The sequence below is a fragment of the Melitaea cinxia genome, chromosome 9, assembly GCF_905220565.1.
Source record: "Melitaea cinxia chromosome 9, ilMelCinx1.1, whole genome shotgun sequence".
In the NCBI taxonomy this organism is placed as follows: Eukaryota; Metazoa; Arthropoda; class Insecta; order Lepidoptera; family Nymphalidae; genus Melitaea; species Melitaea cinxia.
Genome location: NC_059402.1, coordinates 11,471,253 through 11,759,610, shown reverse-complemented (window position 1 = coordinate 11,759,610; position 288,358 = coordinate 11,471,253). Strand labels below are relative to the sequence as shown.

The following is a 288,358-nucleotide window of genomic DNA, read 5'->3' as shown; positions in this document are numbered from 1 at the left end:
TTCACTTGAAATTATTTTCCCCATAGTAGCTGCTGGACTGACTAGGTCTTACAACATTTTCATTTTCACTTCCTGAGGAAGGCGCTTCCGTATCAGAACCCACATCCTGATTAGCTTTCAACAAATCAAGTGTCACTGGATCTTTACAATTAGTTGATCACTATTAACTTCACTACCACTACAACATTCTTCTACTGGTCTCCTACCAATCACTGATTCGGAATTAGAATCTTCGTGTAAGAATTCTTCTATTATTTTATTACTGAAAGGCCGCGATATCTTGAATTAATAACTGTCGAAAATAATAAAAATATAAAAATTACTATGTAAAAAACTTACGTAACTGGTATCGTGGGGGCCGCGCGGAGCCCAATACGTACATACCTGGGTCCCAGTAAGCGATACAGCGCTGAACTCCGGTACCCGCAGCGAATAGTGACGTAATGAGAATACTTTAAATGGCGGATGCTCACGATTCTTAGTTTATTAGAAAGCCAAGAAAACGTAATACGTGAAGGCCGCGTGGCCTCCACGATACCAGTTAAGGGTTAATTTAGAAGCATGAAATTAAATTTTTAGACTTCTAAAATACTAACGATTTGCTGGTAGATTCGAAACATCCGTCCAGTGGAAGAGCGTGGTGGATTAAGCTCTAATTCCTTCCACTACATGTAGAGAAGTTTATTTCTAGCAGTGAGATATTATATCAAATCGTAACAATTACGTATTTCAGCATTTGTGAACAATCTACCTTAAAGGGATGAAATAAGTATTGAGTTTAAATGGGAAGTTCACCATTTTTGGAGATGAAGACATCAAATTTTAATTCTGAACTACTGATTAATGTTTTAGCTTTTCTGGAAATTCAACTTTAAATAGGTAAAATAGGATTCTACGCGAGGTAAGGTGCCGGTTATCTGCTAGTTAGATAAAAATTCTTATATTATGTACATGAATATTATGTAAGTTATATGCCAGTGATTTGAACTTGAATACAATAATACCGTCTAAAATAATTTTTATCTCGTCCGACGTCAATTTTAGTTAAATCTAATTTGTTTTGGCCACAGAACTGGACAAAGACCATTCTTAAATATAAAAGGAAAAGAAAACTTGCGATCAAAATTATATTGAAGTTTACTTTGGTTAAGTGCTCTGTAAGTCTACTAGATTGTTCCATCCATTATCAAGTATAGACACTGTTTGGGCAATATCCGCACACGTCACTCCTTTGAAAGGGTTCAATACACTGTTCACGCGACAAATATAAAGAAAGTTTTAACAAAGACGATTCTTCATTCATTATGACGCTACCTCATTAATATAAGAATTAATTACACATAAAATGAAGCTTCATTTGTGTTTTTTACGCTTCAGACTTTGACACGGTCTTCTATCATTTATCATATTTTATGGTATATTCATAAATAAAAGATGTAAATACATTGTATTACACTACTTAAAGTGTTGTTATTATTTTCGAAGTGCATCATAGAATAAACTATACTAGGAAAAAGAAATTTTCAATTTTTTTATAGGCTAAGTATTTATCGGATCATCCTCGTAAGGCATTGTATATCTTTATGTTCGCATAATATGTTTATACCTGTCAATCCAAACATGAATACTTTCTACGTGATTTAGTGCATAAACAAACGCTCCTGTATTGTAATTAATCCTTGATTTCATAAAAATGGAGCGAAAATATTTGTATGAAATTTTAATGTATAATGGGATACTTTGCCCACGAGGAGAGATATAGACTTTGCGAAGCCTACATTTTCACATATTTTTGATAAATATTTTCATAATTATAAAAATTATGAATATAAACTTGTTGCTAGACTTAAAATAAGCAGCTTATGGAATACCGTTGCAAGTATAAGATCTTTTAGCCACTTATAAAACTCGACGACGAATATTGTATTTCGTTAAATTCAGCAAAAAAAAAAAAAATAACAAAAATTTCTGTTCGAATAACATAAGAAAACTTTAATGAGTTATAAAATAAGACATTTTTCTCATTTGAACAAGAAAATCAAGAGTAATTTGAAATGTGGTCTCGACGTATAATAAACTAACTTCAAACAAGCTCGATAATAATTACTAATAGGTACTTAAAGAAATTATCCTTAGAAAAAAAAACAGTAAAACTTTATAGATTGTTGACATACATTTTTAATCTCATGAAAAAAATTGGGATTTGCATACCATACATTATTAAATATTACTATCCCTAAAAATAAATTTATAAATTGTTAAATATTATTTTCTTCGCGTATTCCTTAAGTAATTATTATCTCTAAAACTTCTCAGAATTGTGTTATTGCATTAAGTTCAGTTAAAGTATTATTTACAATTACTTTAAATGAACTCGAACTCGACGAGAAATAAAATAAACTGTTTCGTGTTTCACACTAAGCTATATAAACGATGACGTTAAAAAGGCTTCTATCTCGCTGTTACTTTAAAGAGGTCGCGTTAGGCAAGATAAATGATTTATTTTTTAATACAAAGCGCTAGTGTGACATGTTTCATAATAACGAAGTTATGTTTATTTCATTTTTAATTTTGAAAAGTATTGTCGAACTAATTTTTTACATGGGCCTCCCCGAGTTCGTGCCAAACATTTCGATTTTCCACAATCCTCATCCGATCTACACCGGTAATCTTTCGCAAGTAATTACAAAATTTGACTTCTTCCTAGTAGTATTAATTTTATGAAGTCAATGGATGGAACATAAATCTTAAACCAAAATGTTAATACACCTTTCTGGTGTTGTTTTTATTTACCTTAATTTATTTTCGAACTGAATCAAAGATTCAAATGAAAAGTACTCGGAAAAGGAATAAAACGCCACTATTAAAATTTTGTGTTTTTTTTAATAGCAACGAAATTAATAATTTTTACGTATTAGCAATGTGGTTAGAGCTACCGCTTTTGTGTTAGAGTTCTCGACTTCTATTTCCACTAGTGACATATTTATGTACCTACTCGCATAAGATATTACATACCTACATATTTGTCAATTTCTGGTTTCAATTTGTTGTGTCTTGTGTATTTGGTTTTAGACATTATTCATATTAGTTGATGCAGTTAGACGTAAGATGTAACTATTTTATTTATAGCATTAAAAAATCTACCGCTAAAAGTTAAGTACATACGAAACAATAGCATTAAATAACTATAACGTAATGAAATACCTTTCTAATCTCACAGAAACATTACTTTAGAAAACAACAAAATCAAATATCCGTAACAAATAAAAGACTTGCATAAAGAATTAAAGAAAGTCACGAACAATAAAGTAAGTAAAATGATAACAACCTCACAGCACGTGATCTAAAGAGAGAATGCCCCCTCTCGGTGTCTAGACAAATGTTATTTATAGAGCTTTTCAGCTAATACCCAGAAATAGAATGTACTGAAGTCTTTCCTTATACCTTTTATTAGGGATATAGCTGTGGCCACGAGTAAATTATTATTATTATTTTTTTATATCACCAGTTCGGCAAACAAGCGTACGGCTCACCTGATGGTAAGAGATTACCGTAGCTTATAGACACCTGCAACACCAGAAGCATCGCAAGCGCGTTGCCGACCCAATCCCCAATCCCCCAGGAGCTCTGGTAGGGTTGCCAACTGTTGAAAGGACCAACCCGGGAGACTTTGGGGAAAGAAAAACTCAATTAATTTTTAAATTTATATTTATTTTGCTTTCTAGCAGCATCTAATATTTTACGGTTTTTCATTACAAAATCGTAAAAGTTTTTACATGTAAAATCGAAGTTTGTGAGTACTTGTAATTCTGCGCGACGGTGAGACGAACAGGTTTATACATGCAGCGGCCATGGTGTTGTGTGTGTGTGTGATTGCAAAGCACGCAAAGAGAGCGAGTAGTGACGTGCGAGCGAAGGATGTGTATAATTTTTTAGAAAAACCGGAAAAATTATTGTTCCCCGGGAGGTCGGGAGATTAACTATTATTTCCGGAGTCTCCCGGGCGATCCGGGAGGGTTGGGAACCCTAAGCTCTGGTCACCTTACTCACCAACAGGAACACAATACTGCTTGAAAACAGTATTATTTAGCTATGATCTTTTGTAAGGACGAGTACCGATAAGAATCGATAAATATTGCACATCGGAGAGTCTGAGAGATATGAAAACCTTAAGAGATAGAGGGACTCTCAATAGATGAATACACAAACATACATACATACTCGTACCGAAGTATATTATAAGCGAATAGATATTTTGTACTTTTTAACTTCTAAGTATAATTTAAAACACATGAGTTCACGTCATTTTCGGCACGAACTTGTGGAGGCCTATGTCCAGCAGTGGACTGCAATAGGCTGAAGTGCGAAGTATAATTTGTGATTTAATTTTAAGAAAAGTGACGAAAATTAACAATTTACCATGAATTGAAACGTTATCAAAGAAAAATTTGAAAAATGAGTTCGTTTTCAAATAACGTAAAAATAAAAATGTCTCACTGTAAGTGATATGTACGAGTCTATACTTCATGCTAATATGATATAGCATATAGCATGAAGTCACCACCGGAAGATAGAGCCATGCTATATATGTGCATATCAAAGATTAAGCCTGTTAGTTATATATTTCAGATATCATTGAAATTCGACATGTGATCATTGCTTAACGTAAGCATAAACATAATAGGTTTTGGCTAGAAGTATAAATAAACATAAAAAAAATAATAAAAAATAATAATTAAAAAAAAAACAAAAAACCCGCCTGCGTGAAGAACAACTAATATAAAATCAACTGAAAAAGCTGTAACAAGATAAAAATTCAATATGCACACAAAGTCAGCGAAATAAATAGAAACAATATCAAACATTTTGTGCTGTACATTTAAAATATATTAATACGGTAGTCCTCCGAAACTTTATGCAACGTCGTATATAACATGCAGTCGGAGACATGCACAAAAAGAGAATGATTTGACTTATCCTTCAATTTCATGCCTCCGACTGCATGTTATCTACGACGTTGCATAAAGTTTCGAAGGACTAGCGTATTAATATATTTTAAATGTACAACACAAAATGTTTGATATTGTTTCTATTTATTTCGCTGACTTTGTGTGCATATTGAATTTTTATCTTGTTCCAGCTTTTTCAGTTGATTTTCTATTAGTTGTTCTTCACGCAGGCGGGTTTTTTGTTTTTTTTTTTAAATTATTATTTTATTTATGTCTTTTTAGTCAGACAAATTACGTAATCGGTACAATTCATTAAAACAGTTTACATCATGTGGTTGATTAAGTAATTTTTTAGGGTCAAGAGAACTGATAGCAAGCCCGGAGAAAGATCTCACTCTGCTCAAAGCAACATAAGCCTGACCTTTAGCAAATAGGTGACTGCTTAAGTCAACAACTATTAGTTTTAATATAATGAAATTATTATTAAAATTATTTGTTTGTATTTGGTATTATGTATTTGTTATTGATTTTATTAATGTAATTGTAAATTGGTGTGACATTTATTAATTTTTATTTGTAATTTTAATTGTACGTTTTTTTTAACCATTGTATTTTATTAGAAAGGCTACACCCCGAAGTTGATCGTCGCCTAGGAGGCGAGTTTGGCATGGCATAGGCGTGGGAAAGAGCAAAGTCCACATTTTTTAAACTTTAATATTGTATTTCTTTATTAGTATTACAGTAATAATAATCATGATATACCTTTTTAAAATCCTTGTATTGTGCCCTTCAATTTGATACCCATATTGTAGTATTCGAGAAAAAAATTTTTTTTTCATTAACTACAATGGCTTCGCGCAGCCGCCATGTTTGATTTTTTTTTAATGTCACCTATCTAAGAACACTTGGGCAGCTAAGACGAACCTAACGATACCTCAATTATGTAAATCCGTTCAGTGGTTCTGGAAATATGAGGTAGTAAAGAATATTATATACAAATATACATACATACAAGATACGCGCGAAAAACATAACCCTTCCTTGGCAGTCGGGTAATAAATTAAGTTATCAACATTTACTAATAATATGGAAAGAAGAGTATATGACCTCTAAACAACATAATATAACAATTCGTACAATTTGTTTTTGTGTTTCCCACACATGAGGGAATTCTAAACAATTTTCCCTTAGAACCTAATATAAAATCAAAAAATTCGATCAAACGGGTACATCGTTCCATAGCTTAATTGGCTAAACCACGGTCAGTCGGAGATGAAGGTTCGATCCCCGCTGGAACGGTCGATTTTTGATATGATATTAAAAATTGTTTACATATAACCAATTCGTACTGTTCGAGTTTTCTTATTGTAAAAACTATAAATTTTATTTTACTTTATTTAGTGGAACTACTTACTTTATAAATATGTTTTGTTAATAACATGAACTAAATTAATAACCGCTCTGGTGTAGTGGTTGAAGGCGTGGTAGATTAAGGCTCCAATCCTTCTCCTACATGAAGAAAGAGGCCTATGCCCGACAGTGGGATATGATAGGCGTAAATTAATAAAAATTAAATTAATAAAAATAAATTACTAGGGAGAGCAGAAAAAAATTCCATGCGAGTGAAATCAAAAGAAACTTTAGTCAATAAAAGCAATATTACTAAATCGTATACGCTTCGTTGGCGCCTGTATTTTACGCGTCAAATAATAAGTTTTCATTTCAATTCGCGTGAACCTGTTACTCATGGGATCTCTAAAGATGTGAGAACAAATGGGACATTACAAATATACATTTTTATACAAATATTGCTACACTAGCTATATCTACGATTTTGCAAACCTTGTCTCGAATCTATATCATTGTTACAAAATATTTAAAATATTTGTATTTAGTAGGTATATATTTCAAGTAACAGTACGTAAAACCATAAACCGTACCGTGTAGTACGTTAGAACCTTAACATGAGAACTAAACTAAATTCATCTGTTTTTAGCGAATGAGATATTTAACGGTTGAAGTAATGATAAAATATTTATTAAAGAATAATAATAATATAAAAAACAAGATGCACGTAATAAAATATAAAATATAATTAATAAATTGTAAAACATAAATTATAAAGAAGAATTCAATATACAAAATTTTTGACATCTATCAAAAAATATTCTTATAAACAAAGTAAAAACAACAACGGACAATTGCGACGCTGACATGCCATAAATTAAAGAAAAAGAAGAAGAAAATTAAAACAAGAAATGAGGTTTCATTATTACTTCCATATAAAAAGTCTATATATGTGGATACTCCACATGTTGATTATTCAAAAAAGAAACAAAGTGAAACAGAATTAAATTTGAACGTAGAGAAGTTATAACTCAGTCGTAGTTTTTGTTTCCCAATATGCAGTGTTACTATCACTGCGTAGTGGTCGCCTAGTAGTCGAAATTCGACCATAATTGAACAACAGACCTTAACAATGAAATATATATGCGTGTTGAGTCAAATACATGGTAGATGGTAGTGTGTGTAATGTTTTTTTTTATTGATTTACATAATATATTTGTATGCATAATTTAATATATATATATATATATATATATATATATATATATATATATATATATATATATATATATATATATAGTAGCATTCTGCACGCCTTCTCTACATAAGCTATGTGTACGAAATTTCATACTCCTCCGTCCACGTAATATTCGTAAAATTGGGTACAAAGTTTATGCTTCACTAATATAATATGAATGGTACGATTTTGCTTGAAAAATATTTATAATAATAAAAACCACAGACAGTAAAATCACAAATCATTTTTAACAAATGATTCAAAGCAAACATTTACTAAAGCATATAAAATACCTATAAATCATTCCCAAGTGTCGGTAAGATCAAATAAAACTGATATTGATAATAAAATCCCCAATCGGTACCTTCATTCATAGAGTTGTTTATAGTGGATATTGTTTGCACATGGTGCGGTACTAAAAGATATTGCTACTATGATTTGATTAAATTCGTCTCCTGTTTTACGACGAAGACAGCGGAGTATATATGAAATTCATACCTGAAATCTGTGTTATTTTAGGATGATATTTTTATTTCAAAATTCGTTTAGATTTGAATGTGTTCTATTTGTCGTACTACAAGCTCCCCGAACAGACTTCGTTCTGTCAAAAGTTAATTTTTTTTAAGTATTAAAAAAATCTTCCGTGGGCCTTAAGGAACATACAAAAAAAAAAATTAGCCGAATTGGTCGAGCCATTCTGGAGTTATATGCTTAGCAACGTTCATTTTTATTAATATATCGCGATTATCGCGTGTCGTGATTATAACTAATGACTTAGGTTACTAAGAATCTGTTTTAAGTTTTATGTGTAAAATTAATTTTAAGTAATTTAAACAATTAAGTGTAATTAGTGTTTACATTTCCGTTGCAATGACGACGCGTTATCGCGACGGTCACAGCACTGGTTTGTGGCTGTTGCGCTGGCGGTTGCGGGTTCGATCCCCGCACATGACAAACACTTGTATTGGCCATAGAGATGTTTGCCGTGGCGTATACTAAGCGTACTAGCTACTAATCGTATTATACAAATGTACATTTTTTTATATATCACTAGGTCGGCAAACAAGCGTACGGCTCACTTGATGGTAAGAGATTACCGTATCTTATAGACGCCTGCAACACCAGAAGCATCGCAAGCGCGTTGCCGACCCAATCCCCAATCCCCCCAGGAGCTCTGGTCACCTTACTTACCTACAGGAACACAATACTGCTTGAAAACAATATTATTTAGCTGTGATCTTCGGTAAGGTCGAGTACCGATAAGAATCGATAAATATTGCACATCGGAGAGTCTGAGAGATATGAAAACCTTAAGAGATAGAGGGACTCTCAATAGATGAATACACAAACATACATACATACTCGTACCGAAGTATATTATAAGCGAATAGATATTTTGTACTTTTTAACTTCTAAGTATAATTTAAAACACATGAGTTCACGTCATTTTCGGCACGAACTTGTGGAGGCCTATGTCCAGCAGTGGACTGCAATAGGCTGAAGTGCGAAGTATAATTTGTGATTTAATTTTAAGAAAAGTGACGAAAATTAACAATTTACCATGAATTGAAACGTTATCAAAGAAAAATTTGAAAAATGAGTTCGTTTTCAAATAACGTAAAAATAAAAATGTCTCACTGTAAGTGATATGTACGAGTCTATACTTCATGCTAATATGATATAGCATATAGCATGAAGTCACCACCGGAAGATAGAGCCATGCTATATATGTGCATATCAAAGATTAAGCCTGTTAGTTATATATTTGAGATATCATTGAAATTCGACATGTGATCATTGCTTAACGTAAGCATTCTGTCCCCAGTCTGCTACATATTTTGAGCAAGAAATTCCTGTTGTGCCGTACCTCAGTTAAGTGAACATAATTTTACTTAAAATATAAGACACTAGTAAAAGGTAGACTACGGTTTTTTTCATACCTCGCACTTATAAAGTTGTGTCATTTTTAAGTTACTCATTTAAATTTAACATGTTGAAGTATAAATGAGTTACGACTAATATTTTAAAAGCTTTAGCTCTATTTAAAAAGTTTTTAAACTTGTTGACTAGACTACTTATAGTGTTAATAAAAAAAAAAACATAATTTTTCCACGCAGTTGATAATATTATCATCATAAATCATTTTTACCAAAAGCAAAAAAAATAAAATCAATAATTTATATAAACTTTGTTTAATATTTTCATTACAGTCTCAAAAATCGATGATCATTCCATAAAATAAACACAAAATCATTAGTCATACAAAATTGAAATATCCAATTTATCTTTTCCGTTGTGTTAACAGAAGTGTCTCGACAAATGGTTTTTCTGACTCGTTAAAAGACTAAAAGCTGTCCAATCACAATCTCAATTTGAAATTCATGAGCAAATTCAGATCGAAAATGATTTCCTGAACTGTATTTACCTAACTGAATCTGGAGAAAATATCTATTACTTTGCATTTTGAACTTGAACGAAAGCATGTTTGTGAAATTTATTAGAGTGGCATGACAAGAAGAAATATTGCTTTAGCATTAACCTGATTCTGAAGGCAAAGCCATTATGCATTTGAGAAATGAGCGTCGATTTGAATGCAATTTGTAAGGGCTTTATGAATAAAGTTTGGTAAACGTACTTTTAATAAATAAGTCTGTTTCATTTACATCAAATGTATTTGATTGTAAGTAATGGACAAAATGCATTATTATTTTAAAACATTGGAAGATTTGTGTGGTTTTAGACAAAGTTTTAAGCTTCGAACTAAAATTATTGTAATATTTATTTTTAATTTACTTTTATTATTTATTACCTGATAGCGATCGTTACTTATGGTAAGGAATATATCCGCCGACCCGCATTGGAGCAGCATGGTGGTTTAAGCTCTGATTTTTCTTCTACATGAAAAAAAGGCCTATGCTCAGCAGTGGGATATTACAGGCTGAAGCGTTAGCATTATTATTTAATAAAATTAAGTAATATTTGAGAAACGTTAACCTTACAAAACAAAGCTTTTAAAATCGTATTACGCGTATAAATTGTCATATCGTCCGTTTAATAAATTAAATGAATGAAGCGTTTCACAAAAATTCTTTTGAGAAGTCAACAAAAGCCAGAAGACAATAAACATTCAACAAACAATTTCATTTTAATATAATTATGTAGGAAGAGAAATTACACAGGGATTGTGAACTAGGTTTGTTTTATAGCATCAAGAGAAAAGTTGTGAAAGACCGCACAATTTTGCACCTGTTATTTTTCTTTCTAATTAAATTTCTAACATTATTGTCGGTTATTCCCTTGGGACAGCCTTTGTGACGGTTTCTTTCGCAAATAACGTTAAAGCCCTTAATGTTGATATAAATCTGGCATAATAAATTAATGCAAACAATTCCTGAGTAAACAAAAATTAAATTTGATACAAGATTTTTGTTATCCTCTGACTACTAATATTACTGACTCATTTTACTTAGTGTTATATTTCATTTTATACAACTACAAAGACACTAAACATCATCGATAGTATAAAGAAAAAACATTGCGGTTAAACATTACGGCTCAGAAATATAAAAAAGTTTAAATACAAAAGTAAATAAAATGCGTATTACTTATTTGCAACGTGTAGAAATTTACACACTTTTTTTTATACAAATACAATATATAATATAATAAGTTATAGTTAGATTCATCTTTATAACGCAGGTGTTCTTCATAGTTGACGTTAAAAAAAACTAACATGGCGACTGTGAGACGCTATAGCTTAAAGTAAGAAAAAAACTGTTAAATAGATATTAGATTAAAGAGCATAATATCATGATGCTTTCGAAATGGATGAATGAATGATGAAATGAATAAAAAAATACTAAAGTATTTTTTTTTTTTGCAGTTTTTACTTCAAGTTATTTGAACCGACTTCCGAAAAGGAGGTTCTCAATTCGGCTGTATTTTTTTAAGTATGTTACCTCAAAATTTTTTACTGACTGAACCGAATTAGATAACACCTCATTACGATATGGACAATTCAATTAATTTTAGTTGGTAGGTTGTCTGACTTATCTGACTGGATGACGCAAAATCAGGAATAAACTAATTAGTTCCATATTCCACAACAAGATCGAGTATAAATAATTTGTAATATTTGGTGATATTTAACAATATTTGCAAGCATTTACATTTATTATTGCCTACTGTATTAAAATAAATTGATTTTATTAATTGGTTCCAGGCTGTATCTTAAGCATGTGCTTACTCCAAATGAACACGAGAAATAATAAATAACAAAGGTTAATACCCTAATATCAATATTACAGAAACAATAAACGATCATCATTGTTTCCACTACACTGACATTACTAGACGTTTAACTTCTAAGCTACACGTACAGGAATTAACCCTGTAATGGAACACATCATAGATTTATATTGCCAATAGAGCGACTCTATTACATACAAGCATTGCAAATGGACAAACAGAATACTACAGAAGTCGCACACTTTTCTTAAACCTTTAAATTAATAATTATGTTTGCTCACAAACAAAAAAAAAAATAACACTTACCTCAATTTATATCGACAAGTAGGTTATAACAAAGTAACTCAAAAAAAAAAAAAACAATTAAAAACGTATTTTTAGAATTAGCTAAAAAGTACTCATCAGATCTTGATAAAATTTAAATGAGATCACACGACAAGCACACAGGTTTTCGATTGTAAACAGGAGTCATAAAAAATCGATAAACCCAGTAAAAAAATTATGACACAGCACCCATAAAAAGTAGAATCGAATTGAGAACCTTCTACCTTTTTTGAAATCAGTTAATAAGACTTATGCTATGACAAACGTGATAGTAAATGTTACAAACGCAACTAAAGGCACAACTTGTTGACTTAATTCTATAAAAGTACCTTTATCTTGATACCATCGTGTGTTTGTAGATTCACTGTCATACATTACCAACCTTCTGGGAATAACGCGGTCAACATAGCGGGTCGGAATGTTTATTTAATCGCATTGAAGAATTACTATAATGGGTTTTTGCGCAGAGTAGCGTTCTACAAAGAAGGGAACACGTAACGTGATAATTGTTTTTGTTAATTCCATTTCCCCGCTACTTTATCTGCTTTGATTTTTTATTCGATCTGACAGTTCAATTAACTCTCTTTAACCTTTCATCCAATAACTCTTTCCTGTATTGCATTAAGCTGTAAACTTCAGAGACTATTGGTTTTAAATAATGAAATACATAACCACCAATGCATAAATATCAAAAAGGAATTTATTTATTCTTCAATTAGGATTTTCCCGATAGAGCATGTGTTGTAACTCTTTTTTCGATCCGGGGGTTATGTGTTCAATTGCCGCTTCATATCTGGGTGTAATAAATGAATTATTCATATGTATATTTATATTTATCGAAAAAAGATGTGGCTATATCAGTGTTCTGTTAACTTTAAACCCAACATTAAGTTTCTTACCTTAGCAACAGGCAACCGTGTGTATATGTTAAAGATTATTTATTCCTTCTTCTTTGTTCGGATTGGTTTTTTTGATATGATTTATATGAAAATCGAAGTAGAGAAGTATGAACTTGTTGATAATTATTGACATAAGAAACATTATCTATGTTATATTTAATCTGTATTTAATGTAAGTTTCAACCTCATATCCTTCATTTCGTTTACACTAAATATAGTTACCGACTGCCTCACTTATAGACAACTTTTAGTTATTTATAGTATTAGAATAAAAACTATTATTACAACTACCAGATCAAGAACACGGAAGAACCGGACTTTCGTAGCCATTGATTTTACCTGTGTTGGGAGTATGCGCTGAGGAACTTTCAGCTTTTGAATGACGAAGATCTGGCCCTCGCGGGCTCTTGGCTATACGAAGACTTGACAACTAAACTTGGATGAAAAATATTTTTAGCAAAACGGCTAAAAACTTCTAAGCCTGCATAACTGGAAAAGTTGCAAGGATAGCATTTACATAATGCTTGCAGTTTCATATAATGCTTAAAATGTTTAAGAATATTTTTAAATTGTTTTTGCTTTAAATATCATATTGCTTACATTAAAAAACTGTATTTTTGGCTAATTTTTTTTGTTTATCTTATTATGTACATACTCGTAGGAAACCAATACAATGTACAATATTACTAAATTAACGGACGATGATAATATAAAAATTAACAATATGATAAATTGTCGTTATACATGGCAATTACAGGCTGACTCGCTATATCAATTTCGAAGTTATGTACTAAATAAAAGAAAAAAATATGTCATAGATAAAAGGAAAAGAAAAGAGAAAATGAATAATATTTTGTTTAAAATTAGCAATAATTATCAATTAAAGAAAAATATGTATTATATTATCTTATTATTATGATCTATCTATGAAAAAATTCTAGAATATAATATGAATGTACTAACTCTATGAATTAAGTGCCTATATCGTCTTTATCGCACTTACACACTCAAGACAGGTTCACCTTTCTAGTACATATACCCATCGCAGTTCATACTCTCGTAGTGTAACATGCTATAATTGCCCTTTAACATGAATATAATCTCATAAAGTTGGTAATTCCGCTTATTTTAAATTTAGCAATATGTGGAATTCCTTACTTAATTATTCAATGTTCCTCAACCTGATTGTAATACTCGTATGTCCTTAATAGTAGTATGTTCAATTTATTTATTTACGTAATTGTCGTTAGTATTTGTTGTGCATTTTTCTTTGCCTGCGCACTTTTATCGAAATTAACCTCCTAAATTAATCTAAATATTTTGATTTCTTTCAAATTGTTTTTGTAATTTTGTTTGCTTATTATATTATTGTTATTTTATTGTATTTTTAATAATTGTGTTACCAATTAATATGGTAATATACAAAATAAAGACGATACTTTTTTGAACATTTTTAAAATGAAATTATTAATTAATATTACTTAATCGTTTCGGTACTAAAGAATATAGCCACCCCCTCTCTTCCTGTGGGTGTCGTAAGAGGCGACTAAGGGATAGCACAGTTCCACTACCACCTTGAAACATATAAAGCCGACCGATGGCGGGATAACCATCCAACTGCTGGCTTTGAAATACACAGGCCGAAGACGGGCAGCAGCGTCTTCGGTGCGACAAAGCCAGCCCTGCGGTCACCAACCCGCCTGCCTAGCGTGGTGACTATGGGCAAAACACATGAGTTCACGTTATTTTTGGCGTAAACTTGTGGAGGCCTATGTCCAGCAGTGGACTTTATAGGCTGTAATGATGACTTAATCGTTTCATGTTTTATCCAGAGGTATTTTTATAATATTCAAAGAATGGAATATTTAAAAATAATTTTATTTTTTTAATAATAAATTAAAAATGGTGGCAGCGTGCTTTCTTTTAAGTACAAAATTCAATTTCACTTTGCTATAAAGGACAAAAGAAAGTGCAAAAATTAAATTTTACTGCACTGGACGTTAAGTCCAATTTTCGCAATAATGGTCCGCTTAAGTGTTTTTAAATTACGAACAAATAGAATTTATAATTTATATATTATTTTCAAGAACTTTTAATTGTTTATTTAAATTCAGTATAAAATAATATAATCTTAGTACTTAGATACAGGTATATAACGTCTTCAATCATTTTTTAAGAAAATCTTATTTTTTATTTTTAGTAAAATAAAAGGAGTGGTTGATTCTACATAAACGTATATAAACATTTATAGTAAATCAATGACGATGGATAAATAATATATTATTACCTGACGTTAAAAAAATCTTTGATGTCTTTTTTTTTTAAATGAATTATTTTAATATTTACATGATTATTTTAACCAAAAATAATAAGATAAAAATATTAAAAACAAATTCTATATATACCGACGATGCGTTTGCGCAACGGTCACAGCACTGGTTTAAGGCTGTTGCTCTGGCGGTTACGGATTCGATCCCCACACATGACAAACATTTGTGTTGGCCACACAGATATCTGCCGTGGTCTGGGTGCTTGTACCTGATAGCGATCGTTACTTATAGTAGGAAATATATCTGCCAACCCGTATTGCATCTGCGAGGTGGATTAAGCTCTGATCCTTTTCCTACATTGGGAAAGAGGCCTATGCCCAGCCGTGGGATATAACAGGCTGAAGCGATTGATTTAGCGCGTAACAAAAATAATGATGCTATTTATGATAATTATTATGGAAAGGCACTTCTGCGGCTGTACAGGTATAATTTCTTTGATACGGGATAATCTGCCGTAGTAAACGTCGTGATATAAACCTTTCAAATGTTTTTTTTTTGCACGGTAATAAAATATAACTGGATAGTCATCAAAATACGCAAGGATTAAGAAAAAGGTGTCGCCAATATCATTGGATATGCTGATAATAACTGAGTTGCATTATCTTTAACTGAGATAGGGCAGGAAATACCCTACTCAAAATCTGGAGCAGCCCGACTGGGGAATTACCTCGAGCTTACAGATGATCACAGATAAATAATACATGCTGAAGCGTAAGCGTCTATATACATATTTAAGTGTAATATATAAGTGTAACTTTGTAAACGAAAATTCAATTTAGTTCGGAGGCAACTTGGCTAACAATGTTTAACGAATCGAAAGATAGGATGAATTTGCAACCGATATTTATATAAGATAGGCCGTTTGTTTTTTTTATTCACACATGAATATATATATATATATATTTTCAAAGTCCAGTTCCACTCCATCCCGTCCAAGATGATAACCTACCTCTAAAATCATTATGTGACATTTTTAGTCTAAAATCTTCTTTAACGGGTTTCTAATATAAAATTATATATATATATATATATATATATAATATTAAAATTATAGTTTAAAATAAGCAAACGACTGATACGCATTTTTAAAGATCCAATAATTTAATTGGACTGTTAAGCCACAGTCTGCTGTGGTAGCCTTGTTAGCGGAATTGTTCCCTATCTGAACGTAAATTATGATAAATACTGGTTTTAATTAAAATTGGTACAAATATTTTTGTTTTAGTATCGCGTAAATAACTAGAATGCACTTGACTGTCTATGAATTGAAATAGGAGACAGAAAGTTCAATTTATTTATATACTAGCTATGCCCGCGACTTCATCCGCATGTAATTTAAAAAAAAAGTTATTGTTTAGTTCGCAGTTATAAAATAAAAGTAGCCTAAGTTACTACTACTATTACTAGGCTTCTACTAGTGAAAGTCCTCAAAATCGGTCCAGCTTTTTCTGAGATTAGCCGGAACAAATAGGCAGACAGACAGACAAAAATGATAAAAAATGTTATTTTGGTATACATCCATATGCATTTAGTAAAAAAGCGGTTATTTTAATATTACAAACAGGTACTCCAATTTTGTTTATTTGTATAAATCTAATATATAAAATTCTCATGTCACGGTGTTTGTAGTTAAACTCCTCCGAAACGGCTTAACCGATTCTCATGAAATTTTGTGTGCATATTGGGTAGATCTGAGAATCGAGCAACATCTATTTTTCATCCCCCTAAGCTATAACAGGAGGGGGGGTTGATGAAGTTAATAACATATATGGCAAAACAACGTTTGCGTGGTCAGCTAGTAGGTATATAGATAAGAGATGTATGTGACCACTCGATAGCACGAGCGTAACTGCATATTTACTTATGGCTCTGAACGAATGAATCTTAAAGCCAATAAACTAATACATATCATTCATTGTTTATCAAACTAAACCTCTGTATGTTAAGCTTGTGTATATTAATGTAGGTTATAAAATAATAATTAAAAAAAAAAAAAAAAACCCGCCTGCGTGAAGAACAACTAATAGAAAATCAACTGAAAAAGCTGGAACAAGATAAAAATTCAATATGCACACAAAGTCAGCGAAATAAATAGAAACAGTATCAAACATTTTTTGCTGTACATTTAAAATATATTAATACGGTAGTCCTTCGAAACTTTATGCAACGTCGTACATAACATGCAGTCGGAGACATGCACAAAGAGAGAATGATTTGACTTATCCTTCAATTTCATGCCTCCGACTGCATATTATCTATGACGTTGCATAAAGTTTCGAAGGACTACCTTATTAATATATTTTAAATGTACAGCAAAAAATGTTTGATACTGTTTCTATTTATTTCGCTGACTTTGTGTGAATATTGAATTTTTATCTTGTTCCAGCTTTTTCAGTTGATTTTCTATTAGTTGTTCTTCACGCAGGCGGTTTTTTTTTTTTTTTAATTATTATTTTATTTATGTCTTTTTAGTCAGACAAATTACGTAATCGGTTCAATTAATTAAAACAGTTTACATCATGTGGTTGATTAAGTAAATTTTTAGGGTCAAGAGAACTGATAGCAAGCCCGGAGAAAGATCTCACTCTGCTCAAAGCAACGTAAGCCTGACCTTTAGCAAATAGGTGACTGCTTAAATCAACAACTATTAGTTTTAATATAATGAAATTATTATTAAAATTATTTGTTTGTATTTGGTATTATGTATTTGTTATTAATTTTATTAATGTAATTGTAAATTGGTGTGACATTTATTAATTTTTATTTGTAATTTTAATTGTATGTTTTTTTTAACCATTGTATTTTATTTGAAAGGCTACACCCCGAAGTTGATCGTCGCCTAGGAGGCGAGTTTGACATGGCATAGGCGTGCGAAAGGGCAAAGTCCACATTTTTTAAACTTTAATATTGTATTTCTGTCTTAGTATTACGGTAATAATAATCATGATATACCTTTTTAAAATCCTTGTATTGTGCCCTTCAATTTGATACCCATATTGTAGTATTCGAGAAAAAAATTTTTTTTTTCATTAAATACAATGGCTTCGCACAGCCGCCATGTTTGATTTTTTTTAATATCACCTATCTAAGAACACTTGGGCAGCAAAGACGAACCTAACGATACCTCAGTTATGTAAATCCGTTTAGTGGTTCTGGAAATATGAGGTAGTAAAGAATATTACATACATACATACATACAAGATACGCGCGAAAAACATAACCCTTCCTTGGCAGTCGGGTAATAAAATACAGATTACGAATGAATTCAGGTCTATTAAAGAACATTTACAAACCGTAAGAACAAGTAAATCTAATATATGAATTATAAGCTATTTCAAAAGTTAGAGAAACACATGCACCGGATATTTTTTTTATTAATAAGGTACATTTCCTTGACTGTCGTCGTTCTAAACAGAAATTTAATTACAAACTGCAAGGCGTAACCTAACTGCGTAATTTCGATCAGACTAAAACCACAAGTAATTAATTTTCTGTACTAAATATTGCTGTATTTAACAAACAAATTTCAACATTCAAATTTTAGATTGATGAATGATGTTCAAGGAAAATAATATTATAATATCTGAATCTTTAAATAAGAAGAGACAAGCATTAAATGTAACAAAAGACAACTGAATTTTTAGGTGTACATCGATTCTTTATCATAATTAGGGGAAACGAGGAACTGTGTAACAATTATAAAATGTTACAGAAATATAAAGTAAATGCTAAATACTAAAACAATCTGATGGTTTTAATGAAACGGCCTGATAGCAGGATAAGAAATACGCGTTCTCTGGAACAATAGGGACTAAGAACAAATAAGTACAAAAATAATAAAGTCGTACTTGAAATCACTACGACATTTATTTTATTAAAATGTTTTTCATTAAAACCATTAATTCGTGTGCCTTTTAGTTTTATACTTTTAATATTTTAAGAGACAAAAAATTAAAACTTAGAAAAACTAATAATAATAAGTTGATTACAAGGGTAAGTCAAATCAGCCTTTTTAAATGATTGACAATCCTAATATTGAGAACAACCACAGTTTCCTTATTGTAACTCTCGAGTAAAAATTAGATTTATCGTAATCTTATTACCTTTTTTCCGTCGAGTTATCTCAGCCTACCTCTAACATTTCTTTCCTGACGTTTAAATAACGTGGATTGAGTCTTGCTTGCCAGTTTTTTTTTTGTTTTTTTTTTTTTTTCATTTGGTCTGTACCGTTGATTTTATTACAAATCATCGTAAAGAAATAATTCTAAATATTGTCTGTAAAAGGGACTTTTCATTTTAATGTCTCGAACGTTTTCTTCTAATTTCTATGATATTTTTTTAATATTCGTGTAAGCAATGTAGTGATTATATTTTTGAAATATTAATTTAAAAAAAATTTCTTGAAATAGTGATTATATCATATAAGCTGAACTCTTCCGATAACTTATCAATGACATTTGTTAAGAAAAAGAAATAAAACCTAACAGTTATCGACTTTGGGGAATACTTAAGATCTGATGTTTATTTATTCACCTTATCGCTACAAAAAAAAAAATTATTCTTTTTCGAATACTTCGAGACGATCCCTTGAAAAAGAACCCTCGTTAACGAATTAACGAAGCCGCGTTGGCGCAATGCTAACAGCACAGGTTTGTGCCTGTTGCGGATTTTGCCCAGCAGTAGGATGGATGTAACAGACTGAAGCGTGAATGAATTAACGCTTTACCAACACAACGAATCAAGGTATGATCCATCAAGGAACAATTTAGATGTTCAATACTTTGTCTAGGATGGTCCTACTTAACTCGTTATACACTTAAAATTGATGACGTCTATCTTTATCTAACTTCATTTTCTGTGCTTAGATGTAAAATTATATATTTATGTAAAATTATATATTGTTGGTCGTGACACTGAATACAATGTCGCTACAATAAAAAAAAATTTCTACATACCTATATTTCATACTAGGTAACATAATAGACTTCATCTCTGAAGAGACGATTTATCACTCAAGCCTACTTTCAACCGAGTCAAGGTTCTCCATTGTGAACGAAGTAAAGAGTTTAAAGTGTTGAAGCCGATGTAAAATTAAAAATAAATATTTCTTACACGGAATTTTCTCGCTCATTTCTTTAAGTATAAAAATGGGTTAATCGTGAACAAAAAATGAACACTTATTTCCAGTTTCTATCAGACATAATTGTTTTATTAAACATTGTTGTGAAGCATTCAAAAGTCAGAATTCGGTAAAATATCTTTACGTATAAAAATAATATACTTACCAGGGACAAAAATGTCCTAATCAAACTTAGTAAGGGATTAGGATTATATCTATTTATAAGCATTTACAAAACACACATTTTTTCTACTATTTTTTTACTAATCTACTCTACTTTTTATTCTAATATTTTGGTTTAAGATATTTGTTGTAACAAATATACTAGCATCATAATTATTAAACTAATTATGGTTTAAGCTTGGAGTAGGTACACGATGAGCAGTCGGACCCGGTTGTTATCATATAAGCCCGATAGCGATCGTTACTCATAGTAGAGAATAAATCCGTCAATCCAGAGCAGCGTGCTGGATTTAGCTCTTACCCTTCTCCTATATGGAGAAAGGAGGTCTACGCTCAGTAATGGGATATCTAGGTTTTATTATATATAATTATATTTTTTATAAATACATTTAAGTATTTATTAAACTTAGTAAATATAACTAAATATACTTTTATCATTTTATGAACTTCATAAAAATAAACTTAATAAGATCTTACTTAAAGAAGGCGATAAAATAAAACAATACAAAGTTATTACTCAAATAAACATTATTTAAAACAAAGATAGAGTTATTTGAATTGGTTAGTCAATAAAATACTTTGAAATAAATTTTATAATAGCGTAACTAACTGTTTATTGCTGTTTCTTGAACAAGACTTTTAAAGTTTGGTCGTTTATTATAAACTAGTGTTCCGCCTGGTTTCGTGCTGTTACAAAATAAGCCACGTACGACCTTAATGTATTTTTTAACTTATTGGAACAAATTTAATTTTATTACAATGTATTTACGCTAATAGAAATGTAGAAAACAGCGTTGAGAACACATTTAGCTACGACAGACAAAACTATGTGTTAGCTCTAAGAAATAGACGTGTGTCATCGTGGAATTTTGAAGAAGTACAATTTTTTTTAAATATATATTTTAAGAATTTTAAAGAATTTGTAGCGAGTTGCTAAAACTTAATTTTAGATTTTAAGGCATTGAACTGTCACTTTTATTTTGTCACTAATTGTGATGTATGATTTATAATGTGCGACGACGCGTTGGAGCAACGGTCACAACACTGGTTTGTGGCTGTAGTACTAGCGGTTGGGAGTTCGATCTCCGCACATGACAAACATTTGTATTGACCATATAGTTTCTTACCGTAGTCTGGATGTTTGTGCAGTCACTATAGGTCTCCCCACCGTGTCTTGGAGAGCACTTTGAGCCGTCGGTCCCGGTTATTATCATGTACACCTGATAGCGATCGTTACTCTTAGTAGTGAATATATCCGCCAACCCGTATTGTAGAGTAGTGTGGTGGATTAATCTCTGATCCTTCTCCTACATGGGGAAATAGGCCTATGCCCAGCTGTGGGATATTACACACAGTAATACATGGCACAAATTCCAGAGAGAGCGAAGGACACATAGACGATCGACCGATCGATATGGTAAACAATAGTGTCAACTTCGCACAACAGTACGAGCTGAAGCTCTACGAGTGACAATTGACATCTCAACACTGAGCATCGTGCTCAGTGTTGAGTTGTCAATTGCTGCACCTGACTGAAATGAAAAAAACAAGTTGTTTATTTATATTAAATTGTGCATAAATCACTCGAAAAAATTAGAGCGATGATCTATTCACATAAATTGTGGATCCTTATTTGAGGACCCACAAATATTAAAGATATTCAAATATTATTTAAGAATGAATTTAAATATTCTCATAGTAATTCTTTTTTCTCTTAAATACAATAAAAGGCAACGTTTTGCTTCTAGATTCTATGGTTGTTTAATTTTTGTTAGCTAAATACTAAATTATAGTAACTACTCCTCTTCTTTTTGTATAACAAAAATTGTGATAATTTTTTATCCTTAGGCGGTCAATACTAATTCTGTTTTCTTCAAGGAAAAAAAAAGTAATAAGAATAATCATTGAAACATTTACTAATTATAATACCGGTAAGGCGCGATAGAGTTGTGCTGAAATACTCATTACCTGACTTCAAAAAGGGAGAGGTTTTCGACTGTATTTTTTATGTATTCCTCATAACTTTTTACAATGTGGACTAATTTCAATAATACTCTTTCAAATTAAAAGCTGATGCTTGTCACGTGGTTCCATTTGAATTTTGTCGAGATCTTCTGAGTGATTTTTGAGTTATCTCTAATGATGCGTATTTACTTGACTAATTTTCTCCGACCTCCGTTATATTATACCCTGTAACAAGCAAACATAATTACTGCAGAGAATTTGAAGGAATAAAAAAGTTATCTGAACTATACTGCTCGTAGAATAATACTAATTTTGCAAGGTGGCATATTTGAGACCATTATTCATACATTCAAAGAAAAACGTATTGCTGTGCCCGCGACTGTTTCCATGGTTTTCATTACTTATATTTAGCCAATAAAATAAAGCACGTACCTGGTTTAAAATAAGTCGCGTTTGAATTTATTATGCTGATGTTTATAATATCTGTAATTTTTAATCTGAAATCTTTACCTTGTAACAAAAATATTATAAAAATAATAATATGTATATAAAATAATTTATTAATTTAATCAGATAACGCATTACGGATATAGAAAAAGTTCACATTTCGTTTTTCATTTATTACTCAATATCGTGGGTTATGGTATAATTCAAATAATGTCCATTTTAATGAAAATTCATTCGGAGTTTGAAGTTTTTCATAATATAAACGGACATACAGACAGTATAAAAAAAAACTACAATTTTTTTATTTTTAAATTCCAAAATATCTTTAAGGTCCAGAATAGGATCTGTTATTATTATTTTTCCAATTGCCTGTAACATCCCATTGCTGGGCATAGACCTCCTTCCTCATGTAGAAGAAGGCTCAGAGATGAATCCACTACGTAACTCTACTGCGGATTGGCGGATATGTTCTCTACTATGAGTAACGATCGCTATCAGGTGTACATGATAATAACCGGGACCGACTCCTTAAGGTGCTCTCTACTAGGCCGGAAAGAAATATTTGTAAAAATACCCCGAATGGGAATTGAACCCGCAATCGCCGATGCTTTACACCAGAGCGATGTCTATTATTACTTTTGTTACAAATATATTTTAAGCCTCTGTAATTAGTACTAGTACTAAAACCATTTTGTCACGCCATTATGACGTAAACAAGTGGAGTATAAAATGTAATCAATTATTTCTAAACGTAACTTACGTAAGAATATTTTATTTTATTTCTCTATTTGCCTTCATATTGTGTGCTGAAAAGCTTGTTAAGCTTTTAATTTAATTTTATGATTCCTAATTGTTATCCATTTGACTCTCCTACATATTTTAAAAATACACACAAGAAGCATCACTCAAAAACACTTTATTTTTGCCACGCATCCCTGCTACTAGTATAAACGCTCCTTTATTATTGACCCTTATGTCGTCAGAATATTTATTAAGGCATCTTCTATATGAATAATTATATACCTATATTGCTTTAGCGCGTAACAAAAATATATTTTTGCGGCTGTACGGGTATAATTTCTTTTATACGGGATAATCTGCCGTAGTAAACCTCGTGGTATATACCTTTCAAATGATTTTTTTTTTGTAGGGTAATAAAACATAATAATTGGACAGTCATCAAACTACGCAAGGATTAGAAAACAAGTATCGCCAATATCATTGGGTATGCTGATCATAACTGAGATGTATTATCTTTAAATGAGATGGGACACAGCAGGGCTCTACTAAAAATCTAGAACAGCCCGACATTACCGAACCACCAACCGAATTACCTCGAGCTCACAGATGATCACAGCTAAATAATACTACTTTCAAGCACAGTTATGTTTCTGTGGTGAGTAAAGTGACCAGAGCTCCTGGAGGGGATAGGGGTAGGGTCGGTAACGAGCTTAAGATGCTTCTGGTGTTACAGGCTAGACAAGCTAAGTGATCGCTTATCAGGTGAGCCGAGCCGTAAGCCTTGTTTGCCAACCTAGTTGTATAAAAAAAAATTACCTCTTAAATATTTGCAGAACAAACTATACTTATAATGAAAGCGACTACATTTCGTTAAAAATCGTCACCCTGGAGTCTCAAACATAAGAAAAGGGTTTGATTTGTCTTTTACCTTGACACTAAAACCTGCTTCCTGTCTCTGGAAAACTGGTATTGCACAAGTATAAGATAAAACATTATTACGTCCTGACACCTTCTTATTTCATTATATTTCTTATCATTCTATCCTCTATCGCTTTTTCACACATTATACTCTTTACCCGGTCAATGTTACTAAGTTTTAATACTGCTATCTCCGATGTAATATAAGCGTTTACAAAGAACAGACTGAGCGTTTTAAGGCCGGTATGAAAAGAGTAGAGTCAGCAATAGCTAAATAAGATAGCTTTTCATCACAAGGAAATCCTTTGCTTATCTACTTTCGTTAACTTTGTAAAGGTTTTATACTTTTCCGTAAACGTAACAACAAAGAACGCAACCAATTATGTTAACAAATGTGCATATGTTATTTGTTGTTTACTAAACAAAAATCACAATAAACTTGTCTCTTAATGTGATGATTTTCTTAATTTAATTCAAATAATTAGTAATATAATAATAATAGTTTATCAAAATTAGTATAATTTTATAATCAAACTTTTGGTGATTTATATTTACAAGTTGATTTATACAAGATGTTGAGTTAATTATTTACGAATATAAAGGTACTTGTTTTTATCATTTAATGACTAAAAAAAGGAACAAAATATAATAAAGATATGATATCATTGTGCGGGATGCTCACATTTTCACAATGGTAGGGTCATTCCAATTTATTCCATTAAAATTGAGACTGAATGCGTCGAGGAAGGAATAAATGGCCGTGAATTTCGGAGCTTACATTATTCTATTGTGGTGGATTCTAATGGTTGGCTTGGCTGTTGGTCAGAGAATATCTCGCAATTTCGAAAACTCTTACGTAAATTTAATGAAAAGAGATCGTAGAGTTAATGATATATGCTTAAAAGTATTATTTACCAACATTTTTGTACAAATAAATATTTATTTTTACGTTACGAATATTATATTTAAATTAATATTAATAGATACGTAAAATATGTCATGTTAGCTTACAGCTGCAAAGATTCTTTTAATCATTCATCTTGATTAAATTTTTTGTATTTATATGTAAATAGAATTGTTGAAGAAGTTTCGCGAATAAATGACTGTATATTAAAGTTTAAAATTCGAATGATAATAAATTTGGATTTAATTTTCACTTCTTTCATTTTTATTTCGAATTTCGTTTTCAAGTTGACATGAACGTCACGTCCTCAGTAAAAGCAGATGGAATACGTTTATATTTTACGGCCTTGATTTATTCTTGAGTAAATATTAAGGGTTATTTTATTTGGTGATAACTGATGTGAAACAAAAATCTCTAGTTGTTCGCCTTATTCAAAGTTTAAATCGTAAGAATAGCAAGAACTATTGAAGATAGAGCATTTTAATTGCTAAATAGTAAGTCAACGAATTTATAAATAAGTGGATTTTTTTTTCATGCATTTATGCTGTTGTCTTAAATAATGATATACAGCTGGGTAGCTTCAACTTGATATAAAGAGCAATATTAAATAGTATAGTACCACGCCGTACGTAAAATTTCATTTCTTTTTAACAATGTCAAATTTAAAAAGAAAATTTATAATAGATGCCACAGGCATATTAAGACCGAGGATTTCATGAATTGCTCGCTATGTTGGAAAGATTACAACCTAACGTGTTCTTGTCTAGCGTCTTAACAATTTTATGAAATAAACAATACAATCAATTTGAATTGGACTTGCCCAGAGTCTCACTAAACGACCAATGGATAACACGAACACTCCAGTTCATACATAAAATACACTACTAAACCACTATAAAAGAACTTTGGACCTTATGCTAGCATAATTGGATTTATTCTCGTATCTGTCTGTGAGACAACGGCTTTGAATAGAATAGATAAACATCATCAACCTCTGGAAACTTCGATTAAAACCGATAAACTTCGCCTTATGAAGGAGTTAATAGTACCTAAGACTTCTATTTTGGGAAACAGATTATGATACTCGTGATTATATTAATAAGTTAAACCAAAATAATTGTTACCAGTTCCATGATTAATGTTGTAATGATTTTGTATAACAATTTTATTATAATATTTAAGACGAAATATTAAAAAAACATACACCTAACGGTAAACCAAAAAATCATGTACATAATTAATTTGGCTTAGTTCACGCTTAGTCAAAATTCATAAGGGGAAGGAAAATATGCTAAACAGCTATATATATATATATATATATATAGCTGCTCTGCGGTCACCAACCCGCCTGCCCAGCGTGGTGACTATAGACACTGGCTTTGTCGCACCGAAGACGCTGCTGCCCGTCTTCAGCCTGTGTATTTTAAAGCCAGCAGTTAGATGGTTATCCCGCCACCGGTCGGCTTTTTAATTTCCAAGGTGGTAGCGGAACTGTGTTATCCTTTAGTCGCCTCTTACGACACCCACGGGAAGAGAGGGGGTGGCTATATTCTTTAGTACCGTAGCCACACAGAACGTGATATATATATATATATATATATATATATCATAACTCGCACACGCTTAGTGTGATAGCCATCAGTGGTTCAACACCGTGCTCTACAAAGCACTTCCCTCCATTCTGATGAAATTCTGACTCAAGGACATTTGTCACTAGGAGACATCTTAGGGACAAATATCCACTAAGAAATTATCTTAATTATTAACCTACATAAATATATATCTATATATAGTTATATATATCTCTCACGGTCAGTTTTGGACTCACCATCGAGTTAGAAAAAATAAGCTTTAGTTCGCAATTTAAAGCATGCAGTGTTGAAAATAATACGCCTCAACGCTTTGAAAATTAAAATGTAAATAAAAAAGGCATGGGCACTTAAGAGCCCATAGATGAATAGCCATAGAAAACTTATATAAAAAAAATATCCACTAAGAAGTAGTTTCTTCTTTCGCGGCAGGCTCTTTGGTACACGGCTCTTCCGGTTACGCATTAAAGCCCTCTAACCAGTCTATTAGTCATATATAGTATAACTTTAGTCTACATTTAAATTTTGATTCAACAATTACATTAAATTTTGTTAGACATCGAAATACCTCCTTAATACTATCGTGAATATGTAGAGCTTGTTAGTTAATGAAAAATAAAATTTAATCAAAAATGAGCCCACCAACATCGGCTTCTGAGAACTATCCATCATTTCTTTTGAATTCATTAGTAATACACTACTCCAATACCAATCAATGCTTATAAATGCATGGAACTTGAATTTTCGATTTTGTTTACTTGAACCAAAAGCTATTTCAGGAAAATCATTCGTGACCTAATGACGTGTAATTACAACGAAATTTCCCATAAACTTCGGAATAGTAATAGAAATAATTTAGTCCACACAATCACGATGTTTATAATTTAAATAAACGTTTTTAAAAGGCTTTAGTCATCGCTTTAGAAATCACAAGATAGGTTTGGCAAAAACTGATTTTTGTACGTCTAAGTATAAAAATAATACGAATTTCTAAATTGAACTAGAAAACGACGAAAAAAATGCTTTCAATCAGAATATATTACACAGTAGCTTTTGTAAATATAAAGTCGTTAATATTTCAATATATTGAGATAGTAAATTTGCACCTTAATTTACTAGCACGTGATTAAAGATAATGATAATTTTTATATTAATTTATAAACACTACAGAGAGCTATTTCATTCAGACATAAGATTATCAATACGATTTCATAGTATTGAAAACGTGTAAATTATATGTAGCTAGTGTAATTATTATAAACAGTAAAATTTGATGTAAGCCCTATAAATTTGAGCATTTATTTACCCAATTTAGTAGGTAAATAACTAAAAGGTACTAACTTGGATCACGAACATTTTATTTTATTTCGAAAAAAGAAACTCTCTTGACACAATAACTAGAAATCATATGTTTTTGATATACATGAAAAACAAAGTGCTTAGTTAAATACACTTATGGATTAACCACGGAAAATTACTCGGCATTCAAACAACATTGTCTAACAATAGAAAGCCTTTGTTTGTTGTCTATTATGTGTCTACGTTCAATCAGATTAGGAGTTCGAGTTTCAGGGCTTTATTAGATTCAGATTATTTGCTTTGTTTTTACTTATATTTGTATATTTTTATTGTTTGTATCTTAAATACGGTACGAGATTAACAAAACAAACGAATTTTGTCTTACTACTGACATATGGTACAGCAGGAATTTCCTGCTCAGAATATGGAGCAGTCCGACTGGGGTAGTGCTTCGACCTTACAGAAGAACGCAGCTAAATAAAACTCTTTTCGTGCAGTATTGTGTTTCTGTTGATGAGCGAGGTGACCAGAGCTCCTGGGGGGTATTGGGGATTGGTTCGGGAACGCGCTTGCGATGCTTCTGGTGTTGCAGACGTCTATAAGCTAAGGAAATCGCTTACCATCAGATGAGCCGTAAGCTTATTTACCGACCTAGTAATATATAAAAAAAATAACAACAAAGTAAAACATCATAATTTATAAATTTAAAAAAAAAATAAGAGTTAAACACGACTATTAATAATCGTAAAGCTCAAATCGCTATTTCTCTCTTTTTTTTAATATTATTGTGGAGAAAAATCAAAATATTTAATTTCTATACTTATTAGAATTTATGTCAATCGCTAGAATTATATCTTATATTCATTTAAAACTTATAGGAAAACATTACTAAAAAATATAATGATATCTTTGATGATTTTTGCAAATTATGCTATTTAGTTTAGCGCTTCCTTTGTAAATAAAATTTAAGAAAGCCCTGTCATTAATGTAATGAAGATTAATTAGATAGACTTAGATAGACTTAGACAGCAACCCTATTTGTAAACGCATTGAGTAAAATGGTATCTTTGAATTATTCAAATGATTCCATCACTATCACATGATTTAAATAACGCCATCTTAAATATATATGCGGACGGCATCTTTGTACAAAATGACCTGCAATTGATATCTGAGCTTTCAAAACTGAACTTAAATGTTTTAGTAAATGTAAAAAAAACAACGCATAATTTATGGTTAGGTAAATTAAATTATTTAATAATGATTACATTTTTATATATCGATAACATTTTTTATAATATGAAAACAAAAAACATAAATGAAAAACTTAATTTCAATTCTTTTTAATTTTGAATAATAATTTTAAACTAGTACTAGGATACTAATAATAATAATTTGAAATTTAAATTTAAAAAAATTCTTAATTTTTTAAATAATGTGAAAATTACGATAAAATACGCAACACAAAATATTGCGTTTTTAGCAATGGCACGACGAATAATAGCAAGAATTTGCGTTACCAATTAAAAATCATATTCGCAATTTACTTGGGTAAATTGTAGCTACCTACTATGAATATTAATATATTTCCTTGTCGGCCTTGAATATTGAATCCATACTTTCTAGTTCGTAATATTTTTTGATGTTAAATTGTTAATAATTTTTGAAGTAAAACTTCTTTACGTCCACATGACTTCGGGAGTAAGCTGGTTCATGTTTGACGAGAACGTTACGAAAAGTGTTATCCTGCGAGGCGAACGGAAGTTGATAGGGAATTAGATGGCACTAAAAATTTTTACTTCAGTCGTGTGGTCTAAAGCACTCTCGTTTTTTTTTTTATATTGGGATATCCTCGGTATTATTATTAATAATATCTTCAAATTAAATTTTATTTTATTTTATTATATTTAATTAAATTTCATATAAAAAAAAAACAAACATACAAATGTTATCTTCGAAATTAACGCAAAATTTATTTTGTTATAATACATAATATAAATATATTTATGTATTATTATTTCATTGCAAAATTATTATATTTTTATGGAAGTAATAAGCTCAAATAATCAAAAGTTAAAGCACGCCAAGAGTGCTTTTCCAATACATAATAAAAATTAATGAGTTTCGAGAATTTTCTTGCGTTTTCCCGAATGACTACATAATATATAATTCAATCGTATTTAATTTGAAATATGGTTGTTTAATATTATTTTAGGAGGGAAAATTTCCTGAATTAATATTTGTCTTAACCCGAGATTTTTATAAAGCTATTGGTTTCGATCAAAATTCGTTTAATTTATTATACTGTTAATTATATCCGTAATTAAATCTCATATTTGAATATACAAATTTCCAGATATTTTTTTTAATATTATAATTTTTCTACATTTTTAAAATAAATCATAAAAAAAGCATTTTTTTTTTAAATCTACTTATCAATTTCATAGTACAAAAAATAAATATGAATAGCGAAAGACTGGCCTTTATGCTATCTGATGAAATAGCGAAATGTTCATATTGTTCTGAATGACGCTATTTTTAACATAATATCAAAGCTGTACCGTACTATTCTAATGAATGGATAGCAGAAAATAGAAACAACTTCTTTATTGTTCAAAGAAACACGTGACAACGCAATGACAACTATTCAATAAACATCTCTTAACTGGAAACAGCAGACTCTGTAGTTTGTTACGAGTAATAATAACTTTTTTTTCTGCTTTATCTATACTCGTGACATTATAGTATTAGATTATAGCTCCAAGCGGTTAAGCTAATCTCTCTATTTATAATGTCAAAACCAAAACATTAGGAACAATTACATAAAAATATTGCTTAGTACTTTTTTACGCGTATTTTCGGTTCCATCCAGCTATAACATATTCCAGCTTATTTTCAAAACTGCTTGATTATAGTAGAAATTCTTCATGAGATAGCTGATAAGCATAAGATGCAAATCTTTAAATTAAAAATATGTTGTGAAGAAAAACCATTAAGTTCGATTTAACTTGAAGACATTAAAATATTCTATTTAAATAAATAAATAAATGATTTTGTTTCTAATTGTATCTATTTAGCTCGCATTGTAATTTTTTTACGTTATTTTTTTTTTTTATTCAAGTACAATTGATGACAAGGGGAGTGAATTTCATAACCTATATACGTAGGTACAATGCCAATAACTATAATATCAATGTTTGAAAGTCTAATCCAGGCATGTCGTCGTCGAGACTGACTCTTGCATTTTCTTAAACTTTTTACGCTTAAAATTTGTTTAGGGTTTGAGGGAGATCTACGATAAAATAGTTTAAAAATAAACAATAACAAAGGATAACATTTTATTATTTAACATTAACATTTTATAACATTTTATTATAACAAAGGATAACATTTTTATTTATGTTCAAACTACGAATCCACTAAGCTACACACTAAAAGTTTTAACACGACTTGAAACAAAACGTGGTCTACGTAAATAATGTATGTCTTAATTCTTCATGAATCATAAACTGTGTTACGATTTTGTACGCATATATGTACAAAATTGTACCTATATATTTCTTATTATATATATGATAGGATGCGTCCTGCCTGTGTTAACATACGTAGTCGAGTCGTGGACACTGACGAAGGGACTGGTCCACTAGTTTAGGGTCGCACAACGTACTATGGAACGGGCTATGCTTGGGGTTTCTCTTAAAGATAGGATTAGAAATGAGCCTATCCGCGAGAGAACGAAAGTAACCGACATAGCCCATAGAATTAGCAAGTTGAAGTGGCAGTGGGCTGGTCATCTGTATCGCAGGACCGATGGCCGTTGGAGTAGACGGGTCCTAGAGTGGAGACCGCGTCTTGGCAAACGCAGTCTGGGACGTCCTCCGGCCCGTTGGACCGACGATCTACGTAAGATTGCCGGTGTAGGCTGGATGAGGATTGCAGCAGACCGGGATGTCTGGCGCGAACTTGGGGAGGCCCATGTCCAGCAGTGGACTGCGATAGGCTGAAGTGAAGTGATATGATAGGTAATAAAAGAAAAAAAAGATTATCAAACAAAAAAAAATATACACGACACGATCAGTCGGAGATGCAAGTTCGATTCCCGCTGGAACGGTCGGTTTTTGATATGATATTAAAAAAGGTTGAAAAAAAAAATATAACTTAAATTTACATTGACAAGTAATGAAAATATCATCAATTAAGGTAGTCAAAAAAATAGTCAATGACAGCTACTTGTCAGATCTCGTTCCTTTGAATGAGATCACATGACAAGTACTAGCTTTCGAGAACCTCTTTCTTTTTGAAGTCGATTAAAACAAGAGAACTTATTTTATTTTGAAACTAAACAAAGCAATTTTTAATATTTTACATTGCTTACAATGCGCTGTAGTTAATACTCGTAGCCGCGTAGCAGCTACCCGAAGCTGCGAGATGTAATTTTATACCATTTATGAGATTATATACTAGAACTAAGTGGGCTAGGTTTAACTAGGGTATCTTCTTTTGTAGAGTAAAATATATTTTTTTATATACACTATTGTTTATGGTAAATATTTAATTTTGAAAGTAATACTTATGCAAAAAAAAAGAAAACTTTTGAGTTTGTACTTTTTTACACACAACCGACCTCTTTTTATAAAGAGCTAAATAAACTATTCAAAATAAAAACATAGCTTTCAGAAAAATGATTTTTCTATTTGAAATAACAAATTATATAAAATATAAATTGCATGCTATGAAAGCTGAATGTTGGTTGTCTTATCTTTTGTAACAATATCCTTAAAATTAAAATGTTATTATTATTATTACGATATTCTAACATGGCATTAATTAAACCTTACACGTGTATCGACATCATTATCACAATTATATTGAACGCAGCTGATTTCCATATTCTATTTTTAACAGACTAAAACGATAAATGATGATTAATTAATAATTGCCATTATTAATTCATACGTTTATACATACAGTACATAAGTTTTTGTGTAACCACAATATTTCTAATTTCTCACAGTAAATTTTGAAATTTAGGAAATTTTTAAAATATAAATGGAAATCCTTGAAGTAATAAATGGTAATTTTTAGTAAATTAACACTACATTTAGAGTTTTCTTAATACAGTTAACCGGTGTAGTTTTTTTAACTTTTTAATATAGCTTTATAAAGGCGTTAGAATGAGTATTTGTCTAATAATATTTTAGGCAACAATACTATTTTCTTGTTCTTAACTCAACATTTGTGACCTAATTACCTAATCCATAGAATCCTCTCTAAATCAATTAGTACGATAGTGGTTACTAACTGAATTTAAATACTAAGAGAATCTTAATTGAAATTCAAAGGGAAATAATGAAAAAGTTTCGCAAACCATTTTCATTATCCAACACTTTAACTTTGACTGAAGTTCATTGATTAATTGTTTCAGAACAAACTAAGGGTTTGCCGCGACTAAACTCACGTTTCGTTTTAATACTTGGTGTATTGATTTTGTTGGTTTCGGGTACCAATACTAAAATTAATTTAACAAACATCTAAAATCAAATCGATAAATCCTAAGAATAATGTTTTCAAACCAAGTCTTAAATTTAATATTAGTATTTAAGGCAACAACCTGAATACTCAAATTTCTAAACAAATATACATGTATAAAATTAAATATTAAAATTAAAATTGAAAGTTGTAAAAATTAAATTATTTTTAGACCATAAAAACTGAAACAAATATCTTGTAGAGACTTGTATTACAGTTTATACTGACGTGTACAATATTAGGTAGTCGAGTAAGGGGGGATCCGTTTATTTTTTTTTATTTATTTTTTTTATGTCACTAGGTTGGCAAACAAGTGTACAGATCACCTGATGGCAAGCGATTACCGTAGCTTATAGACACCTGCAACACCAGAAGCATCGCAAGCGCGTTGCCGACCCAATCCCCAATCCCCCCAGGAGCTCTGGTCACCTTACTCACCAACAGGAACACAATACTGCTTGAAAACAGTATTATTTAGCTGTGATCTTCTGTAAGTTCGAGGTACTACCCCAGTCGGGCTGCTCCATATTTTGAGCAGGAAATTCCTGCTGTGCCCTACCTCAGTGACCTTTTAATACTATGTGAGTCGATTATGCCTACGTTTTTAATTTTATTTTTTATTTTAAGTTAACTTCAATTATACTTTATGGTTTTTATTATTTTTTTTTTTTATATTTTTATTGCGATTTTTAGTTTATTATCATAATAGTAATATAGAACATCGCAAAGCCTATGGTCATTGGGATCGGGATGTCAACATATATATCATATATTTTATAGATTCCCTATATTTCAGCACTATTATTTTCACGTCGTTTACTGCCAAACTAATATACCGTCCAAGATGAAGGCACAGAAAACCTTTATTTTTTCTAGGAAAACATTTTCTGACACAAGTATCGAAATCATTGGGGATTCGTAAGATTTTCGTTACTGTTTTCTACGGCTTCGATAGTAATCCATAGTATAAGTATAATCTTGAATTATAGTAAATGGAAGTGGGATCAAATTTGGGATATAAAAGCAATAATCGTATGAAAACACGATCAATTTCCCATTTTTATTTATTACTAGCTGCCCGGACAGACTTCGTTCTGTCAATAGTAAATTTTTTTTTGTATTAACACCTTCCGTGGGCCTTAAGGAACATACAAAAAAATAAATTAGCCGAGCCATTCTCGAGTTATGCGCTTAACAACATTCATTTTTATTTATGGAAAAGTAAGGTACTTGGTTATTTAAAAAGTAACGAAATAACCAAACGAAAAGAAGAAAGTAAACTGAAAGGTTTCTTACACCACCTACTAAGTATGAAAATAATTAATTAAAACTAACAATAGCATAATAATAGGAACCAATAGCAAGATTTAATGCCGAACAGCAATACCCGTAGTAAGCCGATGACAGTCGATATACGCAATGCGTTCAGTTGCTACCAAAGTCTGTTACTATGGCGGATCGCGCGCTACATCGCCCGGTTTATATAGCTTGAGCAGGCGGTCGAGCGATGCGGGGCAGAGGGGATGGACTCGCCGTAGGCATCTCAATGCTCGCCAAGCATTAAAAATGTTTCGCTACTAATTACTTCTAACAACGATATCTCAAAAACTATTCATCTGATTGATTTAGTGTAAAGAGCAATTTTAATCTGCATTAAATGACTAAGCTAACTAACATATTCATTTGGATAAGGATTAATACCGAACTAAAGAAAATAGCTTTGAAAATAACGTAATGTTTTTAATTAAAAATGTTAACATAAAAGTGGTTATTGTAAGTCAACCGTAAGAGATAGAGATATGCTATCGCGGACTTTTTTGTAGCATTTTTATAGATTTTGAATTCTCTAGTACATTACTTAACTGTATCTTTGCTAGTTTACGCGGCGTTCGCGTGGAAAGTTCCCATTTGGCGAGATTTTTTGCGACCTCTTCAACATTTGTCGCCGTATTTCAGCTAATTTACATAAAAGCATAATAAATTATATACCTAAACCTTCCTCAAGAATTACTCTTTCTATTGTTGAAAACCGTATAAAAATCCGTTCAGTAGTTTTCGAGTTTATCGCGTTCAGACAGACAGGAGGACAGACAGGAGGACAGAAAGACGCGGCCGGGGGACTTATTTTTATAATAAGTATAGATTAACATTGCGACTCTTTGCAAGTAGCTTATTTTACAACTTCTTATTTCTATTCCACGGTTTAAAATTTTTTCGATATAAGATATGAACTCTAATATCTATTAATATCTCATATGAAACAAACAATATCGCGTTAAATTTTCAAATGTAAAGTGGTTATATTAAAGGCTTATTATGTTCTTCAAAGGCGATGAGAGTTAATATAGTTTTAGTACCAGAACCAAACTTAGCTATAAAATATAATTTTAAAATTCACATGGTAGGAACAATAAACATTAAAGTCATGGATATAACTATTAGTGTCAGTTAGTAGACAATCAAACAAGTTTTAATAAATATGAATGACGTATTTTTTTGTCGCTAGTATTTTTGTTTTTTTTTTTTTTTCAGAAGAAAACCATAATTAAATTCAAAGGCATGTTTTTATCCACTCCCAGTAGACCACCGTGACGGTTTAATCACGAACCCTTTTTTCATATAAAGTCTTTAGTAAAAAATGTCTCGCACATTTATATTTAGTCACAAAAATAAAAACCGTCAGTGTTTTTTTAAAAAGAAATGGGACACTCGATCAACGAACACTGACGTCTCTCACTTACAAATATTAAACGGTATAAAAATTATTTTTAATTATCATCGCTTATTAAGTAAATTTACCTAATTAACGATGACATATTAAAGTTATCATAAGTAAGTAGTAAGGAAAAAAATTGCACGATAAGAATTTAGGCAATATACTCTCAATTGGTCGGTCTTTCGTTATGGTTTTTAAAAGCAATAAAAAGGTAAGTTTCTTTTTCTTTTGCCTATTTATTTTCACATCTTTAAGAGCAAGAAGTTAGTGAAAAACAAAACTTATATAAAGCACTTCTAATCAAACTTAATGGCGAAGTTCTCTTATAATTAGTTCAGTGGTAAGACAGCTCTTTGATATACTCAACGAATTGAATGCCAAACATGTTGGAACACTAACATGAATATTCTATATCCCCTAGGATGACGAAAACCAGATAGTCAGAAGTTCAATAATGTTTGAGATCAACTCTCAAATTACTGTGACAAAGCGTTATTCAATTTATTATTTATTTTTTACATTTCATTTCGGCTGTCCCTACGTACAGTTTCGAAACAAAAATTATCTATTTTTTTATTGCATGAAAAAACTACTTTTTATGCATATTTTCAAAGAAACAAGAGAAGAAAATGCTATAAAATACACATAAAACCACATTTTTCACGAGCTTATACTTAATATCGATACTTAACAAATCATTCAGCGTAAAAAACGTAAAGTGCCTTTTTTCAATTTCGATATTATACGTAGGGACAGTCGATTTGGTTTGAAAAATCTTTTATAGAAAATTACGTTGTCATTCCATATATCCATATACTAAAAACAATAATACCTTGAATAAAGTTTTAAATAAACATTCCAAAATAGTATTGTCCCGCAGTTTTGGCTGAACTACTCGTTTTTCAAAAATTCGTTCGTTATTGATAATACATTAAAAATTTAAATAATATTTTAAAATTCGAAAAACAATCAAATAAGCATCAAAACAAAAACAGTAATGTCTTCACAGTTCAAAGACAAATCTAACCGGAATAGAGGCAGTAAAATCTAAAGTGAAAAGCACTAAGCCGGGTGAAGTTAATTGCCGTCACTAAAACGAGAACGATCGTAACTCCTTGCTTTACCAAGGAACCTCATTTTTATTAAAAATTACGACTTTCTACGATATTGTTACATGAACTATTTAAAGAAATCTTTAAATTTTTCGAATAGATAAACTATTTAAAAAAAAAAACAAATATTATATAGGAATCTGTAGGGTCATTGTGTTGTTAAATATATAAAAAATACCAACATTTGCTAAAATCTACTTACTAACCACAGTCAAAGTCATATGGTAGTTATGAATCAAGAAGCACGAAATCTGTTTAAAAACTGGTAATACTTTTAAATATTATATTACTTTATCCAGACCTTACATAAAAATTTAATTTAAAAAGATAAAATAAAAAAAAATTACAAAATTAAAATAAAAAAAGATTAACAGTGACAGTTAAATATTTGAGCAACAATCTAGTTAGAATTAGCAAGTTGATGTGACAGTGTGTTGATCACCTGTATAGTAGGACCGATAACCGCTGGAGCAGACAAACGCATCTTGGAGTGAAATTGCAAGCTTGTAGTACAAAAAATGAAGGACTTTCATACAAGCTCTTGCTCTTGGGCCTCTTTAATCCAGTCCCATTGAAAATTCCGCTCTTCACGGACGTCTACTAACGAAAATTACCTGCCAAATTTCACCTTTATGAATCCAGCAGTTTTTGAGATTTCCTCACGAGAACGATAGAATAGATAACAGGCATTTACCTGTTATAATTATTAATTTATTAGAGTATATTAAGGTGTGGATTATATTACATTATTTATTATTATTAAACATAGTACATAAACATCTACATTAAGATGAGATACTCCATTAACAAACATTTTCTTAATTAGAGACACGTAAATATACATCAAAGAAGATTATTTGTGATTAAGACTTAATCTCCATTAGACACATCCGAAGTCATTGGGTTTTAACAAAAGATTGTCAAAATTATTTTCCTCTCAAGGTCATATATCTATATCGTCGTATATATATATTTCAACTATTATAATATTAAAAACAAAATTGAATTAATTTTTTTTTATTTTAGTTATTTTAGCTTTTTTTGATGAAATTGTAATTTTCTCATTAAATAATATTAAGTGAATTTGATACATACTACACTGTGATAGCCGGTACACACCCCGGTGTTAAACAAGGTCTCATATGATTGTATGAGACGAGATGAAACGTAATCCTACGCTCATTTATTAACTCCTGATCCAATGCAGTGTGAAAAATATTTAACGACTTTCTCTTTTCTTCTAATTGACAATAAATTGACATTAAAAAATTTGTCAAAAGTGTTTTTATTTTTTATTTACTCAGATCAGAATTGATTGTACAAAGTTATCGCTTAAAAAGAAATCGTTATTTTTTTCCAAAAATACATTACTACAAATAAAAAATGTAGTACACAAAATATTATTTAAAGGTAGGTAACTGTGGTATAAATAATTTTTGCAACGGTAGCTAAAATGCCCGCCAAATGATTTCCTGACGCAAAAATGTCCCTGTTAAATTACTATTACAATTATGAGGTCGTAAAATTAATCGACAATTCGTCATTAATGGAGGCAATGACCTGTAATGATTGAAGTTATTATTATTCAATCAATTCAAATTGTTAATTTTGCATTATTGCAAATATTTGATATGAAATGAAGTTATAGTAAAAGATATGGTGGCTAAAGATATGGTAAGTCACGTTTATCTTTTGCGACTACAAATCGTATTATTAATATCTAATTTATGTACGCAAGACTGCTTCTAAAACAGATCAACTTATAAGTAAGGGCTTACAACCTTTAGTTACAAGTTAAGTCTTGTGAGTAAATGACGAAGATGAACATTATAATTTTAAAGATATATTTTGAAGGCTTTGATGGTGCAGTAAGCTGCTTGGTTATTCAGGCTATTTCTCTTTACACTACCTAAACTACCTACGGCAAAATATTTGTTAGATTTAGTGTATTACATATTAAATAAGTCTGATTAGTTAACATATAAGGGTTTTATAGATTTGAAATGACTCGCTTTTATAGATTAATATTTATAAAGGTGTTATGTGTACATTACACAATAATTTTAAGTAAACAAAATTGTTTTGAATATTCGATATCTAGTTTTAACTTGTATACATTTAATATACATTATGTGAAGTTTACAGATTGTTACTGAAAGTGTATTTAGTTTGAAGAGTAAACATTTAAACATTGACCGATTAAGGCAACCTAAAGCCATAAGCAGGGATCAATTGACTGAGTAAATATTGGTTCTTCTGTCCCACAGAAGACGGAAGCGAAACGGAAAAAAATATTATATAATATATAAAAACAAAAACTGAACGAATACATAATAAATCGACAGATATTTTACACACATAGTGCTCGTAAGAAGTTAAATCTTTCTTTTAATATAATAATATTAACCATTTCTTTATAAATAAATAAAAAAAACTTTTAAATATGAATATGATTTGATGAATTTTATTCGTATTTTATAAATTAACGTTTTAATAGCGAGTGATATTTTAAGAAACATAATTTATGATTATTTGAGATGCTACACTTACTAATTAACATTAAGCTGGGACTTGTCAAACTATCTGTAATGCTATATTATAATTATTATTTATTTTCTTTTTATTTCATTATTTATAGTGATATATTTTACTTTGTTTACTTTTGATATTTTTTCAATAATTACCTGCTTGTCGGAGAATTTTTCAGATTTCAGTAAAATACCGTGCCTGTTATGGCTTAGAGCAATAAGTATAATTTAAATATTGTTTTCTTAGAATAAAATAAGCAAGTCCAGTAAGTAGACGTGTTACGTGTATTTATATATTTCTATTTTTGCGTATCGTTTCAAATGAGGTGGTGATTAAAATTTAATATGATGTGACGCGCTTATTAGCGCTATGCTATTATGTTATCTATTAATAAGCAGATTGAAGAATAAAAAACACGTGGATTGTAATCAATAGCAACGTGAAGTCCACATGATTAACTTTTTAATTAGAAAAGAAAGGCATAGTGACTAGCAGGTTTTGAAAGAAAATCTGAATCTCGACAAATTTAACAATTATCGCCGTTCAATTATAAACAATTTTAACCCTCATCGGTAAAACAGAGGTGTTGAAAATTTGTCTGTCTGTGGCATCGCAGCTCTCGAAAAAACTAACCGCTTTCGAGGCTTTTTTACGTGAAAGCGAGTTTCCTTGCGGTGATTCTTAGCTATGTATGGTAAAAATCAATCCAGCAATTTGAAGAATATCAGCTTTTTTACAAAATTATATAACGCATGGGTATGATGGATTTACTTTTAATTCTAGTATGATTATTTAAGTAATCAATTCACATGTGCCAGTATAATTTTCTATAGCATAAGTAGATCAATTAGTTTATAATTATAGTTTTTAGCTGTGTGACTACGGCTGTAAAGAATATAGCCACCCTCTCTCTTCCCTTGGGTGTCGTAAGAGGCGAATAAGGGATAACACAGTTCCACTACCACCATTGAACTTAAAAAGCCGACCGATGGCGGGATAACCATACAAACGGCGGCCTTTGAAATACACAGGTCGAAGACGGGCAGCGGTGTCTTCGGTGCGACAAAGCCAGCCCAGCGGTCATTTCCCAGTGTTGGTGGCTGTGGGTAACACACATGTGTTCACGCTATTTTTGGCGCGAACTTGTGGAGGCCTATGTCCAGCAGTAGACTGCGATAGCCTAGAGTGGTGTGTGATGAAGTAGATCAATTATCTAGACCATAATCTGATAAAACATAGGTATATAATAAATGAATTTAAAACATACTTAAAGTTTTTACCGGTTACTAGTAATGCGTCAAAATTAGTAAAGTTTTATACGTTAGAGTTGCGTAGACCTTCGTGACTCAATAAAATTATGCCGTTTAGGTTCCAATTTGTTTTATTGGACAGGATTATATTGTTATTTGGGCGTAGAACTATGGCGAGTTGTAATCTATGAAATTAATACTTTAAATAAAATTGGTAAAATATGCAGTTACTTAAAACATGGAAAAGTGCTGTTTTTACTTTCCTGTTCTTATTTGAGAATGTTTTTTTTTGATACATCGATTCTGATATATAAACAAAACATCAGTATATTATGCCTCAATTTCTTTCCTATAAATTAAAATATTTCCATTTTTAACAGTTTTTTTTTAATAATTTTTAAGAATTAAAATAATGCAATACGAAAACTCTTACACACATCTCTTTTATACACGTTGTGTATCACAATATCGGTATTTTTCGATGAAATATTGTAATAAATTCTGTTGTTTAATGTTAATTGTCAAATACACTGATATCACGATCTCATCGCTCATCGTATTCAAAAGATTTTTTTTTATATTAGGATGCTTGATTGTCGATGAGCCAGCTGTCGGGACGTCGACTGATACTGTAACATCAGGATCTAAATAGGTATTGCGTGAAAAAAAATTTATTAAACACTTATATAAAATATTTATTGTGTTATTTATTTCTTCAGACTTCAAGGAGTAATATTTTTTAAATAATAATACTAGGTCAGAAAGCGAGCACTTAATAATTTGTACCATTTATGACATAAGCTATAAAGTAAAAGTTATCAAACATTTGTTTGTTCATTATATTTACCTACTTATAATAAGCTCCTACATTATACGTACATTGAGCTTTTCTTGTTTAATTACGTTTCATGTTACCTAAGTATCTAATAAAAAATATTGCTCAAAAATATTTTTGATATATCTATTAAATATCTACGCTAAATAAGTGTAGTATCAATGGTATTAATATTTTTTAATATCGTAGTATGACGTACCGAGACTCATCGACAAAACACTAATAATAACGGAAATTGTCTAAGAATAAAATATTTAATAACTAAACATTAAAAAAGCATTCGAAGACTTTTTAAATTTATATACGTGTAAAAATACGTAGAAAAAACTTAGTCTTTGATTGAGGATAGCAAACATTTTAATTACAGTAATTATTTAGACGATGCGATGGCGCAACGGTCTAGTAGATGATTGCCGTGGTCTGGGTATTTGTGCAGTCCTTCTGGGTCTCCTCACCGTGCCTCGGAGATCACGTTAAGTCGTCGGTCCCGGTTGTTATCATGTACACCTGATAGCGATCGTCACTCATAGTAGGGAATAAATCCGCCAACCCGCATTGGATTGTTGACATGTGATAGATAGATTAAGCTCTGGTCGTTCTCCTACACGGGGAAAGAGGCCTATGACTAGTAGTGGAATATTACAGGCTGAAGCACAGTAATTATTAATGTAAGAAAAATAAAACTTTTATGTATGTTATTTAGATCAGGAAAATAAATAATAGTAAAAGCCTTTTATTTTTCATAGATTTTATTTCATTGTGATAGTAAATAGACGTTTTAGAGATATAAATAATTATTTTACAATTACATTAGAATATATGTAATTTACAAACGAATAATGAGCATTACAATATAATGATTCGTAGATATGTACAATATTTTAGATAAAACTACATTTTCAAATACGCATTTTATATAATGTAAAAGCTACGCTAATACTTTAAGTACACAATTGTATAATAAAATTTTCATTCATTAATACTAAAACATAAACTAATAATTTTAAGTCATTATTTAATATTTTCAACATAAAACACTATTTTCAAATTATATAAAATGAAAACAGCTTTAAATTAACAATATATTTTTTTGATAATTTCTAAATATTTCAGTTATGACAGAAACGGCGAAATGAAACTAGCAATTAATATTGGCACAAGACGAATATGAGTTACTCGATAGGCTAATTACAGACGACATAATAATGTTTTTAATGTTTCACTAAGAGATATACCGTTGGAGATATTAAAAATTCATGCTATAAGGTTATCTAATTAATTTACTATACGCTAAAATACGAATAAAATCTTCACATGACACCTAAATCTACGATTAATCCTTTTTTAACTTACAATTATAGTAAACCAAAAGTCATCACTCTAAATTTTACACGTTTAAAATGTTCGCTCTGCGAAAAATACTCTTACTAACGAAATGAAAAAATCGTTTTACTCACACTAATTACTATCTGTGACATATTATTCTTTCAAAACATTTTTTGCTGATAAGTAAATTTTAACATTAAATGTGTTACAAACCAAACGTAACATTATTACGACAATGTGTATTACGAATATAATTTTAATGACAAGAACTTTATTACACAACACTAACTAAATACACAGGGATTTTAAATTGTATGACTAAAATATAAACATTGTTTAAAAACTAATAAAACAATTAAATAATAATAAGAAAATACACCTTAATCGTAATACCAACTACATACAGTCGATTCAAATTGTATTCCACGAGCAAATACATTAAAATGTTTAAATATTAAATTTACAAAATGGAAAGATCTATTGAATTGGTATAATATACGGTTATATTAAAAATGTAATGTTGTAAATGTATAATTTGGACTTTTTGAATGATAAGTATCTAAATCCGAGAATGTTTAACTATAAATAGTGGAGGGAATAACATAGTCTTAGTTTCAAAACTGGTATCGGGCAAAATGACCCTCGATTACTAATCCACTATCCATATCATCTGGTCCCATAACACCAGTTATGAATCGTATAAGAATACATAAATTGTTTTATTTTTCAAGTACTTACTTAGTGCCATTTCTTGAATAACCTTTTTATCTAAAATATTAGAATTAATTTACTTATGACAAATAGAATAATTACAATTAAGATATATTTTATAATTGTATGAATAAGATAGTAGATTCGTAAATTAATCGTTCTTATCATTTACTTTACTCGACATATTTAGGTAAATCAGCTTACTGAAAAAACTATTACAATCTGATGTTACCTTACAAAAATCATCACTTGCTTACCTATCTAAAACACCATGTGTGCAGAAAATACAATTCATTGGACCAAAGTTCAACCTTCGAATCTACACTAATTTTTACTACATAGATATATTTAGTCTTGAAGACAAATGCAGTTAAGTCTACGGATAATTGAAAACTATTTTACGATACTTATGAAATTCTATAAAAAATGACTAGCACTAAAATACTATAAAATCCACAAGTCACTGAATAGAGTTAATTACATTTAAATTATTTACTTACACGAAAATTGCTTATGAAAATACTATTACAGACATTATTTAGTCAAAGATAGTATTATTTTAAGTGGCACAGTTAAAATGTTGATAGATAGTAAATTTATTGTGCTGATCTTATAAGCTAAAGTGGTAATAATAATAAAGATACGCCTTAATTCAAGTAATTAGACACTCAATAGAGACATGATTGCTATTGACTATGTTAAAACTAATTGAATGTTTGACACATCTCCCATGGTCCCTTCTCAAGACACTATTTGAAGAGTGACACGCAATAGCCATGAGTCATCAAAATTCGTTGTAGATCAAAGATTCCATCACAAACACTTTCAACGCACACATTAAGACAAATTAGCAAAACACAATCAAGAGATGATACGATTTTATAGTTCATAAAGTTCAGTTCGAAAATGATATCAAAGTCCGTCCTTTTTTTCAAGGACTTTGTGCGGGACTCGGCCAAGGCGGCCTCATCTTTTCCAGCACATATTTGAGCTGGAAACTGGTATGGAAATGCTACAGATACTCATCTATTTGATCATAGTCCTCGTCGGGAGGAGAAGGGCCAGATACGGAAAGAATCGGTAGACCGAAGTGCTTAACCGTCTCCACGCTTCCACTGTCGTCTGATTTGGCCTCTTCATTGATGGTTTCCTCTCGAGGTGCCTTAGCTTTACAAAGCCTTTCTGAGGAATCGCTCATTGTTGTAAGTGGTATATTATCCGCCGACCTACAAAAATTAAAAGCAAAATTATAATTCGGTCGTCAAATATCATGTAGTTTGTTTTTGCGTTACTGAAACTTTTAATTTAATTAATAAAATTATTAATACAAATATTTATGATGCATGATTCATGTTTAAATTATATTAAACGATTATTACCATTTTCTTAAAAAAAAAAATAATGGTTATAAACTTTATTTTAATACTTAATAATAGTATTATAATGGGATTTAAATATTAAATTAAAGTTATTTGGCAATCGTAACAGGTAGAAATATAAATATATTGATATAGGTATTTAAATGAATATATAGATATTTTGTTTTATTTTTATAGTAAGCAATTTTATTTTATTTTTATAGATCTAGAGTGTAAGAATAAAAATGTTTACGTGAAAAACATCAGCATTGCAATTTTATAATACCCTAAAATATCTATACAAAAATAAACACTGTTTCGCTATTATTACAACATACCCATCACGAAGATTCTTTACATTCTCTGCTACGAAAGTCACAAAGTAATCTAAAATCTTGCAACTCATAAAAGAAGACATCATCGAAAATAAAATCTGGAATCCATATCTAAGCTATATCCAACAATAGCGTTTACTTACCTTGCTTTACGACACAATTTCGATTGAGATCCGTGTCGCCTCAGGAATTCCCCTGGATCAAAGCCGGCGAAGCTTGTTGGTTCGGCTGATACAAAGATGGCAGAGTTGACGCGCGGGCGATTGCACCGCGCTAACAGACGCTCCTCACACTCGAGGCTCTGTGTGTGTGTGTGCGACCAGCGCATGTGCTGAAACCGAAGGAAAATTTAATAAACATGCACTAATGGATTTTTATTTTCCTGTAAACATTAGCAAACGTGCTTATTTTTATTGAATGGAAAAAATTCTTTCACGCGCCTTCGAAAGGCATAAATATTTTTTTCAATACTATCGTTAGAAACATATTAATAATTTAGAGCATTCACTCGAACTCAGAAAATCAAAAACAAATAACATTAGCGTCAAACAAATTTAATTCCATTAAACGTTAATAAATATCGACGGCTTGACATTTATGACTTTAGGAACGAAAATCTGAGGAAACGTTAAAATTATAGCACTTTTGTTTTAATGAAAATATTTTAAGATATTATTACAGTATTCGTAACGAAGTTTGAAATAAAATTATCTTTTAAACTGTTTTGAGGTTTCTAAAACAAATTACTTTCTGTTTTCCTTATAAGTAACTTTAAGGAATAACTTTGCTATAGTTATAAAAAAAATTAAACGATTAAATTTCGCATATACAAGTTTAAAAAGTATATTAAAAATTTGTCATCAACTTTGTTCCAGTAAATTAGATCATTTACTTTATTTACATGCCATCAACTAATAGATATATAATCTGCATTATGAAAGGCAGTTATATTACTTTTCTAATGCTTTAATCAATAATAGTATTTTTTTTAAAATCATATTAGTAAAATAATTGAAGGTTTTTGTGTACCCATCAAATATAATATATTTTTTCATGCAATTTTGTTTCTATTCGTATTCTCTGTGTTTATCGAATTCTGTCTAACGTTCTTAACTTTCAATAACTTTGTTATTATAAAATATTACATCGGAATGACTACATTATATATTTTTTTAATGATGACAGTAAAACTCGTAGCTTATCGACCACCAAAATTTTATGCTTGCGTACCAAGCCTTTACCACCCTAGTAAAATAATGTTAATTATTCACAAAGTTAATAGAGTCCATATTCCCGAAAAATACACGATACCTACTCAAAGCATGACAGAGTTGTCATTGAAAACACGCGATCTGTGAGTTAGTGTGTAGGAAGAAAAACTTCATCGCTAAATGTTATGTAATAAAATGTGTATGAAATAAGATTTTTTTTTCCATATAAAAAATCATTCTCAAAAATGATATTGTATTTTTTATTTTTATTTTTAGGTCACATTTAGAAGTTCGGTGATAATAAATTTAATATTACATTTCTATTGGTATTTTGTTTAAAATTACATATTCCAGTATATTTGAAATGATAAATATAATCTTCTTTTTTTTAATTTGAAGTTAATACCAAATAGATACACTCTGCTGTGTAGTTTTAAAGCTATATTATATTAAAAGTATTTGGTAATTTTTGATTTTTGTCTTCATAAATTACTTTAAGTTACATAGATTAAATATTAAATTAAGTCTAAAACAGTCAGTAAAGCTATCGAAATTATTAATTTTTTTGCTTCGTTATATAAAAAAATCATTTAAAAGTTTTAATTCCAAAAAAATATGTATATATACGATAAAATAGTTTTGGCATTATCTAAGTTATTTGCAAAGTGTGAGCGTGTTTGTGTTTCGCTTGTATTATTGTTCCTATTTTAACTTAAAGAGCCAGCATTATACTTTAGAAACTTTTAACTCGAGGGGATACAGACATTACGACGAAATTTAAAACTCATTTAAAGATTTTCTAAAGTTCCAGAAATGCAATAATTGGAGTTTGATTTTAGTCGTAGAAGACGATCAATATAATTAAGGAACATCTTAATCGAAGGTATTATGAGATTAAATGAAATCCAGATAATATAAAACATATTGTTATATACGTTGTCAAACTTTGTTTAAAAAACTTTGTGTAAAAATTACTTATAACTTATTTTCCTCATAATGTAATCTTCATCTAAATAAAATATTTATTATTATTATTATTATTATATTTATACGTAATTGCACGAATAAAACTTTTAATTTTTTTATATTTACATTATAAATGCAAGTGGTGTTTTATTAGGCCGTGTTTCGTGGAATATAACAAAGCGGCAAGAATTAAAAAAAAAACATAGCATGATGACAAAAAAAAAATAAAAAAATAAATAAAGTGCCGTGTGCTTAAGTCGCGACAATATGATACGCTGGAAATGCAACGCCGTTCGTAACTTCAAAGTGCACGCCAGTCACGTTCGTGTTGAAGTGATTTTAATATTTTTTTACGTCTGTTTTGATGGATTACAAACATTTTTACTATAAACATCATTCTTTACACACATTGTATACACCGAAGTGAATTTATACAGTGAATTAAATAATAAAACCCAATAACAAGAAACAGTCAAGACCATAAAAGGTTACACGTTATAGATACATGTGTATATAATCTTTCACCATAACTGCATCGTGTTCAAATATATAACTAAAATAAATTACGACGATAACTTCTAAGTTATAACGAAGCTAATTTTTACCATTTTGGATACAGCGAAGAATATAAATTCTTGAAAGATTCTTCTACCAAAGTTTGAGTATAGATTTCTCAATTAAACATGATATACATCAAGCGGCGACACGATAACAATCAAAAGTTCAAGTTTTGTTACCACTAAATAATAGAACCACAAAAACATTGTGAAAGACACTACGTACATAAAACAAAACGAATTTTGCATATCCAAGTCCCTAAGTCAAAAAAGTGTACAAAATTCAAAAAGCTGCGCATTTAAATTCAAAAAAAGTAATTAAAGTCAGCTTGAACAGCACGCCTGTGGTGTTGATAGCAAAACCATGAGTAATCATAAAAAATCCAATAGTGATGAGAACTGCCTGTGCAAAACCATACAATTTTTGAGCGTGCGTGTTGGAATAGCAAATACGTGTAACGTGACGCGGCTTGTAAATCGGAACACACTAGTAAGCGTGCTACAGCTTACTTGGTGGTCGCAACCGGCACACCGGCATTGGCAGTGAGGGCAAGCCCGCGTCCTAGCGCGGGCAGGACTCCGCTAGCTGCCCTGGTTTACGTCGTCTGGCGCTGCATGCAGCAATGCAAACTGACAGCCACAGTCGCGGGCGCTCCGCCGAGGATATTGAAAGCAACGGTCCAGAAGACAGCATACGTCCTGCGCACCATATCGTTTAAGCACCGGAATATCTATTACAATTTCCAATAAGCGCCTTTGTAATTTATGTTAGCCTTCGAGCCCGATTACGATTATTGAAATGACTTGATTCTTAGCTTATTTTGATAAAATGATAGTATTATTATTATATAAATGATAGTATTATACATCGATGACACATACATACATTTTATATAGTAAGTGAAATTAAAAGCTTCTATTAAATTAAAATCTACCAAGCATTAGTGTATGTCTACAATATATTTCAATGAGTGTATAATTCATTATATACAATTCACAACGGTCAAGATTTATGTAATAACTATTATATAATAATAAATATCAGAATACTGTACAATATTGTTTTAGTTTTTGAATGAACATAAAAAAAATCATTAAGTAATATAACTTTACGCTAAGTTTTTTCATAAAACAGGACGCTTAGGTACTATCTCGAAATAAAATTACAAATTTTAAACGACTAACGTTGTAACGGATCGTTTAACTCTACGAAAGTTTACTGAAACGTAGTCACGCGACTGTTAAGAATTGACCAAAATTACAACCGTTTCAAATGAGCCAAAACATATTTTGAATTGTTGGAATTTTTGTAACTTTGAGGAAGATAATTTATTTTATATGTATTTCATAAAGGTCGTTTTATTCAAAGTTATTTTGATTGTAAGTTGATTGCACGGAAATTAATGGAACGGTAATGGACTATTGTTTTTATACCAATTAAAACGGAACACTTTATGGAATGAAAATAATATTTGTTTGTTTTTTTTTTATGATTGAAATACCTTCATACCATGCTACGTAGGAAATGGAAAAATGTTAAAATAAATTATAGGCAATTATATAGCAAAATATTATTTTATTTCATGATTCGAAAAATTGTTTCATAATAATATTTACTTACCAAAACCAAACTAACACAATTGGACACGATATAATATTTACATTCGCTCGAAAACCAAATTATGTCGCGGTGATAATGAAACAGTATGATAATCCGAATTTTCTCTCGTCTATTATCATACATTCTGCATAAAAAATTTGAGTACTCATATTAGTATCATAGTTGCTAAAAATAAATTTCATAATCAGGATTTTTTGTAACTTTTCAAATATGTCGGTATGTACTATGTATAATATGTATATATACTATGAAGAAAATATTATACATTTTCGTTAAGCTTAAATAGCTTATAATAATTATAAAAGTATCGTGCAGTCGTTTCCTGTATGTCAAATACAGCATTAATAAGATATCAATTAGGAGTTAGATTAATATTGCCAATTAACCGATTGCTCTCCAAAACTAGGATCGTTACGACAGCGATAAATTCAGAATTGTGGCTATGGCTAAGCAATTCTATGCTACGTAATAGTCCGGTAAAATATATTTAAATTAATGATTTAAGATTAAAAAAAAAAAAAAAAAACAAGTGAAAAGTTTATAATTATTTCGTGATTTAGAAATAGCATGAAAGACTACAGAAACTGTAAAAAATATGAATCTACAGTTACATCCATATATATGATGTATTTCGGAGTAAAATGAAATAATTCAAATTTATGTAACGATTAATATGATTTCAATTGTGTAAAAAAATATACTCTATGTTTGTTAAGTACAACTTAAAAAGGCACAAAAGATATATTCGAAATTCATAAGACTATGTTTTAAATCAATATCATACAAAACGTGATACTCGTCAGAAAATTCCATAATTTAGTAATATGCTAATCGATAGCTATCCCGTTAGTTATTAGATTAAATCTAAATCGAATATCGGAATAAACCTACCTTCAGCGACTTTATAGAATATTAACATATTAATAAAATTATACGGAGCATAATAAAATTTTATATTTAACGAGTAGGGTATATATATATACACAACCTGAGTGATTTATCTTTTTTGTTTATTAAAATTCAATTTAATTATATATAATATGCTATTATACTTATTTTCATTCGAAAATATTTAGAATATGGGCAATTTTTTTTTTGATAATTTTAATTTTGTTTTTTGCAATTATATGTTGATTTTTTAAACGACTTCAACAAAGGAGTCGGTTACTCAATCGACCGTATATATATATATATATATATATATATATATATATATATATATATATATATTTTTTTTTTTTTTTTTAATGTATGTTCGGGGAAAACTTCGTTATTTATGAACCTATTTTGATAATTCTTTTTTTTTTCTAGAAAGGAGATATCCCAGGTGTGGTACCATGATAAGGAAACCAGGATCTGATGATGGAATCCTAGAGATATCGAGGGAAACCCTCGAAAATCGTAGTGACGACTAATGCTTTTATTATTTTTTTACGTCTTCTTACTTTGTGTTACTTGTCGATGCAATTGAAGTCATTTTTTTTCGTTTGCGAGCAAACACAATTATAATTATTACTATAATAATCAGTAACAGTGACATAGACCTAAACATAAATTGTCTTTCTAACGATTATATCCTCCACTGTCAACACTCAACTAAAAAATGAGTCTTAAAAAATAGTTGGTTCTCGCTAAGATATGAGTGTTCAATATACTAACAAGTATTGATTATAAGCTACTGGGTCATCTTAGTTTAGATTCATAACTAGATTCCAAAGCTAAATTTATTTTTGAATATTGACCTGAACGGTCTCTTTAAAATAATTGTGTTTGCTCGCAAACGAAAAAAACCGACTTCAATTACATCGACAAGTAATACAACGTAAGTAGATGCAAAATAGTCAAGTAAATCGGCGTTATCGAAGCTTACTCAAAAAGTAGTTCTCAGATATCCATCAAATTTAAACGAAACTACATGACAAGCATTAACTTTTGATTAAAATAAAAATTGTCAAAATCGGAAAACCCAGTTAAAAGTTATTCGGTATAATACAACGTTTTTTTGTTGTTGTTGTTTCTTTTAATGATGTACAATAAAATGTATTATTATTATTACAACGTAGGTCGACGAAAAAAATATTCAACTAATTACACATCGTTAGAACTCGAAGAGTACTTGTCAGATCTCAATAAAAATTAAATGAGACCACATAACACGCATCAGCTTTCGATAAAAAATAAATTCATTAAAATCGGTACACCCATTAAAATTTTCTGAGGGAAACTACATTAAAAAAAAAAACAATCGAATTGAGAACCTGCTCCTTTTTTGAAAGTCGGTTAATAAGTAGAATTCGTGAAACAAAAATACACGTACAAAGACCATTTGTTATAATAATATTTAAGAAGGAAATATGAAAGCAAAACAGTTTAATTTTAAAGTGGATTATCATTATAATACCACGATTGAAGAACAAAAATAAAACTCTTAAGACTTATTCCTTCTCGTAAAACAAAGCTGAAGAGATGTACTTATTTTGCTTGAAAGCGCTAATCTAAAATTCTTTTAAGGAAGTTTTTTTTGATAAATAAGATTGTACATTGAAATAGCACGTCAATATTTGCAACTGTAAAATACCAACGTAATAAATAAGAAATATATAGAAATTAAATGCATTAAAACCGAGCGGTTTTTCTAGTTAAAACTAGTAATAGTGGACTTAGACATGTTCAAGTTAAGGTTATTGATTTCGTTTATAAACAGTTTTAATTATTGCCATATGTTGAAATAATATTTCTTTGTTTCTTAGACGCCGCGTTGACGCAACGGTTACAGCCATGGATTGTACCTGTTGCGCTGGCGGTTGCGGGCTCGATCGCCGCACATGACAAACATTTGTATTGGCCATACAGGTGTTTGCCGTGGTCTGGGTGTTTGTGCAGTCCTTGTGGGTCTCCCCACCGTGCCTCGGAGAGCACGTTAAGCCGTCGGTCCCGGTTTTTATCATGTACACCAGATAGCGATCGTTACTCATAGTAAGGAATACATCCGCCAACCCGCATTGGGGCAGCATGGTGGATTAAGCTCTGACCCTTCTCCTACATTGAGAAAGAGGCCTATGCCCAGTAGTGGGATATTACAGGCTGAAGCGAAAAGTTAAGGTTATTGATTTCGTTTATAAACAGTTTTAAATAGTGCCATATGTTGAAATAATATTTCTTTGTTTTAATATAAATAATATACTATAAGTAATAGAAATTCTTGAAATTCGAAAAGTGTTTTACACTTTTCTGCTTAAATCAAAATCAAGCTAGTAACGTAAATGTTAACCAACTAAATCTATTGTCAAACTGAACGTCATATCTGTTTAAAAATTCTATTACAGTTTCTGAACTCTGCTCAATTATCGTCAAGTTTCCTCGGATTAAGTCTTAAAACTTGCATTATGCGCAGAGAGGATAGTTTTTATTATTAAAGCGTGCACCTTAAAGTGACCCCTTAGTAATAAATTTAACAGTTAACTCTTTTGCATTTTAATTAAACCAACTACGAAGTTAGAATAGAAATCTGTGATTTTTTTAGCTTTTATTCCTTAATACGAATAAATTACTACGGTTATTGCTTTATCAATACATATAATAAAAATGTCACGGGTCGCTGTCTGTACATTTAAGATATATGAGAAAAAATATTATTGGAACCTTTATCAACGCAAATAGCATCCAAAACAATGATTGTCAGAATTTTTGTCTGTATGTCTGTGCGTTTGTGCACGCTAATCTCAGAAACGGCTTATCCGATTTAAGTGTGGATTTTACTTATATATTATGGCAAGCTTAGCTTAACATTAAGTGTTTGTTTCATGTCAATCGGTTCATAAATAAATAAGTTAAGCCAATTTAAAGAATCACGTTTAACATGTATAATCACTATTCCACGCAGACGAAGTAGCGAATACAGCTAGTCATAAAATAAAAATCTATAAACAAGCTATGCTCTATAAAAACGTTATCAAATATTTATAAGTTAGAACTTAAATTTGTAAGTATTTTATTTGATACTGTAAAAGTAAAAATCAAGCAACGAGCTTACTAGGTCGATGGATAAAAATATTTATTTCTAAAAAATACTATTGTATCATCTTCGGTAATCATCAAGATGATGAATATGTCTAAATTTGTTTCCAAACTTGGCTTACGATGATAATTCGTTGCCCATTAAATGAATTTAGGGTCTAAGGCGATTTGCGAGATTAACGTGATTTTTAGACTCTTAAGGTCACGGGACTGATTGATCAATGGCTTGGTAAAATTAGAAATTAAATATCAAAGTTATATAAAGAAGTTATTAACTTTGTATTTAATTATATTATTATTGTATTATTATTATTTAACTTTCCACGCGGACATGATTTATACCAAAACTATCTGTAAATATTTAGTTCTTAAGTTGTTAACTTTGTATTGTGTTGATTTTAAATTTAAAATTTGTGAATTTTATTAACAATGTAAATTTAAAATTCATGTGTTTTGTATCTGCTCTAATATAATATTATGCACACTCTTCACATTCTGATCACGCATATTAATGCGTGATCTGGGTGTTTGTGCAATCCTTGTGGGTCTCCCGTCTGTGCCTCGGAGAGCACGTTAATCTGTCGATCCCAGTTGTTATCATGTTCAACTGATAGCGATCGTTACTCATAGTAGGGAATATCCACCAACCCTCTTGGAGCAGCGTCGTGGATTAAGCTCCTTCTCTTACTTACATGGGGATAGAGGCCTATGCCCAGCAGTGGGATAGTACAGGCTGGAGCGTAATATTCTAGCCTATGCTCCCAAGTTAGTCTTATTAGAGATACATAAATATATAAAATAATTAATTAATTAATAGACGTTAGCAAAAAATGTAGTTGTAAATTCCTACTACTGATACTAGTCTGTCATACTTGGCACTAAGGTTATGTTATGTTTCATTTTAACAATTTTAAATTAGTAAATTCAATGAGTATAAATCTTCAAATAATTTCTTAGTTTTTAAGTATTATTAAGACCCACACTACAGTACCTAAACTTTTATTTGAAATGGTTATACCTAAATTTTATTATTTCTGAATATTTATTATTATTAAGAATTTCGTTATTTTTATACAAGTTTGTTAATCATAACAACACTTCTATCAATTGTCATTTTTTTAATTTTTTTCTATTTTTTCATTTTTTATTTAACAAACAGTCAATATTATTGCGGCGATGAACTGATTTATGGGTATGAAAAGAAATATGTTGATTGGAAACGTATCAATTTTTAAACTTTTAGAAAATATTGTTTACAAATTAAGAATTAATAAATAATTGTAATACTAGTTTTAAAGCAATTAAATGTGTATGTATTATTTTATGCGTTTCAGCTAGATAATTTTGATCAATCCTTAAAAAAGCACATTCAAATTTCAAATTCAAGAACGTTCTAAAATAACTTACAAATTGTTGTTAGAATATTCTAGAGGCATTGTTAATAGGAGCTACACGTCTTGTAAATTCTTTGAAACCGATGTCTACTAACTCTACAATACCTTGATTAATTTAATCGTTTCGCAAATATGTATTTGAAATCCTTACATTCTTACCATAGGTATTTGCTTATGATAGGATTCTAAATGTTAAAGGTTCTCAATTTCAAAGATTTCAAACAGAAACAGTTATCTTGTTCATTCGTTGCCCAGTATAGCATGAAATGTAAATAAGTACTCGAACAAATCGTATTTTGTATTGAATACGTGACATTCGACGAAAATTCTCATTGCGATATTTTTTCATTCTTTTTTCTCCGAAGACACGTTTATTATCCAAAAATATTTTAAAATATCTTTAACCTAAACGTAAAAGCAAGAATCTTAGTTTGCGAAGATAAAATACGTCAGCAATGTGTCTACGAGAGTTCTAGGTAAGTCTGCCTAGATTAGGACGGCTTCTTTGAAGATATAATATTATGGTGCATGTTTACTGTTGAATAAAATCCGTTTTCTGGAAAATTTTGGATACCTGATTTTATTTTATCTATCTCGAAATCAAGCCTTTAATTTTTACATTATCATTCAATAAAACAAAAGTATTTTTGACAAAAGGATTGAAAATATATTAATTTACCGGTACACCTTGTAAAAAGTTATATATAATTACTATAATATACATAAAAATACTTTTTTGAAGTTATTGAAAAACAAAAAAAAAACCTTGTCTTATAATATTTTGTTCGACCTATAATTGCTATATTTAAAAAGTTATCTGGGGGCACGGTAGTGCCCCCGCCAAGACGAACCAAAAAAAAAAAAGACGAACCAAAAAAAAAAAAAAAACGAAAAGCACTACCTATCTTTTCTCGAAGTGCTTCGTCGTTTTTTTGAACCCTCATAACTTGGGTTTGGATTATACTAGATAAACAAAATTCTGGGGATATGATGTCAATAGTGAACTTATTAAACATATAAAGTTTCAATTGCATAGCTTTTATACTTTAGATTTTATTGATATCTAAAAAACCCCGATTTCGTCACTCACTGATGATCATCAAAATTCTTAGAGTACTTCCTGAAGTCCTAGAAAGCTGAAATTTGGTATGTAAGCTAGTATTAGTACACAAACAACAAAAAAATTCTAAAACTTGGAACTTTTACCCCCCAACCCCTTAAAGTAGGGGATGGAAGTTTGTATGAGACTTCCGTAAATTTTGATGCTAGAGGTCTGAAAATTGATATAGGGACTCCTTGTTATGAATAATAGTAATAAAATACATAAAAAATAAAAATTGGTTATTAGTTTATGTCGAAAATTTACATTTTGTAATTTTGGTATTTAAGTTTTGGTGGAGATCACCGTTTGCATATCAGTTCAACATAAAATCAAAAACAGCGTGCTCAAACCGAATATGGTGAAGATTGGATGATATTTATGGTATAAAATGTGTCGGAGGTAAAATGCAACTATAATATTGTCATAAGCAACTTACAAAAAGAAGTGAAATCCCACCAAAAACATTTTCATGTAAAATGTTGCCAAGACGAGATCATATGGCTCGCACTGTCAAAAAGTTACCAGATCTCATGTAGAGCCAAGCTTCTAACTCTACACGCCCTAACTCTACAAGCCCTAACTTCACAAACTCTACACCTTAGTCAAAATATGTGGCTTGGCCGTTTCGTTACTACCGGCTGCCGATGTTGTAGATGACGACTTTCCTGTCTCATTTATATAAATACAATTTTCTCTTTTTATTTTTATTTGTATTATATGTATATCAATTATTCTTCTTCTTTTTATTTTTTCTTTAATAGAACTATTGTATGACAGAAAAGTAAAAAACAGTGAAAAAAAATTTCACCTTCACGTGACGGTAGCGAAACGGCCAAGCCACATATTTTGACTAAGGTTTAGAGTTTGTGAAGTTAGGGCTTGTAGAGTTAGGGCGTGTAGAGTTAGAAGCTTGGCTCTACATGAGATCTGGTAACTTTTTGACAGTGCGAGCCATATGATCTCGTCTTGGCAACATTTTACATGAAAATGTTTTTGGTGGGATATATAATTACTATAATGCACATAAAAATACTTTTTTGAAGTTACTTTAAAAAAAAAAACAAATAAAACCTTGTCTTATAATATTTTGTTAAACCTACAATTGCTATATTAAAGTTAAATAGACTACATCATAATGATCCATGATTTGTGATAACTGATTAATCCATATGCTATAAAGGATAGACAAGCGGATTATCAGTAACAATCTCTCCTAAAGAAGCTTTAAGTGAGGGTAAAAATTAAAAATCAAGTTTTGACAAAATAATTCAAATTATTGGTATGAGCAATGTATAACAAATGTAGCTATATCTATACATTATATTATTATATACTGTTTATTATAAAAATAGAAAGACTTTATTTTAATCGCAAGTCTTCTCTTCGTGAAGAGGGATAAAGATTAACTGAGAATATAATTTATCTTAATAGCCTCTGATCATAGACGTACAATTTGCCATTCATTGCAATACGAGCGTAGCATTAAAATTAAATCCACGATATCTTAGACGTTTCGCTCCTTAGTTGTTATAAATTTATTTCTCATCCTTAATCTTACTATTGATAAAAGTATAAAAATAAAGAAAATTTACACATAAGTCTGCAGTGTCTCTGAAATGTTTGCCGTGCACCATCTGTACAGTTTTTGGACGCTGATTAGATTTATATATAACATGGCTAACACATGGCATCGATAGTTGTTACGAGAGAATAAGTTTTTTAAAGCCACGATGGACGTGAATGTCGGATATTTGACAAGAGATTGGTCGTGAGACCAGTACACAGTAATCTAAATTATCTTTAATATAATCTATTTTTACAATTCATATTAATTATTAATAAATTTAATCAATTATTAATATTAATCAATTACTTTCTTTCAATATCTATTAAAATTTAACAACCGTTATGTATTTAATTTTAAATTGAAAATGTCTTTTTTTAAATTGTATTAAAAAAATTGTATTTAATAATATGAAATGTATGTTCTGGAATAAAGAGTTATTATTATTTTTAGTTTATTATTATTAAACAGATATTTGGCAGCGTGGTGACTATGGGCAAAACACATGAGTTCACGCTATTTTTGACGTAAACTTGTGGAGGCCTATATCCAGTAGTGAACTGTAAAGGCTGTAATGATGATGATGATGAAACAGATATTTAATTACAAGCACAATCCCAATAACGCATTTGTAATTTGCATTTACCCTAAAAAAGGTATCAAGTTGTAAGACTAATTGTGATCTTATATTTTGGGAGAAATTCAAAAAAGCGATAAAATGTAATTGAATTTTCACTACCTTCACTATAGATAGGATTTTAACTACGAAACCTGCTGTACCTCGCTAAATATTCCTTTATCCTGGTAGAATAATTTTAAGTCTAACGATTTTTTTTTTCTGCAGGAACAATGCTTTGTACCACTGTATGTCACTTTGAAGTCAGGATAATAAGTGCACAGGGGACGTTAGAATTTAGGTCCTACGGTTGGACGAATACTGACAATGTAACGTAATACGTACAAGTGTAGTTGGCATTTCAATTGCCGTGTGCAGCTTTATCGTTTCTCTGTACTCGTATTTTTGATTATTTCACAGAAATATTAGTACCATAAGTCTATTTTTAATTATATTCCTGAATTTTATTGCTATGTAAAAAAATATGTTACAGAATTTCTTCCTATACTTGGCTATTTCCTTTTCAATGTAAAATACAGATTATAAATTCTCATTTTTCAGTTTCCATCCAAAGGAAGACCTGAATGATTTTTTTGTGGCGTACAATAAAGAAAGCATTATAATTATTATTATTACAGACACTGTCGAGCACAAGATTTGTTTTTTTTTTAATTGTCAAATTAAAAATGTCTATGGACAGTATCAGTAAGAAGTAACCCTTTTTATTGGTGTTTTCATGATATACTCTTAGAGTAGTTAGATTTTTAGATTTTTCTTTTCTAGGTTATTGCCCTCATGATAATGTTTGGTAAGTGATAAGCTTCACGCATCTTAAATGGTGACGAAATGACCTTTTCACAGAAATGCTAAATTTAAATACAGTTACTATTTAATGAACTAATCTAACTAGGGACACACACATTTTAATTAAGTATTAAGAGGTTATTTTGTCTAGGTTAATAAAATAAAACTTACCCTAGGGGATGAGACAAATTGTATCTGTGCCAATCATCCGTGATAATAAGGTTTCAAGATTATTTGTTTTATATTCAATTAATTGTGAAATAAGTAAAAATAATATTTTCTTTTATGAAAATATATCGAAGTTTATATTAAGCTTTTATTGAGAAGCCTTTCAAAGACAACTATAAGATTAGACATATATTTGTAATTGGAGTAATCTAAGGCGAACGTAAGCAATTTGTTTTTTATAAAAAATCGAATGTCAAATGTTTATTTTTATAAACAAGCTGAATCTCAAATAAATTTTTGAATTCCCTTAAGTCTTTTCGCTACAAAATAAACTACGTTTTGTTACGATCTCACAAGAATCCTAAATACTGGTCTGCATAATATAAATGAAGAATTTTGTGCGCTAGAACAGTTTTTATTATAATTTTCGTACATTCTACTAGTTATGGTTATTTTTATTGTCTGAAAGTTTTATGAGGATAATTTTAATATGTTTGTATTTAATAATTAAATAATTCTTATAATTTATAAAATGCCTTATCTTTACTACAAATTTTAGGTAACACTTTAATTAAAAATATATTGTATAGCAAAACCAATGCAGATCAAAACAATTTTAAAATATATAATATATAAAATTTAAATTCTTCTTTTAAAATAATAGAAGAAAAAGTATATCACGATTAAAATGTTTATTTGAAAACTTTTTTTAATTACATTAAATAAGTATTAAGCACCTGGGTGACCGAGCTTAGCTCGGTATTTTTAGTAAATCGTGTTTTTTGGAAACCATATTTAAATACGAATTACATATTGATAAAATATTAATAATATTTTCCGATTTTATTATACCGACATAATAATGAACTGGTTATTTAAATAAAAAATCATGAGTACAATTAGAAAAAAAAGGGGAAAAAATAATCGATCTGGAGACATGGGGATTTGAACCGTGGTCTTCTCGGTCTATCTCTACTAGCCGATTTCTCAGCTGAGCTATTACAACTTTATTGACAATTGCGAACTTTACCTTCGTATTCTAACAATTTTGTTGCCATTTTTCATTGCCTAAAAACAGGGATAAAGCGACATTTTCTAAAAATGAATCTAACTATATCGATTTATCGCCCCCGAAATCCTCTGCACACTAAATTTTATGAAAATCGTTGAAGCTGTTTCCGAGATTCAAATTATTTATAATAGCTCGTTCGTATTAGATTATTGATAATTTGTTATTTTTCAGAATAAAATTATGAAACATAGTAATCAGATATAATAGAGAGAATCACTAACATGAAAGGAGGTGTCGTGTCCGACACGACATTAACATCAAAAAGTAATTGACCCAAAACGGGGGAATATCGACAGATTGCATGTTCAAAGCCATTCCAGCAATATCGTGTGTATTCCCTGTGATAAAATATATATTCTTATTTATTTGATCTATATATCTATGTATATATCAAGTACAATACGTAAAACTGGACAGAACGATCTCTTGGTGATAGGACCCACGCAATCTTGGTAGCGTCTGAAATTGCTTGTTTTGTATCTTCACATTATTTCTAGGATAAAGAAATGGAATATTTTTTATTTAATATATTTTATCTAATCGAAAATCCTCAATAATGTTTTTGTTCGGCGCGTATATTATCAAATAAATATAAAATAGAGCCGTTTCTATTACTTATATTAGAGAATAAAAAAAACCGATAGTTAAATAATACTCAATTTTTTAATTGTCTGTTGAATTTTGTTATTCTTATGTGTGTCATATTCATATAAGTCTCAAATGTTGGACGATTGATTGATGGTGGTATTTTAAAACTAGTTTTAGGATTTTTGTATTCAGAACTCTTGAAAATAGTTTGGAGTAGGTAAATATATTACAGAAAAGTCATAAGGATGCTTATAATACGCCATCGTCTTATTATGTTGTTGCAAGGGTTTAAGATTGATTACTTGGTAGTAAAAAAATGTCTATGATTTTTTAATGAGAAATACAGAAACAATTTTGAATTCTCAGACAATGATATACAACATCTATTAATTTTGTAAAATTATAACTGTTAAATGGTCGGAAAGTATCATATTATCAAATACAAATATAACATTCTGATCAAATATGTAAAAATAAACCAAACGTTCTTTGCCGTTGCAAAAGTACAAAACTATTGCAAAGACTCACAGAATCAGTTGTATTGACGAATCTGACAGCAATCATTGGAATAAATCCAAAGCACGTCGAATTGAATGGATGAACTTTGCTTATATGCGGAGATACCATTTGATGGTTACATCGTGAGAATAGATGTGTAACACTGATTCAAACAGACACATCTTCGTTTCTAGAAATAGCATTTCTATTTGATGTTCTGTTGTAAATAAAATGTTTTATTATTTTACGTATTATACGTTAGAAGAATATACATTTTAATGAGGGCTATTTATTAAGTGTTTGTTGATATAAATATATCAAAAAAACACTTAATAAATAATAATCAACATAATAAATAATAAAGGACCTAAAATAACATCTCGAAGAGAGGTTTATTTGTTCATTTATTTGAAAATATTTAGCCAACATTAATCATCCTTCTGAAGTTCATATAGGTTGAAAAGAAGCTGTGTATACAAACAGGATTCAAACTTCGAAAGAGGTCAAGTGTTTTATATTCTTGAGGATAAAATGTATACCTTATAAATAATAAATAATTTAGTAACCACCGCAGAAATACGAGGTATTACGACATTTTGTTGTAAATTTAAATTAAAAACTTCAGGTGTTTCAAAACGATGGTGGTCATATATTATTATAAATTGTTTATCGTAATTAACTATTTTTTTCCACTTTATTTATATATCAATAAAAACTGTATTAGTGCAATTTTAATACGATAATACTATTAAAAATACAGAAAAAACATCATTTTATCGGTATTTTTTTATAAATATTAAAAAAAAATTAACTACTGGTTGTAACAAAAATAATTGATATTAAATAAGACGAAATAATGTGTTCAAGCCACGCATTATATATATTTTATTTTAAAAAGTAACGTAATATGGACACACTTTCACTGCGATGAAAATATGTCCTTAATTTATCTTTATTAAGACCGTATTTTTTAGGTCAACTGCCGTTCACGCTTTATTAAACCGCTGCAGGATGGACGAAATTTTTTTTACTTGATTTAAAAATAAACAGTAGGCTAAGTTTTACACTTCTGTCATATCTATACAAATAAATAAAATTGCAATGTCGGTTTGTAATATTAAAATAACCGCTTTTTACAAAATTCATATGGATGTATACTCGGTACATATACCAAAATAACATGTTTCACAATTTTTGTCTGTCTGTCTGTCCGTTTGTCTTTCTGTTTGTTCTGGCTAATCTTTGTAATGGCTCGACCGATTTTGACGTGACTTTCACTGGCAGAGATAGCTGATATAGTAAGGAGTAATTTAGACTATTTTTATTTTGGAAATTTATTTATTTTATAAGTTTGCAAACTGAACAATAACTTTTTGTTAAATTCCACGCAGACGAAGTCGCCGACACAGCTAGTTTAAACATAAATAATTACTTCGAAAATTGTAAGGGTTGGCAATTTATCTGAGATCAAAAAGAATCCCATATTTTTTCTCCGATTCCTTTGTAAAGTATTTAAATTTCTTGTAAAGCCAACGTCTTTGTTCTATATGTAGAAATTTAGCTTAACGTTTCCCTTTGTAGGTACGACCTTATGAATCTACATCAATCCGGTTTTTGTTCAAGTAGGAGTACAATTTCTTACGCATAGTTAAAATAAGAGGCCGTATACTATTATTATTACTATTACGAGTATATATAGCTATGCCTAAGAATAAACTTACTATTAATAATCTATAATTTAACTGATTTGATTTTAAATTCCGCCAATCTGCTAGCCACGAGTGGAGCAGCGTGGTGAATTAAGTTCGAATCCTTCTTCTACATGGAGAAAGAGGCCTATGCCCAACATTGGGATGTTACAGGCTGAATGCTTATGCGTAATTTTAAATTTATTGCAATTTGCATATATTTTACTTACCAAAAATGTACTAAAATTGGTCTTATCTCTCTTCTGCTTCCTACGCCTAGATTACGTTAACTCTTCTCTTAAATCATTTTCTTTAATCAGGTGTGAGTTGTTGAAAAAAGTTTTATTGGATCCGAAATACACTTTATGCGTTTCGTATTAAGCCTTCACAAGTATGACCAAAAACTTTAAATGCATTCTATGCAAATGTAAACTTCATGTTATTCTCTTTCTCTATACTTCTAAAAAGAAATAAATAAACACCTCACACTCACCCTAAATTCGCCCCTAGTGCTAGTGGGGGCTAAATCCTAATTTACTCATATGTCACACATACAAAATATAACACTTAAAAAAACAAATATCTGTATGGTCAATACAAATGTATGCTATGGATGGAGATCGAAACTCCGACCGCCGTTGCAACAGCCATAAGCCAGTGCTGTGAACCGTTGTGCCAACTCGTCGTCGAAGTTATATACACTGAAGACTTTTTAACTGCCGTCAAAAAAAGTAGGAGATTTATAGTTCAACTTTTTTATCTGTGGACGCTTTATACCTATGTTGTAAGACTTTAATTCTATAAATGTTCGAAACTTAACTGTTTATAACAATAGTTGAATATATATAAGTAATAGTTAAATATAATAGTTGAATGAATAAGGAATCAACTGAGATCATTAATTTTATCAATATAATTTTTAGATAATAATGTGTCAATAGTTATGAAAAATTGCATCATTGTAACGACAATATTATAGCTCGTAAAAGTATTATTAAGAAGTGATCATAGTGAAAGGTATTCTGTTTCTGTACTATTTTTTTTTCTTACATCCTTTCCACTTCTGTATCCCAATATCCTTAACGTTTTCAGGACGAGATTGCCCTTTAGGGATAAGTTAGCCCATTGTACATATTATACTTTTCTCATACTTATGTATTACGGGTCTCGTCACGGTAATGACTGGTTTTATACCTTTATTATATTTTTGCTCGATGATTTGACGGATTTTGGTCTGTTGGGATTTTTACGATAAGAAAATATACCCTGTAACTATTTCGTAATACATATAAGTAAATAATATAAATGCCAACAACCTTAAATATATATATAATACAAATATACAATATATTTAATTTGATGCTGTAACTGTATGTATGTACCTATATTTCCAAGGAGAATGACTATATGTAAAAAGGAATAAGTCAATGAAAAGGTATAATTTATTTTTTGTCTTACTTTTAACTATTTTTTTCATCCTACAGGCTCTAGTGGAATGACCCAATGACAATATATTGACATTTTTTTCATTTATTTCAAACTATTTCCTATATCTTTTTAACTATTCAGTTAAATAAATTTATAGAATCTTTCTTCAAATTATTCATGAAACATACGAGTTCATACAAAAAGTTATCTGACATCTTTTAGCCGAACGACTAAAACGACTAAAAGACATTATTATTATTTAATCAAAATCTCTGTAAGAATTTACAACTATATCCAATTTTCCCTCATGGGCCTCCACAAATTTGCGCCCAAAATGGCGTGAACTCGAGTGTTTTGCCAATAGTCACCATGCTGGGCAGGCGGGCTAATGACCGCAGGGCTGACTTTGTCGTACCGAAGACGCTGCTACCCGTCTTCGGAGCGGTTCGGTATTTCAAAGCCAGCAGTTGGGTGGTTATCCCCCCACCAGTCGGCGTTTTAAGGTCCAAGTTCGAACTATGTTATCCCTTAGTCGCCTCTTACGACACCCAAATAAAAAATTTAACATAGAACACAATCATCATTACAGCCTATCACAATCCACTGCTGGACACAGGCCTCCATAAGTTTACGCCAAAAATAACGTGAACTCATGTGTTTTGCCCATAGTCACCACGCTGGGCAGGCGGGTTGGTGACCGCAGTGCTGGCTTTGTCGCACCGAAGACGCTGCTGCCCGTCTTCGGCCTGTGTATTTCAAAGCTAGCAGTTGGATGGTTATCCCGCCACCGGTCGGCTTTTTAAGTTCCAATGTGGTAGTGGAACTGTGTTATCCCTTAGTCGCCTCTTACGACACCCACGGGAAGAGAGGGGGTGGCTAAATTCTTTAGTACCGTAGACACAATAGAACATAAAAAATATAAAATATAACATAGAACATAAAAGGGTTTTTAGGACATTAAAATGTTTTAATATTCTAGTAAGTATTACAAATGGAGTATTTCTATGGTTCATCAAAAAGCAACTTTACACTCAAACGTGAAAACCTATTAACTACAATACTGTGGTCTAACGAATTATATTAGTGTAATAAATGGTTGGTGTGATTTTCTCCTACAGTAAATGTAAAGCGATTATTTATTTATATTTAATGTTCGTTTATTAAAATTCGAAATTCTATAAAAAAATTTCGCTAAACGTATTCTTAAGATAATTTCTCTGTCATTGAGATATCTTTGCGTATAGATCTGAACATTGTATAATTATTTTCGATCTAATCCACTGAAGATTTTTCAACCTAATCACAGGTATTGTTAATTAATTTTTATCTGACATTTACAGATTGACCTTAACTTTAAACAAGTGTATTTTTATTTTTATAAAGAGTGATTTGTACGTAGGATTCCTTTATTTTTAATATCTTATGACATACACACTAGGTCGTTTGTTCTTACGGTAAGCAAGTTAATGCTTGTGTTATAGGTAACGTCAGACTGATATAGCTATTTTTTTTTTGTTGATAAATATACATAGAAATAATACATAATCATATAGATATAAAAATACAAATAATACACCCAGACTCAGGTACCCGGTACCCGGTGAGCAGAAAGCAGGGTCACTACAAACTGCGCCAACGGGCTAGTCAACAAATCTACCATTTTATAAGCTCTATGAAATCTGATTTTAAGGGGATTCACTTATGTATAACTGTTCATTTAATAAAAGATAATTTAGAAATATCTGTAAAGAATGTTTCGGTTAACTATCTGAGATCATTGAATCAATTATTGGGTGTTTAATCGTATGTACAATGTCGCATGTGGTTCATTAAGCTGGTGGATAATTAAATATTATTGCTGTTTGTGCATTGATCAAATATAGATAAGTGATTGTATATATGTCATTAAAATAAATTAAGTTGAATAAGTAAATATCTACAAGGATGGTAAACAAATCGTCAAGAAGCAAACAAGAATTCATATAATTGGGTTTAAAATTACAATACGTATCTCTTGTGAAATATATATATATATGTTCACTATTTTACAATTACAAAATCTTACGATATACAAACGACGAAGCTCAGTAAGCTTAGAACTGTATCGAGAATGGAATAATGCATTTGACAAGCTTAAGTCGGTGGTCAAGGATGCTATCGACACCATGCCAATAAAGCTCAAACAGGCATGATAAAGTGTCTTCTCCATTCTACGTGACATTGGCAAATGCTATATTGCACAATTGAAAACCATTACGCCAAATTAATGAATGAATGACACGATAAAGTTCAATTGCGCAGGTGACCGACGACTCGGGTACTTTATATACACTCTTAGTCACACTGGTGGTTGAAAATATAGAAAATTTTCTTTTTAAGAAGTCCTGCTTCCGTGAATTTGTTTTGAATCCCAGTCCCAGTCCATATAATTGTATATATTGCTCCTTGAATACAAAAGGACCACAATGAAAACAAAATTATCGTATTTATAATATATATAATGTATTTATCACTAGAGCGGCATTTTAATAATGAATTTTTTTTGATGAACTAATTTTTTCAAAGGTGAGAAAAACGGTTGTTGTTTCTTTTCTACTCTATTTTTATTCTGCCTAAATTCTATAAACTGAATAAAAATAACGAAATAGCCACTACTTCCTTTTACAAAGATCTTGTAGATTCAATTGTAAACAAGAGTAAACCACACAAAAAGCTGCCTTGCTGTTAAGAAACTTAATAGCCTTGTTTAGAGTGGAATCTTTCAGTAGATTTACGATTCGATAAAAAAATACGACACCATTAAATGTGAGCTAATGGATTTTCACTCGTTAATGTTTATTACCCACATATCATTAAATACTATATTTCCCACCATATAGTCATGTAATAAAGAAGAGAGACGACCAATAACTCATCAATTGTAAATTTTTTTTGAAGAATTAAAGATATATTAACATACTGAGATAGTTCTGGATTTACTATACTCCTCCCATACTATCACTTCCCTGATAACTCAAATAATATATAGAACGAATGAACGCAATGACAAATAATAAATAATATTTATAATATAAATAAATCCATAAATATCACACTCAGAGACTTGAGACAGGAATCGAAACCATAACTCCTAGAGGAGAAATTAGTGTCACTGTAAACTGCGCCAAAAGCTAGCTAATTACTAATAACTACTAAAACATTTCTTTTTTGTGTATATAATACATTTCTGAAATATAAATACCATTTACGACAGGTGTTTCGATACGATGAATAATTAAAGACATAATAGGATTCTTTTTATGACTTCAAAATAGAAATCGTGTTAATAATAACGGCTTTTTTCTAGAACTTCTAGATATCCCTATGCGCTGCCTACGCGCTGTTGCTGTTCTTATGTATACAAACAAACATGTCAGCTTTGTCAGTTATTTCGCATTTTTTTCTTTTGAACAAGTATTAAAAATAGATGTGCGTGACATTTTGTTGGCTCTAGGATTTCGTTTATTTTTTTGTGAACCCCCATCAAAAAATGTCACGAGCCGCCTCCATTTATAATAAGTAATTTGTAACTGAAAATGAGAACAATATCAGAGTTACGACTTGTAATTATGTATCCTTTATTTTGATAAAACATCATTATAATCATTTATAAATTTAAATTTATTAGGACTATAAATGTCCGAAAAATGTTGACGTAATGATTAAACTAACTACTGAAATATTACTGAGTCTATGAACTCTTCGACCAGAAGGAAAATGATACAATATCGTCTTAACGACCACGTCAGCTCTTTAAGGCTATCTCAATTGTACAGGACGCTAGGAAGACTTATGAACTTCTATTTCAAAAAAAACTTACCACTTCCTCTAACATGCATAGGTTGAAGCTTGATATTTACAATTTGTATAGGTACTTGACTTGAGTGAAGTAACGATAGTTATATTTTATTTTTTCAGTGATACCATATCAGTGAGTTAGCACTAAGCAGTAAAGTAAATTGATATAATAAAATTATATACTCCATGTTCTTATAAAAAAATACTGAGAAACTACTTGAACCCGTAATAAGGCTATAATAGTAACGATGATTGAAATCAAATATTCAAATAAGTAAAAAATACAGTCACAATTAAGATAGTAGAATTTTTTGTTACCAGAAAATCGTGTTCAATCCTGTTGAACATTGCTTGTTCACTTATCCATTTCCACAATATTTACTTTTACCGATATCATAGCAATTTCTCGCTTACGATAAAAATGGTCCCGCATTCAACATCCGTTTACGTTACGTTTTTATTTACGCAATCATTCTGATAGGCACTTGTGGTTACGATCAAAGTGGTATCCGTTTTACGTTTGACGCTATCCTGTTTTAGTGCGAGATAAAATTATAGGTTATTTCGTGGACTACCCGTACAGATTTTTGTGTCTTTATAGAAGGGGTAATGATGACATACTATGTATTTTACATAGCTTGTAAGTATATAAATGTATTATGCTGTATATATGTGTATTTGAACTCGATAATTGATATCGTTCTAGGTAACACTATTCGTCACTTCTCTGTGTACACTTTGCTACCGCTTTCACTATGCCGTGTCCTATTACCCAAAGGTTGTCTGGAAGAGATCGCTCTTCTAGCGGTAAGACTGTAATTATTTACCTTTATATGGACAGTAAATTGTAACAAATAAGCTCTAATTCTCTCTACTCTATAGAAGAGAAGATAAGAATATCACATACAAATATTAAGAATATTTTGGATTAAAATGTAGTATTACATACATTTAAGAATTTTTAGTTTCTGTTTATTGCAATCCATCAATGTGAAGATAATTTATTTCAAGTGAGACCTTTAGGATTTCTTATCAAATGAATATTTTACTTGTTATTAATTTCCTTTGTTCGTTCATCTATCGGTCAGTAAATAAAAAAAAAAGTAGGCATTAATAATTCTTAGGAGGACATTTAAGTAAATAGTTCCGCGTTGTAACTATCTGCATAATGTAGGAACTGTTTGTTTTGATGTTACCGCTGACGTCATTAACGGTTAATAAACTTTAACATTTTGGTCTTCCATGCTTCCGTGACTAAAAGGTTACTGTCACATCTTTTTTTATTATATTTTCGAAATGTTACAAATACAATAAATTACTAATAACAAGCCTTCTTTTATACTTTCTTTGTATTTATAGCACAGATAACCTTTTTACATATAGGTATACTTTATGTTTATTTTTCATTGTGACGAAAATTAAAAATAAATAAGTTTAATGACTCCCTAATGATAAAAATGAGTTACCTAATTATTCGTTTTACTTATGTAAGTAGAGGAAATGTTAATTTATTTAAATATTAAAATTTAAATGAACAATAAAATTGAATTAAAAACATAATGTGGTTACCTACATTATAATAAGTTTACGGCGTATTTATAAAAAAAGGCACGGGGACCACGGGTTTATTTTTAACTGAAAAGGGATCCTTTCCTGGTCTACAAATATAACAATACGGTATAAACAATGATTTACTGAGATCACTCCCATCATAGTATATTATTTATATTTTATATAAAATACGTTACTGTGTCTGTACATAACAGACAACTTACTAATATTTTTTAATTATTTTATATTTATTTATTGTTTAAGAATTGTATATAAAAATAAATATTTGTTATTCAATTTTGTTTATATTTTGAAACCAGTCAAAATGTGAATTCCGTTGAGTCTCCATTACAATATTTTTTAGGACTTCGTTTTATATAATTTAAAACTTAGTCTTAAATGGTTAGAACACATTCTGAGAGCATTAGACTACGAGTGAGAGACAATTAGCAGTTAACTAATTCACAACAATGAGATAGCATAATAAGTGGTATTATAACTTGTTTCTGAATTTATAATTAACAAATTTGAACCTATCGCTACACCACAACCTTTTTATTAATAGAAAGATATCTTGATTTATAATAAAAGTCAATTTTGTATATTTAGCATTCTAAAATTTAGCGACAAAAGTGAAAAAGGTTTATTTATACCAATATGAATGAATAACTACTGAAGCGATTCTGAGAGAAATTATTTAAATTAAAATTTAAAGAAAAAATCATATACATGTTTAAAAACTGTAAACGAAAATACAGCAATATTAATTACTAGCGACCCGCCCCGGCTTCGCATGGGTGCAATGCTGATACTAAATATACTACAGAATGTCTTTATTTATAGTGTAAAGCTAACTTATAGCATGATTATAAACATAATAACAACAACATTCAAATATGCGTCGTTACGTACACATTGTTACAGAATACGTTGAAGAAATAAAGGTTCACTGCTCGTTCCCCGTAGGTGATAGCGTGATAATTTGTAGCCTATATGTTGATCCGACTTCTTAATAATATTTGTGCCAAATTTGAAATAAATCCATGCAGTACTTTTTGAGTTTATCCTGGACATACATACAGACAAACAGATAAACAGACAAACAGACAAACAGACAAAAATTCTAAAAACTATATTTTTGGCTTCTGTATCGATTGTAGATCACACCCCAAGTATTCTTATAAAAAAATATTCAATGTACAGTTTTGACTTTCCTACCATTTTATTATATGTATAGATATAAAATAATATAAATTATACAAATGAACTGGAAAGCTAATTAATTATTAAAAATTAAAGTGAAAATGTTTTAAATGTACTCAAAATATCAAACTACGCCCACAGTTTTTGTCAATAATTGATGTAAAAATAAACAACATTTAAAATAAATTAATTTAAAATAAATTGGTCATCATATAAATATTTTTAAAAGACCTCTCCATATTGTTATATTGTAATATATTTCAAAATAATATAGAGGTTATTGCTGGAGTGCATAAAGTGTTATCGGTAATAAAAATGATGGTATAGTCGTCTTCGTAATACAAGTAGTTTGTAGGAACATTTCTGCAACTCGTAAACTGACGTAGGTCCCTAAAACTTTTATTTACATTGTATTTCTTTATTAAAATTTTGCGGTATGTATTTTTAGCACACACCCCAATTTTGACCGCGGTATTTGTATCGCCAATTTGAATATTACATATTGTTTATACAAAACCGCAATACCAAAAACGAGAGCGCATACTAAATTAATCTGATACAGCAAAACAAACCAGTATTGAAATACATATTGGTACGTATTATCACAGCCAAAACGCCAAATATTAGAATAAAAAATATATAAAGGAGATCATATAAAACCAAATGCAGGATTTTCTCGACCTTTACTATACAGAAATGGTGCAATGCGGTTGAATAGGAATCACGCTAACCGTCTTTGTACTGCAATCTTAAACCTTAAACCTTTGCCCAACCTTGAAATGTCAAGTTCTAGCAGTCAGCATTATGCGAGCATTTGCGTTATATCCGGCATTTGATATATTTTCCGCTAATTGATCACACTACTGAAAATGTTTTAATTTTTTACATGCTAGCGAAACTACATCTAAACAAATATGTGCTTATTACATGAAAATTATCTTACATCCGAATGATTCCCAATATCCTAATGAGATTTGGCACAATGGAGAAAAATTTGGAAAAGAATAAATTAAGTTAAATCCACAAATAGACGGCACACTTATAACTAAATCAAATTTGTGTAATAACTAAAAATATTAGAGATTTAATTAAAAATATTCATATATACAGAAAAAGCATTTTATAGTGTGAATAGTTACCGAACACGCTGATGGTGCAGAATGAGCTCCACAAGTGCCTCCTGCTGTGGCAGCTGCTAAGGCACTGCTTCCAGGCACCTGAGAAATTTTTCAACATTATAGCTAGATACTTACAAGAAAAAAACCATTACTAAATAAATATATACATATACATACATACATACAATACATAATCACGCTAACTTTATGAATTTAGTATGTTATTAATGTTTACAAACGTGTATAGTATTAAGAATTACGTTTAGATTATGCAAGAGATAAGTTAAGAATTCAAATGTTTACAATAAAGTATTGATAGTATTACTGATGGATTTTCTGATAGTCAAAGTGATGTTAATAATTTAAAAATACCCAAGGCTACGGTTACTGAGATGATGAAATATGTTAAATTAAGAAAACTGTAATTTTTCATAGAAATTAACAATTAATTAATGGGTCTACGAAAAGGTCTAGGTCATGATATAATAATTCAGCGAAATGTTAACTTTTAGTAGGTATTGTTACAGGATTTATTAATTTCGTTACTTAGTACTACGTTACTTTGTTACTTGGTGTCTAGCAATTACAGTTAGATAAAGTAAAAACACACCATCTATGTATCCTATGGCGTAGAATTTGATGGACGCACTTCAACCTGTCGAAATTTTAGTGATAATGGAAGGCATAAAAATTTTACTGAAAATTATAAATATATGTATGTATAATATTATAAGTATTTAGAAAATGTAAATATGATAAAACTGGTGATAGCATTTTGGTGTCTTAATCTTATTTTTTTGTAACATTTTTTCATGTTTTTGCTTATTTACCTTCAGCTGTTCTTGCTTGTAATCTGGTTGGTACGGTAGCAACATTCGGATTTTCCCCCATCTATTGAAGAACAAGGCGATTGCTCCAATCCACACAATAAGTACTAATACTACGATTCCTATCTCCACACCACGTATCTGTTCATGAAAATATTAAAATTATACCTTATTGATAAATAATAATAATAATAATATAAATACATTTCTAATCAAAGGGGACTGTCCATTTTCGCCCCAGTGTGAACAGAATTCATACAAAAAAACAAATATACCAAAAATTTTCATATATTAAATCAATATTGTATGAATATAAACTGATAAAAAATTTATTTAATAAGTACTTTAATTTATTAATTATATACTAACTAGAAGTTTATTTTCGGTTGGTGATTTGATTACACCACGTTGCCAGTCTTAAACAAACAATAATTATTAACGAACAATCGATTTTAAAATATTTTTAAATCAATTATTTGTTAAAATCATTCAATCATTAAAAGTATTGTTAAATCGAATTAATAAGAATAAAAGTCTATAAAAGTGTATTTAGTAAAAATACATTTAAGTAAAAGTTAAGTAAAGGTGAAAAATAAACTATTTTAGAAATATTGTTATTGACTAAATAAAAAGCATGTAATTAATTATGTTAAATTCGATTATCGATTTATTTGTTTATTGAAAATATTATTTATTATGGCAACCCTAAACTACAGACTTTTGCGTCATACGTTCATTTGACTTCCATATTGCTTTCATAGTGATATAGCAACCTACTGAAAGGTTTTCCGTCAACCGAGAATTCATCACAACTGCGACGCTAAATTCACAGTAGGCACATAAGTAGAGAAATATATTTTGTATTTATTTTATATGTTAACAATATAGGTCAGGCAGAGAAGCCATAAAAAAAATATTATTGCAACTGCATGGTTGGTCGACGGACAGTAGGTTGTTGAGCCCATGTCATGACAATTATTTGGTTTTTGGGCTGGAAAAGGTTCCAAGATTTTATAAATCTACCTGCCTAGTTTTTAGATAACATTCTGTTAACGTACGAATCCGATTAGTAAAACAAAAATAACAAAAACAATGATTTTTTTATTTCAGAAACCTTCTTGTAATTATCCACAAAAAAACAAAAAATGAAACACCTGGACACAAAACTATATCATTTTTCTAATACCTACTTGTTAGTACTACTAACTTAATATATAATTATTATTCTCAGTGACTGTCCACTCGGGGCCGAAACCCCCATATAAAGTGGACAGTCTCCTTTGTACCTTTTTATTTTTAGAAAAAATAAATACACTTTTGAAAATATCTGCAACATTTAAAATTAAGATTTGAAAGTAGTTTATTAGTGTATTCACGTGAGCTGAAATCGAAGCCTTTATCAATATGGTTACACTTTTCTCATCGATTTTTTTACGTTTTGTCTATAATTAAATATCATACCAGATAAAAATAACATCAAATGTTATAATTTTCTGTTAAAATTCATATTTAAATAACTGAAGATATTTCGTAAGACACGATGACACGCAAACACTGCTCAAATGCTAAGGTAAGCAGAACTATTATCATTACCGTTGGAAATGTAGGTGAAGGGTCAGGCGGTGACACTGTCGAGCGGGGTGTTCCCAACCCCCCGTCCTGCTGAGGTGACGTCCGCGGGGGCTCTGGACAGACATGATACCGACATTACTTGATAATGCACTATTCAATAACCATTGTTATATTAATAGTGGCAGATAACGTTCTGATAAGAAATACGATGGTTGGCTCTTTGTAAGACAGTTGGTTTAGCTAAGCTGTTAAGTGACTACGACTTATCTTACATTAATATCACCTGACATCGCAGTCGGTTAGATTTTAGAACCAATTATGTAATTTGGTTTCTCATACATATAATACCATTAAAGTATTCTATTTAATTACTGATATTAACGATAAATCATTTTCTTTACAATTGCAATAAATGTGCCACTTAATTTAAATACTAATTTTATTATTCTTAAAAATTACGGGGCATTTATAATTTAAATAATATTAATAATTATATAGCTTTATGTGCAATTATGCAAGTAGGTTGAAGAATTTATATATTCATAAATAATAAGCTAAAAATTTATATAATTAATTAATAATATTTTCTAAATATATATTTCTTCTATTATTTATTTCTTAACTTCATCAGTTTTAGTTAAAAAAAAATAAATGAATAACCCAAGCGGCGCTCATTATTTATTGTAAAAGAAATTGACATGCCTATTAAAATTTTTATGCAAATGAAAAACTAGAACTGAGTCTTTGTTAAGGGAACAGTTTCGTGTTCATTACACCTGACAAAGCCAAGCTGCGAATACATCTGCATATGCGAAACAAATTTTGTGGTCAAACTTATTCATTGTCTTCTCTCTGTTATGAAAACGAGAATGCGGCTTTAAAACTGTTTTGTAAAGCGAGTAGGATTCCGTTGTGTAATTGTACATCTTATATAATCCAAAATAATAATCCACTTCAACATTTTTCCTATTATACTAAAAAAAATTACTAACAGTAACATAAGTATATATTGTAAGTAGAACAGTAGTGTACATGTATGGTAACTAGAAAATAAGTGTACATATATGATAACTAGCAAATAAGTCTAAATATAGACATAGATGAGAAAAATAATAATATTTTCAGAAATTACGAATGAATGAATGATGTGTATACTTTTTGGTCAAACAGTATTTTGTAAGGAAAAAAAAACCGTCAGCGATAAAAACTGATAGTATTTCACAACACCCAAATTTTTCATCATATACACTTATTAATAAATTATCATTTTTAACTATTAGGTTCTAAGTACGTAATAAAAAAAGACGTATACGCCTATCGCTTTGCCTTGGCTATAATGTAGTTATAAAAAAAGTGTGTGTGTGTGTGTGTGTACTTATGTACGCACGTAAGAAGTTATACTTCATTGGCTAGGAAACTTCACGTTGTTAACTTCTTCTTCGTTGACTAGCTAACTTCACAGGGTGTCGGTTTTTCGTGACAGTGTGTGCGAGCATCGTAAAAACTTACTCTGATCATTTTTCCCTAACGTGCCAAAAAAAGTATAACTTCGAAAATTGATATATAGAATGTTCAAATGGGTTCAAGTCTGTAGATGTAGGTTCATTATGTATTTCGTTCAAAGAATGCAGTTAGGAGTCGAAAACCTTATATATAAACAGTAATAGAAAAATCCGTCAGTGTCGAAGCATGTTCTAGCTTTTCTAGGCAGTCTGAGGACTGCTGGAATGAAATGCCAAAAAAAAATTTAATAAAAAATCGCACGCGTATAGGCAGTAAAATGCTTTTTTTTTTTTTTTTTAATAGGCACGGATAACAATGCCCCCCCCCCATAACTTGTGGGTATGAAAAATAGTGGCCGAGTCTAGACCTACCCGATATGTACACGAAATTTCACAAAAATCGGCCCAACCGTTTCGGAGGAGTATGGTAACTAATATTATGACACGAGAATTTTATATATAAGACTAGCTGACCCCACAAACGTTGTTTTGCCATATATATCATTAACACCTTTTATCCCTTCTTCCTTATAGCTTAGGGATATAAAAAATAGATGTTGGCCGATTCTCAGACTTACCCGATATGCAGATAAAATTTCATCAAAATCGGTCCAGCCGTTTCGGAGAAGTATTGTAACTAACATTGTGATACGAAAATTTTATATATAAGATATAATTATATAATAAATAACTACAATGACACTACATACAGATGTAGTTTGTATGTTAACATAATTAATGATGTATTTGAGACGAGGCTCTTGACCTCATTGCTTCATACATAGATGACAGAACTCAAGCTACTACAAGCGGGACAATTTCATCTGTTTTACAACAAGCGTTCCAGAGAGACCTCTTAATGTAAGAAATAAAATTATACCTTCATATTTTCATCGTACAAAATTGATAAATATTTTTTAAGACAAGGTATTTTCATTAATGTTTGAATCAATTTTGTCTTCATGATTTTACATTTTTTTATAAAACAGTAGATATAATTATGCTTTGATGAAATTTAACACATAAAACATTTTACGTATTAATTTAAAAAGTATTTTGAGGACAATAATACATTCATCACTTCAGTCTAATGCAGTCCACTGCTGGACATAGGCCATCGCGCATAGCATAGGCAAATGGCACGAACTCATGTGTTTTGTTCATAGTCACCACGCTGGGCAGGCGGGTTAGTGATCACAGGGCTGGCTTTGTCGCACCAAAGAAGCTGCTGCCCGTCTTCAGCCTGTGTATTTCAAAGCCAGCAGTTGGATGGTTATCCCGCCGGCTGTTTAACTGTGTTATCCCTTAGTCACCTCTTAAGACACCCACGGAATGCGAGGGGGTGGTTATAATTATACTTTACTACCGTAACAACACAGCAGAATAATAATAATTAATACCTTCATAATTTTTTTTCATTTAACACACTTTTTTATTTTATCAATTGTATTTTAGATTTTATTTTCATCAAGACAATTGTATTTTAGGTATTGTAACAGAATATTTAATATGTATAAACAAACAAAAAAAACAGTTCCTAAAATCTTTTAAATTACGTTTTTTTTTTAAATTGAAAATAGAAAATTTACTTATAAAACCTTTACAGTGAATTAGCTCTGAAAATATATTAAAATAAAAATGACATGTGCAATTAGTTAATAATGAAATCGGATTCCACTCAAGCTAAGAGAGCTCGTAAATGTCGAGGCCAATATTAGATGTCGGTCATAGCACTCGAGACACTTATATATACATAATGGTCGTATGATGCAGTTTAAGTTCCATCAGTATAGTGATATAAAAATACAGGAAATTTCATAAGGCAGACGGGTTACTAGTGAAAAAATTGTTATTATTTACTAGTTAAACTATCGAGGTACTAGTTACTATCATAATAACATAAGTATGTATTGTCGATCAATCTAATTTTTTGTTAAATTTAAAAATTGCAATAGAGCACTATGAAATTGAACTACACTGGACCGCAAATAAAACAGGGTTGGTTAGAAAATTTTCTTTATTTGTTTTGATTTGTTTTGTTTATGCCTATTTTTATATATATAAATAAATAAATAAATTTTTATGAAGTTGGTATCACACACATGGAATGGCCAGCTATCAGCCCCGACTTAAACTCTAATGACCATACATGGAACGAACTGGAACGACGTATACGTCAGTGAAATCCGCCGCCAATCACGCTACGTGAAATGAAAGAAGCTCTTATAGAGGAATGACTGAATATTCCACAGCATCACCTCAAAAACCTAGTAGAAAGTATGCTAAATCGCATAACATCGGTATTTCAAGCTTGCGGAGACAATACAAAGTATTATAAAGCGTGAAAACGGCACATCTGTAACTAATCTACTTTTACGAAAATACTGGAAAAACTACGCAATTTATTTATTTCACATTCATTAAAAATAAAATATTTGAATTCGTTTTGTAGGGTTCCGTACATCAAAAGGAAAAACGGAACCCTTATAGGATCACTTTACTGTCCATCTGTCTATCAAGATCCTTTTTTCTAGAAACGCGTGGAGGTATCAAGCTTAAATTCACATCAAATACTCAAGTCTACTGTCCCTTGGAGATGTGAAAAAATTTAACTTCTAAGCCAATACAATAAAAAGATAAAGCCGCTTAAGCTGTAAATTTTCGACACTCGCAAGAGAATCAAAACCTACAGGGTACTTCCCGCGAACTCAGAATCTTGAAATTTGGTACGAAACAACATTTTATAGCACAGAAAAAGAAAAATTGCGAAAAGCATACATTTTTATTTACATTATATAATAAAAATATTTTTGATAATTTTGTTTTTACGGAACCCTTGGAGTGCGCTTCCTATTCGCACTTGTTTTTTTCTTTCATTTTCTTTTAAGCACATTTAAATATTCTTGAAGATATTGAAGATTTTCCAACCGATTTTTTTAGCTGTCTAGCTAATACAGAAATACAATATTATAAATTAAAATCTCAGATTAAGTCGAAATTCATTCGTATTTCTCACGACAATTGTTTCGGAGTAGATTCATACAAAATTAATTAGATTTTTAATACGTGCTGGAGTGTAGGGAAGTGAAAAACGTATTCTACTATTCTACTTCCTTTTATATAGTAACGTTTCAAAAGAAAAATTCTGCAAAGATAACATTCTTGCACGAAGCGTTATTCTTTTCAGTGAAATCAATTTTCCGACTCAGATACGTTCAATATAATATCGAGACTTCTCACTTCCATAACACACAAATTGTATCTACCTTCAGAAAAATAAGGTAAATTTACAAAATCTATATAAATTTACAACAAATATGTGTCATAGAGATATTTTTAAACTTTAAATGTCCATCACTTCTAAAATATATTCACACTTTGTTATCTGTATATTCTGTCTTATCATTAATAAAAGTATTGCTTAAGATAAGTTTTATCTTACTAGTTACTTTGTATAGTACTATCCTTAGTATTTAATGATTAATTTATAAGGAAATAACATTACATTTAGCAAAATATAACTACATAAAAATTTGCCATGTGTGTATAAACTTTAAATATTTCAACTGAAAAGTTACGAATTTAAATGTTACCTAATATTCCTGAGTTCTGGAGAGCTTAACATAATATGTTTGAAATTTATCTTATGCTCAAGAGAAAGCATTCCGGAAAACTACTCTCACTAAAAACGTACACAAAAAACATGTAATGATATATCTCGAGATGAACTCCACGCCATATATTCTGCAGTGAAGTAACATAACTAAACAAAAAAAAAACATATTTTGCGCTCTCTTGGATCTCTTGCATTTTATAGGAGAAGGACTTTATTTTACTGTGGAACATTTTAAGACTGTTATGTCGTTAAACTAAACATGAAAAAAAAAACAGTTGAGCTAATTACGTTAGTATTAAAAATATAAAAACAGCATTGAGCAGAAATAATCCTTTTAGGAAGAATTAACGAATTATCATAATAATAATACTACATATTCAAATATTCTCACCGTGCCTCGGAGAGCACGTTAACCCGTCGGTCCTGGTTGTAATCGTATACACCTGATAGTAATCGTTACTCATAGTAGTGAATATATTCACCAATCCGCATTGGATCAGCGTGGGGATTAAGGTCTGATCCTTCTTCTACATGGGGAAAGGGGCCGTTGCCCAGCAGTGGGGTGTTAAGACAGAAAAAGAAGAGTGAACAGGCTGAAGCGTATTCAAACATTACTAATTTCAAAATAAAAGCACCTGTAGACATGTGAAACAAGGCATTACGTAAAATCTGGGCCATTACAATTATGCTCACATAAAAGCCATTTGGGAAATGGCAGTTCAGAATGAGACCAGTTTTGTTTTACATCTACTGCGCATCCGGAAGATCATACGCGGTAAATGAACTATCTGGAACCAAGCCAAGACGTAAAGATTTAGCACAGAAAGTAACGGTGACTCAAGTGTGCAGTTAAAATCGAAATTATGAAAGGTGTTATGTATTGTTATTTATACAAGTGGATCGCGGATGCGGAATATAATTCAGTTATTTTATACATGTCATGAAAATTAAAAAATAATTTAAAAAACAATTCACAAATAATTAATGAGAACCACTAGCAGAATGGCATGTTTCAAAATTTACAAAGAGCTTTTACACTTACTTGTTAAATACCTCTTATAATAACACTTAAGAGCGCTTAGATTTATAGAATAACACTAGGGGATAATCAATGTCGACGGTCAAAACCGATAATTTTCTCTCGTTTGTTAAAGGCTTTTACCAGAAAAAAAATGTATCATTTTATTGTAGAAAACCCAATAATAGCTTATACTCGCAAAAGAAAAATAATCCCTCTTCAATTTATATTAACAAGTAATACAACATAGACAGTCGAAAATAATCAATTAAATACGCATTGTTGGATACCTCAAAAGCCGCTTTTCACATTTTGATCATTTTTTTTTATACCACATGACAATCACCAACTTTCGATTAATAAAAAAAAAACATTTAAATCGGTAATCTGTAACTAGCTTCTATTCACACTATTTAGTAAATACATAAATAAAATCATCATCATCATCATCGGTTCAGCCTATCGCAGTCACTGCTGGACATAGGTCTCTACAAGTTCGCGCCAAAAATGGTGTGAACTCATGTGTTATGCCCATAGTCACCACGCTGGGCAGGCGGGTTGGTGACCGTAAATAAAATAATATAAATAATTTATTTATTTGGCCCGTGACATCGTCTAATTAGTTAAGATCTGAGTTAAGTTGTTTTAGTGATAACCAGCATGTGCTTTTAGACCGTCAGTGAATCATAATCATAACTATTACATTACCTACACTTGTCTAACTGTACCAAAAATTTGATTATAAATATAAATTAACTTAGTTTGATTTTTATTAAATATTAAAAAATTGGAAATTTAAACAATGAGAACCCGATCTCATTTATATTAACATCTTGTTAATAGAGTTGTTGATAGAAGCAGCTCTTAAAAAAATAGTATAAAAATTAAAATGAGAGGAGGAGGTAAGTGGCCCAGCACACTTTCGTCTACGAGACCCTAGCGTCGTTCCGTTCTTTATTTTAAACTTGCTCACTCCGCAAACGTTATTTTGCAATATATGTTATTAACCCCCCATTCCCCCCACCCTTTTAGTTTAGCTGTATGAAAAATAGATGTTGACCGATTCTCAGATCTACCCGATATGCACACAAAATTTCATAAAAATCAGTCCAGCCGTTTCGTAGGAGTATTGTAACTAGCATTGTGACACGACAATTTTGTAAGATTTTTTCATTCAATCACAATAAAATATAGCTGACCACTCCTGAATAGTGTAGCTTTCTGTTAGTGAAAGATTTTTCGTGATCGGATCAGTATTTGCGAAGATTACCCCCTACATACAAACAAAGTTAGAAACTTTACCTCTTCATAATATTAGTATAGATAAGAAAATAGGACAATTTTACACAGCCAAATATTACAAATAATTTTAAAGAAATATAAAGTCATTTATTTTAATAAAATAAAGTAAATAATTATTATTTAATTTTTTAATGAACTTTGTAATTATTTTACGGAATAATAAGAACATATCCTCTAATAAGCATTTTTTTGCTGTTAAGAAAGGAACCCATTATGAATCTGGAAGTACTGTCCGAGTAAAAACTCATGAGGTAACACAAAAATATACAGTCTAGTTGAGAACCTGTTACATTTTTGAAGTTGGTTAAAAAGATATATTATCATCTCCTTTTAGGAGCTGGAATAGTGAAGAGATTAGTCGACAACGGTCCTCCTGCTACGAAAAGGCTTTTTATGTAATCAGCAAAAAGGTTAGAGCTCAACCTGTCACGCTGCTATTCAACTACGGAATGAAAGGTATATGTGAATTTATTCTGAGACATTTTAACACTTAACAATTTAGTAGAGCTACTAGTGATACATTTTCAATTTAGACTAATGTGTCACAACCATTTCATCTTGTTATTTCTACAAATACATTTATATACACATTGAAAAGTATATTCATCTAAAAAAGTAACAAAAGGAAATGTGATTGACTTAGGTCAGTGAGTTACTCTACTATTCCTGGTTTGAAAGCGAGCCAAGTTGTTGAACACGACCAACATCTTAAGATCCGTTTATTTAACGAGTCAAGAGAGTTTGTGAGAATAGATTGATAGATTTATAGCAGAGAAATTTTTTGTTACTGTTTCATACAAATACTAATTAGAATCGTGTGATGAAACTAAAAATGTCGAAAACTTTTTGTTCACTATCAATCTCAAAGTATCTCAGTGTATGAACTCAAAAATAATGTCATTCTCTACTATTTTTTTTTAAATAACTTTTATGGTAAGTCGGCGTATGATGATAAAAAATTCAGAACGTAGAGTTTAAACACTTGTTATTCATTCAAAGTATTATTTTGGTAGCCTTGTAATTTTCAGTTTAATATATTGTTCGCTCAGTAAATTTTTCACTTGCTAAGTCTGAGAAATAAAACAAAAATCTCAGTTAATTGTTTTATATTACTATTTAAAACTTATGTAATTAACTCATTTTTAGGTTTCGTGTCACACTATAGTGTTATTTTATATTTTTTCTAAGAACTCTTTCGAGGAGCAAAGGTTAATTTTATTGCAAACAGTATTATTTATTATATCCTCATTAAATTCTCTTAGGTTAAAGCAAACCTTCGGTTTCAAATAAACACACAGGAAAAACAAGACATATGCAGAATTAATAAGGATATGGATATAAAAATATGACCGTCATAAAATAAAATATAAAAATAAAATTTTACAGCCGCTTTGATTCAATTGGTATTTTTCAACCTCTACTCGTTTTACATCCTCAAATATTTCACGTCAAATATAATTTCCAATGCAAAATAATTATTAAATTCGGTTTAGAAATTAGAGTTGATGTAACAGTTTAAAATAAAGTGATTAAATAAGATAAAAGTTACAAAAAGTTAAGGAATCAAAAATTAAAGAAAAATCGATAGCAAATATTCTATATAGTTTTAGTTAGCAATGACAACTCAATTAGTATTCGAAAAGCCATCAGTATCAATTCCTGACTTTTAATAGATATTTAACAATAATAAATCGATTAATAAGTAAACAAAGGCGTATCATTGGTGATTGAATATTGTCAAATTGAAGGGGAATTTAACCTAATAATTAAAATATGTAAATAAGTACTCTAAATGCAAACATTGTTAAGGTGTTCAAAGCTGTCACGTAAACGCTTAGTTAACTTTACAACAAAATTGGCGTCAAAAGTTTAACACGTGTTTAAAAGGTGCATTTTTATTGTGTAATAGTTACCTATATATTATAGTACTGTTATTATTTATTAGCTTAATTGAATTGCTTACAATTATTATTCACTGTCTTAGATAGTAACTAGCCAATTCGTTTATTTATTAATATACTGTTATGGCTACACTATGATACGAAATTAAGGTATGCTGCTGGTTTTCGGAGAATCCTAAATCTGAGAATATCGTATGGCACAAGTTGATTTCCAAAGCAACTTCGATCCAGATTCGAGCATTTTTTGTATTGACAAATAGACAAATGCATATTAAACTACAAATCTCGTCAAATATGAAGGATAATTTTTTTGCGTATCCATAATCAGGCATCGGCATTGACAGTGGTACTTTTTGGAATTGACAGTGGAACTTTTTGGAATTGTCAGGGGTGCCTATCAATCAATTGTGGCTGTAATTTGGTGTTGATAGAATAGTTTCAAGTCTAATGATATTTGCTTTTAGTAGTCGAAGTCAGTCAACTGATTTATTCATCGATTTTGGCGAAAAAATATATGGTACAAATCATATGAACATCTAGACTTGAAAATGAACTATTTTAAGTTTATGTACATTACATAAAAAGCAAATAAATATATTACTTTATAAAATTACATCTAATAGAATGCATAACTACAAATAAACATTGAATGCATCATTTTACTAATACTCTAGAGTGGTCTTTCTATGACCGTATCCATCAATTTTTTTTTTTTTTTTTTAATTATTTAACTTTAAAACGTTGATAAGAGTATAAAACATTTTAAATAACAACTACGGAATTGAAAGTAATTACATCCTATTTCCATTACACTTTATTAATCAAAAGCACGGTAATAATGTTTACGTCATTTTATATAGAGATATTAAAGAAGCTAAGCATTCGATTCAGCCTCTAATATCCCACAACCAGGCATAGGCCTCATTCCCCATGTAGAAAAAGGATGAGAGTTTAATCCACCACGCTGTTCCACTGCGGGTTGGCGCATATATTCCCTACAATGAGTAACGATCGCTATCAGGTGTACATGATTACAACCGGGACCGACAGCTTAACGTGCTCTCCGAGGCACAGCGGGGAAACCCAAAGGTATAGACTAAAAATAAATATTTGTATAAGCTCGGAGTGGATATTTATCCACTCCACTCCGAGCAGGAATCGAACCCACGACGCGACACACGCAACATTACACCAGAGCGGTTAGCATACATTTAAATATTATATTACTGTATATGTTAAATGACTCAAAACTTATATTATATGAAAAAAAAAATTATAGCAGAAAAGTTAAAATACCATAAAAAATGGAAGATTTATAATAGGATATCTGATTACCACACATTTGTCCTTTTACGAGAACGACAAAAATTAGTACAAGTACAGTGCTATGATGATTATATTCATATGACGGAGGTCAGGATACGCAACAACAGTAAACTCTTTTGGTCTTTTGTTAAGAGTAAAAGAACATCCTCTGGCCTTCCTGACAGTCTGTTTTGGTTAGACAAAACTGCTAGTGACGATGAGGAGGTATGTTCATTGTTTAATGACTATTTTAAATCAGTTTACAGCGATGGATCCATAAATGTAACATTTAAGAAGCAAATTCATAGCTGTGGTGGTTTGGATATCGGCCATATAGAATTGTCAGTATCTACTGTTAAAAATTATTTAAAATCACTGAATGTCAATAAGGGATATGGTCCCGATTATATACCACCTATATTTTTAAAGAATTGTTATAACTCATTAGCCTACCCTATTTTTCTCCTTTTTAATAAGTCATTAAGATCTGGCTCTGTGCCTATTGCTTGGAAGCGCTCGTTCGTGGTACCAGTATTCAAATCAGGCGATAAACATAACGTTCAGAACTATAGGCCGATATCTAAATTATGTACCATAGCTAAAATGTTCGAAAAAATTATCTACGATAACATCTATCCATTTGTACGGGGTATTCTGATTGATGAACAACATGGTTTCGTCGATAGAAGATCCGTTGAAACTAATGTGTGTGAGCTGATTCATCGTGTACTGAAAGCTATGGATGGTGGTGGCCAGGTGGACGTCGTGTATACCGACTTCTCGAAGGCTTTCGATAAAATATCCCATAACATACTTTTAAATAAACTGGAGCAAGTTGGTATACACGGTGACCTACTTAGGTGGTTATCGTCTTATCTTCGGGACAGAAGTCAGGCAGTGACAATAAGAGGCTTTTGTTCATCTTTTACTCCTGTTTCTTCTGGTGTACCACAGGGCTCTCACCTTGGTCCGTTGCTCTTTAATATCTTTATAAACGATGTTTGTAAAGTTTTCGAGCACTCTTCGATATTATTATTTGCAGATGACTTGAAGGTTTTTAGAAGGGTATCTGTGCTGCCAGATTGTTTGCTATTACAAGAAGACTTAAATAAATTATGCAAGTATTGTGAGGATAATCAGCTTTCTCTAAATGTTGAAAAATGCAGCGTCATCTCATTCACACGTAAAAAAACGCCGATTTCTTTTAACTACCATCTAAACGACAAAATTATTGACCGCGTTGCGGGGGTGAGAGACCTGGGTATTTACTTGGATAATAAGTTAACATTTGGGAGCCATATAGATCAAATTGTTGCTAAGTCTTATCGGATGCTTGGCTTTATACTTAGGGTTGGTAAGGATTTTAAAGACTACTATACTCTTATTATTCTTTACAATGGCCTGGTGCGCTCTTTGTTGGAATTTGGGTCTACTATCTGGAACCCTCAATATAAGATATATGTTGAGTCCGTTGAAAAAATACAAGCTAAATTCCTTAAGCATTTGAATTATAGGTTTTGTCGCTCTTATGACTTGCCTAGTTTCAATTCACTGGAGGTTCGCCGTACATTAAAAGATCAAATCTTTCTGTATAAACTAGTCAATAATGTTGTCGATAGTCCTTATTTACTAAGTTGTTTGAACTTTAATCTCCCAAAATTTTTTAAACGTAAAAATGATCTTTTTTATTTGCCCAATACTAGAACTAAATATGCCCAAAATGATTTTATTCGTCGTTCCTGCAATATATATAATAAAAAAATTTATAGCGCTGATATATTCTCATGTTCGTTATTAAGTTTTAGACGTAACATTAATCAATTAATGAATCAATGAATTTAATTATTTTATGTTTTATTTGCTTTTTATTATTTTTTTTGATTTTCATTTTATTTATTAACATTTTCAATTGTTAAGTTACTCAATTTTGTGTTTTAATTCTAATTTAATTTATTTTTATTTAAATTATAATTTGATCTTAATTTGATTTTAATTTTAATTTTATTTTGATTTTTGATTTTGTATTTGTATTTTATTTCTTGTTTTAGATATTTTATTTCTAGTTATAAATTTTTTTGAGCTCTGCTTACTGTGTTAGTTGTTAGTGGAAACTTAACTGGTATATGCACTATCTTGTTGATGTTCTTTTTTACTTTGTGTTATATTTTACTGTTTGTTTCCCAAATAAAAATAAATAAATAAATAAATAAAATAAATGAAAACCCTGATTTCTTATTACGTAATTAATTATAAAAAGGAAATGGCATACTACATTACACTTATACACTGATAAAAAGGGTGCGTGCTTTACAAATGTCAAAGCGTACCAACAACACGTAATAAAGCTTCGGTAAGCGTCATTTTATATTATTTTTAAATATATTTTGTATAGCGTGACAAAGAAATTTTGTTCTTGAAAAAACGTAATCGTACGATTAAAATACAACACACAATACGACTATAGGAAGGACACGACACTAAGGTTTAATTTTAGCGAAATCGGATAAGGCCTTATCGCCATCGACTCGTGATAGATTTTAGCGATGACAAAATAACATTGGCAAAGAATTAATTTCGAGGGCTTAAATGAAAGTACATGTAAGCACCCATCAAATTACACTGCGATAACTATTCTATTATTACCAAAAATGTAAAAAAACAAATCCGACGAACTATGCTTATTTCCGGTGATGATGTATGATTATGAAACGTGTTTGCTTACTAAAGTCGTTATAAAAAAGTTCAAGGTCGATGTAGAAAAGTATGCCTAATGGATCAAATCAATAAGTATTAAAAGCCAGCCCATCATTTAACCCTAGAGTTGTCGCATAGATTAATATGTAATCCACACATATAAAATCGATAATTTCCAAAAATCGGTTAGCATTAGCTTCGTGCACTTCCGTGTACTTTCAAATGAATATTTGAGCAACGTACTCCGTAGACACGAGCACAAGCTTTCACTTCATAGCAGATAAAAAAAACGCGTTTCCAACCATATATGTACCTACTTTTATCACAAGGCATTCCTACATCCATTCCATCCATTACAATGCTACTGGTGAGCTGTAATTATGCGTATAATTGAGATTCTTACCCAGTCGGGCTGCTAGAGTTTAAGCAAGATATCCTGCTGCGTCTAGTCACTATAATATCGTGATTATAACTTTATTAAATTATTTTTATAGCGTGGATATTACGTACATTATTTCACTAAAACTAATCAATAAGCGTAACCCATTCCATTAGATTTAATTCCCTCGGCATAGATAACAATGGCACATATAGAACATTATCATTCTAGGCTATTTCACTGGAAATGTAGCCGCATGACAGTAGCATTAGATAATTTTTTATAGTGATGTCGTTGGACATAAACATTGAATAATAGCTTTTACGCGCGGCTTCGCTCGCATTGAATTTTTTTATTAAAAAGTATCCTATGGTACTTCTAATACCTCCAAGAATGTGTGTACAAAGCTTCATGATGATCGGTTAAGTAGCGTGAAAGCGTAGCAAACAAACGTATATTCACATTTATAATAATTATTATATATATAATGACAGAAAAAAATAACAATAAATATAGAAAATCCCAAACAGCTGAAACTATAGTCAATTGGGTTGAATATTGACGTGACCGTCGATAATACAGTGCTCAGTACAGTACTCAGGGTTGGGACTTCATTATTGGACTGCTAGATGGCGTTGATCGGCTAGATTTTGAGACTTGTTGACAAACAATTTTTTTTTTTCGTAAAAAATAATAATAATTATTTTTTTTTTTTTATAAAAAGTATCTTATATTACTTCTAATACTTCCAAGAATATGTGTACAAAGTTTCATGATGATTTTAAGTATTTTTCGCGTGAAAGCGTAACAAACAAACTTACATTCACATTTTATAATATTAGTAGGGATTTATTCAGTAGCATCCTACTAATATTATAATTGTGATATTTTGCGCAAATTGATAGATAAATTAAGTTAGCCAAAAACTTCTTATACGATTTTAAAATTATGTTTTCACAGAAGTATTTGAAATTTCAAAATTTCTCTAGAGAATATTTCCGTCTTTACATTTCGTCGATAAAAACTTTCATAATTTAATAATGACAAGAACATTGATTTCATGAAGAGTCACACATTGTTACAGTAGGTAAATGTTACCTAAGACTTAATAATGCACACACACACACACATTTTGTGGACAAATCAATTAAGATTCCCTCATACTTCGGCTTAATTTTTATAATCTGTGCCTACAAAGACAACACGATAACTCTGATTATTATATGACGCAATGCAGACCTCTGACGCTCGACAACCTCATATGATGCTTATCACATGATACTGTCATTTTTTGAACTAGAATGTACCTACTGTACATGATATTTGATTTTTGAGAATTATTACTTATGACTTTTTTTATATATATACCAAACTAAGTCGGCAAACAAGCGTATGGCTCACCTTATGGTAAGCGAATACCGTAGCCTATAGACGCGTGCAACACCAGAAGCATCGCAAGCGCGTTGCCGACCCTACCCCCAATTCCTCTCAGGAGCTCTGATCACCTTACTCACCAACAGGAACACAACACTGCTTGAAAGCAGTATTATTTAGCTGTGATCTTCTGTAAAGTCGAAATACTATCCCAGTCGGGCTGCTCTATTTTTCGAGCCGTTTTTTTGGATTGTTCATTGAACACTGACCAAATTTTAATATATACTCTTTATTGCACTAAGTAATTTTAATAAACACATTATACTCATTGTCTGTCACCTTTGATAGTTGAATAATAGCATCCTGAAACAAAGAGCATTTGGCACAGACACAGCTGGACAGAAATTCCGTTATAGTTTTTTCCTAGCTCAGCAGTTATCCAAAATACAAAAGAAATAACGTCGATTATTCAAAATTTCAAAAATTGCGAGTGACATACAAATAGCAATTCAGCTAACCGTAAATTGCTTGTCAACGGACGCTAAAGTTTGTTAAAAAATTGCAGTCTGTTTTAAATATAAAACGCCTATCAGTTATTGCTTTGTACGTAACAAATAGATTTTTATTCAACGTAAAAAACCAGCGACTTTAAATTTAATTAAGAGGAAATGACGGATTCTTATAAACACAAATTTTTGTTAATCCAAAATACAGTAACACATATATGACATCGTCGTAGCATTTAACGAAACAAAACTCAGTTCAAGAACAAACTATTTTTTTTAGATTAAAATATCATGAGTCAATTTGCACGAGTGGTATCCGTTGGGACAAACGATGTACACGCACCTTGTATCACGCAACAGTCGCACTACATTTTACTTTGTTTACACGTGTTGTGACCTAAATTTATTAAAACTTTGTTTAGTACTAGTATTGTATGACGTTGGAGTGGGACCTATAAAATTGAGAGTTTAAATGGTTTTTTGATACGAAAACTGATTTTTTTTTAATGTTTAACACATGTAATGTACATGTAGCTTAAACAAAAAATATTATATTTACACATATATACAAACAAATACAAATTAATTGTTTAAAACTTGAAAATTGTTAATGAATTTGTAAAGTTTAACATTTAAGGAAGTCCAATTAAATTGTACGTTGGCGAGGTTTAGTCATAATTGAAGGGCCATATAAGTATTACGGCGCTCTTTGTATCCATTATAATATTAATGCAATATTCAAAATATTTATAGATTTTTTTATGTACCTAATAATAATTTACAACTTAATATTCCTCGTTTAAATATAATATTCATATTCGAAAGGAAACTTTATATTGCGTTCCGTGAACTATCGCGTCAGCAAAGTTACAGAAATGATTAATATCACGAAATGAACTGATGCGAAAATGTTTTGAATCTCGAGTTTGTTACAGAACAGAACACGAAGGCGACTAGTTTAATATTGCGTACATAAAGCAACAGTTCTGAATTTAAAAAATTGCTATAATATAATCAATATACCGTACCTGTATTGTAACAACTGAATTCACGAAATAAAAAGAAGGCTTAATTAACTTTTTGACTGATTTATCATTACAAAACTAAATCATAGAAACTAAAGACATGATATTTGACAAATTAGGACTATATAGGATATTTTTTTTATACCACTAGGTCGACAAACAAGCGTACGGCTCACCTGATGGTAAGAGATTACCGTAGCTTATAGACGCTTGCAACACCAGAAGCATCGCAAGCGCGTTGCCGACCCAATCCCCATTCCCCCTTAGGAGCTCTGGTCACCTTACTCACCAACAGGAACACAATACTGCTTAAAAACAGTATTATTTAGCTGTGATCTTCTGTAAGGTCGAGGTGCTACCCTAGTCGGGCTGCTCCATATTTTGAGCAGGAAATTCCTGCTGTGCCCTACCTCAGTTAAAAATATATATATATAACGACTTAAGGGCTATTTTACAGGAAATATTGATAACATTATAAAACAAAGGCATTGTACAAATATCTTTAGAATTGTAACCTTTTAAATATATTAAACATGAAAATTAATAATTCATACAATCTACTCGTATCTAAAGCCAATAAAATAATTTAAATTAGACAAAAAGACTTTCTATAACTAATGATTAAATATTTTATAACAATCGTAATATGAAGTTGCCCCGCTTTTTGATCCACGGGTTGCGGGCTCGATTCCGGCCTGGGTCTAGGTTTAATATTTGTATTTATTTATATATGTTTATATATGTATTATTTCTATGTATATTTATAAAAATATAGTTATAACAATCGGCTATTACCTGTAACTTAAATGTGATGTATACTGTAGATTAAATTTAAACGGCACCAAATGACGAGCACCACTATGTAAAAAATCATCGTAATCGGATCACATAGTAAAAAGTTCTGAGTTACCATACCTACATAAAAAATACACTCGAATTGAGAACATCCTCCTTTTTTGCAGTCGGTAAAATAAAAAAAGACATTGATATTTTTTGGTTTGCTAACGGTGTTGTAAATATCGTTACTAATTTATTACTGTGTGGCGTTTCACAGAACTCAATTACCATGAAAAGCAGAAGCTATTTAGTCATGCAAAAAGTTTATAAATTTGAATATATCATGTTATATAATTTTTATAAAACCAAGCAAATTTTCCTCAATCTCGCCACATTATGTAAAAATATATTAGCTATGCTCACATTTGAAAAAATTAATAGTGAAACATTTTTATTATTATTACAAATGTAAATAAACCCATTTTAAGCAGATCTAATAGTTCACGTTATACAAATTCTTCAAAATTGCATAAGCAAAGAAATCTTATTGTCTAATCGCAACTTAGGAATATTTATAATAAATATTTCCCTAAGTTTTATCCTAGGCTATTGCCCTTAAAATTCACCTTATCGAAATTAAAAGAACGGTTAACTTTAAGGCCATGTTCTGAAAACCCTTTCGACGTACGACAGCCTATCTCGAACAAGAGGCTCAAGAGCTTACGGCACACTAGCTGTACGTATAATAGTATCAACTACCCATTGTAAACTCTAAAACTAACTAAGCCTGCTAAGTCACTGCAATATCGTCAACCCAGAAGTGAATCTACACTAGTTGGGTTCGCTAATATCTGTTATTGAACTATAGTCTTGAAAATCTTGCAAATCTTGAAATGTTTATCAACAAAGTTAAATCTATTATATAAAATTCTCATGTCGCGGTGTTTGTAGTTAAACTCCTCCGAAACGGCTTGACCGATTATCATGAAAATTTGTGTGCATATTGGGTAGGTCTGAGAATCGAACAACATCTATTTTTCATTCCCCTATATGTTAAGGATAGTCCACCTCTAATTTTCTTTTTAATTTTTTGATAAAATATTTATTTTTTATTTTATTATGATTTCCGTTGAAAAATACATACAACCCTAAATTTTCACCCTTCTACTACCAACCTCTATTTTTAAATAACGATTAGCGGCAAGACAACGTTTGTCGAGTCAGCTAGTTTAATTATATTAATATAATAACTATTTGAAGGTAATTGATAAATGTCTCGAGGTTTTAGTTATTTACACGATACTGTTTGTCCGGCTTATATTCTGAACGGCTGAACCGATTATGATAGTACTTTCATAAAAAGATGTAGGAGATTATGGATCATTTGAAATCGCAGGTAATACCGTGTTACCGCGCGCAAATACCTAGCGCCTTGAAAGATATTAAATAGCCAAACCATTTCTCCCACTACTCCTCCATACCTAAAAAAATATTTTACTTTTTTGGCTCGGACGTCCCTAATACGTTAAAACTTCGTTCTCAAGTTGACAACAGAATTAAACATTCTATGTCGCATAGTCAATGTTACAGCGAATGTGGCTGTAAAACTGTGGAATGCCCTCCCGCGAGACATTCGCCAAGCGGAGTCGATAGATATTTTTAAAAGACGTGTTAAAACAACATTTATTTGTACGAGTAGGATATTTATATATTATTTTTAGTAAATAATTATTTGTTAATGTATTTTATATGTATTTCATTATTTTGTAGGCATATTACTATGTAAATATATGTATTTATGTATGTGTATGTATATATTTATATATGTGTACCGTAGCGTGCATTCCATATAGGCAGAAAGGCACTGCCTACCTTGTCATGTTACTCAAAAAGGATATATAAAACATGAACATTACATATTTTAAAAAAAGACATAAACCATAATTCAACTTAAAACCGCTTCAATTGAAAAACCCGCCGTCATATATGCGATATCAGCGCTTCGCGCGAATCGATGACGGGTCTTTTATAAAACTTCTGCCTACAATGGCTAACAAAATGTTAGCAATGACAGTAGGACATTATATAATCCTACAATTTTATAATTTCGCGCGTCATATGGAATACGAACAAAGTATTGTGTTTTTAACATTGGTCGGTTTAACAATGACAGTAGGCACAGCCTAAGAATAACCTGTCAAATCAAATTGTCTTGAATTCGATACCGTTTTTACCAATAATTATGATTTTTGACACGGTAGCAAAATCGCAACATTTCGCTTTGAATTTTTCCTTTTTTCGTAACAATTTCGTAACTAATTAATAGTGTTATCAATAATTTCCTACGTTTGACACAAACGAAATTATCAAAGCGCCGGCCTTATGAGGTCACTATGTCTATCCAGTAACTGATTTGTTTGATAGGTATCAGTCGGTTGCTGTACGTATATTTGTACGCCTGCAGTATTAGTATAAATGCACTTTACGTGTCCAATAATTTACTTGTCTGTTCTTGAAATTATCTAAAAGCCTCTATTCCCAACAAAATTAAAATAAATTAGGAAAAAATTGCGAGAAAGTAGGTGCAGTGTGGCTGTTTATATTTTTTTTGACTGCCTACCCTGTCTAAAAACTTTATGCACGCCACTGTATGTGTTTACGTATGGATATAATATGTATATGTGTGTATATGTGTATTATGTATTATATACTAAAATATTTATTAGTTATATGTTTTTTTTAATAATTATATAAGTCTGTCATATCGTAGTCTTTATCTATTTATTATTGATTTTTCCTCCTTAATTTGTGCACGCTATTTAGCGATAAGATCGCCTTTGTACATTTTATATTGTATCTTTCTTTATATGTGTCTGTATTTCGGTGTACATTAGGAATAAATAAATAAGTAAATAAAAATTCTATTAAATGCAACCATTTTTACGTGCAAAGCTGTACTAATGTTATAAAGCCAAAAAGTTTGCTGTTTTATTTGTTTAAACGTGCTAATCTCAAGAACTACTGTTTTGACTTGAAAAATTATTTTAGTATTGGTTAGAATTTAAGGGTAGTTTATTTAACGGATTAGGCTATAAACCATTTTCCCTCAAATTCATGCGGGTGGAACCGTGGGGCACAACTAGTTGTTTCTAAAAAGCCATTAACGTACCGCGTTACTTACACCTATGTGCGCGTTCGATCCCCGCACATGACAAACATTTGTATTGGCCATATAGGTGTTTGCCGTAGTCTGGGTATTTGTGCAGTCCTTGTGGGTCTCCCCACAGTGCCTCGGAGAGCACGTTAAGCCGTCGGTCCCGGTTGTTATCATGTACACCTGGTAGCGATCGTTACTCGTAGTAGGGAATATATCCGCCAACCCGCATTGGAGCAGCGTGGTGGATTAAGCTCTGATCCTTCTCCTACATGGGGAAAGAGGCCTATGCCCAGTAGTGGGATATTACAGGCTGAAGCGTTACTTACATTATTTACATATATTAGTTAACGTTAGTGAGTAAACTGCATTTACAACCAAAAAATATATAAAAAAATAAACAGAAATAATCAAATTTTATTAAATACATATAAATTTAATAAAATTATAAAGCGAAATCGTGGTTCATTTGACAAAAAAAAAAAAATTAAAATATTCCCAACCTAAATTCTATAATATTTTGTACAAAATGATATTTTTTATAAACTATTTAATTTTTAAAATTACCTAAAATTGTGTATTTTTAAATTGCAAGCTCCTGTCTGGTGGGGTAGTCTGGGAGAGATCTCTACACTACACTAGGAATAAGACCGTCACTTGCACGCTATGTAATTTAATTGTAACCTATCTACTTATATAATTGTTATATGTGTGTGCAATAAAGTTATTCATGATTATTATATGGGAAAATATAATGTATGCATATATCGCTGCTCAATGAGCATATATGAAACAATGTGAATGTGTGAGGTATTGTATGTATGTATATGTAAATAGCATGTCATTTAGAAGATGAACTCTTACATACTTGTCTTTCTTTACTGAGATAAATTAAAAAAGTTATAAAGGCTCACTGAAATTGTATTATGATAATTTATGCGTATGGAATCGTTTGAAAAGCTTTGTATGTACACACATAAGCTAACGCTAAAAGTAGACAGTTTGGTGCAAAACTTATGCATTGCTTTGAAACTTAGTCTAAAGCGTATTATTGATTTCTTTATTATTTAAAAGCTAAGTAAAATATTCTGGTTTTAAAATATGTATTATTTTCTTGTCCCAGGTCCATAAAGGCATTTCACTGAAATTCTCTGACAAGTCTTCACTAAGTAAATCCTCAAAAATAATATATTATAACATTTTTGTTGTAATTTTTTGTTGTAATTTGTTGTTGTTTACTTTATCATATTTTGTCAATATGTCAGAAGTGAAACTTAACCATCACACCGTTTCTCGATAGATGGATAATATACCTCAAAAATAAATAAATAAATTATTTGCCAGAAATTGGTATACATTGTATGAAATTCAACACTACAACTTTCATTTTACCTACAAATATTAATATGTTACGTTATCAGTGTGTGATTAATTTAAATAACAACTTTTCAATATAGTTATTAAAATAAAATTATTATTTTTATTTGTAAAATAAAAAATATATATTAAATTTGCAATAACATATACACTATATTCATGTTTTTTTTTTTGTTTATTTAGACCAACTTTTGCGTAGTTTATAATGCACATGCTAGTTTTCTTACTATTATAATTATGTATTTAAAATTGATTATAGTACTTTTAATCTTATATTTTTAAAATACGATTTACAAAAAGGAAAAGCGATAATATCATGGATTTGATTCCTCAATTATTATATAATTCTGTTTCGCGTGTATATTAATCATATGAATTACAAGACAAAAAACATACAGTTAAATTGAGAACCTCGACCTTTTTGAAGTCGGTTAAAAAGTAATATAACATAGCCACCGAACGTGACAAGCCATTGTTATTAGTACCGTAAAGGATTTTAAAAATCACGTGTTAATGTTCTACTCGCATGCTCTTCGGCGTTTTTGAGTTAGTCAAAACAAAAGCAAAAAGGTTTGGAGGGGTCGTTCACACGAGTCAATTTAAAATAATAGGGATGACAAACAGTTGCGTGGTTTAACGAAAATACTTGTCATTGTGGGTAAAGTTCTTTCCGTTTAATACAACAAGAGATTAACGCCGAGTTGCACGAAACAAATTTAAAATTTAAGTAGAGATTAAAATAATTTAATCACAAGAATTTCATACAATTTTATGGCGTATGATCCAGAGATTTAAACTTTAATAATAACTCAAAAAAAAATGATTAGTTATTATCCAGTGTAATGTGTGTGTGTAGTAATAGTGTAGTCGTATAATATTAAAAATTATATTAATTGGTTACGTTAAAATACGGTAATATACGTAATTATAATAAGTGTATTAAATATAATTATATTATTGTTTTACGAGAATTCGCTTAGCTCTATTACTTGATTGAAAAAGTTAATTAGGACTTAGCTTTTCCTACGTATTAGCCTTTTCGCTGTTTATGGAATAATTGGTAGTGCTGATCAATTTTGCTTCCATTCTTTTCTGGCGATCTTAATGCCAATTGAAAACAAATTTTAATTTAAAAAAAAATGTGAATACTAATGCTAAATAAATAAGTAAGTTTCAATCTCTCGCGTTTTTTCATCTTTGATTCCTTATAGGTCTACCTTGTCTGTTGTGTGTGTGTGTGTGTGTGTGTATGTGTGATGGTGTTTAAGGGATAATACAGTTCCACCTCTACCTTGGAACTTAAAAAGCCGATCGATGGCGGGATAACCATCCAACTGCGTGCTTTGAAATACACAGGCCGAAGACGGGCAGCAGCGTTTTTGGTGCGACAAAGCCCTGCCCAGCGTAGTGACTATTGTGAGAATTTATATAATTTATCTAATAGATCTGCATATTTAGGTTGTTAGGCCCCCACGCAACTCACTTAATTAAAACATTTTTATTTTCTTTGTTACATTATATTTAAAACAACACTTTAAAACTTAAGAACCGACATCTTGCATTTTATAAAACTTTTAGTACAGATTAGAATATTCAGTGTAACAGCATAGACTATAAAAACTAGTTACATAGATTAACCACTACATATTAATATATTCTAACAACTATGGGCAAAACACATGACTTCACGCCATTTTCGGCGTGAATTTGTGGAAGCCTATGTCCAGTACTGGACTGCGCAAGGCTGCTGTGATGATGATGATAATGTGATGAGGTCTACCTTAATTCTTTCAGCCAAAATTTTTTGTTCTAGTATTCTACATATTTAGAGATGAACACTTAACTTTAGGCGCATTGTCTAGTAGTTCACTACATCCTTTCAAAAAATAATTTTGTTTGCTCGCAAACGAAAAAAAAAAACCGACTATACATAGGATATAGACAAAAAAAGTCAAGTAAATATGTATTATAGAGATAAAAAGTGTTCGTCAAATCTCCGTTAAAGTTAAAAAGGACCATATGACAAACATCAACATTTGAATTAAAAAAAAAGTATTTTCAAAATCGGTAGGTACACCCAGTAAAAAATTATGATATAACCAATATAAAATTACATCGTCCAAGTTAACAAAAATGATCATAAAATAAAAACTACTAAGCCTAATTCAATCAAATTTTATTTCAACTAAATGGAACCTATTTCGCATCAAACAAACAAAAAAATATATATAAATCGTATCTAAAATTTTAGTGTAATCGGTGTACATACATAAAAAATTGCAACCGAATTGAAAACACCTCCTTTTTGAAGTCGGTTAGTAAATAAATAAACTTTTCAAAGAAAAGAAGTTTAACGGGAAAATTCCATATAAAATTATGTTTTAAAATGATTACAACTATTCGGTACATACCCAGTGTGCGGAAGACTATCGGCCTGCTTCTGAACTTGTGACCGCCCCAAAGAGCAGCGACGGTCACTTGATATTGCGTGTCTGCTTCTAGACCACTTAAGATGACTGCGTCGGAATTGCCAGCGACCTCAAGCACCACTCTGTAACTAACGTACGATGAGTCAATTTCGTTGTTTTCTATGAGCAAGCTAAAGAAAGAAGGGGAAAGAAGAGAAATTGAAAATAGTTTAAAAAGAGTTTAGAAATACATTAGTCAACTAATGATTAAAGAAAAAATAAATAGAACAGTATTATAGATTGAGAAAAGATAGTTGCGTTATATTAGATTGACATAATCGACAATTAAGAGTAATTGTAGTTATTAGGGCAAATTTTGTTTAGTAAAATAAATAAGAGATAGATAGTATAATGACTTGTTTTAATAGTATATTTTAATAGAAAAAATATGAGTAAAAAGTAATAAAAAAAACTATCATTAAAATTTTGCTCTAACAATAATATTTTTACTATAATGTAATTTAAGAAATAAAAAGGTTAGTATATAAGTAACATGTTTATTCAAAGTCAAGTTCATTCAATCATTATAACAGGGCAATATATGAATTTTTGTTTAGTTTTCTTTTATTAACACACTAACCGGTCGTCACTGGTCGTTGTCTTTTTCTTAGGCTACTGTTTAGAATGTTTTAAATTGCTTATTTAATGATTAACTAAACCTGGGTCGAATATCGATAATAATTGAATTCATTCTCATGAAAGTCAGAGGTATTACCAACTGCACCAACGAACCAGACACATAAGCAAGATAAATTATTAATAATATTATATTTCCTAAGAAAAATGAAACATAAATTAATAAGTGTCTATGAAAATAAAGTAATGTGAAAATAAATCAGGTCATAGAGTTCAAAGGTTCTCGATATAACAATCGATAGCTTTAAACTTCAGTATTTAATTATTGGCATTAAATATGTAAATCTGATACGCTTAACTGAAATGAGATAAGTTTTAATCTTCTCCATATAATATATGAGTATGAAATTATTAAGTCTTATACACATTATTGTAGATAAATTTACCATATCAAGACTATATCACATATAGTTTTTAAACATTTAATTTAACGGAGAAAAAAAATTAATATCGCTAACCAAAATGATGTCCTCCTACAAACTTATATATTTAGGTAACATTTTAAATTAGTAATAGTAATAAATCAATATTAATAATAAATTAATATGAATAATAAATTAATATTAATAATAAATTAATATTATTATTTCAAAATTATTCATAACATAACATAACAACATAACAATACACTTTATTGTACACCAAAACAGAAATAATACATATTATGAACTTAAACAGAGTATCATCAGGCACAAAGGGCGCAAATCTATAATAATATTCATATTATATTATATTGGTTAATTTCACTTTGAAGAAATTTACTGACTTAATAATTAAATATTTAAAAAAGCGGAGACACGCATTATTTTTAAAGTACGACGTTTTGTCAAATGCCATAAAAATTTCTATCACATGAAAAAAGTAATCATTACAAGAATATTAGATAATTATTATATTAAGTATCATTTAAAAGGCCAGTCATCTTGCCATTTAAAAAAAAAAAAAAACATTATATTCATTTGATAAAATAAATTACAACGTAAAAGTTCGCCCTCCAATCTTCAAAGCAAACGTGTTTGACGTGTGTCCAGGAAGTTAGTAAATTACCTGCCTTTGATTTCAGCGCTTTCATTCATTCGTTGAATTTATTGTTGTGTTTTACATCATATTTGACTCATGTATAGCCAAGTTTATTTTTGCCCATGCTAAATATGTTGATATTTTGACTTTGATAGACGTTTAATAATTACGTTAATTTTAATTTTAATTTCTGGAAAGTAAGAGAAAATATGTTTACCGGCAGCTATTAAGAGTGTCGTGATATTGTAAGAGTGACTTACCCTTAACTAGATAAAAATGTTTTCACATCTTAGAGGAACATAATGAACAGTATATTGAGTGTAATAGTATTTTACAATCTGCATAAATATACTGGGTTTACATGTGGATTCTTTTTAGAAGTAAAGCCTCGAGTGAATTATAATATAAGAAATATATGGTGGAATGAAAATTAATTCAAGTTTCAATAGAATAATAGTGACTTCACTGTAAGTCAATGGCCAAAAATATTTTAATTTCAGGTCGATGGTTATGACGGTACATGTAAGTTAGCGACACAACCAAACCAAAAAATCAAACTTAAACTTAAAATATAATATATTTGATTAAGCTTATGCTATAGTTGTTAAATCGTCATAAGTAAGTCATGTTACGTGTGGAGCTACACGAAGGTACCACTAACTCAGTTCTGTTGTTAAGAAATTTGGGAGGTTATATAATGTACAATAAAATCAAAACCCAAAAATTTACAATTTCATAAACAGCTACAGTAAACTTGAGTGGGTTTGCGGCTAAACACTACGTCCGTTTTAATTTTAGTGTAACCTGAACATGTAAAGAGATTCTGGTTATGAATAAAGACGTAGATTAATTGTTTTTCTCCAAACACATAATTCATTACAAGTGAATTGTAATATTTTGTTTTCGGATTAAAATATAGGAATGGAATTTAAAGAATTTGCACTTATCACATCTCGACAAATTTAGTTAGATACCACCTAAACATATAAAATGTAAAAATATAAAGAAATAATCATAAATGCTATAGGGATTAAATTTTGATAAAATAAAAAACAAAATTGCTATTCTCGTGCTGGTAAGAGGTAATAGTAGTATAGCTACTCGTATGTATAAAGTTAGGTTATCTTCATATTTATCTTAATGATAACTAAAATACGAGTATATAGTTTTCATTCCAGAAACGATGGTTTGCATAGAACCGTATCTTAATCAAATCTATTTTATTATTTTCAAATTTCGAAAACTTACAGATAAATTAGTTGTATAAAAAAAAAACAATGATTAAGTTATGGCCAATTACAAGTTTTCTCAGCTAGTATGCATGGATATGGAACAAAATTAAGTTAGTATAGAACGAAAACAATAATTATGCAAATAATTCTATACAAAAGCCAAGAAACACACCACTTTTGAAATAAATCGACTAGCTTTGATGTGCGAAAAATCGTTACACATCTCATATACAGTATGAAGTTAAATAATTATGAAACTTATTTTATTATATTCAGTAAATGTGTAGATAATTAATTTCTAAACTGGTATTTTTTGTTGATAACTAAAAGATTACAGTCAGAATTATCAGTAATCAAAAGTTAGTGCTTTTATTTAGTACTTAATACTCACGCTTTTTATTTTATAATTATATTAAGAACTAACAAAGAAATACATAAAAGATCATATTTTTTTAGTTTATGTTGAATATTATAATTGTCCTTTTGATACCAACTGATATAAATAAAATAAAATATTGTGTCAAATTAATATTATCAAAGTCAGGTAAACTAAATTAAATTTAAAAAGAATAGAATCAACGCTAAATTAAATATTTTGACAATATGATAAACACAAATTATAAGTCCTAAATCGAACAGTCTTATAACTTTTTCGATACCAACAAAATTTAAAGAAAACATTCGCACTTCGATAATTGAGTATGAAGGCTTTTAGTAAAGAGATTTTATGCTATTATTAAATAGTATCCCAAATTACTGAACCCTTAACGTTATGATAGTCATTTCGCTTGAAAGGTGATCTTGCTTCTCCAATTTTGTGATATCGACTAGAACATTGAATATTTATCAGTACGCTGTGCTCAGATTTAAATATTGAATGCCTAATTCGACCTAGATATGGAAAATTCCGATCCCTTTTCATACAAATACGCTCCATATACGCGTGATATTATTTTTATTTCATTACTTTACCTATCTTACTACTAATTCTAAATAGCTAGTGGCGACAATAACTTTTATGTCAAGCCTTTTTACTTATAACATTTTATTTCCATTGCGAACGCTATAGTCACAGGTCACCTGACTTAAGTAACTAAGGCTGTAGTAACCTTGTAGTGACAAATTGTATACTGCGTTTGAAATAAATCCGTTATTTTTTTATCCATCAACATCGACATCTATAATCAGGTGTTTACGACCTTGAACATGATGTATTTATAATCTGTAAAAATCTTTCAATGAATATAGTATTTAAAAAAAAACTTTTAGGCTTTTGTAGAAAATTTTCTATTACTAGTCGTAAAATAAATATCAAATTTTTAATCTAAAATTCCACAGAACATTCTAAGAAATTCCATTAAAATAGCGCTTTACGATGCAGAACTGCAGAATTTACTCAAATTCTAAGATGCGACAAATTTGGTTTGTAGCTCGAGGCGATTCATGCGAGCACCTGTGACTGAATTATATTTGTACCATTTACAAGTTGAGTTATTTAATACGTATTTGTATTTAAAATATCTAGTATATGTTCAATTTACAGTTACTTGAATTTGTACCTTTCACATAGATAGCTTGAATTTTGTTTACCTTGTTAGACATAGTTATAACACACAGTGTTAAAAAAATACATTGAAAAGTTTACCTAGATCACGATAAACTCTACAGGATAGCTTATAAGCATGAACGTTTATCAAAGACCTTGGCGCCATAAACTATCGCTGTGACGCCACCAATTCATAGTCTAACATGCTTAAATATTTTAAGCTTAACTGGCTTTATTTCAATTATTAGTACATTTTTCGACATTTTAAGATGTAATAGACAGTTACATAATTGCACATCAGTAAACTGACACCAAAATACTGACTGATACACAATACTACTGTTTACAATACAAAAATGCATTGCTCTTAGAAATTACATTAAAAAAAACTAACTATTAATCTTTAACCACCAATTGAGTTTTAAAATAATTAATTAATAATATAATATAATTTTGGGAATAAATTATATAGTCGATATTACAAATTCATAGTCAAAATTTTATACAAATGAAATAATGGTAACAATGATTTAAACAAATTACGGTTCATGTGATGTCAAAGTATACAATACATTTTATTCCAATATTCAAAACCCACAGAAGCTAAAAAATAAAGCTAATTTGAGCTAGAAAGATAGAAGAAGGATGAACAAACCAATAATCCCTGTAACTTGAAACCTGTATCATTATTCAGGTTTCAAGTTACAGGGACCTTAGTTCAAAAATGTTTCTTGGCACTCATTACATATATGATCCGGTACAGTGACGTATAAATTATTACTAATAAAAAAAACTACAATAAAATCGTAGAGTGAATATATGCACGGTGTAATCAAATATAGCGAGCGAACAATTTACCGATCACTCGAGGCAATATGTTTGTCCCGTAATTGAATTAAATATTTTCTGTTTTTATATTACCTGTTTCGTTTTTCCTTCGGTTCGTCGTACTCATTCTACATTTGCTTTTGTAATGTACACATTTAACGATTACATTAGACTTGCATATTGCTTTGTTATATGTTAAATTAAACCAGTTTAATCTGGTATAAAACAGAAAAATACATTTACAAAATATCACGTAGCTGTTATTTAGTTACAAATAGAGACAAAACTGGTTGAGACAGTGTCGCAATTTATTTAAACACGAAAGACTTAGTTTGTAGGAACGTAGAAGATGTAAATACAACTTTTCGACAATTCCCTGAAAACTTTCTTAATATTTGTTGAAAACTATTTAGTTTCAATAAAATTCGTTTAGATTTATTTTTCAATATAATTTAACAGAACTAACCTTTATACATGTTAAGATGTGCGAAGCTCGGTGAATTAGGTTCTATATTTAGGAAAGCATTTAATGTTTTTTTTTTTTTCAGATATAACTAAGTCGACAGACAAGCGTACGGCTCACCTGATGGTACGCAATTAAAGTAGCCTATGGACCTCTGCATCACCTGATGGTACGCAATTAAAGTAGCCTATGGACCTCTGCATCACCAGAAGCATCGCAAGCGCGTTGGCAACCCAAATCCCCCCCCCCCCCCCCAGGAGCTCTGGTCACCTTACTCACCAACAGGAACACAACACTGGTTGAAAGCAGTATTATTTAACTGTGATCTTCTGTAATATCGAGGTACTACCCGAGTCGGGCTGGAAATTTACTTCTGAGCCCTCCTCAGTTTATTGACAGAGTCACGTCTATATTTTACAAGCAGTTCTAAAGCTGTCGCCGATGTCTTTAACCGCGATAAGATGGTCAATAATGGTAAATAAAGGTTTAAGTAATGGAAACCTGCGCTTTTACTATCAATACATATTTTTCAGTTTTAAAACAAGTTGTAAAGTTTATTGCAATAATGTATACATGAAGTTCACATCGCTCTTAGCCTGTAGCATCGCACTGTTGTGCCTCTTTCTTCATGTAAAAGGATTAGAGCTTAATCCACCACGCTGCTCCACTGCGGGTTGGCGGATAAAAATAATTTAAATTTGCAAAATGACGATTCGAAGGTGCTTTTTAAGCCTATTTGAATTAAGCTATTTTTGATATTAATTTTGATTTTACGACACAAGTAATTTTAAGTATAAATTTTACGCTCAAAAAAATTCGTGTAAATTGAGTTCAGTCGAGTTAATTTATATGTAAAGATTTTACAAAGTCAATTTGCTTCAATTTCATTAAAAAGAAATTCCAAACCACAAAAGCGATATGTACACGTGCTTCTTTGATACGTAAGAATTATTTTTAAATAAAATATTAATACTGACCGTAAAACCTAAGAAAATAATATTAATAGGCTGGTTTAGTAAAACCATTATGGTGTTAATAAATGCGAATTAAGATTAATTAATTAAGCAGTGAATTATAATTCTCTGAATGCCTAATTTGTAAGGCGAAATAATTACTCACAAACATTTAATTATTTTCAAACATTATATTGAACTAATCTTTATTAAATGAAATAAAATAAATAGAATAGACAAAGTATGTTTTATAGATACAAAAATCTAAAGAAGTTGATATAAAATAATAAACAATTATGTTACAGGAGCAAGAACAGTTCAAGTTAAGATTTTTGTTCAGCCCCTACAGACTGCAGGCTTTTATTATTAGCCATAAAGATTCAAGTCCAAAATCAGTATAAATTTGTGAAACTAAATCGTCTAAAGTAATATACCAACACTAAAAAATTTCGCTGTTTTTACTTACAAATCAAAGTAACCTTTGTGACTTAACCAAACCCAAACCAAAGTGCCTTTTTAATAATTCGTTTTGCACTACTGATAAATAACTTAGCATATTTATAGGTTAAAATGGTAGTTATAACTATGCATACATTTCAAAATTTACAAATTGCACGAAAAAAAAGTACACATATAAAGGTAAAATAAATATAGGCAAACATCACAAACATCACAAGTCGTCTGTAGTCTGTAGGGGCTTTTATAGTTTAGTGACAAAATCATCTTACCTAGCGTCTGAGGGTTTGTATGTGACATCGTACTTTTCCACGAGGTCCGCCGTCGTTGACCAGGACACTCGTACCGTGGTTGGGTTAAGGAACGTAACAGTTATATTTTCAGGCACCCCCGGGCTCATCGAACCTGTAAAAAGGTAATGTTAGAGAACCAAAAACAATTGACGTTCTCCTTTTAACTTTCATATTGCAAAAATTATTGAAATATAATAATCCTACATATATTTTTTTCCTAATTACACCAATCAATCATACGTAATCCTTTAACGCTTCAAAGGTTTATGAATGAGTATTGAAATTACCTGCTCATTTAAAAATATTTTGATTGATACAAATATTTCGAAACATCGGTATAGTAAGAGTAATTTGTCGAAACCACATGAATGTGGCCTCTATTTCTAAACACTTTACCTTTAAATTTGACCTGATAAAAATCTTTTTATATACATTGTCGTCTGTTCGTAATGCAGCTTTATGCCTGTGTTGCTTATCAAGATTAGAGCATTTAGGAAATAAGTAACATTTGAATGATATAGATTTTTGAGTAACTGTACAAACGACACAAATATAAATAAGTCTTAAACTTTCGGGATCACTATGAACACTTTTGATTCGGTACGGGAATCAAACCCAAACCTTTATAACAAATAGTAGAATCACGGCTGATTGTGGCAACGGTTCATTTGTTATAACATAGTAATAATCTCATTCGCTTTTAATAAGACAAAATTTTCTATGGAAAATAGTATAATATTGAAACCAAACGTATCTATTATATTCGTATTTTTAGGTCTTCTATAAAGAAATATAATTTACGCCCGTTTTTAACAGTTTTTGAAGTCAGTTATTTTTATTTATATGTAATAAAATCGTAGTCGACTTGACACTAAAACGTTTTGAATATTATGTAAAATTAAAGCAACGTTTATTCAATCAAAAAGTAATTCAATAACTCTTTAAAATTTCGCAATAAAACTTAAATTTATTGAAAATCATGTAAAATCAAAAGCAAAATGAAACAAACTTTTCAACGTTCATTTACAGTTTATTCCGAATTAACTTTGATTGAATTTCAAATTAATAAAATTCACAACGTTTCTTTTGACATCATCAATAAATTTTACAAAAGTACTGTATTCAATTTTAATTGGTATTTAACCGTGTCTAAAATTAATCGTGAACATTTAAAACAAAACAGAGTGAATTTATGTTCAACAAAGCTATTTACTATTACATTTCCCTTCAATTACGCTATCATCTAGCTCTGCAGTTGTTTACAACGCGCAACGTAAAGCTGCATAGCGCCAGTGAGAAATGAGAATGAAGGCGTAAATGTAATGTGCTAGTTGAAATCTCAAAGGTGTTTCCATACAATAACAAGACAACTAATTAACGGTATGAACGGTAAGGATATGTATTGAAGTAATAACCACTGAATGAAATATGTAATTTATGTATCATAATGTTAAAATAAATCAACCATATAATTTCAGTTTACTCATCAAAGTAAACTAACTTTAGACTGCTCCATTGTAACATAATATATGTATATAAAAAAATGTTTTATATTTAATATATGTAGTATACTAGCTTTCACCCGTGTTGTTACCTGTAATACCTCCAAGAATGCGTGTACAAATTTTCACGATGATCGGTTAAGTAGTTTTTACGTGAAAGCGTAACAAACTTACATTCACATTTATAATATTAGTAGAGATTAAAAAATTGTGAACGCCAACCAACTCAAAAATTCCTGGCCAGGCTATAATTAATACGAAATTGAAAAAAAAACACTCTTCGTTAAACACTGCACCGATGAGTTTAAAGAATAAAGTATAATGAGCAATGTATTGACATTTATTTAGTAATCTACGCCAATGAGTGATAAAACTCTTACCTTTCTCAAATTAAAAAAATCTAAAATCGAAATCGGTTTTGTCAATTCAAATGAAACGAATATTATAATAGTAGATATTAGTTTCGATACCACTCTTCCTCCTTCTGTCGATTGACTAAACCGAAGGCCAACTCGACTAACTAAAAATAACACTGTGAATGATGTCTAAGAGATGAATCAATTTCCTCTGTTAAATTATTTTTTACACATTTACTATAATTGGAAATTATGCAATTTATTAAAAACTAGCTGACCCGGCGAACTTCGTATCGCCTAACACAAACTTTATCGTATGGTATTAAAGTTCAAATTGACTTTTAAGTATTATCACAAATCTTTTGTATGGGAGTATAGAAAAGTGTTGTTTTTAGACTTTTTCAGGAAATTTATTTTTTTTTTTTTTAGAATTTTTCTCCCCGTAAGAAACATCCTCGTACTTCAAGGAATATTTTTAAAAAAGAATTGGTGAAATCGGTCCAACCGTTCTCGAGTTTTGCGCTTAGCAACACATTCAGCGACTCATTTTTATATTATAGATAAACAGGTCTTGATACTCCATGAGAAATATCAAGAGAGCATCGACAGCCCTTTTTATATTTAATTTTACATACTTTAACACAAAAATATACGACCTAACCTAGTGCTCCACTATCATAGCGTCCTGAATTCTTGGAAAGGAAATAATGATATGTAAAAGTAATTTATTAAATTGGAAACAATAAAATCATAGAAAATATACGTATTTAACTTTTACAAAGCCTTGATTTTTTTCTAATACATTTACATAATTTACTACTTGGAACAGGCTGGGTTTCGAAATGTCTACAGCACCGTAGACCATATCCATACTGTTCGGCAGAAAATACAAAGACTGAAGAGTATAATCAGCCCCTGTGTGTGGCATTTGTGGACTACGAGAAAGCTCTGTCGAGACCTTGACTGTCCTGGATTCTCTGCAGAGAAGAACGAAAGTGAGCGATATAGCCTATTGAATTGGCAAGTTGAAGTTGCAGTGGGCTGATCACCTGTGTCGCAGGAGCGATAGCCGATAGAGCAGACGTGTCCTAAAGTGGAGACCGCGTCTTGGTAAGCGCAGTGTGAGACGACCTCCGGCCCGCTGGATCGACGATCTACGTAAAATTTCCGGTGTAGGCTGGATATGGATTGCGAGAAACTGGGATGTCTGGCGCGAACTTGGGGAGGCCTATGTCCAGCAGTGGACTGCAGTAGACTGAACTGACTGACTGACTACTTGGAAGTAAATAGTCGCTAACTACGTTGCTTAAAAAGGTTTTTTTTTACCTTGTTTTAATTCTAAGTTATAACTAATAACTAAGTACTTCCTTATGTCTACAATATACCTATATTCACAAACCCTTATTGATTCGTCCTAAAAGGCTTTTTCCGTTTATGGATTGATAATATTTACAATATAATATTTATTAATCCTGTGATTCAGTCGAGGTTATTCCAAAATGTTTATCTAATAATTTGAAACCAAGCTATAACGTTCCTTACATTAAGAATATGCGTGGGCACCAGAAGTCCCTTATCATTATAGTAGATAGAGGCAGGAGGTTGGAGGCAGTTGCTTAGGCTAGAAAATTGTTTATCTAACAAATATGCTACTTATATTTCAAAGTTTTTAATACGTTCCTACTCACGTCACAAATAGAAAGAAGGTGAATGTACTAATATTTAGTAAGTACCAACCAGCATCCACAAAGCGCAGAAGTAAGGATAGCGCAAGAGCGACGACGGCGGGCAGCGCGAGCGGCGCTCGCCGCATGTCGCGCCCACGCGGCCGCTCATGCCATGCCGCTTCTAGAACAATAAAAGCAAGAAATTTTATAGTAAATGTTTTAATTATTTGCTTCTAGTGCCATATTTTTAAACTACGATGAGGAAAACTTAGAAATCTCTACGTCTCGACCCGAAAAATCAGCGTAGCGATTTAAGGTGTAAAACTGTTTTATTACAAAAAAGAATGGTAATTAATTTACTGGTAAGGTTATCTACCATTTAATGTGCTTAAAGAAACAAATAATAAAATCATTTTTCTCTTTTTAATTATTCAATTAATAGATTAATTTATAGGAGATTATAATATTGGTTGTATAAATATCTCCCAAAGATGAATAGAGTTAATTTTTAACAATCGCGCCAATCAGTCATTGAAGTATCGTACGTAAGATAATTACGAAACAAAACACCACGACCAAGCGTAGCCTATTTGCTAAATGATACAATTATACCAGTATTATAAGCCACAATATAAATATATGTATCTGTTCGTTAGTTAAAAATTATTGAAAATCTTTTCTTTCTTACGACATACTAGTTAAGTTAACTACGGTAAATTATTTCAAATAACAAAGTAAAATAAATTGAATTAATTCATTAAATTTATTTGAACGTAATATTATGACAAAAATTTTATACGTTAATAAGTGGAACATAGTAAAACATTGAAATAGAAGAAATAGTACTTTGTACACAGCCGCCTGTGGTGGGTGAACTTGACAGCGTTTTACGAAAGAGAGTGTGACCTGTCACGCCAAAAGAAGAAAAGATAAACCATCAAATTCTATTTATATACTAAAGACAAACTTGCATGACTTTTAAGAGTAAAAAAATTATAACGATTTTTTCATTTTCATTTACACGAAGTAGCGAGAGTCCATTTAAATTGTCTATAAGGCTATTACTTTAAAGAGAGTTTCTAATGTAACTTTAGTAGTAATTAATCAAAGTCAGACTTTTGTCTACACCTTTAGCGAATTAAATAAATTTTGTTTTGTACTAAGCCGACGGTATAACAAAGACGGAGTTTATTGATGCATTAACTTTAACGGCTTAGGGAAAAATGAGAATTACTTTCAAACAAGAAAATAATTCCTTTATAATATTTCTGACCAATTACTCGGAAAGCGAGTGTTGTAACTTCATTATATGTTCTGGAAAAAATGAATCAATTTTTTTTTTATTAATATTTGAATTAACTTTCATTAAATAATCTTCAAAAAAAAATTGTATTTTAATATTTTTGTTATTAATCAACGTAACATTGACAGCAAATATGTACTAGTATAAGTTTTTTTTTTAAATTCAGAAAAAGGCGAATGAAAGCACTGAAGATATAATTAAAAAGAATTTCACACCGTCATTAGGTCTTTCAACTCGTCAAACGTAACTTCACCGAAAAGAATTCTGCTATCCACGTCACATGCTTGATCCCTATTCAATGACACGCTCTACGTAGAGCGATGAATAAATATCAAACAGACGATTTAATCGTGGCTGTGAATTTATGATGTTTTCAAGTTTGTAAATGACGCCTTGGGTCTCGTTTTATAAAATACATAATTGTGAAAAAAAATGTCTAAACGGACATGATTTGCATATACTTTCCCACTAAATACGCATAGATTATAAAACGTAGAATATAATAATAAACGTTTAGTAATGAAATTTTTGTCTATAGCCGCGATTTTAATGATTTTTTTTTTTTTTTTTTGCTAATATATGGCAGAAAAACATTCTTAATTTAAAGCATAAGTGATTTTATCTCACTGTACAAAGTACTCGGTATAAAATTCTATAATCATTTTAGATAGAGTGGAAAAGTGCTGAAGATTGAGTTTCGAAGTTTCTTTGGTAAGAAAACGGTTGATCAACAAGAACTGTTGAACACTGAACACTTTGCTTTTCAAAACTTGTTTTCAGTTAAGTCTTCCACTTTGATTGCTATTTTTATACTAAAACAAAGTTTGCAATTTCTATGATTACTGTTAGTATCAGTTTTTAATTAAGAGAAAAAAAAAATAAACAGGCCATACTGAAACCATACATTATTCGTATTCGCTGTGATTTTATTTCAAAACGATAATAATTTTGCCTTACCTATATAGACTAGATAGAATTAGCCCACTGATGGCGGAATAATCATCTAACTGCCGGATTTTAAATACACAGATCGAAGATTGGCAGCAGCGTTTTCAGTGCCATAAAGCCAGCCTTGCGGCTATCAATCGGCTTGCCTAGCGTGGTGACTATGAGCAAAACACGAGTTTGTGCGAATTTGGGGAAGCCTATGTCCAACAGTAGACTGCGATAGGCTGAAGTGATGATGACGATGATGAGATAGAATTAAAAATTTTTTGCATTTATATTATGCATTGCATTTATAAATAAATTCATAAATATTAATGCAATGCAATGGAACGGGCTATGTTTGGGGTTTCTTTTAAACATAGGATTAGAAATGAGACTATCTGCGAGAGAACGAAAGTAGCCGACATAGCCCACAGAATTAGCAAGTTGAAGTGGCAGTGGGCTGGTCATCTGTGTCGCAAGACCAATGACCGTTGGAGCAGACGGGTCCTGGAGTGGAGACCGCGTCTTGGCAAACGCGGTGTGGAACGTCCTCCGGCCCGTTGGACCGACAATCTACGTAAGATTGCCGGTGTAGGCTGGATGAGGATTGCGGAAAACCGGGATGTCTGGCGCGAACTTGGGGAGGCTTATGTCCAGCAGTGGACTGCAATAGGCTGAATTGACTGACTAATTGCATTTATGTCATGATTATGTAAAAAAGCGTGGAATTATTCAACAAAAACCTACATTAATATAACTTAGAAAATCCAAAACAAAATCCCCTCTTTACTATTTAAGTAAAGAGGGGATTTTGTTTTGAATTATGTAGTATTATAATAGTTCTTTTTTGTGTATGAAATTTCAAGTATTTTTAACGAAGTGTGTAACATCGAAAATATTACACACGAACATTTAAATTAACAAACATGAATAGTTCATCTACATTTTTGTAATATATATCATATATATTTCAAATATTTCATCGTATATATTTTATTTTTATTTTTCCTGATCAGTTACTCATACAATAAAACATGAATCATGTTGAATGCAGCTATAATTAATAATGGTGGTAAAGAAGATGGTAATGAAGCTAACAATGAAATAAATCAAAGAAGGTATACAGATTACAAAATAGGCAATAACAAAGCTTTGACTCGTAAGAAGGGAACTTCGTTAACTTGAGATAATGCAGATGAACTGTCGAAGATAAAAAACCATATTAGTAAAACTTGCCTACTATATTAAACAAGTAGGCGATCTTAAAATCTAGACAGATTTAAGAACTTCGTTCCAATTATGAAGAGATCTTATATTTCTACATCACCTCAGTTATATAAACTGCAAACATTAGTAGCAGAATCAATTTCTTATTATTATACAACAGTGTTAGACTTTCGGTTCTATAGTGCTTTTAGACTCCCTAAACAGTTATTATTATTAATACACTTATACTAAAGTAATTTTACCTTTTCATACACTCTAAGGGAAAACGTAAAAGTATGTAGAAAGTAACCCCTAATGTTGAAAGCATTAGCTCTCGTATAGGGATACATAAGAAACTTATACAAATACTAGCTACGCCTAGCGGATTTATCTTTTTAACCTTTAGTCTAATGGAATTGTAATAAAAATTATACATCTTTCTTTCTTATACTATTAAACGAGCAATTCTCGTATATATATATATATAGAATCTGGATCTCGGAAACGGCTCCAATGATTTTCTTGAAATTTAGTATATAGGGAGTTTCGGGGGCGATAAATCCATCTAGCTAGGATTCACTTTCAGAAAATGTCGTTTTATCCCTGTTTTTAGGGAGTGAAAAAAGTATCGTTAGAATGCGAAGGTAAATTTCGAATCTGTCATTTTAGTTGCAATAGCTCGGTGGGAAATCGGTCGGTCGGGATCAACCGAGAAGATCATGGTTCAAATCCCCATGTCCCTGATCAATTATTTTTTCTTTTTCTTTTTCTAATTGCACTCGTTATTTTTTATTTAAATAGGCTGTTCTTATTTTTGATTATTATGTCGCTAAAATTGAAAAATATTATTCATATTTTATCATTATTATTTTTTAATTATTTTTTATTTTTGATTTTTTATATTTATTTATATTTTTTATTTTTGTCGGTAAAAAAAAATATTATTCATATTTTATAAATAATGTAATTCGTATTTAAATATGATTTTCAGAAAAAAAACACGATTTGTTGGAGCGCCTGTCAGTTTTTGAGGAGCAATTACTCTCAATCTTGTAATTGTGTGTGACACGCGTTGGCGCAACGGTTACGCCATGGATTGTACCTGTTGCGCTGGCGGTTGCGGGTTCGATCCCCGCACGTGACAAACATTTTTATTGGCCATACAGGTGTTTGACGTCGTCTGGGTGTTTGTGCAGTCCTTGTGGGTCTCCCCACCGTGCCTCGGAGAGCACGTTAAGCCGCCGGCCCCGGTTGTTATCATGTACACCTGATAGCTTTTTTATTGTTACTCGCTTAGTAGGGAATATATCCGCCAACCCGCATTGAAGCAGCGTGGTAGATTAAGCTCTGATCCTTCTCCTACATGGGGAAAGAGTCCTATGCCCAGTAGTGGGATATTACAGGCTGAAGCGTTGTAATTGTGTATTTTGTATCAATTTTTAATTTATCGTTATTTTTTATTTTTATTTTGCGTTCATTAATTACTAATAATTGTGTTTGCAGGCAAACGAAAAAAAAACCGACTTCAATTATATCGACAAGTAATACAACGTAGGTATATGAAAAAATAGTCAAGAAATACGCATTATCAAAGGTTACTCCAAAAGTTGTAATCAGATCTCGATGAAATATGACCACATGATAAACATCGGCTTTCGATAAAGTTTAAAATCATCAAAATCAGTGCACCCAGTAGTATGTTAAGTATTATGTAGTTAATGTAAAGTTATGCGGATTTTCGAGAGTTTCCCTCGATTTCTCTAGGACCCCATCATCAGATCCTGGTTTTCTTATCATGCTACCACACCAGGGATATCTCTTTTCCACCAAAAAAAGAATTATCAAAATCTTTTCATAAACGACGAAGTTATCCTCGAACATACATTAAAATATATATATATATATATATATATATATATACTAGCGACCTGCTCCGGCTTCGCACGGATATAAAATATAATAATAGCCTATGTCATTCACTGAAAAATGATTAAAAACGATCCAGTAGTTTTGATTTATTCATTACTGCCCGTGGCCCGCACGCGTTAACTTTAGAGTAAAAGCCGGCCGGAACTGCCGCAAACGTTACGTATCGCAATTTCTCAATCTATAATATCTTCAAAAATATTCATTTAAATCATATGCTGTAAAGGGCCATATAGATCTATATTAAATCAACAATGTATTTTAGGTATTTAATTAGATAAGGATTAATGCTGTATTGGTTAAAATCGCTTTGAAAATTAGCCATTATTTGTCGTAAAAAGTATTTGACAAAAAAAATGTTATTGTGGGATATCCATAAGAGATAGATACATATACCATAGCGGAGCTTTCTGTAGAACTTTTCAATGTGGATAATACTTAGTACATTATTTTGATAAATCTCATAGGGTTCAGGCTGCGTTTGCAATGTAAGCGGAAAAAATGTAATTATTTACGACATCACATTAGAAACCTCAAAAATAACAGTATTTTTCCACTATTTAATGGATTTTATTATACATATAAACCTTCCTCTTGAATCCCTCTATCTATTAAAAAAAAAACACATCAAAATCTGTTGCGTGGTTTTAAAGATTTAAGCATACATAGGGACATAGGGACAGAGAAAGTGACTTTGTTTTATACTATGTAGTGTATGTAGTACTATATAGCACCTTCGGTGCAACAAAGTCAAAACAGCTCATTTCTTAATTTTACAGGAGAGGACTTTTTTTTCGCTTTTACGTCCTCATTTCTGGATTACTATTTATAGTAGGTTTGAAATCTTTATAAAATTAATAATTTACTTTCTTTGCTATAGTTTAAAAATCTTATATTAAATTATCAAAAAGTCCTAATAAAAGACATAACAAAAAAAGTGTCCTGAATTGTGACTTTGTTGCACCGAAGGTGGGATATATATATATATTGAGTTTCCTTCAGCCGAATTGAGTAACCTCCTCCTTTTTTGAAGTCGGTTAAAAAAGGACTTCATCCAAACCGGCAGCGAATCATTTTAACTCTCTCTTCTACTACTAATCCTTCACGATTTACTAAAAATACCGAGCTGGGCTCGGTCACCCAGGTACTATATTTTTATGTAATAAATACTAGTTTTAAGAGTGTACGCAAACGAATACGGTTCTTGTATAATAATGCAATGTAAATCTGCGTGCAGTTTGGATCGAGTATAAATATACACTTGCCGGTAAATAAACGGTACACAACTTGAATAGATGAACAAGAGATATCATGAACAACTCACCATGCTCAGCAGGAACGGAAGACGAAGTGGTTCTTGATAATATTGTTGCGACTTTTAGAATATATGCTGGCCGGCCACTAATCACGCCACACACAAACTTTACTCAAGAGGGAGTATATTTTAAACAGTCAAGTTTAATTTACGCTTTCAACGGCCGCAAGTGTCGTTAGATGGTAGACGTTGCAGTTGTTGGCCGCCGCGGGCGCTGCTTTCTTCGTGAGGTTCGATTGCGCATGCGCGCCAGTGATTCGGACGCTCTCGTTGGTCAAATACACAAGCGTGCACCATTTGAAACGACATTTTGACATTGCGTTGGTTGAATTACTAAGCGCGCGGAAAGTTAAAAATTATAGAACATTTAACGTTGAAAACGGAACAAAGAGTGACAGACTTTTCTTTATCAGTCCAGCGATCCTCATCAAAATTAAGGCAGGGGCTACAAAAAAAAGTAATATAAATAAAATATAATATTGTTTTTTCTAATTAAAAAAAATCTAAATATGTAGATTTAGTAAAAAATGGTTTCATAAAGTACTTTGTTATACTCTTTATTATGATTTATTATTGTGTTTTAATTATATGTTCTTATGACGTTTCTGTATATATAGTAAGAAATATACATTCATAAATGTAATTTACATCCATTTAATATTAGATATTTATGTAATTATAAATGTATAGTTTTAGATGTAATGTAAGCAAGTACATATAAATAAATAAATAAATATGTACACAATACACACACGGTCGTCTGTTCCTAAAGTAAGCCACTTAATGCTTGTGTTATAGGTAAGCCGACTGGTACAGCTACACGACATATTTCTTTGTTTTCGATAAACATACTTATAAACAATACATATATAAATAAATAAATATTTTTATTTGGAGCGGAAAGCAGGGTCACTACAAACTGCGCCAACGGGCTAGTCATGAAAGTTGTGATGTTAAATAACATGCAAAATCCGTAACACCGATACAGTTATTAACAATAACACATAATATACATGTAAATCGAACCATGTATTAAATCACTAAGCGGGTATTACGAAGCACTTCGAGTTTAAATCGGATTTGTAAAATCGATTTTATTTTTCACTGAATACATAATTTTTCGTTGTTATTGTAATTGTTTGTGTATTTTACCATGATTTTATTTGATTTTATTTATTACTATCGATAATTATACTTTATATATCACACCTTTTTAAGACATCTGCAATTTGTTTGATGGCAAATAATTGGAAATAACTCTTTAATAACTAAGTTTAAATAGTACTTATCACTTTTTTTTTTAAATTCAGAACACAGCTTTCCTACGAAGTATAATAAAATATATATATTTATATTTTATGTATATTTCTGACGCCATGTTGGCGCAACGGTCACAGCACTGGTTTGTGGCTGTTGCGTGGGCGGTTGCGGGTTCGATCCCTGCACGTGAAAAACATTTGTATTGGTCATACAGATGTTTGCCGTGGTCTGGGTGTTTGTGCTCTCCTTGTGGGTCTCCCCACCGTGCCTCGGAGAGCACGTTAAACCGTCTGTCCCGGTTGTTATCAGGTACACTTGATAGCGATCGCTACTCATAGTAGGAATATATCCACCAACCCGCATTGGAGCAGCGTGGTGGATTAAGCTCTTATCCTTCTTACATGGGGAAAGAGGCCTATGCCCAGTAGTGGGATATTACAGGCTGAAGCGTAAGCGTAAGTAATAGACTAATAGCCTAATATATATAACAGTGGGATATTACAGGCTGAAGCGTCGTATATTTCTGAAAACATTTATTAATTATTGTAAACTAGCTGACCCGGCGAACTTCGTATCGCCTAACAGTGACTTTTAAGTATTATCACAAATCTTTTGTATGGGAGTATAGAAAAGTGTTGTTTTTAGACTTTTTCAGGAAATTAAAAATTTTTTTTTTTAGAATTTTTCTCTCCGTAAGAACCATCCCCGTACTTCAAGGAATATTTAAAAAAAGAATTAGCGAAATCGGTCCAACCGTTCTCGAGTTTTGCGCTTAGCAACACATTCAGCGACTCATTTTTATATTATAGATACCACATAGTCTAATGCTAATGCTTCTTTTTAAATATATTCTGATATAAATTAAATAAAAATGCGGTGTTCAAAATTATTTCTTATATTGTAATATACTTAAAATGTACTACGTAATGTCAATAACATAGGAGCTTCAACTTTGGTTAAATTCATTTTAAAGGCAACCATGCAGTATCGACAGCTATTATGGACATTTTGTGCACAGAAGATACAAAAATATTTCATTATCTTGCAGAATGTGTTGATTTATAGTTTAGTGAAAGTTTCCACTGTCTAACTCAATCTAAAATGCGCTTTGTAAATGTCTCTGCTATGAAAGAGATTATTTGGTCTAATCTATGATTAATATTTTCCGATTTAAATTGAATATCTGCTTCGTTACTTGTCAGCTTTGTTAGTCTCACAAGTTTTTTCACATACATTCTTTGACAAACGATTATATTAACAAAAAATAAATAGATTTTTTATTTTCTGCTATTAGCTTATTCCATTACTTTCTTTAATTAAATTTTGTAACAGTCATCAGAACATCATCTCTGTAAGTCGAGAGCAGAGTATCTTTAGAGTTAATGACCTCGAACATTTAACACGTGGGAATAAACATTATTTTAAATTCAAACTACTTAGTATATATTTCAATACCAACGTTTATTTTGGATAAACTGTTTGGTTAACATAAACATTCATGACCCAGTAAATAATACTTGTAGTAACGAAACTGTAAAAAGCCTTTCAACTACCCTCTGAGCTCACGAGACCTATCAACTAACAAAGGGGTGTTAGATATGGACATACGATATCGCTGAAATTGTTTAACTCTCGCCTCCAAATAATAAAAATAAAAATACTACAGGGATCGAGGGCGTAACATAGATGGCGACATACATATCACATTTTCAGTTCAACAAAGACGTTGTTATTTTAGCAAAATGCAAACGTGTCGGATTCGGTAACAGCATGAACATAGCCAAGATATTGTCCTATCAATACGTCAATAACATCATTATTGAAATTGTTTCAAAGTCTAATCACCTGAGATATATTATTCTGTTCGAAATAGTTAGTTATATTCGTGAAACTACAAAATTACTTACAATACTTACTACAAAGTTAGGTTATTACTTCGTCATCTTATCCGTGAGACTGACTGGCGTGACTTAAAGAGTAAAGAACAGATGACTATTCAATCAATGAACCCTTATTTTTACTTATTTATGGAACTGCCACGTGGGTATTAAATATTGACCTGACTCATGAGTTTAAAATTTGTAAATCTAGACGAAGTTTAAGGCAATATAAACGAGAAGCAAATCTTTAGGAGGACGGAACTTACTGACGTCGTTTAAATCTTGGCAATGTATTCAGGCGTAATGTTACGGTTATCTTAGCCGCGGTTTTTTAAGTGGACTAAGTACACTCCCTAGAACGAAGGGACGATAACATTATGCAGGAATACTCACCTATTGACCCTCCTTTATACTATCCTCTTCAATCCTACTGCCCCGCACTATTAAAAAAATCGATTTGAGTTTCTCTGTTATTCTCACGAACGGCATCTCCGTTTGAAAGAAAGTCTGTTATTGAAGATCCCTTCACATTCTACATCCTTTTATTCTAAATCTTTTACTGTTGAAGCTTGTTGCCTTTGAAACTCATTACCACTATCTATTAAGAATGCTCAAACATTAGAGACATTTAAAAACTCACAAAAGAAATGTATTTATCGCCTTAATGTATGTCAAGCAATTTTTTTATATGAGTACTTTATACTATGATGTTTTGTCTTTAATTTAAAATTAAAAGTGCAAAAAAATTGCGAATGTATAAATAAATAAATAAACATTAAAAGGGTGGTATGAAATAATTTGATTAAGAAGGGTATGGAAAAGACCAAATTGTCCCAGTCAGTTTGATATAATTGGCATAATTTTTTCCTAAGGCTACATCCATTTAGAAAGCAAGTTAAATTTATAAATGAATATAGTATTCAGTAAAAATCTTTAAATGTGAAATGCTTTTTACAGTTTTTTATCAATAGTCTAAGGTATTTTTGATTATTTGATTGATTGATTTATTTATTTTGGATTTAATGAAATATTTACAGTAATTTAAAAATTCTACTAGATGGAAAAATTAGGATTTAATATCATGAAAACTTTTTATCTTAGTAAGTAAGATTTTATGAAGTAATTTTCATATTACACTAAGTTCTAAGCATTCTTTTGGAAAAAAATTGTCCGCCTACATTAACAATTCAATACCACAAAAACATTCTTATGGTTTTCGTAAAAAAAAGGGTCGTATAATTCATATGCCATACTATAAAGTCGACAAACCCACAGTTATAAATAAAATACTTTTTATCATATGAATAATACACTTTTACGCAATAAAACAAAATGAAAATAGACTAGAAATCTAATTTTAAAATATAAACGTCAATGTTTAATTTTTCCATTATTCGTGCAAAATAAAATATACATACTTATTAAATATAGAAAATAACAACCTTTGTGATAATCTGTTAGCTTATTATATACGCTAACTAGTAAATAATTTTCTTTCCTCGTTTCATAACAAATGAAAGAAAAAATAACTGCCTTTGTTATAACATTAGAATCTGTTCTTAAAAATCAGTTACTTTTCTTTTTAAATATTATTGTAAATTATATTTTCTCCTAAAAATATATACATTGGAAAAACCTTTTAACGCTAAATATACAAAGCATTTGAACTCAAAATTTATTAAGTAAAAAGAAACCAACGTTATCCTTTAAATGAAAAGTGTTCTTAAACTTCGCTTTCACAAAAGAACATATTTCGAATACTTTTCGATATCCTAATACGAAGATTGAAGTGATCGTAATTCGGCCCATAATCATTGGATCCAATTGGTTCCCTAACAACTGTTATAGGTGTAGCCCTAAGTAAAGGTCAATGGGAAAGTGAACGAGGGAATATAAAATTCAGAAAGGACATCGTTCTAACGTAATTTTCTAGCTTTTGAATTCTTGGCACCTTGAATTCAACGAAATGGGTAAGACTTTAACAATGAAACTATTACTGATAAAAATTTCGTTATAAATGAAGGCCGTGTAACGAGAAATATACAACTTTAAGTTCCTTTCAATACGTGTTTAGTGCAAAGAATAATGGTTAACTCTATATAAATTGTATTAGAAATATATCAAGCGAATTAGCGGTAGATAGTTTATGAAGTGCTTTAATCTTATATAAAAAAATCTCGTTTCACAATGTTAGTTAAAATACTCCTCTGAAAAGGCTGGACCGATTTTTATGAGATTTTGTGTGCATATAGGGTGGGTCTGAAATCAGCCGTCTATTTTTGATACCTCTAAGTTATAGGGGGGGGGGGGGATTAAGGGGGTTAATAACATACATAGCAAAATTGTTGCGTTTGCGAGGTCAGCTAGTTATTCTATAACTAACAGTTTCCACCGATGAGCGATGAGTTTTAAATACTTCGTATTGGCGCACACTCAGCGACACGCAACAGCGACAGTTGTTTAACTCTATTAACTTCATTAACTAGCAAGTTTCCAGTATAAACAGATATGTACATTTCTTTCTATTATATGTATAGAGTTAACATTTCAGCAATCAAACAACATCAAGCATGTAATAAATTTCTTTGAGTACATTATGGACACTTGTTTGTAAAAATCTATTTTACGCGTTATTCACAACAAGGATATCATACTACGAGTATAATAAAGTTTTTCTTGTGCTTGAGCTATTTAAATCCCAAGTCAAGAGCTTTTCTATTACTCAATTTGCATCTTAACAATTTCCATTATTCTGGATTTTACATACGAACTTTAATTCCTGCTCATGGTTACTTTTCTCTCAGAAGTATCCTCTTAAAGGCGGAAAAGCAATATTACCCTAATACCTGCATATAAAAGGGCAAAGTTTTGAATGTATAAGTGTTTATTATTTTGCACAAAACCACAGTCTACGTTAAATCTCGGTACGTCTATAGCTGTGTGTACTATTGTGTGGTTACGGTATTAAAGAATATAGCCACCCCCTCTTTTCCCGTGGGTGTCGTAAGAGGCGACTAAGGGATAACACAGTTCCACTACCACCTTGGAACTTGAAAAGCCGACCGATGTCGAGATATCCATCCAACTGCTGGCTTTGAAATACACAGGCCGAAGACGGGCAGCAGCGTCTTCGCTGCGACAAAGCCAGCCCTGCGGTCACCAACCCGTCTGCCCAGCGTGGTGACTATGGGCAAAACACATGAGTTTACGCCATTTTTGACACGAACTTGTGGAGGCCTGTGTCCAGCAGTGGACTGTAATAGGCTGAAATGATGATGACGTCTAATAGTCGAAAATTATACTCAAAATCCAACAGAATTAAAAGTTACACATATTCGATGGTGAGGTGCAGCTTATGTCGTCGAAATTGTGAGAAGGAATAAATCATCAGAAACTATTTAGGAGATAATTCGCTACAGGTTGAGTAGGGCTGGTTCAACAAAATTATTATCAATCAAGACATTTGACATAATGACATAATGATATATTGACATTGGACTAGCTAGGAGGGTTGCGGGTTCGATCCCTACCTGAGTCTGGGTGTAATATTTGTATTTATATATTTATACTAGTCGACTCGGCAAACGTTGTCTTGCCACTAAACGCTATTTAAAAATAAGGGTTGGTGGTAGAAGAGTGAAAATTTAGGGTTATATGTATTTTTCAACGCCAAATTATATTGAAATATAAAATAAATAATTTATCTAAAAATTAAAATAAAAATTTAGGGATGGACTACCCTTAATATTTAAGGGGATGAAAAATAGATGTTGTTCGATTCTCAGACCTACCCGATATGCACACAAAATTTCATGAGAATTGGTCAAGCTGTTTCGGAGGAGTTTAACTACGAACACCGCGACACGAGAATTTCATATATTAGAAATGTATTATTTCTATATATATTTATCAAAAATAGTTAAAACAGCTGACTGTTACCTGTAACACAAGCATTAAGTTGCTTACCATAGGAAAAGACGACCGTATGTGTATGTAAAAAAAATGTAGTGCCTATACCAGCACTCTTCCCTATTTTCACCTGCGTTCTGGTTTCTCTCCATTGCACCATTAATAGGTTTGCGGGATAACTTAATTAAAATAATCTAATTAATATATATGAAAACACACGCCGCAGTTGTAATGGCGTGTCATATCACGATACGTCGCCTTCCATTTTGTTCAAGTATTAAATTGTTTTTGTTCACAATCGAAGACAAAAGACCGACTTAAATTTTCGTCAACAAGTAACACGATGTAGGTAATACAGGTAGTTAAGAAAATGATGCTCATCAGGTCTCAATTCAATCTAAATGATACCACATTACAAGCACCAGACAAAGCACCAGATAAAAAAATAATCATCGAAATTGGTACATCCATCAAAATGTTCATATACACGAAATTATTGTCGAAAGAAAACATCCTCCTTGTATACATCAGTCTAAAACCAATTAAACTTCACAAAAAATTTGATATCCGTACCCACCACAATCTATACTAACCAATCATCTATCTATACTAAACAAAATTTACATCTACGGGCTCAAAATTCCCATATCTTTTGTTTATCATGCATGCATTATTATAGTACCACAGGCGATTTTTCATTACAACAATCGACAATCCTGTGACTGGCTAGTAAAACTAGGACGTGGTCCGACGCTGACGGTTTTTTTTTCCCTTACAAAATACTGTTTGATCGAAAAGTATACACATCATTCATTCATTCGTAATTTCTAAAAATATTATTATTTTGCTTATCTATGTCTACATTTACACTTATTTGCTAGTTATCATATATGTACACTTATTTCCTAGTTACCATATATGTCCACTTATGTTCTACTTACAATATACACTTAACCTATGTTACTGTTAGTAAGGGTTTTTTTTGTTCTAATATATTTATTTATATATAGTTATTACTAATTTAATAAATTATTATTAAGTTAATAAATTATAAAAAGATAAATATTAATAATAAATATATATGCATAAATATAAAATTTAACCTGTTACCGCTAAACCTCCCTTAAATTCCTGAAACTTAGATGTTAGACTACTACTAAAAACTCGATTTGAGTATCGTTTTTCAGTAAATTACCAAAAGCGCTTACTTACGAAACCGCTTATTTAATAACACCGATCAAAATCAACAATGGCCGCGATATTAAATTTTATTAAATTTTATTAAATTTTATCTGTTTTCGGACAAAATTATAAGTTCGTGCACAAATTTTAAGTTTAAAAGTACATTGAAGTTTTATTTCTTATACTAGCTGAAACCCACGGTTTCACTCACGTAAATTTGAAAAAAAATATTATAGTCTATAGACTTTTTTAGAAAATGAACTCCCCAACACAAAAATAATTTTTCAATTGGTTAATTTTTATTTTTATTTTTTTTTTTTTTAGTATAAAAACCTTCCGTGCTAGGATAACTCAGGCCCAATAAGGATGGACGTTAACAATGAAAATTTTAAATATACATAACTCCGAAACGACTGAACCAATTTTTATCAAATTACTTAAGCATTTGTAATTTGGTCCAACTTGGGAGATAGGGTAGTTTTTATCTTAATTGGACCCGATAGGTGGCGCTGCTATCAGTATGTAACTCCGAAACTACTAAACCAATTTTTATCAGATTTTGTAAGTATCTGTAATTTTGTCTAACTTGGAAGATATGTTAGTTTTATCTCAATTGTACCCGGTAGGTGGCGCTGCTATCGGTATGCTAAGCTATCAAATTTGGTAGCTGTTTTCCGGGCAGGACGTCTGTCGGGTCCGCTAGTATCAAATAAACGTAACTAAAAAATTATTTTTAATAAATAATATGTATAGATATTGTGAATAATTTAAAATGATTTAATAGTTTTTATAACTAGTGCCATTTTTTTTTTACTTTACTTTCAAGGCACACCCTCGAAAATCGTCTACTTACATTGTATTACTTGTCGATGTAATTAAAATCGGTTTTTTTCGTTTGCGAGCAAATACAATTATTAATAAAATTTTCCCTGAAAATCGAGAAGGATATAAATGTGGAGTGTTACGAATTTGAAACAATAACCAAGGAAAAGCGTCCATTTTACTTCAATAGTTTTAACTAAATTATTATACTAAATTGCGTTTTACCTAGCTGTTGTTATAATCTAACATATAACTAGAAATTTTTAATTTTGACGATGTCTTCATGGGTAAATAATATAAGGTATATAAACTCTAAATGTTTCAAATCGTAGACGAAACTACCATTAATATTATAATGCCTAATTCGCACTGCCTACCACTTACAGAGGCTTCAGACAGATGACTAAATAATTAGCTTTGCATATTCTTTTAAAAAAGCATTGTAGTATATTAAATAATAGAAAGTATTGTAAAGCAGTTATATAGAATAAATAAAATACTATATAAATTGCTTTGAATTTCATCTTCACTGGATACATTTAATACTTATTGATGCGAAAATGTATTAATTTTATTTGCGACTAGCAAGCTTCGTCCGCGTGGAATTTAACAAAAAAGTTATTGCTCAGTTTGCAGAGCTATAAAATAAATAAAATAGTAAAATAAAAGTAGCCTGAGTTACTCCTTATTTCATCAGCTATGTGCCAGTGAAAGTTCCGTTCAAATCGGTTCAGCCGTTTCATAGATTAGCCAGAACAAACAGACAGACAGACAGTCAAAAATTGTAAAAAAATATGTTGGTATATATACCATGCATACATCCATATATATAGATTTAGTAATAAGCGATTATTTCAATATTACAAACAGACAATCCAATTTTATTTATTTGTATAGATAACTATAATACTTACGATAATTTTTGCTGGTTAGAATAAGTACCTATTAAAAATATAAATTATCTTTCAATAATTAGCTTGCATAATTAGTTAATTTACATCTTGATAGATCTTCAAGGTTTTGTCATGTTTAAGAGCCAAAATTCTAGGTACCGCAGAATTATCTAAGTTTCACAGTTGGTAGCACACAAACAATCTGAGAGAATTTGCGATATCTTTGAATGAATTTAGAAAGTTTAAGGTACTCATGACTTTATAGAAAATTAAGTTCCTAACATTATTAAGTACGAATATATTATATTTTAACTTCAAGCACAAATCGATCAAATTTTTATGAAAGCTTAATTTTAAATCAATGAAATTTTCGAGTAAGCTTAATTTTTTTTAATGAAAATAGGTTTGGAAAAAACCAAAACGGTCGCAGTGGGTATTTTTATCACATTATTTTTTTTCGCTTGAATTTCGCAAAAATGTCTTAGTTAGCTAAATTTAGTTTTAACTACAATCTTATAACGCTAAAATAAATATCTTGTGAATCACGTTTATTGTTGTTTATCTCAAATTAATTTTGGTAACTATAATTAAAGAAATAAATGTCAATAAAATACACACACAGTCGTTTGTTCCTGAGGTAAGCAACTCCATGCTTGTGCCACATGTTACAGCCGGCTGATAAAGTTACATTTTTTTTCTCTTTAATATAATATTTATATAAATAAATACATATATCACTGGAATCGGAAGCTGGAATCGAACCCGCAACGCAAGGAGTAGAAAGCGAGGTCATTACAAACTGCTCCAAAGGGCTGGTCTAAGGTATTAATTCAATGAAATAATATATTTTGTAGATAGTAGTGGTTTTGTAGTTAGTAGAAAAGCTTCTATAAATATTCTACTTATATAAGTTGATTCTCAATTGTTTAATTAGGCAATAGACGTGTCTTATTCAGCGTCGAGCAGCTGCCGTCGCTCTCAGAGATTTCAATTCGTCTTCTGGAGACGGCCAGTTTATCTTAATTAAGAAAATTAGTTTGCGGTGGAAAGAAAACATTATTGCTTTCACTTTTTTATTGATGAGACAACTTTAATTTATTATTTGACACTAAAAAGTATGTATATATATTACTAGTTGTGCCCGCGACTTCGTCCGCGTGAAATTTAAAAAAAAAATATTGTTCAGCTCGCAGAGTTCCAAAATAAAAATATTTCTAAAATAAAAGTAGCTTAAGTTATTCTTAATTACATCAGCTATCTGCTAGTAAAAGTCCCGTCAAAATCAGTCCAGCCGTTTCAGAGATTAAACAGAACAAACAGACAGACAGACACAAAAATTGTAAAAAATGTCATTTTGATATTATATGTACCGTGTATCCATATGCATTTAGTAAAAAGCGATTATTTTAATACTACCAATAGACACTCCAATTTTATTTATTTGTATAGATAATGAATAGCCGAAATAGGTGTGCGTGTATAACTTCTGAACGACTGGACAAAATTGTTTTTTTTTGCGTTTGTTACGGCTAGCTATTAGCCTACTAGCTATTATATATTTTTTTATCTATTCAGTAAGATCTTATCTATATAATTAATAATTATAAGTTTATTCATAGTCAGTATAATCTGTAAAATACATTGAATTGTTTATATGTACATATATATTTTTTATTTTTTATTCTGTTTATCCAATAAGAAAATAAAAAAATAGTCATTTAAGTGCAAAATCAAAGCAAGTATAATGTTTATTCGTGATGGAATATTTAAAAGATTGCGCCTTAAATAGCGAACGATAAGAAATTTATACAACCTACCAACCTTCTTTTGTCAATGAATATTTCCATAACAGTTGCTGAAATAATATCGTAATTTCTACTCGAATCACTTCGTACTCGTATTTTCTAACCCTGAATATCTAATACCAAAATTATTTCAAAAACAAGTTTAGACTGTTTGTTTAATAAATAATACAGAATTTGCGACAGCACAACAACGTCCAATCTAGAGTTAGCACAGCAGGTTTTGCGTTATTCAATATTAATTCGCAATCACCCCAATCTATTTGTATACATTATTTTCTTAAACTATTAAATTGTTTTTTTTTTTATTATTTTAGTTATTGTTAGTTACGGATATTGTTTGTTATTAGAAACTTTAAAAAGTTGTGATTACAATTATTATACCGTAAATATTAATCATATCTTTAATCTTGAATACCCATTGGCGTAGTTTGTCGTGGCCCTACTTTCTGTTCCGCGGGTCCTAATAATCGACATGGGTGTCGGTATTTATGTTTTTTGGAACGTTGATTGCGAAAATGGCAGTTATTTCGAAGTCTAAGACGGCGGATATGACATAAAATTAATTAAATTGTTTCGCAATACAAACTCTGAACTCCCGTTTCACCACTATGGGGTGACGAATCATATCGAACCTTCGTAAGTGTACTCCAATAAAAAAAATAAGTAATTATAAGTTTTCAAACTTCAAATACATCATTATAACATTAATTTGAATTAGTGTTTTATTTGTGCTGGAGTATACTTGCTTCAATTTGTACCATATTTTTCCCGAAATTCGATAATTCGCATCGTCTTCATTTTCCATTGACAAATGGGTTGATTCGCATCTAGAATCGATTCTGCATATTTCTGTGAAAGTATATAAAGAAGTATTTTCAGCATTGATTGAAAAAATAAATAGTCTTAACCCTTAGATACTTCCTCGGATAAGTCTCCTGAGCGAGCGAAGCCGCGGGCAAAAGCTAGTATTGTCTAAAAATACAAAATATATCACAAGAAAACACTAACATATCTGTTCTGTACTTGAAAAAATGACTTAGAAAAGACTTCTAAAGCAATAAAAAATATAATCTTGTTTTTTTTTTATAAAATTATAAATAATAATAATTGTGGTATCATTTCACTCGTATCTTTTAAGTATTTAGGAATCAGCTATCGAAGCATGTACGCGAATATATGCGTACAAATAAACCTACATCAAAATAAACTACAAACAAAAACAATTTAATATTCTTCGATATACGTGCATAACTTTTTAACAACAAAAGTGCAATATGTAATGCGAATTCAATCGAACAGAAAAATATAATAAAATTTTAGGATAATAATAGTATAGATTTATCTGAAGTGCAAATTCCGTTTATAGCTGGAAACCAAACAGTTAATACGTCGGCTGTTCAAATGTTAGCATAGCCATATGTTTACATGAAGCTGTTATATAACCACTAAGATAGACCAATACACTGGCGGTCAAATCTATCGAACATTAAACAACGTTGGAGCGAAAACGCATTTTTTACAGAATTCAATTTCTTTCTTTAATAAACATGCTTGTATATCAGCAAAGCAGATATTTTCTATCAATCTTATACTATAGAATTAACAGGTTTTTAATTAACATGTATTGTAAATTTTTAAAATGATGATGAAAATTTTGCTCGTATCGGTACATAAAAATAAAGTTTTAAATTATAAAATGTGCGTTTTATGAATCATTCATAGTGTTTAATGGTTTTTATAAGTGTAATTGATGATTGAATTATATAAATCTATAATATAAAATAAATTACTTGTACAGATATTAATTTCTTGTGAATAATTGTCGGTTAGCTCAATGTAATTTAAAAAATACAAAGTTTTGTGTGTCTTTTGTATAAAATTTTGAGATAATTAATCTTTAGTAAAAATTGAAATTCAAAATAATTATATAGTGTGTGGTTACGGCACTAAATAATGTAGCCGTCTCCTCTCTTCCCACGGGTGTCGTAAGAGGCGACTAAGAGAACACAGTTTCACTACCACCTTGGAACTTGAAAAGCCGACCGATGTCGGGATATCCATCCAACTGCTAGCTTTGAAATACACAGGCCAAGACGGGCAGCAGCGTCTTCGGTGCGACAAAGCCAGTACTGCGGTCACCAACCCGCCTGCCCAGCGTGGTGACGACGGGCAACACAGCAGTGGAGTGCGATAGGCTGAAGTAATGATGATAATGATGTTATAGAATGCTGTCATTTAAGATGTTGATTGGACAGCCTGGTGCTCTCACTTAATTTGGACTAAAGGTTAATTATAACAAGAAGCTCAAGCTAGCTTCGTGATCATACATACTAATTGTACCTACTGATTCTGTAAACTTTGTATAAAAGTGAAGAAAATTGATCAAATGTATAATTTCCACTTTTTCTATTAATTAATCATTTATTTTTGTATTGAGGATACCAATACAAGTTTTATCATCGGTTTTCGCATTTATCGCATATACAGATTATTGTTTTTCACTTAACGGATCAAAGCCGTGCGTTTTTGTGTGATCACGGCTACCAAAGATATATTTTTATTCTTACAAATCGCGTCATGTTTACATTTTATTTATTATTATTTAAGACCTTGTTAAAATATGATTACGAATATGAATAATGTGATAACGACTTGACAAATTTGTTTTTAACAATAGAACCAAGCACCAGTCATTTTGTTGATGTAGAAGTGGGTACTGAATTGAATATTAAGAAAAAAATATATATTTATTCAAAATAACCCATTATTTTTATTTTAGTTTACTCTCAAACGACTAAAGGAAAAGGACAAATTTAAAACATTCAACTCAAGAATTCTTTATGTAGTAAGTTTTATAGCTACTGTTAGTTGCGTGTATTGATATGTACACACTAGGCGTTCGGAGTAAAAATAAAATTTCTTAAAAAATATATATATATATATTTAAGATCGTTACTAGTCATGGGATACTCATCCCAACTTACCTGTCCGGTAGTTGTGGTATGGTATACGGGTATGCGACCCCGGCTTCCCTAGCTATTACTGCCCTATCCCTTGCACTCCTGGGTGGTAATATCCTACATTTCCTATTTTCCCACTCTAACTTACCAATCTTCCTTGTTCACACCACCTATCCTTTCCCTTTCCCTATTCCTACCCTCCCCGCCAATCCAACGTCTGCCGCGCGGATGGATGCATGGCTAGGGGCAAGCCTAGTCGTAAGCGTGCCATATTGCCCTGGGACCGGGCGACCCAGAATAAGGCCAGCCTTACCCTGGCATGCGGGGCTCTGCCAGGGTGGACAAACTTTTCCCTAGCTACTCGTGGGAACGCAATGGATAACCGAAAAAATTTTATTCACAAAAATGGCGGCGGTGTGGTTCGCCACCCATCACGTCTCGTTTCTCGCGGGGGCGAAAAGCGGCCCATGGAGAGCCGCTTTGCTACGTTGAATGTAAGAGGAGGAATGGATGGTAAGGTAGATGAAGTATGTCAGATGATGGATGAAAGATTCATAGATATTTTGTGCGTGAATGAAACCAAGAGGAAAGGGTGTGACACCACGGTACATGGACCCTACACGGCATACTGGTCGGGAGTCCCCCAAACCAGCCGAGCCTGTCAGGGAGTTGGTGTGATCCTTTCCTCTCGAATGGTTGAATGTGTGATGGAGCATGAATGTGTAAGCCCAAGACTCCTCTGGATTAGGTTGAAAGTCGGACTCACTCGCTTGTTTATCCTTGGGGTCTATGCACCGACGGATCTGCGCGGAGGTGGGTCATTAAAAGACCAACAAGAGAGAGAGGAATTTTGGGATAGCATGAGAGAGGTCTTGAATAAATGCGGAGAAAATGAACGGATCGTAATGTTAGGGGACTTTAATGGGTGGGTTGGAGTAAAGCGTGATGGGTATGAAAGAGTTCTGGGTACGTTTGGGGACGAAAGAGTGAATGACAATGGGAGAAGTCTGCTTGAAGTATGCTTGGAATGGAATCTTTGCGTGGTCAACACAATGTTTGAACACAAAAAGATCCATTTGTATACAAGAGATGAGGGTGAGTCTAGAAGTATGATTGATTTTGTAATTGTGGATGAAAGACTGAGAAAGAAAGTGCTTGACACTCGGGCATACCGCGGTGTTGGTCTCGACACAGACCACTTCCTGGTCATAGCCCGAATACGTGGCCTCTTTAAACGATGGCGCCACCGAGGGGCCGAGCTTACGAGTGTTTTAGCCAGAATAAAAGTGGAAAATCTACAAGGAAAAGAAAAGAAAGATGAGTATGTAGAGAAACTGAAAGAAAGTTTTAAAGGCATAGAAGAGATAGGTGTGATTGAGAATTTGTGGGAGACTTTTAAGAAAGGGGTCGTGAATAGTGCTATTGAGGTGTGCGGGGTAGCTAAAAGAAGGAAAGGAAGAAAGAACTATAATGTGTGGATGGATAAAGATGTACAAAAGGCTGTGCAAGAAAAGAAGAAAGCGTGGTTGGATTGGTTAGCAACAAAAGCTAACCAAAAGGTTCAAAAGGCAACGGATGACGAGGTAAAGGAAGCAAGAACGAAGTATAAAAGATTGAAATCAGTAGCGAAAGAAGTTGTGTCTAGAAAGAAAGAAGAACGAAAGGATGATTTTGATAGGAGGCTCACTGAAGATTTCCAGTCAAACATTAAGTTTTTCTGGAAATCCATCAAAACAGCCAGAGGAAAAATTTCTCCCTCGGAGCTGAGCACAATCAGGAGTCAAGATGGGAGCGTTATAAATGGAGAAGAATGTGTGTTAAAGAGATGGAAAAAGTATTTTGAAAGTGTGTTTGAAAGAGAGGAAGTGCAGGTACAACATCCGGCACCTTCCATTGAGAGTAGTATAAATGTCGATGAAAGTGAGATAAGCATGGATGAAATAGTGAAAGCGCTGAAAAGTATGAGATTAGGTAAGGCTGCAGGGTATGACAGGATCACCGTCGAGATGCTGAGGGCTGGACAGGGTATAGTGGCTAGCCAGCTGTACTGCCTTTTCAATTTGTGCTGGCGAAATGGGCAAGTACCGGAAGACTGGTGCAAAGCCGTAATCGTGCCGCTGTATAAGGGAAAAGGGTCACGGCAGGACTGCATAAATTACCGCGGTATAAGCCTTCTCAGCGTCGTCGGTAAATTGTATGCGAAAGTGTTGATTGAAAGGTTGTGAATGAAACAGATGAAAAAGTATGGGATGCACAAGCGGGATTTAGAAAGGGAATGGGATGTACGGATCAGGTCTTTTCCTTGCGGTGCATAGCCGAAAAGTTTTTAGCAAAAAACAAAAAGGTCTATTGCGCGTTCGTGGATCTGGAAAAGGCCTATGATAGAGTGGTGAGGAATGAATTATGGTCAGCATTGTCCGTGTACGGTGTGGGCGGCGCACTCATGCGAGCACTACAATCTCTTTATAGGGATTCTAGTGCCTGTGTGAGGATGAACGGGGCATACACTGAATGGTTTAATATCGAAAAAGGTGTTAGGCAGGGATGTGTAGCGTCACCGTGGCTGTTTAACTTGTTCATGGACAATTGCTTGACAGAGTTAAAAGAGAATGAAAGTGGTTTGAGAATGGGTGAGTTACTCGTCAAATGTCTTCTCTATGCTGATGACCAAGTACTACTTGCGTCCTCGGCCGAGGAGTTGCAGGAGATGGTAACTGCTATGAGTGGAGCTTTTGTTAGAAAGGGAATGAAGATGAATGTAAAGAAGACGAAAGTGATGGTGTTTGAAAGAGATGAGGTAGTGACAGACTGTAATATCGTGATTGGAGATGAACAAATTGAACAGGTGAATGAGTTTGTGTATCTGGGTTCGAAGTTTACAAGAGATGGAAAGTGTGAGAGTGATATTGAAAGAAGAGTGAATGCAGGAAACATGGTGAACGGAGCTTTGAACTCCTTTATGAGCAGTCGGAAGGTGTCTAAAAAGGCTCGTTTGGCTGTGCATGAGGGGGTGTTGCTTCCGACACTCATGTACGGAAGTGAAAGTTGGGTATGGCAGAAGAGACATGAAAGCAGAATAAATGCAGTTGAGATGAGAGCGTTAAGAAGTATGATAGGAGTTAAACTGAGTGACAGGATGAGAAATAGTGAGATAAAGAAACGGTGTGGTCTGAAAGAAGATGTAGTGACAAAAATTGAGAAAGGTATGCTGAGATGGTTTGGTCATGTCGAGAGAATGAATGAAGAACGACTGACGAAAAAAGTGTATAAGGCGAGTGTGAGTGGAAGTGTTGGAAGGGGTAGACCTAGGCGGACATTTCAAGACCAAATCGGGGACGTCTAGAAAAAAGGCCAGGTCAAGAGTACCCTAAACCGACGAGCATGTATGAAGGGAATAATGAAAGTGGATGAAGCGAAACAAGTATGTAAGGATCGTAGCAAGTGGAAAGAAGTGGTCTCTGCCTACCCCTACGGGAAAGAGGCGTGATTATATGTATGTATGTATGTATGTAAGATCGTTACTTATAGTAGGGAATATATCCGCCAACCCGCATTGGAGCAGCGTGGTGGATTAAGCTCTGATCCTTCTACTACATGGGGAAAGAGAGGAAGGGAGAAGATATAACAGGCTGAAGCGATATATATATATATAAAATTGAATTCTCTTAAACTCCTGGGATGAGAATTTATTAAAGACATGATAATTTCTTAATTTAAAAAAGATAATTACATGAAGCATAATTTCTTAAAAGAGAACAAAATACAACACACAAATATAATTTAAAAAATACGATGCTGTTCTGTGAGTCATAAAATATTCACATAATTTTGAAATATTTAAAAACATGGCTGTAGATAATTAAAAAAAACTATTTTGATAGACGAGACAGACATACATTTAACTAAATTATACCTATATATAATTTTAATAAATGTCTGATGTCTTCTTGAACTTTTCGCATACTTGACATTTATTACAATAGAAGTCAGTAGCGTCTTCTAAATTTGAATAGTTTATGAAAAATATTTTTAAAATATCTTGCACAGATCTCCAATGCAAATGCTAGTCAAATGCAAATGCAAAATTAAAAGTTTGTAATTCCTTTGATAAAAAATCTATTTTTTTTCGCGCATCGTATTCTTTTCCTATACCTAATGCAATTTATATTCGAAAGCAAATTTTAAGTAGATATTTTAAATATTGTGAACAAAAAATATTGCTTCAAAGTGTCACTTTATATACACACGAATTTTTATGATAGGAATACACGACTTGTTAGAACAAGGAGTGTAGTGGAGTTCGTGTAAGTAGGTACTCATTTCTGCGGTCAAGTTCTCAAATGCTGCTTGCACTGGGTTTGATGTTCATTGTAACATAATGACATCTGAAAATGACTATGCTTATAGCGGCCAAATAGATCTTTATCCTGATTTGGGTGTTTTAGTTAATATTAAATTGAAAATTAACGAAAAATTTACGATTCAAAATATGACTCCAAAACTTTAAAAAATTATATAGTATAATAGAATGTAGTAGCGTTTAAACCACGTACGAAGGTTTATCATATTTCCCTGATGTTATTATATTATTTTTTTGTTCAAGCCACAGATAAAAGTTTTGTATCCATCGACGAAACTATGTTCGGGGCTCGAAAAATAAAATATATAAACTGACGTTAACAGGTGCAAACAACTGTGTGATAGCGAATATTAAAAAAAGGTAATTCTGTGCTAGTGAAATATTAAATACTAACATAAACAAAAACGAGGGTGTTATTTTGTGAAAAGATAGACATGGTCTTTTTAATACCTCTGAGGGTAACTTTACCCCTAAGCATAAATACTGTATTTTAGCTATCTACTGAGAATATATATATAGGTTTTTACTACTAGAAGATACATACAGTAAACTGTCTAAATTGTAAATTGTAAGAATGTTCATTATTATAATGTAATATTTCCATTATTCTTACACGAAAATTCTCAAAAAATATTTGTGCATATTTTTCTATAGTTAAAAACTCAAGAGCAATGAATGCATATCATTAAAATAAGTGGTAATTGTTGTGCCTTTATTTTGAGCCTCTATCACTTCTGTACCTGATGTAGTTATTAGGTACATGTAAAATAATGTAATGATTTCTTTTTGGTGCAAACTCATGGGTTTTTTGCCCGTAGTCGCCACTTTACTTTTTTTTTTCACCAATGATTTCTTTTTACGAATACAATAGCGTCACAAATATGAAAAGCGTTGTAAGAATGTTCACAATTTGTGAATGTAATCTAAAGACATTCCACAACACTGGCGAACAGTGATTAAATAAAAACGACGACAAAGCATTTAGTCTTTAGAAGCGTATTATTATATTATGTAAGCGTATAAGAAAATATTAACAATTTATTTATAGATGTATTTTATTTATTTACTTAAGTCATCTATGTAATTGTAATTGAAAGAGATAATAATAATTCAAAGTAGACTCATTTTAATCTGTAAATATAACTACATTTCCAAGTCTAATCAGACAATAAAAAGCAATCAGCCTTCTGAATCGTTGAAAAGATTATATCCAAGTTCAAAAAATAATCTATATTAAATTAAACTGAAATGTACTTTACTAAGCCGGCTTTTAAAGTTACTTTGAAATTTTTATTGTAAAATATTATTGTCCATATTGTAATGTTGTTCAATAGATCACTAAGTGAGGGTTAAGGGATCAAAAGTTAAACAGTAGCAAAACCGTAGAATAATTAAATTTATCTGGCAAGAAACTTCACCGACATTCATTTTTTTATGATAATTTTAAATGGTTTTATAACCATTAGTAATTTTATATGAATACTAGCTGACCCCGTAAACGTTGTTTTGCTATATATGTTATTAGCCCCTTAATCCCTCCCTATAATTTAGGGATATGAAAAATACATGTTAGCCGATTTTCAGACCCACTCAATATGCACACAAAATTTCATAAAAAATCGGTCCAGCCGTATCGGAGGAGTATTGTAACTAACATTGTGACACGAGAATTTTATATTAAGATATATATACCGAGTTCCTAAGGATTTCTTTGTACATAAATTTTCTACATTAAAACAGATACTAGAGACTTAGTAAATAATTCGCGACCTTCAGAGTCAGAGCTTATTTCAGACGGCACTAAATTTCCCTTTCTCGTTGAAAGAAAGAGAAGCTGACCTTTCATTACGCAGCTTTGGAGCGTTGTCTTGAAATAAAATACGGTGTGGCATTTGTTACTGTTCTTTTTGATTTCATTTTATTTAATAGAAATATATAATTTAACCTGATTATTTAGTGTACTTAACTTGCAACATATTTTATATTTTGTAAATAATCATAAACAAGTAATAATTAAAAAAAAAACTCTGTAAAACACCTCCCGTTCACGACCTCGTCAATTACAATTTACTTAAAAAACAATCCTTCAATTTAGATGTTCAAAAGTTAAAGGAACACAAAATTGCCACACGTCCAAGTAACAAACAAAAAATTAAATATACCTAAAATCAAATATATATACGGCAAAACGTACCAGCACCTATCTGATTCCTGTTTAAGTCAACGATCTCAATTTAGAATAAAGAAATAATATTGCTCCAACAAATATAAAAATAAAAAAATTATAAAGGCCTGTATAAATATTATTTCGTAAGCTGAACATCTCTGTATGTATATGTATATTTTTTTTTTTACTGAGCTGCCCGGCCTGTCGGATTTCTTTTAATACTACCTTCATAATTATGTTGTTTTATTTTGATTAAGAACTGTATTGTGATTCTTGTGTTGCGAATGATTGTTGAACGACATATTCCTGTGTAAACCTAATTGGTTTTTTAGTGAATGTGTAATTTGTATTTTTGTTACATGTTTGTATGGTAATAATAAATAAAAAATACAATAAATCAATTGCTAACATAACTTATTTTCTAAGATATTCACGAACAATAATCTAAATATCGGAAATCTCAAAATAGTAACGTACATCCCGTTTAAATAAAAGTGTTAAGTATATCTACACTTTCATTAAATTTAGATAAATAGCTGACATTTGTACATAAAATGTTAAACAAATATTTTAATTAATATTAGCCATTCTATACAATTTTAACAGCATTGATATTCTTGCACTTAGGATTTTTATTAGGATGATGTAACGCCACCATGGTGTTTTAAATCGCTACAGTGACAAATTTTATTACTATTTAATGATATAGCCTATCAACATACCCTTCAAGCTATCTGGTGCTCAATCAAGCTAGCAGTGCTGTGAGATAGCAGTGTGTAAATGTGAGACGACGCTTAGGCGCAGCGGTCATAGCACTGGCTGTTGAGCTGGTGGTCGCGGGTTCGATCCCCGCTCACGACAAACATTTTTATCGGCCATACATATATTTGTCGTGGTCTGAGCGTTTGTGCTTGTGTATTGTGTGTTGCTGGACCCCCGACACAGGAGATAATCCTACTGGAGGCCGTGGAGTGTGAAGCGCTTATTATTAATATCTAATTTAGTTACTTGCCAAACCCTCAAAAATCCTTTTTTAATACTGTACGATTCTCTAAATATATTTATAGCATAATTTGGAAATTAAGTTCATTGTAACCATATATACACACACACACACACACACACACTTCAGCCTATTGCAGTCCACTGCTGGACATAGGCCTCCCCAAGTTCGCGCCACACATACCGGTCTTCCGCAGTCCTCATCCAGCCTACACCGGCAATCTTACGTAGATCGTCGGTCCAACGGGCCGGAGGACGTCCCACACTGCGTTTGCCAAGACGCGGTCTCCACTCTAGGACCCGTCTACTCCAACGCCCATCGGTCCTGCGACACAAATGACCAGCCCACTGCCACTTCAACTTGCTTATTCTGTAGGCTACGTCAGTTACTTTCGTTCTCTCGCGGATAGTCTCATTTCTAATCCTATCTTTAAGAAACCCTAAGCATAGCCCGTTCCATTGCACGTTGAGCGACCCTAAACTTGTGGACCAGTCCCTTCGTCAGTGTCCACGTCTCGGCTGCGTATGTTAACACAGGCAGGACGCATTGTTCGAAGACTTTTGTTTTCAAGCATTGCGGAATCTTCGAAGTGAAGACTCGACGAAGCCTGCCAAACGCCGCCCAGCCCAACCGAATCCTCCTATCGGCCTCCCTCTCGAAGTTGTTGCGGCCCAGTTGGATAGTATGGCCTAGGTAAATATAATCCTGAACTACTTCGAGAAGGGTACCATCGACCGATACCGGTATCGGTATGACTTGGTTGTTAAACATGACTTTCGTCTTATCCAAGTTCATACAGAGACCGACACGTCGGGAGGACTCGTTTAGGCCGGCCAGCATTTGGCCTAACTCATCCAGCGTCTCCGCAAAGATGACAATATCGTCGGCGAAACGAAGGTGAGAGATGAATTCACCGTTGACGTTGATGCCTCGTTCCCCCAATCCAAGGTCTTAAAAACATCCTTTAGCGCAGTGGTAAACAGTTTCGGTGATATTACATCCCCCTGTCTTACCCCACGGCGGAGGGAAATAGGTCTTGTTCTTTGGTCATTGACATGAACGGTCATCGTAACCACATACAAAGAATTAAATATTCAAATTGTATCTTCCTCTTATATTAAGTTTAGATTATGAAACGAATGATACAATGCAGATCCCTTTACCTACATATTATTCTAGGAAATACAAATTTTATTCTTCAAAACGGGCATCATCTAATTAAACAAAGATTATTAATTCGTATTATTATTTGTACAATTATTCGTACAATTAGCGAAAGTAAACGAATGGATTGCTTATAATATCTTCTTATTAGCTTTCCACCTGTATTCACCGAGTCTGTAAACGTGCTATTACCGTTGTATTCAAATTCGGATTTACAAAATGACGGTGGTCATTTGCGAAACTAAGGAATGAATATTTTACGCCTGTAGACTACGGACCATTCTGCTACTTCGAGAGTTGTTCCTAATGTTTCGCATTTGGAATTTCCCGTCGTATGTGGGATTAGTCAAAATATTTGAAACCCGAATTTTCGATTACACGTCGAGCAAATGCTTAAGTTTCAACATAAGATCGAATTGAACTTGTCTTAATACGATTTTCGGACGTATTCTATTTAATTTGTTAGTGAAATAATGGATACTAAGTTATTTGTATGGAACAAGTCATTATAATTTGTGATTTTTAGTAACACAACTAAATCAGTGTTTTGTATTTCTTCTACGTTATAAAAACTCAAATTAATAAATTTGTAAATATGATTTTTGCAATAGCTTAATAACTTTAAATTTAAATAATAATAACTTTGGTTATAAAAGAAAGAAATAATTTTATAATTATTTTACAACGCCATCTAATGTACGAAATATAAATTTATTGGACGTGGAATTCCAAGAAAACAAAAACAACGGTAATAATACGTATAATGAGTAGCATTTGAACGTTGGTTATTAAGAAAGCAGTAATTATAAAAATGACAAAAATTTTGTCATTATATATTTCACGAGTAATTTACATTCATCGTACTCAGTTCCTTACGCAAACAAAAAATACTCTTAAAGAAAAAGAATTTTAATAAATTGCTCTTCTTTGTAAAAATATGAGATCATTTTATATTGCTTTCATGAATAATCATTTAATAATTTAGTATCTAAAACATTTACCTTATTGCCAAATACATGTTATCTATGAGTAAATGTTTATAATAATTAACTAGTATAAACTACAAACGAGCAACTTGACCACTTAAAGAAACATTCATTTAAATTCAGATTTTATATGATTAATAAAAAAAACTACGATTTTTTAAGTATATAAGTATATAAATACTCGTATTAAAATGAAAGCCAGCCTTACGTCACCAACCCACCTGATGATGACTATGGGCAAAATACATAAGTTCACGTCGTTTTTGGCGTGAACTTGGATAGGCCTATGACCAACAATGGGCTGCGATAGGCTGAAGGGAAAATTTAATAGTTACAAAATACTATTTACTAGTATATTGCGACACTATTTTTACAAATATTATAACTTCAAATCACAATGACATTTTTGATATAATAAGCAACGACCAAAATAACTTCATTTAATGAAATATCTGTTCTTGCAAGAATACCTATTGTGATTAACATCATAAAACATACCTCAATAAAGAAACTATACAACCTTACTCTTTAAATGATCAAAGTAATTATGCTCAAGTATTGAAGATCTATAACAAAGAGACACTCCACTAGGACCGATCTCATCACAAATCCAAAGTTGACTTGTCACAAAAGAATTCCTTAAGCTAAACCGACCTACGGCATTGTGATGATGATATCAATAAGCCCGAAGTTTACTAACAACTTCAAAACTGTTTGGAGGCGTTAAAGTTATGTATTAATTTAAGTTCCTAAGTCGCTAATGAATGTGACTAATAGATTTGTTACTAAAGGGAACCCAAAGCTAAGTGTCACGAAATACGTGCCTAGAATTAACACAATTTTACAATGAGTATAAACTATAGCCTAAACAATTTTCGAGCTGAGCATTTTATGACCAAAATATTCATAGAAGTTCTTGGTACATAGTTAAAGTGTTAATAAGTTTGTTTAGGACTAAACTTAACTTCACTTAATAAGCCGATGCTACGAGATATCCAAGATATCCAAACAATAGAAAAATCATATTAATTTGTAAGAAAATGTTTATCGTCTATCAACAGCCTTGTATAACCTTATCTCCGTCTCTCGTCCTGAGCCTCTTGTAAGCTCGTGACTATTTTAAGGAAGCCTGTCATCCTAATGGGAAATCGGAGCATTTACTTGTTGTACTTCCGTCGTGACCGTTTACCGGAAACCGCAGTTTTATAAATATATTTATAAGCACGTAAATGGTTTAAACAATAACGGTTAAGGCTTATGTTTATGATAAAAGAAGGTTACAAAAGATGTTTAATTTTGATATAATACTGTTTTCCTGAACCAAATAGCGGAAAAACGGATAAAATTATTTGCTACGACCACTTGTCCCATTAAACGAGGGTAATGAAGCTTGAAAACATGGTATAAAAGTCATTATTACGGTCAAATCTCTAAGGATCATTTAAATGTATCGTTTTAATTAGGTTTACCATTGAGAGACTTGTTTGACCCAACTTTTATGTTTATGGCTGATCAGTTAATCCTTGCGGAATACTCAAATTGTTTTTTTTGTTACAAAAATATCCAGTAAATAAAAAAATAAATAACGCATTTCACGCCATTATTGTAGTATTGTATTGTAAAATAGTTAGGAATATACTTTTTAGTATAGGAAAGGAGATGGGACCTAAAGAAGGGTAAGAAACGGAAGATTTATTCTTTCAAGGATTTATAAATTACAAACACTGAAAGTACATATTGTATTAGGGTATGTTATATATGCATAATTTTATTCTACAGAAGTATAATAAATGGGATGAATTTTTTCGTTTGTTTCATTACTAAAGGCGCTATACAAAGCAGGCTTATCGCTACAGGGTATCACAATACCGCTGTTTAGAAAAATTTTGAGATATGTCAGTACCAAGAGAGATATAATTATGTAAATAATACGCGCTAGTCGTCTGGTTTCTCACACATTTATTTTTCATATTACATATTTTTTTCTATGCTGTGTGGCTACGGCATTAAAGAATATAGCTACCCCATCTCTTCCCGTGGGTTTCTTAAGAGGCGACTAAGGGATAACACAGTTCCACTACCACCTTGGAACTTTTTTTTTGCTCAGAGAATGCCGATAGCGATTCAACGGGGAAATGCTGCCAGCATTCTTGGCACAATTCCACGCGGACATGATTTATACCAAAACTATCTGTCAATATTTAGTTCTTAAGTTGTAAATTTTAAATATGTATAATGTTTAATAAACTATTGTTATTTTCCTTGGAACTTATAAAGCCGATCGATGGCGGGATAACCATCCAACTGCTGGCTTTGAAATACACGGGCCGAAGACGGGCAGCGTCTTCGGTGCGACAAAACCAGCCGTGGTCACCAACCCGCCTGCCCAGCGCGGTGACTATGGGCAACACATATAAGTTCACGCCATTTTTGGCGCGAGCTTGTGGAGGCCTATGTCCAGCAGTGGACTGCAATAGGCTGTAGTTATGATGGTGATATTTTTAACATTTTCCGGCGTAAGGTCGCTTATTGTAACAGTTCTTTTATGCTATACGTAAACTATAATATATATTTATATTTTTTTTTCTAATGTTTTTTTTAACTTACTTAACGAACTTACTCCGTAATATTTTTGTGGCCTGTACTTATTATTACATAAATATTTTTTACGATTAAGCAATAACAATACCCCTTTAATTTTTAACATATTTTATTTCAAATATCTGAATTGTAATACGTAGTAATCAACAAACCTACACATTTGATAAGGATACGGGTGAAAGGAAAAATTGGAAAAGAGAAAAGTTAGCAGATGAAAAAATTTAGTAATGTGTGTAGTTCTAACAGGATTTCGGGTATGAAACTCTAAAAAGAAAAACATTATAAAATTCTATAAAGTATTTAGTTATATTCATATTATATTTATAGTATTTAGTAATATTCATATATTTAGTTATATTCCTAAAAAAAAGCCGTATAGAAAACATTTACAAAGTATATAAGTATATTTGTAGAGTGTAAAGCAATATAATTTATTCTATACCTACATAATTTCTAGAGATTATATGCTAAAGGTGAATAAGTCAGGTATGTCAAAGCTATTTATTCTAAAAGCTACATTTAATAATCTATATGTTTTGAAAAAAAATAGATAATTTAAATGCCAGGTAATCTTTAATAATAATAACTCACAAATTTTCTACCATTCTTTGATTTCTTCATCATTACAGCCTATACAGTCCACTGCTGGACATAGGCCTCCACAAGTTTACGCCAAAAATAACGTGAACTCATGTGTTTTGCCCATAGTCACCACATTCTTTGATTTCTTATTGTTGAACAATAGTTTGTTATTATTTATTTTACCATGTGACAATGTGTAAGCACTACGGTAACTAGCTGTTACAATTATTCAACAAATGAAAGGTACGCATTCATAATTATTCAATTAATATTCATAATCGTATATTGTACTGATATAATACTTCTCTGTTTGTAAGCTATAGATAAAATTTGAACAGTAATAAATAGCGTTAATAGTAATACGAGTACATGTAAGTAACCAAAACTTTACCCCAAATTAAAAATATTCTCCATGGAATCCACTGGAGTAGTCAGTAGTCATGCTTCTTTTTTTCAAAGAAAAAAGCGTCAGAAAACTTTATATTTATCCGCAGAAACTTAAGATTAAGCTACGGAATCCAGAAAAAAATACTATTCGGAGTTGATAGAATAATAATACGTTGGACAGTTTTACATTTCCCAAGAGGTCCACTGGGTGAACTAGTTTCAACTAGAGGGGAAAACAAAAACTATCTTTTAACATTGTTGCGTGCGAGTTAGTAATAAATAACGTAGTACCAATAACTTTTTATTGACGTTCGAAATATCCTCTTCCATTTTTTTGTTTTAATTTCCCTTAACTCACGTTTACCTCAACATAGTTACCGGAAAGCTTTTTTCTTTAATAATTTATTTTAGTCACGAATTATTGTTAATAATTACGTACTACTCGTTATTTCATGTTCATTAATGTTAAGTTATAATAATAATTTTGCTTCGATATTTAATCGTTTCGAACAGAAACTTTTCTTTTACGAACCTGTTTGTAGTTTAATTAACAGAGATCCTTGAACATGACATCAAAGCAAACAGGCAAGGGCTTCGTTAATAGGCTGTTAGTATGTTAAATACAGCATACTAACATACATAGAATTGAGAGGGCTTGACAACCAACATGCGTCGGCTTATTTAGATTAGAAATCCCGCACGAGTTCACCCGTAACTATTAAATAAAAATTAGTCTGGGTTAATTCACGTCTTCGATTTTCTCTATAACACATTTCCACTTCTAGTCTCAATAGTTTAATTACTTGAGTATAAAAAAAAAGTGAAATTAAATCATTAATTAATTCTAAGAAAATTTATCGGCTCCGCAATAGAATTATAAATACCTCTTATTTGTCGGATTATACGTTTGTTAATTTCTTCTGCATTTGAATCATCTACGTCTCGACGTACATTTAGAACTAATGAACAAATGAATATTTTTTCATAACGTAATAGAAGCTAGTTAGCGATACTATTTATATTTAAAAGAGAAAAAACTTTTGTATATATAATAGTATTATTAGTATTGTTTAAAAGAAAAAAATCGACGCGAGAGGTCAATAGATCCCCGTTCGGAACGAAGTTTCTATCGCTTTTTGGTACACGTTTGCTGTACAGTAACAATTATTATAATGTAGAATATTAAAGAAATTTTTCAAGTTAACAAAGTTATCTTATAACATTTTATTTCCATATAATGATTTGATGTATAGAGTAAAGGGTATGTATAAAAAGCACAAAGCTGTAAATGGAATAAATAAGTGAATATCAAATGATAATTTAAAACTGTAGCTATAACTTTTTATTTATAGTTATAATTTTATTTATTATTTTAGAAATATAAATTAATTATTAGATATTATAAAAATAAACAAATATTAAGATATATATTTAATCACAATCTTCAGTCACAGTAATAATTGTCTTGTTTCATACACGGCTGTAACGTACTATAAAGGAATGTCGAAAAAAATTAATCATGCTACGCTTTTTAAACGACTTCCAAAAAAGGAGGAGGTACTCAATTCGACTGTATTTTTTTATGTATGTGACTTCAGAACTTTTGACTGGGTGGACCGATTTCGAAAAAAATTTTTTAATCAAAAGGTGGCGAAAATCATTTGGTCCCATTTAAATTTATTTGAGATTTAACAATTACTTTTCGAGCTATATCTAATAATGCGTTTTTACTTGACGCTTTTTTCCTCGACCTACGTTGTATTATACTACATAACTTTTTACTGGATGTACCGATTTTGATAATTCTTTTTTGTTGGAAAGGAGATATCCTTAATTTGGTACCGTTATATTAAGGAAACCAGTATTTGATGATGGGATCCTAGAGAAATCGAGGGAAACTCTCGAAAATCCGCATAACTTTTTACTGGGTGTACCGATTTTGATTATTTTTCATTTAATCGAAAGCTGATGTTTATCATATGGTCACATTTAAATTTTATCGAGATCTGATTACATTTTTTGGAGTAATCTTTGATAATGCGTAAACTTGACTATTTTTTCGTCGATCTACGTTGTATTACTTATCTATGTAATTGAAGTCGTTTTTTTTTAGTTTGCGAGCAAATAGAATTATTTTGATCTCGCTCCCATCCCGCTCAGTGCGTGTACCGCGCGATAAGGAACTTCATTACAAAAATATAGCGAGTCTTTTGAAAAATTCTTGCGCGTCTATTGATTCTGATGCGTCGTCTATTGATAGTACTGATAACTATTTTAAATACGAGTACTGTGTTTGGCGGCTAGGTAAAAGAATACTCAGTGTTGCTAAGTTACTAAGTAATATTTTAACGGTAAAGTTCAATATATTTCAAGATTTATAAATTGATAAAAAATTGTCTCATTCACGTTTATTATTAAAAACAAGATGCATATCGATAACAATTATAGACATATAATATTACGACTAATGGATTTTAGTGAAAATGTCAACACAAAGAGGAATTTAGGTCAATTGTAAAACTAACTGTTGGCTTCTATTTCCGTTATAATCGATCGACATCGACCTATTGCACTAAATTCGATGTGACTTTTTTATGTTGGCCTAAAAATAATAAAGCACTGGTAGGAGGCGTATCGCATCAAATATGCATAAGTCATCCTCACGCGAAGTTAAAAACGTGACGTAGAATTTTCATATTTGCGTAAAATTGTTTCACGTGAATGTTAATTTCATTTAAATAGTTTCGTAAAACTGTCACTGCTTTTTCAATAATTTTTAATTAAGATTCAACTTTAAAAATATATTATTTTGTAATTACTTTGAACTATATCGATGAATATAAAACGTGTAATATAATTTACCAACAAAAGGAAGCAATTTCAAATTACAAATAAAAGACATGAACTACTGACCACCACTCTCCTTGCATAGAATAAGACTGTGCGCATATACACTTTCAGTAACCAGAATTATTAAATTTTGTGAGTGGGTGGTTCATTTGACTTAAATAGTGACGGAATTCGTGTATAATGTTTCATTCCTTATTTACCGCCTTAATGTGTAGTTTCAATGGTAGTACAACAAGGTCTTATTTATTTATACGTGAGCATGGCTAATTTACTACTCAACTATTCTTCCAATTCCAATTTAGTTAGTAGAACGTAACTTGGATTATATAGAGAGAAATACCTACATTCCTGAAACTTATTCCTTGAATAGTTTCAATTTCGCAAAAGTTGTTATAAAATTGATGAAACTCTTGTAGACTGAAGATTTTATGCGACCTTAAGAGGTGAGCTGGTTTAATATTAATAAAATTAGAAAATAGATAATCTAAACTATCACTTTAATTTTTCAATAGTAAAATAATATTTATACAAAAAACAACCTTAGAAAGGAGCATTTTTGTTATTGTATGATGAAATAAATGTAAAATTTTCAACCTAACTTATGAGATACTTCTGTTATATTTACGGTTATTAACCCTTAAATCATTAAAAAATAGTCATTCTGTGTACACTAAAATTGAAGACACACTAACTAAACGTATTATAAGTACGTGAGTTATAAAATATTCAAGCAGGACGTCGAGGCGTTGCGTGCTGTGGCGTACAGCTGTGTTCAAACTGTGGACTGTTTACCATTTAAGTAATTTAGTCGACTGGGGATATATTGTAATGAATGAATTATGCTCAAGTGTTGATGGCACACATACATTACATTATTAAAGTCTCGAATTCGATGGTAAACTAAAATTGTAGTCGGTAAGGTTATAGACACAATTTTATGTGCATTTTTTCACTTTGTAGGTACAAAAAAAATATTCGTGTAGTATGAACATAATCTTAAACAATAATTAATTTTTATATTTATTCTATTTATCGTGAATTATACCTAATTATAAACCCAGTTTTCTGAAGATAATTCAGCGGTTTTCAGGACATAATTCATCACACATTGGTTTATATGCAAGGATCACAGACTAAGCGCTATAACCACGAAAATAGCTGCCACAGTTACCCTGCTTTGTACTCCATGAATTTCTGGTACGATTTTTATGCCAAACTTCTTTTATGAAATTTTATAATTTCATTAAAATTCTATCCATATCTGACAATATGAAAATCGTTTCAGACGTTTCCCAGATTCAGATTATTTATATAACTAGCTGACCCCGCAAACGTTGTTTTGCCACATATCTCATTAACCCCGTAATCCCCCCCCCCCCTACAACTTAAGGGTATAAAAAATAGATGTTGGCCGATTCTTAGACCTACCCGATATGCATACAAAATTTCATATAAATCGGTTAGCCGTTTCGGAGGAGTATGATAACTAACATCATAACACGAGAATTTTATGTACAAGATATTTATATGTTTTACATACCACTACCAGAAATAGTATCAGTCGAGTGTTATCCAAAACACAGGTTTGAATTTGCCTACCTTAGAAACAGACGATCGCATGTATTCGAAACATTAAAAAAAATATAAACCTTCCTAAATTAAGTCACGTATTCCATTTATAAATGAAGCACCATTCCAAATACTTTTCATATTGTTTCAGGTGTTGACGTCATATGCACTAATGTATTGATATTTAACGTTGGTAACGTTACTATTAATTTGTAAACACGCTCAGTTTGTGTACTGAAAATGTCAGTCCTTTTGATTACCGAGTAAACGTATTTAGCAACAATATACATTTAGTCGTCGTTACAAAATATTAACGTAATTATACCTAAATAAGTTTACTATATTCAATGTATTAATTAAAATATTTGTTTTCGTGAAGTTAACATTAAGGTTTTTAATATATATAGTTTCCTTTCAGTTAGTTTTTATTTCAAAATTAATATTATATTTATTTTCAGTAGAATCTAAAGAATTATTAACATGGGTGTATTTTGCCATCATATTTAATAGTTTACAACCTCGAATTTTTCTATTAACAGACGTTTTAGCACATTAATAAATTGTGTCCGTATTATCTGATCTCCGCGTTAAGACTGGGAGCTTAGATTAAAATATTATTATAATCTTTTTTGTATTATAATACATTATTGATTTGTGATCTTACATAAATTATTGACTTAGTATTTTATTATCTCTTCCACTATATTGCTTCGTCCTATCACAGTTGCTCATTATTATAGGTGAATGAAAAACATGTCCACCAAAATAAGTCCGCTATAGCACTCCTCTGTGCAAAATCAAAAATAAATTTAAAATTAATCTTAGTAATAGAACTTTAAAATTAACCTACTGCTTTTGATTTTAAGCTTTCAATATAAACTTTATTTAATAAATAAACAAACTTTATTTCAAGTAACAAATGACCCATAAAACAATTTTTCGTACAACGGATAAAAACAAATACAACTAAAATTTTTAAGTCATACAACAATTTACAATTACAATAATAATCATAATAATAATAAATAAATAAATAATGGAATAAATAAAGAATTAACGCAATTTACATTTCTTTGTTGTTGTTGTGGGAATTCGTAAATACATATAAAAATTTCCTAGAAAAAATATTTACTTAGTAAAATTTGGATTTTATTTTTATGTCTAATCATTATGCGTATTAGAAGCCCGATAAAATAATGTATACACATTATTTCTATAACCATCACCTAGATTCATATAAAAGATATTGTCATTTGTCACATATAAAAACTTTTGTCCTAGTTAATTTGAAAAGAAATAAAGAACAAATAAAATATATATCAAGCTTATAGAATAATGACTAGTCAGTTTTAAAACAGGCTTTTATGGGTATTGTTTTAAATAAAGTCATGGAGAAAAGTTTTGGACTGCTTTTAACCTAGTTTTAAAAGGTTACTATTTAAACAGTCATAATATAATGTATACACTATTCAATAAATTCGAATAATATGATATATCTATAGTTTGCAAACAAACGGGCATTGAAATTTTCCGGTTCCGGTTTTCGGTTGGTTATAACTACTATTTATAGATATTTAGTTAAATATTTTTCAAAACACAGTTTAGAAATCGACCTCCACTATTCTTATAATCACTCATATTTAGGTACATACATTTCTGAAACAGCAACGATTTTTATAATATGTATCTATGATAGAAACGGAAAACATCTACTATATAACATAAAATTACATTAAAAATATCGAAACTTTAAATGAAAACTATTAAATGATATGTAAATACTAGATAATTATATACCTTACATAATCTATCTGGAAAGTACAAAAAAAAATCCTTTCAGAAACTGAAGCGGATTACACATTTATATCCAACCAGTGGTCGCCCAGTGGTCGAGATTCGACCATAATTAATTTAAATTATAAGTTTGAACATTAAACAACAGAGTGTGTCGAATACATGGTAGTGTTTGTAATGTTTTTTTTTTTTATTATTATTGATATTAATGTATTTTTATGCATTATTTTAAGAAATACTCCTTTTTCTGAATTCTGCACTCCTTCTGTATATAAACAATAAGTGTGCGGAATTTCCGTAAAACGTCCAAATGTGTAAATGCAATTTTAGTAAAATGGATACAAAGTTTTTGCTTCACGTATGTATATAGAGATAATATTTGAAATGAAAGTACAAGTATACACATTCCTTAACACACGGGCCCTGTAATGACAAATTTGAAACAAATTCTACATATTATTCTCTTATATACGCTACAAATATTATATCCCTCATATATAATCAAGTAATAATAATTTCACATGTGTATGTGTGTGTATGTGTCTCAACGAAACACTTATTTCTCACTTCAAATCTATAGTTATTCACAATACACACTTTTAACTACATCAAATAAGTTATCACACTAATCAGGTATCGAGCAGCAACGCTAGCCGCACAATAATTAAACAATAACTGCTTCTCACTTACAAATTATCATATTTATAGGACAACAATCCCGCCAATACATGATAAAGATGGTGACTGACTAATCAGAAAATTAGTTTTAACCATACGGAAGATGATTTCTCCATCTTTATGCTCTTTCGATACTTCAACAAATAATAAACACAATAAGAACGATACAATTTAATGAAATTATAATCAATACAATATTAAAAAATAACTAGCTGACCCCACAAACGTTGTTTTACCATATATGTTATAAAGCCCCTTAATCCCCCCCTCCATCCCCCTTATAACTTAGGGGTATGAAAAATAGATGTTGTTCGATTCTCAGACCTACCCAATATGCACACAAAATTTCATGAGAATCGGTCAAGCCGTTTCGGAGGTGTTTAACTACAAACACCGCGACACGAGAATTTTATATATTAGATTAGAAACATAAATTTGAATGATAAAAGTATTTATTGGGTAACTACCCTACAAAACAGATAATAAATATAGTGTCTGACTAATCGTAATTTAATGGGTATTAATCAATCGGAAGATGGCGTCACCATCTTGGTACTATTCTGGTATCAAGCGAATAAACAATAAGAGTAATATCGACATAAAATCCAATATTTTTATAATTGTCAGAATTCCAATTTAAATGCTAACATATGTGTGTACGCTTAACTTACTAAATGATAGTTTAATATAAGCTCGCTATTATAACGTTAATCATATTAATAAGAGCTATTTTCAAGGGATAACCCAGACTCATGTAAAATGCAGGTATAAGGAGCTTGGTTCACAAAGCTTCAGCTACTTAGCGGCTTACAACTTATTATGCTTCTAACTTTTCTGTCCATCCCTTGAGCCATAGGTAATTCATTACCAGCTTCTATTTCAAGTTTATTTTTTTAATTACTGACGAAAGAGCGGTGTTTTTTTTGCGAGTGCCTTTTACTTATTATTAAAATTTGTTCACCTTTTTTTATTATTATTTTTACTAGAGATTTGTTAGAATAAACGAATTAGGGATCTTTATGAGAATTCTATAAACAATAATAAGTAAAATCGCAACTAAGTACAAAAATTACAGGTTAAACAAACTAAAACTCTTCAATCAATATTTTTATTGTTGCGCAATAAAGTATATTCTATTCTAATTTAGCTCATATAAAACTGAGTAATAAAAGATCGGTAGTCATATTTTTATGATCAATAAATACTGACGGAAAATACAATATGTCACAATGTGACTAAATTGACATGGACGTGACAAAGGTAACGTATAATAGAGTTGTTAAATGGCTACCCTCGCGAACTCACGACAAATATTTGTCATATTTAATCTATTGTCGGTGTATGTATCTAAGTGAAATTGAAAACCAAATATTATATCATTTTTTTCATTAAATAATTTCTCTGATATTTACGAGGTGCCAAAAAATTTGCAATCTGTATAAAATTAATTAGTACAAATGTCGTAAAAACTGTCATAGGAAAGGTTTCAGATAGTAAAACATTACGTTATGACAGACAAAAACAAAAGAGTACTGATAATAGTGTTGTATGCTCAGAAACGAAAATAAAAACCGACTTCAATTACATCGACTAGTAATACAACGTAGGCAGATGAAAAACAGTCAAGTAAATATGCTTTTATATAAATATATTATACAAAAATAAAACCAACGATTTGTATATTTAAAACATTAAATGAACATATATTCAAATTAATTAAAATACGATCATAATTATTTAATAATTCACTACGTAAATATCATCCCTTATAAACAGGCAATTAATGAAGAATTAATTAGTAGCTGTAATCAATCACTCCTCAGACATGCTTCCTTATCAGAGAGTTTCAGAACCTGATGAGAATATTTAAAAATTACTTTAATATTAACATGAATTATTCATAATAATAATTATGTGACTGTCCATCAACAGCGACTAACTTTCTGGTTCCCAAAATTTTGGTAATTTCTTTATCCATGTGTTCATATTACTCGCATATCCAAGGGAACTATTACGTTATAACTTGTAGGACTTGGTATCCTATTTAGTAGAATAAACCTCAAAGTTTTAACACATTTAGTATTATATAAATTTTATATTTAATATGATTGTTAAAACTGAACTATTTCGAAACAATTGCCTATCTAAATTTTTTTTTTTTACCTCTATATTGAGAATAATTTTAATATGGATGTAGTTTGAAGTCAGAGACAAATATTACTATACAGACTAATACTGTCTAATGAAATATTAGTAAAATACAAGTACGTAGTTGAATATTGTGAATAAACAACTCCAATTTTACGAATCCATGTTCTATTTATAGGAAGTTGTTATTAAAATACGATTTATTCTGTCAAGCATAAAATAAGCAAACAACAGTATATAGTTATATTATGCTTGATACAAGCAATAGCATATTAAATGTTCAACGAACTCTAATTTACCCCAAGTGATATTCACCAACTTGTTAAAGTATTTTCTTGTTCACCGTATTCGCTAACAAGCTACTGCGCACATCTTGAAAGTTGAGAGTAGGTACTTGTTTTTTAAATTTTCGTATCCACCAACTGTTTCTGAATAATAAATAATTCTTAAAAATGAAACGTAAAATGATTATTATATTATATGAATATAATTGTGCTGTGTGGCTACGGCACTAAAGAATTTAGCCACCCCCTCTCTTCCCGTGGGTGTCGTAAGAGGCGACTAAGGGATAACAAGGTTCCACAACCACCTTGGAACTTAAGAAGCCGACCGATGGCGGGATAACCATCCAACTGCTGGCTTTGAAATACACAGGCCGAAGACGGGCAGCAGCGTCTTCGGTGCGACAAAGCCAGTACTGCGGTCACCAACCCGCCTGCCCAGCGTGGTGACTATGGGCAAAACACATAAGTTACGTGATTTTTGGCGTAAATTTGTGGAGGCCTATGTCCAGCAGTGGACTGTATAGGCTGTAATGATGATAATGATGATGAATTTATTAATTATCAATCTGAAGTTTTTAATTTTTAATCTGTCTGATTATTTTTCCATATCTTTGCCTTGACTCCAGACTAAAGGTGTTAGATTAATTTGAATAAAAACGACATCGATTCATAACATAAGCTAAGGCACTTAATACTTTTACCTCGAAATTGAGGACACTTCCTTACGTATACGTACGTATGAAATTCATACTATGAATATGAAATGTACATTTTCTTATAATTAATTGAGCTTTTTAGCCGATATAATTATTCCCTTTTTAATTTAAAATAACATATTTTAAAAACTGTTCCGTAAATATTTGCAGATCTTTAATCGGTTAGATAATAAATTTCATACCTTACAATATATACCAATAGCAACTCTAAACAACTTAGAACCCAGAATGTACCTGAAAAAGAAAGGAAACAGTTAAATTTATGACTCAACTCAAGCTGAAACAAATACAGTATAGTCTGATATTACTATATAATATTTATATATAAAACAGTAATTTCCAGTCTTATAATTCTAACAATACAGAGTTATTTGCGACTTAAATGTATAGTAATGTATATTTTTTATTGCAAATATCTCATATATGGTCGCTCCACTACTATCTTAAAACACGAAAGCTGACAATACTGTGAGAGTACATTTCTATTCTTATCAAACAACACAATACAAAAGATATGACCCTCAGGCAACGGATTACGCTAACATAATATAGAGAATGAATTCAAGGTCATATACATCATTAGGCACATACTTACCTATCCATAATTTTACCCTAAAAGTAAACCATCTACGAACACGTATATTTGTAGGTATATTTTATTTAGTGTGTGTGTGTGCGCTACTTGAGGTCATTGCAGTTATCAGCCCAATTTTATTTCTTCTTTGTACGTTTAATTTGTTTATTACGTACTATTTTTTTATAAAACTAGGTCGGTAAACAAGCGTACGGCTCACTTGATGGTAAGTGATTACCGTAGCATATAGACGCCTGCAACACCAGAAGCATCGCAAGCCCGTTGACGACCCTAACCCCCAATCCCCCGCAAGAGCTCTGGTCACCCGAACTCAACACTGCTTAAAAGCAGTATTATTTAGCTGTATTCTTCTGTAAGGTCAAAATACTTCCCAAATCAGGCTGTTCCAAATTTTTAGAAATATGTACAACTTGTAAATTATTATCAGTTATTATATTAATGTTAGCTCTTTCGGTTTATAGTTTATCGGTCACAAAATGTTAAATTGTAAACTACCATTAAATTGTAGACAAAGCTACAATACTTTCATTTCTTACGATTTAAAAATATAACAGCATTCTGGACGATATTGTTTCAATCAATCATTTACTATTTACGATTTCACGCTTTGCAGTGATGGATTGTGATGTAGCCATGTTTAAAATTTTACGGCGACATCTCCATACCGTAAAGATTTACAATTGTTCAACTCTTTTGAAGTCTTACGAAATGACGATTTATTTCATCGCCACAGGGTTGTCGTATCTATTTTCTTATTTATTACCACGTTAAAGCAGAGTACCTGGGTGACCGAGCTTAGCTCGGTATTTTTAGTAAATCGTGTTTTTTGGAAATCATATTTAAATACAAATTATATATTTATAAAATATGAAAAGTATTTTTTACCGACATTAATAAAAAATATAAATAAAAATCAAATAGTTAAAAAATAATAATGATTAAATATGAATAATATTTTGATTATATTTATATTATATTTTATAATTTTACAATAAAGTATATATATATATATCATAAACATATTATGTTTTTATTTTGAACAGTACAACATGCCAAACGTTATTAATGTCTTCCAAGTAATTGTACGCCGAGCCCAGACGACTCTCTTTGAAATTGTTGATAATCATTTTTTTATCTAATAAATAGGAAATCGAACGAAATATTTCCTACCCAATATATTTGTTGGAGAATACATATATTATTTCTCAGAATACTTTCGTAAATACCGAATGCTGAATGGGTAACGTTTGACTAGCGTTTTATAAATAGTTGAAGTATTAAAACAATTCGAACGAGTTAATATGTTTACATCACTCAAAAAGCGAAAATAATTATTTACGCTAAGATCTAAATCTTTCATCGGACACAAGTTGGTTTTCGAATCTAAATCGTAAATCAAGTGCCAATAACAACGGCTAGTTTACATTTCATTTCGTTTTCTGTTAGCACATCGCACAATCAAAAGGCGATTCGAGTACGTTCAATCTGTTTGGAATCAAACTGCGAAAGTTCATTCGCATTCCAATTTAACGTCACGAATAAAATTGGCGTTACAGAGAAGCTGCCAATCGATTGCGTAAGAATATTTACAGTACTATAAATTAGATTTAAAATATGCCTAAGTCGCGAAAATATCTTCTTTTCTATTAAAGAAAATTATATCATATGACACCCGCAATTTTAATAAAGTATTTTCAGTTGTTGCCTCAACACCGCGGTCGCGGGTTCGATTTCTACTTAGAAATAAGATTTTATCCCTGGTTTAGGTCTATATCCGCATGACTCTACTCACTGTACCTCTTATAAAACCGTGATGAACTCATAGTATGCTGTAACTCGCCAACCTGTAAATTTTATATTCATAATTAATCGTTGGCTTCTTATCTTATACGTTTGGCGCTTAATTAACTCTACATCACATTGCTTCGTAACGTGTTGGCTGATAGTTTCATTACCAAAATAACGATTATAATCAGGTATTTGTGATAACAACCGTAATAAAGAATTTTAAACACTTAGAATATAATCAAATGTTTTACAGATACTGAAACGTCACAGACATGAAATTATTCACTAATTTAGACCTAGTTTATAACATCAAAATGATTATCCCTGACGACGTTCCTGTAGCTAAGTAATAAAACTTCACATTGATTGACAGAATACGGTCTAACTTTATTAATTAACATACATAGTACTTGAGTATAGATTTCTTATATATTGTGTATTGTTAGATAAACTCCTAAAATAACTACTAGCTTATGGAAAATGGTAATGGAACACAATCATCAAACAGTTACAATTTTAACCTCCGACACAAAAAGAGGTGATGTTATCGGCTCGACGCCTACATCTGTGTGTCTGTTGGTCACATCGAAGCTATTGAAAGGATGGACCGATCCCAATACGGTTATTTTTTTTCGTTTGTTAATCTATCCAGCAGTTTGAAGAGTCTCAGCTCTTAAAAATGATAGAAGGCATTTGCGGTGTAAAGTGGAATTAAATTATTCTGTAGGGTCTTTTTATTCTTGAGGGTCAACTACTTTAGAATGGTTGTGATTTGAAACTCGATGGAACGAAAATGCGACGAAAGAAACAAAGAATGAGATAGAATATATTACACCGTATTTTATATTCTCGGTGAATAAAATATCTCGTAGGTTATACTATTCACACTTCACTTCTGCCGTGTGTGAATTTTACACATACACTTTTTTATAGTAAATAAATAGTTATTAGTTCTCATATATTGAATTCATAAAATTAAATAGCCTCAAAACAGCGTAAAATTTTAGGAAGGAAAATTCTTGGAAATGATGAATATTTAAATAAACAATACGTGTATTTTAATTTTATGTTTACTGTGTTTTCGGCAAAAAAAAATCTATCATACCACAAAATATCACATAATATTGATTCGATTCCAAAAAATTATATTTTTATTTGTACATATTTTTATATGATAAGTAATTAACAATAAATATATATATATATATATATATATATATATATATATATATATATATATATATATATATATATACTTATAGCTAAAGAGGAACCAATAAAAAAACTTCTAAGAAAGGTTAAAACTGATATTATTACGCTAATACTCGCATAAAACTAGTAATTATGAACGCAGAGCGGATCCAATATATTAAATTTATAGTCACACTGCCTTTTAATATGTATATTAGTGACTATTAATACTTCAAGCAATACATTTGTATATGTTATTACACAGGTATAATTGAAAAAAAAAAAACGAAAAATATAAAATAATTTAACACGACAAAAATGGACGGTAATAATCACATTAGTTTTTGAAACGTCTCTTTACATATCGTCTGATGTCTACGTGAAGATACTCCCGGATCAAAATTAAGACAACTGAGGTAGCCCGGGTTTTTTGTACAATTTTAAAATTATGCTTTCATGTTATCGTAAAAGGAAATTAAATTAATAAATAAATTAATAAATAAATAAATAAATTAATTAATTAAATTTTGTTCATATACTTTTTTAGCCTACTTCAAAAAAGGAGGAGGTTACTCAATTCGACCGTATATATATATATATATATATATATATATATATATGTGTGTGTGTGTGTGTGTGTTTGAGGATAACTTCGTCGTTTATGAACCGATTTTGATAATTCCTTTTTTGTTCGAAAGAAGATATCCCAAGGCTGTGAAGATATCCCAATTATTAACTCTTATTTATAGGCGAAAGTTTGTGTGGATGGATGCATGCTCTCTCATGCACAGACTACTGAATTTACTGTAATAAAATTTGATACGTAAATAGCTGACAATCTATAATAACACGAAGCTTTCTTTTTATCCCGTTATTTGGACTGGATCAGAAACTATGTCAGTAAAACGAATGTAAAGCCGTACTTTTTTATAGAAAACTCGTACACAGCTCGTATATACAATTATATTTATTCGTCTAAAATATATTTCTGCGCAGTTAATAAAATTATGTTAATGTTCTCCTACTATGTGAACTAATTAATATGTGCCTTGGAGTAAGTTTAGTAACGTAACTTCTAATTACTTTCTTGTATGGATCTGATAGAATTAAGACTTGTGAATATGTTATATATTTTCTGAACAATCCGGTACTTGGATCCATTTTAACAGCTACCGCGCTTAATGCGTTCAAATTTAAATTTTTGATTTTGGAACTTTTTATTTTTAAACGATAAAACCTATGATCTAAATAAACTTATAGATAGCAAATAATTAATAAGAACTAATAAACTGTTTAAATGGTCCAAAATATGGATAATGTTGCCAAAAAGTATAAGTATCGTGGTTTATGTATGGTTATATAAATGACATATATATGTAGATTTATTGGTATTAATATAAATTTTTTATTTATTTTTTTATTTATTAGATAATCAAACACGATACACAGCGACACACAGCTTATTTTCTTAAAAATATAATATAATAATTACTAAGAACTAAAACAGGATAAGACAGTTTGTTCTTAAATATATTATTTACAAACTAGAAGACATATCTTATGAGCGTTTGTAAAAAAACAAGTTAAAAATCTAATTGAGTGAGTAGTGTGTGTGTTTGTATGAGTGTGAGTTTGTATGTGTGTGTGCGTGTGTATGTATGTGTGTGTGTGTGTGTGTTTGTTGTTTGTATGTGTACGTGCGTGTGTTTTAATTAATTCTATCTTTACTTTTGAGTGCTTTTTTAAAATTATTTTTGAATAAAACTCATCATATGTGATGACTATACGGTTAAGGATAGAATTACGTGCATAGTTTGTATGTACTTTAGGTGTATAAAATAGTTCCGTGTGACGGGTACGACGATTGGGCACTTTGAAATATAAAGCACCTACCAAGTCGTTACAATCAATATGTCCAGTCAGTATATCGTATAACATATACATATAACATTGCCGACGTCTGTTTTCTAAAGCTACCATTTTATAATGTTTACAGGTTTCTGTATAATTTTTATATTCTCTAAAATCCACAAAACACAGAAATTTTAAAAAATGTTTTTGTATCGCTTCTAGTTTATCCTTATACTTTGAATAATTTGGTGACCATGCTACAGCAATACTCTAAAACACTTCGAACGTATGAAAAATATAACATTTTTATGGAATCAACATCAGTAAATGTTTTGCATACACGTTTAATATAGCCTAGTTGTTTATAAGCTTTGTCAGTTATAATTTCTATATGTTCTGTCATCAGTAATTTATGATCCAACTGAACCCTAAGATCTCTCACAGAATTTACCTTTTGAATAGGATTATTATCAATGTAGTAGACAAATTCAATATTTTTTACTTTCTTTGAAAATGTTATATTTACTGTTTTTTTAATGTTGACGAATATTTTATTTTCTTTATAGAAATTGGAAAGATTATTTAAGTCATGCTGAAATTCCACACAATCCGAAATTTTATTTATACCCTTATAGATTTTCTTATCGTCTGCAAATAGTAAGAAACGAGAATAAAATAATTAAATGTATGTATATTTTTTAACAGTGTCTATTCAGTTTCTTGCCGATTTTCTAAGCATGAATATGCATGATTTTTCTAAGCATGTTCATTTTGAATCGATGGGAGGTTCACAGTAAATATGGTTAATTTACTGAAAATATGTTATAATTTTTAAAATGACCATTTAATGATTTTAAGCGCTCTAAAGCCTACTTGAATTAAGAAGTTTTGTCGTTATAAAATAAAACCACTCAACTTGTATACATATAGTGAATAATATAGTGTGCTATTAAACTTTTGTTTTATCAAACAAAAAAAAATCAAAGTTTATAATAGTATAAGTTCAACTCCTGACTATTGTTATTTTTAACCGATTTCAAAAAAGGAGAAGGTTACTCAATTCGACTGTATATATATATTTTATGTATGTTCGGGAATAACTTTGTCGTTTATGAACCGATTTCGATAATTCTTTTTTTGTTGGCAAGGAGATATCCCAAGTGTGGTACCATGATAAGGAAACCAGGATCTGATGATGAAACCCTAGAGAAATCGAGGGAAACCCTCGAAAATCGTAGTGACGACTAGTGCGTTTGTTAATTTTTTTCGTCTACTTACGTTGTATTACTTGTCGATATAATTGAAGTCGGTTTTTTTCGTTTGCGAGCAAACGCAATTATGAAATATTAATTTGATGAGATACTGTCCGTTCCAAATAAAAATGTAGCTTTGTGTAATAAAATAAATTCTCATAAATTTTAACAAATCATAAAATGTATTTAAGTAGTTTTCGTTTTACTGATTATCATATTATTATTTTTTTTCGTTTAATGAGTTACAACACTATATAGTGTAAATACTCAACTTTGTGTTTACTCATGTATTCAATAGAAACGAGCAAGCAAATTATTGAAACATAAATAACGTCTGAAAAGCAAACACAAACGCTTTGAAGGGAAAACGCGAAAAGTGCTGAACTGTTTATACAACGTGTTCGAACTCAACAAAATAAATAATATTTGCACTATTGTTAGTAGTAAACATAATAAACGTGTTCATAACGTAGGAAAATTAAAAAAAAAGGGTTAAAATGATTTTATAAAAAGAAAAATGAGTTCCGTTTTTAGAAGTTGTTTGAAAATTATTTACTCGTATTATTTAGTTAAATGTTATAAACGGCGAACCAACCAAGATCTAAACAAACATTTGTCATTTTATCATGAGTGGAAGTCAAGCTGACAAGTGACAGCACCCAACCATTTCCATAACATAGTCGCAGTACACACACTATTACAATATTATCAATATGCAATTGTCAATTCAATTATAGTAAAGGTCACTGACATCATAAAAAAACTCATTTCATACAAACTTATTAGTAAAATCGATCAAGAAATAAGTTAATGACTTAACAAAATCATGTATAAAGGTTCTAACTATAACTTTTTGTATCTATGGGGATTGTGTCACTACAAGCTAAGGCGTTTACATATGAATCGAATGTTGATTTGTTTTTAATGATGATTTTATCATGTTTAAATTACAGTTATAATATTAAGTACCCGGTTGACCGAGCTAAGCTCGGTATTTTTAGTAAATCGTGTTTTTTGGAAATCATAAAGTATAAATACGAATTACATATTGATAAAATATGAATAATATTTTTCGATTTTACCGACATAATAATAAAAAATAAGAACAGTCTATTTAAATAAAAAATAACGAGTGCAATTAGAAAAAGAAAAAGAAAAAATAATTGATCACGGACATGTGGATTTGAACCATGATCTTCTCGGTTGATCCCGAGCGGCCGATTTCCACCCGAGCTATTTCAACTACATTGACTTATGCGAAATTTACCTTCGTATTCTAACGATATTTTTTTCAATTCCTAAAAACAGGGATAAAACGACATTTCCTGAAAATGAATCCTAGCTAGATAGATTTATCTCCCCCGAAACCCCCTAAATACTAAATTTTATGAAAATCGTTGGAGCCGTTTCCGAGATTCAGATTCTATATATATATATATACAAGAATTGCTCGTTTAATAGTATAAGATTACTCGTATTATTTAGTTAAATGTTATAAACGGCGAACCAACCAAGATCTAAACAAACATTTGTCATTTTATCATGAGTGGAAGTCAAGCTGACAAGTGACAGCACCCAACCATTTCCATAACATAGTCGCAGTACACACACTATTACAATATTATCAATATGCAATTGTCAATTCAATTATAGTAAAGGTCACTGACATCATAAAAAAACTCATTTCATACAAACTTATTAGTAAAATCGATCAAGAAATAAGTTAATGACTTAACAAAATCATGTATAAAGGTTGTCACTTTTTGTATCTATGGGGATTGTGTCACTACAAGCTAAGGCGTTTACATATGAATCGAATGTTGATTTGTTTTTAATGATGATTTTATCATGTTTAAATTACAGTTATAATATTAATTTTAGCTTGTCTAAAGGAATTCCGAGGAATCAACAATGAAAATATAATTCGTAGGAGAAGTTTAAACCTTATTAAGCTATTTTTTAAATGTTCTTGGTGTTAATGTTTTTGAAGTAAAACTGTTTTAGGTGCATAAGGGGTAAAATTTTTACGGATAAAACGCATCACGGCGTCACGAGTCACGATTTTTTTTAAAGTCCATATCACGTTGAATACACCGGTTTTCGTCCGATCACCGAAGTTAAGCAACGTCGGGCGCAGTCAGTACTTGGATGGGTGACCGCCGGCGCCAGGGAACGCCGCGTGACATTGGATTTTTTTTTCAATTCGTTTTTTCAATTAGTTTGCCAAAGAAGTTTCACTTCTGACATATGTATTTTAAGCACGCAATTTTTGACGAATAAAAATAATTTAATAATAAGTTATTGATAATATCAAAATAACTTTTGTCATCATTCAAATCAAAGCATTCAAAGTAGTCTCCTATAATCTTATCCAAGTAGATTTTTTCAGCTAGGCTGGAAACCCTTTTTTATAGTGAGTACATACAGGCTTAAGAAGCAACCATAGAATTATTTAAGTAACGATAATATTGGAATGTACGCTTTATCCTAATATAATTTAACGAATATATCTTTAAATTGAACGATATGGATGAATCGACTTTTAATTTAATTTTTCACCACCGAGCGCAATCCTCTTTAGTAATTACCATATATAGGCTGTCGTAAATATATTAATTATTATGATGTCTTGTATTAAAGAATTTGTAACAGTGACCTCTGATTTTACGCAATTGTTAATAAATTAAATTGAAAAGAAAGCTATGAACCAAAATAATATATAAGATAATTGAAGAAAAAAAAAGGAAAGAATTAAAAAATAACAATGACGCCAACCAAAAAATTATAGCTAACACAAATTGGGTACAAGAAAAACATTGATTAACTTATTTATAGGGTACCATGATTTTTGACGAGGCGTTGGCGCAGTGGTCAAAGTACTGTATAGCACTGTATGTTGCGCTAGCGGTCGCTGGGTCGATTCCAGTACATTACATTAGTATTTGCCATATATAATACATATGTTTGTTGTGGTTTGGACATTTGTACTTAATTGTCACTTATGCGATGTGACGCATGGGCTACGTCTACAGCTATTTATCAAACAACATAAACACTAGATAACTAAATTAATAATTCTAATTAAAACAACACCAACAATGCTATCGCATATCGTCATCATCACTTCAGCCTATCATAGTCCACAGCTGGACATAGGCCTTATTATTTATATATATAATTAATAATTCTAATTAAAACAATACCAATAATGCTATCGCATATCGTCATCCTAGCCTATCATAGTCACATCGGACGTCGGACACATCGGATTTTAGCTGTACTGGACTGTAGGGGCGAAATCTCATATGGCCATACTACAGTTCCTTTGTATAGTAAGTCAATTTCTACTTAAATATCGACCAAAAAGGACGAAGAAATATTTCTGTAGCGAACAAAGTAATTAAGAGGTCCGGAATCTGATTAACTTTTCCGAGTGCAGGAAGCAATTTGCTTTTCGCTCACGTTCTTCGTCGGGACCGCTGCCTTCGAAGTGCCATGTTTTTTTAGTCGTTGCAAAGTAAACGAGATACTTCTACCGTAATTACAGTGTTATAAAATTACATCTTGTGGTCATTGTGATTTACGGCCTGTAGAATAACAAATTAGCGAGTGCTTTGAGAATATGTAGTCTTACAGACTTGCAATAAAATGTTCTGTTGTTGATTGTTTTCTCACTTTGTTAAAAATAATGATATTATGCTTTCTTTATATGAATTTATAAGTAACTTAAGAATTAAAAGTATTTGTGAGATAAATTGGGCAGTCGACGTGATGTTCATCGGCAACTATGATCTCTGAGTCATTACTAATTATTTTTAATAGCTTATTTTACCTATTTTAAAAGAACGCTGCTTCCTCAATAACGTTATGAACTAAAATTTAAAGGAAAAAAAGAAACATATTAATATAAAAAGCATAACACGTGGAACTACGTGTAAAAGTATATTTCAGCCAGTTTCATCCCATGTTGATTACATCAGTGTATACACCGTAAGCTAGTCACGAATGCACTTTACGACCAGCCTAGCCACGATCGTCTTTTTGAATATCAAACTAGGGAATGGATGATTCGAATCGAATACGGAAAATAATAACGAAGTTTTTTTTAAAATTACTATTAAAATTAATTAATTTAAAATTACTATTAATTTTATTATTATTATTATTATATGGCCATGACCATCTTCGTCCGGTTTATAGCGCTGTTTTCTAGGTCTACTTATAGCTTTAACCTGATCTTGCAGATGATATTTGCCATCACATTTTTACAATATTCAAGGACAAGTTCAGTAAATCTTTTGGTATAAAACTATTTTGTAACAAAAACCGTTAATTGTTAAAATGTGCAACGATTATTTTATAATACGAGACAGACCTACAGGTATGAGCTAAATATATGTGACTATAAATCGTTCAATTTGTGTGTATTAATTCTAATTCAATTGTTACACTTATTTACATTTTGTGTTAACACTAGACAAACAAAAAGTTTTTATACAATAAATTTTATGTAACTACAAAATAGCAAGAAAATATACTTTTCCTCGCTAAGCGCTATTTCTCGCCACAAAATGAATACAAAAGTAGCATAAAGAAACAGCGATGCGCGCAAAACAGCATTTCGGTACTATCATGTGCGTCATTCACACGAATTTACTGTCTTAAATATATAAAAGTTTTACATGTTTTTGTTGAAAAAAAATATAATAATGTCATTAAATTACAGCTTATGTTATGACGTAATAAAATAAAATTATAAGTGCACCTGTGTACAATGTGATTCGATATGAAGTGTAACGACCCGTTTAGAACGTAAGGACACATGGAAAATGTTGATTATCTCATAAAATAAATGATTCTCAACCTCGAGCTTGGAATATGGTAACAAGGGGGATGCTATAACAACTTTTTTTTAAAAATTTTGTTCGCGTTAATCCCCGTATGAACATTAAAATATAATAAGGGGGATGCTTTCGTAAAATTAACCATAGCAATAACTTGGTTAAGATCATAATATTGATAATTCAACTTCATGGTCGTCATTTGTGAGATTTTAAATGATGTGGCATGATAAGTCGAAATTTAAATACAAAATTTATTGAACAAAGTTGATCGTCAAATAAACCAAAAATTTAAGAAATAAGCCTAATGAGTAAATTATTATCATTAACGACACTTGACATTAACCTAATGTAAGGTTTGACAAAAAGTTTTTCGTTACAAGGTGTTTAACAAAAATTGCACAAATTTGAAAATTTAAGTATTCAATATAAAATTTACATCTAACAGCGCCAATTTTAACCTTTTAAAAAGTAAAATAGAAAAAAAACTGCATATTTATCTATTGTAAATATTAATTTATACAGATTACCGAATTATGCAACAGAATCGCGTTTCATCCATTATAATCTATTTACACAAAATCTGTTTAAATTTAACGGTCCCGGAATGAATTATATAGCCTCGTATAAATTAATATTACACAAAATTGAGTTAAGCCGGTACAAGTTTGTTATAGGATTATCACAACAAATAATTCAGTTTGTTGATTTTGTAATAATTTTAAGAAAAAGCTTCTTCTTCTCGACTTCAAGAGTAACTGTAAATTTTTATTTGTACGTAATACAATAAGAAATCGTCAAATGCTTTTAAAATTAATTTTTGTGCGATCCATAAAGTTAATGAACTGAGTGAAGCATCATATCAACATCAGATTCATACATAATGAGACTTTAACAGATTTATCGCAAAAGTCATCGCCGCTCACATTAATAACCTCAAAATACTCACACATTTATGAGAGATATTATTTTACATGAGGAAATTTATATGAATATACTTGTCTTTCTGTAAACAATGTAAGCGTTGCGTTTATTTACAACTAACGTTTAAAACTTCTAGAACATTCCACATGTCAAAGTAAAGTAAACAAAGCTTGTTTAATATATTTCGACGTAAATTCTTTCGGTGTCAACTTTCCTTTCTGGTACTCATTTTCTTGCATAATTAATCTTTGCGAGTAACATTCACAGCATACAATATTCACAACATTATTTAGACTTATTGCTTGAATAACTTAGTGTTTCAAGCTCCCTTCACAGACCTCTAACGATGGTACTATCTTTTTTTTTGTTTTTCATTTTATTATTACTTATATTTTTTTAACAAAATAATTAACAAATGCTCATGCTTTTTTCCTAAATTCGAATGAGCACGGCCATTCATAAATACGTGAAGTTCTAAAGAAAGCACAGATGACTAACCTAGTTGAGCAAAATATCGAAAGCGCTCATGAGTGAGACTCCCCAAGACATAAATTTTACTTCACTTTTGTCTGTATGTGTGTTTGTACCTAGGCACGTTTGTGTTTTTACGTCTTTTTGTATGTTTTGGTTATGTAAGTAAAGCATCAATCGCATTTTATGTTATAAAGTGTAAAATATGAGTGTATCTTTTTTGTCGTTTCTAAATAAACGTCATTCAAAAACATTTATAGAATAGTACTACATCACTCATCTTATTTCACTACATTTTTTTATTAATTGAAATAAACTCATTCTTTAATTACTAAGTACTACTTATATTTTAACGAATGTATAACACGTCTTTTGTACGCAATAGTCATTGCGTACCAAAGTCCATTTATAAACATATACTAGATACTCTACTTGGATTTCTCATCAAATCATCATCACATTGTTTTCTCTCTTAGCCTTTCTTCGAAAAAACACAATTGTGTGATGTACGGTTCCATTTCGCGATTTACCGGTTTGAGGGCTGCAGTTAAGTTTACTAGGGCACGTTTAAGAAAACTCATTTACATACAAATTACAGTAATTATTATCAAAGGAAACGCTTATGCACGTCTATGGGAACCTCTTAAATTAAGAGTCGGAGCAATTAAAATAAAAGGAGTAGGTATATTACATGCGTATTCAATTCCGTGCTTCACAGCGCACTGAAAATATTCAAGGTTAGTAAAATATTATTATGTGGACAAAATATGACAAATTAAAGATAAACTTAATAGATAATATATTATTAACATACTTTGTACAACAAAAATCCCTCTATCTTTCTTTACAGAAACTCGTACTCTTTTTAGTAATATTGAAAAATGTCTACATTTACATAAGTGAAAATATTACCATAAATGTCTATAAAGTTGTCATAAGGTATTCATCATTATTAATCATTAAACAAAAAATATTACATAATATCAAGATACTATATATGTACTTATTTGTACAATCAGTTTTACTATTATTATATTTTACTGAGCCCGTAATTTCAGCGGCCTTAATTTGAGGAAGGAAATAGCCTATAGTCTTCCTCGGTAAATGGGCTATCCAACACAAAAATAATTTTTCAATTCGAATCAGTAGTTCCTGAGATTAGTGCGTTTAAACTAAAAAAACAAACATTTCAGCATTATAATATTATTAGAGATATAATATTATAGTGCTGAATTTGCTTTAAAATGTTGTCGAATTTAGAAAACCTTTTGTTTTTCATATCTATTTGGGCGGTAGGTAGTCGGGCGCGGTAAACACGGGCTTTCCGGCGTAAACACAGTTATTTTTAAATCACAGACAGACACCATAATTTTATTTATATGTATAGATAACAAATACATCGGTGAATTCATCTCTCACCTTCATTTCGCCGACGATATTGTCATCTTTGCGGAGACGTTGAATGAGTTAGGCCAAATGCTGGCCGGCCTGAATGAGTCCTCCCGACGTGTCGGTCTCTGTATGAACTTGGACAAATTGAAAGTTATGTTTAACAACCGAGATATACCGAGACTGATATCGGTCGATGGTACCCTTCTCGAAGTTGTTCAGGATTATATTTACCTAGGCCATACTATCCAATTAGACTGCAAGAACTTCGAGGAGGCCGGTAGGAGGATTCGGTGGGGCTGGGCGGCATCTGGCAGGCTTCGTCGAGTCTTCACTTCGAAGATTCCGCAATGCTTGAAGACAAAAGTCTTCGAGCAATACGTCCTGCCTGTGTTAGCGTACGGCGCCGAGACGTGGACACTGACGAAGGGACTGGTCCACAAGTTTAAAGTTGCTCAGTGTGCAATAGAAGGGGCTATGCTTGGGGTTTCTCTCAAAGATAGGATTAGAAATGAGACTATCCTCGAGAAAACGAAAGTAACCGACATAGCCCACAGAATAAGCAAGTAGAAGTGGCAGTGGGCTTCTCATCTGTGTTGCAGGACCGATGGCCGTTGGAGGAGACGGGACCGCGTCTTGACAAATGCAGCGTGTACGTCTTCCGGCCCGTTGGACCAACGATCTACGTAAGATTGCCGGTGTGGGCTGGATGAGGATTGCGAAAAACCGGGATGTCTGGCGCGAACTTGGGGAGGCCTATGTCCAGCAATGGACTGCAATAGTCTGAACTGACTGACTGACAGTATAGATAACAAAATATGCTTAGTCTATTTGATATAACTATGGCTCCATGAAATAGGCAAGCTGAAAAAATACATATATAATAAATTATTTATCAAAGGAATGTCACATCTTTATTACTATCAGTCGCTATTTATTGGTTTTCCTCGTGATTGAGATGACAATGGTACTTGACAAATAATAAGACTACATAACGACATGGACTACAATACAAGTATCTAATAAAGCCAATATACCAATGAATTTGTATTATACGAAAATAATATCAATTAATGATGAAAATCAGATGTATCATTTTAGTGACGTAATCGCGGTACGCATCTTTTTCAATATTTTTACGTCATAAAGAAATTAATGATTTTTATTTTATATTTATTTATAATTAGAGTCACAAATGAGGTATTTTTAATTAATTAATCTTTTTAAGAAGTTTCCTTTTTTTAATAAATTTGTAACATACGAAATTTTTAATGTATATTTTTTTAAAAGAAAGCTTTGGACAGACGTTGAAAAAAATTATAAGAGTCCCTTTTTATTTAAATGGACAAGTTGAATTTTTTGTGACACTTACTTGTTAAGTTTATATTTACAGGCTAACAGGCTAGTTATAATCAAAACGTCTAGATGTTTCAGTGGCTAGCCGATTTTAAAAATAGGTTTTAAATATTACTCCAGCTATTATCATCAGATTATGTACAAAAAATTCAAAACAGTCATTTCAACTGCGAAATCGACTTCATAATTATTTTTATAAAAAAAAGTTATTTATATATTTTTTATTTTTTTTTTTATTAAAATTACTTTATTTAACATGACGAGTCTTAATCCTTTGAATTTAAATATTTCACGGAAAGCATTAAAAAACAAAAACACATAAATCCTTACAACTTCAACAGCATGTAAACACAGCATTAGGTGATCGTTGTATTAAACGTTTATCTATATACTGTGTCTACGCTATACGCCCCTAATCCATTGATTTTACATGTATCGTCCAGTTGGTTCACATTCGAACGTATAAACAAGTTAGAAGATCAATAGCAATCAACTGACACACAATCACTCGGCCTTACTCTCATATACATACATACGTTTAGTGGCTATAACATCATTTATATAGTGTTTGTAGATATTTCTTTTAACTTTTAAATTTATTGACAAAAAAAGGGATATTTATCATTGCCGACTATGTTTTTATCTATCCTTTAATGTAAAGTTTAAAATCTACAACTGAATTATCTACAAAACTTCTTCTGAATTTTACTAATACTCGATTTTGCACACCTACAAACCTCTGCTCTTGTACCTACGTCCTAAGGTTGGCTGGTAGAAAATACTTTTAGTAGTTAGTTTTTGTACAATTATTCAATGTATTTTGCAATAAAGTATTAATAAATAATAAATAAATAAAACTTATTGCATCATAAAAATATATACAAAATTTACCAAAGTCTTTTACATATATCAAAATTATGCAAGAAAATCGAAAGCATATTCCAAATTAACATCAGTCTCAATTGTAGCATTTAGTCTTTATTTCATTAAATACAGTTAACGCAATTAAAAGTTGTTGTCATTTGAATGACGGCATGAGTGAAGCAGAAGGGAAGAATAAATTAATGCCAAAATCAGTGCCTCATTAATGTCATCCCAGAAAGGGCTGTAACATAACTAATTTAAAACAATATTTTGCAGTATTTGGTAGTGTACTTGTATTATAAATACAAATGTATAAATAAAATCAACATAAATAAAAATGAATCTCCGAAATATGTCTATATGTATAACTTTTTTAGCTTTGTTTCGTATTCATTATTGTCAGTAAAAGATTTGCGTAAAAGAAAACTTAAAAAAAGACAGATTCACGAAAAAAAACCACAAAGAATACATACGAATTTTCAGTTGGTTTAGCTAATTTTTATATCAATACGAAAACACAATAAACGTAACAAAAACCTTTTTAGACAAAGATTTTTTTTTAATCGAGGCATGTTGTTACATTACCAGTGATTTGAAGTCTAAACTCAATTTCAGTAAATGACGCCGCACATACGACTTTCATTTAACTAAACAGTATACGAATGACATTGTGTCTTAAATTTCAGTATTATGTGTTTATTCAGATGTGCCAAGTTGTCTAATGCATTCGATAATGTTTCCAAATTGCAACTGAGTTGTTTTGTACAAACGTTGTTCATTTTCTCGGTTCATTAGTTTTGAGCTTAGGTTATTTGATATATTGTGTTAACCTCACATTATTTTTAATGTTATAATAAAAATAATGTGCAGACAAAGAAAAGCTAGTGTTACATAAGATAATAAAGCAGCTTCTTCTAATTGTGACAGTTATTTCACTTTGTTTTTTTTTTCGCCGAGTCCAAATTAATTTTATATTATTTTTATACGCATTTCAATTTCGGTTGAGACAAATTAGTCAGAAATAAGTCACAGAAATAAATAGAGAGGCAATCAGCCAATTTATTACGTGACTTGATGCCTTATGTAAAAAAATATCAGTATTTTGATCTTTGATAGGTACACTTATTCTTATTAAGATAATTTTAACATTAACAATTTTTTTTTAATCATCATGGTTATTTTTATTACTAAAATTATTTGAAGGGGGGGGGGAATTTTAACAAGGTTTTTTTTTTTTATTTAGCGGTTTCGTGAACAAGACATTCGTAGATAATATCGAAATATCGAAAGTCGGAAAATAAAAATAAAAAATATTGTAAATGTACCGCTTAAAATAATTTTAGTAATTAAAAAAAAAATATCGTTTTATATTAACAAACACGCTTAAAATTATTATTTCATTAAAACAACTATAAAGGAACGAAACACACGAAGAACGTATAAAGAACACATTAAGGCTACATACGATGCTGGAAATATTTGTCTTAATTTTAATTTCCCGATATTATATAATGCAAAAAACAACTCGGTTTTCTCTTTATCGCTAATACGTTACTATAGTTTCCTAGTATTAAATATACCTGCAGCTAATGCGATATGAATATTTCAAGGTTAATGTTTTACGGCAAAATAACTCGAAGTAATGTTTTCCGTAATTTATATATAATATTATTCACGATTTTTACCGGTCGTTATAGAAGTTATTAAATGTAATTCCATTCCATTATTTGTTTTAATGAACTTTTATTGTATAAGAAAATTAATACGCTATTTATAATTTTTATGTGTTCGTTATTGTTAGAAAAAGATTTGTATAAAAATAAAAATAAAAGATTTGACGCGAGATATATGGCGTCGCGAAGTTTCCGGTAAACTTCGTAACGCCTTATTTTATAACTTTATTAAAACATTTAAAGACAATTTTCGTGCATAAATCTTTATAAAATCTATCGTTATAATAAAAGTGTCACATGCATAATTCTGTACTCAATGTATTTTGAAATTATAAATTTGTGTGGCTGTTTGTCTGGCTGAATCTCTATCCGTTCGTCTGACTGTCAGTTTCTAGTCACCTTTCACACCGAAACGACTGAATAAAATATGAGCTAGTAAACTAAATACTTATTGTTTCCACATTCAGTAGAAGTCAACGTGTATTATGTTTATCCAAGAATAATCTGTATCAAGAGATTTATTGCATAGTAAATGCGATTCAAGTCACGTTAAATTTCTATTTTATGTAACGTACAACTTAAAGTTCTATTCCATACCAGCAAACTAGCACGTGTTACCTTAATTACCGCAACTTTTTATTATAGTTTACTATCATAAGCGATAATAACGCCCGGTACATTAATATTAATTAACACACCCCTTCTACGTCTATTAAATTAAAAAGTGAACTAAAATCTAAACAACGTCTGAAATTTAATATAATTTTAACTTTGTGCTACCACATTCTAAAACCATAAACGGATAATTTTAGGATTACATTGTAAGCACCTAATATGCCACTGCGCTACGAACTGTAAGCCCTGAGATAGGTCTTTCATGCATAATAACTACAGTTCGTATATATTTTACATTGGTAATGTAACTCTCATGTAAACATAAATTTATTAATATTAAAAATGAATCACTGTATGTCAGTATTTAGCAATGATTAAATGTTACATTTTAGTAACAAAAGTTTTATTACGTTTTGTGATGTAATAAAATTAAATGAATTAACTAACATATTCAGACAACAAAGACGTGCTATAAAAACATTACGCCGGAAATAGCAGAAAAGTAGCAAAGCCGTTGACTAACTAGCCCGTTGGCGCAGTTGTCGATTCTATTACTGCTTAAGTCTCGGTGTATTATGTATATATGTATTATTTCAATAATTTAAAATAATTGAAAGAAATAGCTATATTAGCCGGCTGTTACCATAACACCATCATTAAAGCTTATCAGGCATGTAATGACACCTACCTACGTAAGATTGCAGGTTGTATGAGGATTGCGGTAAGCCGGGAAGTTTGGCGCGAACTTGGGGAGGACTATGTCCAGTAGTGAACTGCGATAGGCTCTATTTCATGAAAGTATTCAAAGTGTAAAAATGACGATTTTTAGATCTATAACGAAATGTGTACACACTGGTAACTAGTCTTGTTTAGTTTAGTGTAATATTCATTGTTGCAGTCCTTGTGGGTCTCCCCACCGTGCCTCGGAGAGCACGTTAAGCCGTCGGTTCCGGTTGTTATCATGTACACCTGATAGCGATCGTTACTCGTAGTAGGGAATATATCCGCCAACCCGCATGGAGCAGCGTGGTGGATTAAGCTCTGATCCTTCTCCTACATGGGGGAAGAGGCCTATGCCCAGTAGTGGGATATTACAGGCTGAAGCGTATATTCATTATTTCGAAATATACAGTCCTGTTGTTTTTTTGTTTGGTTTCAGTATGTGGTAGCTTGTTATCAGCTTTTTAATTTTCTATTCAGTATTAGATATAGTTATTAAAAGTTCTAAGTTTTTCAAATAAAATAAATAAATTTATTATAATTCCTTTTTAAAAAATAACAACTTACGCAGGTACACAAAACGAAATACAAGTTGAGTCATATAAAGAAATAAATAACGTGTAACACCCACACATAGTTTTCCAGTTGTTTAATTATTTATTCATCGTATCGATTCTGACAAATTGAGTTCTTTTTACTACATTTCGAAGGACACGTGTGTTTAGATTTATAATTTTGTTTGAATAATTATGTTATCGTGATTTGCTTGAAATTTTTAGGGTTATTTGAAAACCATTAGCTGTATTAGTCGAATGTTGGCTAAGTAATATGACATAATTTCGTCGTATTTTGTATAAAAATTGTAAAGGTATATTAAATACAGCGAAATAAATGAATGTCTATTCCATAACCTATATTTAATCAAACATTTTTAATACTATATAGAACGGTTCAATCAATATTGTTTCCCACAAAAAATTATAAACATTAAATATTTGTTTATTATTACAAGATGTCTTTGTTAAAGTCCATTAATATTAATTTTTTGGTCAATAGAAGATAATGACAAAAAATTTTTTTTTCAAAAAAGAAGTTATGAAAACGTGTGTTAGGAAACTTTAATGTAAGAAATGTATTAAAGTTTTATAAGAAAATTGCCTTAAACACAAGATTTAACTTTATATAATGTTCCAAATTCTTAACTGGTTCGTTTTTCGCCCTTATAGCTTTAGAAACAATATCAACTGTCAAAATGGAAATGAATACAACATGAGAACATTTTCATAGCTTTGATCTGTAGAGAATTTGATCGTCTCATATTCCTAAAATATACAATTAAATACCTACATAACAAACATAACAAGAAACAAATAACGAACTCTATATTAGGTTTTTATGTATAATATATCAATGTAATATACCAAACGATAAGCTAAAACCTGCACAAGTATTCTTTATACATCTTTAGTTATATATTTATGTCGTTTATACTTTTTAATTCATTCTAATAACTAGTGGACACGCAATGACGGTGGTCGAAATTCGACCATAATTAAATTATAAGTTTGAAAATTATTAACGTTCTGTTGTCAAAGACTATACTTCTATAATAATAAACAAAAAGTATATATGCGTGTGTGTCAAATACATAGTATTGTGTATCATGTTTTTTTATTAGTTTAATATATTTTTTATGCATACCTAATTTAAAAAAAAAATATTTGCATCCTGCACTTTTTCTCTATATAAACTATAAGTGTGCAAAATTTCACATTCCTCCGTCCTAGCAAATTATTATCGTAAAGGAGGTATAAAGTTTTTGGTACATATATTAATTTCTAATAATTACTTTAGTGAAGCAAATCTAGCAGAAGCTAGTATATTTTTTTTTATCTAGCTCGATAGACATTTTTTTTTGCTCAGAGAACTCACAGTAAATTGTTTTCAATATTCTTGCCAATATTATATCTATAGCTGAGTCGACAAACGTTGTTATATCATTTGAATTGTCAAACGCGTCAACGTTAAAATAATTGTAAAGTTTTCTGAAATTTTTCATATTTTGCGCTATTTCCATTATTTGTTTTATGTCGTAAGAACCGTCTGTCTACAAATTATAACTGTAAAAAAATTTAATGAATGAAAAATCGGTAAAATATTTCTCAAGAAACGGCGTCGTAAATGAAAATAAGGATTTATTTTCATGTGTTCTTAATAAAATTTTATAATAATATAATTTCATTGTAATATAATTATAAATTTATATTTTAAAAAAACATTCACTAGTATCGTCTAGTTATACTACTACACTAATATAAATTATATAAATAATATAAATAATTATAGAGCTAAAACCAGCCCTCCAGTGTAGTGCTAACTAGCTTAAATTTATTATTATTTGTTTATTTAATAATTATGGTAATAATTGGTAGCCTAGCAGAACTCTAAATCTAAGTAACTCTAGATAACTAATCATTGATCGAGCGGACTAAGTACATTCCAACGAATGTCGAGTTAAAGTATTTCCGCGTACTTCCCGACTGCGCCCTTTTTTCTACCTTCCTAATTGGTATACTCCTCGAAACACTAACGATCATAAGCTCAATTGATAGTGTTTTATGTCCATTGTCGTCCATTCGACGAAAGTTTAGTAACAACGTAAGAAATTTCGCTAAGTTATGAATATTATTATTTTTATTATTTGTTTTGTTTTGCTGCTCGTGTCAATTCTTTATTTACATTTTTAGATATTTCATATACATGTCTATATGCTGAAGAAAGGCAACAGCATATTCGGTGCGACAAAGTCAGCCCTGCGGTCACCAACCTGCCTGCCCATCGTGGTGTGTTTAATTTCATTGACTTTTAATTTTAATTTTTCAATGAACATTAGTTTAAAATGATGTGTAAAAAAAATATTCTAACATCCAAAAAAACGTTAGCCTGTTTTATTGTCTCGCTCTCTCTGACTATAGTATGTAAGCTTTCACGCACAGCTGGATATTGGCCTGTCATCCATTCATGCGACACCATAGCGTTTACCGTAAAATCCTTTATATTGATTAAATCTCTATACACAAGCAACGCAAATTTATGAACTTTTTTACACGTGTCCAATACTTTTTATTCTATTAACACTATGAAAATTTCTACTTCAGCCTGTAATGTACCACTGCTTGATAGTTCTTTTTGTCTACGTAGGAGAAAGAGCCGAGCTAAATTCAACACACTGCTCCACTACGGATCGGTTGGTATATTGCCTACGAGTAACGACCGCTATAAGGTGCCTATTACAATAACCATTATTAATGCAGAGTGTAAATACTTAAATCGAAAATAAAACAATCCCTATAATATGAACAAAAGTCAACGCGTAATACTTTATCAGATCCTCATCTGAAAGTATTTTCAAGTGTACTCAAGATAAGAGTCTGTCATAAGGGTATGTTGCTGAATATAATACAACGTTTAATAAGAATAGATAAGGAAAAAAAAATATTGAAAATATTTTTATATGACTAGGGTGGCAATCCAGAGTACGGCCCACCTGATATAAAGTGGTTATCATAGCCATGGGCACATGCAATATTGGACAATCGCAAGCACGTTGTCGATCCTGCCTCTGACTCTTCACATGTGTTCTGGCTACCATACTTACCACAGGAACAAAACATCACTTAAGACACTATTATTAGGCTGTGATCATCTCCAAGGTTGGTACTTCTCTAGTCAGGCTGCTCAAGATTTTGAGCAGGATATTTCTTGAATTGCCCTGTGTCAAAACTTACTTTAAACTATTTTTTTTTCAAATTAATTTGAGAAACACTTAGTATGTAATTACTAATATGGCAAACCGAAAAGCAATTCATTAGAAATATAATCAATATTTTTAAAACTGCTGCATATATTAGTGCTCCAACAACAAAACGTATTTTACCAAGATAGATAAAATCTATAACGTGTACGATATGATATTTGAAAAGTAAATTTCTTGATTTTATTGTGTCCTGTAATGATATGTAAGATGAGCTTTTTATTACGATGAGTATAATAATTAAGTTATCTACTCTATTAATTATTATATTAATAAGGTATATATTTATAATTTTATCAGCAATTGTTATATTTTTAACAATAAAACGCATTGAATGAAAGTGGATTTTATATTGTAACTAGTATTATAATGGTATTTATTAACTAAATTCATAACCTTATCAATATGTAATTAACAGTATAATGTATTGTATTAAATTGAGTTATATATTAGGACAAAGTATCATTGTAAAATCTACAAAGAACTACCTTTAAATAGCTATCTTATCATCGATTGCGGTTGCAGCAAATCAGAAGTCAACGTACCTGACATTTAACCAGTTCATCTGTTAACTAGGTAATGGCTATGAATACCAGCTTTTGAAATTGCACAAGATAATTTGAACTAAAGTAGCAAAGAAATTTAAAAATAAAGATATTAAAATTATTATCTAAACGTACTTGTCACAAAACTGTAACAGGTCTAATTATAATGCAAATTGAAAATATTTTTGAGGCACTACTACCAAAATTAAACACAAAAACATATTTTTTTATCCTGCAAGGATTCACTCAAACAAAGGATGTATAAGTCAAAATGTGTGAATAGTTGTAATCCATTAGAGCGAAGACCCATTTCATGAATTCTAATTTATTTAAAAACAAGCTGCCTGGACAGAAATCGTTCTGTCAAAAGTTAATAGTAAACATTTTTTTTTTAGTATCAAAACCTTCCTTTCATTAAAGAACATACAAAAAAATAAATTAGCCGAATTGGTCGAACCATTCTCGAGTTATGCGCTTAGCGACATTCATTTTTATTTATATGACATTTAAAATGGTCCACATTTATATGTGTAAGAATTTATAATTGGCAAATCCACAAGGGAGCCATTTCAAGAATAAGAATAAGAATTAATAAAACAAAAATTTAAAATCCACCTATTTTTAGATCTATCCAAATATTAAATTACATCCGAGTAACCTTGAGTTTATAACTCCCAAAAACGAAAACGCACTACCAATGCGCCTAAATTGCTAAATAAAGGAATAAAGCATATAGTGTACACATAAATATACATTGCTATGACTGCAAGTACGTTCACATCCGTTGTCGTCAATCAATCGTAAACATAGGCAAGGAGTTGACGATTAAGAGCCATTTCACAAAAATCGGTAACAATCCGCGAAATTGTAATATTTTGACGTCGTTAATCTCAGTGTTGGATGCAATAATGTAATTTATATTCTTGAAATATAATAGAGCAACCTTTGTTGTAGTCCACAGTCAGATCAGAATTTTGATTTATATTATGTGTATAAAATTATTAACCTTTTCATCAGCCTCCTCCCTGGGTAAACGGTCGCAATGTATACTTTGAAGTCCTACTTTTCAATAACCTCTACGTTGAAACCATTTTAAAAAAATATCATAATATGTGAAATATAATTTTGTTGTCCACTATCATAGATTTTTATTCCATTTGTATCTCTATTAAACGATAAAAAAAATTAAAGTTACGAATATTTTCCAAATAAGTACAATTTTAAAAGCGATATTTCTCTTAGAAAACTAAGAAATTTTAACGAACTATCTTCATCAAAGTAAACTTACATCATTAAGGAATACAAAAAAAATAATTAAAAGATGTAATTATTTTTAATACATTTTATATTAAATAATAAAAAGATAGTATATATTGCCACGCATCAAGCCCGGTAAATCAGTCGAGCGCTAGCGCTCTTAGAGGTAAGGTCCACGCCAAATTCTGCGCAGCCGTCTCTTTCGCTCACACGCGCCAAGCGCCTGTTGTTATAGCGGATAAAACGCATTTGATACTTTCATAATAAAATATAAATAAAATAAACATATTACGAAAATGACTGTAAAATAATATAATGATAATTTCTGTAAACAAATGTATAATTTAATTTTCTTTTTTCACACTATCAATACAAATAGGCATTTCAATCTGTTTGTCTTGTTATTTATTAATTAATATGTTTGTCGGTGTCGATGTCATTAAATGCTTTTTTATTCATATCGTAAATATTAGATTCATTCGTAAACTGAAAAAACTAAATCAATTTAAAAAAATTGTTTCATAAAATTGATTTTTTTAATTTTATTTTAAATTTATTGACTGTTGTTATATAACATACTTGAAATTTTTAACAAATTAATTATGTAAAAAACATTTTATACCATAGTTATAATTTTTATTATACATCAGAAAATGATCACGATGGTCTTTTGGTTGTCACACTATACGTACTAGCACAAAGATCGCGCGGCTCGTACGACTCGCGCGATGCGACCAAATTTACCTAAACTTGCAGAGCGTAAAATTGTGAAATGGCTCTTAACCATTTTGATATTTCGTGTTTCTCCATACGTATTCGTTCGTTCCAAATGACGTCATGGTTATAATATTTTTTTTATTTTACTTCTGAAAATTATTGAGATATTTAGTAAGAAGCGGTTATTTTAATGTTACAAACACTTCAATTTGATTTATTTGTATAGATGGTAATAGCCAGTAAACCAATAGACAGATCATGTCATGTTAACAGATATACTAAAGAAGTCATACATGTATTGCTAGGTTAAACATGAATATTAAAAGATAAATTAGAGAACGAAAGATCAAGTGAAATCTGAAAAATCTGAGAAATCTGAAAAAGACTGATAAAATTTAAAATATAAAACATATATATTATATATATATTTATATATTATCAATCGTAAACATAACATATAAGGAGTAAATTTTTACAAAACAGACAAAATATCACCGCTTGCTTTCAACTCTTTTTTTTAATAACTTAATGCTTTTTAGTTGGGTAAGTAAATTGTTTTCTACATTATAAATATTAATATTATATTATTTTTCAAGTCGCAAGACACGTATCGTACCCACTATAAATATTTATTTTTAAATTAACAACAATTTTAAAAAATTTATATTAAACTATTTTGAGTCTGTTATGAATATAGAATACAAATAAATGTCTACTCATCTATTTGTCAATGTTATAACGTTCTTCTAGCCTGCCGTTTCGGCAGAAGTAAAAATATTAATGTGGCTATGCTTAGTTAGCTCTGCTCTCAAAGTCAAGTCTTTGAAAGTAAAAGTACAACCTAACACAATATATGTATAAATTCTGCTATCTCGAAAATATTTAGTTTTGACAGTTTTTTAATTGTTTGCAAGACAGGTTGTATTAAATTAATATACAAGCAATTTATTTGTTTGTTATCTAAATGATTTGACCGTTAATTTTTACTCTGATCAAATATTTAAAATAACATACAAAAATATCTGGCAATAAATATAAATGAAACCAAAACAACTTTCAATGGTCATGAATTATTCACTTGCAAAATTTTCATAGTAATAATTTCAAGATTATTAAATAATGAGGTTATAATTGTGTTTGCTCGCAAACGAAAAAAAAAACCGACTTCAATTACATCGACGAGTAATACAACGTAGATCGACGAAAAAATAGTCAAGTAACTGCGCGTTATCAAAGATTACTCAAAAAGTAGTTATCAGATCTCAATAAAATTTATATGTGACCACATGACAAACATCAGCTTTTGATTAAATTAAAAATTATTAAAATCGGTACACCCAGTAAAAAGTTATTGCGGATTTTCAAGAAGTTCCCTCGATTTCTCTGGGATTCCATCATCAGATCCTGGTTTCCTTGTTTTAGTTGTTAGATCTCAAATAAATTTAAATGGGACCAATTGGCACACACCACCTTTCGATTAAAACAAAATTTGTCGAAATCGGTCCACCCAGTCAAAAGTTCTGATGTAACATACATAAAAAAAAAAAAAAAAAAAAAAAATACAGTCGAATTGAGAACCTCCTCCTTTTTTGGAAGTCGGTTAAAAATCAATTTGTACGTTTATAACAAAGCTGATGTTTTAATAACTGCTTATTTCAAAGTAAACCACAATCAAAAACACGATAATTGAATATTTTATTTATTTTTAACAATTTTAGTGTTTTTATATAAAATATTCGAAACTTCAAACAAAAAAATTCAAATTCAAAATGAATGAAATTATAAATGGTAATAAGTAAATTTTTGCAGTTTACCTAGCAAAGGGACTTCATAGTAGTTTCTTGCAAATAAATTTACAAGACATTAATGTACCTTCTGAATATTCTATGTTCTGAATTTTGAAAATGATTCTATGTTTTTATAATTTTTTTAGAGAAATAAAAATCACCATTTATATTCTTAAGTAAAATTTTCAATCCTTAAGAGTACAAATTTTATTTGATTAAGCGTAGCTTTAATAACTTGCACTAATTTAAGTCTCGTTCGAAGAAATATCATATTACCAATGAAAATCAGCGTAAATATGTAGATAAAATATTATGCTAAAGCTATATTTCGCACGGTGAGTGCACACATCCTTATCTTTGCTTTTTCGTTCTACACTTTCATTTTTTAAGTTAGCAAAATATTGGTAATTGTCTTATTGCAAGCTTTAATGGAAGACAGTGATAAAATAAGATCAATGGTGCTTTTTCATTTCCTGACTATAAACTAAAAAAAATATTGACTATGAACCTTTTTCAGTAATATGGATGTGATGACTACATATTCGTTTTGGCTTCTCGTTTGTAGAGATTAGTACTTGTTAGATTAGTTAGCTTTTTGAATTTTGCACCAGTTCCTAGATACAGATTTCATATACAGTCGACTCTCCTTAATTCAAATCTGCGATAATTCGAACCTCTCTATAATTCAAAGTCATCACGAGTTCCCTACAAAATATCTTGATATTTCGAAATAAATCAATACATTTTATACACTTCGCGTAATTCGAACTCATCGGCGTCAAAGTTGCAGAGAGAAAAAAAAACAGAAAGCTTGTAAGTAGGTACACTTCGAGACAAGTTCAAACTTGTAAATACATGTATCATCGTACACGAGTCTTTTTTTGTAATGATTAGTTTGACACACACTTCCCCACGAATAGGTTTGTTTAGTTATGTTTCAGTTACTGTTACTTTTTCGTTGTATACAGATTAAAAGTTTGTGTTAGTTATGAGTCCTAAAAAGTATAAATGCTTGACGATTGCTGAAAAGAAAAGAAGGTGAGAAGAAAATTGACTTTTGTTATTGTTAAAGAATAGCAGTTAATAAATTTGTAGGTAATAATTGATCAACACTTAATAATTCGAAGTTTTATTTATTTTGTATCAAAAATTTCGAACAATTTGATATTTCGAACACTCGATAATTCGTAATATTTTTCGAGTCCCCTGAGTTTCGAATTAACGAGGGTCGACTGTATAATCAAATAATAATTATCGAAAATGCAATTTTTGAGATAAATTGTAACAAACAACATTTTCATTCGTTTCATTAGAGAAAAAGATAAACTTAATTGCAAGTTCGCAGACATAATCAACTCACATTAGTACACGAACGAAACGCAAAAGTCCACTTCAGTCGCGTTTATAGCATGTCAGACATACTAACTTGAAGCTAATAACCTAGATCACGGCCATTAAGTGGAGACCTTGACTGTAATATCCCATTTAAAAACCATCCTACATTACTCATTGGCGTGCGATGATGATGTAATTCGTCACAAAACTATTTCTATTTTATTTAAAAATAAGCGAAGGAAAGATATAGTAAAGATTTCAAAACGATCCTACGTTCAGACCTAGGATAATTATTTATTATTTCATTTATTTCTTTTATTTATTCAGAAAAACTTACAGCTATACATATCATTAACATTTATATCATTTTATCAACGTCATCAAGCAATACAAACGATATAACTTTATTAATCAGTAACCCTTTGATGCTACAAAACTTTGTGTGTCAGAAACGTACTCGCCATTTCAAACATTCCTGTGCACCAAAAACTTTGTACCCTTTCACTCTGCTCTTCTTCTGCTTTTATTTTTTTTTCCATTTTTGCGTCAATCGTTTTCACTCTTATCTAATGACGTTCGCCTTTCCTTTATTGTATTATTTTACGCACCATTAGGTCTTTTTAATTATTAGGTAATACCGACTTATGAAAAAATAATTCATAAGTCGGAGCTGCGACTTAAATAAATACTGTCGATTAAATTTTATTTTAAATTAAAATTAAAGCGAATTTTTTTATATATATAATACAGACATTTTTATTTAATTATTCAATCCAAATATAATAATAAGCCATTTTACTACTGATCTTTCTCCCACTCTATATCAACAGCGTTTTACAGTTGACAAGCGAAGGAATTGGAACATCAAGTTGGTACAAAGATAAACCGATGCTCGACAGTAGATCGACTAACAAACAAGACCGGAATGAGTTTCTCGACCAATCATATATCTTGTATCAGTTTCACTTTATGAAACTTCGACACATTCTTTTTACTAAGGCTAGAAAGAATTTACTTTTGTAACTACAAATGAAATGAAACTTCATTTGACGCTAACAAACTACTTTAAATAAATACTAAAAATCTTACTATTTTTATCAATATTACGTTAAAAACGTTTTTGTTTTATTTATGTTGACTATTTGCCGATTACACATTCTATAAAACTTTCAAACGTTTCCAAAGAAAAGACAGCTCTAATGGGTGACTTGTTATTGTATTATTTTAGTTAATGGCAATACTGAAACAAATCGATACGTTTAAAAACCAATAAAATACTCACAGTTATAGAGTAAAAAGTAAATCTGACAATTAAATTTCTTACTATGTACAAAAAATAAATAAATTTGTATGTAACACATTACACATTTTAAAATATACTGTCAACAGTCTTTTATAGGTATGTGTAGATTTTACTAAAAGACAATAATAATAAAAATCATGCATCTTCAGATATACAATAATTTCATACAAACTTTCATTTCCTTTTTCACTTCAGTTGCGGTTTACTCCTAAAGCCCTTTCTTCAATCCTGAGCTGTATTTATGCTATAAAATTAACACAGACGATGAGTTAAACTTGATGTGAGCAAAATCAATATAAATGATTAGAAGGCAGTAAAATGATCAAAATATATCATTTTTTTATCAAAGATAAATGGATATTAAAAATCTATTGAAACAATTATATTTCTTTTTTTTTTATGTCACTAGGCCGGCATACAAGCGTACGGCTCACCTGATGGTAAGCGATTACCGTAGCTTATAGACACCTGCAACACCAGAAGAATCGCAAGCGCGTTACCGACCCAATCCCCAATCCCCCCAGGAGCTCTGGTCACCTTTCTCACCAGCAGGAACACAATACTGCTTGAAAACAGTATTATTTTGCTGTGATAAATAATAAATAATAATAATAATATAATATTTTATGTGTAAGGTCGAGGTACTACCCCAGTCGGGCTGCTTCATATTTTGGGCAGGAAATTCCTGCTGTGCCCTACCTCAGTTAATATAGTAGCAGTATAGCAACTAAACATTATAAATTCTTAAATAAAATTAATTGGCAGTGTAGTGTAATGTGTATTGTACCTGTGGCCGTTGTGGCCTCGTATTCACATATACGCATCGATGGAATTCTTGATACAGTACATCTATCTAGTCTTAAACAACAATGTTATCATTATGATTTCATCATCATGATTTTTAAATGAAATGAGAGTGTGTCAATCCGTTTTAATAAAATCATAAACATTAATTGGAGAGAAAATCTTATTAAATCTCTTTATATTACGAAACGCTAGTATCTTTATTTATTTGCTAATTCATTAACTTTCACCCTAAGTTTACTCGGGTTAAAGTTTTTCAAGCGGTGAATATTAAAAATTCAGACCAAATCCTAAAATTTTACTAGAATAATAAATGATTTTTTCCCCTCATAGATCTGTAGATTAGGTTGCAACGCGAAATGTCTTGGTTTTAACCGCGTAATAAATCTCTTTTAGGGTCCTTAAACGCTAGTATTGTTGCTCTTTTATATTAAGATTTTATCAATTGAAATAAGTTAAAATACTATAAGGTGTCTCGTGATATAATAATAGTCTCCAAGTAATATTTATTAAAAGAGTCTTAATATTGCAAAAAAGTATCAAGTATAAATTTAATATATGAGCAACAGATATGGGTCATGTTAGATATCTCATATGTACATTTCTGGCTCATCTTACAATTGACGTATCGTGTCATTTCCAATCACAGGGCCAATCGCTAAACCGTACGACCTAGCCTTACAGAGCTCTTGTCAGATCGATTTTGTTTTTATATGCAGTTTTGCTACTTTATTTTATAGATCATATTCTTCCATAATCATTATAATTTGTTATTGAATCCTTATCTGTTAAATAGATTTGTTTTCAAACACCACTTGAGAAATGTCATCGATTAAATTTATTTTATTCAAACGTAACAAAGGTAATTTTTTTGATTATCACATCAAAAACTTTATTGAAGACTGTTACCACTCATGTAAGGCAGTTTCGTTATCCCTTTTTTTCTTTATAAAACGATAAATTCAAAGTGACACATATTGCTGCCAACACTCTATACTTTCTTACTTCTATACTTAGCATTTTCTATCGATGGATTAAGCTTTAACTTTTCACATCACTAACTAAAATGAGACTTAAGGCCAACATTGGGACGTTTATTACTATGCGTTATCAATACAATTAAAATACCAATAAATTATATAGTATAAGCTTAAGATGAAAAATAAATAAATACATAGACCACTCAAATCTCTAGAGACATTAAACTTGATTGACTACAAATCACATACAAACAAAACGTATATATTTTATTGACTAGACGCGCTTATTTTAACGTGACCCGTGGGATTCGGACTTGCAGAAACTTTATTATAGGAAGCCCGGAAAATAAACTGTTTTTCGTTTTATTGAGCACTTAATCTTGCGCTTTATCATTTGTTCAACTTTATATCATCATATAAAGTATTGAATTCGTTTTTTCGGCAGGGTTTTTAGAAATATTCGTAGTATCAAACTGTTTTATTTATTAATGTTCAGACTGTGTGTAAAAAGGATAATTTCGCTTAAACATTATTGCGATTTGCTTTTCGATTTTTTCGCAACCTATATCTAATTATATACCAAATACAACTAACATTTATTTTTATTCTTTATTAATTATTTGACTAGGCCGTTGGCGCAGTTTGTAGTGGCCTTTCTTTCAGTTCCGCGGGTCCGGGTAAGATTCCCGCATGAGACTGGGTGTAATATTTGCATTTATTTATTTATAAATGTATTATTCCTATATATGATTATAAAAAAAATTATAAGATATTTATTTATATATTTATTTATTAAAGACATTACTCATATCATCCGAAATTCAAATAAAAATTGTTGATACTAAAGTAGGAAAAATGATTGTCTTTTATGATAGATATTTTAATCTCTTTTGAAAAAGCCATTGATACACTTTTGTGTTTATTTATGTTTTTTTTTTATACTTAATTAAGCGACAAATGTAAATAAAAGTGTTTCTTTCTACCTATTTTTTAGGCACGTTCATATCTAGGTAGGGATATGTTTCCTACACGACGCAAGCTACCAAGGCACTACCCTTAGGGGCAGCTGACTTACAGAACATACTACAAAAGTATTTTCATCGAATACTTTATTTTATGAATGATTTTCTTAGGTGCTTCAATTCTTTTTCAGTAAACGTTATATTTAATAAGAGAAATTAGTATCATTTGATTAACCGCTGAATATTACATAGCTCGAAACATGCGATTTTTATATAAAACTACAGCTTATTGCTCAAGTCTAATGAGTTACAGTATGATATGTTTCAATAGAACCGTTATAATATGCTGGACTTTAACAACCTTTAAACTTTCTACTACAGAGCTGACAACACTCGTTTATAGCATATTAACTTCCTTAATAAACAACGAAGCTGTCTAACACATAAGGAATTCCAAGTAAGTTTCAAGGAGCAAACTTTCCTACTCTGATTATTATTATGAAAACTTATAAAATAATATAATATAAATATTGAAATAACGTTTCATAAACTATAAATCCAAACTTCGAAACGTGAGGCTATTTCGAAATCCTTGTCGATAAGGTAAATTTACTCACATTTTTCATTACTCTGAATTCTGTTTCATATATTTTATTCTTTCATTTCAATGAATTGAAAAGGTCAAATTCCGATAACTTTGTAGACTAGTTATTCGCTTACATTGATTTAGAATGAAATATAAAAAAAATTTACATTGAAAATATATGTACATATACAGAATACTTGTGGAAAACTATTAAATAAAAACTTAAACAAACAAAATCAAGCTTATTAAGTACTATATAGATATCGTTTTAACACCATGCAGAGATTTTATTATAACACATATATAAGTAGTTGAAATATGCAAATCGATCACTTAGAAATTTTGGGTTCCTAAAATTTGCGCCCTATAAATTAAAACAATACTTGATCGAGACGATAATATATAGCTATTCATGTTTAAAAATGGTTTATTTAATGTAAACCGTATAACTAAAAAAATCGGTAACAATTGCCGTAAAGTGTGTAAAATAAACAGTTTTTTTTTTTTTAATATTTTGAGTTTTTTTTTCTGTACGTTATACTTGAATTTGAACTAGAAACCAGCGATGGGAAGAAATATTTATTGGTCTATTAACGCACTCTACCGACTTATCACAATAAACCCTGTTTCACAATCGCGCTAAGTACATCTACCTAGACACCACACACACAGCGTCGTCTGCGACAAAGCCAGCCTTGCGGTCACCAACCCGCACGCCCAGCGTGGGCAAAACACATGAGTTCGCGCCATTTTTTGCGTGAACTTGTAGTGGCATGGAAACACACGTGTGCACACACACGAAAATACTGTATTATTTAATTTAACGTTGTCGAATCATCAAAAGCACTTTTGAATCGACATTTTACAAATAATAGATTCTACCGAGAAGAATTTGCAAGAAACTCCACAGTTACTCGTTTAAAAATAATATATAAATTGTGTTTTAGTACAAAATTATTAACACTTTGCATGAAATATAGCGTTACTAAGTCCATACACCTTTATCTATAATATATAATATATATAAAAGCGAAAGGTCACTCACTCATCACGAAATCTCCGAAACTATAACACCTACAAACTTGAAATTTGGCAGGTAGGCAGGTTATAGAGCGTAGACATCCGCTAAGAACGGATTTTACAAAACTCTACCCCTAAGGGGGTAAAACGGGGGTTGGAAGTTTGTATGAAAGTCCTATGTTTTTGAAGTAAGAGACCTGAAATTTAGAATGTATGCTCTATAGATGATGAGAAGACGTTCAATTAATGTATCTTTAGAAAATAATTCCTTTTTGGGGTTAAAATGGGGGATGGTAGGTTGACTCCCTCATCACGAAATCTCCGAAACTATAACACTTACAAACTTGAAATTTGGCAGGTAGGCTCCTTATAAGACGTAAACATCCGTTAAGAACGGATTTTATGAAACTCGATCTCCAAAGGGGTAAAACGGGGGTTGGAAGTTTATATGAAAGTCCTATTTTTTTGAGTTAGAGACTTGAAATTTAAAATGTGTGCTCTATAGATAGTGAGGAAGTGTCCAAATAACGTATCTTTAGAAATCAACTCCCTTTTGGGGTTAATACGGGGGATGGTAGGTTGACTCACTCATCACGAAATCTCCGAAACTATAATAGCCACAAACTTGAAGTTTGGCAGGTAGGTTCCTTATAGCGTGTAAACATCTGTTAAGACCGGTTTTTACGAAACTTGATCCTTTAGGGTATAAAACGGGGGTTGAAAGTTTATATGAAAGTCCTATGTTTTTGAGTTAGAGACTTGAAATTTAAAATGTATGCTCTATAGATGGTGAGGAGGTGTCCAAATAGAGAGAAAGGTCACTGACTCACTCATCACGAGAACTCAAAAACCGCTGGGACCATCCAGTGGTTTTTAATCCATCCAGGATGGAAAAAGATGAAATTTGGTAGGTAGGTAGATTATAGTAAGTAGACGTCCGCTAAGAACGGATTTTGCGATATTCCACCGCTAAGAGGGTTTGATTGGGGATGATAGTTTGTACGAAACATAAACAGCAGTTATAAGTTCGCCTGATAGGTTATTTATACTGCAGCTTGAAAATAAAGCTAAAAATGTGGTGTATAGAGAGGTTTTATAAAAATAACTATTAAATTATACTAAATTGTGCCTTTTAAAAAGTTACTCAGTGTGATAAGCATTTCAGGTGACTGAAATAAAAAAATAGTTTGTGTTAAACATCTTAATAGTAATGCATATCTTCATAACCACGCGAACGTAGTCGCGGGCAACAGTTAGTGTATTTTTTTTTATTGTTTTAACAAAGTCCCCAAAAGCTTATGTGGTCGATTCCCTCAAAATCTACTGAACGGATTTTCATGCGGTTTCACCAATGAAGAGAGTGCTTCAAGAGGAAGGTTTACGGAATGACTAAGCTGATTTTGATGAAAGTTTTACTGGAAGTTTGCCGGTAAAACTTTTTGAAACACTGATTTCAACGCGGGCGAAGCCGCGGGCACAGCTAGTTATCTATATAATCCTGCACCGAATAATATGGTTAAGCTATTAATTTTTTTTAATACACATTTTAAATTTATGTTGAGATGTTATTAAGTTAATCAAGAGCAACTAATCATTCGAAAATGTCTATTGATCATTGTCATTAACCACATCTAAATCAGTTGAACCATTTTGAAGATAAGTGGTAACATTCGCTCGTGTACACAAATAAACAAACGGAAACTCTCGCTCTAAACGCAAACACCTGTTTCGTTACATCGTAGGTAATAAATGAATGTCCAACTAAAGTATGAAACCGTTTAAAAACGATGTAATATGTCAAAATAAAAAGTAATAATCAATTAACGAACACCATTACATTTTTGCAAACTATACCCATTGTAAAAGATGTAAGTTGAACCCAATAATGATTATTATCTTTATGATTATATAGGGTTTAAGAGGGTGAGCAAATAGATGCTTTTACTGTCAATTTCAGGAGCTGTCGAGATAATTTCAGTAGATTCGCTTTTTAGATGATATGAAAATGTAACAAATCTAGTTTCACTTATGCAAATATATAAAAAATAAAGTCTAAATATTACTGTAATCACAAGAAAACATATTATCAAAGCATTTTGAGTTTGTAAGTCTCAGTTTCTTTTAGTAGTATGTAATTTAATTCCAAAGTATAGTAAACATCCCTACAGGTAGTACAGACAAAATTTAAATTTTAAACACACCGCATCTTTTTGAAGGTTTTTGGTGCTGTTTTTACGATAATTTCTCATATAGCGAGTTCCGTTCAGTAATGAAAAAAGAACCGTGTTATGATTTAGTTGTGTTTCAGATTTACATTGTGATCTACTCGTATAGTTTCATTACATTTCATTACAGCCTGTACAGTCCACTGCTGGACATAGGCCTCCACAAGTTTACGCCAATCCCGTCTTCGGCCAGTGTATTTTAAAGCCAGCAGTTGGATGGTTATCCCGCCATCGGTCGGCTTCTTAAGTTCCAAGGTGGTTGTGGAACCTTGTTATCCCTTAGTCGCCTCTTACGACACCCACGGGAAGAGAGGGGGTGGCTAAATTATTTAGTGTCGTAGCCACACAGTACACTCGTATAGTTTAATTCCACTTAATGCAAGAGCATAATTATGTCCTTTATTTTTAGTTTATTTTTAGCAGTTGGTAACTATTTTTTATTTGACATAAATCTAAAATGAATGGTTTTATTTTATTCTATGTTCTGCCAGTCACCTCACACTACAGATTTTATTAAATGTCACGGCAAATGCAGACTGTCAATGCTGACAGCGCTTTAAGCCAATGCGATTTAACGCATTTGTCTCTACTGTAATGGATTGATGATGAAACGTCAATAGGTATTTATCATTAAATATTTTTAATTTTACACTATTATACATATTTACAATTCACGACTAAAGAACTAAATATTTAAAAATAGTTGGGGTGTAAATTATGTCCGCGTGGAGTGGTGACAAGAATGCTGGCAGCATTTTTCCCTTGAATCTCTGGTTGAGTCTTTCAAAAAATGCACCAGATCTCTTGTCACCAGTAGAGGCAATAAATAAGAGTCAATTATTTTAAACATTTTTTAGGACTCCATGATCATTGTTTCGTCTGCAAACGGCACAAAGATACGATTGGACTAGCCCGTTGGTGCAGTTTGTGCTTTCTGCTCCGAGGGTTGTGGGTGCGATTCCCACCCCGAGTGTGGTGTAATATAAATATTTATTTATATATTTATATATGTATTATTATAAGTATGTTTATCGAAAAAAAAATGTAGCTATATACCAGTTGGCTGTTACCTATAGCACAAGCATTAAGTTGCTTACTTTAAGAACAGACGACCGTGTGTGTATTGTGTAAATATTTATTTATTTATTTATAATTTGGACTTAGTGACAAATATTTGTGCCGTTTAGCCGTTTCAGTTTTTTCCACCGCGGTTCCCGCTCTTAAAGCTGTGTTTCCCTGACATGGGATGGAGCAAGTGTGTCAGCGCAGGTTTCGTCCCACAGAAACGGCCGTTCCTACTAAACCAACGTCAATCTATAAGGTTTCTGCCCATCATCTATTAATTCATATAATGGATGATGTTATTGCCATTCGTATGTTACTGCAATTCGTATATTGCCTGTAGTTATTATTACCAATTTAGAATAAATCAATATTTCAATAAATTAATTATTTCTTCCGATCATAAACAAAGCTTTTATTAGAAGTTACAGTCTAACATTTATTAAGAAGCCTATTGACTAAATGACTTTATTTAGGTAATTTTATTTTCATTAACAAATAACAATATTGATCTGTAACTTGATAACGCTTTTAATTAATTTATCAGTTTCATCACGAAGCGAACGTGTATTTTAACTTCATAATACAACCATGAAGTTGCAACTAATACATGAAATAGCGAAGTTTCCGCCCACAAACTTTATCCAATAATTTACGTTCAAAAGGAAGGCGTTATACATCATATTACTACGCTATTTTGAGGAACTCAAAATGTTATGAGTATTTTAAGATAGGATATTTTAAAATATCATTAGTCAGTCAGTTATACACACATACATAAAAGCGCAAACATTCACGTACTAGTGTACCATTTATAGTGTGTTTAAACATGTATGATATGTCATCGCATCTTTTAATAATATACTAGCGGACCCGGCAGACGTTGTCCTGCCCGGAAAAAAGCTACCAAATTTGATTGCTTACATACCGATAGCAGCGCCACTTACCGTGTCCAATTGAGATAAAAACTACCCTATCTCCCAATTTGGACCAAATTACAGATGTTCACAAAATTTGATAAAAATATGTTCAGCCGTTTCGGAGTTTATCGCAAACATACATCGTGACACAATTTTTTTATATATATGGATGATATATATTAATTAAATATAAGTTACTGAATACAATCGAGAAGTATTAAGTTGAAAAACGAATACCACATCATCATACAATCTTTCTAAACTATAAAATTCAGATACAAGACGAGTTTAAAACTGTATTTAATGTTCTGCTTCTATTTAGGTAACTGCCTTCCTTATCTTAGAATACAGCTTTAAAATTGTATGCATTATATGTGGTTTAATTTAACGTCATTTGTTTGTATTAAATATGTATAAATATGAAATAAACAAAAAAAAACTCTTATTGTAAATATATTTTCATCTCTTCTTTTAACACGTTTAGCGAAACGCATACTCGTTTTTATTCCGGTCCTTAAAAGTTTAGATGAGCAATGGAGTTATGACTTTCGTCGACTTACTTCGCGGTACAAACATTCTGTTATACAGTTTTGTAACTTATTATTGTTTATATCTAAACAACACTTTGTTTTTATTTCATGAGAGATTTTATTAATCAATACTCTTTTGAATTGTTTGATTGTATTATTTTAGAAAAACAATGAATAGTTTTTACAGAAAAAAAAAAGAAAATACAATTTGTGTGATCATAAATTGTATTTTTTTTTATGTAAAAAAGATAATCAAATAAATAAATAACGTAAAGGGGTTGTTTCAAATTTATATGGAGCCTGGGCTAGGTATTTGTACAGTATTTTAAAATGTTCAGGTTCATGAAATAGTAATTATTTCTTCATTATTTCTCATTAAAAGGCCTTTTTTACGAGGTAGTTTTTATTTTAAGAATTAAAATCGCAACCACTTGGCATCCTTTTTGACAATGACATGTACACAAATGTCATGATGACATTTTACATAATTATAAATAACTAAAACAATTGGTACCTACGCATCCAACAACAAGTCGATTCTGAGGAGACCTGTGTCTAGTAATGGGTTGTGAAAAGGGGCTGAGACGGCTATTTCAATGTCTTATTTATTTAAATAGTGACATTTCATCTAACATAGATAACAAAAATACATAGGTAGATGGCGTGGATGCACTTCGAGAGTTACCATTCTACGTATGTACCCAATTATCAATTTTATAAACTACCTCTAAATCACTGTAAAACTACTTAAATGCATATTTTATTTTAATTTCTATGATTTTATACTATTTTTTCGAATACTGTACAAAGACCTGGCCCAAAATGAAACAACCCCTTTATGATTTTTCTAGGTTTGAGATTTTTAGTTATTCGTTTCGTTTATTATACTGAATAATCACTATTAATATTATAAATGTTAGTTTATTTGTTACGCTTTCACGTGAAAACTACTTAATAGATCATCATGACACTTTGTACACATATTCTTGGAGGTATTAGAAGTAAGCAAAGACGCGGGTAAAGGCTAGTAGGGTTATATATAATATATTGAATGAAGAAATCATACATTTAACGAAAAATAAGTATATTTTATGCCATAATATTTTACAAAGTTGAAAAGGTAGAGGTAGTTTTAAATAGCTTGAATATTTCTTCAATAATATTGTATTCATAATTTAAGTGCCTTTATTGCTTTTTAAATGACTTTGGAGATATGAATAGTTTTTTTTTTGTGAAGTTGTATTATTTATTATAATAATACTACATGAAACTATTACGTTTTGCACGGATTGAATACGTGAAAATGAAAGCTATGTTAACAGGCGATGTAAATATTGTCTATCATCATTTTAACCTATTACAGTCAACTGCTAGTCATAGGCCTCCACAAGTTTGCGCCAAAAATTATAGCGAACTCATGTGTTTTGCCCATAGTCACCACGCTGGGCAGGTAGGCGGGTTAGTGACCGCAGGGCTGGCTTTATTGCACCGAAGACGCTGCCGCCCGTCTTAGACCTGTGTATTTGAAAGCCAGAAGTTGGGTGGTTATTCCGCCATCGGTCGGCTTTTTAAGTTCCAAGGTGGTAGTGGTACTGTGTTATTCCTTAGTCGCCTCTTAAGACACCCACGGGAAGAGAGGGGATGGATATATTCTTAATGCGGTAACCACACAGCAATATTATAATATTATATTAATGAACTAATTTCTATAAAAGCATAAAATTTGTTTGTTTTAAAATCGTAAAACATGTATTTGTACATTACAACTCAAATTAATTTGTGATTTTAATTTTAATTTTTTAATGTTTATATATATAAAAATTATAATCATAGTACTATATATATACAATAGTATATCTAAATTTATATAAAAAATATATTATTACATATACGGAAATTTCATTCTAATATAAAACTCATTCACTACTATTGGTCATTTAGTTATTCGGTCACTTTTCCTGACATTGGTGACGCCTATATTTGGTAATTATTTTTTCTTTGTCACGTACACACACTGAAAGAAGCAACTTTAACCTTTATTTATATACAGGTAAAGTTAACAATTGTAAAATTGAAATTAAACGAACCAAAAACTACGCAGATCGTATCAACGAAATTGACCGTTTAGGTGTAATAATGTCGTTTGAAGCGAGGTTAATAAATTCAGTTAAATAAGTAAGTTGCTAAACATCTAGTGTCAAGTAATGTCAATAGCCAAAACCAGAAAACCGTCACACGTCGATTAGTTATAGCCATCAAACTAGATTTGACGATGGTAAGTTCAAAACAATTTTTAAATAAATTAATTATTAAATTAATTAATTTTTTATTTATTACAATAATAATTAAAGCGGTTTACATCAGTTACATTAATTATTAAAAATTAAATATCTATACTTATAGAGTTTGTTAGTTTGTTTGAACGCGCTAATCTCAGGAACTATTGGTCGATTTGAAAAATTCTTGTGTGTCTCAGTTTTAGACAGCCCATTTTTTCGAGGAAGGCTATAGGCTATTTTTTTTTTCAAACTGACGCATCTGAAACTGCGGGGCACAGCTAGAAAAACATAAACACAACAATCATACATATAACAAATATAAATGAAAAAATACAACAATCGAATTGAGGTCTCCTCCTTTTTTGAAGTCAGTTAATAAAATACAGAAATAAATCTAAAATATCTGAAAAACAAGTTGTTAAGTAATTTTTGTTGAAAAATTTATATTAAACGCTAAGTACATCTGAGTTTTTTCTTAGAAGTAGAGGCAAATGAACCACTTCAAAGGTTTATTAGATCAGGTTACTTAACGCTGTACATTAAATATAAAAAATATATATTTAATGACTTTGTTGTATTAAAATATTCTACTTAGGTAAGAAAATAATTAATGAAAATGAGTGAAACGATATTATATTACATTTTATAGTATGACTAGCTTCCCGGACAGACTCCGTTCTATCAAAAGTTAATAGCAAAAATTATTTTTTTTATTTTTCTTTTTTTTTTGCATTTAAACCATCCGTGGGCTTTAATGTACTTATAAAAATAAATAAGCCGAATTGGTCGAGCCATTCTCGAATTATGCGTTCAGCAACATTCATTTTTATTTATATAGATATGCTATCTTGGAAATCTTAATAATGATTAAACATCTATCTAATGAGTTTTTATATTTATGTGTTCAAATTTAGAAAACGAGCTAGCTTGTCATTGTCTTTTGTTGCTTCAAGAACTTAAGACATGATAATAGGAAGTCATATTTCTTGTCAACTTGAACTATAGTAATAAACGTATTTTGTACAACTGCTCTAATAAATTAATCACAATTGTACAAAAAATAATAATATTTTAAAGTGTACGTGTTATATTCACAGTTTCTTTGTATTTTCTTATGCAAGAAAAGCAGAAAAAGATTTCTCATCTCCGTACAAACTCTCCAGAATGGTAATAAATTCCAATTATTATGAATAAAATCCCATAAATAAAAACCAGTAACAGCAACCAATTAGACTACGTTTTGCTTTTTAAACTTTGACAAGAGCTTAGTTAAATCGCCCACGAAAAATTCAAAAGTTTGTAAGGTACGAGAAATTTTATCTAATTGGTACCTTAACTCTTACTTAACTTTCAAAACAAGGTTTAGCGGATGTACTATTTTACAGTTGAAATAATGATAAGATTTTCGCTATCTCTTCCAACTCTTATTAAATAATAATAATGACATAAAACAATGTACTCTTAGCAAAATGTGTATAGAATTCTAAAACAACGTGCACGTAGCAAAAAATAAAATAGAATCAACAAATTGTAAAACATAAATTATAAAGAAGTATTAAAAATACAAATTCTTGACATCTATCAAAAAATATTTTTATAAACAAAACTAGCTGACTCGGCAAGTGTTGTCTTGCCGCTAAACGCTATTTAAAAATAGGGGTTGGTGGTATAAGGGTGAAAATAAAGAATACATAATTTATCTAAAAATTAAAAAATAATAATTTACGGGTGGACTACCCTTAACATTTAGGGGGATGAAAAATAGAAGTTGTTCGATTCTCAGACCTACCCAATATGCACACAAAATTTCATAAGAATCGGTCAAGCTGTTTCGGAGGAGTTTAACTACAAACACCGCGACACGAGAATTTTATAAAAAACAAGAAATGAGGTTTCATTATTATTTCCATATAAAAAGTCCTATATATGTGGAAAGTCACAAAGGGTTTTAAAAATATATTTTTTATTTGTTGTCGTCATCAGGCCACGGTGGAGCAATCTACTTGTCATCAAAGTGGAGCAGCGTGGTGGATTAGGCTTCGGCCCTTTTCCTACATAGAGATAGAGACCTATCCCCAGCTGTGGGATATTACAGAATGAATAGTTCGTTCGTCTGCACCGAAAGCAGTCTCCAATCATGGTCCAAGTGGCTATCATGCCCTCATCCCTTAATCTCACATTTTATTTATCCAACTACTCCTATTTTACCTTTATCCTAGTTAGAATCACAATAAAAATTGTTGCTTTGAAATATATTCATAATTTCTTTCATGGCGCGTTACGCTATCTTAATGACTGCAATTTTGCTACTTATCTTCTTAGTTTTACTTCAAATAAGTAAAAATACGTAAAATGTATGTATATTTATCCATCATCTTCTTCTTCTGCCCTAGTTCCATCGCCGCTATCCTTAACTCATAAAAATGTGTCAGTTCTATAATCAACTATGTCTTAGAACTAGCAGTAGATTGCTCCATAATCGAAAACTTTTTTCAGTCACAAAAAAATGACGGCTCTTGAAGATTCATCAATATTTTGAAATTTCCGACATTTCGGTGACTTTGGAGACGCCGTGGTGAGTCAATGTCTGTGTTTCAAACCAACAATCGTAGTACACCCCTTACAATCAAAAGTGAACAATCGTAAATCATAATAATCGTCATTAGGTCCCTTAAGATTATTTTTACGTTCAGAACCGTATCGATTCGTGTTACGATATAAATATGAGTAATTTATAATGTACTAGCTGTAGTACCCTGCGTGCGCTGCTACGCTTTTTTTTGGTCTGAAGAAACCTTTGTGGGCTCATGCACAACACTTTGCTAAGGATCAAAACATAATTAAATGCATAGTTTACGTTCCTATATAGGACATACAGACAAACATTCATTTTAATATACATAGATATATATTCTTAAATATTTTTATCGCTTAAGTTCATTCTCATTATGCTTATATTATATAAAAAAGTGTATATAATTTGTAGATTTTTCAGAGAGATTTAGATGTTTCATTTATTTGTATAAATGAAAAATTAACAGACACAAAAAAAAACATTTTACACGTGTTTTTATTTTTTGTCTTGTGTTGCTGTTCAATAAAAATAACTTAAAATTGAGCTTTGATCTTTACTCATGTAATTTGCGTACATGCTTACAATCACTTTATTTAAAAGCACTTTTTAGTTACGCTTTATGATTATTTTTGATATAGACACAAGTTTGGTAATTGGTTGTCAGTAGACATTAAAAATGTAAAATAGGAATTTTAGCACTGAAGAGCATTGACGCTTGTCTAACGAAGAATGAAAGTCACGAAAGGACTCGAGCTTTAGCGAGAATATCATGATTCGCCGCGTCGAGTTGTACATATGTATATAACATTACGAGTATGTACAAGCGGTTTGGAGTTTAAATTAGTCGTATATGTACTTAATCTAAAAGGATTTGTGGTAGAATATCGTTTAGTATATGGAACTATTAACCATCTATTTTTTTTTTGTCTTTATATTTTACAAAAAAAAAAAAAAAAAAAAAAAACAGTGTATTAAAATAAATTAGATAGGAGGATTCGGTTGGACTGGGCGGCATTTGGCAGGCTCGGCAAATCTTCATTTCGAGCAATACGTCCTGCATGTTTTGACATACGGTGCCGAGAAGTAAACACTGAGAAAGAAACTAGTCCACAAGTTTAAGTCCTTCAACGTGCAATGGAACCGACTATGCTTGGGGTTTCTCTCAAGATAGGATCAGAAATGAGAATGTCTGCGAGAGAACGAAAGTAACCGACGTAGCCCACAGAATTAGTAAGTTGCAGTGGACTGGTCACCTGTATTGTAGGACCAATGGCCAATGGACCAGGCGTGTCCTGGAATGGAGATCGTGTGTTAGCAATTGCAGTGTGGGACGTTCTCCGGCCCGCTGAACCTAATGCTGGAATAAATTTTAGATCTGCTTCAAATAATATAAGATATTAATCAAAAGATAATAATCTTTATTACTAGGCTGCATAAAATAGTTAATTATGTGACCGCCATTTTCTTATTGGAAAAAAGAAAAGGCGAACAGAAGGAAACTTTGGGGCTGGATAAAGATAGCGTCATGGAAAAATGTACGCGTTATGTAAAGAAAAATATTGAGACACAATTTGAGTACATTTTGAGTACACCTACAATTTGAGTTTGCGTTAATCGCAATACTATAAACCAATAACAACCATAGGGTTGATTAACAAATCGTTTGCTGTCACTTGACCGCTTGACGATAATGCACTTGAAGCGATATGACGCCAGAGATTGAGTCGGTATTATACTTTATGTCCCTTTGGCTTCGATATAAATTGCCGATCTCATTAATTAGGTTAGGTCATTAATTAGATGCTGTGTAGTTACGGCATCAAAGAATATATGGCTATATTCTTTGATGCCCCCTCTCTTCCCGTGGGTGTCGTTAGAGGCGACTAAAGGATAACACAGTTCCACTACTACCCTGGAACTTAAAAAGCCGACCGATGGCGGGATAACCATCCAACTACTGGCTTTGGAATACACAGGCCGAAGACGGGCAACAGTGTCTTCGGTGCGACAAAACCAGCCCTGCGATCACCAACTCGCCTAACCAGCGTGGTGACTATGGGCAAAACACATGAGTTCACGCCATTTTTGGCGCGTGTGGCGTTGTGGAGGACTATGTTCAGTAGTGGACTGTGAAAGGCTGCTGTGATTAATTAGGTTTGCTGTTTGTTTTTTTTTTTTTTTTTTTGTATGAAAACAAATACAATTTGTTTGTTTTTCAATGTGTAATTGGTTAATTGATTTTTACTTTTCGTAACTAATTAGCCTTTATTCTCTCAGCCACGCCTCTAACTGGTAGCCCAGTTGTCAGGGACTAAATACGGCGTTCTAAACATTTTTGAATATCATATCAAAAATTGACCGCTCCAGCGGGGTTCGAACCCGCGTCTCCGACTTACCGTGTCGGCGCTCTAGCCAATTAAGCTATGGAACGATGCACCCGCTCGAGCGAAATTTTCGATATGATACTTTTTAATTTCGGTTTAAGCGAACCGTGGCGCCGTCTATAGTGAGCTCTTTACAGAAACCCGTAACTATTCAAAGTTTCATATTACAATGAAAATCTTTGACAGGAGACGACACCGTGCTATTTTTAATATCTAAGATTTTTATTTTTGTGTTACCCACATTAGGAATTCTAAACATTTTTGAATATCATATCAAAAATTGACCGCTCCAGCGGGGTTCGAACCCGCGTCTCCGACTTACCGTGTCGGCGCTCTAGCCAATTAAGCTATGGAACGATGCACCCGCTCGAGCGAAATTTTCGATATGATACTTTTTAATTTCGGTTTAAGCGAACCGTGGCGCCGTCTATAGTGAGCTCTTTACAGAAACCCGTAACTATTCAAAGTTTCATATTACAATGAAAATCTTTGACAGGAGACGACACCGTGCTATTTTTAATATCTAAGATTTTTATTTTTGTGTTACCCACATTAGGAATTCTAAACATTTTTGAATATCATATCAAAAATTGACCGCTCCAGCGGGGTTCGAACCCGCGTCTCCGACTTACCGTGTCGGCGCTCTAGCCAATTAAGCTATGGAACGATGCACCCGCTCGAGCGAAATTTTCGATATGATACTTTTTAATTTCGGTTTAAGCGAACCGTGGCGCCGTCTATAGTGAGCTCTTTACAGAAACCCGTAACTATTCAAAGTTTCATATTACAATGAAAATCTTTGACAGGAGACGACACCGTGCTGTTTTTAATATCTAAGATTTTTATTTTTGTGTTACCCACATTAGGAATTCTAAACATTTTTGAATATCATATCAAAAATTGACCGCTCCAGCGGGGTTCGAACCCCGGCGAACTACGGCGTTGTATATGTTCGTATATCAGTTTGTATAACTAATATTTTAGTTTAAATTGTATTCATTTATTAAAAATAATGTATTTAAAGATGGCGTCTACTCCTAACAACTGCTGTTTATTTAACAAGTTAGTCAAAGTTTTTGTCTAGAAACTAAATTGTTAGCAAATATTTGGTTTCAGTTTTATTTACAGCTTACAATAAAACATCTTCAATTAAGATGAATAATAATGTCAATTAATGTAATTATAATTTAACTTGATTTAAATTCAAAATGTTATCGTCTAACTATCAGTACTCAATATGCTTAGTAATGAAGTATACAGGTACTGTATTATTACAAAAACATTTATGTAAAACAATTCATAGATATGCTAATGAATTATGTATGTATTTTCAATTTCATAGTTTTAAATGTCCATATTTATTTTGAAAAAGAAATACAATGAACAAAGCAAGAAAAACAAATAGTGTGTGTTCGTGTTATCTGAAAAAATATTGTTGTATGAAGCGGGCGTAGGTCGTTTGTGTGCGGTACACACATAAACGACGAGCCATTGGCTAGTTGTTTTCATTTCATCGTATTGCTACTTTTTCAGGCCGACCAATTTTATAGGCAATTTAAACTAGGCTAGTTATATAGTCGATAGATGAGTATTTTAGTAACAAGACTTTTATTATCTGAACACGAAAAAAAATAGTCGATTAGATTAGTGAGTAATTTTGTAGTATCCATCCATTTTCTGAAAATTCTTCAACCGAACATTAAGCGCTAGCTTGTTGACTAAACTTTTTTTACAGATTATTTTAATATCTGTAACTTACTCGGCATACGATTAAATTGCTAGCCAAGTAAATAAAGTAAGTATTTCTAATTAAAAATCCTCAATTAATGTTTTGATTAGCGCTTTAAAAACATTTCATTTGTAATGTAAATACAAATAACGTGACGTAATAATAACATTTCGAATGTTAGACAATATTTTTTGATACTATTTGGGTATAACAATTGTACCTTACCTGAACTGAATTGTACCTTACCTGTACGTTACCTGAACAAACGATTTATGGACGGTTGCTGTAACCTACGAACGCCTGCAAAACTGGATCTAGTGCGGGTGACCCTTCTCGCATTGTCAATACAGGACATAACCAGATACTTTGGTGACCTTACTCACCGCAGGAACACAGGAGTAATTTGGCTGTGATCCAGTTTTTGTAAAACATAGACAAATCGCAAATTGTATGCATTACGTACGTTTATTTTAGATTTTTATAATTTCTTTCTTCATCATTACAGCCTATACAGTCCACTGCTGGACATAGGCCTCCACAAGTTTACGCCAAAAATAACGTGAACTCGTGTGTTTTGCCCATAGTCACCACGCTGGGCAGGCGGGTTGGTGACCGCAGTACTGGCTTTGTCGCACTGAAGACGCTGCTGCCCGTCTTCGGCCTGTGTATTTCAAAGCCAGCAGTTGGATGGTTATCCCGCCATCGGTCGGCTTTTTAAGTTCCAAGGTGGTAGCGGAACTGTGTTATCCCTTAGTCGCCTCTTACGACACCCACGGGAAGAGAGGGGGTGGCTATATTCTTTAGTACCGTAGCCACACAGTACAATTTAATAATAAAATAATTTCTTTCTTATGTTTCTTTTATTCCACAAGTCAAAATCAGTAGCTAAATACGGCTTGTTTCATGTAAGACCTTATACATTATAATACCTAAAAGCCATATACGTCAAAACAAACTGCTTTTAGCACGTGTCTTACATGAGCTTTACAATAACCGCATCTGTTATTAATATAGCACTCGTAGTACTTGAAATTCAAGCGGATTAGGTACAAGAACTGACGTTGATCTTCTAATTTTACACCTTTACTACCCAAAGTGTTTATCTTAAGGTTTGTTTTTTTTATTCAGTGCAACAAAACCTTATTATAAATATCCTCAACGTTCACACATGGTCGTCTGTTCCTGAAGTAAGCAAATTTAATGCTTGTGTTATTGTTTATAATGTCCTGAAATAGATTCAGGCTTTTTTTTGAAAGATACATATACATTCAAATAATACATATATAAAAAATGTACATTATTACACCCAGACTCGAGGGGGGAATCGAACCCACAACCCCCAGAAAAATAAGCAGGGTCACCCCGCACACTGTTTCAACGGGCTAGTCAAAACTTTATAGAAGAGTAAAAATATACGTAAGTGAATTTAATCCAATATTCTAAATTTAAAAAAATGTAAAATAAAACTAGTAAATCTTTAGTAGCCTTAAGCTGTTAAATCCTTATGTTGAAGCTGCTTTGAATATCTTTTAATATGCAGTAAAAGTGAACAATCATTGCAAATATTTCCTTTTATGATTTCATACGTTATTTTTACGATACACAAGTGCGCGTTACACGCAAACATGTATGACATGTATATACATTAGCGTTTATACATGTGTGTTTAGTGACTTATACTTTAGTGTTTATTTTTACTAACCTCAATATGTCACTAACATTTCCTACTCTAAATTTAGACGTTAACAGAAAATGCAACATAAATGTGAGATGTTCTGTTATATAATGTCAACATTAACTGAATGTTTTGAATTGACAGATAAGACACTAATAATGATTTAGGATGAATGTCATTCAATAAAAAATATACATTTATTAATTTCAACATTGATACCTTTTTTTATTTTGTGTATCATAAAAAAGGGTTAAATAACCAGAAGTCAATTAGTCATTTAAATTCAGAAAACCAATTTATTCGATATATCGAACTCGTCAACAAAACAGTGATAATTTAAAATTAGCTCTAATCGAAATACATTTCGAGTGTATGAAAGAAGAAAAATATAGCCAAGCTGTCATCAACAACAATTTGTACTGAAGCATTAACGATACCATAATTCTCCTCATAAGTAGGGGTGTTTGCTCATTTACAGACTGCTATTATATTTACAGTGGATTTTTTTTTAACCAATTGTATTTAGCGAGTGTGGTGTAAAAATAAGAATTCATTGTCGGCATAAATTTGTAAAGTGTTGCGAAGATAATTACGTTGTCTTTGGATGACTGAGATGGAGGGAGTATGAAACGAAACGTCGTCCACATAACCCAAATCATAATTAAAAGGATATATGTACTAATATTACAAAGCTGAAGAGTTTGTTTGTTTGAACGCGCTAATCTCAAGAGTTACTGGTCCGATTTGAAAAATTATTTCAGTGTTAGATAGCCTATTTATCGAGTAAGGCTATGTCATATATCATCACGTTAAGACCAATAGAAGCGGAGCAGCAATGAAGAATGTTTCAAAATCGGGTTCTTTTTCCTTTTGAGAGTTTCCGCTGCGTGCGCTGCAGTTTCGCAACGATCTTGTATGACAAAACTGTTCCTATTCCACGCGGACGAAGTCGCGGGCAGAAGCTTGTATTAGAATAGCCAGGCTTCAGCCAGGTTTCGAAGTCACTCGTTCATATCTCGTATATGTAACGGAAGACGAAATAATATAGTTGTGTGATTGGCATCTGACGTAATGGAGGGTAGGTAATATAAATAGGGACATACCGAAGTTTTAGGGTGGGTCTCGATTAGCAGCGCTGCTGAGATGTTGGGCTGAGATGTATTGAATACAAATTGTGCTGAGCTGAGTTGTATTGAACAGATAAATATGTTTTTGAAGTAAAACTTCATTGCGCACGCTGGACTTGGGGAGTAACATGGTGAATGTGAGACGAACGGAATATAAGTTAGTGAAGATAGAAAGAGAGAGAGTTACGTTTCGTTAATTTTACTTTATTCGTGTGATCGTTTTTTTTTCATATAAAAAGGATTTTTAAAGGAGGAAATCGAAACTTTTTTTTGCACCTTATGTCTAGTGGTTACACTGAGGTAAAGCAACAAGACAACTGGTAGTATCTTGCTCAAAATTTGGATCAGCCCGAATGGAGAAGTATCTCAACCTTGCATAAGACTTCGGCTATATAATAATGTTCTCAAATAGTGATTATTCCTGTAATAATTGAGGTAGCCAGACCTACTAGAAGGGTCGGTAGTAGGGGTCGGCAACACGCTTTCAGTACTTTTGCATGGTTCTATAGGCTACGGCATCCGCGTACTATCAAACAGACTGGACGCATATTTGGTACAAAAGAAATATTATAAATATGCATAGAAGATTTTTTATACCTATATTATTTAAATTACAGTAAGTATATTAAGTTGTAGTCTTAAATTTATACTTAGAAAGCTTTCGAACATCGCTCACGTTTTTCACCTTTCTATCAAAGTTGCTTCACCTTCGTTATCAATGTACATTTTGAACGATTCAAACCCATCAATGAACCGAAAAATTATGCAACGCAAATGACGTTGATCACCTAATCTAATGTCATCGTGTATGTAAAGATTATCAAGTATATTACGTTATTGTTATAATCTGATACATACATTTCCAAAATTCCGCTAAATTTATCTTTGGTCTCTCAACCAATACTCACTAAGTTCTTATTCATTTGGTTCTCATTTATTTTAACACTTTTAGTTCAATGTATGATTTTTGTTTTTTTTTTTTTAATTCGATTCCAACACTAACATAATTTTGTTCAATCGCATTGTTCTTTTTTTTTGTATCACCAGGTCGGCAAACAAGCGTACGGCTCACCTGATGGTAAGCGATTACCGTAGCTTATAGACACCTGCGACACCAGAAGCATCGCAAGCGCGTTGCCGACCCAATCCCCAATCCCCGCAGGAGCTCTGGTCACCTTACTCACCAACAGGAACACAATACTGCTTGAAAACAGTATTATTTTGCTGTGGTCTTCTGTAAGGTCGAGGTACTACCCCAGTCCGGCTGCTCCATATTTTGAGCAGGAAATTCCTGCTGTGCCCTACCTCAGTTAATTCGTACGTCTCTCAATCATATTTAAATAAAATAATAAAATAATGGAGAGGTTAAGCAATATTACTGTAGATTGTTTAATACTTGTATGTTTGACTTCTGTTACGGGTAATAAAGTGATGTGAATGTAACTTGTAAAGGTGAATTATTTAAATCTATATTTTTGTTTCAAGCTTACATTTTTTTTAATATATAGACTAGCGCTTGACTGCGATCTCACCTGATGGTATGTGAAGATGCAGCCTAAGATGGTACGCGCTAGCCTAGAAGAAGCCTATTCACTCTTGACTTAAAGATGCCCAAGTTATAGTTAGTTGGAAAAACGGAAGCCGGAAGGGCATTCCAAATTTTTGCGGTGCGTATTAGGAACGAGAAAGCAAAGCGCTAAGTGCAAGATCGTGGGATTTCAACCACGTAGCGGTACAGATTCATACGATGCCTTGCGGCATTTACAAACAAACAAATCTTACAAAAATTAAATAAATGGAATATTTATATTTTAGTTCAAAATTCAAACAACACTGTTTGCGAATATAATTAAAACCTCTCAGTGTTTTAGCCATAAATAATTAATTAACAGAGTAATCATTATAATATTACTAAACTTATACAACTTAAATACTAAAATTTAAAACAGAAATTTAAATAAAAACTAAAACAAATTTCATCCCATATTTATAAGTCACGCATGTGACCTCGTATTTGTCATGATGGGAAAATACCACCTGACACGAGGGAGTGATCAATTCTTTAATAAGTACTATTATGCATAATTGGACCGAAGTCTCCTTATATCAAATGCGTAAACCCAAGTGACGAAACTGTAACTAACTAATATTATAAACTAAAATTTTATAATTATGGATCATAAAAATCATCATAGACCCTCATATATGGTCACAGATAGACAAATTTGGCTATGCGTTTCAGTAAGGATAGCGTCACCTGGGGTCGAATTCATGACAAGCAGAACTAACTAGAAATTTAACTAAAAACCATTGTTTTTTATTTATTTAGATGTGTTTGTTCATTCTAAAATTAAAACTTATCAATATAAGGCATGTAACAAAACGATATTATAATATGTTAACTATTATAGTTATTGTAGAGATGAAACAATTTTAATTTTACGAAAATTCCATCACATAAGACTATATCTACAATTTTTACAACTTTTAATACTTTTAGTAAAATTGAAAGACAACTTCATTCAAGTTTTGTACTACGGTCTATTCTTAGACATACTTTTATTATTTATATTTTAACATACATATTTATAAAGTTTTTAAAAAAAGATTAATTATTTAAGTATAATAATAAAAGATGATAAAATAAATTTAACAATAGAACATTTAATAAAAACATCCTTACCTCTTTGATAAGTAAGTTTCAGTACGCCCACCTAGTAACCTGTACTATCATACACTTCAAAACTTAAAGACACAACGTTTAAACGCGCACACACTACAATCCATGTACTTAGAACAACCTACACATCGATAAAAAACCTAAGATAAAGCCAGTTTATCGAATAAGTGTTTTATTGTGTCGGTAGAGCGAACATCGATATTAAAAATTTACGCAGAGAAAACGATGCTTCGTTTCGACGCGAGCGTTCTTGACGCGAGCTTACTACGAACTGAAGCCAATGGGCGGGCTTGTAACATAGATTAAAACAACTGAACTTAACCGAGGCAAACGTGAGTAAGTACAGGTGACGCCATTGTAATACACTTGACTGTAAACTACACTCGATACTTGTTTGACATATATTTATAGTAAATAAATATTTTTATTTGCTTTCGCATCGAATTAAACAAATATGATATCTTATATCTGTGAAAAGCTCATAGTATTCAAAAAGACAATCATACAAACGTAAAAGAACCCTATAAAAAAATTCTGTGCCTGAACTGTGCTGTGAATTTGAATAACAATGTACATTGTGTTTATTTTGATCTTAGATAAACAATGTTAGCAAATATACATTTTATTTACGTAAAAAAAATGATACTAGTCCTGGATTCTCTTGAAACAGCTTTATCGATTTTCAAAAAGTCTCTTACTATTTTTATAGTAAAAATAAGAAGTTATACAAATATTAATACTCAACAGATTTCATAAACACACAATTTTTTTATAAATATTAAACATTGAGTTTAATATTTAACTTAAACTAATTTGTCTGCACAGTGTAAAAATAGAACCACTCTAAGCTTCTCATATGACTATGGTCTAAAGATAGCTTATGCGAGCATAACGTGCATTCGCATCAGAATTTCGACTTCGAAGGCGTCACGTCAGTAGATGTCGAATGATATTTTTACTAACAAGCTTTTAATACAAATCTCTTAAGATTCACACATACAAAATACTTTGATACACACGCTCTCAACTATTTATAACTATTTTTTTTATTTAAAATACAAAAATTATTTCAAAAATGAACACAGTATAAATAAAAATGCATATTTCGACTTTATCCTACGTTAAGTGTTCTAGAAATAAACGCATTTATCGATTCATTAATTATATTACTTACCGAAATAAAGTAGGCTTAAAACATAACGTATACCTAATATTAATAATAATAAAAAATATTATAATATTGACAATAAAAATGAAATATATTTCATTTTTATTCAGAAAATATCGCTGCAATTTCAGTAAGTTTTGTGAAATGTTTCAACAGTGTAGCTTAGTTTGCTGTACTGAAAGTATCTAAATTTTACAATATGCAATTGAAAATTTTCCAATACACAAACATACTTCAACTGGCGAACGCAATACGCAAGTATAGAGTTTTATATTTTTACCATACAATTTAATTCTGTAAACATTTAATTAATGTACGTTACAACCATAACGTCGCAGATTTTATGTTCACATCTACTTTGTTACAAAATATTTAAAAGGATGGTTGAGCTAGATATAGCGAATTTGATTCTTGTCATAGCACGTTTTGATAGCCATAGAACGTTTGTCGTGGTTTGTCGTTTGAGCATTTATATTATATTTGTTCACATCTCGCTTACGATTTAATCTTACAAGTCAAAGTCTTAGTGTGATGAGTTTATTATTTTGTTTTTTTAGTGAATACTTCTTTTGGTGCACCGCACACACATTTTTTCCGTAGGTAATTAGGCTAATCCGTCACGCTCTGAGGTGAAACTCTCGATCGGGTGAACTCGGGACCGCCGAGTGTACCCGAGCGAGAAAGATACAGACAGCTGCTCTTCGCTGCTGAACGGTGAAAAGCGTGATCGGGTGAACTCGGGACTTATGGCGTTATTGCTTGAGCACACACTCTAGTTTTTTTTTTTTTTATCTCTGACTTATTTATTAATCTAAATGTATTATTGGAACGAAGTTCCTTTTAATTTTATTTTTAGGCTTATATTTTATCTATAGTAATACAATAATTAATTATCAATTTTATTTACAAGCATATTAGAATATGACATTAACTTCTAAGAGATTCCTAAAAAACTATCCTTTCTAAAAATATTGACCTATGTAATTAACAATCGTATATTATACAAATAAAGATTAAAAAATATCAAAACAAATTTCAAAAAAATTGTGTGCCACCTTCACTAGATAATTCGACGAATTCAATAAGCTAAATTACTTACTACATAGAAAAATTCACTTCTAACTGGGTCAAAGGGAGTGGTAAAGGGGACTGTCCATTTTCGGCCCAGCGTGAACAGAATTTATACAAAAAAACAAATATACCAAAAATTTTCATATATTATATCATGATTATTCGTGATTTTCAGTTGTATCAATAAAAACTGATAAAAAGTTTATATAATAAGTATTTTAATTCATTAATTATATACGTCTAGTTTATTTCCGGTTGGTGATTTGATTATACCACGTTGCCAGTCTTAAACAAACAATTATTATTAACGAACAATCGATTTTGAAATATTTTTAAATCAATTATTTGTTAAAATCGATTAAAAGTATTGTTAAATCGAATTATGTAATTAGAAAAAAAGTCTATAAAAGTGTATTTAGTAAAAAAAAATTAACTTTGATGAAAAATAAACTATTTTAGAAACATTGTTATTGACTACATAAAAAGCAAGCAATTAATTATATTAAATTCGATTATCGATTTAATCGATTTATTTTGTTTATTGAAAATATTATTTGTTATGGCAACCCTAAACTACAGACTTTTGCGTCATACATTCATTTGACTTCCATATTCTTTCATAGTGATATAGCAACCTACTGAAAGGTTTTCCGTCAACCGAGAATTCATCACTACTGCGACGTAAAATACACAGTAGGCATATTTATAAGTAGGAAAATATATTTTGTGTTTATTTTATATGTAAACAATAAAGGTCAGGCAGAGAAGCCATAAAAAAAAATATTATTGCAACTGCATGGTTGGTCGACGTACAGTAGGTTGTTGTGCCCATGTCATGACAATTATTTGGTTTTTGGGCTGGAAATGGTTTCAAGATTTTATAAATCTACCTGCCTAGTTTTTAGATAACATTCTGTTAACGTACGAATCCAATAAGTAGAACAAAAATAACAAAAACAATGATTTTTTATTTCAGAAACCTTCTTGTAATTATCCACAAAAAAACAAAAAAGAAACACCTGGACACAAAACTATATCATTTTTCTAATTCCTACTTGTTAGTACTACTAACATAATATATAATTATTATTCTCAGTGACTGTCCACTCGGGGCCGAAACCCCCATACAAAGTGGACAGTCCCCTTTACATGTTTTCCCATATATTACAAATGTATCTAATCAAAATTAATAGTGTACCTATAACATAAAATATTAGCTACCAAAATTGATAAATATACACTTAAGCTATTGTTGTCATATTGTACGAGTATATAAGGTATATCTGTTTTATTAAATTATTCCTTTACTTAATTAGCTGTTGGAGGATACTAAAGTTGAAATGAATAGTAATATAATTTTTATAATTTTAAAATAAAGAGGTTGTAGGACTATAGACTATGAACGTCTTCAAAAGCAAGGTGCTTTTGATGTTAAGAGTTTTATTATATACATTGTATCAAAATTTCTAGCGATATATGTATGTATATATCCCAAGCACGAGATGATTTTTAACCGACTTCTAAAAAGGAGGATGTTAGTCAATTCGACCGTATATATGTATATATTTTTTTTCTATATATGTTCGGGGATAACTTCGTTGTTTATGAACCGATTTTGATAATTCTTTTTATGTTGGAAAGGAGACAGCCCAAGTGTGGTACCAGTATTAATGAAACCAGGATCTGATGATGGAATCCCAGAGCCATCGAAGGAAATCCTCGAAAATCGTAATGACGACTAGTACGTTTGTTAATTTTTTTCGTCTACTTACGTTGTATTTCTTGAACAAACACTCGATAACTTAGCATAGTTAAAATGAATTTAAATACGTGACTGTGTTGCTTATGTTTCTGTCCACTAATCCATTTAGGCTCAACACCTTTTTTTCTTATATATATCGGAAACTATCTAATATCTACCCTACCTTATATTGATTCTTTTTTTGATTAACATCAACGGAAAACTTAATAAAAATGTAAATCACTGTAAGCGTCATGCACAATATGGCAGCGATGTCTAGACACACTAACACCTGTGACTTCGTCTTGACGGTGACGACGGCTATTAGCAGATTACTCACCCGAGCTGTGAGACACAAGTCACAATCAAACCACGTCAACCAAATATGACACTAAATCACGAAAGTTTGCTTTAGTATAACCAGCAAATAGAATGGTCATAGCAAATTATATGGTAGACCAATGTAGATTTAAAAACCATATCTAGGTCCTTTAGGTATTTTATTGATTAAAAACAAATAAATACTAATTGTACTTAGATTAAAGATTATATAGAAAAGTAAGAAGTATATAAATTACGACAGTGTTTACTATCTAGCTGATCTTTAGCTTTCTTATAAAAGTACTAACAGAACGAACAAACTCATCATCCCAGTAATATTGATGCTTTTATATTTAATAAATTTTAGCAATAAATGTGTTAGCGACTACTATATTCAATTTAAAAGCATTGTATGAAAGTTAATTAAGATGCCTTGTCATAATACTTATTGCGGAATTTTATTGATATTTAATGTTTCAATCTTTTACTATTGTGACTATTAATTTTGAATTCTATCTCAATCCTTTTTTAAACAAAGAATTTTACTGTTATTTATTAATACAAAATACTGCCTACTTTTATCTAAAAAAAAAGAGTATTACTAAACACTCGGTAATAAAATAATAACAAGTAAATAAACTGAAAATAATATCAAGTTCATAAGTAAATAAACTGTTTTATGCATAAATAAAAAAATGATTTAATTTTGACATGACAAGCTTTCATTCGCAACGTCGATGACTCGCTTTTTATATTTTTATTCAATAAAAATCTGACGATTCTAATTTAAATCTCAAGGCTACTTCTAATTCTGCAATGACTATTTAGAAGGAGTGTATTTACGAACTGTCTCTAATTTGTTTGAAAACTGTTCGATGTTTTACACGTCGTTTTGTTTGCAATAATGTCCAATATACTGTTAAAGAGTTAAAGTGTTTATTAAGGCATAATTTGCAGCTGATTTAGAGATGTTAAATGAGTAAGGTAGGAATATTTCTATGTGTGTAATAATAAATGATTGAGGATTTATTTTAGTCATATTTTCATTAAATAGTACTTTTCTCTTTCACACAAATTGTTAAAACTATTTTAAAAGCTTCTAAGACCTTTGTAACATGCAATTTTTGGTCAACACTCGACAAAAACATTTGAGCACCTCAGAGGTGTAAATATAATATAAAAACATGTAATATGCGAAATACACGTGTTTACACGAGCACGTAAATATGAAAAGCCTTTTATTTCTTCTACGTCTTGAATATAAATATAATTACTGCTATGTGTGTACGCCACAACGTCGACTGAACATTTTATTTTCTTTTTGCTTTACAAGAAATAACATCATTAGTGTTTTATTTTCATTTTTTTCTTACAAGAACTTAATATCAGTGTTTTACAGTATATTTCTTTCATACATATATGTAATATAAATAATTACATATACCATTCTGTATCAGATTGTAAATTTTTTATATGATCCTTCTTCTTAGTCGTACACTCTTGTTAGAGTCGTCGTGGTTACGCTGACTAGGTACATAGTTTGGTGTTTGGTGGGTCGATAACATTTCCAAGGGTAGCTCTCCTGGCGATGTGCTTCCATTTTTTTCTGTTGAAGGCGTCGCGAGTACACTGGACCATGGTGGACTGCCTGGCAACCCGCGTAGCGACCGGCACCCTGAGTTTTCCGGGGCTGAGAGAGTGAAATGGGATACCGGCCATCAGGATGCGGACAACCAGGCATCTTATGGAAAAAATGCTACTGAAAGAAGAAGATTAAATGTCAACTTAAGAAACAATCTTCGTATAGGTACATGTTGTACGATATCTGCTTGTATATAAAATTCGAAATTTACTCATATAAAAATGTTACTGTCATGGCGACCCTCGTCAATCCTCGTTATTTATGTTTTTCATACGTGCTACTATTTTTACTTAATTTAACCCAAACCATACGACTTACAGTAAAAAAAAAAGTAATTATTTTAAGTATCGCAGTGTGCTTTATCAGCCTTGTTACATTGCTAAGATACTTCATCAATTAAGAAGTAATATAACATAACAATACACTTTATTGTACACCAAAATAGAAATAATTGATTTTAACAAACTATCATAAGGTACGAAGGACGGCCTTATCGCTGAAATGCCATCTCTTCCAGGCAACCTAGGGTCAGAGGAGACGGTATCATATCGGTGTAGGTGTACAAATTGTGACATCATAACACTTAAATTGAGACACAAACGAGCAAATACATTTACGTAAATATATATAACCATATAAATAATATTAGAGCTTTATCAGCCAAGATTTGCGGGTAATTATGTCTCATTTTTTTTTTCGTAAGACTCGTTGATTATTTCCTTCACCGCTTAAAAGGATGTAAACTTAATTGAATTTAACCGTGCTTTCGCATATTGTAGCTTGTGATCTTTCTGTTGGTATAAATTCTTGTCTTTAAAATTTGTATTTATCTATGTGTGTGTGTGTGTGTGTATGTATGTATACATATGTTTGGTATGTATATATATATATATATGATATATGATATATATATATATATATATATATATATATATATGTGTGTGTGTATGTATTTATACTTGTAAGTATGCAATATATTACATACAGTTATTTAACAATTTTCTTTCCGTTGTTATTTCTTGCACTGTGTCCCCCGCTATACACTCTTTCATGACCATTGGTTGCCTGAAAGATATCTCTTCTAGGGATAAGTCCACCTTTGCCATCAATTATACGTGTAATTTTCTGTATATTCTTTTTTTAGTGCAATAAAGTAAATAATAATAATATAAATTGTATACGTAAGATTAGATATGCTAATAAGTCGTAACTTAAGTACTAACATAAAATAAAGAACAAGTAAAAATTATATATGTCATAATTTTCACTTTATAAAAATCTTTCCTATCTTTTTTATGTATTATTCAAATTCGAAACGTAGAAACGTGATATATTTCGATGCTATCAAAATTTACCTCCATCATAACCACGGTTATATTAGACAGCTTGTCTTTTTTGATTAGCATGTATGGAAAATATACTAAAAACTATGGTCACAGTAATATATTTTATACTATATTTTTTTTAAATGTAGGTCGGCAAACAAGCGTACGGCTCACCTGATGGTAAGCGATTACCGTAGCTTATAGACGCCTGCAACACCAGAAGCATCGCAAGCGCGTTGCCGACCCAATCCCCAATCCCCCCAGGAGCTCTGGTCACCTTACTCACCAACAGGAACACAATACTGCTTGAAAACAGTATTATTTTGCTGTGATCTTTTGTAAGGTCCTACCCCAGTCGGGCTGCTCCATATTTTGAGCAGGAAATTCCTGCTGTGCCCTACCTCAGTTAAATTGAACTATGTACAGCATTTTATTGTAATAATGTTAAGAGCAAGATTAGTTAAAGAAATGGTACTCTTCATTAAGTAGACTCTTAATTTTCTCAACAAGAAAATTGTGTAACTGAAGAAGTATATTAAAACGAAATAAAAACTTCCAAGCTTGGTGCGGTCGAAAAAATTTTATTTTTTATAAACAAACTCACGACTATATTATATTTATAATCTAACATAGTAAATGGAAGCTATTTACGAGACTGATGTCTATAGTAAATAGTTGATACTAAGCCTTTGACATCAGTTTTAATTTAAACACTTTCTTATATATATAATAAATTCTAAGCTGGTTTTAATAACTTCCGTTTTCACAAAATCTGAAGATAAAAAATTATGAGTGGATAAAATAAACTTACGATTTTATTTTTGTGTTACCCCCACATTAGGAATTCTAAACATTTTTGAATATCATATCAAAAATTGACCGCTCCAGCGGGATTCGAACCCGCGTCTCCGACTGACCGTGTCGGCGCTCTAGCCAATTAAGCTATGGAACGATGTACCCGCTAGAGCGAAATTTTTGATATGATGATTTTTTATTTTCGGTTTTAAGCGAACCGTGGCGCCGTCTATAGTGAGTTCTTTACAGAGACCCGTAACTATTCAAAGTTTCATATTACAATGAAAATCTTTGACAGGAGACGACACCATGCTATTATTAATACCTACGATTTTATTTTTGTGTTACCCCCACATTAGGAATTCTAAACATTTTTGAATATCATATCAAAAATTGACCGCTCCAGCGGGATTCGAACCCGCGTCTCCGACTGACCGTGTCGGCGCTCTAGCCAATTAAGCTATGGAACGATGTACCCGCTAGAGCGAAATTTTTGATATGATGATTTTTTATTTTCGGTTTTAAGCGAACCGTGGCGCCGTCTATAGTGAGTTCTTTACAGAGACCCGTAACTATTCAAAGTTTCATATTACAATGAAAATCTTTGACAGGAGACGACACCATGCTATTATTAATACCTACGATTTTATTTTTGTGTTACCCCCACATTAGGAATTCTAAACATTTTTGAATATCATATCAAAAATTGACCGCTCCAGCGGGATTCGAACCCGCGTCTCCGACTGACCGTGTCGGCGCTCTAGCCAATTAAGCTATGGAACGATGTACCCGCTAGAGCGAAATTTTTGATATGATGATTTTTTATTTTCGGTTTTAAGCGAACCGTGGCGCCGTCTATAGTGAGTTCTTTACAGAGACCCGTAACTATTCAAAGTTTCATATTACAATGAAAATCTTTGACAGGAGACGACACCATGCTATTATTAATACCTACGATTTTATTTTTGTGTTACCCCCACATTAGGAATTCTAAACATTTTTGAATATCATATCAAAAATTGACCGCTCCAGCGGGATTCGAACCCGCGTCTCCGACTGACCGTGTCGGCGCTCTAGCCAATTAAGCTATGGAACGATGTACCCGCTAGAGCGAAATTTTTGATATGATGATTTTTTATTTTCGGTTTTAAGCGAACCGTGGCGCCGTCTATAGTGAGTTCTTTACAGAGACCCGTAACTATTCAAAGTTTCATATTACAATGAAAATCTTTGACAGGAGACGACACCATGCTATTATTAATACCTACGATTTTATTTTTGTGTTACCCCCACATTAGGAATTCTAAACATTTTTGAATATCATATCAAAAATTGACCGCTCCAGCGGGATTCGAACCCGCGTCTCCGACTGACCGTGTCGGCGCTCTAGCCAATTAAGCTATGGAACGATGTACCCGCTAGAGCGAAATTTTTGATATGATGATTTTTTATTTTCGGTTTTAAGCGAACCGTGGCGCCGTCTATAGTGAGTTCTTTACAGAGACCCGTAACTATTCAAAGTTTCATATTACAATGAAAATCTTTGACAGGAGACGACACCATGCTATTATTAATACCTACGATTTTATTTTTGTGTTACCCCCACATTAGGAATTCTAAACATTTTTGAATATCATATCAAAAATTGACCGCTCCAGCGGGATTCGAACCCGCGTCTCCGACTGACCGTGTCGGCGCTCTAGCCAATTAAGCTATGGAACGATGTACCCGCTAGAGCGAAATTTTTGATATGATGATTTTTTATTTTCGGTTTTAAGCGAACCGTGGCGCCGTCTATAGTGAGTTCTTTACAGAGACCCGTAACTACGGGGTACTAACGGGGTTCGAATCCCGCTGGAGCAGTCAATTTTTGATATGATATTCAAAAATGTTTAGAATTCCTAATTTGGGGGTAACACAAAAATAAAATCGTAGGTATTAATAATAGCATGGTGTCGTCTCCTGTCAAAGATTTTCATTGTAATATGAAACTTTGAATAGTTACGGGTCTCTGTAAAGAACTCACTATAGACGGCGCCACGGTTCGCTTAAAACCGAAAATAAAAAATCATCATATCAAAAATTTCGCTCTAGCGGGTACATCGTTCCATAGCTTAATTGGCTAGAGCGCCGACACGGTCAGTCGGAGACGCGGGTTCGAATCCCGCTGGAGCGGTCAATTTTTGATATGATATTCAAAAATGTTTAGAATTCCTAATGTGGGGGTAACACAAAAATAAAATCGTAGGTATTAATAATAGCATGGTGTCGTCTCCTGTCAAAGATTTTCATTGTAATATGAAACTTTGAATAGTTACGGGTCTCTGTAAAGAACTCACTATAGACGGCGCCACGGTTCGCTTAAAACCGAAAATAAAAAATCATCATATCAAAAATTTCGCTCTAGCGGGTACATCGTTCCATAGCTTAATTGGCTAGAGCGCCGACACGGTCAGTCGGAGACGCGGGTTCGAATCCCGCTGGAGCGGTCAATTTTTGATATGATATTCAAAAATGTTTAAAATAAACTTTATAATAAATTAAAAGTAAAAACATTTCTTAAAAAACAAGCTTTTATTTAAATGCACTAAAAAGGTTAAAGTTAATGTTTCCTTTAAAACTTTTACACTATAATAATATACACAAAGCTAACAAATATATATAAAAAAAAAGATTTCCGCTTTTCAGTTCATATAGATTAAAAACTGTTTTTCTCTTATAAGTTAATTTATTGATAATTACCTTAAATACTACAAAAGTTTATATAAATATATCATATATAAGTATAGTTATTGATATAAAGGTCAAAACTATATTTTTATTACCGTTCCAGTGTGTAATATAAATTACACGGTACACTAGATCTTCTAAACGACTAAATTGATACAGATGTGCCTACGTGTGGTTCAGTCCTTGCATAATGTAGTTTGATATAGAGTCTAGTTAGTCTCATTTTATTTTAAATTAATATTTTAAGATTCTAAAAGATTATTAGAAAAAATTTGCAGAAAATTCTTCTTTGTATTAGTTTTGCAAGAAATTCATATCAGGGATAATTATTATGATAATATATAAATAAATAAAAATTGTTTATTTCGGATAACTGGAATCCATAAAAATTGTTAGTAAAAAAATAATTTTTAACAAAAAAAAACCGACTTCAAAAAGGAAACACTAGTAAGTAAACACTCAACAACCTGGCTAAAATAACAAATACAAACAACACACATACAAAAAACAAGTACAAAAAATACTATTAGATATGTCAAAACAATAACAGAATAATAACAGTATTCAACCAAGAAAACAAATTATGAAAGAAAACTGAATACAACTTACGAGTAGATACTAGAGTAGTTATTGTTTTACTTGGCACCGACTTCAAAATTATAAAATATTTATTTAATCATTTCTGATTAACTAAATCAAAATACGAATTGCTTTGTACTAAGTAAATTTATTATCACTTTTTAGTTTCCTTTTTGAAGTCGGTTTTTTTTTTTGTTAAAAATTATTTTATTTAACAATTTTTAGTGATGGGTAGACCTAACAAGAATGCTTTTTCTCTTATGTCGGGGATTCGGAAACATACACAATACACAAGCACAAACACCTAGATCATGACAAACATCTATATGGCCAATACAAATGTCTGTCGTGCCCGGGGATTGAACCCACTAACGCCAGCGCAACAGCCGGTGCTGTGACCGCTGCGCTAGAGCGTCGACATACTATGAGTAAAGTTCGCTATCAGGTGTACGTAATAACAACCGGGACTGACAGCCTAGCGTGTTCTCCGAGGTTAGGTTGTTAGAACCACAAGGATTAACAACTAGACCGAAAATAAATATTTGTATAAACATAAATATCCACTCCGAGCGGGAATAGAACCCGCGACCGTCGGTGTTTAGGCGCCGCCGACACGGCACATGCACCATTATATCAAAGCGGTCGTCAAACAGCAAAAAGTAACTGCTGTAAATTGTTGAGAAATTCCCTCGAGTGTTTATGGGCTCCATCATCAAACCTGGTCCTGCGACACAGATGATCACACAGCAGGTAATTGCTATAAATCGTTGAAAAGTTCCCTCGACTATCTTTCGTCTCCATCATCAGACTTTAATGGCACTTGTAACTCATATAGGTGCAAAGTTCTCATCAATAGAAACGAATTAAGTTTCAACAGCAGGTAATTGCTATAAGTCGTTGAAGAGTACCCTCGACTATCTTTCGTCTCCATCATCAGACTGAAATGGCACTTATAACTCATATATATGCAAAGTTCTCATCAATAGAAACGAATTAAGTTCAAACAGCAGGTAATTGCTATAAATCGTTAAAGAGTTCCCTCGACTAACTTTTGTCTCCATCATCAGACTGTAATGGCACTTATAACTTATACAGGTGCAAAGTTCTCATCAATAGAAACGAATTAAGTTCAAAAAGCAGGTAATTGCTATAAATTGTTGAAGAGTTCCCTCGACTATCTTTCTTCTCCATCATCAGATCGACTCCAGACCTTTATTAAATAGTAGTGCTTTATAGTACTTAATGAAAACATGATTAAATTTACTAGTCACCTTTACGATTTTCGAAAGTTTCCTTCGATTTCTCTGGGATCCCATCATCAGATCCTGGTTTCCTTATCATGGTACCAAACTATAAATATCTCCTTTCCAACAAAAAAAGAATTATCAAAATCGGTTCATAAACGAAGAAGTTATCTCCGAACATACATAAAAATATATATATATATATATATATACGGTCGAATTGAGTAACCTCCTCCTTTTTTTTTGAAGTCGGTTAAAAATAGAAAATAATTAAAAATATATATATACAATTTTTCTATGTTCGTCAGATAGCATTACCAGTAACCAGTGAAAGAAAATAAGTAAATAAGTTAATAAGTAATCAACATTGGTATAATAGCAAAATATACTTTTTTTGCTTCAAAGTCTAAACTATTATTTCATTTAGATATTTTGCTTATTTTATTTTACTTTAAAATGTGTTTATGTATTTCCACGCTTATGCAATCAAGTTAAGAAAATTTATACTCTTGTACTCTAAAGATACGTCAGTATTAAACCGAGGCAAGAGATTTGTAACTGCTGAAATAAATTAAGCGATTCAAGGATGTCTAGACTACACTATGATTAGTTACTAACTTTGCATATAAATTGAAGCGAATCGTCCATCTCTCAAATTAAAAATGATTTTATGCATCGTCGTAAATCTACCCATGCAGTATAAAGTTATTAACCACTTTAAGAGATCTAGAAGCTAATTTACGTTCCCTTAAGAAATAAATTAGACATAATAAAAGTTTCAAGTTTACAAATTCAGTTACCACAGGAATCGCTAGGGACTTTTATTAAAACAATATGACCAAAAACTAAAAAAGTTCTGTAATACAGAGCAGTGCTTATTAGCTCATGGTTAATTTATCCCTGACAAGTGTTGCAATGGCTATCTATGCAACAAATTAATATGCCAAATTAAAAGTAACACCGCTATGTGAGCGATAACCGATCTAATATACTGGCAGCGAACGTTTCATTATAGGCGACTAAGGTTTATTTATTTTAAATAAATACATATACCCAAGATAAACTGGAGCCTTCAGTTGAAAGAAATTATCCCTTTATCGGAAGGTTAAATGATAAAAACAACAAGAACGCAAAGATAATTCATATAATGGTTGAAAGTATGCGAGCCGTCTTTAAATACGAGTATATTACAATATACATCAAATATTTACATTTATAAACTAAAAAAGAAGTAAAAATTGCCTTGCAAATTTTGCGTCAGTGCCAGGTTAAGGTGGTATAAGGGCTCAAAAGAGTTTGTATTAAAGTCAGAAGAGAGAGTTGAATATTTGTATGACAGGTCCGATATTTTTTAAATTAAAAGCATGAAACTTCACTTTGGACTACTGATTAAAAAAAAACAAATATGTATTTCAGTATTTGTGGACAAAGAAAAGAAATTAGGATTGAAGGTTCAAATGGAATGTTCATCATTTTTTAAACTGGACTTAGACCGGTTGGGTTCTGATTATATATAAAAATAATTAAATAAATAAATAAATAATAGTTGGTAGATAGATTAGCATATAAAATAAATTAGTATAACAGTGTTTGCGGGAATCTTGTACAGTAAAATAAAAGATTAGTTTGTATTACTAAAATCACCTAAAAATGTCTTGAGGATATCTAAGGGAAAACTGGTTTTAGCACTAATCGTGAGCAAGCTCTGCGTGCAATCTGGTGGTAATAGTAGAGCAGCCAAGAAGATGAATCATAAATGTGGTTCATCTTCAATGAAATACTAAATTGTTGTTATTTGATGCATACTATTTAAGCCTTTCTTTATAAATATTATCAATTTCAATTCGAGCAAAGCCGCAGGCACTACTAGTTCCATATATCATAAAGTTTATTTTTACTGCTCATCTATTAGTGTATAAAAAGATATTAACTTTATGTATTTTTCCATAAAATGCGACGTTACAATATTCAGTTTTACATTTTAAAAGTAAAATCTGATTTCTGTCAGTCAAAAATAGGTTTGCCTTGACGCTCATGCAGTGAATCCAATTTTAGACTCTTATACTTTTTAATTCGACAACTAAAGGGAGTATTCTAGTTTCAAAACTATTTAGGGAATTTATTTTCTATTCGACACCTTTTATTGAGACCTAGTAGCGTTTGAATTTATAATCTACATAAATTATGTACGTAAGAAGCAGACAGATACTAAATTCGGCTAATGGAAATGTGACTTAAATGCAGAACGAAAAATGTCAATATAAATTTAAAAAAAGCTTATAACTGTAAACGTTTTTCTTTTTTCTAAAATAGCAAGATTAAGCACAGTGATGACATTTTAAAAACGAATTTATTTACAGCTAACTGCCCGGACAGACTTCGTTCTGTCAAAAGTTAATAGTAAAAATTAAATGTTATTTTTCTATTTTTATTAGTATTTAAAGCGTCCGTGGGTCTTAAGGAACATACCAAAAATAATTTAGCTGAATTGGTCGAACCGTTCTCGAGTTATGCGCTTGGCAACATTAATTTTTATTTATATAGATGAATCCTAACCCACTATGAATAGTTGACCTACATTCTTTATGAAAAAGAAATTTATGATACCTAGATACCTAATCACCATAAGTACAGCAAACTGAAATACGAAAATACTATTATGACCGAGCTCATATTGAGACTAATACGACAAGGTAGGATAAAACTCTTAACAAAATCTTTTATAATTAGAATGTTTTCCCTTGGATTAAGAAACATCCGAAATCACGCAATATGTAGCCCTCACTTCATTTATTTTTTATTAACAGCAATCTAAAAGATACACTCCTTTCTATTTTACTACAAAGAGGTGAAACAAGTAATCAGATAATTATCATAATAACGATTTTATATTAATAATAAATATTTGTATTCGTTTAATTTTATTCGCCATTTACATTTTTATCTCTCTGACATCGAACAATTTAAAAGACAAAGGAAAGATTTTTCGCCTATTATTTTGTCTAAATTGAAGAACAACGGAACAGTGTCAGATTTCGCTCCAACTAACAACCAAACAATCCGTCGAATCCAAAACTCGAGTAAAACATAAATTCAATGTTATTGTAAATAAGTTATTGTTTAACTTTGAATGTCTTCGAAATCCGAAACCCTTATAGATTTCCATAGTTGATTGGGTAATTATGATTAAAAGACAAATTAGAAATTGTGAATAATATTTTATAATGTTTATAAGTATTATGGAGATTGACAAAATTTTGTTAATTTCATTTTTTCATGTTTTATTTTGTGTTCCTCTTGACTAATTTCCGACTCGATCGCTTATAGACGAGACTGTAAAAAATATATTGAATATTAAAATACAATAGGTACATCAATCATCATCATCACATCATCATTTCAGGCTATCACAGTCCACTGCTCGACATAGGCCTCCACAAGTTCACGCCAAAAATGGCGTGAACTCATGAGTGTTGCCCATAGTCACCACGCTGGGCAGGCGGGTTGGTGACGCAGGGCTGGCTTTGTCGCACCGAAGACGCTACTGCCCGTCTTCGGCCTGTATATTTCAAAGCCAGCAGTTGGATGGTTATCCCGCCATCGGTCAGCTTTTTAAGTTCCAAGATGTTAGTGGAACTGTGTTATCCCTTAGTCGCCTCTTACGACACCCACGGGAAGAGAGGGGGTGGCTATATTATTTACTACCGTAGCCACACAGCAAACAATACAACAAATACAATAGGTATAAAAATTAAAAATATTAATTCTATTTCATCACTTTAACATTTTAAAATTTGCCATACAAAACAAAACAAAAACAATTTTATTATTTCTCAATTATCAAGACTCAAATTTCATTATAAATTAAGTAATTAATTATATATAAACATTTATTTTGAACTAAAACTTTTAAGAGTACATAGAAATTCCATATTTCAAATCAAATATAACTGCTTAAGTGACCATGCACTTGTCTTAGTTGATTTGAACGTTAAAAAGCCCAAAATTATCAAACAAGTAAAATATCAAAGAGCTTTAAATAATATAGTTACTAATGCATTTAACGAAGACCTGAACAGTATACCATGGGAGTACATCAGTACTTTAAGTGACGTAGATGAAATGGTTTATAATTTTAACAGATACTTGATTACCGTATTTGACATTCATGCTCCAATGCGTAAATTAATTATTAGAGATAAACCTAAACCGTGGATAACAGATACAATAAAGCTTATGATGAGTCTGCGAGACGAAGCCCTAATGAAATCACGTAAAGATAAGAATAATACAATATTGAAAGATTACTATCGCGACCTTAAAAATTATGTTACAGCATCTATAGAGAGGGAGAAAAAGGCATATTTTAACTTTTTTATAAATAACCATATAAATAAACCTGCTCTTCTGTGGAAAAGTTTAAAAAATACGGCTCAGCTCAGTAACAAATATATGAATATCATTCCCGACCATTTAAATGATCCAGATAAAATTAATGATCACTTCCTAACGTTGCCAGCCAATACATATTCAGACCAGATTAAAAATTCAATTAACTCAAATATTGTACAAAATGATACGTTACGTTTGAAGCCAGTAAATGAAATAGATGTGAGAAAAATTATCTGTAGTATCAAAACAAAAGCATCAGGACTAGATAGCTTAAATATAGATATGATTAAAATGACTCTAGACATGACAGTTCCAGCTATCACTAAAATAGTTAATAAGTCTATTGAAACGAATAAATTTCCATCGTGTTGGAAGGAGGCTCTGGTGAGACCAATACCTAAGAAGAACAGTATTACTGAACTAAAAGATCTTCGTCCTATATCAATATTACCGGTGTTATCTAAAGTCTTGGAAAAAGTTGTCCTAAACCAAGTACTGCAATTTGTAGAAAATAAAAAAATAATTCCCAGACTCCAATCTGGCTTTCGGAGAGGCTATGGCACAGAAACTGCCCTTCTACACGTGACAGATGACCTTAGTGAAGCATCGGACATGGGACTGAGCAGCATTATGGTTCTTTTAGACTACTCCCGAGCATTTGACTGTTTACAACCGGAACTTCTTCTAGCCAAATTAAAATATTACGGTTTTTCAAAAGATACATGCGAATGGTTTGAGTCATTTCTTACACACAGGCAACAGAGAGTAGTTACAGAAAACGGAAATGGTGAACTAAAGTTCTCAACCCTTAGAACACTGGAAAAGGGCGTACCACAGGGCTCTTTGCTAAGTCCATTGTTGTTTACAATATTTACTGCAGATTTACATAAACACATTAAACACTGTAAATACCACCTATACGCAGATGATACACAGCTATACTACTCATTTGATAGTAAAGATACACAAGAAGCAACGAACAAAATTAACGAAGATCTTGATAATATCTATAACTGGTCGCGAAATAACTCGCTTTTTCTTAACCCACGCAAATCACAAATGTTAGTCTTGGGTACAAAATCACAAATTAAAAATGTGTTGGATAGCAAATTAGAAATTAAAATTGATAATGTTGTGCTCGAACAGGTAACTTCGGCTCGTAATCTTGGTTTAATTCTCGATGGCGAACAAAGGTACATAGAACACATTAATAATAAAATACGAGCTGCTTTTTTTAAACTAAAGACACTATATAATGTTAGGGGTTATTTAAGCGAAAAATTACGTGTACTTCTTTGTGAGTTGTTAGTACTCTCCCAGTTTAATTACTGTAGCTCTGTCTATGGGCCAAGATTGATGGCGACCACAGAGAGGGCAATACAGAGGGTACAAAACGCCTGCATACGGTTCTGTTATGATACTGGCAGGAGAGAACATATTACCCCGTATCTAAATAGCAAAAGCATGTTAAATATGAGCGGCAGAAGAGAACTTAATCTTGCTTGTGTTATTCATAAGGTGATATGGAATAAAAAACCTGAATATCTGTTCGAAAAGCTGATGTGGGTTAAGGATTTTGCACTGCATAGCTTACGCAGAGGCGCGCAACTTTGTTTAAAAATACCAAAACACAAGACATCAAGGTATAGGGGATGCTTCAGATTCTCTGCAGCAAAAATTTGGAATGACTTACCACCCCCATTGAGATGTCGAATGAGTACTGAAACGTTTAAGACAAAGTATCGAAAAGCTTTACTCAATCGACAAATTGCTGCGGAGAATCTGAGTCATGCCCATTGGAAACTGCTTGATCTGAGAAATTTTTTTTTCCAAAAATGATTTTTTCATATACAAGCACACATACACAAACATACACATACACAAACATACATATACACACGCACACACAAATGCATGCTCACGCAAGGGTAACTTTTACATGTTATCATATTATTGTTTATACTACAATCGTTTTTTGGTCAATGTCCTGCTTTGGATACATTTACAAAGTCGTACGGAAACCGGGGAGCACACTGCTTACTCCCACCCAGTATCACAGGGAGAAGGGAGTGGCTGAAAAACAGCGCTGCATGGGACTTTAGTCCTGTGTCAGCTGAAGCTGAGCCACTTCCTATTGCCTATTCATATTTTATTTTTTGTCAAATTTTAATACGTTTTAATATATGTTATGTTTTCATGTTTTTTTTTTTGTGTATGTTTACTTAACGTGTTATTTTAACTTGTATATATGTGGCAATAAATCATTTTATTATTATTATTATTATTATTATTAAATAACTCACCTCACTTCCTGCGTGGATGGCCAGTACCATATCATAGTCGCCAGTTCTAATGCTAATATGGGCGCGACCGTCATTACCAACGGTAACCGTTTTACCCGTACAGCTATTGTTGCGTTTCTCTCCAGAAATGACGTCACAGTATCTACCAGCGGGAAGGCATGTCTGTGAACCAAACAATGTTAAATTTACTAGTTTGAAAATAGCGCAAATTTTATATCAATGTTGCTGATTTATATAATAAATGCCTAGACATTTCATAAGTAAGCAATTCAAGAAGTATTAGTTAAAGGTCATTAACAACGTCAACATTAATGTAATATATAATAAATAAAAATTTAAACGAAGTAGAAATTTTTTAATACCTTGACACTTACTAATTCTACGCTAACGAACATACGTTATTTTTACACCGGGAACGTTTTAACATATTTAGGTAGTGAACTTTTGAAAACTGAAATATATTCTTTTTTTTCTTGAAATAATAAAAGTTTTTAGTACGCCAAATTATATAATTTCGGGCACCACTTTCCTCTTTCTCAAAAGTGGAATTTCCAGTAATCGTTTCGTTGTGTATTTCAACATACCGAATAAAACTATTCAACATTTGATAATCGCGCAAATATCAAAACTATGTACTAAATAATAACTATTAACAAACCTGTAAGGTCTGGTTCAAATCCCAGTTGTTGTTGTTGAAAGCAACAAATCCTCTGTTACCGCGGCAGAAAGCAATCTGATTGCTACCGTTGTCCCACCAGTTACTGATACCAGCGTTGCCAGCAACGTTACGGAAGGCAACCATGGAATAGATTTGACGCCAGCGATGTTCACAGACCCAGCCATTACCACAGGTTTGGTCCTTTAAAAAAATATATTAAAATTTAGATTCTGAACTAATGCTGTTGAAAAAAAAATATTATTTTTCTAAGATAATTGTGTATTATTATATATGGTTGTGAAACATGAAATAGAGAGAAAGTTAAAGACCGAAGATTCAAAACAAATAAAAACCCAAGTCAAAATATTACTGAAATAAATATTTAGGTACAAAGAAAGTTTTAGGTCCTAAAAAGTTTATTTAAAATTATTCTGTTGATTTTATAAAATGAAAACTTTGTTACTAAATCATGTTGATTTCACTTTATTAGTTATTCTGAAAGAAGGTGGCTAGATATTCTGAAGTTTATAAATTTTCCTAATTTAAAGCAGACAAATAAAATTACTCTTGTGTATTTTATCAAATATTTTTGTATTCTTACAGAGTTGATAGATGGCGAAATGATGTTCCCGCTACCGTCCATCGGAGGTCCGGCTTCAGTGTCGTGGAAGGAAAAGCTGCTCATAATTTGGGGCTGGCCGTAAGGGTGAGCCAACATGAACGCGATAGCTCCCTTGTACTGCTTGGGTTGTCTGTGAGTCAAAATGTTACCACCAGCGCCGTGACCTCTCTGGTTGTCGTGGTTATCGATAAATGTCAAAGCGTCGCCTGATGCAAGGAGGTTCCACTGTGGACCCCAGTTGACCAACCATCTATAAACGATATAGGGTTTTTTAGATTGATGCAATTTTTGCAAATTTTTATTAATTTGATTTATTTTTACAAATAATTGCACAAGAAGACCAATACGACTTTCCAGTACCTAAAACAGTATATAACAAGTAAATTTGCAACTTAAAACAGCATATTGAAGAATTGACTTACTTTGTTATTATTAGGTTCGTTTTGTTATGAACAAATATTATATTAACAAAGTGCAACATATGCAGTATGTAAGCCTGCGAAATTTATATAAAATTGTTAAGTCAGGGATTAACCCCATTGCTTCCATTTTTTATAAAAAGACTATTGTATTTCGTTCAGTTCGATTCAATTTTGTGTTAAAACAGTTGTCAGTAAACATTTTTGAATATCATATCAAAAATTGACCACTCCAGCGGGGTTTGAACCCGCGTCTCCGACTGACCGTGTCGGCGCTCTAGCCAATTAAGCTATGGAACGATGTACCCGCTAGAGCAAGTTGTCAGTAATTAAATTAATTTACACAGTAAAGTGATTTTTTTAAAAGGACACACGGAGAGCCATTCTAACAGTTTGAAATTATCTTAAGCCACGACTGATATAGACTTACCTAAGTTCGTTTTGACCATTGAAAGCACGACTAAGTTCCAAACCAAATCTGAACTCAGTCACAGCAGCAAGTGGAGTATACTCGTTACGAGTCACCGCTTCTCCTCCCAAATCAATAACCTCTTGGAAAATGTATGGTCGAGCACCAGATGGGAAACCATGTCCTGTGTTTAGATTCCTAAGTCTACTGTAGATGATACTTAGGTCTCCCGGCCACATGTGTTTGGCGGCGTCAATTCTGTCAATAAATTGAACAATAAATGTATATAATGAGTTCATTTTTTTAATGTATGTATTTGTATTAGATAAGTAAGATATTAGGATTTACTCATTCACAACTTCATATGCGTTGAATTTGAAATTAGGCGTCTCTATTACAATTAGTACATCACTTCTAAACAGCGTGTCTAACAATGCAACCGTGTGAAAAAAAAATACGTAGGTTGACTTAGTTTCATTTAACGCTTATTTATTGCAGAAGCGAAATAAATTAAAAAAGCAGAAATTAAGAAAAATTAAACACACTAACAAGCACAAATAATTATTGTTAATATATGTTTGTTAATCAAAAATAATCAAAACTCTTTAAAATGGAATAAATATAACGTATGCCTTATTTATAAGTTATCCCAACAATAGATAATATGACATAGGAAATCTTACAGATTCGGTTTTCAAGAAATCGTGTCATGACCCAAAAAACAGCGTTGCGAACCTATACCATCCTGACAATGTCGTACCCACATCTCATATAAAATAACTACACTATGTTGATAAAGTTTGCGAATATACATGACGAAATAACGTTATATTGTAAAATAACAAAATAAATTTAAAGAGTATCTGTTTATTTATATTTTATAGAATGTACAGTGAAAATAAAATTCACTCAAAGTACTATTATATGTCTTATTGCAAATGTGCGTTAAATATTATTCCATAGAGACAAAATTATAATTATATTGCTTTCAATCGACTAACCTGAAACCAGCCACTCCTAAATCGATGAGACGGTTCATATAGCCGACAATTTGTTGACGGACGTATTCTGAACCTTGGTTCAAGTCCTTAAGACCAGATAACTCGCAGTTACGTACCTATAAAATAATATTATTCTTATTATATTAATATTATCCATTTTCTATTAACTGTAAAAGTAATTGTAAAAGTAGTGCTAGCAAATTAGGAAATGTTTAAGGGATCACAACTTAACACATCAAAACAAATACAAATACTAAATATTATATTTTACAGTCTCAAATGTATGTAACATTTATACACACATTTACAATGTAAATACTAAGGACGGAGAGCCACTTTGAAGATGTATATTTCAAAACGAGGGGCTTAAAATGGAAATGATCAAAGAGACCTGAAGTAGATTTGAAAGACTTTTTTTGACGATCACACTCGATACAAAGATATAATATGTTTGAATTAAGAACATAAAGTAATAAAAATAACTTGAAAAACATTTCTTTGAAGTTATACTTATATTGTTTACCCCACCATCTTTGTTATAAAATTTAAATGTAATTTTATTTTAAATAAAATGAATATTTAATGATGTGAATGAGATAAATGCAAAACTCAAGTCTCTAGTAACACAAAACAATCTGTGTTTCGCAAATCCTATACGGATTTAATAGTTAATGTATTTAAGCGAATAATGACTCTTATATCTACGTTAATCTTTATTATATATATATTATTCACTTCTTCCAAGAATAATTGTATTACTTGTTCATTACTAGTGTAAGATGTAAATATAACGTGATTGCTGATAAAATGGACTAAATAGCATTAAACGTGGCATTTAAGAGACAATTTCTGTGTATTGTGTGCTTGACCCAATCATAATGCATATTACTTTTATTAGCAATATGAATGGGCAGAAGGTGACCATTAAATTCAATTATGAATCTATTTTATGACAGATTATAGTTTATCATTACTTACTCTGTCAGCACAGCAGCCATAATCGTTGCCAGAGATTACACAATTAGGCCAGTTGAAGTCGTTTCGTCCATAGGGTACAGCTGGGTAGTGCCAATTACCGAAGTTTGCAGTACTACCTCCTGTGCCTGTGTTTTCATTATATGTACCAGTCATGTGGTTGATGATTGCGTCAACGTATATCCTGTTATACAAATATTACTATTTGTTACCAAAGCATGAAATACATATTTTGTTATTCTCTTCACGACTTCCATAACTATCACAGATTGTTGAAGAGTATTTTTAAGTTTCTCTTAGCTTACTAAAATTTTAAAGTTTGTGGAAAATAGGTGATAACTTGGTAAAACTTGGTGCCTAGTCTCCAGAACTATACCTAACTAATTTATAATCACATCATCACCATCACAGCAGCCTTTTGCAGTCCACTACTGGACATAGGCCTCCACAAGTTCACTCCAAAAATGGCGTGAACTCATGTGTTTTGCCCATAGTCACCACGCTGGGCAGGCGGGTTGGTTACCGCTCTTCAGCCTGTGTATTTCAAAGTCAGCAGTTGGATGGCTATCCCGCCATCGGTCGGCTTTTAAGTTCCAAGGTAGTAGTGGAACTGTGTTATCCCTTAGTTGCCTCTTACGACACCCACAGGAAGAGAGAGGATGGCTATATTTTTTGATGCCGTAACCACACAGCATATAATAACTAATTTATAATAACCATGTTAAAATGTAGCGTTTAAGAAACTAATGCTTACCTAACACCAGCATTGTTACAACGACGAACCATGTTGGCGAATTGGTTCTCATTACCGGATCGAGTGATCAGTCTGTATGAAATGGGCTGGTAGCGTTCCCACCATGGACGATTTCTTGACCAAATAGCTAGATTTTCATTAGGGGGAGAAATCTGAAACACAACAACGACTGTTGAAAATTTTATACTTTATTTGTATTTTCATAATAAGAATGTAGCTTATATGTGGTATATTTTAAACTGCCGTGATTTTTATCAATATAAATAAAGTGCCTTCGACAATGTTTCTGGGAGTTCAATGATTATATTAATGTTCACTATAATACAATATTAACGGAAGTTATAATGACCATAGACATATATTATACGTAGACATTTGTAGGTAAGAAAAATAAAGTCGCCAACATATTAGTAAAGGGCGCTAGAAACTTCCGTTTTTGACCATGGCATATACAACTCCATAGAAATGACGTGCAAAACCAAAATGTGTATATTTCACAATTTCGTATCGTTTTGTTAAATATATCAAATATGTAACTAAACAGTTTTGTAGCGCTTTTAATTAAAGTCCAAAGTCATGTTTCAATAAAGCTAATGTACGTAGTTTAATCTTGCTATCCTATTTTTCTCCTGCAAGTAGCATCATTTTTCAGTAAATTAAATTTCCGCACATTTATTTAGACAATTGACTCTCGAACACTGGGTATTTCTGTCGTATAGATATAATCTAAGAGTTTATTACCTAGATAGGTAATCGACTCTTAGATTGTCGTAAACGCTGTAATTAATAACAAATAATAATAACAAGTAAATCAAGATACAGCAAAAGACAGCGAAATTGAATTATTAAATTCGATATTTTAGTCACAATAAAGTGTACAAAGTAGGTATTATTAGAATCTTATTATTTAAAAATAGTGAATTGTATCTAAGGCCACGTATCACCATATCATTCCCTTCGCTTCTCTTCTTGTCTTAACACATTTTTAACCGACGTAAAATCGGAGGAGTTTCTCTAGTCGACGGGTATATATTTTTTTTTATGTATACACATAACTTTTTACAGAGTAGTCCGATTTTGATAATTCTTTTTTTATTGAAAAGAGCCGCCGCCGTGCATTACGCATTACGTAATAAATCAATCTCATAGCTTGTTAGGCACCGACTCAAAATTACTTAGCTATACTCACATTAGTTGAAGAACTTAGTTATTAAGGTTAATTAAAAACTCAACTATTTACAAAAATATATATTTAGATATAGTTTCATTACTTTAAGAAGTTAGTTTTTAAGTTTAAATAAAAAAGATTTATTATTTTTTGCTTTTCAGTTTTTTCGGCGGTTTAATTTTTTGTTAAAAAGTTTTTATAATCTCTCAATATCATTTAACGTTAAATGTAACTGTTACCGTTATAAAAACATATACCTAATACAAATGAAGAAGACAATTGAAGAATGTTTTGTTTCCTCGATCAAAATTAGCAATGTGAGTCCGACTCGCACCCTACCATTTTTTTTTCAATCATCGAAATCACAAAAATAAATCGTGTTACGTGTTCCAATTTCAAAATCCCTTTTTAACGCTTTGGGAAATATCGAAAAGCTATTTGCTAAATCTCAAGGTTGGTTTTACCCTCAGAACTGTTGTGACGAATGGATTATCGATTTTTCATTATATATAAAATACTAAGCTCTGCCCCTTCTCCTATATAAAATGCGTCAAGTAGTGGCATAAATACTATAAAGGCACATTGGAAATTGTATTACTAGCGTACGTACAAACATATGTAATCTCAGTATTCTAGTAATAGAATACATCTTAGACATGATATAGTGTTAGCTTTAACGTCATAAACAATGCAAAATTATGCGGAACATTTGTTTACGTAAGCATAATAGCGTCTAGATTGCTTTGCAAGTCATCATTCATCCTTTAGTTAAACGTTGAAAGGGGAAGTAGGTTTAAAAAGTAACATATTATTTATTATCATTCTGCTGTTCACCAGCATGTTGGACTGAGTTTCAACCTGTTACACTGAATTTAAGAACACCAGTAATACCCGAAGTGCAATTTTTAATAAAGAGCATAAAAAGAATGCTAACCTTTATAAACTTGAAGATCCACAATGTATAAAATATCTTAATAAATTTCATTAAAGGAAGACCTAGTCTTCAACTAATTGATTATGACTTATATTAAGAGGATACTTTCAGAAATGAGCATCGTAAAGACACAATAGCATTTCGTACAATAAGACTTGGAATCCAATCCTCATTTTCTATAAAATAAAATAAATAAATATTTACAACATACACACAGCCGTCTGTTCCTAAAGTAAGCAACTTAATGCTTGTGTATAGGTAACAGCCGACTAGTATAGCTACATTTTTTTTTTTCAATAAACATACATATAAATAATACATATGTAAATAGATATATATATATATTACACCCAGACTCGAGGTAGGAATCGAACCCACAACCCCTGGAACAGAAAGCAGACTCACTACAAACTGCGCCAACGGGCTATAGTCAAATTTTTTGTATATATATCATTTTCTATACATTTCTTTATAGTTTTCTTGAACCCTTAAGACAGTGACGCACATATAATAAACATCAGGGAACAATGAGTTAATTGATAAAAAAATATATTATTATTATAATTAGTTTTACCTGTATGCCACCGAATCCTCGTGGTCCTAGGAACCTCTCGCACTCAGCTGCGATGTCATCCCACTTCCACTCGAAAAGGTGGACCATTGTGGATCGACCTTGAGCATAGTAGGGGTTCTTGTATGCCACTGCTAAGGAGGCAGCTGACAGCAGTAGGATGAATCGCATCATCCTGGCTCGTCTAAAAGTATGAAATTAATGGTTATAACGGCTGGTACAGTGTTGTAAGTATGCATGCTTGTCTATTTCAGTAATATCGAAATGTGAATGCGATAAAAGTAGCTGGAAGAATTTAAAGTATTATAAATACTTCACATTGAGTAGGATTGATAATGATTCTATACGTACAATAAATTACCACTCCTAGCTTATACTTCGGTACGAGTTAACTAGAATCAGCAATCCAGACTAGCATATACAAATCACCTTCGTAAGGGTACCTATATTTTAAATATAAAATGAAAACTGAAACTTTTTAATTTACTAATGTTATACGAATATAGTTAACAAACATGAACTAATTAATGTTTGAAAATTAAAACAATTTTAGTCTACTTAATAATACATCAAAATGTCTATCTCAATTATCCCTCGTGAAACTTCTACGGTATATTTTAAAACTCATATTCTAAGGTTTCCGAACTATGTGTTACGTAATTCTAATTAAACAAAAGCAGACTTTAATTATGAAATTGGAATAAGTGTTATTTAACAAGTAATTGGAATTCGAATTAACATAAACAAGTTAAAATTAATTGCAATTATCAGTTATTTTGAGTATATTTTACATAATCACGATATATAATCAAGCATATAATGTTTTTAAAAATATATATTAAATGATATAAACAATATTTATATGCGCGTAATTGTTGAAATTATTTTTGGTATATCCCTATATTTTATCACTTTCTATTCTGACGAATGAGTGAGGCTTAATTGTTGTTTAATAGATAATGATGTTATTATTAAAGCTAAGCTCGCATCAAAATATCGTAATTAAAAGAAAACTTAGCTAATAATAATAATATTCAATAACCAATACCCTAAATAAACGCTTCTTAAAGGGTAAGTTTTCTTTTTATTTTGTAAGGACCCTTTCGTTTACCCAAAGTACCTAGTAAAAATATATTTAAAATAAAATATCATAATCCTATTCTTAGACATATTATAATTATTATAACTATTTTTAATTATCTAAAAACCACTAGATAATTGAGTTTTTTCAAGGAAATTGTAATGATTGATGATAATAAATAACAATTAAAGATAGCATTTTATGTCACTCTTTATAAAAATAAAAATAAAAACTGGTTTGTTTAGGGGGTTAAGAACAGATGTGTTTGTTAAAAAATCGACATAAACTTTTATTAATATTTATTTCAGTATATCCATAGGAGTTGTAATAGTATACAGGAATAATAAGAACAAATCTTCAACAACAACAAAAGTAAACAGTACAATACTAGAGCTAAAAGTATACAACCATAAAGTTGAGCATATGTAAAAAGGAAGATATATTTAAACTAATCGAGAAGAACATACTATCAAAATATTATTAAAGCTTAATAACAATTTGTTAATAGTAATAACTGCTGTTGGCCTAACAACACATACCGATAGTACTATTTTTTAAATTAAATATTTTTGAATATCATATCAAAAATTGACCGTTCCAGCGGGGATCGAACCTGCATCTCCGACTGACCGTTTCGGTGCTCTAGCCAATTAAGATATGGAACGATGTACACGTAAGATCGAAATTTTTGATATGATGATTTTATATTCGGTTTAAGCGAACCGTGGCGCCGTCAGGTCAGTCGGAGATGCAGGTTCGATCCCCGCTGGGACGGCCGATTTTTGATACGATATTCAAAAATGTTTAGAATTCCTAATAAGTTGGTAACACAAAAATAAAATCATATATATTCAATATTTCATATTAACATTATTATTGAAATCTTATTATTAATCTTCTTTATTTCCATAGCAAATAAAACTTGGAGTTCTCTTAATATAAATACTTAGCTTAGTTAAAGTAAATTTTAATTACTTATATATATATATTTGAAATAATTAATATCGCAGGTAAAGATATATGAGTTTAATATAATTAATATCGCAGGTAAAGATATATGAGTTTAATCATTTGCAAGTTTGGATTTGAAAATAACGTGTTTAAAGTAAAGCTTCTATTTTTAGAAAAAATAACCTCACAAGTACTACACATAAATTATATATCATTTTATAGATAATTGCTCACTCTACCAGCATAAACAACAAAAAAATTTAAACTATTTAAAAGGGTAGGTAAGGGGTAGGGGTTAAGACGAAAGAAGGTTATTTTTTCCTCAGATCAACGCGGGTGAAACCGGGGTTTTATTTATAATATATATGTGTGTGTGTGTGTGTATGTGTATGCGTAAATACCGTATATACAAAACGGTAATAATATTATCAGAAAGGAGTAAAAAATTTACAGATTTTAGATTACTTTTAAATTTAAATATATTATGCTTTTGATTTTCTTTTCTATATTATTTAATAGTTCCTTTTTAATCTTAATAACTTATTTCTCGTTTATTCTATGTATATATTCGATTATTGGAAAATAAATTGATATTTTAAATTAACATGATGTATATTAATTACTAAAATTATTTTAATGGATATTTACCACGTGGTTGCCAAGTCTCGTGCACAAGAAATTCGTAGATAATATCGGAATATCGAGCTTTGCAAAATAAAAAATAAAAAACAGTAATAAACTGATAGCTAATGTAAGATAAACAATGCAAATAATTAAAAATTGAACTCACCTTACAGCCTAATTGTAAGAACGAACTTGTAAATATTATCGACTGATACCTCCTACTGCGATTTATGTCTCTTATATAGGTTTGCGATAAAATCTTAGTTGCTTTCTTGATTGTAAAATAATCGTAACACGTTATAATCCGAGATAATAAATATGGAAGCAAACATTTTAATACGCGTTGAAAATAACAAATTAACTGATTAAATATCGAAGTGTATCTGCTTAAATTATATTATGGGAATAAATAATAAAATTTAATAAATAAATTATATTATTTATGGGAATAAATAATATAATTTCATCATTACAGCCTATACAGTCCACTGCTGGACATAGGCCTCCACAAGTTTACGCCAAAAATAACGTGAACTCATGTGTTTTGCCTATAGTCACCACGCTGGGCAGGCGGGTTGGTGACCGCAGGGCTGGCTTTGTCGCACCGAAGACGCTGCTGCCCGTCTTCGGCCTGTGTATTTCAAAGCCAGCAGTTGGATGGTCATCCCGCCACCGGTCGGCTTTTTAAGTTCCAAGGTGGTAGTGAAACTGTGATATCTCTTAGTCGCCTCTTACGACACCCACGGGAAGAGAGGGGGGGGGGGGGAAATAATATAATTTAAGCGTTTTATAAAACGGCTAGATATTCCGTAAAATGACGAGCTCATCCAGGTGATATAATTTGAAATATAATTTCCATTCTTAGACAAAGACCCTAAAGATTAATAAAAGAACTTCTGATATACGCAGCAAAGTTTAATGTAAGATCGCTAAAGACACCTGAAAGACCATTAGAACTTGAAATAACTATAACAAAAATAAAATGGAACACAATAGGTATAAGCTGTGTGGCTACGACAGTAAAGAATACGAGTATAGCCTTTACAGATTGTAAATAAAACAGTTTGATTACAAATAAAGATTATTAAAACACTTAGTAAATTCCTCAACGTTATTTAATTTTCATGTTTAGTTAAGGCTTCATTGTACATTCAAACATCGTGACATTCGCCTAATGCTCGCGTAGAAGTGATTAATAGCAAATCAGCATCTATCCGTAGCACAAAGGATCGTCATTTGTAGCATCGTTCGCTCACTAGATATCAAAGAAATATTAAACTTTAAATAAATTTAAAACACAGACAGCATAATTAGTAATAGATTTAATTGCATTTTCTTAAAGCAATTACATTTATAACTCAGATATATTTTAAACTTTATATTCAAAAACAATTGCTAAACACGTCTTAGTTACTTTCTGATATAATGTAAAATTCGGTTCGCTCCAAAAAATCAATAAAAAAATGTATGTAGTTAATTAAATAACTGAATATTCAAGTCATTTCAAAAAATCTTAGCCATCAAATTTTCTCGGTCTTCCTTCTGTTTCTGTATGGCTACCTATAATAAAAAATACAATTGGTTTTTGAATATCTTACAATTATAATAGCTATAAATATGTTTTCTAATGTTTACGCGGATTTCACTCATTATAAAACAACTTTTTGGATTTTATCGCGGATTATTAAGTTTTTTAGAGGGAGGTCGTCCCGTGACCATGGTTGCTGTAAAGTATCCGAAACATCGGGCATCTAAAAAACCTAATAGACCGCGATAAAATACGAAAAAGTTGTTTCGCTATAATTTTGTCAGATCCGTATTACTTTTATTTATATTTATACAAGAATTTTAAAATATTTATTAAAATTATATAATCTATACATTCGAAAAAACAATCATAAAAAATAAATCTGTTATATGAGTACGCACAAATGGAATCATAACATGATAAAAGCATCCATTCGTGACACAAAGGATATCAGCTCATTAACGTTTAGTGATTACACATCAGCTTAATGCGAGGCTCGTTGTCATGGTAATGATTTCACTTACATTCGACTCTTGATAGATTAACGGTTCAGTTCGCGTCACTTGGATACTAGTTTTTCCTTTTGGTTTGCCTATTAAATATTTCAATTTGTTTATTAAATAAAACTAATTTAAAAAATAGGTATTTTTCTTCAAAATAGATATTAAAAAATTGTAGTTACGTCTTTAGGTTGTATGTTTTTTTTCCTACAATAAAAGTAGTATCCGTTTTAAACGGCTTAAGTCGCTTGAGCAGATATTTTAATCATATTTTGAATTTAATTCAGTCTCATTAAAATGTACATAAAGCGTCACTTAAAACATATTATTCTATTTTCCTTTAGGCAAAAACGCATACAACAATTTCTGGAACTCGTATTTATTTGCATAGATACTCTTTAGATTGCAAACGGTGCAGCTACAGTAACTAACTGGAATGAAAATGCAACAGGTAAGTATACGAATTGTTTTTGGTACCTCTTTGTCGGTCTTATGCGTATGGTAATTCCTTCACTACTGAAGTGATCAAACTGAATTCCCTGCCCAATAACATCCGTCAAGCACTCTATTAATATTTTTATGAATCGTTTGCACAAATATTAATTAACTCTTCCATAGTTTTAAACATACATATTCTATTGATATATTGTTATTATTTGTATGTTTGTATAGATATATTTTGTATGTGTTTACATACATTACAGGTATATATTATATAACTATGTTTAGTATTATAAATTGATTTAATTTTTTTTATTTCACTAGGTCGGCAAACAAGCGTACGGCTCACCTGATGGTAAGAGATTACCGTAGCTTATAGACGCCTGCAAAACCAGAAGCATCGCAAACGCGTTGCCGACCCAATCCCAATCCCCCAAGAGCTCTGGTCACCTTACTCACCAACAGGAACACAATACAGCTTGAAAACAGTATTATTTATCTGTGATCTTCTGTAAGGTCGAGGTACTACCCCAGTCGGGCTGCTCCATATTTTGAGCAGGAAATTCCTGCTGTGTCCTACCTCAGTTTTTAAAAATGTGTTTAAGTACGTGTAATAAACTTGCGTTGTTGATTGTGCACTATTACCGACATATTTTTCCTGTACTACTTTTATTAAAGATTGCCAGGAAAAGATAGCTATAAGCGATAAGGCCGCCTTTGCATACATTATTTTTGTATCTTATCGTTCTAAAATGAATCTTTTTTTTTGAGTGCAATAAAGTTTAATAAATAAATAAAATACCAAGTTTAACATACAAGGAAAATCGAACATATTATAAAAATATGACTTTATTTGTATTTTGAATGTTTCAATAGAGTTACATGTGTACAATTGTGTTTCTGTTTTTGTTTTCTTACAAGTATCGTCACTTCACAGTTTTGACTGTAACAAAAATTCATATTAATAACTAGCTGACTCGGCAAACGTTATCTTGCCGCTAAACGCTATGTAAAAATAGGGGTTGGTGGTAGAAGGGTGAAAATTTAGGATTGTATGTAGTTTTCAACACCAAATCATAATAAAATAAAAAATAAATAATTTATCTAAAAATTAAAAAAAAATTAGGGGTAATTTAACTACCCTTAACATTTAGGGGGATGAAAAATAGATGTTGTTCGATTCTCAGACCTACCCAATATTCACACAAAATTTCATGATAAAAGGTCAAGCCGTTTCGGAGGAGTTTAACTACAAACACCGCGACACGAGAATTTTATATATTAGATTACACAATAGTTTTAACATTTATTTTACGTACGATAATCACTATCTTATTAATTTGTTTTTGATAATGCCATTAAAATTAAAATTTCAATATTGCACAATATTGAGTATTTTATTAAAATAATTAAGCATCTGCTGTAGGTACCTCTATGCCAACGTGTATTGCGATTTGCATATCTTCAACGTTCATCGATATGTAGAAATATGCACGTCCGTTACGATCTACAGTCACAACAATGCATTTAGTACCGACTTTCTTACCAGATATAACATCGCAATATTTTCCTTGTCGCAAACCGGTCTGGTAATAAAATTAAGAACACTAACAAACGTATGATTATACCCTCTTTACAAAAAATAATCTTCTTTAAAAATCGAACTCTGTAGGGAACCAACTCTTTAGATGTTACTGTGTGTTTTCATTTTCATGCTGATGAAGATATTTTGTTTTTTTTTTATCTCAGGCTGGCATTGAATAAAAATTATGAATTATATAGGTTTGGGTTACTAAGAGATAATCATATTTTAGAAGTTTTAGGTATATTAATAACAGTCTTGTTACATGATTGTGTATATTATTATCAATATATTGATTGAGATAATTTCCTGATAAAGAGAAAACAAACAAACATACCTACTGATGATTTAATTTTGATTACTCTGATAATGATTAATATCTTTACCTATCCATTTTAAAAGCCTTTTTCTTACAAAAGTTTTAAGAGCATCATAAACAAAAATAAATTGTAAATTTCAAAATATACAATTGTTTCATTTTATTTAACATTGTCATCCACTTTATTATATTCTATTTTGGATATAACATTGTAACTATGGATTATGGCATCTATGAATATAATTTGAATACGAAACTATATCATTTGTTGAAGATATTTATATTGATAACAATGTTATTATTTTTTAATACTATAAAATTAATACGACCATAAATATTTTTATCTAAAATATAAATTTAATGTTTTCACTATCCATTATCAAAAATTCTCTCACAAAGATAAACATTAAGCGTATTTAAGACCCAACTTAGTTATAAATTTGTCAAGCACTTAAAACGTTCTTTAGAACTTAAAAAGTTACCTGCAAAGTTTGATTAAAATCAACATTGTCGCCATTAAAAGCAATAAATCCTCGTCTACCACTTCCAAAGGCAATTTGTTTATTTCCATTGTCCCACCAGTAACCAACTTCGGTGCTACCAACCGCGTTTCTAAATGCTACCATTTGGTATATTTGACGCAAACGGTGTTCACATACCCAGCCCTTACGACATGTCTCATTCTGTACAAAATTTTATCTGATTTAAAATTGTATTTCTATGAATTTTAGAACGAAGTTCCTTACGACAGACAGGCTTGACATTTGGCTGGGCGACCGAACGCGACGTAATATCGGTCACACGACTGTATAATATGACGTTTGGAAAACTAAAATATTAGTAGTAAACTTTTTTTTTAAATTATTTATGTAATTTTATACTCTCAACAAAAATAAATAAAGACATATTTTTTTATTTCACTTAATAGTTTAAATTATTATTATTATTTTGTTTGATTTATTTTATTTTACGGTAAGTATTTGTTATTTTCTAAAATACAAAATTTCCTAAATACTTTTATGTTCTTAGTTAAAAACCAATCGACAAAATTAAAAAAAAAAATAAATAACTAGAAAATATATGTAAAATTCAACATTTTTTTAAAACGAATTTATGCTATGGACTAACTCTAAAAGAGACGTAATATTGCTGTATAGCAATATAGTGTATAATGACGTACCACAGTCACTATGCTCTTGAAGGTTGAATTTAAATAGTTTAAATGGCGTAGAGACTTACTAAAAAAAATCAACGTTAACTAAAAAGAATTCTAAAACTGTTACAATTTCATTTGACAATTCTTAAGTTGAATCTTCTCGGTATAAAAGGCATAAGAAGTATGTATGACATTTGAAATATCATCACGTTTCCAAACTATTAGTGTAACTTAGTTGTGTAAGTTTTTACTTCAGCATATTGGTTCAGCATATTATAAAAGTTAGAAATGCCAATTATTCCTAAAATTTAACATCTACTGATCGAATCATTGTCGGAGTCTCTATTCTCTACCGGCGCCAAAGAGTTGGGTCAATGACGATTGGGCAATGTATTTTTCCTTGAATGTTGAAGTGTATTATGCCAAGACACATTTACGCTCGGAATACCGTTTAATCACCCGCATAGCTAACTTGATTTGCATTTTCATCGTCAATATTTGTAGTTTCTAACCTAGCTACTTTTTTATCAAAATTTAAATCCTATTTTAGTTTGGTTTGCCATCATAACGTGGGATACTTATAGGATACATACATTTAAATTTGATGGTTATTTAAGAATTAAAAACACACACAACCTCTGTTACTTCGAAAACTTTTTAAAATAAAGAAATATCACTAATTGAGTTTTTCAATTATCGTAACAAAGTTCTATAAAAGTCTTATTCAATATGCAATAACTTGAAGAAAAGTATCTCAAAACTTTTTTGATTCTCGCCTTCTGCGCTAATTAACTTTTTGTAGTTCTTTTGCTTCCATTTTTTATAGCCGTAGTCAGTATAGAGCCAGTGTGAACAAAACAAGACTAAATATTAAAAACCAAGTTAACAGCATACTATTTAATATTGTACGTACTAAATGTTTCAATATTTATTAAATTATCTCGATATGCAAAAAAAAATGATTAAAAAGTAGAGACGTTTCCAGAACTAATGATAATACTTACATTATTAATAGTCGGTGAAATAATATTTTCACTTTCATCAGTATCGTTAAAAAAAAAACTGCTCATGATACGAGGTTTGCCGTATGAATGAGCCAATATAAACGCTATAGCTGCCTACAATGAATACCAAACATTTATTAGGTTATAAACAATAGTAAAAATAAAAAAATAAAATACAATATAATATAATGATAAAAGTGAGTTAACTGTATAAAAATTTGAGAAAATATATTACGATTGACAAAAAGCATTAATTTATCAATTTCAGCTAGGTATATAGTTTTAAAATAATCAAAGTACGCTCAACATCCTAACAATGTGTTACTTAAAAAATCTGACTATTTTCTTATTTATGTAAAAATAATCTGTTTAATATAAAAAATCGTATATGTAAAACATTTAAATTGAGTATTATATAGATATTGAATATACGAAAAATACAAATTTTTATTTTTAAAAATTCGTGCTAGAGTTAAAGCGATTAATTACTATCCCTTCATTCCTGCAGTACTGGAAAGATCAGTAGTTATAAGCTTTTTAATCCAAATTTTATTTAAATGAAATCTGTTCTTGGATACTTCGATTAATTGGATCAGCTACAAATTTTTACAGTAAAATGATATTTGGTTGAAACAATTTAAAACAGTGTCATTTTCAGTCGAAAGTAAAAAAAAAAGGTTTATTATATTTACGTAATATGTATAAATACTGGTTATTTTTTATCAAACGCTATAGAAATAAATATAATACGTATACACTAAACTTAATATTCAACAGTAACTTACCTTATAAATTTTGAATTCCTTGTATGTTAATACATCATTACTTCTTTGAGTATCGTGGTTGTCAATAAAGGTTAACGCAGACTCACTGGGTGACAGTCCCCACTGTTCGCCCCAAGATATTAGCCACTTCATTGCATTGTTACCTCGAAATTCGTTCTTAAATTCTGACCCAACCTTAACATGTATCAAAAGAAGCAAATTATAACGCGGCAAAGTCTCCAAATATTATAAAAGGATATGTAAATCATTGTAATTAGTTACTCCAGACAATTGTGGAAAGATAAATAAATTGCAAATCAACAGAATATTTTAAGTTAACCATTAATCTATAAATATTTTCTAAGGGGAAAAACCTACCCATTGAAGTCAAAAGTGGCCTTTGTTAAAAATATCACAAATAAACAACTGCAAGTCTCTTGGATATACTTTACAAAGTGTTATAACATTTTTGTAGTAAGAATTTACCTGAAATCATCTGAATAAAATTTATTCTAATGCAAGTAAAATAATTTCGCTTGCAAAGTTTGGCATTATATTTTGGTAACATCATTCGATAGCTACTAAGATAACTACATTACGGATTTTAGAAGAAACACTAAAACTAACTTTCCTAACTAATTCAGAGTTGCCCATTACAAGTAAATTTACTTTGTGCTGCCGCATAAGTAATAAGTTTGTTTTTATCTACCCTAAATACAGTGACATCGCCAAGAGGCGTGTACTCCTCAGGTCGTATTGGTTCTCCGCCGTTATAAATCACTGCATGCTAAATATAAGGTTTCATTTTTAGAGGAAATCCGAACTCTGGATTCAAATCGTTTAGCCGTTTATAAATCAAGCTTAGATTATTCGGCCACGTGTGCTTCACAGCGTCAATTCTGAAGTTATTATTGTTATTTTGTTAGAGTTATTAAAAATGTAGAGACATAACACTGACATAATTTCCTTGTAACCTACGTTTAAATTTGTATTTATGTTTTTGAACAATTCTTTTAACTGTTATACATATACGTTAATTTATTATAATTACATACAAATGTGAAATAAAAATATTTTTCAAGTTTACATACTAGTTTTAGTTGTAAAGTAATGAAACGGTGTTTTCTAAGGGTAAAAATCCCTTGACCTATTTACGAGAGAATCTACACCACAAAACACAAAAGCGTTCAAGTTTTAAAGTGGCTTTTGTCAAAAAAAACGAGTAAGATACACAACGACATAAATTCTGAATGCGTATACATTATAAGCTTTTTTATGTTGTTTACAAATACAGGTATGAAAAATCAAATAAATAAATAAATAATATAAATAAATATATTATAATAATTTTAATTCACAGCTTTACTTAACAGTTAGGTATGTAGAGATAAGTGATGACAGAGTATGTAGAGCGCAGATGAACTAACTTTTGACTTATCTTAGATAACATACACTAGATGGCGCTGTGCAATAGCGTGATATTTCTGAATCGCGCTGGCTAGATTTTCAAGCGAATAATGACTACTTCGGACTCGAGCGAAGAAAAGCATACTTACCTGGCGTAGGGGACACCGTGATCATGAAGGCGGTTCCCCCAGAGCGAGGCCTATCCATTGCACTGCGGGTGGGTTGACCTCTGCGATTATCCCTAATGCGGATAACTCGGACGCGTAATTTTTGGTAGTGGGGACTGCGTACGCGCTGTCCCCCCATAATTACGGAGACTTAGAAAATAGAACTTACGACATACAAATCATATCTTAATAAATAAAAAAATTAAAATTATCTATAAACAAAAATATTTGGTGTATTTGACACACTTGGTTCTAGTTTAGCTGTTTACTGAAGTGCTACAGAAGTTTTATCATTTACAAAATATTTAAAAAACCTATCCCGCATCCGCGCTTATCCGTCAACCCGCATTGGAGCGGCGTGGTGGACTAAGCTCTGATCCTTCTCCTACATAAGGAAAGAGGCCAGTGCCCAGTAGTGGGATATTACAGGCCGAAGCGTATTTTAAGATTATTATTATATTATTTTTATTAAAAGAGCGTTGATTATACAAACATTTTGGAACGAAATTCTTTATGGGGCGTTGCGGAAAAAAATAAAGGCGTAAGATTCTTATGTATAGTCATGTATGATGGCTATACAGTGTCTAATAGTAGTCTAGTGATGACTACTATTATGACTACAGTTTGCTCCAGCCGTTTCAGATATTAGCCGGAAAAAACAGACAGACAGACAAAAAAAATACTAAAAAATATATTATTTTGGTATAAGTACCGTGTATACATCCATTTGCATTAATTAAAAAGCGGTTATTTTAATATATTACAAACAGATACTCCAATGTTATTTATTAGTATAGATAATGGAACAAATACAGTCGGCTTGATTATTTTTTTATACAAAATGTTGTACAAAAATATACCGACCTCATTGGCATTGTAGTGGTTTCTGATTTCGCAATGCGGATAGTGAAAATGTCTTTCTTTGTAAGGTACTGCGGGATAATTATAACTATTGAAGTCCGCCGTGCTGCCACCAGTGCCTTAATTATCTTTGTGTACACCAGTCATGTGACTAACGACTACGTCCGCATAGATTCTAAAACGAAGTTTGTATTATAAATAACTTCCTTGTTTATATAATTTTGTATCTTTCTTTAGAAGAAAACTGTAATAGGTCTAATTGTGTACATGATAGATATTTTGAAAACAAACTTCAGATGCCTTCTATAATCGTCAATCTAAATTTTTGCCTGCTTGTCTGTTTATACCTTGGCAGTGCATCACGCCAAAATTCCTGAATGAATTTTAATAATATTTGAATTCGGATTGAATAATTTTTATTCCAAAAATGTGTACGATTTCCTTGGGAGATGGTAATAAAAATCAAAATTTACGATTACGTTATTAAAGCCGCGGATACAATTACTAAATATTATGAGAGGGACAGGATAGACAATAAAAACAAGTTTTTAAACTAGATATCATGTTTATTTTCAACTCTGAATGAATTTTACGAAGGAAACGTACGTAAATCTAAAGCATTTAATTGCATGTATATATTACAATAATTAATTGTTTATCTATTCATCGCTGAAATAGTAGGTGTGTCATTATCCACGGCAAGCGATGTTTGTACATGACATATTGATAAAGACAATAGAATACGTATAGGTATATACTCGTATTAAGAGGGTAGGTAATATTCATACCATACTACAGATATTAATTTTGTTGATAATACGTTATCTATTAATGTTGAAGTTAATTATCGTAGCGGTTTTACCAGAATATATTTCAATTTATTTTACATTCGTCATAATTGTAATGTACTTAATGTTATACAGCCCGTCTACAACTTTCATTTTTCTTAATAAGCCCAGTTTTTGTTTTCGCGTTTGCAAAACAAACCCTTCCCCTAAATTGTAAAGTATTAAGTGCTATTTATTTTCAACTGCACTAACGTTGTTACTGTATCATGCATATAATTATATATTTTATCCGGAAAGCAACTAAAAGCAATATTATACAAAAGCGAAAAATAAAGATTTGACAATTAGTAGGTATAATTAAGTAGGGTAATAATCGCTTATTACCCTGATTAATGTCCAACAATGTCATATCTTATCCGCGTGAGAGTTACTTAGCTTTACAACATTGTCCTCATACACCTATCGTGAATGATAAAAAGTCGAAAAGGGAACCATACCTATTACATACATCTAACTCTATCATACTAAACGTTTTCAATTACATGTTATTGAGAGTTGCATACCTGTCTCGTTATATAACAGTTTGGACAGCAAAACAAGTAATGCAGGTACCCATATAATGCATTGAAATACTATAATTATTATTAACTTTATCGTATTATTAATATTAGGTAAGTATTGGCCGATAAAAGTATGTTATCAATAATAAAAATATCTGCATCTTTAGTTATCATATGCATTTTGTCATCAAGTCATACGTCGCTAGGTAGTGATAAGTATTCTACAAAGTGATAATTTAATAAGAAACGAGTCATTATTAATAGAACAAAAAATAACGATTTTAAATTTAGAGGAAAAAGACAAACAATTTATTTATCTTCTTTATTATAAAAGCGTAAGTACTTAGGTTATATTCGTATTTTACTTTATTTTTGTAATCCCTTCTAAATTTATTTTTGCTTCGCGATTCATAAAAATGAAAAAAAAAATCACGGAATGACGTATGTAACTGCTTAATACTTTCAACGATTATGCTCACGAATCACGTTTCTTATTTAATTATTATCTACCGTTCTTATCAGTTATATGTACGTTCCAAAACATCACGATACAAAACACAATCAAACGATAAAAATACGACACGGTCAGTCGGAGATGCAGGTTCGATCCCCGCTGGAACGGTCGATTTCTGATATGATATTTAAAATAATGTTTAGAATTTCCTAATGTGTGGGTAACACAAGAATAAAAAATCGTACAAATTAAAAAAAGCATGCTGTCGTCTCCTTTCAAAGATTTTCATTGTAATATGAAACTTTGAATAGTTACGGGTTTATGAAAAAAACTCACCATAGACGGCGCCACGGTCGCTTATACCGAATATAAAATTATCATATCAAAAATTTCGGTCTAGCGGGTACATCGTTCCATAGCTTAATTGGCTAGAGCACTGACACGGTCAGTCGGAGATGCAGGTTCGATCCCCGCTGGAACGATCAATTTTTGATAAGATATTTAAAAAAAAATGTTTATAAAAATATAAAACACGGATAACTCCTAAAAAATACATATACCTATAAACGCCTCACACTCCACGGCCTGTAGGATTCACTTATGTGATGGGGTCCGTAAGCACATATCATAGAAATACAGACGCCTAGTGTAACAATAACGTCTTTGTAGCCTACCTATATAGAAGCTTTTTTGTATGTAAGTGATATATCCACAGGCTTATAATGCCCGTGCTTTTGTTATTTCATATTTTTAATTTTTTTTTTTAAATGCATCAGTATCGGTCTATAGAAACTTGTAAAGAGCGAATATTGATACTACGAGCGCCAGTGCAACACCTAATTATGACACACCAGTGTGACATCCCACAATAAATGTAAGACAAATTCTCACCTCACACCAACATTAGGTAATATTTAGAAAGTCGATTTCATTACCCGATCTCGTCACCAGGTTATAAGACATGGGTTGGTATCTTTCATACCAAGGTCTCCGAGCGTTTTTATGTATGATGAGATTCTCTGATGGAGGAGATATCTACAATATGAAAATAAGATTTAACACACAGTAATAGATAATTTTACAATGTGTAATGACGAACCTACGAACTATATACTCGTACGTTTATACAACGTTCCTACCCACCATACCATCATCATCCACTGCTGGATATAGGCCTCCACAAGTTCGTGCCAAAAAATAACGTAAACTCATGTGTTTTGCCCATAGTCACCACGCTGGGCAGGCGGGTTGGTGACCGCAGGGCTGGCTTTGTCGCACTGAAGACACTGCTGCCCGTCTTCAGCCTGTGTATTTAAAAGCCAGCAGTTAGATGGTTATCCCGCCATCGGTCGGCTTTTTAAATTCCACGGTGGTAGTGGAACTGTGTTATCCCTTAGTCGCCTCTTACGACACCCACGGGAAGAGAGGGGGTGGCTATATTCTTATGGCGTAACCACACAGCAAAGAAAATCTATTTATTAATTAATTATAATTATAGGCAATAAAAAAATTGGTTGTCTGTAAAGTTACGGTTTACAGACGACAGTTTTATGTGATAACGTCATAAAGAAACATTGATGAAAAATTGCATACTTTTATCAATTGTATTGATTGAATTATTATCACTGAATTATTTCGAATCGCTAGCTCTGCCGTCATGCGAAAAGAGAGATAAATGTGCCACAAGCCAACGCTTGGGGTGATCGTGCCTCTCTATCGCTAGTTCCGCGCTCTCGCTTGCACGCTCAGGCTCAGGCGGAACGTGACACTTTTTCGTGCGTGCAGCCGATGTTCATCGATTTATTAGACGTTATCACGTTAAAATGCGTAACTCGGTAAAATCGCTCGGTTTTATTTTAAAAGAATGGGGAGTATCTAATTAACAAGTATGGTAAGCTTATTGCCGAAGTCAAAGGATGGGTGCCTAATAATTTATGAATAGCACAATGTATTGTAAGAGAATTTTTGCTAGATTTTTAAATATATTTTTTTATTAATAATTAAAATTAAATAAAAAAAAAAATTTGTTCCTACTGTATTTTACAGAAAGGATACTTTACCCGAACATCTCCGAAGCCTTTAGGGGACCGAAATCTCTCGCATTCATCGGCCATCTCATTTCCATTCAAATGGATGGACAATTGTGGACTCATTTTCTAACATGTTTGTATTATGATAACCACACACAAAACCAAATAATAATGTTGGCACCAAATACTTCATTCTTGCAAGAAAAACTACAAATAACCGATAACAGATATAAGGTATAGATAACATCCAAAAATGAAGTAAAAATAGGGTTACCTACTTCACACGAATAACTTGTTATTGTTATTATATTCATGTAGTGTTTACTACGTGAATTTAATACATCGACTAATGAAAATATAGTGTAAAGTCAACGAGTGCGCAATAGAGACCTGTTAAACTTAATTACTTGAGCCTATCACAGTCTACTGCTGGACATAGGCATCACCAAGTTCTCTTCATCAAGAACTCATGTGTTTTGCCCATAGTCACCACGCTGGGCAGGCGGTTTGGTGACCGCGGGGCTTGCGCAGGGGTGGCTTGTCGCACCGAAGACGCTGTTAAACTTAGTGAAATTAATTCATAAAATTATATAACGTAGGTACATTAAATATCATATGTTATTTCATTATATATCATATTTTATTGTATTTATATATCATATGTTATTTATTTCATAAACATTTCGTAATCTCTAAATCAAAACTTTGTCAACACGTCTATATAGATAATGAAATTATCATATTTTATCCTCTTTGATTATTCAAACATGAGTAGGGTTTCTATGTGATATTTCCTAGTCTGAAGGACACTTGAAAAGGACCCCTAGTTTTCTATACAAATAGAATTTGAAAGCGTAGAAAGGTATACCATTCACAATGCTAACTGATTTTACTAACATAGGCTTTAATTGTTTTCTCATAATTAAAACCGACCTGTCACTTTTTCACAATCATAACTTTTGGGCATTGTCTGTAGAGTTGTAGACTACGTTTTATTTAATGCGACAAAAAACTTAAACAATGTTTACATACTACGTTTGAAGTACAGTAGATGGCGCTGTATAATAAATAATTTAAGGCTTTACAACCTGTATTAGTAGATGGCGCTAAACATATCTTTTTTCAGTGTAATTATTAAAACTAGTGCTCGTCCAGTGGTCGAAATTCGACAATAATTAATTTAGTTTTTTTTTACTTTGCGTTTAATACTATGCGTGTGTATATTATATTTAATATATACACGTATAATACCTATGTAATTTTAAATTATAAGTTTGAACATCATTAAGGTCTATTATCAAAACCAATACATACTTCTATAAAAATAAACAAAAGAGTATGTATGCGTGTATGTGTGTCAAATACACGGTAGTGTGTGTAATGTTTTTTTTTATAGATTTGATGTATTTTTATGCATAATTTAAAAAAAAATATAAGCATTCTGCACTCCTTTGTATAAACTATAAGTGTGCGAAATTTCATACTCCGCCATTTTCCGCCGCGCGTTTTCGTAAAAACGGGTACCTACAAGTACAAAGTTTTTGCTTCACGTATTATAATATATGTATAGAAGAGTATTACGTAGTAATCGTTGATTTATATAGGGGTTTTTATAGATCAATGGTAATAATGCTAAATTTCTAATAATGTTTATGTTTTCGGTGTTTATTGACTGTAAAGACACCAAAATACACCTAAAATGTTTTTAATAAGGATTGCATTCCAAAAATTTTGCATAATTGTAAGGTTTATTGGGTACCTAGTATTTTTAATTTAAAAAAAAATAGTGTACAATGAAATAACTGTCAATTAATTAAAATACGAATCATTATTTATAATAAGTATTTTATAATTTTTATATTTATTCATTATTTATTATTTTTATATTCTTCATATAAATCCTCGTTTTGTATATTTTTTGTTCAAAGATAAATAATACATTTGCCCAGTTTTAAATGTCTCATTTCTAAGCAAACACCTTTATCTATATCGGAAAATCGTGTTGGATTGACAGTCATAAAAAAAATGACACAAAACTTATTGAAAGTTTCTTTAAAAACTTAATGAAAATACTAAAAATCGCTTGGGCAACAAGCCCACCTGTTAAAATTACAATCACAGTGACAATAAGCCTGATTTAAAATACATCGCGCGTGTTACTGTTATTTAACACAGTTATTTAATAAAAGATAAAAAGATTAATAATTTGTCGAGCTCGATAAGTTATCTACAAACACAATTAGTTAAATAAATATCTATAAGATACGGAACCTCTACTATATTACATATAAATAAATAAAAATATATAGGTATGTATGAATTTTAAACTGGTATTTTACAACAATAGTTAGTAACTTATAATAAAAACAAAATGTTCTAATAATTTGAAATATGTATTTTATCAACTCAATTGTTTTTCTTTATTACTAAATGGAAGATAAACGTTGAAAGTAAAAAACGTAAAATGTTATTTAAAACTTAAATCTGCTAACTCCCTGCTGAAAATTCCAAATAAAAAACGAGGATTTGTATGGGAAGTTATTGTTAACTATTGTGTGTCTGAAACAGGGGTTGAAAAATGTTCATAAAATTTTCATACAACTTTTATCTGAATATCTCGGGCTCGCTTACAAGAGTCTCACCGCTCCACACCCCGCACAGGTTTATTTAGACGGGTTCGATAGATGACTGTGTAGGATACTGTGTGATCCCAACCCCTAACTAGTGTGACGTCTCAAATTTTGCAATTTTCCACCTATAAATTATTTATTATTAAATTAAAAAATTATTTTTGTTTCATTTTAATTATTTTTTTTTTTTTTATAAAATCAGCATTCAAACATAAGCTTGAAAATAAAATTATTTTAATCTAACAATTGGGTGTTAGGTATATTTTGAAATATGATGTCATAAAATTTTGGACCACACCCTTACACGCAATATCACACTTAGTGGATACCCCCCTTTAAGATCTGGCGTAATATGTAGATGGACTCAAATAACGAATCTCACACACAAAAAAAAAATTCACGTAATAACAAAAATTGACGTAAGTTAATTAAATACAAACAGTACTCCACAAAATACTTAAGGCTTAAAAGATAAACGAATTCTTAGATTACAATAAAGCTAAATAGTTCCATCGATCATGAGAGCATTAATGTTTTGAAAATTTTTCAAGCAGGACGTGTATGAAAATGGAAACTCATATCATTTACTGCACTTGCGGTAGCCGGGTTCAACCTCTATACCGCGGCTGCAATGCTAACTTAGTATATAATATAACTTGTATACGAAATATTTCAAAAGCGTACGATTTTTTATGTAGAAGATAAGCATTTATAATTCAGCATTAAGTTCAACAAGACAACAAATCAGAATAGATAACAAATATCTGGATTTATATTTTAATTAATAATTGTGACTATGCAAGTTTAAATGGTCATAATTGCGTAATGATTCTAGACAGGGCTATAATAAAACAATAATTTATTTATTTAAACATTTATTTCAAGAAAATAATGCACTACATGTTATCATAAGTACTTAACCTATGACAGTGATATATGCTTTTATCTTCCTAAAAATATAATCTTATATAGATCTAAATTGAATATACTATATAACACATACTAAGAAAACAATTTAAAACAATTCAAAATTGTCTCAAGCAGAATATAATCTGGAATTTAAATAAAAATTTAATAAATGACTATGTGAAGTGTTTAAATTATATTTAAAATATGTCGTATGTACGTGTGTATCAAAAAATTACATAAATATATTTGGTATATATTGCCAATATTTAAAGACGTATAACGGAACCAAATTATGTTATAAAACTTTATATATTATAACTTAAAATATAACAGTTAAATTTTCAAATACAACACACACATACATATATATATATTATATATTTCACATACATACAAAAGAAATTTACCAAATAACACTGACCTATATTTTATATGAGAAATTGCAACTTCTCCCTTACAGCCAATAATCTACGTTAAAATTATGCAGACTTTTTTTATTATATCTTATAATTAGTTACTGAACAATTTCTAGGTTCATCATCATCATTACAGCCTATACAGTCCACTGCTGGACATAGGCCTCCACAAGTTTACGCCAAAAATAACGTGAACTCATGTGTTTTGCCCATAGTCACCACGCTGGGCAGGCGGGTTGGTGACCGCAGGGCTGGCTTTGTCGCACCGAAGACGCTGCTGCCCGTCTTCCGCCTGTGTATTTCAAAGCCAACAGTTGGATGGTTATCCCGCCACCGGTCGGCTTTTTAAGTTCCAAGGTGGTAGCGGACTATCCCTTAGTCGCCTCTTACGACACCCACGGGAAGAGAGGGGGTGGCTATATTCTTTAGTACCGTAGCCACACAGTACAATTTCTAGGTTACTTAAATGTAATATGAATATCCTTTTAAATTGTTAGCAAAAATATATTATTAATTAATAATAATATTATAAGAATAGAATAATGAGCCATAAAAAGAACAACTTGAAGTTACGTTCATATTTAATTATTCATCACTGGTAATAAAAATTTATAGTCTGTATACTGTTGTCACACACAAACACCCAAACGATACCGAAAAGATGTTGTATATGACACGGTTATTTTATTTTTCTTACGTGTGGGTATTTTTTTTTTATGTCACTAGGTCGGCAAACAAGCGTACGGCTCACCTGATGGTAAGAGATTACCGTAGTTTATAGACACCTGCAACACCAGAAGCATCGCAAGCGCGTTGCCGACCCAATCCCCAATCCCCCCAGGAGCTCTGGTCACCTTACTCACCAACAGGAACACAATACTGCTTGAAAACAGTATTATTTTGCTGTGATCTTCTGTGAGGTCGAGGTACTACCCCAGTCGGGCTGCTCCATATTTTGAGCAGGAAATTTCTGCTGTGCCCTACCTCAGTTAAGATGGGGATGGAGGGTATGGTAGATGATTATTCCCCTAAGTAGTGGTACAAAATATATTAACGAAACAAATTTAAAAATAAAAATTAAATCAACCTTAAATTTAATAAACAAGCCCTAGGAAACTTGTATTTATAACTAAATCAGTCATTAATGATTTTGAATACGAGATCTACATTTAATATTAATTGACTATCATCATCTTATAAATATCAACTGCTGCAAATTTTATGACTACAATTTCATTTATAGCTGTCAAACAACTAATTTTAAATATTATTTGTGCCTATATATAATATTTTAATACTATATAATGTACATGTCGTACCACAATACACAATAAAAGGTACATATATGTATATAAATATAAATATAAATACGTATGTATATAATTTTATATTGAAATTGACATCAACAGCCTTTGTATATAAAAAATCTGGACAGTAATTCATAAATTGACACCTAACATCTTACATCATTAACACATTAAGTACAAGTTACAAATATGTAACAATTTTTTACCATTCTTGCCTGGATTATAAAGATTATAGTAATTAAAATGTAACATTTGAGCGCAATTTACTTGAAAACTGTCTTACTTCGATATTTTCTTAGAAAATGCATCAAATAATTCTAAAGAAAAAGTGCATCTTGGTACAAGCATTTTTCGCAGGCAGCTGTGACGTCATTACTATATTACTCAACATATAATTAGATATAATAAATATATTACGTGTGTATGAACATTGCATATACTTTTTTTAATCTTATCATAGGTTGTCAATTAATGTTGAACGTCAGGACTATTTTAAGGGCTTGTTTCAGTAATTACTGATAGTTTATCTTGTACATAAATTCATAACAAGACGTATCAGTAGGAAGTTCGAACAGATATTTCACCTTAAATAATAAATTAGAGCTTTTGGATTCACTCACTTTAGCCTATCGCAGTCCACTGTTGGACGTAGGTCTCCCCAAGTTCGCGACAAAAATGACGTGAACTCATGTGCTTTGCACACAGTCATCAGGCGGGTTGGTGACTTTGTCGCACCGAAGACTTTTGGATTCACAGGTTGCTAATAAAAATATCTGACACGTATAGGAATTTTTATCTATTGAAAATACCGTATTACGTCAGATAGACTCATCACCAAACGATGAAATTCGAGAGTAGAAGCGAATAAACTATAAAGAGTTTATGATAGTAGCATTAAAATGAGAAGATTACTTTCTTCAATTACATTAGGCTCAATTGACATTATATGTATATTGACATTTTATTTTCACCCGAAAACGTACTTCCAAACTTATAATACATTCATTTCATATATAAAAATTCTAAGGAAAAATAACAACATAAAATTATTTTATATTAATTAAATCAAATGACTGGTATATGGATATATATCACGATCAAAGTAATCAATCACAGTTTACATTTTGTATGTTTTTTACCTAATAATAATTCAAAACCTTACATCAAAACCAACATTTATGTATTAATTTCAAATATATAGTTTGTTCATTTGTAATACTAGCATTTAAATAAATTCATTATTATAGTTATTAGTTATAAAATGTTCTTCTCGTACTCTTTTTTTTTTTCGTTAATGGAAACTTACTTCGGACTTCAAATTCATTATGTATTAATACTAAATTGTGTGACAATTCATTCTTCATAAATGCTATAATTTTTGGGGCCATACATTAAACACATTGTAAAAAGAATATAACAAGTTTATCAGTCCTGTTAAAGAGATATGTAAATTGTAATGTATTGATTTACTGTTTCATTGAATCAGTACAAAAACCTGCCATAGATTCAACCACTACAACATTAAACATGACATCACTCAAGATTAAGTTTTAATTTTCATAAAATACAAATCAAATATTGTAATTTTATGTTTACCTATGACTGTGCGTGATCTATTTAATAAAAAATGCATTGACTTTATCAGATCATAGTATTAAAATTTATATTTTAGAAATAGTTTACCAGTCTACATATCCCATACCTATATGCGATACACTAAACTTTATTCATAAATAAAATGTAATGTAGTATAAATTGTATACTTAGTAAATAATTATAATTTAATCGTATATCATGTCTATTCCAAACTTGGAACTAGAAACAATGAATTTGGTGCAGTGTTGAGATTAGCTGATTGGAAAGAACGTTTAATACTAACATTCGGATACTGTTTTCGCCATTCGTGTACCTGGTAATCACACAAAATTTGATAAAAATAAAAGTATCTATCAACTTAAAAATAATAGAGCATCGATGAAAAAAAAAAAAAAAAAAAAAAACGAAAACGTGGAAAACATTTTAGAGAGCGTTGATGCCGATCGGTACTATTACAGACATACAATGTTCCACCTAATTTTGTGCTGACGAAGCCACAGGTAGAAAAGCTAGCAGAGACGGCTCATCCTAAAGAGCGCTAGAACAGTATACTCCCACGAAAATTACATATGTAATCGTAAATCTATATTTTCTATTCTTATATATAATCTCTAGATTACATTATATCTGTGCCTATACAATAGTATATTATATTAACTACACCTACGCGTACATTTGACGTCAATTTGTGACGAGTGGAGCGCCAGCCATTGTGCTCCTATAAAACGAAGTTTATTACGATTCCTAGCACTGTATTCAATGAGTGAGAAGGAGAAACATCGACACAGGCCGACGCGTGAAACAAAAGATTTCGTATGAGAAATTAGCCAATCTGAAGCGCCGCTCATGTGCAACGTGCATGGACGGAATAAATTTTCTGTACAAATGAAATAAATGTTACCATTTAGTTAGCTCTAGTTTTTCGTTTATTTTTTTGTGAACCCATACCAAAAAATGTCACGAGCCGCCTCTGGAGCAATAAGTACATTATAAAAAGCCATTCGTTGGTTACATAGTCTGTAATACTAAATTCTGGCCTCAGAAGATGAAAATGATCTTAAAATGTAAAATAATCTAAAAAAATTAACGAATACTAATTCAAGCAAAAATAAGAATTGTTCAATATAATATGAAATAATAGATTTTTTTTCCTAGCTGTGCCCGCGATTACGTCCGCGTGGAATTTAACAAAAAAGGTACTGTTTACTTCGCAGAGTTATAAAATAAATAAATTTCTAAAATAAAAGTAGCCTAAGTTACTTCTTACTACATCGGCTATCTGCTAGTGAAAGTTCCGCCAAAATCGGTGCAGCCGTTTCAGAGATTAGCCGGAACAAAAAAACAGACAAGAGTTAGTAAAAAGCGGTTATTTTAATATTACAAAGACACTCCAATTATATATATATGGGAATGGTGTGGGATATATATGAATTGAAGTATAGTAGAATAGATGTTACCTGAAATTCTTGAATCTGATCACAGAAACTGACGTCCAGCAACCTAAGCTCCCGACATTCAGCCAGTATGCTGGGGAAAAATATTATTAATAAATATTGTAATTCTAAAATATTATTCCACTTAAAGATAACTTAGTATACTAAGAACATTTATTGCATTGTGCCTTGAATATCAAAATCAAAAATTATTTACGATATACGAAAAAAAAACAACCCAACGAAGATACGTATTATTTATTGATATAGACTCGTTTTAGGACAACTTTCTGCAAGTCTTAAGTGGAAAAGCATTAAAAAAAACCTCGAATTTCCTTTTATATGGAGGAAGATACTTTGCCCAGCAGTGGGATGTTACTGTCATATTCAGATCAATTCATTTGAGTTCAAAACGTAACAAAAAAGAAACGAGGGCAATATCCTGCTCATTTTACTATCTTTTTTTTTAATATAAATAAAGATATTGCTGCGTGGTTCCCTTAGTTGCCTCTTCTCGTGGATGCCGTAAGAGGCGACTAAGGGATAACACAGTTCCACTACCACCTTGGAACTTAAAAAGTCGACCGATGGCGGGATAACCATCCAACTGCTGGCTTTGAAATACACAGGCCGAAGACGGGCAGCAGCGTCTTCGGTGCGACAAAGCCAGTACTGCGGTCACCAACCCGCCTACCCAGATTGGTGACTATGGGCAACGCACATGAGTTTACGCCATTTTTGGCGCGAGTTTATGGAGTGTCCAGCAGTGGATCGTGTTAGGCTGAAGTGAAATAAAGATAAACGTTTTTGATTATACTATTAGGAGTTAATTATTAATTGGTCATTTCCAAACATATATTTTTTGAACAACATTTTTCATATGCTTCTACTCAGTTTTGAAAGCATTTTAATTCAATGAAAGGTGATTAAAAATGGTAAAGTGAGGTGAGGCGGACGGGTTAGGCGTTCGGGTGAGGCGTTCGGGTGAGACGATCGGGTTAGGTGTTCGAGTGCAAGCGATCCCATAGCTCCTCCAACTTCGTGTCGAAGACGGCCATCGCAGAGGTTTTAGTGGGTAAGAATCACACATAACCCGTCTTTACTCCAAGAGCCGGGCATCTTCTTGAAGATTTCCACTGCGTAAAAAGTGTGCGAGTGAGGCGGTGAGGTGAGATGATGGAGTTAGGTAATTTGGTGAGGAGATCGAGTGAGACGGTCGCGTGAGATGGTCGAGTTAGGTGATCGGATGAGACGGTCGGGGTAGGCGAGCGGGGACTCACTCGGCGCAGACGTCGGGCGACACGGCGCGCACGCCCAGCAGGTCGAGCTGCGCCAGCTTGGTGGCGCGCGGCAGCAGCAGGCGCAGGTCGCGGTCGCACACGCCGCGCAGCGCGCCCAGGAACAGCTTGCGCAGCTCGCCGCCCGCCAGCGCCGCCAGCCACTCGCCCGACCCGCCCGCCTGCAGGCTGGAACGGTCCGCATAACATTATACTATTGTGCTATGTCAGCCGGCAAATTTCATAGCTTTTTTTTTTGTTTATATCATTTTTTTTTTCTTGTATACAAAACTTGACCTGACAATAACGAAGTTATGCACATATATTTGGCATTTTATTTTATATAGATATAGTGCTCTACTTATATGTCTATTGTCAATGATTTTCTACGTCTAGTTTGTGTGTGTAGGCATGAGATGGGTTTACAACTGAACTTTTATTTATTTTATTTATTTTATACTTTATTGTACACCACAAATATATTACAAACAAAGCATAAAGATAGTTACAGACAGTGAAGTACAATGGGCGGACTTATGGCTAATTAGCCATTTCTTCCAGACAACCCACACAACTTTTAGTACTGCTACTATTTGAATAATCTTGCTAATCCTCTCGCTTACTTCAACTCGGATTTTTTTTTAGATTTTAAAGGGCCGAGTTTACCTTCGTGGTGGTTACCTATATGGTAAGACAAAAATAGGAATTGATATAAATGATAATGATGATGATGAAATGAATGATGACAATGTACATGATACTCCGAAAATGATCTGAATGACCATTAGAAAATAGGAAAACGTAAATAAATTCAAATCTATAGATTTTTAAGCACATGTTTATTCTTCCTCTTAAATTTCAGTTTGCCTTAACGTTGGTGGTCTCGAATTCGATTAACATTTGGGCAGATATTTGTATTTTTAACCAACTTCCAAAAAGGAGGAGGTTCTCAATTCGTCTGACTTTTTTTTGTGTAGGTATGTTACCTCAAAAAAATTCTTTTTTTAATCGAAACGTGGTGCAAATCAAGCAGCCCCCAATAGGGTTCCGATAGATGGCGTTATTAAAAACTACTTCGGTTCGTACTGTCGTATAACGCAGTGAGCTATATTATCAACTGAAGGGCTGTGGCAGGTTACTGTATATAAATAATTTTGAAGATTCCTGTTTTAATCAAAATCTAATGCTTGCCTTGTGGATCTTTTTTAAATTTGAGAAAGATATAATGAATAATCTTTGATGACGCATATTTATATGACGGTGCGTACGCGTCGTTCTCGTAACGCCATCTACCGGATCCCAATAAGGTCCCGATAGATGGCGTTATTAAAAACTACTTCGGTTCGAACTGTCGTATAACGCAGTGAGCTATATTATCAACTGAAGGGCTGTGGCAGGTTACTGTTTATAAATAATTTTGATGATTCCTATTTTAATCAAAATCTAATGCTTGTCTTATGGTTCTTTTTTAAATTTGAGAAAGATATAATGAGTAATGTTTGAAGACGCATATTTATATGACGGTGCGTACGCGTTGTTCTCGTAACGCCATCTACCGGATCCCAATAAGGTTCCGATAGATGACGTTATTAAAAACTACTTCAGTTCGAACTGTCGTATAACGCAGTGAGCTATATTATCAACTGAAGGGCCGTGGCAGGTTACTGTTTATAATTTTGATGATACTTGTTTTAATCAAACTCTAATGCTTGTCTTGTGGTTCTTTTTCAAATTTGAGAAAGATATAATGAGTAATACTTGAAGACGCATATTTATATGACGGTGCGTACGCGTCGTTCTCGTAGCGCCATCTGTCAGATCCCAATAGGGTTCCGATAGACGACGTTATTAAAAACTATCTTTGATGACGCGTATTTATAACGGTGCGTACGCGTCGTTCTCGTAGCGCCATCTATCGGATCCCAATAGGGTTCCGATAGACGACGTTATTAAAAACTATCTTTGATGACGCGTATTTACGTGACGATGCGTACGCGTCGTTCTCGTAACTCAATCTATGAGGATGGTTATTAAAAACTACTTCGGTTCGAACTATCGTATTTTAGAGCTATATTATCCACTAGAGGACAAAGGTAGGTTATCGTTTATAAATCACAAATTCAAATTGAAAATTGGCAATTTTCAGCGGTCTCTGCAAAACCCATTTTTTACACTCCAAAGCTTTATTTTTTTATTAGAGTGCTGTTTTTTGATAAATTTCTCTTAGTTTACTACACAATTTAAAAAAAACGAAATTATTAAAATTCAGTATCAAAAAATGTAGGACTAACAAAATAAAACTTAAAATATCGTTGCTTATGATCATATATTAATGATATTACAAATTATAATATGCAAATATTGTCCGCAAACCTCAGATTCAGATTCAGAACCCCAAAATACGTATAGAATGAAAGAAATCAGAACTACCCCAAAACTTTCATAGTAAAAACACTATTTAACTGAATTAACTACATTTTCATAAAAGCCGGTCGGATAACAGAAATAAAGGTGAGTTTGTATGAACATAGGAAATCAATCTTCAAATTTGAGAACGAAAAGAAATAATCGATAGTACTATTAGTGTTGAGTTGAGCTTATTTTTTTGTAAATATGATTTTTTGACATTCGTTAAGTGTTGTATTATAGTGCTGTAGTATAGTAGTGTTGTATTTATAGCGAAATTTAAGTAATCTGTATGTATGTATGAATTAAAAAAGCAAACTATGTATTTCAAATGTAAACAAACATCCCAACACAATTCTGTCATCCGACAACTAAACTACGACTCAGCAAGAACGTAGAGCGCAACAGAACAGAGGTCGCAATAAGAGTCTTACACGGATTTTAGTTCCGAATGATACAATGCGTACAATACTCATCTTAATGTTTTAAATAATGAAATTTAAAGATTTTTTTAATGTTTTATTAATGAAATAAGCGAATGAGTGAAATGAAATATATATTATGTACACCTAAAACAAATTATGAATATGAGACTGTAAAAAATGAAACAAAAGGAACTTGATGAAACAGTTTCATTATAATATTGCTTGCGATTTTGCCAATTAGCAAAAGTCAATAAAAAATAAATAAAACTTATAAAAGAATCAAAATAAAACAAGATTTAATTTTATGTTTGATACACTTCTATATTTACAGTTTAACAAATTAAGTACAAATATTATTTTGAAGACCTACTAAAGCGCTTTGGATTCCAATATCTTGATTCCAGCCAATCCAGGACAGTTCGTCTTATCAATCGTTCAAACCATTTGAATGACTAGAATAAATCCAATCGTACATTGATTTTTTTTAACGTACAATACAGGCTATGGAATAATCTTTCTTTTTTTTTAATTTTCTCTTAGCCCTAATATTTTGCATTAGCACTCCTACGCGCTTTGCTCTTCTTTTTTTTATTCTTTTTGCTGTTATCCGCATCTGCTGGTTCGAAGATGTTCAAAAGTGGCTGAAACCACTGAATATCACATGGTTTCGTTGTTGTTATATTACTAAAATAAAAATAAGAAACAAAAAAAAGGTAGAGTGGCACATTTCAAGCAATACAATATCGATGACGCTTTATCAACTTCACAGAATGCTATTGATTACAGATGTTACAGAATTAGTCATCCGTTACCATATCCGAAATGTCATATTCATAACATCCCTCCACTTGATCTATTCCATGATTTATCAAAGGCATTATGTCAAAGTAATTAATCTTTTTGTATCAATAATATATAAAATATAAATATATATGTAAGATAATAATTCATATAAAAATTTTTATACCTGTCAAAATTAATTGTCCCTGGGTCTAGTACTTCAATATTATTATATTCCTCAATTTTCATACGGTATATCCAGATCAATATGATTAATTCGACAAAAAGTGTAACTAAAGTACCTATAAATTTTTTAGTATTTATAGTATAAATACACTCGAGAGCAAAGAAATCGCACACCCCCTACATTTTCATTTTGACCGCAAGTATTTCTTTAATTTAATGTTTTTTGCATATACAACTTGAATTAAATTGAAGTACACATTGTTAGCTTTCTAAAAACCCATTATGTGTAGCTTTGACCTTCGAAGTCATTACAATAGCAACAAAACAATAAAATTACCCAAATTCATTCGTTCGGGTAGTTCGGTTTGTAAGACTTTGAGCAGATATAAAAGGTTAAGGGATGATTGAAATGACATCATTTACATTTCAACTTGCAGTCAGAAAGGTCCTTTACCGAATACGTCATCAATCTGAACAAGAAAATGGATACCACACTGGAAGCAGCATGTCAAGTGGTTGCACTAATTGAAGCTGAACAGAACCAAAGTCAAGTGGCTCGTCAGTTAAATTTGAGCAGATATGCTGTTCGACGTGTATACGAGCGATATCAACAAACTGGTAGCTTTACCAGGCGACCAGGATCAGGCCGAAAACGTACGACAACTCAGCCCGATGAGTTATCTTGTGACGACATCACTGCGAAGCCGCCGGTTAATTGCAGTTCAACTCGGACAGCAACTCCAGGAAGTTAGAGAAGTGGAAGTTAGTCGATGGAGGGTTAAAAGAAGACTAGCCGAAGGAGGCCTGATAGCGCACAGAGCAGCAACTGGCCCAAAATTGACCCCAGTAGCACGAAATCACCTAAATTGGACAATGGATCAATGGAAGACAATACTGTTCTCTGACGAAACCAGGATTTGTCTCCATGGTAACGACGGACGGAGTAGAGTCTATCGAAGATGTGGTGAGCGTTTTTCTCAGTGCTGCATCTCCGAACGAGTCTCATACGGCGGTGGTTCGTGCATGTTTTGGGGAGGCATTTCACTGGAAGCGAAAACTGAACTTGTGTTCATCACAGGGGCCGATACCGACCGTCGATCGGGGGATTGACTTCCCGACGTTACATCGAGGAAATCCTGATATAACATGTTGTGCCTTTTTCCGCATTTATCGGCGCAAATTTCGTTTTTATGCATGATAACGCAAGATCACACACCGCCGCTATAGTACGCCAGTACTTGGAGGGGGTTGAAATACTCGTTATGGCGTCGCCTGCTCAAAGCCCTGATCTCAATCCTATTGAGCACTTATGGGATGATCTAAAGAAAAGAGTAAGGGGCAAGAAACGCACCACCGACAGGTCTAAGAGAGCTCCAAACCGCAATCAAGGAAGAATGGGACAGCATACCGCAAGTGTTTGTAAAAAAAATATTTCTATAATGAAAAATCGAATGGAAGCGGTTATTCAGGCTAGGGGGGCAATACCTCGTATTAACAAATCATTGTCTTCGAAAAAATATTTTTTTTTGACCTTTTATACCTGCTTAAAGTCTTACAAACCGAGCTACCTGTAACGAGTGAATTTGGGTCATTCTGTTGTTTTGTTCCTATTGTAATGATTTCGAAGGTCAAGGCTATACATAATGGGTTTTTAGAAAGCTAAAAATGTGTATTTTAATTTATTTTAAGTTGTATTCGCAAACAACATTAAATTTGAAAAATATTTGCTGTCAAAATGAAAATGTAGGGGTGTGCGATTTCTATGCTCTCGAGTGTACAAGCACGAACGATCAAACTGTAATTTCTAAGTTTTTGACATCACAAAGTAAAAGTGAAAACGTTTCGGCATCGGTATGTAAAACAAAATCGCACAAACGATTTTACAATTTCTATAAAATAAATTTTAAATTTATATCAATAGTTATTATTCTATATTAAAATTATTTAGTTAAATATGAATAATGAAATGAGTGAGGTTAATTGCGCTGACTGTCATGCAATATATGTATGAATATGAGGTATGTAATTATGTATATATAATGGAGTTTACAGTGGATGAGTAATGTATGGACTTACTTTCGAAAAACTAAGTATTTAAATAATTTTTTTGCTGATCCATTTCAGTAGAATCTATATTAAATAATACATTTCTACATTGCGTATCCATAGTAGCTGCACATTACCTATAATATGTTTTAATAGTAGAAGATTCAAAGTCGATCTTCACCGAGCTGATAATAGAAGAAACATACTTTATAATAAACATAGTATCTATATTAGATAATGCATTTAAAATGGGTTGCCTAAAAAATCCTGGACTGAATATACTAAGATTAAATAGAGATGAAAGACAAGAGACTTAGACTCGGATCTTAGACCATAACTCTTCTTAAATATAGAAATCTTTGATCTAGATTTACTGCAAAGTTAAGATGGAAAACCAAAATAGCTAAACGGGGCAATTTAGTATTTAACGTCAATCCTCTATCCATTTTATGTTATAGCTTCAGCTAGGCAAAGATAGACCAGTCAAAAAATTACTAATACCAATAAAATTTCCACTTACCACCATCCGAGGTCCAATTCTTGCAATTTTTTACAATTTCCTAGCGCTCTGATACCGACTGCTGTCAGGGAATATGATTTCCAAAAATCAACTGACATTAAATCAAGACAGTTCGATCCTAGAGCGATGGCAACTTCGTCCATAGCTGATATCATTTTACAGGAACCTGGAAAATATTATTTTATTTTTAATACAGTTATTCATTCATTTACTTTACAATATTTTTATATACAAAACGAATAAGCGAAATGCTTGTACGCAAAAATATTTCATTTTGTGCAATCAATTATATATAGTAATATTTATTGCATGCAATTTCTAATTATTACGACTAAGTTACGTTCTAAGTCTTTTTTTTAATACTAGTGTTACGCTTCAGCCTGTAATGTCCCACTTCTGGGCATAGGCCTCTTTCCCGATGTAGGAGAAGGATCAGAGCTTAATCCACCACGCTGCTCCAATGCGGGTTAGCGGGTATATTCCCCACTATAAGTAACGATCGCTATCAGGTGTACAAGTGATAACCGGGACCGACGGCTTAACGTGCTCTCCGAGGCACGGTGGGGAGATCCACAAGGACTGCACAAACACCCAGACTACGGCAAACACCTGTATGGCCAATGCAAATGTTTGTCCTGTGCGGGGATTGAACCCGCAACCGTTAGCGTAACAGGTACAAAAATACTAGTGTTGAAACTAATTAATTACTGAATTTTATCAACTTCATTCTATTTTAATCGTAATTAAATATTGTGTAAGATCACTATCTTTACTGAAAAATAAGAGCTTGGCGCTCAAAGCCGTAAATAATATTTTAGTTTGGCTAATAAACCACGATAAAATCCGAAAAAAAAAGTCTCATTAAAATAATTAAAATTCGTGTAAACATTAGAAAACAATATAAAAATGTAAAATAAAGACAAATGAACCTTTTGTACCGTTGTATTATTTCAAATTACCTACAATATTAAAGTTTAAGTTAAATTTCTGATCAGAATTTTAATCAAATGCATTTTACGTTACATAATAAAATCGATCAAATACTTATACAAACTTTAATCGATTTATTACTTTGAGTTACTTTACTTTTTACGTCTCGATGATAAATGTTAAAACGGGCCTCTTATTTTGTGACGACTATAGTCCATTGTACTGTCAAATATCGCTTCAGCCTGTAATATCCCACTACTGGACATAGGCCTCTTTTCCCCATGTAGGAGAAGGATCAGAGCTTAATCCACCATGCTGCTCCAATGCGGGTTGGCGGATATATTCCCTACTATGAGTAACGATCGCTATCAGGTAGTCTCTACATAGTACGTACATACTGTACAGACTACATAGGTAGACTTGTTTGAAATCTATTTGTGCTTTTCTTGTTTTAGTAAAAAAATTTGATGTACAATAAATAATAAATCATTATTATTATTATACGTACCAACATTAAGATGCTGTAGTCCAGGATTAGACCAAACAACAGCAACAGCCGCTGATGTTGTTATATGTGTTCTGTACAAGTCTAATCTTTTCAATTTTGTCAAGGACGACAAATACGACCATTCTGAACAGCTTACCACAGAGCGTAGGCATAGCTCTGTAAAATAAATTTTGATTTGGTTAAAAAATTATAGATTCTAATTTGATTTATATGTTTGCATGATATTCGACTGAACATTCAGGGGAATACTTGGGCGATTATATAAAAAAAAACTTTAGTGCCAGATAGTAAAAAGTCTAGGAAACAAGGTTAAAATACAAGAGTAAGACAAGAAGTTTTACCATACCTTGTAAATTAGACGAAGTGTCAACTATGGCTTTTAACACTGAGTTGTCAACGAACTTACAACAGTTCATTCGCAAATGTGTTAAGTTCGCCCCGCTCTGTCTTAAGAAACTGTAAATGAAACAACATTATCTTACAAACATGTAATAAATATTGAAATATAACAATTGTTTTAATACTCATCAGTCCAATAAAAAAAAATGTGTTCTTATAATACACTACATTTTTTTTTTTCGTATCTAACGAATTTACCTTAAAATAGAATTATTATTCATTTTCATATTTCTCAACAAGAAAAAATTCAAAATATACTATAATATTACAAGTATTATATGATTAACCGTCTTTACAAGGCAAGAAAAATCTACATAATTAAATCAATTAGTCAATAATTACAGTCATTAAGCAACGTTATTATTAAATATAGATGATTACATCTAACAATAATAACATTGTTTAAATGATGATGACAATTAATTTAAAAAAAAAAAAAAAAACTAATAAAATCCGTAGAAGCAACTCACTTCACGACGAAATTAGGTTGTATCATACAGTGACTGCCGCACCAGGATAAATCCAGTTTCTGCAGGAATTTGCACTTCATCGATAGTGTGACGAGTACCTGTACAAATAAAATAAAATATATGTTAATATTACAGGTATATGAAAAAAATCTGGCACGCTCTACATATTCAAATATTGCACCTTTGTGCTGTCTGTGAGTAAACGTATGGCATGACGTCATAATATAAAAGCAGTTATGCCTTTTATTAAGCTAATTTTGTAGCCTGTTTGAAAAGGCAGATTAAATCTATCAGATTTAAATAATTCATTATGCATTTTAAAGGTTGTTTTATGTGACATCATTTGAAATTAGAAAATTTACAATGTATGGCAACCATCCAAACCTAATACTCATGTCCTTAACACAAAAACATAAAAATACAATTACCACCTTACTATAAATAATGAATTACCTACCTTACATGCACAATATAAGCTTATTAAGCTCTTGTATACAAGTAATTAATACTATAAATGATGTCTATAAGATTAGTTAAAGATAATAATTAAACAAGCATTTAAGATCATGTAATTTCTTCTAAGTGGCCACACTGATAGTACTATAATGTCATAATTGTTGATCAATTACTTAATGACGGTAATTTTTGACATTTTTAGCTTATTACAAAGTTCGACCATAATTAAAAATTTAAATTGAAGAAAACCAAAAAAATAATAAAAATAATTTTTTTTTTTTTTTTTCAATTTGACTACAAACTTTGACAATCAACAAAAAAGCATAATAAGCGTGTGTCAAATACATGGTACTGTGTAATGTTTTTTTTTATTATTTATTTATTGATTTAATCACAGACATATAAGAGGAATATATCTGTATCTGTATATGTCTGTGGATTTAATGTACTTTTTATGCATAATTAAAAAAAAATATGCACATTCTGCACCTCTTCTCTATATAAACTATAAGTGTGCCAAATTTCATACTCCTCCGTCGCGTCGGCGTAATTTTAGTAAAAAGGGGTGCAAAGTTTGGTAAAGCTTTAGATTAGGAAAAACCGAATTTCGGGACCGTGGGGGGAAGGTGGGGGGGGACGCTACCCCTGGTACCACTGTCACACCTCAGAACCCCATGGTTATGGAGATATCCATGGTTAAAGTTTTGAGGTTAGAAGAAGAATTTCGAAAGTTAGAGGAACGCTTGGCTCCGACGCTGCGGGAAGTGCAGCCCTTCCGCCCTTGCGTGCGAAAGCACGCTCCCTCCGCGCCTCCGCGGCATAAAAAACACTCTAGGGGTAGGACAGACCAAGACCACGTGGACAGTGGGGTGCTCCGATTCGGTTTTGGGTATTTTTCGAATTTCTAAACCTATATTCTAGCACGCAATGTTACTAATTTTATTAGAATATTATGTCTAACGCGTTATTTTGTTTAAAAGTGTAGATTTGTCACACAATGCAAACAGTACGAGCTCAAAGGTATTATAATAGTTTTAAATTCTTCTTCTAACCTCAAAAATTTAACCATGGATATCTCCATAACCATGGGGTTTTGAGGTGTGACAGTGTTACCTTGTATAGATTCCCCTACACCCTCCGCCCTCCACACCCAAAAACCCCATAATTTGGTTTTTCTAATTCGGTTTTTCCTAGTCTAGATCTTAGCCCAAAGTTTTTCTTCACGTATTAATATAGACAATACAATCATGTCATAATGAAGGATATGTAAGAACTTGTACTAAAAATAGTCGTTGAAGCGTAATTATATAGTTAAATCGAACCTCAGCTATATTAATAATTTTATTGCAACAAATTCCAATAATATCACATACATCCTAAATTAGTAATAGCTGCGTTTTTGATACTAGTACCTTCCTAAAGATTTATTTCATTACAATATGTTATATTATAAATCTTAAGAATGCAATTATATTATATAACTTACCTGAGATCGTACACAATGCCAATATGGCCTTAAATCTATACATCGGTAGAGTATAGCATCAGATGCAAGTCGACGAAAATGTTTGTTCACTTGTGCACAGCGACATAGAGATTGCATGTCCAAATATTTGAACACTAACAGGATCGTTTCATCCTGAAAACAAAAAACAAATATGATTATTAATTCAATTTGTTTACCTATTTTAAAAGTTGTTATTGTAGACATTATATTTATGACACATACTTTTCCATATATTGCGGATAAAAAAGCAATTAAGGGTCCTAAAATGGCAATAATAAGGCGTTTAGAATGACGATTGGTAACATTTTATGCGTTTATCTTAGAGATAAACTCTAAAAACAAAATTATTTTAATCACGCCCTGCCCTGTGAGGTCACATCTGTCTACATATTAATCACAAAATATTATTATTAATACTTAATATACGCCTTGCAATAAATTCCGTAATATTCATTCATTGCCTACAATTGTTAACTAACTTTTTCATGTTCGCTGAAAAGTTATTGTTAATTGCAATTATCACCTTGATACATAATTAAACTAATCGACTTCCTTAGTTTTCTAACTACCGGTTGCAATAAATCTGTTCGTAATTTCGCCTACTAATTGGCAAGACGGTGACATCCATACTTCATATAAATTGTATAACTAGTTAAAATAGCAGATAACTAACTGGCACTGACATTTAACCTTAGGCTATCACAATACTATAAAAATATTTAAAAATAGTTTTTTGAAATATTTTAATACCAAGTTATTGTACATAACGGGAATATTTTTGTTTCTCAAGCTTTTATAAAATAAATTAGTATACGTATAGTAGATAATGTCGTTTCATTTTCAATAGTAATATATAATGAATGAGAATGACGACCGAGGAGTGAGAGTGGAAAGAGGTGAGAAAAACAAATGATGTAAGAATAATATACATATAACCTACATGTACATTGTACATCTTTGTTGTCATTTGTTACTGTTTATTTGTTATTTTTTTTTTAGGTGTTCAGTGAACAATATTATCTAACTGTATAACTGACAGTAATAAAGCTTATAATGGACATAATAGCCCTCTAGAAACGTCGGGTTCCTAAAAACTTTCTAAACCCCTTTATATTATAACAAAAGGGAATTTTGACATAGTGTATTCTTTCATTATTAACTGATTTTATTAAAAAAATCAACATTGCCATATCTGATCTTTTGAGTTCACTTTCCATAGCTTACAATTTTTTCAAGAGATAATATATATTACCCATAGTATTTTTTTTTTTTGTTTTTTGTTTACAATAAATAGTATAGACATCCTGTAAATCTACATAATAAAGATTTTTCTATTCAGGCTTAGAAAGCTGCATTATCAAGTAGAACTGTTACCATAAGTACTACTTGGTAGTAAAATCGTGCTGTATCTATAAAATCTCGCCTAACACTAAACGATTAGGGTACATAAACTCTATCTATCAATCGTTTTTAAAAGTAATCTAATTATATAAAAAATTATGAGATTTTGAAAACTCAAACAAAATTCAGATGTAAGTAGGTATATATCAATAACAAGTAGCGATGTTATGTAATGTGTGGGATTGTGTATGTGAGAGTGTGATATATGTATGAGTGTATCACAGACTATGGAGCTTATGTATACATAAAAAAAAACCGTCATCGTCGGACCACGTTCTAGCTTTACTAGGCAGTCACAGGACTGTCGATTTGTAGTTCTAATAATAAATAGCCTATGCTATTCTAATGCACGTTTAACGACAGGCAGACATTTAGAGCCGGTGGATGTTAATTTTTAATATAAAAAGTAAGTAGCGAAACAAACTAAGATCTTTTTTTTTGTTCATTTAAATCAGTTGCAGTAACGTAAGTATTGAAACAATAAGTTCTAAATAGTATTGAAGCCTACACTTAAAACAACATATTATATCCATTTTCGAGTATAGATTTTAACATCTCATATCATTATCAAATTGAACACGTTTTTTTACCGTCTGTACGTCCCAGTATCAATTGAATAATTTACAGTCTATTGTAACGTGAGTCATAGACTGCTAGGTCAGGTTGTATTGTTCAGTCACGATTCACTGTACATTTCTTAGCTAAGTTTCTTGGCAATCAGCTATGTCCGCGGTAACTTCCAGAAAGATTAGCTATTTTCCTAGATAATAAAAAAAATTGTCTTCATCCATATTTAAAATTGATGGCGAATAATCTGATACAATTTCAACAATACAAAACTGTAGTAAACTCGTCCAAATATTTTAAAATGAATAATAATGAAAAGTATACCATTTGGGATTGGACATTATAAAAAAATCATCTTTTGGGAAGGTATTGATTTAGTCTGTGTGAAAATTCGAATTCACCTATAATATTGAACCCGAGCAAATACAAGTCGGCCTGACTAAGTCTCGCACTGAAACAAATTTTTTTTACAGTATATTTTTCTTAACATCAAACAAAAACACGATTTTATGGCAAATTTGATTCTTAGTACTTCTCTTTATATCATATATATATATATATTTTTTACAGTAATTTGTCTAGCCCATTTTGCACATCACGCAGTTTGTAGTCCCTACTGTTCTGTTCCGGATATTTGTATTTATATAAGAAAACAAATATGTAAATTTATCAAAAAAAAAAAAATAGTTATAACAGTCGGCTGTTACCTATGACCATAAGAACAGACGACCGTGTGTGTATGTTATAAGATATTTATTTATATTTAGTGATTGTTATCATACAATCTTGAAAAAGTTTCCCTTTGAGAAGGGAACAAAATGCAAAATCTTAATATCCGCTATCTTTTGCTTTGTTATTGTTTAGAAAGCAAAAAATAGGGTTTAAAAAAATTACAAATAATAAAATAGTGTAGAGAACAAAACGAAAAATAAAACAAAGGTTTTAACGGGACATGATGACTAATAATAAAAATTAAAAAAAAAATCTTACCTGCCATTCGTAAAAAAAATAACGAAGGGCCAATAAAAGGTAAAACTAAATAATATCTATTATTATTGAAAGTCTACAAAACAAAATGCTTAAATGCACTGATTCGCACAGATTTTTTTTAAAACAATAGCCCAAAGATAAACTTTTTCGACCTCCCACACAAACATACAAAATTCTTCGAAAAAGTGAAACGCATCGTTATTTCTACGTACAATATTAAACAACATAGTTTTTATTCATAAGCAAAAGGCTTAAACAACCTTTTTTTTAACTATATATATAGGTATATAATATTAATACATAAAATTCTCGTGTCGCGGTGTTTGTAATTAAACTCCTCTGAAACGGCTTGACCGATTCTCATGAAATTTTGTGTGCATATTGGGTAGGTCTGAGAATCGAACAACGTCTATTTTTCATTCCCCTGAATGTTACGGGTAGTCCACCCTATTTTTTTTTTTTTACTTTTTAGGTTAAATTATTAATTCTTTATTTTATTATGATTTGGCGTTGAAAAATACATACAACCCTAAATTTTCAACCTTCTACCCCCAACCCCTATTTTTAAATAGCATTTAGCGGCAAGACGTCGTTTGCCGAGTCAGCTAGTAATCTTATAATAACCTATTTAACCGAATTACAAACAGAAATATCGACATTCTTATCGTGAGTCTACGGTAAAATTATAAATTTATAACCAAAAAGAATTTGATAAGGGCTAGAGGAAATCGTTAAAAAAAATATAAATATTTGATACAACAAAACATACTTTAACAATCATTGTAACATAAAAAAAATTTTTTTCTTACGTACCGTTATGTTTTAGACCTAATATAATTTAGATCTAATATTATAAAAATTTCAAGGTAGTTTCAGTCTCAGGAATGTTCAAGCTTCAATAGTATTAGACAAAAAAAAACCGAGTAGGTATGCTTTATTTAGATTACACGACTGAAGTAAAACTTACGAAACGTAACTCTCTATCTTTACTAATTTATATATCCATCAAAAGTGTTCGTCTCGCCCGATCACACTTTTCGTAACGCTCTAGTCACGCATTCAAATTTTATTATATATTTTTTATTATATTTATATTTTTAATTTTACTTCAAAAAATTTTCACCGTAAATAGCCCGTCTCTTGAGTAAGGTTATTACTATATTAATTATAGGCTTATAATCATCATACAATGACTAATAAGCAAAAACAGTAACCTTAAACGTTTTATTACTTAAATTATCTTATACCATCAAAATAGCGGAAACACGCTATACGACGCTACTAATTAACCGAAAAACGAATTATAGGTTTTAAAAATTCTTGTTATTGTACGAAAAAATTATATACAAATTTTGTCTAGATAATTTAATAGTACGTTATGCATGTGACTTCGCATAAACGATATCAACATAAAGATAAGCAGTAACAAAAACAAACTTACTGGTAAGCGATGGAAATCTCCCAATGGTGGACCTGTGTCAACATTTACATCTTTTGGCATTAAGTTTGACGGTTCCATAACTTTTTCATGGAGATTCGAAGCTATAACTTGCTTTAGTAGTACACCTAAAACAATATGAAATATTTACGATTACACATTTTCGATGAAACGAGTGAATTTCACTATAAAAATACTTTTTTATTAATTATTGTTTTCAGCTTTTTCGAAGAAAAAATATTCAGAGTAGGTAATTAAAAAGCAAATTTTCTATCTAAAAATTGGATCAATAATAGTCCCTTGTAAAAAGTAGATACAAATACCCCCCCCCCCCCCCCCCCGCCTACTCACGTTGTGATCATTTTAGTCGGATCTTTAATATTGCATATTTGCATTAAAATTAAATATATAAACTCTATATTAAAAATATTTCTTTCATTTAAAAACAAATATAGAATCAACAACATCTGTGAGAAAAAATAATAATCCTAAAGAAGAAGAAGAAAAAACATTTCAATATAAACACAAAAACGAAAATTGGGAAATTTGCTTTTCTTGAGTTAAATAAACGAAGCTATTGCGACACTTTAAAGTTGATAACAAGGGAAAAGTGTGAACGTTTAAAAGTGAAGCAATTACCTATATACAAAGGTATATTTTACAAAACGGTTATATAAAATTTATTTTTCTTGTCGCTCGATCTCAGACGTGTTAGAATGATCTAGAATCGTGTACCTCTGAAGGTGATGATATGGTAATATTATTTCATATTTTATACAGAAAATGTTGAAAATTCCATTCTGTATTGGAATAAATTTTTGAAAACTTCTCGCAACGTGTCACATTATTCCGGTCACGTTTTTATTTAAAGTTCACATTATATGATGGATCTTTAACTGAGGTAGCGCACAGCAGGAAATTTCCTGCTCAAAATTGAGCAGCCCGACTGGGGTAGTATCTCGACCTTACAGAAGATCACAGCTAAATAATACCGCTTTCAAAGCAGCGTTGTGTTCCTGTTGGTGAGTAAGGTGACCAGAGCTACTAGAGGGAATTTGGAATAGGGTCAGAAAGGCGCTTGTGATGCTTCTGGTGTTGCAGACGTCTATAAGCTACGGTAATCGCCTACAGTCAGGTGAGTACGCTTGTTTCCGACCTAGTTATATTAAACATATATATGATGGAAAAATCTTTGTAAATAAACAATACAATTAGATAGGTTTCGCAATGAAAAAGAGGAAAATAAATACGCAATCAGCTAACTAATCTACAGTTAAGACAGCTACGGCCAAGGTTACTACAGTGAGACATTAAAAAATCCAATTTTATTTCCATCGCTAATATTTGATTTCTTACGATAACGAGTTATTTATGTGTATATCACTAATCTCATATTAACTTTTGATGCAGTGGAAAAAACCTAACTACAATTTTTTCATGGACGAAACTCACACGAAACTGAACATTAAATACGCATTTCTTTAGAAAATTTTAAAACATTAATGTTCTAATTTAAATTGAGTCATGTTCGTATTTTCAGTGAGTAAACACGTTTGGTCTATTTTCATAATGTGACTGTAAAATTTTCATCCTAGTCTATTTACAACCATCGAGGTGTTTTGAAAAATCAAATACGGCACATTATGTATTTATCTCGGATAATCGAATCATGATTCGACTTACAAACGTCAAAATCCTATACCTACTTCAAGTGACTCAATTTGTGTATACGTTATATAAAAACAAGGTCCTTGGAACATGCTCCTACTATTCTTATTAAAATTTTATTTTATAAAAACTTAGTAGAACGTAGGTAGTAGTTGACTCCAACATATTTGTTAATAATCGTGTTTGCTGGCAAACGAAAAAAACCGACTTCAATTACATCGACAAGTAATAAATACAACGTAGGTAGACGAAAAAATAGTCAAGTAAATACGCATTATCTAAGATTACTCCAAAAGTTGTAATCAGATCTCGGATGAAATTTAAATGTGACCACATGATAAACATCAGCTTTCGATTAAATTAAAAATTATTAAAATCGGTACACCCAGTAAAAAGTTATTGCGGATTTTCAAGAGTTTCCCTAGATTTCTCTGTGACCCCATCATCAGATCCTGGTTTCCTTATCATGGAACTAAACTAGGAATATCTCCTTTCCAACAAAAAAAGAATTATCAAAATCGGTACATCCAGTAAAAAGTTATGCGGTATAATACAACGTAGGTCGACGAAAAAAGCGTCAAGTAAAAACGCATTATTAGGTATAACTCGAAAAGTAGTTGTTAGATCTCAAATAAATTTAAATGGGACCAATTGACACACACCACCTTTCGATTAAAAAAACATTTGTCGAAATCGGTCCACACGGTCAAAAGTTCTGATGGAACATACATAAAAAAAAAATAAAAAAAAATAGTCGAATTGAGAACCTCCTCCTTTTTTGGAAGTCGGTTAAAAAATTCTTGTTTTCTGAACTAATATTAAAAATGAATATACATGTACGTACATTTGTTTTCGAAAACCTATTAAGAAATAAAATAGCCTAAGTAAAAAAGCACCACTATAATTATTAAGAACCTAGGCTATAATATCATTATTAATGTACTTAGCAACTGACTTTTCTGCTAGGACTTGTACCTAATAGCGCAAAAACTTGGCATTGATAAAAATAGTCTGCAAGTTAAAGTATATCAATATGAAGTCATCAAAACGGTAGTAAAACAATGATCCTCCTTACGTCATCTCTACGAATCTAATAATAACTATAGTCACGTGCAAACTTGCAAGTCTAACTTTAAATATGTAACGTATGATTTAATTTAGTTATATTTTAATTATAGAATCATATTAATTACTAACCGCGTTAGTTTGTGTTAATTTTTTAAGTTTTAAAAATAGAATTTTATTTTCCTTGTACGTGCAGAATTAGATAAATATTTGTTATTGAGTCTAACGTAGAAGATAAGGTAGGCTTAGGCCATCCATAAATTGCGCCACACGATGTGGAGAGGAGGGGAGTTTTGACGAAGTGTGACAAGTTTAAATAGTTTTAGGAGCTAACCTTTTATTTTAATAATGTTTTAAAAAAAAATCATACCTATGTTTGATTTGCAATATAATTTAAATGGAAGTATTTTTTTTTTTCTTCATTTAACCTGAATAACTTACCCTGTCGTCTTTGTAAGTTAACCGTTTGTCATAAGGACGAACCGTTACTAACCGACTTCAAAAAAGGAGGTTCTCCATTTGTATTCTTTTTTAGTCAAAAAGTGGTGCGTGCCATGTGGTCTCATTTACATTTATATAATTATATCATACCGAGATCTGCCGTAATTTTTAAGTAATATATAAATAAGGCAGGACTTGACTATTTTTTCGTCTACCTAAGTTGTATTACTAGTACATGTAATTAAAGTCGATTTTTTTTTATTGCAAGCAAACAATAATTATTTTTAAATATCATCATCAAGTCCTATGTCCCCTGGATGGGGTAGAGGGCGAGCTTCATCTCGGGCCAGGAAAGCCCGACATTCTTCATCTCCGCGGTGACGGAGCGACGCCACGTTTATTTTTTAATATAGTAACCGGGATTACATCATTTACTTAGCTCTTGATAATTTAGGCCGGATGTAATAAATTTTAAACATTAACCTCTTATATAAGAAACTCCTTATCATTTAATTACTACACAAGAGTATCCTACTAATATTATAATGCGAAAATTCTTGAGGGTGGACGTTTATTACTCTATCAAGCAAAAACTAAAAACTCATTGTAATAAAACTCGATATGTAGACAGCTGGAGATGCAGAGTAGTATATAGGCTACTTTTTATCTCGACAATACCGAGGAATCGGCAATTAAGCGAAGCAAATCTAGTTACATGATATGCAGGCAATTAAACAGACCATTTAACTGAATATACCAGATGTTGATTGTGTTTTGTGCCTTTGCCGTCATGTTTTTTATTTCTGAGCCTAGAATACAAAATTTCCATCCTGAAGTCCATTGAGTATGGAGCATTTTTTTATTTATTACACTTTCTCTTTTCTTTTAAAAGAACATTAGTACCTGGAGCTATTGTGTATTTGGGACAATAGAGCTATACATTTTTTTCAATAGTGAAATCTTTTATATGCAAACTAAAGGAAGAATAATAGTTAACAATGTATTATTGTATTCATTGGGACAAAACAGGTATAGTGTACAAAAAAAAAAAAATGAAATTTGAACATGAGTGAATAAAAAACTACTAATAAACATGAAATACTCATAAAATAAATAAGAGAACCTACAAATGAGGAAGAAAAAACCATTTTTGTAAATGTGATGTGTGTGATCATGGCTTTATACTTTGCTAATTATTAAAATAATGATGAAGTAAATAAATTTATCAATACTGATACTGATGCATATTTCTTTTATATTTTTAAATTAATTTACTTAAAATTTTCATATAACAATGATATTATGACCACATATAGTAGAATATATAACCAATACTAAGTATAACCTGACCATAACACTTACAACAATTTTAAAATATAGAAAACGAAAAACTTTAAAAGCTTGTAAAAAAAATTGTATTAATAAAACTATATGCAATTACAAAACATATTACTAACCTTTTTCAATCATCGGTTGACTTCTCTTAAAAAATGGGGATGAATATCCACTATTACTTTTTCTTTTGAATAAATTAGTTGACTCTTTCCCTTTCAACAAGACTGCGTCCAATTCAGTGTAGTATGGAAGTAGTTTGTGATTGAACTCTAGTCTCAAAATCCTAAAAAAAATACATTTCATTTTTATAATATTTATATATATTATTATAATTATTTAAATTTAAGTATAATTTTTGCTTGCTTAAAATCTTTGTTTTGTAATAACTGTATTAAAAAAATATAAATATTTTTACATTTACACAAAAAAAAAAAATTATTTACATGTATCTAAAAACTTAGTACATTTTAAATAATATTTTCTGTTAACTTATTCATAAAATATAATTTTAAAGTTTATAAATACCGTGTGGGAAAGTTGACCTCTCTGATAGGAGGACTGAAAATTCTTGGTGTATCTCCTACGTTTTCTGGTTCACCTTCCCACAGCAATACCCATGATGTAGGACCTAGAGCCCATATTCTCACCAGAGCTCCTGGATTGAATGTTTCAAACACTGCAACTTCTAAAGGGTATACTGCTCTCTCGAATGACACTTCTGTTAAAAAAATTACTTGTTTTAGTTAGGTGATTTGTAATTCAAATATATGTATAGAATTATACAAACGTACATACCTACAAAATCATGACTCTGTATTCTGCCACTATTTTGTGGTGTATAATCTTCTTGATAAGAAGGTGCTTCATCCCACCAAGGTCCATATGTTCTCTAAATAAAAGGATTAGTAATAAAATATTAAATACAGTTATATTTATTTAAATATCAATTATTACATACGAATAAATAATTATATTCCTTTATATTTATAATATTCGTAAGCTTACCATAACGAAGGCTTGAGGATAGTCTCCGTAATCAGGGAAATTAGACGGCGGACCACGAAGATTGAATGCTGTATACGACACACTTATTTCACTGCCATACTGAGAACTAAAATCTTCAACATTTTGCACAAATTGCTCAATGATTTGAGTATCTTTGTAATCTTCCATTATAGTATCTTCACTGAACCACGTTGAAATCAAATCAGATGCACTCTGCATCTTAATAAAAATTTGCTTTAATGTTACACGAAATCACAGAGGTGCTCACGACAACAACTCCAAACGAAGAATGAAATGAAAACAAACAAATGCGATACCTAGCGCTCGCGCTGGAATCAAAATAAAGAAAATTCAAATTGCAACAGATAATACAAAAGAAGCTTTGTTATCCAGATTATATTTTATGTTGTCTATGGTCACCAACAGCACAGCTACACCTACCCCACCCCAGCCTGCAAAGTAATGATACTTGTATTAAAAAAAATACTAATCGATAAATTTTCAATAGCTCAATTCAACTACGCTGTCCTTTTAAATTGCTCATCTTAAATTATTTAATTAAAAATTAAAAAAGTCTTTAAAAATTATTCATTTATCAATAACTTCAAACTCGTATATTTTTTGATGTATACAATATTTTAAATTGCTCAAAGTGTTAAAAAACTGCTCAAGTTGCATTTTTAATTGCTCAAGTATAGTTTGGAACAGATCCACTTTCCTTAATTTTTAAATAAATATAAATAGATCGAATAAATAAAATAATGATATTTAAAAAAAATTGTATATGAGCAATTATAAATGCAACTTGAGCTGTTTTTTAACACTTTTAGCAATTTAAAATTTTGTATACATGAAAAGATATAGGAGTTTGAAAATATTGATAATTTTTTTTTCAACGACTAAAGGACAACGTAGTTGAATTGAGCTATTGAAAATCTATCAATTAGAATTTTTTTTTTTTTACACTAATACATAATTTTTAAATTAATTTTTTTATTTTCACAGCTATCTGTATATTCAATGTACTCCACAGAGTATAGTATATATACTATGTACTCTGTGAGCACCAAGTGAGCACAGCTATTTTACAAGCTGACGTTTTCGATTTAGCGTCATTTCGGTTTTCTGTCATGTAAATAATTAAAAAATTCATCACAGAGCCAAAGAGTATGTATTTAAAGGTATAATACACAGAACTTAATAAGTGAGCCGTAAGCATAATGGCAGCGGGTCCTATAGCTGAAAGAAACCAAGGTAAAATATTAATGTTTTTCATTTCATTGTTAATTGTAGCTGTATTTGAGGTTATGCGATTTTTAATTTTGCTGTGGACCAAGTAAAAAAAATCCAATATTAGGTTATAATATTTACTATTTTTAAATTTCAGATGCCACGATTTATGTTGGAGGTTTGGACGACAGAGTTACTGAAAGTTTGTTATGGGAATTATTCGTACAAGCAGGTCCTGTGGGTATGTCATTTTTAAGTTTCAAAATATGGCTAATACTAAGGATCTCTTATAAGCTATGAATTAACTTTTACAGCAGGAGGTAGAATAGGCTATTAGGACATGTTTCGTCTCATTTAATAAGCTACAACTTTTAGATAGGGATGCATCAAAAATTATATCAACCAATACAATATCGGGTAAGTCTTTAGATTAAGAGCCGTTGAATAAAATTTTTTTTTTAACCTAACCTATCTAACTTCAAAATTAGACCGTTTATTGACATAATTTCATTACAAAATTAATTTGAGGCTCTTAATCTAAACACTAGCCCGATACTGATCAATGTGATAAAGATCAGAAAACTAAAATTAATAATTATAATTCAAGGTTATGATATTTTTATTAAGGAAACACAATTCTTAAATTATTTGGTGAAAGATTCATAAGCATGTTGGACGAGACCTGCTGTAGAGAATTGTCATTCAGATGAGACAGAACTCGTTTGGAAACTTAGTTTGGTGAATCAATTATCAGTATGCAAAATGTATCAGTAAAAAAATTAATATTGCTGTTTCGGATATATTGAAAAAACTGAACTTATATATCTATATTTGGAATCATAATAATTGTGAATACAAATAGGTATCTCATAACTAGATATAAACTTGCAATCATACATCACTTCAGCCTATCATAGTCCACTGCTTGATATAGGCCTCCCCAAGTTCGCACCAGACATTATGGTGCAAACTCATGAGTTTTGCCCATAGTCACTACGCTCGGCAGCCAGGTTGGTGACTTCGTCTTCTGTCACTCATAAAACCATGTGCAAACATTGGTTACATTGGTTGCAAATTGGTTACAATTATTTAATATGTACACACATAGCACATTTTTTCTCATATGTGTTGACCCTGGTAGAAAATAATAATATTTTAAACATTTGCAGTCAATGTTCACATGCCAAAGGATCGGGTGACACAGACACATCAAGGGTATGGGTTTGTGGAATTTATGGGAGAGGAAGATGCAGATTATGCCATTAAGGTATTATTTTCATACATTTACAAGAACCTCAAAGAATTAAAAAAAAAAAATATGCAAATTAAAAAATCTTATTTGTTACCCGTAGGTGATGAACATGATAAAACTATATGGCAAACCAGTGAGGGTCAATAAAGCATCGGCACATCAAAAGAATCTTGATGTTGGTGCCAATGTTTTTATTGGTAATTTGGATCCAGAAGTTGATGAAAAATTGTTATATGATACATTTTCAGCGTTCGGAGTAATTCTACAAACACCTAAGGTATTTTTCTTGATTATTGCATTGATAACAATGGTATGAATCATGCAGTTGTATATTAAAGTGATATATATTTGAAATCTGTGTAGTTCCTGCTTGTTCCACTTTCTTTGTCCTTAAAATTCTGAATTTTTAATACCCTATGCTTAGTCTAGATCAGGAATGTCAAAGATATGGCCCGTGATCTCAATGTGTCATAGAAAAAAAAGAATCATAACTTCACTCGATTCCTTTACGGAAGTTTAAAAATGCGCACACGACACTTTTTTTATTTGAATCTTGCCCACATACAAATTCTAAATTTAATATATGGCCCTCTGCAAAATTGAGTTTGACACCCCTGGTCTAGGTAGTTCTTTTTGGGATTAGATCTTTGTATTGCTGTAGAAAAATATAGATTAGATTTATCTTTTTTTTCTCTTATTTGGAAATATTTAAAATTATTATTAATTATTTATATTATTTCGTATGTATATGCTATTATGTATATATATATATACTAGCTGACCTGGCGAACTTCGTATCACCTTATTTTTTTCTGAAATATAATAATAACATTTATCAAAATAAAATATAGCCTATCTTTTAAGTTGGATCAAACTGCACACGGTGTGCAAATTTGACTAAAATCGGTTAAGTAGTTTAGGAGTCCATTGAGGACAAACATTGTGACACGAGATTTATATATATTAAGATACATGGGATTGTTTTACGTAGCTCAGTTTTTACTGTTATAGTAATAAAGTATTTATATGTTTATGTTTTGTAAGTTGTTTAAACTTCCACTTAATATGAATAACAATTTTTAATACTACTTTTCTTGTAAGCTACAATAACTTTCATACACAGATTCTTTGTAAAGTAATTTTTATTTTTATTTTTTTTCTTCTAGGTTATGAGAGATCCAGAAACTGGTAATTCTAAAGCCTTTGCCTTTATTAACTTTGCATCATTTGAAGCTTCCGATGCAGCAATTGAGGCTATGAATAATCAATATTTGTGTAACAGACCTATTTCTGTATCATACGCCTTCAAAAAGGATGTTAAAGGTGAAAGACACGGTTCGGCGGCTGAGAGGTATGAATTAAAAATTATAAAATTACCTTATTCATAATCAGAAAGTAATATTCAAAAGTAGAAGACTACTGTATTACAATTCCACCTACAACAACATTTAAATGTAAAATATCCCTGTGAAGACTATTCTTAAAACAAAATTTAAAATTAATATGTTAATATTTAAAGAATTAGTACCCGGGTGACCGAGCTAAGCTCGGTATTTTTAGTAAATCGTGTTTTTTGGAAATCATAAAGTATAAATACGAATTACATATTGATAAAATATGAATAATATTTTTCGATTTTACCGACATAATCATAAAAAATAAGAACAGTCTATTTAAATAAAAAATAACGAGTGCAATTAGAAAAAGAAAAAGAAAAAATAATTGATCAGGGACATGGGGATTTGAACCATGATCTTCTCGGTTGATCCCGAGCGGCCGATTTCCCACCGAGCTATTTCAACTACATAGACTTATGCGAAATTTACCTTCGTATTCTAACGATATTTTTTTCAATTCCTAAAAACAGGGATAAAACGACATTTCCTGAAAATGAATCCTAGCTAGATAGATTTATCTCCCCCGAAACCCCCTAAATACTAAATTTTATGAAAATCGTTGGAGCCGTTTCCGAGATTCAGATTCTATATATATATACAAGAATTGCTCGTTTAATAGTATAAGATTATTTGACGACGTGTTGGCGCAGCGGTCACAGCACTGACTGTTGCGGTGGCGGCAGCGGGTTTGATCCCTGCCCACGACAGACATTTGTATTGGCCATATAGATGTTTTTCGTAGTCTGGGCGTTTGTGCTTGTGCATTGTGTTTGATTCCGGACCCCCGACACAGGAGAAAATCCTACTGGTGGCCGTTGAGTGTGAAGTGATTAGCGTTTATTATTCTTTACACAAGGCTACATCAACTTCTTGTAGTTATTGATGTAGAGAAAATGTTGAAATGTTATTACTGTATCCAATGACAACATGAATAAAAATAGCAAGTCTAGAATATTCTTACACAAAATTATACTTAATTCCAGGTTGCTAGCTGCTCAAAACCCACTGTCGCACGCGGATCGTCCTCACCAGCTGTTCGCCGACGCACCACCAACTATGATGGGTCCCATACTAATGGCGCCACCCCCACCACCTACTCCATCCCCAATGCCCCCACCAGGTCCTCCAATGAACGCCAGGCCTCCTCCCCCTCTCCCAATGGCTGCACCACCACCACCACCTACTTCGATGCCACCTCCAGGACCACCACCACCACCAGGCCCTCCACCACCACCGCCACCTTTCCATCACTTCCCACCACCGCCATTCGGACCACCTGGCTTCGGCCCCCCGCCTCCTCCAGGAGCAAGACCTCCTCCGCCTTGGAGGCCCCCTCCTCCCTCCTTCAGGCCTCAGTTTCCTCCACGAGGCCCTCCTCCGTTTGGACATCCCCCTTTCCCCCCGCACCACCCGCCTGAACCGAATTACAACTATTAAATGTATTTAACTTTAAGAAATATAAGAATAATTTTATCATTAATGAGTTTTATTATTTTATTGAATCTTATTTCATTTTGAGATTTCGAAACGTTCTTGATTCGACAAAAATAAGCATAACGTCTTAGATATGTTGTGTACGTACAATTAAATCAACACGTTAAAAAAATTAATTCATGAACCGGGTTCCAGGCTCACCAAAAATTCTAATGTTTGCTAACTATTGTCATGTTTTGATAGTTTCTGATGAGTAAATACGTAATGTGGACTCACTCACACTCACTTCAGTCTATCACAGTCCACTGCTAAACATAGGCCTTCCCAAGTTCGCACCAGACATCCCGGTTGTCCGCAATCCTCATCCAGGCTACACCGGCATTCTTACGTAGATCGTCGGTCTAGCGGACCGGAGGACATCCCATACTTCGTTTGC

At 31.3% G+C, this 288,358-nt stretch overlaps 4 protein-coding genes, 1 long non-coding RNA gene, 1 other non-coding gene and 2 pseudogenes across 6 annotated transcripts; 3 read left to right on the top strand and 5 right to left on the bottom strand.

Moving 5' to 3' along the window:
• Nucleotides 1–45,519: 45,519 nt before the first annotated feature.
• LOC123656124 (fibronectin type III domain-containing protein 5) lies at nucleotides 45,520–209,555 on the bottom strand. The gene is made up of 9 exons (XM_045591834.1): nucleotides 209,463–209,555; nucleotides 111,023–111,133; nucleotides 107,407–107,539; nucleotides 99,944–100,089; nucleotides 75,624–75,715; nucleotides 74,034–74,171; nucleotides 73,225–73,302; nucleotides 46,344–46,531; nucleotides 45,520–45,733 (listed from the first exon to the last, which is right to left on the bottom strand). Exons 2-9 carry the CDS (start codon nucleotides 111,096–111,098, stop codon nucleotides 45,520–45,522), a joined length of 1,065 nt encoding a protein of 354 aa, XP_045447790.1. The 5' UTR covers nucleotides 111,099–111,133; nucleotides 209,463–209,555.
• Nucleotides 164,377–164,501, top strand: LOC123656783 (annotated as a pseudogene).
• Nucleotides 209,556–225,294: 15,739 nt separating the features above from the next.
• On the bottom strand, nucleotides 225,295–236,455 carry LOC123656301 (alpha-amylase 2-like). The gene is made up of 9 exons (XM_045592006.1): nucleotides 236,285–236,455; nucleotides 233,609–233,760; nucleotides 232,858–233,038; nucleotides 231,880–231,995; nucleotides 230,900–231,136; nucleotides 230,030–230,300; nucleotides 229,429–229,629; nucleotides 228,771–228,932; nucleotides 225,295–225,408 (listed from the first exon to the last, which is right to left on the bottom strand). The coding sequence occupies exons 1-9, from the start codon at nucleotides 236,453–236,455 to the stop codon at nucleotides 225,397–225,399; spliced, it is 1,503 nt and encodes a 500-aa protein (XP_045447962.1). The 3' UTR covers nucleotides 225,295–225,396.
• A 5,757-nt stretch (nucleotides 236,456–242,212) lies between these two features.
• Nucleotides 242,213–247,944, bottom strand: LOC123656142 (annotated as a pseudogene).
• Nucleotides 247,780–247,941, top strand: LOC123656789. The gene has a single exon (XR_006743597.1). It is a non-coding gene; the product is annotated as a U1 spliceosomal RNA (small nuclear RNA).
• Nucleotides 247,945–258,801: 10,857 nt separating the features above from the next.
• On the bottom strand, nucleotides 258,802–282,970 carry LOC123656347 (F-box/LRR-repeat protein 4). The gene is made up of 13 exons (XM_045592042.1): nucleotides 282,610–282,970; nucleotides 282,400–282,493; nucleotides 282,130–282,322; nucleotides 281,727–281,887; nucleotides 277,099–277,223; nucleotides 272,679–272,831; nucleotides 270,737–270,834; nucleotides 270,214–270,323; nucleotides 269,868–270,023; nucleotides 268,430–268,595; nucleotides 262,070–262,255; nucleotides 260,814–260,883; nucleotides 258,802–259,669 (listed from the first exon to the last, which is right to left on the bottom strand). The coding sequence occupies exons 1-13, from the start codon at nucleotides 282,826–282,828 to the stop codon at nucleotides 259,559–259,561; spliced, it is 1,842 nt and encodes a 613-aa protein (XP_045447998.1). The 5' UTR covers nucleotides 282,829–282,970; the 3' UTR covers nucleotides 258,802–259,558.
• On the bottom strand, nucleotides 265,198–266,024 carry LOC123656348. The gene is made up of 2 exons (XR_006743524.1): nucleotides 265,865–266,024; nucleotides 265,198–265,581 (listed from the first exon to the last, which is right to left on the bottom strand). It is a non-coding gene; the product is annotated as an uncharacterized LOC123656348 (long non-coding RNA).
• An 859-nt stretch (nucleotides 282,971–283,829) lies between the features above and the next one.
• Nucleotides 283,830–287,964, top strand: LOC123656141 (splicing factor 3B subunit 4). Its single transcript, XM_045591850.1, has 6 exons — nucleotides 283,830–283,863; nucleotides 283,997–284,080; nucleotides 285,009–285,106; nucleotides 285,192–285,368; nucleotides 286,258–286,442; nucleotides 287,472–287,964. The coding sequence occupies exons 1-6, from the start codon at nucleotides 283,830–283,832 to the stop codon at nucleotides 287,923–287,925; spliced, it is 1,032 nt and encodes a 343-aa protein (XP_045447806.1). The 3' UTR covers nucleotides 287,926–287,964.
• The last annotated feature ends 394 nt before the right edge of the window (nucleotides 287,965–288,358 follow it).

Coding starts and splice junctions, on each gene's coding strand:
- LOC123656124 (XM_045591834.1), bottom strand. CDS start 111,098: ATGCGGCGAGCGCCGCTCGCGCTGCCCGCCGTCGTCGCTCTTGCGCTA. Junction 75,716..99,943: donor GATAGTCTTCCGCACACTGG/GTATGTACCGAA, acceptor ATGTCTGTCCAG/AGCCCCCGCGGACGTCACCT. Junction 46,532..73,224: donor CTGCACCATCAGCGTGTTCG/GTAACTATTCAC, acceptor CTTCGGTTTCAG/CACATGCGCTGGTCGCACAC.
- LOC123656301 (XM_045592006.1), bottom strand. CDS start 236,455: ATGATGCGATTCATCCTACTGCTGTCAGCTGCCTCCTTAGCAGTGGCA. Junction 233,761..236,284: donor GAGGATTCGGTGGCATACAG/GTAAAACTAATT, acceptor GTTGTGTTTCAG/ATTTCTCCCCCTAATGAAAA. Junction 230,301..230,899: donor AATGGTCAAAACGAACTTAG/GTAAGTCTATAT, acceptor TATCGTTTATAG/ATGGTTGGTCAACTGGGGTC.
- LOC123656347 (XM_045592042.1), bottom strand. CDS start 282,828: ATGCAGAGTGCATCTGATTTGATTTCAACGTGGTTCAGTGAAGATACT. Junction 282,494..282,609: donor ATCCTCAAGCCTTCGTTATG/GTAAGCTTACGA, acceptor CCTTTTATTTAG/AGAACATATGGACCTTGGTG. Junction 268,596..269,867: donor ACTACAGCATCTTAATGTTG/GTACGTATAATA, acceptor AATATTTTCCAG/GTTCCTGTAAAATGATATCA.
- LOC123656141 (XM_045591850.1), top strand. CDS start 283,830: ATGGCAGCGGGTCCTATAGCTGAAAGAAACCAAG. Junction 285,369..286,257: donor TAATTCTACAAACACCTAAG/GTATTTTTCTTG, acceptor TTTTTCTTCTAG/GTTATGAGAGATCCAGAAAC. Junction 286,443..287,471: donor CACGGTTCGGCGGCTGAGAG/GTATGAATTAAA, acceptor ACTTAATTCCAG/GTTGCTAGCTGCTCAAAACC.